The sequence below is a fragment of the Mobula birostris genome, chromosome 2 (genome assembly GCF_030028105.1).
Source record: "Mobula birostris isolate sMobBir1 chromosome 2, sMobBir1.hap1, whole genome shotgun sequence".
NCBI lineage: Eukaryota > Metazoa > Chordata > Chondrichthyes > Myliobatiformes > Myliobatidae > Mobula > Mobula birostris.
The window spans coordinates 155,319,107-155,574,169 of record NC_092371.1 but is presented as its reverse complement, the minus strand read 5'-3'; the positions used below and the strand labels follow the sequence as shown (position 1 = coordinate 155,574,169).

Here is a 255,063-nt window from a genome sequence, read left to right as displayed (position 1 = left end):
TATTTGCTACAGTATTTGCATATACTCACAAATTAGAAACAAGAATAGGCCTCTTGGTCTTTCGAGCCTGCTCCAGCATTTAATTATATTGTTCATGTAATCTGTATATTACCTCAGTTCTATATCCCCATCTACGCTTGGTAACCTTTAACCTTTTTTTAAATTAAGAAAATATCCAATTCTGCCTTAAATATATTAAAATAAATTGAGTTCATTACCTCTTAGGAAGAAAGTTCTAAAGACCTACAACTCTCCAAAACAAAAATTTTTGCCTCACCTCTATCTTGGGTGCATGACCCATGGCACTTCATTTAAGACATTTAATTCTAGATCACCTTTGCAAAAGGATACTTCTCGACATTCATCGAATCAAGACCCCCTCAGGATCTCATAGGTTTCAATCAAGTCCCCTTTCACTCTTTTAAACTCTGGCAGATTTCATACAAGCCTACCCTCAGCAAATATTCTTACAAGACAACCAAACCTTTTCAAGCAAATAGTCTCTGAATTGTTTCCAATCAAGTTGCTAAAAATACAGGTGCTCTGTACAAGAAGGGACAGAGCTGACTGTACTTCCTAAGGAGGCTCTAGTCATTCAACGTCTGCAGATGTTCTACAACTCAGTGGTGGCCAGCATTCTATTCAACGCTGTCACCTGCTGGGGCAGCAGGGTGAGAGCAGCTGATGCCAAGAAGATCGATACGCTCAACAAGAAGGCTGGTTCTGTTGAAGGCTGGGGGTGGAACTGAATTCCCTGGTGGTTATGTCTGAGAGGAGGATGCTGCAGAATCTACGGAGCATTATGGACAATTCCTCTCACGTCCTCCATAACATACTGGACAAACAGAGGAGCACCTTTAGTAACAGACTGATTCCACTGAGGTGCAGCACTGAACGACACAGGAGATCCTTTCTCCCGGTGGCGATAAGACTCTACAACTCCTCCTCCTTGTGTATACAAGTATATGGTTTCATTGCACATCTCGGTTTTGCACAGTAACTTTCTAATGCACATTTTGTATTCTTTTTCATACCTTAATGCTTACCTTTTGTATTTTGAAGTATATATTTCTGACTAAGCAACCTTGCAACAATAATCTTCCTCAGGATAAATAAGGTTTTGTCTTATCTTATCTCATCCTTCCTTAAATAAAAGGGCTTAACGTTGCAGACAGTATTTCAGGTCCCATCAATGTCCTATATAACTGAAGCATAATTTATGTACTTTGTGTCAGATTCCCTTTGCAATAAACAATAACATTCTGTTAGCTCTCCTAATTATTTTTGCTCCTACATGTAACTATAAATCATGCATTAGGGATCAAATCCAGATCCTTCTAAATCTCAAAGTTCTGAAATCTCTCACCACTTAAACCATATATTTCTTGCTTTCACTAACCTGCCAAAATGGGCAGTTTTTCCACATTTTACTCCGTTTGTTATATCTTTGCCAACTTGTTTAACCAACCCATATAATTTTATGGCCTCTCCCTGTCCTTTTCATAATTTACTCTTCTATTTATCTGACACCTATAAGGGAGTCTAGCCAACAGCATCATCAGTGAGGCACCCATGGAATGAGTATCTTAGCACCCAAATTTTGGAAAAGGCACATTCTGGGTTCTCTAGAAGGTGCCTTAGGGGCCTGCAATCATATTTCCTGATGTTAGCAGAGGGTCTCTTTAAAAAAGTAGTGAAAGGAACAAACCAGCACAATGTTTGTTTCTGTTGAGATTGTTCCACAAAGGCAGGGTGTGAAATTTTCGACTTTCTGCCCTAATTTATGACAACAATGGATATTATATTGTTACATACCTCAAGGAGATCTGTGATTTTTTTGTGTGAGAATGATGTAATGGTCTTTTGGAGGTCACCTGATGTAATTTTCCCGCCGATGTGAGGTCACGTGATTACATGTGCACCACGGGTATATAAGGGAAGACACCAGATGACACAGTTAGTTTTTAGTTTTCCAGCTAGAACGTACTGTGTCTCCGTTTCTGTTGCGTATTTGTTTTTATGACACAGTTTCATTTTTAAAACAGAGTATTGCATTCTGTTGCAAGGTACAATAGTGCTGGATTGGCAATTTTTGCTAGATGTGTTGACGTACCTTATTCCAGCAGTGGTACGGGAGAGCGAAGACTTCATCGAAGTACAGGACCCGAAGGATTGAGAGGAGTCGGTTTCGTTAGGCAGTTTAACAAAGGATCGACCTTATTGAGTCTTTGTTGAAGGAGTAGTGACCTGCATCGAAGGTAACTCTTGCCAAAAGAGAAAGGCGTTCGTGCGGGATTTGCTCTCTAGTAGAATTTAAAGTCAGTTGTTTTCAACTGCTTATTTCCTGCATCATGAATCCTTTGGACAGAACCAGCAGGAAAGTCGCGTCTATGAAGAAATCCTTCTCCAGAGAAGTCTCTCCCAATTGAACGTATAAATCTGTTGGACTTTCGAATTAACCATTTTAAGAACTATATCTGACTTTACTGCTTTAAGAACTGTATTCACATTTACCGCTTTAAGAACCAGTGCCGAGTGACAATTTGTTGAACGGCTGCATAGCAGTTAACTTCCGGTTAAGGTTTTCGTTTGTTTTTTTTATCGTTTATCCGTGTTTAATAAATGTTTGATTGTTTTTATATAACTTGTCTCGATTGATATTCATTGTTGCCGGTTACATAACAATATGAATAATGATGCCATATAGTTTACAAGTAGCATGAAGAAAATGCAAGGTTTGAACTTAAAAGTTCATAGAAACGTTGAGTCCAATCTTCCAATGTAACTTATTCCAATTAAGACTGAAAATAGACACAATGGTGTTTTAAAAAAAGAACAACTAGACTCTACATAACAACACACACTAATTGCTGGAGGAGCTCAGCAGGTCAGGCAGCACCCATGGAAGTAAACAATAGTCAACACCTTGGGCGAAAACCCTTCATCAGGACTGGACAGGAACGGGGAAGATGTCAGAATAAGAAGGTAGAGGGAGGGCAGGGTGAACAGGTGAAGCCAGGTGGCTGGGGAAGTGGGGGATGAAGGTTAAGGCTGAAGGAAGAAGGAATTTGGTAAGAGAGGAGAGTGAACAATGGAAGAAAGAGAAGGAGGTGGGGCACCAAGGGAATGTAACGGGCAGGTGTGGAGAAGAGGTAAGGAGGCCAGAGTGGGGAATGAAAGAAGAGGAAAAAAGATGAGTGGAAGTTACAGAAATCGATGTTTATGCCATCAGTTTGAAGTCCACCTGGATGGAATGTGAGATGTTGCTCCTCCAACATGAGAATGGTTCAAAGAGGAAGGCATGGACTGATAGGTCAAAATGGGAAAGGAAATTGGAATTAAAATGATTAACTGCCAAGAAATCCTGCTTGGCAGATGGAGCGAAAGTTCTCAACAAAGACGTCCACCAATCTACATCTGGTCTCACCAATATAGCGGAGGCTGCATCGGGAGCAATAGGTACTGTAGATGACTTCAACAGATTTGCAGGTGAAGAGTTGCCACACCTGTTTGGTGCCCTGAATGGAGGTGAGCGAGGAAGTGAATGGGCAGGTTTAGTACCTCTTCTGCTTGCCAGAAGGAAGATTATGGGGAGAGACAAAATGGCAAGGAAATCTATACAATCTACTTCTAGTCCAGAAAGTTTGCTTGCAGGTACTGCAAGTAAATGGTAAAGCAAACAAAATGCAGGCTTTCTTTTCTAAAGGAATGACGTAGAAATGTGGAAGGTGAAGGGGTTAAAAGTTAAGTTAAGCTAATTAGACTTAAGTACTGTTTAAAGTTGTGATTGTGTGTGGAGGTTTGATAAAATGGTGGGCACAGCTCTCATTTTAATGCAGACCAGCGCTGACATAGCGGTGGCGGAGTGGGCCGAATCCCAAGTCGAGTTTCCTGGAGCTGGGGCCGGAGATTTCAAAGGCAGGATTCGATCATTTCTGAGGAGTGAGGGGAAGGAGTGGTCGGATTTGGAATGTCTAATTAGTCCCCATCCCCCAGGGGAGAGTGAGAATTCTGGGTTGGTATCCATCCTTACCACTCTGGCGAATAAATGGAAAAATGCCCAAGTTCAAAGTCTCAGCTATAGTAGGTTCCGCCTATTCGCTGGAATAACGCTCATTCCTAAAGGGGAAGAGGAGTATGAGACTTGGGCGGAGCAGATCCCTCGGTTGTTAGATGAGTGGCAGTGGTCTGATGACATAAAGCTACAGAGATTGGTTGAGAGTTTGAGAGGGCGGGCTGCTGACGTGAGAGCCGTCAGGTTGCAGTATCCCCTAGCAACCATGAGCAATTACATGCGAGCACTGGAAAGCTCTTTTGGCCAAACAGGAAGCCCAATGGAGCTCATGACAGAGTTTCAGAACATGCGTCAGGAGAAGAGGGAGGAGCTTTCTGCTTACATTTTTGGGCTAGAGAGGCAGCTAAATTGCTTGTGGCACAGAGGGGTCATACAAGCGGCTGAGGTGGATCAGTTAAGAATGGACCAGAGAGCCAAGGGCATCCAGTCCCAGGACCTGATTGCTTGGAGTCTCAGACAGTCTTATAAGACGCGCCCCCCCCCGCCCTTTTGTTGACCTGATTAGAGAGGTACGAGAGGAGGAGAATGCGTCAGAGGCGCAGGAGGCCTCCGTCAGCAGGGTACAGTCCTCGGTGGTGGTCCCCTGCAGTGAAGTGACCACAGATAGCCTACCCTGGGGAGCAGTAGAGGAGATTGTGGCAGAGTTGAGAACTGAGATGTCTTGGCTATTATCCTCATATGGAGCTGATGCGGGGGGGGGGGGGTTCTCATCTCTTAAGGGGACAAACTATGCAGAGGGCTATTGGCAGCAGGTGTCACGCGAGAAGGAGAGTGAGCCCCTGGGTAACTAGAGAGAGTCATGGGGAAAACTTAAAGGGAGACCCAGTGAGGGAATCACCTGGAGTCTCTGGGGGAACACATTCCCAGCAATATACCAAGGGACCCCTGAAAGCAAAAGGCCCTATTACTAAAGGCTTAGTGGGACCATGCTCCAGTGTGTCACTACAGATAGAAGGATTTATGCTAAAGCCATACTCGACACCGGGTCACAGGTCACGTTGTTGTACCAGTATCTGAAGCATTTACCATTGACCCCATTCAGGGCACAGGAGATGTGGGGGTTTAGTGCTGGTAGTTATCCGTATGATGGTTATTTGTCAGTGAAGCTGGAGTTCTCGGAGATTGATGTGGGAGTGTCTGAGGTCCTTGATACAATAGTGCTGGTTTGTCTGGACCCCATTGAGAAGGGCGGCGTTTCAATTCTGGTGGGGACCAACACCCCTCTTGTGCAGAGACTCAAGGGGTCCTGCGAGGAGAAGGCTGGTGAGAGCTTTCTGGGAACATTACCGTGCACCCAGTGTTTCGAGCTGCTTTTGAGGAAGTGTATGGCTGCGTTGGGCTGGATACCGAATTTAGATGAGAGACTGTGTGGTTCACCCAGTTAAAGCCAATGGTGGTACAGCCTGGGGAAGTAGCGAGAGTGTTGAGGACCCCCAAATTTCCTGGAGTACCTGAGGGTGAGGCCCCCTTTGTGGATGCTCCGGAAGACCATGAGGGGGAGTCGGGATTTCCTGCTGGGGTACTGGTGAGGCCCGAGCTACAGAGATCCTCATTTGTACAGGCAAGCAGGATGGCAGTGATTGTCAGGAACACTACAAAGAGGAAGGTCACCTTCTAGCGGGGGATGCCCCTAACGTATCTTCTCCCGATGACGGTAATGTCTAGTGTCCCTCTGAGACAAGTCGGGGAGGAATTATTGGAAAAAGGGGGAAAGTTGACTGCTGAGTAATTCAACTTCGGTGACTCCCCAGTTCCTGCGGCATGTAATCGGAAGAGGAGGTTGGTAGAGAAGGTGTTGAAGCTGGAAGGTGTCTTTTCCACTGATGAATTTGATGTGGGTTGTTCCAAGAGCTCTCGTCACACTATCCGGGTGACTGAGGACACCCCTTCTAGAGAGAGGTCGCGGAGACTGGCTCCTGCAGAGGTGGAAGACTCCCTTGTAGAATTCTAACAGATTAGTCAGGCAAGATTTCAATTTAGAGAAACCATTTGGACTTTGACTTACTTATCATCAGTCTCTTAGTACCCCGAAACCTCATCCTTAATAATGGATTCCAACACTTTCCTAACCACTGAGTTCAGGCTAACTAGCCTAACTGGGATGACGTTTGCCATTTTCTAGTCCTCCGGCACCATGCCAGAATCAAATTTATTATGAAAGTGAGGCATTATGAAAATCAGCCAGGATAATGTTGCTGAGGCTAAGATCAGAATAGCCTTGATCTCACTACAAGGTAAAGCATGTACAAGGCTGAGTTCTGCTCCTATTTCTCATGTTCATCTGTATTAAACAATGTTCTACTCTGCTTTCAAAGGCCTTTGAACTGTTTTTGAATGTTTCACATGATCAAAGAAATATCAGGTACAGTTCAAATGGATTTTGAAAATTCTAATAGTAAAATTAATTTACAAAAATGTATTTTAAATTTGCTTGATAAAAACTAACTATAAACATCAAGTGTAATAAATGTCAGCAACCCCATTTAAATATCTGGGGTTGACCAATTTATGCCAGCCAAAGCTAAGCAACTCAGTATGTTTTGTGCTCCAGCCTTCTACTCAGTCCTTGGAAAGCTTATTCATGACATCTATGCTGATGTTTTGCAATATGGAATTCATGAGTGAGCTGGCAGTCAGATCCTGGCACATCTGACTTCAAGAATGGCCCTGATACAGTACTGTGCAAAGTCCTAGTTTTTTTGATATAGAGTTTTAGATGGTATGACCTCTATAGTGGCCTGATCTCAACATCATTGAGGCTGTCTAGGATTACCTGGAGAAACAGAAGCAAACGAGACAGCCAAAGTCTGCAGAAGAACTGTGACAAGTTTCCCAAGATGCTTGGAACAACCTACCAGCCGATTTTCTTATAAAACTGCACGGCACCAACTGCTCCCCTCCCCCAGCCCCTTTCGCGAATCGGCCCGGACAGACAGGAACAGCAGGGCTCTCACAGCTAACGGTACGAGCAACAGTTTAAAAAGTTCGTCTGTTTGGCGAGGTAAGTGGGTGAGTAGACTTATTTTTCCTGTTTCATTCCTGTAGAATTAGATAGCATGCCTGCAGGGTTAGTGCTTTGTTCAGGGTGTCAGATGTGGGAATCCTGGGAGACCTCCAGCCTCCCTGATGGCCACATCTGCGCCATGTGCACTGAGTTGCAGCTCCTCAGAGACCGTGTTACAGATCTGGAGCTGCAGCTTGATGATCTACTGCTTATCAGGTAAAGTGAAGAGGTGATAGACAGGAGCTACAGGGAGGTAGTCATCCCTAGACTACAGGGGTCAGAAAACTGGGTCACTGTCAAGAGAGGGAAGGGAAATGCCCGAATAGTGGAGAGCACACCTGTGGCTGTCCCCCTCAGCAACAAATATCTTGTTCTGGATGCTGTTGAGGGGGATGACCTGACAGGGGACGCCCACAGTGACCGGGTCTCTGGCACTGAGCCTGGTGCTGCTGTGCAGGAGAGAAGGAGGGAGAAGAGAAATGCGGTAGTCGTGGGGGATTCCATAGTCAGGGGAACAGACAGGAGATTCTGTGAGCCTGATAGAGATACCTGCATGGTGTGTTTCCTCCCAGGTGCCAGGGTACGAGATGTCTCGGATCGGGTCCAGAATATTCTAAAGGGGGAGGGTGAGCAGCCAGTTGTCTTGGTACATGTTGGTACCAATGACATAGATAGGACAAAGGAGGAGGTCCTGAAGAGAAATTCCCTGGAGTTAGGAAGGAAGCTGAGAAGCAGGACCTCCAGGGTAGTAATCTCGGGATTACTACCTGTGCCACGTGCTAGCGAGGGCAAGAATTGTAGGATCAGGCAGATGAATGCATGGCTGAGAGACTGGTGTAGGGGGCAGGGCTTCAGATTCTTGGATAATTGGGATCTCTTCTGGGGGAAGTATGACCTGTTCAAAAAGGACAGGTTACACCTGAACCCGAAGGGGACCAAAATCCTGGCGGGAAAGTTTAATAGAGCTGTTAAGGAGGGTTTAAACTAATTTGGCAGGGGGATGGGAACCGGAATGATAGAGCGGAGGAAGGGGAAAACAGAAATAAATCTAAGATAGTGAGCAGTAAAGATGTCAGGAAAGACAGACAGGTGATGGGGCAAACTTGTAGCCATTGGGATGAGTTGCAGTGCAATAAAGTTGCAGTGAAATCAAAGCGAAAAAGTATCAAATACTGGTCTTAAGGTGTTATACTTAAATGCACGCAGCATAAGGAATAAGGTGGATGATCTTGTCGTACAGCTACAGATTGGCAGGTATGATATTGTGGACATCACTGAGACCTGGTTAAAGGATGCATGTCTCTGGGAGCTGAACGTCCAAGGATACACGGTGTATCGGAAGGATAGGAAGGTAGGCAGAGAGGGAGGCGTGGCTTTATTGGTAAGAAAAGATATTAAATCATTAGAAAGAGGTGATATAAGATCGAAGGGTGCAGAATCTTTATGGGTTGAGCTAAGAAATAGCAGGGGTAAAAGGACCCTGATGGCAGTTATTTATAGGCCTCCAAACAGCTGCAGGGATGTGGACTACAAATTACAACTGGAAATAGAAAAGGCTTGTCAGAAGGGCAGTGTTATGATAATTGTGAGGGATTTTAACATGCGAGTGGATTGGGAAAATCAGGTCAGCACTGGATCTCAAGAGAGAGAATTTGTAGAATGTCTGCGAGATGGCTTTTTAGAACAGCTTGTTGTTGAGCCCACTAGGGGATCGGCTGTACTGGATTGGGTATTGTGTAATGAACCGGAGGTGATTAGAGAGATTGAGGTGAAGGAACCCTTAGGAGGCAGTGATCATAATATGATTTGAGTTCACTGTGAAATTAGAAAAAGAGAAGCCGAAATCTGATGTGTCGGTATTTCAGTGGAGTAAAGGAAATTACAGTGGCATAAGAGAGGAACTGGCCAAAGTTGACTGGAAAGGGACACTGGCGGGAAAGACAGCAGAGCAGCAGTGGCTGGAGTATATGCAAGAAATGAGGAAGGTGAAAGACAGGCATATTCCAAAAAAGAAGAAATTTTCGAGTGGGAAAAGGATGCAACGATGGTTGACAAGAGAAGTCAAAGCCAAAGTTAAAGCAAAGGAGAGGGCATACAAGGAAGCAAAAATTAGTGGAAAGACAGAGGACTGGGAAGTTTTTAAAACCTTACAAAAGGAAACCAAGAAGGTCATTAAGAGAGAAAAGATTAACTATGAAAGGAATCTAGCAAATAATATCAAAGAGGATACTAAAAGCTTTTTCAAGTATATAAAGAGTAAAAGACAGGTGAGAGTAGATATAGGACCGATAGAAAATGATGCTGGAGAAATTGTAATGGAAGATAAGGAGGTGGCAGAGGAACTGAACGAGTATTTTGCATCAGTCTTCACTGAGGAAGACAGCAGGATACCGGACACTCAAGGGTGGCAGGGAAGAGAAGTGTGCGCAGTAACAATTACGACAGAGAAAGTACTCAGGAAGCTGAATAGTCTAAAGGTAGATAAATCTCCTGGACCAGATGGAATGCACCTGCGTGTTCTGAAGGAAGTAGCTGTGGAGATTGCGGAGGCATTAGCAATAATCTTTCAAAAGTTAATAGATTCTGGCATGGTTCCGGAAGACTGGAAGATTGCAAATGTCACTCCGCTATTTAAGAAGGGGGCAAGGAAGCAAAAAGGAAATTATAGACCTGTTAGCTTGACATCGGTGGTTGGGAAGTTGTTGGGAGTCGATTGTCAAGGATGAGATTACAGAGTACCTGGAGGCATATGACAAGATAGGCAGAACTCAGCATGGATTCCTTAAAGGAAAATCCTGCCTGACAAACCTATTACAATTTTTTGAGGAAATTACCAGTAGGCTAGACAAGGGAGATGCAGTGGATGTTGTATATTTGGATTTTCAGAAGGCCTTTGACAAGGTGCCACACATGAGGCTACTTAACAAGATAAGAGCCCATGGAATTACGGGAAAGTTACATACATGAATAGGGCGTTGGCTGATTGGCAGGAAACAGAGAGTGGGAATAAAGGGATCCTATTCTAGTTGGCTGCCAGTTACCAGTGGTGTTCCACAGGGGTCAGTGTTGGGGCCGCTTCTTTTTACATTGTACATCAACGATTTGGATTATGGAATAGATGGTTTTGTGGCTAAGTTTGCTGACAATACGAAGATAGGTGGAGGGGCCAGTAGTGCTGAGGAAACGGAGAGTCTGCAGAACGACTTGGATAGATTGGAGGAATGGGCAGAGAAGTGGCAAATGAAGTACAATGTTGGAAAGTGTATGGTATGGCACTTTGGCAGAAAAAATAAACGGGCAGACTATTATTTAAATGGGGAAAGAATTCAAAGTTCTGAGATGCAATGGGACTTGGGAGTCCTCGTACAGGATACCCTTAAGGTTAACCTCCAGATTGAGTCAGTAGTGAAGAAGGCGAATGCAATGTTGGCATTCATTTCTAGAGGAATAGAGTATAGGAGCAGGGATGTGACGTTGAAGCTCTAAAAGGCACTGGTGAGACCTCACTTGGAGTACTGTGGGCAGTTTTGGTCTCCTTATTCAAGAAAGGGTGTGCTGACGTTGGAGAGGGTACAGAGAAGATTCACTAGAATGATTCCGGGAATGAGAGGGTTAACATATGAGGAACGTTTGTCCACTCTTGGACTGTATTCCTTGGCGTTTAGAAGAATGAGGGGAGACCTCATAGAAACATTTCGAATGTTGAAAGGCATGGACAGAGTGGATGTGGCAAAGTTGTTTCCCATGATGGGGGAGTCTAGTACGAGAGGGCATGACTTAAGGATTGAAGGGCGCCCATTCAGAACAGAAATGCGAAGAAATTTTTTTCGTCAGAGGGTGGTGAATCTATGGAATTTGTTGCCACAGGCAGCAGTGGAGGTCAAGTCATTGGGTATATTTAAGGCAGAGATTGATAGGTATCTGAGTAGCCAGGGCATCAAAGGTTATAGTGAGAAAGCGGGGGAGTGGGACTAAATAGGAGAATGGATCAGCTCATGATAAAATGGCGGAGCAGAATCGATGGGCCGAATGGCCTACTTCTGCTCCTTTGTCTTATGGTCTTATGGTCTTATATGGTCTTATGGACACCTAAGAATATTAATACAGTCACACCAAATACTGGTTTGATTTAGTTTTTTACTTTTTACTGCTCTTTATAGTATTTTTTTGATATTTAGAAACTTTCCATTTCATTATTTTTAAAAGCATCTTCGCTTTACAGATTTTTTTTACATGTGCCTAAGGCTTTTCAACAGTACCGTATATACATTACAAGGTATGATGACTGAAGAACAGCACAAACCATTCCTCTGTGGTAATTTTAACTCTTCTGAGCTCCCAATTCAGATACTTGTACAGCAGAGTTCATAAAAAAAATAGAGCTAATAATCATGAAAACCTTACAAAGATATTCCGTTTGTAATCACCACTATCCTGTAATCCCAAACCAACTACATTGTGCATCTTCAGAAACAACTCCATTTCTATCTTTAATATCTCTATTTTAAAGACCCTGACTTGGAGTTACATACTGATTTAGGTTCTTTGCAGGAATGGGACCCGCTCTCGGGGTCTCATGACCGGCCGCTATTCAATATGCCAAGGACGCAGCCAGGAAGACTAGTACGCCTTCAGGGTTCCAGGATTTTGTGGCTCTGTAGGTGGGTTGACTCAAGGTTGGTGCTGCCACAGGAAATTGGTGTGTCGTGGGAGATGGAAGATCGTAAGCAGTAAGCTGGCTGCTGGCTGTGTGCCCAGAGACCCGAGTTCTTTGGCACAGAGCTCGGAAGAAATGACGCAACAGACTTTTAACATTGTAAGTCAGCCAGTTGTTTGTTATGTCTCCCCTCTCACTGTGAAACCGAGGACACCTCTTCTTCTCTTATTCAGGAGAGAGCTAGCCTTTTACTTGGGGAGGGGGGTGCCAATGCATTTTTTCCGGTGGGGGGGGGGGTGTTGTTGCTCTGCTGCTGCTTATGTGTGAGTGGGGGGAACGTCGGGGTTGAAACATTTAACTGTCATTCATTCTTTGGGGCACTCACTGTTTTTGTGGGTGGTTGCGAAGAAAAGAAATTTCAGGATGTATATTGCATATATTTCTCTGACATTAAATGTATATCTTTGAACCTTTGAAACCTTTGTGTAGGTTAAAAGGTCAACACAGTATTGTGGGTCGAAAGGGCCTGTACTGTGTTATGATATTCTATGTTCCATCTTTCATGCTCCGGTTGTTTGAAACTCTCCACAAGGAGTGTGAATATACAAAGTCTAGCCAAATATGTTATCTGTGATCCAACAAAGAACATTGAAGGAAATTTACAAAGTACCACGAATAAACTCGTCTTAGGCTTCCAGCCGGGTACAGGAATTGTTTCATTGACTAACTCTACCACCTTCATCGGGGATGCCAGCCAAATGGTATTTATACCCCCTTCGTCCATCCTTCCTAATTCGTTAGTCATCCCAATCAGGTTTCTGCTGTCCCACCTTGTTTACAACCAAATTCCAGTTCTTACTTATAGCAAGACCTTCATCTATGTTAAAACTTTTTTCCTCAAGTTTTATTACAATGGCTTCCTTCACCAGGCAGTCCCAAAATCCATTGGCGTGGGACAGTAGTTTTGTGCTGTCAAAGTCAATCCTGTGGCCATTGCAAATGCAATGTTCTGCTACACCGATTTCTCTGGGTAACTCAAACGGATACACCTCCTGAGATCCTGGAATTCAATTGTAAAGAGGGTGGGACAGCAGAAACCCAATTAAATGAGAAATAACCAATCAGGAGGGATGGACAATGGGAGTATAAATACCACCGAACTCGTCATGTCCAGGCATCATCCGTCATGAAGATGGCAGAGCTTGTCATCAAAAAGTTGGTTGAAATCAATACCTGTACCCAGCTGTAAGCCCAAGAACAGTTTATTTGTTACATATGCCAGGAAAACACAAGATCCTTTTTTCGAAAGGATCACTTTAGAAAAACATCCTTCTGGTGCTCAGGTTAAACTTCCCTTATTCTAGTTTCCTGAACGTCCCCATGATCAGTATTAAGTTTTAAGGAACGTGATAAAAGATAATGGAGAGGCAAAGAGAGTTAGTGAAGAAAATTCAAAACTGAAGACTATCTGTGCATTAAAGTTTGAAGTTTCCTCCCTAACCCTCAGTTCGTCTCTGTCCGCATTTAATACTTTCCATAAAATCTAATCCTTTGACCAAGATTTTATACTAAAATAAGTCCTACAGTGACTAAGTGATAACCGGTCTTGAGAAGTATTCTTGATATTTTTATTCTTGAAGGTAGCTTTAAAGCTGTTCCATATTTCTCACACAATTACAGGAAGTGTTGAATATTAAATTGTTAGCTTAGGTTACTTTAACAATGTTCACTCTGTACAAAATGTCATTATGGTTTGGTAATATTTAATAATTTGCACAATTACAGTTACAGTGGTGTGCACCCCGGTCAAAATTTCTGTTACTGTGAATAGCTAAGCAAGTAAAAGATGACCTGATTTCCAAAAGGCATAAAGTTAAAGATGACACATTTCTTTAATATTTTAAGCAAGATTACTTTTTTATTTCTATCTTTTACAGTTTCAAAATAACAAAAAAGGAAAAGGGCCCGAAGTAAAAGTTTGGGCACCCTGCATGGTCAGTACCTAGTAACAACCCCTTTGGCAAGTATCACAGCTTGTAAATGCTTTCTGTAGCCAGCTAAGAGTCTTTCAATTCTCGTTTGGGGGATCTTTGCCCATTCTTCCTTGCAAAAGGCTTCTAATTCTGTGAGATTCTTGGGCCATTTTGCATGCACTGCTCTTTTGAGGTCTATCCACAGATTCTCGATGATGTTCAGGTCAGAGGACTGTGAGGGCTATGGCAAAACCTTCAGCTTGCGCCTCTTGAGGTAGTTCACTGTGGATTTTGAGGTGTGTTTAGGATCATTATCCTGTTGTAGAAGCCATCCTCTTTTCATCTTCAGCTTTTTTACCGCAGTGTGATGTTTGCTTCCAGAATTTGCTGGTATTTAATTGAATTCATTCTTCCCTCTACCAGTGAAATGTTCCCCATGCCACTGGCTGCAACACAAGCCCAAGGCATGATCGATCCAACCCCATGCTTAACAGTTGGAGTGGTGTTTTTTCATGAAATTCTGCACGCTTTTTTCTCCAAACATACCTTTGCTCATTGCAGCCAAAAAGTTCTATTTTAACTTCATCAGTCCATAGGACTTGTTTCCAAAATGCATCAGGCTTGTTTAGATGTTCCTTTGCAAACTCCAGACACTGAATTTTGTGGTGAGGACACAGGAAAGGTTTTCTTCTGATGACTCTTCCGTGAAGGTCATATTTGTGCAGGTGTCACTGCACAGTAGAACAGTGCATCATCACTACAGATCTGCTAAATCTTCCTGAATTTTTTTTGCAGTCAAACAGGGATTTTGATTTGCCTTTCTAGCAATCCTTTGAGCAGTTCTCTCGGAAAGTTTTCTTGGTTTTCCAGACCTCAACTTGACCTCCACCATTCCTGTTAACTGCCATTTCTTCATTACATTACGAACTGAGGAAACGGCTACCTGAAAACACTTTGCTATCTACTTATAGCCTTCTCCTGCTTCGTGGACATCAATTATTTTAATTTTCAGACTGCAAGGCAGCTGCTTAGAGGAGCCTATAGTTGCTGACAAAGTTTGAGGAGTCAGGATATTTATAAAGCTTTGAAATTTGCAAACCTGGACTTTCCTAACAATGATTGTGAACAAGCCATAGCCCTAGCAAGCTAATTAAGGTCTGAGACCTTGGTAAAAGTTATCTGAGAGCTCAAATCTCTTAGGGTGCCCAAACTTTTGCATGGTGCTCCTTTCCTTTTTTTCCTCTTAAAATTGTACAAAACAAAAGTGATACACTAACCTTGCTTAAAATGTTGAAAAGAATATTTCATCTTTAACTTTATGACTTTTGGAGATCAGTTCATCTTTTGCTCACTTAACTATTCACGTTAACAGAAATTTTGACCAAGGTGCCCAAACTTTTGCGTGCCACTGCCGGTGTATGATATGGTTGTTTTCTATCAATTGATGATTGTGCGGCTCTCAACGATCTCCAGTTCAACACCCAATTCAAAATATTGTATACATGGATTCAAATATGCAATTAAGTTGCTCCTTGGCAATAACCACAAAGAATGGTTTGGTGACTACCAACTACAAGTTCATTATACTAACTCTGAAGAACCAAATACAAGACATGCACCATTACATTAAATTTGGTTAGTTCTGGCAGATTGGTTAAAAGACAGTTAAATGATGAACTACTTACTGGAGGACCGATAAGGCCAGGTTCTCCTGAGTCACCTCGAGGACCCTGCTCACCCTGTCATAATTATATCAAAGAAAAAGACAGCTTAATTTCCAGATCATGTCTCACTATAGTTTGGCCTACAACAAAAGTGTATTATCACTGTAGATCAATGCTCAAATTGGATGTGGAGTTGAATCTTACACTGGGTCTAACAGTAATTTTTTACTGTTGGAATAAACCTAATCCTCACATGAAAAAGGTTTCCTTTCTCCGGTGGTTGAGATCTCCATTGTGAAATGAATTTAAAGTTGATAGTTTCAATACCTTTAGGGTACAGTTTGATGAACATAAACAGAAAAGAATAAGAAAAGATATGGAGACAACTAAGAAATATAGAGTGGCAGAATTTTCATGTGGGTAATGAACTCCTCACATTGACAGTTGTTCAGGTTTTGTTTTACAGTGACAAAAGTTTGAGGTTTTTGTCATTTCAATATGGATATGAGGATCATGTTTTTTCAAAAATGTTCTTATCTCTTAATGTTGGTATGTGTCCTGTAGCAGCTTTCCCAAACAGCATTTCCTCGAATGTGAGCCTGCAAGATGAATGCAACTTGGACATTTGTAGCATACAGTTCTCTGATCTCTGGAAACTAAAATGTGAGCAGAGTTCCATCCAATTGGTCACTGGTTGGGCACTGAACTAACGACAGTCCACTGATGAAAAGAAGCCAGGGCATATTTATTGAGTTGACATGGAAGATATGGGTTGTATAGCAAGACTCTGAGTAAAGAAAGGAAATTATTGATGAAAGTTAGGCAAGTTGGAGCCAACAGAAACAGTTATTACATCTTTCCAACTTGAGCTTACATTACCTTACAAATAACATATCACTTGCAGTAATGAACTTCAGAGGAAGTCGCCAGTTGAGGAGCCTACTAGCCAACAGTCAGGCATGTGACCATGTGAACCACAAGTTGACATTCACATTTATGATGCCTTGTAATGCATAATGATTATTGTGTGACAACAGTGGAAAGCTAATTTGAGAAATCTAATCTTGTCAATTAAAGATGGAAAGTGATTTGGCAACCTTCCAAATGGCTGGGAATAGGATTCCAGTAACTGGCGCATAGCTCAAATGGACAACATGTAGCTCCTATTTTATGTCATCCTTAACTAACTGGATGACCTAATGGTTCCAAGAAAAGCAAAATATAAAACTCACTGTTCAGATAGAAATATTCTTGTGATATGCTGTCACTACAAGCTTGCTATTTATTGAATGTTCCAGTTATCCTTAAAATTCTCACATTGATATGGTTAACTCTGAAGACATGAAGTATTTCCAAACAAAAAATATATCAACAACAGTAGACTTGTCCATGAATTAATTAGAAACAAGATATTTGAAATAAATTATGAATATTATACATTAAATGTTAAACATGGGTCCATATTAATACAATTCAAAACTAACTCACAGGTTTACCAGGTGATCCCATTGCACCAACCAAACCAGGTGGACCTTGATTACCCTGTCACAAAACAAGAACAATTCAAAACAAGTAAGAGAAAAGGTTGCTTAAAATGATTGCAAATAAGCATACAACATATAGTAATGGTAAAAGTATTATCCTTTTGTTCAGTGTGAACAATATTTTAATTTAGAAGAAATTAACAATTTTTTTCACTCATTATCTCACAAAAGAACTAGTTCATCATTTCTCCAAAGAATTTGAAATTGTAAGCATATTTAATTAACTGAGCTTTGTGACTTTGTGACTTGCTATTCTTCCAGTTTATTTCAAACCAAAGTAAACCTGGAATGAGTGAAGATTATTCGCTCTGTACAGCTTTCAGTCTGACTAATGCTGTCTTCAAGTCACTCCTGTCACAGGCCTTCCATAATCTGAGCTGTAACAGATGTTAACGCATATGATATTCTAAAGCAGGGGACTGAAAAGTTTCTTTTTTTGTATGAAAGCAAATCATGGAAAATTCTAAATTATCTAGCTATAATATTGCAGCTGTTACACATCTATTGTAGCGGTTAGCACAATGCTTTACAGCACCGGCTATAAGATTGGGGTATGATTCCCAGTGCCGCCTGTAAGGAGTTTGCATGTCCTCCCTGTAACTAGACGTTCTGTTTCATCCCACATTCCAAAGACTTACAGGTTAGGGTTAGTAAGTTGTGGGCATGATATGTTGGTACCCAAAGCATGGTGATACTTGCAGGCTGCCCAGCAAAATCCTTGCTGATTTTATTTGACACAAATGATGCATTTCACTGTATGTTTTGATGTATGTGTGACAAATAAAGCTACATTTTAATTTTTAATCTTTATCTCAGATACCTTTTTGATGCTCATTGATTAGGAACCATTTTGTTCCATCTTCTCCATAATACTTTGCCCAACGGATCTTCAGCCTCGCCACTAAACCTACAATCATTTGTGTATTCTGGCAGTTTTTAATAAATTTACTTGAATTAATTTCTATTCTGCTCAGAATATCTCATACAAAAATGAAGATGTAAGTGCAGAATGCTGGTAAAATACCATTCAAAAATACATTAAAAGCAATAAAATTGCAGTCACAATTAATAAAGTACCCACAGAGTGCGAATTTAGTTCTGTGCTGTCAAAGCATATCAAATAATGGGGATACAGAAACAATGGATTTACCCTAAATTTCGATATCATATTTTTAAATTGAGTAGCTTAGAATTTTTCATACTACTCCGGTCTACTTCCCTTTTCCTAAAATTGGTTATTCTATACATCAGAAATAATACATTAAGAATTGGAATAAGCAGTTAATTGAAAATTTGAATTATTTCAGCATTGCAGAGGTATTTAGAAAGAGAAGAATTTCATACCTTTGCTCCAATTACACCTGGAAGTCCTGGGGATCCGGGCAAACCCTAGAAAATAAAAGTATGTTTAACAACAAAAAAAATCTTCCTTAAATGTCACAACACCTTATTGATTAAATATTGGATTAAATATAAATCATTGTACTGTTGATTCCCAACTCCAGCCAAATGGATATTTCAAGTAGGAGTACCAATCTCAGCTAGAACCAGTTTAAGAAAGTGTTAGTCATAAGATAGTTTTAAACTTTTTTCATTTGCATAGACAATTAGATGCTCTGGACGTCAGATTTCCTAATTAGTGTAACCTGTGAGCATTGCATATCCTCACAGTGGTCACCTGAAAGATTAACGTTTACTTCCCATAATGCTACTGGCCAGCCATGTTTAGTGCCCTGAATGTAATTGCTAAAGGAATTAATTTATTCAAATAAAAGGGAACACAAATAATTATATAATAATATTTTATAAAGTATAGTTATTGGAAAAATTGGAATACCATCTGCTTGTATATGTTGAGAACCTTCATAACCATGAAGCAACACAAGTATTTCTTTGATTTGGTTGTATTTAGCTTAATTCTACATTCTGCAGCATTCACTGTCTTATATCTCCTTACTTTTGTCTTACACTAATTTCTGTTTCACAGTAGGTGTATTTTGATCTGCTACTTTAACAGCATAAATAATTTTTATTGACAAAAATAATGTAGGAAATATTATTGTTTTTGTCTGCAAAAGGAATTGTGACATTCCTTATCTTTTAGCAAAAATGCAAGACAAAGTTTCCAAATGTTTCTATTCTCTATTCTCAAATGTTTGTCCTCTGTTTTTTTTCCCCCAAAGTATCTGTCCACCTCTAATTTCCTCTTCTTTAGGTTCTGGAGTGCCCTTTTCCCTACCAATTTCTATGTTCAATACTTCCTTATTGAAACTTTTCAATCTGAAATACTGAGACAAGCCAAGTAAAAGGCACTTGGGATTCTGTGTGACTGGGTGTGAATTGCTTTGTCTCCATTCACTTCAACATTTTCCAACATACCATCTTCCTCCATTTACTCTCTGTCTTGGTATATCTTTACAGAGCCAGCCTTACATTCCCCCTGCCTCGCCACAGTAATGCTTTCACTGTTTTCTCAACATTTTTTATTCTCTCATATTGTAAGGTCTCACTGGCCAGCAGCAAAATAGCCAGCCCAACCCCAACACCATCATCAGAACAGGCCATTGTGTGCCTCCACTATCAGAAACTCCACAATTTGCTGCTGATCTCACAAAGAGCCTAATAACAGATGACAGCAGCATCCCTCAACCATGCTGAGCACGAGGCCATACCAGAGAAATTCCTTACAACCACACCTAAGATATTACAATCTCCTTCTCACACAAGTGAAAACTTGATTTCTGACTTTGTCATCCACAGATTTCAATTTTCCATAGTTTTGTAGCTGTTCTCCTGAGACCTATACCACCAATTCAATACTGGTCCTGCTCAGCTGTCCAGGCAGACCTACAGTTCCTGTAATGATTCTCCGTGTCTGGGAATATCATCATCCTCATAAACATATCCATTTGTGCCCTTGTCTCAATTCATCTCCATTCTCTGTTGATTCCTAGCTCCCTCCATTCTTCCTTTGGAAGCTGAGTTTTCAGCTCAGCCCCATCTCCGTCTACACACTATTTAAAATCTCCACCAACCACCTCTTATGCAATACTTCCAGTAATTTCCTTAACAATTCTCTGCCTGATTAGACTGCTTTAATAAACATGACTCTAGCAGCCTATGGTTTTGTACAGATAAAACTTGTACATACAGGCAGACCTCGAGGTCCTGCTTCACCTTGAACACCCGGCTTGCCAGCTACACCCTGGAAAGATCAGAGGCAGAAGGGTTAGTTACATGCGACTAATCTAAAAGACTAATTGCAAGATGAAACAAAGATTAGAAAGTGATTGAGGTTTACCTTTGATCCAGGCATTCCAGGAATACCATCCCGTCCATCAATACCAGATAAACCCTAAGGAATAAGGTAAAAGTTTCTGAAACACTATGCTTGCGTATAATTAAAAAAATACACTGTAGTGGGTTAAGAAATGCAGGAGAGTAACATATGGGTTCAAACAATGGAGAAATTGCTATTTGCAATAACCACAAGAACAGGAGTTGTTGGAGGCACTCAGTTGAATAGACAACATTTGAGGAGAGATACATTAATCTCATGCTTCTGGCAATTCTAACAGAAGGTTAACTTACTCCATCTCTGTACACTTACTATTGTCTGGCCCTGAAATTATTTTGCTAGTATTTTTATTTCAGATTGCAAGATTAACGATTTATATTTAAAATTTCCAGTTTCGGTTTGTATGGTTGTGGTTCAAGTTTTACTTTCATAACAATAGAAATTCAATGAACTTAAAAGGTTTAACTTTTATATTATGGCTACCATGTAAAAAAAAATGAAAAAAAATATACTCACAGACTCTCCTTTAGATCCTGGAGGACCTCTAATTCCTCTGGGACCAGGGCGACCCTGGAGATAAAATAAAGAGAGACAATAGACTAAGTAACACACACAAAATGCTGGAGGAACACAGCAGTTCAGGCATCATCTATGGAAATGAATAAACAGTCGGCATTTCAGACCAAGGCCATTCTTCAGGACTAAGCCGTACATAATTTTATGCACCAAGTACATATTAACAAATTTGTCAGTAAGCCTTGTAGGATTTCCCTATAGACAGAACAGGCTGACTTTAGTATTCATATTTCCAGAAATGGCTTGCATAAAATAATTCTCCTGAGCTTATCATAAAATTTAATCAACCAGACAAGATAACAACTTAAGAGTACGATCTGGGATCTTTAACATAACTTTCACTCATATTTTACATCCCATAAACAATGAATTGTAAAATTTTGCATCATGCATAGTGGCCAATTAGTCTATAATGGTTATGCCATCTCTTTGAAAGAATTTATCCAAATTAGTCTCAGTTCTCTCCATTCATCCACTGGCAAATTTTACTCCAGAAGTAATTAACCAATTCCTTTTTGAAAGTTGCCATCAGATTGACCTAGGCCACACTTTTCAGGTAGTGGGTACAAACTAATAACAATAAGCCAAGTATTTTTTCTACTCATCTTGTTTTTGTTATTTTTGATTGTTACAAAAATGATGCTATGTTTAAATTCCTTAATTAATACTCATCAATCAGATGAGTTACAGTATGGTCTAAACAAATATACAAAGCTTATACACATACACGTCCAAAAACAGAAATGAGTCACAGTACACTTGTAGGTTTTCGCCAATAAAACCAAGTGAGGCGTTCTATGTTTAATGAAACCCACAACACATTTTATTGAATTCCAAAACATAAACATGAAAGTGCGCTAAAAATCTTTACATAACAACATCATCGCGTCAGACCAGCCTCTTAAAGCGAGACCTCCAACTCAATGTCAGGGGCTGTGAATTAGGTATATTTCTCCCAGTAATGTTCCTCTACAGAGGCCCCAACCCCAGAATTGACTAAAACTGGCATCGTGAGCCTGTCTGGAACTCAGACGAGCTGCCGAGCTTGAGTCTTGTGTTCCATGGATGGAGGAACTGCAAATGCCTCTGGATCATCCAGAGGTGCGTTGACAAGCCCACAGTTATGTATGTAGTGATACCAATATTCCAAATCTTGGTAACCCGGTTTAAGGTGATCTACTGAAATACATTTAGGTTTACCCCTCGCATCTATGATAAAAATTCTTTTCCTCCTGTTCCAAAACATGAAATGGCCATTGTAAGGGGGCCTAAGATGATGCTGATGTGGATTATGCCGGGCGAAAATAAACTAGGCAGACTGTTGGTCAATAGGAACCCAAGAGTGTTGTATGTCATGATGGGAGGTCCGAATAGGTGAAAAAGAATTGAATTTACTCAGGAGGGTGGAACGCTGTTGAGAGACTGACCAGGCAGCCGTGGTGTCAGGAGCGATATCACCTGGCACACGTAACGTCTGTCCATACATCAACTCAGCCAAAGACGACTGCAGGTCCTCTTTTGGAGCTGTTCTGAGCCCCAGCAAGACCCATGGAGGATGAACATGCCAACACTCATTGGTCAGGGAAGCTCTCAGGCTTTAAGAAGCGGTGAAACCGCTCGCATGGGCCATTGGGCTACGGATGATACGCCTCAGTGTGATGTAGCCTAACACCAAGGTTCTGGGTCATCACAGCCCAGAGGTCTGAAATGAATTGGGGACCTCGGTCAGAAGAAATGTCTGATGGGGTGCCAAACCAAGCTGATGAAGGCCCGAGCTATGTCTGCGGCTGTTATCGATGCTAGAGGGACGACCACTAGCCACCTGATGGTATGGTCCACCATGGATCAGTTGCATGAAACTGCAGGAGGGAGAAAGAGGACCAATTGTGTCCACACTGACATGGTCAAACAGTCGCTCAGGGACCTCAACAGATGCCAATGGTGCCTGAACATGATGGTTAATTTTTGCCCACTGGCACTCAACTCAAGCTACAGTCCAATCATGCACATCCTTTCTGAGGCTATTCCATACAAACTTTAGTGCAACCAGTTTCTATGAGGTCTTTTGGCCCGGATGCAAGAGGCCATGTACGGAGTCAAAAACAGTCGGTCTCCAGTTTGCAGACACAATGGGTGTTGTTGTGTTGTTGTGTTAATGAAGCCATCAGAGAAAGGTACTAGTAGATACAAAGCAGCTTCTTTATTCAACAAAACAAGGTACAGCACCATATGGAGACGCTTTCGGTTGAACGGTCTCTGACCAGTCAAGCACTAGATTAGGGGTATTGCCTTTAAGTGCACTATACAGGAGGAGCATAAGTTTAGCAGCTCATGGAATGAAGCAGCGATAGGAATTCACCATACCTAAAAATCCCTGTCATTTTTTTTAGTAGTGGGGTGTGGTGGGAAATCCATAATAGCGGTTACTTTTGATGGGAGGGATTTGCACCTTCTGCAGAGATGTGATGGCCAAAAAAGTCAATGTTTGACAACCCTAACTGGCATTTAGCAGAGTTAATAATGAACCCATGTCGGCTTAAGTGCTTGAAAAGTGTGCAAAAATGAGATACTGTTCGGATTTGGACATACCAGTGACAAGTATGTCATCCAAATAAACAACAAGAAAATCTATGTCTTTTAATACAGAGTCTATCAGCCATTGGAGAGACTTGCTGCATTTTCCAGTCCTAATGGCATACGCAGAAACTCAAAAAGGTCAAATGAGGTTATCATAACTGTTTTGGGAATGTCCTCCATGCACACAGGCACCTGATGGTAGTCCCTAACTATCGACTTTGGAAAAATTAACTTTCTGGCTAAACATGCCAAAAAGTTTTGGATGTGTGGGACCAAGTAATGATCAGGGTTGATGGCCTTGTTAAGGCATTAGTAATCACCACATGGGCAGCAACCACCATCAGACTTAGGGACTATATGGAAGGGTGAAGCCCAGGGGCTACTCGACCGGTATACAATGTCAGCTCTTTCCATGTTGACAAACTCAGCCTTCGCGGTTGCCAGCTTTTCTGGGTCCAGTGTACGCACACGGGCATGGACTGGCGGGCCAATTGTGGGAATGTGGTGCTCGACCCCTTATTTTGTGACTGTCGTGGAGAATGGGGGCTTGGTGAAGTTTGGGAATTCGCCCAGCAGTTGAGTAAACTCACATGCAGTGGTGCATGCATTTGACTGAGTTGTTGTGGGGAACTTACTGGGGGAGCAGGGTAACAACCCAAAGCCCTCAACTTCGACAAGCCAGTAGTTCTTAAGACCAACCAAAAGTCCTTGGGCACACAGGAAATCTGCACCGAGCAGAAGTCAAGCCACTTTAGCCAGGACAAAGTCCAATGTGTAACATCGCCCATTGAAGTTGATTGTCACCCATCATGCCCCGTAAGTCTGGATCTTGCTGCCATTGGTGGCTTCCAATGAGATTTTATCACTGTTTGCCTCCTCATCAATAGGTGATGCTGGGAGCAGACTCACTTGAGCACCTATTTCACATAAGAAGCAGTGCCCTGAAAGGCTATCTGTAATGAACAGTAGACTTCCCTGGCAGCTGGAACCCAAGGTGTTCACAGGCCTCTGATGTCCCAATAGGCTGGCATTATCAAAGCTACAAAGCAGTCAGCACTTCCTAGCATTCCTACCAAAGCTAACATGGTAAAAGCACAGGCCCGGCCTGCTGTTTCGCAGGCGTGGGCATCCTTATGTTGGGGGCCTTGCTGACTGGGCTTCTTGAAGTAGAGAAAGGAAGAGGAATGATGCACTGCTGCCTAGCTGAGTGTAATCTATCAGCCGTCTTAGCAAACTACTTTAGTCAATCACAGGTGCATAAACAAGGACTATGTGAACTTGGTCAGGCATTTGCCGCATGAAGAATTCTTTAAAAATAAAATAAGGATGGTGATTTCCCAAGAGAGACAGCCTGTGGTCCATCAGCCCTGAAGTCCTAGCATCACTGAGACCAGGTAAGGACAGCAACTGTTTGGCATGCTAAGACTCCACTAGTCCAAAAGTCTGTTAAAAGTAGGTTTTCAGCGATTGGTATTTATAGTGCTCAGGCTGGTGTACAAGGAAACTCTTGGAAGCTGTGGAACTGATGAATTACGCTACCATGTAGTAGAATTTGGTGTTGTTGGTGGTGATTTCTCACAGAGCGAACTGAGCCTCAGATTGTACGTTTGTACAAATCAAGCAACTGCATTTTGCTCCCAAAACTCTGGCAGTTTCAAAGTAACTGCATTGGCAGACATGTCAAATAACCATGGAATCATCCTAAAACATTGGGGTCACCAATATAGGCTTTCACAAATAAAACAGTGAGGCGCTTTATGTCTAATGAAACCCACAACACATTTTATTAAACTCCGAAACCTAAACACAAAAGCGAGCTAAAAATCTTTACGTAACAATATCATGTCAGACCAGCCTCTTAAAGCAAGACCTCAACTCAATATCAGTGGTTGTGAATTATGTACATTTGTACATTACCCGACACACTACTTACCATATCACCCTTGGGGCCAGGCTCACCCAGCAGGCCTCGTGGCCCTATATCTCCCTGAAGAAGAAAAAAGAACTGTCACACCTCTGTACAAAACATTGCAATGAAAAGGCATTTATATTTATCATTACAGCATGTATTCCTTCAAATTATCAAAGTTTAAAGTAAATTTATTAAGGTACATATATGTCACCATACACAACACTGAGATTCATTTTTTTGCAGGTATTCACTGTAAATACAAGAAACACAATAGAATCAATGAAAGACAGCACCCAACAGGTCGGCCAAAAAATCAATGTGCAAAAGACAATAAATAGTGCAAATACAAAAAGAAAATAATGATAATAATAAATAAGCAATAAATGCACACAGGGTGTTCATCAGTCTTTTTTTATTAAATAGGTCCTTTTGGGCTTCTTGTTTTGTGGCTGCCTGTCTCTCAAGGTTGTAGAATGTATACATACTTTGATAATAAATGTACTTTGAACTTTGAAATACCGAGAACATGAGATGAAGAGTCCTTGACAGTGAGTCCATAGGTTGTGGGAACACATTCAGTGCTGGGCTGAGTGAAGTTGAGTGAAATTATCCTCTCTAGTTCTAGAGCCTGATGGTTGAGGGGTACTAACTTCCTGAACTTGGTGGTGTGGGTCTTGAGACTCCTGTACCTTCTTCCTGATAGCAGCAGTGAGAAGAGAGGTTGGCCTGGATTGGGGGAGGGGGTGAGTCCTTGACGGATGAGGCTTTCCTGTGACAGTTCTCTGTCTAGAAGCGCTCGATGGTGGGGAGGGCTTTACCTTTGATCGACTGGGCTGTATCTACTACTTTTTATAGGCTATCTTTGCTGTAATTATTTATGAGTAAAGTAATTAATATTCAGTGTTGACAAATTTCACTATTTAGAAAATTAGAAAGGAAGTCAAGAATGATCCAGAGCAAAGGTTTGTTCATTCGGTCAGGAATGGATAAAGACTTTTAAACTCACTGCTTTACCTTTTGACTGATGATCTGCTTTTTTGAAATTACTAGTGTTAAATTAAAGATGAAATATTATTGTTAATTTTACATGAGTTAAAAGAAATCATGCATTCAAGAACACACTTCTAACAGTATTACAATTGTAAATTTCTCTTTACAATTATAATATATTAAATTTTCCACCATCAATCCTCATCCTTCACATTCAATTTGAACTAGTTTATTTAGTACTGATCATCTTTGCTATACTTATTTATGATTAAAATAATTTATATTTAGCGTTGGCAAATTTTCCTATTTAGAAAATTAGAAAGGAATAGGTGAAGATCTCATGAAGATTTGTGTTTGCTGTTGGTTTCTTGTTAGTTTTTTTTCTTAGCCACATTCTGAAATATAGATGGACTTAAATGACATGTCAGCTCAGGACAAAGAAAGTACATTCCCTCATTTGAGACGGTAAAGAAAGGCCCATTCCTTACATCAGATCACATTGGAACTAGACTGCATAGGGCCAGAGAGTGAGTGCAGGATTAAGGTGACACTTTTTGGCAGAAAGAAGACATTGTCTCAATGATTCACAGAGAGAATACGCAAACACCACACAAATGGCTCCTGAGGTCGGGACTGAGCCCCAGTCTCTGGTTCTGTGAGGGAGCAGCTTTACTATTTGAGTCACTGTGCCATCCAAAATACTCTAAGTGAATACTTCTCGTCTGTATTCACTGTGCAGAAGGACATCATAATTGGAGAATTCAAAGGGATGGATTCCAGAACAAATTATCATTGAAAAAGAGAAAATATGATATTGTTGCAACCACCAAGACAAGTTGAAAATGGTGCAGGACTTGGAAACTTAACATTGCAGCACATATACATTTCAGGCATGATGTGAGGTAGGGGGAGCGTGGATGCAAAAGTTGAGGGACATTGCATTATTGAGGGGGAATGCCTTAGAAGGCTCTTCAAATGAGGCTATATTCATAGAATTCAGAAATAGAAAAGGAGCTAGACTCAGTCCTTGATATAGTGATCATACTCAGTAAGTTTGAAAGTAGTTATGGAAAAAGGTAGAACAAGCTGGAAATTAGGTGTCTGAAATGGGGGAAACGGCCAATATCAGTATCATTGGACAGAACCTGCAAATTGTAGACATGAAATAGTAAGAATTCAGAGCCAACATGTTCAAGCAGGGAACCTGGAGCATTTAATGAAGTAATAAAAAAGCAGGTATAGAGCAGAGAAAACAGAATTTAAGGGAGTATTTAAAAAAATAAATTAGGAGGGCAAAAAGAAGCTACAAAATAACATTGGTAAACAAGGTGAAAGAAGATTGAGGGGGGACTTGATAGAGGTATTTAAAATTATGAGGGGGATAGATAGAGTTGACGTGGATAGGCTTTTTCCATTGAGAGTGGGGGAGATTCAAACAAGAGGACATGAGCTGAGAGTTATAGGGCAAAAATTTAGGGGTAACATGAGAGGGTACTTCTTTACTCAGAGAGTGGTAGCTGTGTGGAATGAGCTTCCAGCAGAAGTGGTTGAGGCAGGTTCGATGTTGTCATTTAAAGTTAAATTGGATAGATATATGGACAGGTTATGGGCTGAGTGCAGGTTGGTGGGACTAGGTGAGAGTAAGAGTTCAGCACGATCTAGAAGGGCCGAGATGGCCTGTTTCCGTGCTGTAATTGTTATATGGTTATATGGTTAAAATCCCAAGGCATTTTATAAATAACACACAACATGCTGGAGAAACTCAGCAGGTCAGGCAGCATCTATGTAAATTAATAAACCGTTTAAAGTACATTTATTATCAGGCAGAGGCCCTTCTTCAGAACTGGAAAGGAAGGGAAAAGATGCCAGGATAAAAAGGTGGGGGAAGGGAAAGAGGATAGCTCAAAAGTGATAGGTGAAGCCAGGTGGGTAAGAAAGATAAAGGGCTGGACAGGAAGGAATCTGATAGAAGAGAATTTAGGACCATCAGAGATAAGGAAGGAGAAGGGGAAGCAGAGGAAGGTGAGATGCAGCTGAGAAGAGGTAAGAGGCCAGAGTGGACAATAGAAGGAGGGGAAAGTGTATAAGGTGATGAGAGGCATTGATCATGTGGACAATCAGAGGCTTTTTCCCAGGGCTGAAATGGCTAACACGGGAGGACACAGTTTTAAGGTGCTCAGAAGTAGGTCCAGAGGAGATGTCAGGGGTAAGTTTTTTACGCAGAGAGTGGTGAGTGCGTGGAATGGGCTGCCAGCGACTGTGGTGGAGGCAATACAATAGAGTCTTTTAAGAGGCTCCTGGATAGGTACATGGAGCTTAGAAAAATCGTGGGCTATGGGCAACCCAAGGTAATTTCTAAAGCAAGCACGTGTTCGGCACAGCATTGTGGGCCGAGGGGCCTGTATTGTGCTGTAGGTTTTCTATGTTTCTATGTTCTATAAGAAATCAATATCCATGTCTTCAGGTTGGAAGCTACCCAGACGGAATACAAGGTGTTGATCACCCACCTTGAGGATGGCCTCATTGTGCCATAGGAGGAAGCCATTGATTAACATGTTGGAACAGGAATGGGAATTAGAATTAAAATGTTTAGCCACTTGGAAGTTCTGTTTTAGGTGGATGGAGCAGAGGTGCTCGATGTAGCAGACCCCAATTTACGATGGGTCTCACCAATGTTGAGGAGGCCACATCAGAAGCACTGGACACAATAGATGACCCCAACCGATTCACAGGTGAAGTGTTGCCTTACCTGGAAGGACTGTTTGGAACCCTGAGTGGAGGTGAGGGAGGAGGTGAATGGGCAGGTGTAGCACTTTGGCCATTGCAGGGATAAGTGCCTGGAGGGAAATTAGTGCGGAGGTACGAATGGACAAGGGAACCACAGAGGGAGCGATCACTGTGGAGAGCAGGAATGGAGAAGAGATAAAGGTACGTTTGGTGGTAGGATCCCTTTGGAGATGGCAGAAGTTGCGGAGGATCATAGGGTGATAGGTAAGAACAAGAGGAACTCTTATCACTGTTAAGGCAGTGGGAAGATGGGGTGAGTGCAGATGTTCAGGAAATGGAGGAAATGTGGGTGAGAGAAGCATAAATGGTGGAAGAAGGGAAACCCTGTTCTTTGAGGAAGGATGACTGAACTGAGAAAAAGGACAGGAGACAGGATAGGAAGAGATATAGTCAAGATAACCATAGGAATAGGTAGATTTATAAAAGATGTCAGTAAACAGTTTGTCTCCAGAGATGGAGAAAGAGAGATCAAGAATGGGGAGGGAGGTATATTGCACTCTGAAAGCAGGCATTAGGATATGCACCATTGGAATTCCTTAGTCCAGGTAAATCTACTCCTTGTTGATCACTGTTTTGTCAAGGAAGAAACAATGAATTGCTTCCCAAAATATATCTGTGTCCAAGTGAATACTGTGAACAGTAAGACAGTGCAAATGGCTCTTCTAGAAAGATGTAGAAGCCTCAGATTTGATCTATAGTCATTGACAATGCAGCGCTGGTGCTCCTTTGCAACTGTAATTGTGCTGCTGGACAAGGCAGACCACTTAGTGGTGCAGAGTCACTTAAGACATTGCTCCTCACTGGCTTGCCCAGTAGTCAATAATTTCCTGTGTAATTTTACTGCATAAAGGCTCCCATTTAGAACTTGTCCCCATCTTCCAAATTCTGATTATATAACCCATGTCTTTAAATTGGAAACTGATCTTTATTCAAGGATCTATTTCAGTTCCTCAGAAAACAGCTTGCATTACCAATTTAAATTACTAATTTAGAATGTACTGGCAATGAGCAGTCCCAGTAGAATTTATGTATCATCACGTCCATGCAAAGTATTTGTAAATTCAAAGTAATATCATATGAAAGAATGGGAGCAGTGTGGAAAAAGCATACTTTGGACATATTCATAATTATGCATATTTAAGTAAGTTACTGTACATTTCAAATGAAGATGCACAATGAATTACCTTCAACTTAACTGCATCCCTGAAATGTGGCATAAATGGAATGTATTGAGAATTTACTGGATATGAGGATTGAAGCAGTAAATCTAAACCACTCATCATTAGGTCCCCTAATCTGAGCAAAAAACATCCTTACCATAGAGGGAGTACAAAGAAGGTTCACCAGATTGATTCCTGGGATGGCAGGACTTTCATATGATGAAAGACTGGATCGACTAGGCTTATATTCGTTGGAATTTAGAAGATTGAGGGGGGATCTTATTGAAATGTATAAAATCCTAAAGGGATTGGACAGGCTAGATGCAAGAAGATTGTTCCCGATGTTGGGGAAGTCCAGAACGAGGGGTCACAGTTTGAGGATAAAGGGGAAGCCTTTTAGGACCGAGATTAGGAAAAACTTCTTCACACAGAGAGTGGTGAATCTGTGGAATTCTCTGCCACAGGAAACAGTTGAGGCCAGTTCATTGGCTATATTTAAGAGGGAGTTAGATATGGCCCTTGTGGCTAAAAGGATCAGAGGGTATGGAGGGAAGACTGGTACAGGGTTCTGAGTTGGATGATCAGCCATGATCAAACTGAATGATGGTGCAGGCTTGAAGGGCCAAATGGCCTACTACTGCACCTATTTTCTATGTTTCTATGTTTCTATGCAGTCTAGATGTAGTTGAGTATTCTAAAAGGCACTCTGGAGTTGTGTGCTCTAACCATATTCCACTTTATATTTTCAGATGCATGAACCAAAATATACAGTACATTACACTAAGATCGCTTAGACACACAAACTTCCACCCAGAAAACACTGCTTGCCCTAATTCTAATTCTTTGCCAACTTGCCAGAATTAAGTAAATAAGGTAACTAGATCCTGTGCTTAAAGTGCAATCTTGCAATTCACAAACTATCATTTCAATCTATTAGAGTAACGATAATTTAAAAATAAATAATTAGTTGAGAACCACTTTGAGATGCCATGAAGTCACAATATTGATACAAGCATTCAGGGTATTTCACTGGTAGTAATTAACAAAAGCAGAATCCAACATAACTGAAATAGTGTTGCAACATTACTGTTCAAACATCAGTGCTGGAGTTTACACTCCACATAAGCGTCTCCCACAAATCCGGCCCCCCATCACCCTATTTCATCTCACTTTATCAGCATATACTTTCATTTTTTCCACTGATCTAGGTTCTCCTTGAGTACAGCAATACTATTCACCCAAATTATTCACTGTAGTAGTTTCACCTTCTACCCTCTGAATTAAGATAAAGGAAAGAAGTTTAAAGAGAAAATCACTTACAGGTGCACCGATAGGGCCAACACCACCAGCTTCACCAACTTCTCCTCGAGGCCCCTGCAGAAATAAACCAAAGAGTTTCAGAAGGGAAGAAAAAAAACAATATTCAATAACAAATCTTCTCAGAGCAGGAAAAGTAAGTTATAAAGATAGAAGTATTAGCATGTCTATTAGGAACTCTGGCCATTGTTGTGAGTTACCAATCCTAGTCAAAATTTGACATTGTTTGAAATGAATGGACTCAAATTATGGCATCATGTTCTACAACTTCCTATATTGTAGCTGACAGGCAGAACTGCTAATTGTTGGCTACATACATAAACTCAGCTCTTCTTTAGCTAAGCAAGGCTGATTTATGGTTCTGTAGGATTGGTGTTCAAAAATGTATCATGTTCTTCATAAAATATATATTAATTATTGTCAGTTCTCTTGACATAAGTGACTAATAGAATAACAACATCTCTGCTATGCACTGTAATTGAAATCTATGCCATTCATTGCAAGTGTGCAATCTGGACCCAGAACTACACTTGCCTTTTCCCATGGCTGCACTTAAAATTCACAATTGCATAGAATCAAACAACTTGTGAGTCTGGTTCCATAGCTACCCTGTGAAGTGGACTGATCCATAAGCAGAGCAATGCCTCAGGGCTGAGCACCCTAACAAGCCTTTAGATAACTCATTGCTGTCAATAGGCTCTTCAGTTACAGTGGATTCTGGTTAATTGGGCCATTGATTAATCAGGGGAAGCTGCTTATTCTGGACAACCATAAAGAACAAAAACTAATCAAAACATAGCCAAGATTCCCTTTGCATATTTGGGACACTATGCCGTTTACCTGGGGCAGGAGATTGTTGCCAGTTTCTAACTAGTGTCAGACGCATGCACTGTGTAGCCGTTTGACACTTCTCCGTGCTTAGAGCAAAAAGTTTTTAAATAGTATGTGCTTGTGTTGAAAAAGCAGTGTTTTTTGTCATAGATAGTTGGTGAGAAATAAGCAGTAAGCAGTAAAACAATTCAGAACTGCTCCCTCATTGAGATTTCAAGCATCCAAGCTTAGAGATGTCAGGAACGGTCATGAGTGAAAATGAAATGATTTCACTACTTCAGCAAGTTAGGAGCTATGAAAAGTTAATCTTGAATGTTACAATGAAAATTAAGATTTGGAGGATACGATAATCGATAGCATTGTATGAAGGCAGTCCAATTTTCTACACTAAGTGCCTGCATTGATTTTGTTCATTTACAGAGAATCAAAAGAATGTGCCAGTGTACACTGGATGAATTGCTCCATCAATAAATACTGGGAACTCATACTCAGTTTCATGGGACTGTAGTAGAATTGATGGTGTTCTAATTTGTTCTGTAATTCATTTAAATACATAATTTGTTACTCAGTTAAATGATATTTTGTATTTTTATACCTTTTTTAACTACTTCCATGAAACTATAGCTAATTGGGGCAGCCATTCAATTGGACCAAAAAGTATTGGTCCTGATGTGTCCCAGTTAATTGGAATCCACTGTATTTAAAATCTCTGATAACCAGAGATATTTCCAACAGTCCAAACAGGTTTAAATAATTAACATAAATTAGAATGCATTTAATAAAAATATAAAACCACCATATATTAATTTAACTTGTTAATATATTCTTTTAATCACTAGCTTATGATGGGGCCAACAACCTTTGCAATTAATGTCAATGACCACACTCAGATGAATATGGTTGCACTACCTGTGAAGAATCTGGATGCAAGATATATCCAGTCGTTCTGTTCAGGACGCCTGTGGTTCTACTTCAACAAGTTATGCCTCTGTTCAGGATGTGCTGAGTCCAGCCAAGGAACAAATTGCAAGTCTCTGATTTGCAATTTAACACTTGAGTGCTGAATCAAAGACAAACTGACCCACAGTGTAGTCTTTATAGTAAGTCCAATGACTGTTAGTGTAGATTGTGGGCTACGTGCACGTAACCAGCAAAAAGGATTCCCAATTCAATTCTTCAATCACTTGCTGCCCTTAATTGTCTACACATTGTCACCTACAGCAGCATAAAGACTGCACAAAATGTATAAAGGTACTTTCACACTTCTTGTATTTCATGCAGTTATAGTTTATCATAGTAATCACAAAAGGTTGGTTTGCAGGTGCAGCAGGCTATCAAGAAGGCAAATGCAACATTGGCCTTCATTGCGAGAGGGATTGAATTTAAGAGCAGGGAGGTTATGCTGAAACTGTACAGGGTACTGGTGAGGCTGCACCTGGAGTACTGCGTGTTGTTCTGGTCTCCTTACTTGAGGAAAGAATACTGGCTTTGGAGGCAGTGCAGAAGATGCTCACCAGGTTGATTCCAGAGAGGAGGGGGTTAGACTATGAGGAGAGATTGAGTCACCTGGTCCTGTACTTGCTGGAATTCAGAAGAATGAGAGAAGACTTTACAGAAACATATAAAATCATGAAAGGGATAGATAAGATAGAAGCAGGGAAGTTGTTTCGATTGGTGGGTGAGATTCAGGGGAGTAGATTTAGGACGGAGATAAGGAGGAACTGCTTTTCCCAGAGAGTGGTGGATCTGTGGAATTCTCTGCCCAATGAAGCAGTGGAGGCTACCCCAGTAAATATATTTAAGACAAGGTTGGATAGACGTTTACATAGCAGGGGAATTAAGAGTTATGGGGAAAGGCAAGTAGGTGGAGATGAGCCCATGGCAGACCAGCCATGATCTTATTGAATGGCGGAGCAGGCTCAATGGGCCAGATGGCCTACTCCTGCTCCAATTTTTTATATCCTTATGTTAATATCTATGATATTCTTGATTGTACAATGCTAGAGTTTGGTCTTCAGTGCATCAAATAGGTATGCAGCAATCTCTGGCAGCACTATCACAGCCCCTCAGAAACTGTTGTGGAATGCTCATTAACAATGGTCTAAAGTGTGGAGAAACATGCCCCGAGCTGCACTGTACGAGAGCTCCTGGCAATTGTATGTCTAACATGCATCACAGTGCACAGTCGGAAAAGGCTTACATGCACAAACAGCCACAAGGTCCTTTTATCCACTGCTTCCCATCACTGTAGGTTGCAGGAAGTGGTCAGGGACAAGAGAAAAATCTGCAGATGCCGGTCCAAGGCAACACACACAAAATGCTGGAGGAACTCAGCAGGCCAGGCAGCGGCCATGGAAAGGAATAAACAGTCGACGTTTCGGGCCGAGATCCTTCATCAGGATGTACTTTTCATCTTTTTTTCCAGTCCTGATGAAGGGTCTTGGCCCAAATTCCTGACTGTTTATTCCTTTCCATAGGTGCTGCCCAACCTGCTGAGTTCCTCTAGCATTTTGTGTGTGTTGCCTAGTAAGTGGTCAGGAGTGGAGGAGGGAAATAATAAAGCGGCTAAGCATCGATATGGTCTTTTAAGAGGCTCCTAGATGGCTACATGGAGCTTAAAAAAATAGAGGGTTATGGGTAAAGCCCAGGTAGTTCTAAGGTAGGGACATGTTCAGCACAGCTTTGTGGGCTGAAGGGCCTGTATTGTGCTGCATGTTTTCTATGTTCCATGTTCATAGTTTGATCTCAATAGATGGGAAAAGATTTGTAAAGAGATGAAATATTAAATAAGAAACTAAGTGAAAGAGATAAACATTTTGGATTCTCCAACAGAAGCAAGGATACTAATACACAAAACCTCCACTCCAACTTAAGTCCTCCTTCTATGTTCAAGGCCTGCACCATGACAATTACATTTCATTTGAACTGTGAACCTAATTCAAAAATCTACTGATGTACAAGGGTTTTAAGGATTTTTTTTATCTTCTGCACAAATTCATTAATAAATGAAACAACCAATTCTCAATCACTTTCAGCACATTTGCCATATGGGACATCAGTAGCAATTCTTTTGCCCCCTCCCACCACATGTGGTATTTCAGTGATATAAAATATACAGGGTTAATGAAAACTCAAGTGGCCCATCATAGCAATGATGTTATTCCCACAGTCTTACATTTTCCTAATTAGCCCCCTTCTAGTATTAAGCCAATTTCCTTCCAAAAATAGGCACTACATATAATTGTTAGTAAATAATGTTAAATTATATAATTCAGCATGCCAAAGAAAGGTTTCTTTATAAGCAAGCTAACAAGGCGTTAAAGTACTTTTGGTATCCCTTTCACAGTGTTATGGTAAAGTGTTTACACATTAACAGTAATTCAGGACAAAGACCAGTTTATTTCCACTGCATCAAATGAACTTACCATATCACCCCTTTGACCCTCCATGCCAATATATCCTCTTGGGCCTTGTGATCCCTAAGATTGATAAGAAAGTCCATTAAATGTGCTATTATTAGGAAAACACAAAAATGCTTGTGGCAAATATGAAATAAAGTTTGTATTTTTTTTATTGCCAGCCACACCACTTCATCAGATTTTTAATTTCTACAACCTTCTCACACAACACTGAAAAATGCAGATTCTTTTTGTGCACAGTTCCTCATCACAAGGCTTCATCAACATGTGGAAAAGAACATACTGGCAGCAACAAAAACTAAATTTCTGAATGTATAGTGGATTGATTGTCAACAAATGCTGTATAGTACCATCCATTTGAAAGTTACCATTCAGGGAAAAAAAATTAACAGAAAATAATCTTTAATTAATGACAGAAAGTGAGAACTAAAACAAGTTAAAAGTGTTTATTTGAGCTACAATCTTTAAATTTTCATCTATGTAAAAATAAAAAGATAAAATTATGTAATGCCCAGGTTCATATTTTTATTGTTATGCTGTGTGTATTTCATTTTGGCAGTTCTGTAAGAGCCGCTTGTTTTCAGCTTGTTTGAGTTACTGTTGAAGATAAGGGATGATGTGGAATATGTGCCATCCAATTAGCAGGAGGTTTTCTTGGTGAGGGACAAAAAGGTTGGTCTTGGGTTTTTGTTCGGCAGGAGATGAAGAGGGGAGATGCTGGGGAGAACCGGTGGTAGCATACGATCCAATGGGATACCCGCTTGCTTGAGGTGGATTGCGAGCAATATTCGGAAGGTGGTGTGGGCATTCACGCTGATCAGGGCTCAGCTCGTGAGTGACTGAGAAGTTCAAGATGAGCTCCAACTTGTGCACATTTGACTGTTTAATTAGAATGGGCCCTTTTCTTTTTGTTATTCTTTACTAACCCTTTAGTTAAGGTTCATGAATATAATTCCTTTAATCCTATGCAGTCTACTGTCCGTTATTTTGCCAACAATTTGTAACAGGGTAGCAAATTACACAGCATCCACATAAACTGGAGTAGGGCAACACCTCAATTTCATGAGTTTGGCTGGGCCAGAGGTTGTCTTCCCTAGACTCACGCAGCCAAGGAAACTAGAGTGTTTCAATTATTCATAGACTGTATAAGTGTCTCATCCTGGAGACATGATCAAAAAATAAGGGGCCAGTTGTCTAAAACAAATGTGTAGAAATTTCTTCTCTCAAAGGGTAGTAAATCTCTTTAATTTTCTGCTCTAAAGGATGGTGGAGGCTTAAATATTAAAGGTAAACATCAATTAGTGTTTGAAAAATCATCAAACAGCGGCATTGTAAAACTGGCACAGAAGAGATGAGGACACCAGAGATTAGTCACGATCATCTTAAATGACAGGGGCATCTTGAAGGGCTGTGTTCCTCCAGCATCTTCTGTATTGCACCAAGAAATTCAGCCCAAGATTTTTAATTAATATACCTTGTACAATCATAAATTTCACCAAGGAAAAATATATTTAAGATGAAAAATACTTTACCGGAGGGCCTTGAGAACCTAACTCTCCAGGTTCTCCCACCTCACCTTCTTCTCCCTAAAAGATAAAGCAAGTATTTTTGAAAGGAGAAATATAGCAGAACTATGTTCTGACACAATAATACAGCTGATACACACGTGCAGAAAGTACGGCTAAAATAATGTGTATTGTAATGCACACCTGCATCCTCTGCAAATTTACTCTCAACAGAAGCAAGAATCTTTGAACTAGTTACAGGAAAGCAAATAATTCCTTTTCATCTATGTACAGGATAGGACTAATGATGATAAGACAAAAATAAACTGTCTAAGAATATGGTAGTTATAGGAGTTCCAGCATGTAGACCCAGTGAGAATGAACAAATGGTTATATAGTTCTAACTTGAAAAAGGGTTGTTCCTGTGTACCTATTGTGATTGCTAGAGGTTTGAGAGTCAAGGGTTTCTATTTTATTTATTTATTAAGATATAGTGCAGAATAGGCACTTCAAGCTGCACCACCTGGCAATCCCCCAATATAATGCTAGCCTAATGATAGGACAATTTACAATGACCAGTTAACCTACCAATTGGTAAGTCTTTGGCCTTGGGTGGAAACCAGAGCACCCAGAGGAAACCATGTATGGGTGTCCCCCGCTTTTCGAACGTTCGCTTTACGAAACCTCACTGTTATGAAAGACCTACATTAGTATCCTGTTTTCACTAACAGAAGGTGTTTTCACTGTTACGAAAAAAAGCATCGCACAAAAAATATCAGCGCACGATAAAAGGCAGCGCGAAACCCGAGCAGCCGCTCTCCCCCAGATTTGGAGCGGCATTCTCGCCGGCATTGCTTAAACACGTGCCTGTGAGCAGCCATTTGCAAGATGAGTTCTATGGTATTGGAAAAGCCTGAAAGAGCTCATAAGGGTGTTACACTTAGCATAAAACTAGACATAATTAAGCATTTTGATCGTGGTGAACGAAGTAAGGACTAAGTGAGTTTGGCTTGTGGAAGCTGACGAAGATGATGTTGAAGAGATTTTGGCATCCCATGACCAAGAACTGATAGATGAAGAGCTGATGCAATTGGAAGAGGAAAGGAAAACAATCAAAACCGAATGAGTAATGATAAAGTACGACATTAATTTTGAAAGGGTACGTCAGTTTAGGGGATATTTGCAGGATGGTTTGAGTGATTACAAAGAACTGTATGTTAGAAAAACGTGCGAGGCTCAGCAGTCAAGCAAGCCTACCACATCAGCCACAGCAGACGATGAACCTCAACTTTCGACATCAAGGCGGGCAGTCATAGGAGAAGATGAGCTGCCTGCTCTAATGGAAGCCGACGATGAGATGACACCCCAGTGTCCCACCACCCCAACACCCAGGCCGCGGTCAGATACTGATTCGCGGAGAATGCAGCAGTAGCCGGGAGACACACGGCACATCTTTAAGGAAAAAGCCTAAATAAACATGCTAATTAATTAGGTACTGCCTGGCACATAATTGTCAGCCCAGATCAGAGGCGATGCAATCGGCAGTCGGCACTGATCTGGGCCAACAATTACGTGCCGGGCGGCACCTAATTAATTAGCATGTTTATTTCGGCTTTTTTCTTAAAGATGTGCTGTGTGCCTCCCGGCTACCGCTGCATGCTTCGCGGATCGGTATCGGTTCGCTGCCCGCAGGGTGGGGGCCACTGCACCACCCAAACTCTGACGATTCAGTCTAACACACCACCATCAGTGTGCTCCGCGCTTTCTCAGTTCCGGTAAGTGATACTACACTGTACATACATTATTTCTACTTTATATCGGCTATGTATTTTTACGTGTTATTTGGTATGATTTGGCAGCTTCATAGCTTAAAGGTTTCTGGACAGCACTTGCGCCATGTTTTTGCCGATGGTGCTTGCGTGAGATTTTCGCTACGAAGAACAGTTCAGGCAATGATTGTAGAAAAGTATTTCTACTTTATATAAGCTATGTATTTATCATATCATTCCTGCTTTTACTATATGTTACTGTTATTTTAGGTTTTATGTGTTATTTGGCATGATTTGGTAGGTTATTTTTGGGTCTGCAAACACTCACAATATTTTCCCATATAAATAAGTGGTAATTGCTTCTTCACTTTACGACATTCCGGCTTACGAACCTTTTCATAGGAATGCTCTACCTTTGGATGGCAGGGGAAACCTGTTGTCACAGGGAGAATGTACAAACTCCTTACAGGCAGTGGCAGGAAATGAACCCAGGTCACTGGTACTGTGAAGCATTGTGCAAAATATACTGTATATACTGTATATACAGTGCTTCTATTTTCCCTAGTGGATTCAACAATAAGCTCAAAACAACACACAAATAAGACAGAGGAGAGAAGACAGCCTTGCTTGACTCTCAATTTGATAGGGAAGCTTTCTGCACATTGATTAGGTCTGTGTCTCTGACAGTTGTATCCATTTCTGAGTTTTCTCCACAAATCTTCATTTTGAAGGATACATTCACCATTGCAAAATTCCATCAAAGGTCTTCTCCTGGTCCAAGCTGACTAAACAAGCATTCATTCCCTTGCCTTGCATATCATATACTTGATAAGCAGGGGCCTGTCTGAGGTCTTCTGGCCAGATACTGTGGAGGTGGATCACTGGCCCAGAGCAGACTTAACTCAATTGTAATCCACATAAAGCAGTGAGATGGATCACAAATTTTTGATCCCTTATTTCCTCCCCATGTACTTGAAAGTGAGGGCAATGGATTCAGAAATTGATGCCAATTAAAAGGAGAGCAGTGTATAGTTCAAGTAGGTTCAGATCCAGGTAACACTTAACAGTAAGACATTACCATCAGAGCTTTATTCAACTCAAAGAACAAACAGACCTTGTCAACCACAGAGTACTTCATTATCAGAGGAGTTGCAAACAGAACTGAAATCATAAGTCATGAAGTGCCTTCAAATAACTCCATCCTTACAATGGAAGAAGCAGCTGAGAATAGATTAGCCACAAGAGAATCTTGCACCTGTTTAGCATATCTTTTTATCTACTCTTCTTATGCTTCTATTTGTTCATTATTTCTTCCTCTTTGTATCTCTATAGAATGTTTTCTCTTGTCTCTTTATGTATGTTATTCATAGTACTTCAACTAATTTCAATATTTTACTTCTTGCCACTGATTTCCTGGTAAGAGAAGATGATTTCCTGCAATGAGCTGTTTACGTTACAATGGCACCATTGATGTGAAGTGGTTTAATGCTGAATAACTTTGTCATTTATATGTGGAATTGGGACCAGCCTCCAGAGCAAAGGGGAATTTCAGTCCCTGAAGGACATCCATGTTACCTCTGCCCAGAGTCATGTCAGTCCCTAGCTCAGATTTAATCAATGGCATGCATTTTTGGAGGCTAGGCAAAAAGCAGAGAAAAACAAGTGATTTGGACATTCACTGATTCTTTCCTCTAATTCTATTTACCACCCTTGAAGATTATGGAATAGAAAAACTTGCTGATTTAATCAATGACATTTATGAGACTGGAATAATACCAGAAGAGATGAAAAAAATCAGTATTTATCACTCTTCCTAAGAAACCTGGAGCAATAGAATGTGAATTACATAGGACCATAAGTTTAATGAGTTATATCACCAAGATACTTCTAAGAATTTTGATGACAAGTGCTAAAAGTAAGATACAAGCTGAAATACGTAAAGAACAATGAGACTTTGTGAAAGACAAATGTACAAGAAACACAATATTGATGTTAAGGATACTATCAGAATGAGCTATTCAAGTGCAAAAAGATTTGTTTGCTTTATTGACTACACAAAAGCATTTGATAAAGTGAAGCACAATAAGTTATTTGAAATATTACAGAAAACTCTAGATCTAGATTCGAAAGACCTCTGCCTAATCAGAAACCTGTACTGGGAACAAACTGCCGCTGTAAGAATAGATGGAGAAGTGAGTCAGTTTACGAAAATCAAGAGAGGCATTAGACAAGGATGTGTTTTCTCCCCTGATTTATTTAATGTGTACAGTGAAACAATACTACAAAAAATAAGAGGCACCTTGGGAATTAAAGTTGGCGGTGAAAACATCAATAATTTCAGATATGCAGATGACACTGTGTTAATCGCAAGTACAGAGGAAGAACTACAAAACTTAATTGATATAATTGTTGAAGAAAGTGCAAAAATAGGTCTATCTATCAATTGCAAAAAGACAATGTCTGGTGATATCCAGAAAGAAGGAGAATCCTATCTGTAGTCTGAGAATAAACAGGGAAGGCATAAAACCAGCACAGAACTTTTGCTACTTAGGAAGCTGGGTGACATCAGATGGCAGGTGTGACATGGATATCAAAAGAAGAATAGGGATGGCAAAAGGCACCTTTACGAGAATGAGGAGTATACTGACCAATACTAAACTAGGCATGAAAACCTGCCTCAGAGTACTGAAATGTTACGTTTATCCAGTTATGTTATATGGCTCAGAATGTTGGACAATATCTAGTAACATGAGGAGACAAATTGTAGCAGCAGAGATGTGGTTTTTGAGGAGGATGCAAAGAATATCATGGACGAAACGAATATCTGACGAGGATGTCATGAACAGAGCAAACACAAAACGAGAAATAATGTATGAGATCATGAAAAGGCAATGTAACTTCATTGGACATGTGATTAGGAAAGAGGAGTTAGAATGCACTGTAAGACTGAAAGATTGAAGGGAAGAAAGCAAGAGGAAGACAAAGACAAATGATGATGGAGACAGCAGGCAGAGAACGGGAAATGAATAACAATGAATTGATGCACTTGACCCGAAACAGGAGTGTGTGGGCCATGGCAGTCAAAGCTCAAACTAGGCATGGCACCCGATGATGATACTGTAAAATACAAGAAAGCTGCAGATCTGAACTGTGTATTTTATATCATACTTATTAGTAAGTTATGATAATGCAGGCTACGTACAGTTAGCAACACACACAAAATGCTGGTGGAACGCAGCAGCATTTTGTGTGTGTTGCTTGAGTTTCCAGCATCTGCAGATTTCCTCGTGTTTACGTACAGCTAGGACTGGAATAATATATTATCAAACTGTAACTACTTTGCTTTGCAACCTGCAATCACTTTGAAAGATCTGATGCAACTGTACATAAATTATTTCCTTAAATCCAAAGACAGAATGAAACTAGAATGTTAAAGGTAAACTGAAGATTATATTTTGGAACTGCAGAACTGTGCAAACTATTAGAACATAAAGTACAAATTAATGTCATGGTGACTTGTATGTTGTGGCAAAGTTTGGCTTATCAACTCACAAGAAAAATAATTGTCACTTTTTAATCAAACATTAATCAACTAATAAGTAAAAGATCTTACATAGAGGATACCAAATTTGTTTAGAACAAAGAAAAAATACACTGATCTTCGAAGTACAACTATGTCAGATGTTGATTTTCTCCTACCTTGTGTCCTTGCCTGCCTGGTTCACCAGATTCGCCTTTCACACCTTTATGACCCTAAATATTAAAGGGATTAATTAAATGAAAATACGTGGATCATTTTACCCAGTTATTTAGTTGTTAGTTCAGTCATAATAAACTGGACTCCTACCTTCATTCCTGGAAGACCAGCGTGACCCTGGAGGGCTAGAGGGCATGAATTTGGGCACTGCAAACAAACAGGCATTCTGTTTAATAATTCACATGGAATGTCTTGGTGGAGCAAGTGAACCAATGCTCTTGAGAACTTACCAGAACATCAAGACCGCTTTCACCATTTGTTACTGCTGGAAGCCCCTACAGTGAAATAAAATAAATATATTGACAAATTTAACTGGCAAAACCTACGATGATCTGAAATGCACACCGGACCAGTTAGAGGAAAGCGATTCAACAATAATTTTTGGAGGACTTCAAAAAAAAAAGATGTATATTCACATTGCGTCACTCTTTCATGATTCTGTGCTTCTAATACTTTCATAATTGACACAGTTAGCTAGGAAGAGCAAAGCCTCATATTTCAACTGGGTATCCTCCAAACTGATGACATGAACATTTATTTCTCCAACTTCATTTTCTCAACCCCACTCTCTCCTTTTCCATCTCCCATTCTTGTTCCCCTCTCACCCCTTCTCTTCTCTTCTCCATCACCTCCCACTGGTGTGTCTCCTCCTTCCTTTTCTTCCATGGTCCAATGTCCTCTCTTATCAGATCCCTCCTTCTTCAGCCCTTCAACTCTTACACCTATCATCTCCCAGCATCTTACTTCATTCCTCCTCCCCACCCACCTTCTTCCTCACTAGTTCTCACCTATCACCTGCCAGCTGGTGACCTTTCCTCTTCCCCACTTACTCATTCTGGTTTCTGCCCCCTCCTCCTTCCTTTCCAGTACTGATGAAGGATCTGAAGCATCAATTATTTATTCCCCTCCAGGATCAGACAGGATTGCAGGACAATCAAACAGATGGTCTGCTAGGAAGAGTCTTGTGAAAATAAATTCGGACACTCTTATTGCTGCCATATGGTCGTGAAGCTAAAATCCAAGATACAATAATCAAAGAATATCACTGTCAAGTGACACACCAAACCAAGGCAATGTTCAACATCAAACCAGAGTTGTTCAACATGAACTGGAATCCTATTTAAACCATATTTATTTCTGTGTGACTGGTATAAATAGACCAATCTTGTTGCATGTCACAAAATCCACAGCATTATTCGAAGAATAGGAAAAGGACTCAATGCAAGCAGAAACAATTCCTTCCTTGGTCCTGTATTTGGGGGCTTCTGCTATGTGCAACATAGCAGCTATGTGTTTTACATAACAGTTAAAAATATTAAATACAAAGTGTTTTGGTTATGCTGCAAGGTATGGTAATATAATTAGTAAAATAAAACCAAGCCAAAACCTCGACTTACACCTTTTGTCTCTACAGATGGTCCTTGACCCAATTAGTTCTTCAAGTGTTCTGCTTTTGGTTGCAGGTTCCAGCATCTGCATTCTCTTGTCTTAACAAATCTAGGAATTTAATTTCTATCTTCACATATTTGGTATTATTTTTTCCAGGTTTTATAAACTAAATTACCTGAAACAACTGAAGTTACTGTACCCTGAAAGCAATTGTCTCCCTCCTGCTAAAAGTACCACTGGCAACATCTTCAGTCCCACCTACTTCTGTATAAAGAAAAAGTGCTAATTAATGGTGTTATGGGAGAATATATTTATTCTGATTAAATAAGTGATTGTTTCTTTTGACCTATCGTATACAATGTACCACCATTCACAAACGGGAAACAGAAATCGTTATCTTTTGTGTGCTGGGAATAAACATAGTTCAGTAAAATAATAAATCACCTACCTTGGGTCCAGGAGGCCCTGGTGGTCCAGGTAGTCCTGGAGGTCCTTGATCACCCTGAAGTAATACAAAACCAGAGTTGAAACCAAAATAATTATTGAAATATAATGTTTATGCTTATAGGCATCAGACTAAAAGCTAAATTCAGAACAAATATCATTAAACCCATTAAGCCAACCCTTCTTACACATCTTTCATTTTACCCTCTTATTGTCAAAGTTAACTATTAAATGACAACTCTACCCATGCTCCTACTACTATCTGCCAGAAAGAAGAATCCCACCTCCCACTGCAATACTGCCCCTCTTCTTCCTTCATTCCTTGCACTACCACCCACCAATCCCTGGGTAATCCCAATTCCTATCCAAATCCCACACACAATGCCAGTCCTATGCGAGATTCATTTCATTTCCTTCACACAGTCCACCTTAGTAAAGCCTGAAAGGAAGGCCTTGTTTGTAAGCCCTCATCTGCACTGTACACAGTTTTAGGCATTTTTCTTGTACTTTTTGAAGGCAAACAACTAGATCTTTGGCCTCTCCCAGCTCTCTGAACCAGTTCCTAGCAATTGCACAAAAGTGACTAGGAATAATTTTTTAATTTGCCATTCCTACCTTCCCTCCCTCAGGTGGAACACCCTGAGGCATATATTTTACATAAACTGAAAAAAAAGCAAACCTCAAGTCCGGTTGAAGTCTCGAGGAAAGAAGATATGTACGAATAATATTTTGGCACAACCACAGAAAAAACAAATAAAGACAGAGGTACTTGACTAAAATCATTGAGATTGGAGGGAAGAAGGGAGCTAGTTAAGCCAATTTCTATTTAGGAATATACAAAAATGTAGGGGATGAAGGAGTGTAGGGGAAAATGTTTGAATGGTTCAACTCACACTTTATAGATTGGAACATGGATGTGATTGCCAGAAGTCAGTTCCAGCGCTAGGACATCACTATCAGAGTTCCTCAGGGAAATGTCGTAGGCCTGGGGAGTTTCACCAGAAGCAATACTTCCATGCTGTTTTAGCATTGGCTACTCATAGCATCAAAGGCATTTCCAGCCATTCTGAAATATCTCTGAGATTTAGGGACATTTAAAAAGCTACTAAAATAGATTTAAATGATTGAAAAAAATACATTAAAACACTGACGATACTAAAGTAAACTTCCATGAGGTAAATTAATTTGACTCCACTGCTTAGAATGTATAACCTCCACCCCAGAACCAGCACTGAGCCCAGTGCAATGGCTAACCTGACTTTGGACTGCAAGATTTAGGTGTGGAAGTCAGGAACACACTGACCTCAAAGGCCACCTTACTTTCAGTTCCCTTCGAAACTGCTGGCAAAAGGTAAATGAAGTATCCAAGAAACGATAGAGGAGAAAAAGTTAATAAATGAGATTGTTATCAGAAGTATTGTCTTGAGCAGATATATTACAGCGTATTTAGAGGTGAAATTCATAATTAATAACAATAAATCAGAAAACACTATCTAGGAGCAATCTGGCAGAATGGGGTTGGAAAGTAATATGGAACAGTAAAACAGTGGAAACAGCAGTTACATGAGACAATAACATGAATGAATTTTCAAATAACATTCTATTTGGCCAAATTATAAGGGATAACCTATGCTCAACCAATTGTTCATATCAACACCTTAATACACTTCTGGCCTAATTTTATCAGCATGTGCACCTACAAGTTTGTTAATTTTATACATAATCTCTGTGTGAACAATATACGAGAGGTGATTTTTAAGTTTGTAGCCTAAGGTAGAAGGAGTCAATTTTAGAAAACCTAGAACATTCATTTTTCAACATAGTCCCCTCTTACATTTACACACTGATTCCAGTGGTCGTGGAGCATATGGATCTTGGACCTCCAAAAAGTGTCCACAGCGGGGGTGATTGATAAGTTTGTAGCCTAAGGTAGAAGGAGATGAGTTATACAGCTCTCGTTACATGCACATGCAGGTCAACTCTTTGAGTGATTATGCAGAAAGTTTGAAGTTAATAACTCATCTGCTTCTACCTTGGGCCACGAACTTATCAATCACCTCTGATGAGTTATTAACTTCAAATTTTCTGCATAATCACTCAGAGTTGAACTGCACGTGCATGTAACAAGAGCTGTATAACTCATCTCCTTCTACCTTAGGCCACGAACTTATCAATCACCCCCGTACACAAAAATGAAATATCAGTCATTTTTTCTGATCAGATGGTATATACCACATTGCCTAAGCTGGTGTAATTAGTTACACAATGTGAGAGTTTTTTTGTAAGAATAAATGTGAAACAGTGATTGGGGCCCTCAACAATGACAAGATACAGGACTGCAACTTGCCTGGAAAAATATGGTACAAAATGGAAGAGAACAGGCTCCAGGTGTTTCAGAGACTATAATGGATGCCTTGGTGGAGAAGGCAGACAGAGAGATGTCCTTTATTGACAAGGGGCCAGGAGGAGCCATCCAGCCACATGCTCAAAAGGCAGTGGGACGACTCAGCTGTGGAAGTGAATGGCACCAGTCAAGTCCAGTAAATGATGTAGCACCATGAGATACAAGGTACAGACAAACTGCATAGGGCCCAAAAATGGTTGCAAGGATTGTGATGTTTGATTAACCCATGTTCACTTGATTTGGTCCAATCAGTAAACAAAATGCATTCTGCTTGCACAGTATCATAATATCAGTGTCAAGTTTTCATTTAACAAAGAGTGTGCGGGAGCAAGGAGTACTCGAGGTCGACGGACGACTGGAGATCGGAGGATCGGAGGATCAGCCGTTGTAGGTAGGCCGAGGAAGATCGGGACTACCTAGGCATTACCTGAGGAGGAAGGTAAAACTGCGCAGGCGCAGGTGACATCAGCGGCGAGCACAGAGTTTAAAAAGAGGCCCACTTTCAGGTGCGGGCAGCAGTGTGCGCGGGAGTAGAGTGCTGGGCTTTGGCTCAGTGGGCTTCAGCGTAAGGGGGTCTTCGGTGAGAGGTAATCAGTGAGCCCGAGTACGTGCTTGCTGAGGAAAAAAGGTAAGGTCGGTAGGTACTTTTTCATTTATTCTGATTAATCTGGGATCAGGTAATGGGGGAGATAGAGCAATGGTGTGCTCCGTATGCAGTATGTGGGAGGTCAGGGTCAACGCAGTTGTCCCTGATGACCACACCTGCAGAAGGTGCATCCAGCTGCAGCTCCTATCAGAGCGAGTTAGGGAATTGGAGCTGGAGCTGGATGAACTACGGATCATTCGGGAGGCAGAGACAGAGATAGATAAGAGTTATCGGGAGGTAGTCACACCGAAAATACGGGAGGTAGGCAACTGGGTGACTGTCAGGAGATGGAGGGGTAGCAGGCAGAGAGTGCAGAGCACCCCTGTGGCCATTCCCATCAACAATAAGTATACCGTTTTGGATACTGTTGGTGGGGATGACCTACCAGGAACAAGTTGCAGTGGTCCTGTCTCTGGCACTGAGGTTGGACCGTCGGCTCAGAAGGAGAGGAGGGAAGAGAGGACAGCGGTAGTGATATGGGATTCTATAGTCAGGGGGGCAGATAGGAGATTTTGTGGGGGAGATCGGGAGTCTCGGATGGTATGTTGCCTCCCCGGTGCCGGGGTCCGGGACATCTGAGATCGGGTGCAGGTTATTCTCGAGAGGGAGGGCAAGAATCCAGATGTTGTGGTCCATGTAGGGACCAACGACATGGGTAGGAAGAGTGAGGGGGTTCTGTGTAGTGAGTTCAGGGAGTTAGGTGCGAAGCTGAAGGGCAAGACCTCCAGGGTAACAATCTCAGAATTGCTACCTGTGCTACGTGTGAGTGAGGCGAGGAACAGAAGGATTATACAGATCAATACGTGGCTGAGAGGATGGTGCAGGAGGGAGGGCTTCAGGTTTTTAGATAATTGGGCTTTGTTCCAGGGAAGGTGGGATCTGTTCCGACGGGACTGTTTACACCTGAACTGGAGGGGTACTAACATTCTTGCATTCTTGCAGGAAAATTTGCTAGTGCTGCTTGGGGGGGGGTTAAACTAAATTTGCAGGGGGCAGGGATCCAGAATGTGAGAGAGGATAGCGAGATGAAGTATAAAGGACAGGTGGGGACTACATAGTTCCGGAATATTAAGTGTGAAGTAGAGAAAGGTGAGGCGGAACGAGTGATAAGGAGGATACATGTGCAGAGGGATGGTCTGACGGAGCATGGAGTTAAATGTGCTGAAAGAGTAAGTAAATTTAAGAAGGACAACAAAATTCAAGGAGCATATAGCCCGGTGAGAATTCGGGGAGCTGGGTTATGCACAATAGGTAGCGATTTAAACAGAGAGAGGAGAAATGGGTTAAAAATTCTATATCTGAATGCGTGAAGTGTCAGAAATAAGGTGGATGAGCTTGAAGCTCAGGTGCAAATGGGTAACTATGATGTTGTTGGGATAACAGAGGCATGGCTGCAGGGGGATCAGACCTGGGAATTGAATGTACAAGGGTATATGTGCTATCAAAGGGACCGAAAGGTGGGCAGCAGGGGTGGGGTGGCCCTGTTGGTGAGGAATGAGATTCAGTCCCTTGCAAGGGGGGGACATAGAATCAGGAGAAGTAGAGTCAGTGTGGATAGAACGGAGGAAGAGTAAGGGCAAAAAGACCCTAATAGGTGTTATCTACAGGCCCCCAAACAGTAGCATGGATAATTGGGTGCAAGTTGAATAGGGAGTTAACAATGGCATGTGGCAAAGGAAATGTCGCAGTAGTTATGGGGGATTTCAACATGCAGGTGAACTGGGAAAATCAGGTTGGTACTGGACCCCAGGATAGGGAGTTTGTAGAGTGCCTACGGGATGCATTTTTGGAGCAGCTTGTACGAGAGCCGACCAGGGATAAGGCTATTCTGGATTTAGTGTTGTGCAATGAACAGGATTTGATAAGTGATCTTGAAGTAAAGGACCCATTAGGAGGTAGTGACCATAATATGATGAGTTTTTATCTGCAAGTTGAGAGGGATAAGGGCAGATCAGAAGTGTCAGTATTGCAGTTGAACAAAGGAGACTCTGGAGCCATGAGGGAGGAACTGGCCAAAGTTGACTGGTTGGATATCCTAGCAGAAAAGACAGTGGAACAGCAATGGCAGGTATTCTTGGGAATAATGCACAAGGTGCAAAATCAGTTCATCCCCCAGAGAAGGAAGGATTCAAAGGGGGGAAAGTGGCCACAGTGGTTGACAAAGGAAGTCAGAGATAGCATAGCATTAAAAAAGAAGTATAACAGAGCTAAGGTGAGTGGGAAGACGGATGATTGGGAAATTTTTAAGGAGCAACAGAACTTAACTAAAAAGGCTATACGGGGAGAAAAAATGAGGTATGAATGCAAGCTAGCTAGGAATATAAAGGAGAATAGCAAAAGTTTTTTTAGGTATGTGAAGAGAAGGAAGATAGTTAAGAACAATGTTGGGCCCTCGAAGAATGAATTGGGAGAAATTGTTATGGGAAACAGAGAAATGGCAGACGAATTTAATAAGTACTTTGGATCTGTCTTCACTAGGGAAGACACAAGCCATCTCCCAGATGTATGGATGGGCCAAGGACATAGGGTAACAGAGGAACTGAAACAGATTGACATTAGGAAGGAAACAGTGATGAGTAGACTGATGGGACTGAAGGCTAACAAATCCCCAGGTCCAGATGGTCTGCATCCTAGGGTAATAAAGGAGGTGACTCTGGAAATTGCGGATGCATTGGTGATCATTTTCCAATGTTCCTTAGATTCAGGATCAGTTCCTGAGGATTGGCGAATGGCTAATGTTATCCCACTTTTTAAGAAAGGAGGGAGGGAGCAAACAGAGAACTATCACCCTGTTAGCCTAACCTCAGTACTGGGGAAGATGCTAGAGTCCATTATTAAAGATGAAATAGCGGCATATCTTGATAGCAGTGATAGGATTGGGCTGAGCCAGCATGGATTTACCAAGGGCAAATCATGCTTGACTAATCTATTGGAGTTTTTCGAGGATGTAACCAGGAGGATAGACACGGGAGAGCCAGTGGATGTGGTGTACCTTGACTTTCAGAAGGCATTTGATAAGGTACCACATAGGAGATTGGTGGGTAAAATCAGAGCTGATGGCATTGGGGGGGAGGATATTGACATGGATAGAAAACTGGTTGGCAGATAGAAAGCAAAGGGTAGCAGTGAATGAGTGTTTCTCGGAATGGCAGGTGGTGACTAGTGGGGTGCCACAGGGCTCAGTATTGAGACCTCAGCTGTTTACGATTTACGTCAATGATTTAGAGGAAGGCATTATGAATAACATCAGCAAGTTTGCTGATGATACTAGGCTGGGTGGCAGTGTGACATGTGATGAGGATGTTAGGAGAATTCAAGGTGACTTGGATAGGCTGGGTGAATGGGCAGAAACTTGGCAGATGGTGGTTAATGTGAATAAGTGTGAGGTTATTCACTTTGGGAGGAAGAACAGGAAGGCAGATTATTATCTGAACGGTGTGGAGTTAGGTAAGGGAGAAATACAAAGAGATCTAGGAGTACTTGTTCATCAGTCTCTGAAGGTGAATGAGCAACTGCAGCAGGCAGTGAAGAAGGCTAATGGAATGTTGGCCTTTATTACAAAGGGGATTGAGTACAAGAGCAAGGAAATCCTTTTGCATTTGTACAGGGCCCTGGTGAGACCACATCTGGAGTATTGTGTGCAGTTTTGGTCTCCAGGGTTAAGGAAGGACATCCTGGCTGTGGAGGAGGTGCAGTGTAGGTTCACTAGGTTAATTCCTGGGATGTCCGGACTGTCTTACACAGAGAGGTTAGAGAGCCTGGGCTTGTACACGCTGGAATTAAGGAGATTGAGGGGGGATCTGATTGAGACATATAAGATTATTAAGGGATTGGACAAGATAGAGGCAGAAAATATGTTCCAGATGCTGGGAGAGTCCAGTACCAGAGGGCATGGTTTAAGAATAAGGGGTAGGTCATTTAGGACAGAGTTGAGGAGGAACTTCTTCTCCCAGAGAGTTGTGGAGGTGTGGAACGCACTGCCTCAGAAGGCAGTGGAAGCCAATTCTCTGGATGCTTTCAAGAAGGAGCTAGATAGGTATCTTATGGATAGGGGAATCAAGGGTTATGGGGACAAGGCAGGAACCGGGTATTGATAGTAGATGATCAGCCATGATTTCAGAATGGCGGTGCAGGCTCGAAGGGCCGAATGGTCTACTCCTGCACCTATTGTCTATTGTCAACTTTAGAAGTGAACACTGTGGAAGTCACAGTAATGTAAGGATAACCTGGGGAGCTGTAGTCAAGTGAGACTTTTGAAGTGAGACCACTGGAAACACCTCTGCTTATTACAGATGAGATAGCGTGGGGTGACTGTGGCAGTGTGTTCTCAAGCCAGTCAAGTGAGGCCTCTCTACTGAGACTTTTCCAGAAAGGTCTTCCCGAAACATACCATCCTTTTACACAAGGGGGGTACCAGAGACAGAAGAGATAACAATAAAAAAACATGCATACCTAACATACTCATCAACTAAGGCACAATTGTTTTTACTAACTTCAAAATATCATCTTCTGTCTGCTTGAAGTTTTGATAAGGCTTTTAACACCTCTATTGTGAATGGCAATTGATCATCCAAGTAAGGAATTCAAACATATATAGTTATCAAATGGTTAATATCCATAACTGATAAGCCAGTTCTGTATAAAAATAGCAGTTTTCTGTTCTGACCTCAGAACAGTGTGAGTGACGGGGCATGCTGTTACACTTGTGCCAAAGTAAAATAAAAGGAATGTTTGAGTCGGAAGAGAGCATATGTTCTGGGCCCAGTTATGTTAGTTATCTTATTTTATTCAATTTACTATCGGCTACAACAGTTATTTAATAGTTCCACCAAGATGGCTAACCCTTGGCTTTGTCGTATAGGAGAAAGGAATTGCGCCCTGGTAGCCAGTCAGTTCTAAATAACTAAGTTGCTCATATTTATCAAGGGTCTGAGACTGCTGGCGGAACACTAATTTCCTCCTGCAAGCTGCAGTGCTAAAAAACAAGACAAAGTTGTAGATGTGCAGGGTTGGAGTCCCGCATGAGGTTGCCATGTCCGGGTTGGAATCCCGTACAAGGTTGCAGATGTGCAGGGTTGGAATCCCGCACGAGGTTGCAGATGTGCAGGGTTGGAATCCCGCACGAGGTTGCAGATGTGCAAGGTTGGAATCCCGCACGAGGTTGCAGATGTGCAAGGTTGGAGTCCCGTACAAGGTTGCAGATGTGCAGGGTTGGAATCCCGCACGAGGTTGCAGGTGTGCAGGGTTGGAGTCCCGCACGAGGTTGCAGATGTGCAGGGTTGGAATCCCGCACGAGGTTGCAGATGTGCAGGGTTGGAATCCCGCACGAGGTTGCAGATGTGCAGGGTTGGAATCCCGCACGAGGTTGCAGATGTGCAGGGTTGGAGTCCCGTACAAGGTTGCAGATGTGCAGGGTTGGAATCCCGCACGAGGTTGCAGATGTGCAGGGTTGGAATCCCGCACGAGGTTGCAGATGTGCAGGGTTGGAGTCCCGCACGAGGTTGCAGATGTGCAGGGTTGGAATCCCGCACGAGGTTGCAGATGTGCAGGGTTGGAGTCCCGCACGAGGTTGCAGATGTGCAGGGTTGGAATCCCGCACGAGGTTGCAGATGTGCAGGGTTGGAGTCCCGCACGAGGTTGCAGATGTGCAGGGTTGGAATCCCGCACGAGGTTGCAGATGTGCAGGGTTGGAGTCCCGCATGAGGTTGCAGATGTGCAGGGTTGGAATCCCGCACGAGGTTGCAGATGTGCAGGGTTGGAATCCCGCACGAGGTTGCAGATGTGCAGGGTTGGAGTCCCGTACGAGGTTGCAGATGTGCAGGGTTGGAGTCCCGTATGAGGTTGCAGATGTGCAGGGTTGGAATCCCGCACGAGGTTGCAGATGTGCAGGGTTGGAGTCCCGTACGAGGTTGCAGATGTGCAGGGTTGGAATCCCGCACGAGGTTGCAGATGTGCAGGGTTGGAGTCCCGTACGAGGTTGCAGATGTGCAGGGTTGGAGTCCCGCATGAGGTTGCCGTGGGCCGGGTTGGAATCCCGCACGAGGTTGCAGATGTGCAGGGTTGGAATCCCGCACGAGGTTGCAGATGTGTGGGGTTGGAGTCCCGCACGAGGTTGTAGATGTGCAGGGTTGTAGTCCAGCATGAAGTTGCTGTGTCCGGGTTGGAATCCCGCACGAGGTTGCAGATGTGTGGGGTTGGAATCCCGCACGAGGTTGCAGATGTGTGGGGTTGGAGTCCCGTACGAGGTTGTAGATGTGCAGGGTTGTAGTCCAGCATGAAATTGCTGTGTCCGGGTTGGAGTCCCGTATGAGGTTGCCGTGTCCGGGTTGGAGTCCCGCACGAGGATCCCGTAGGCCGGGTTGGTGTTCCACATGAGGTTGCAGATGTGCAGGGTTGGAGTCCCATACGAGGTTGCTGTGGGCCAGGTTGGAGTCCTGCACAACGATCCCGTGGTCCAGGTTGGAGTCCTGCACGAGGTTGCCGTGTCCGGATTGGAGTCCCACATGAGGTTGCCGTGTCCGGGTTGGTGTTCCGCACGAGGATCCCGTGGGCCGGGTTGGTGTTCCACACGAGGTTGCAGATGTGCAGGGTTGGAGTCCCGCACGAGGTTGCCGTGTCTAGGTTGGAGTTCCATACGAGGTTGCTGTGGGCCAGGTTGGAGTCCTGCACAACGATCCCGTGGTCCAGGTTGGAGTCCTGCACGAGGTTGCCGTGTCCGGATTGGAGTCCCACATGAGGTTGCCGTGTCCGGGTTGGTGTTCCGCACGAGGATCCCGTGAGCCGGGTTGGAGTTCCGTACGAGGTTGCAGATGTGCAGGGTTGGAGTCCCGCATGAGGTTGCCAGGTCTGGGTTGGAGTTCCATACAAGGTTGTGGTGTCTGGGTTGGAGTCCTGCACGGGGATCCCGTGGTCCAGGTTGGAGTCCTGCACGAGGTTGCCGTATCCGGGTTGGAGTCCCACACGATTCATAATAATGTTTGATAAGTGTGTTATTAAAAAATGAAATTCTGAAATGTGAGTGTCTTTGTGCACCCTGATTGTGTGTGCAATGAATGGTAGCATGAAAGTCCCCTGTCCCAGACCTCCACAAGTTTCCAGTAGCGTGCATGTTTGCATCAGAAAGTATTAAGTATATTGAGAAATATTTTGAAGTATGTTAATGGACTAAGGGAATGTCTGCAGACATGTTGTTAGAGAAAGAAAAGTGTGAGAAGACTAGGGTGGTCAGTGTTTGTTTAATATAGATGTGAAATGCTAAAATGGTCAGATGAATCCTGTAAAAAGCAGATAAGTGAGCAAAAGTTTTAAAAGGAAAAGACACAGACAGAACAGTCAAAGGATAATGCAAAGTAAAATTTATTATCAGAGTACATTCATGTCACCACATATAACACTGAGATTCTTTTCTTTTTCCTGTGGGCATTCTTATGAAATCTATAGAATAGTAACTATAAACAGGATCAATGGAAAAGCAAGTAGAGCATAGAAGACAACAGGCTGCAAATGCAAATATAAACAAAAAGTAATTGCAACATCAAGGAATTAAGGCTTTTAAGGGGAACGGGAACATTACTTGTCTGAGACCTTCCAGGCTGCTCAAGTATAGCCTCTAGGCAATATTGTACATTGTTTTAAAAGTATTGTGATAGTTATCATATACAATTTGAATGCTATTTTAACTTATAGCTTTGTCTTATATTTAACAAATTGACAGTGACTATAGTTTGGCTAATCATAACCAGATTACCCTCTGCTTAAAATTTCACTGAAAACTTCGTATTTAACATTACCCGTTTTATACACGTGTAAACATGTGGATGTCAGGAGGGATATGTTTTTGTCTGCAGACAGCTCAGCCACTGGGCTCAAAGATGCCCTTGAGCCAAGGAAACTTTGATAACAGTTTCCATCTCCACCACTACCAGCACCATAGACTACATAGTTTACTTTAAATAATCCGTTCCCAAAATTTTCTTAAAGAATTTGTACAATTTTAATTTCCGTAGTAAAATGTCACCTGATATATGTGAACCTGCATATAATTTTTCTTTGACAGCTTTTCCTCTCAATCTGATACAAAAAAAATAGTGGGTATGTAGAGTGTGCACATCATATAGCAGCTGAGACAGCACAGCTAACATAAGCTCTTAAAGTTTCCCATCAACAGGTATTTAAAGCCCAAAAGGTCCCACTGGCTGTGCAGCGCAGACGCACTGGCTGTGCAGCGCAGACCCACTAGCTGAGAGATTGGGTACTGGTGAGAGCCGACCAATGAAAAAACTGCCTGGAGTTCCACTGGGAAGCTTCATTCCAAGTGTTCCTGACCACATAAACTGCTTGGAAAGCCAACGTGGATATACACATCACAGGTTGAGCCAGCAGTGCCACTGGACCACCGGACCAAGGTACAGGTAGCCAGAATGCCTTGATGAGGAGGACTGATCGACTGAACTCTTGACCTTTGTTATTTCCCACCTTAAACAATCACTATACATTATACACTTTGGGTAATCTGGACATCTATTTTCTGTCTAAATGCAGAAATATCTCACGACACTATTATTCCTGACACTTTTCACTTTAGTTATGAATATGCATCATGAATAATCAGTCAGGTTGTTGGGTGTGCTCTGGAGAACATCTATACATTTAGAAGATGGATTGCCAATGTATTTATACCCCTGAATTGTAGTGAGTTTGATTCTGTGTTTTACTTTGATAACAAAATTAGAACTGTAAAAGGAGCGTGGGACTGCACTGCCCATAGGAATGACTCTTGCCAAAACAACTGTCTTGGGAGATAGTATCAACCTACTTACAATGACTGCATAACCACCCTGCTCTGAAGCTGCTTCATGGGAATAGGGCTGAAGTACGTTACTGTAAGCATCAAGGGACAGGACTAGACTTGGGTAACAGTGTATGCAATGCCTATACTACTGGTGACCCTCCAATTCCCATGAACGGTACTTCCTGGCTATGTGGCCATCAGCCCTATCACTAGCCGCCAATGATACCCCTTCTAAAATGGGATCTTTGGCTGAACCAAAGCAATGGAGGGGTTTTTGTTATCTGGCCTACACATACCATAGATGTATCACCTGCCCACTCTCTCTCTCTCTCTCTCTCTCTCTCTCTCTATACATCCTACTGTGTGGGTCTGCCACCAAAGGAATATGAGTGTTTCTGGATGCCGTGCTCCTGTTCTTGGAATCTACCAGACTGGCTTGTGAAAGCACTAATGTGGCCTCAACACTGATGGAGAATCTGGCTACTAATACAGTATTAGCGCTGCATGGCACGAACCAGGACATCAATCATATTACTACTAAAATGCTGACAATGCACACTGTGCCCCCTCCCTAAAAATTGATCAGCACTAGACTTTCTGCTGTTTAAGGAAGGTGGCACTTGTGTCATTAGCCAGGTGTGTAACACATATGCCCCTGATAGCAACAGCCAATTGTCCCTGATGAAACACTCAGAGTTTCAGAGATTCTATGTTACAAAAATTCAGTGAGATCTATGTTGTCCTCTACAGGACAAAGAGGAGGAAGTGAAGAAGTTGTAGTAAGGCAAGGATAGCCTGAGGCAGTTATGGTCAAGTGAGACCAATGGAGACAATGCTGCATACTACAGACAAGATAGGCTGGGATGGTTGTGGCAGTGTGTACTCAAGCCAGTCGAATAAGGCCTCTGTAGTGAGACCTTTTCAGAAAGTTCTTCATAAAATATAATGTCCCTTCACACAATAGGGTCATGAGGGACAGATGAGATAAGATTAACAGAAGGATGTGAAACAATCCCATCAAATAAGGCACAATTGTCTTTACTAACTTCAAGATATCATTGACTGTCCACTTGAAGTTTTGATTGACTTTAGCACCTCTACTTTGAATGGCAATTGACCTTGTCAGTGAGGAATTCAAACACATACAGTACAATTTACCAAATGGTCAATATCCTGAACTGATCATCCAAATCTGTATAAAAATAGGAGTTTTCTGTTTGGTTTTCAGAATAGTGTGGGTGACAGGAGCCCCTGCTGTTCTTCTTATGCACAAATAAAATAAAAAGAATGCTTGAGCCATAAGAGTGAATGTGCTCTGTGCCCGGTTATTTTAGTTAGTCTATTTTATTTTATTATCAGCTATGACACCACCACCAGTTAGACAAATTCCAACATTTAAAAACACCCTAGAGGAATGCCTCATAAAGTAGGATTTGCAAAAGTCATGGTGGTAATGTTTGTAGCTTGCTGGAAGATTCAAACTATAATGGGAATTGGTCACTGTAAGATTTGGTAGTGGAGAACCAGAGTTAGTCAATAAGGGAACAAAGCCCTCAAGACAGGCCCTGCAAAACCAAAGGAATTAGACAGATGTGAAGGTGCATGCAGCGGTCAAGCTCCAAAAAAATGGGTGTACAGTGTCTCAAAATGTTTAATGATCTTAAGTCAAAGGAAAAAAAACTTTTGGTTACCTTTGCTCCTTTTGATTTACATACTGCTCAGAAGATTAGCCCTACAACAGCCTTCATTAGTCAAGACCAAGTCATAACATGCATTAGCTACTCTATGGAATTACATACTGCTGCAAATTTTACCCCTAGATTAACATCTATAGAATCACACCAGTACTTCATACATGATACAGCATTATACGCAACATTGATGGTAACATTAATGGGATCCACGGTGAACTGGCCGTTTGAATTCAAAATTGGCTTCCCATTGAAGACCGAGGGTGGTGGTCGTCAATGAGACTTATTCTAGCTGGAGGTCTGCATTTAGTGGTGTCCTGCAGGGACCTGTAAAGGGACCTCTGCTGTTTGTGATACATAGAAAATAAATGACTTGGATGAGAATGTAGATGGGTTGATTATTAAGTTAGCAGATGATACAAAGATTGGTGGTGTTGTGGATAACGTAGAAGACTGACAAAGAGTACAATGGGATACTGATCTATTGTAGATATGGGCAGAGAAATAGCAGGTGGAGTTTAACCGAGCTAAATGCAAAATGATACACCTTAGTAGGTTAAATATAAAAGAGATAGTACACTGTTAAGAGCAAGACCCTTAAAAGTGTTTATGAGCAAAGGGATCTTGGGGTCCAAGTTCATAGCTCCCTGAAATTAGCTACACAGGTTGATAAGGTGATTAAGAAGGCATATAGCATGCTTGCTTTTATTATTTGAGGAACTGAGTGCAAAAGTCTGGAAGTTATGTTGCAGCCTTACAAAACTCTAGTTAGGCTGCATCTGGAATATTCAATGCAGTTCTGTTTGTCCCATCATAGAAAAGCTGCTGAGGCTATGGAGAGGGTGAAGAATGGTTTATTAGAATGCTGCCTGGAATAGGGGGCAGGTACTGAACGAAGAGTTTGGACAAATTTAGGTTGCTTTCCCTAGAGTGGTGGAGGCTGAGGGGAGATCTGAGAGAGGTTAACAAGATTATGAGAGGCATAGATGAGTAGACAGACAATATTTTTTTCCACAGTTGAGGCTGCTTAACAAGATAAAAGCCCATCGTGTTACAGGAAAGATACTGGCAAAGATAGAAGATTGGCTGACTGACAGGAGACAAAGAGTGGGAATAAAGGAAGCCTTTACTGATTGGCTAATGATGATTAGTGGTTTTCCGAAGAGATTGGTGTTGAGACCACTTCTTTTCATGTTAATTACCAATGATGACGAAATTGATAGTTTTGTGGCCAGGTTTACGAAAGATAGGTGGAGGGGCAGATAGTGTTGAGAAAGCAGAGAGTGGGCAGAAGAACTTAAACAGATTGGGAGAATGGACAAAGAAGTGGCAGATGGAATATAGTGTAAGGAAGTATATGGCCATGTACTTTGTTTGTAGGAATAAAGGCACACATTATTTTCTAAACAGGGAGAAAATTCAAAAATCAGAGGTGCAAAGGGACTTTGGAGTCCTCATGCAGGATTCCCTAAAGGTTAACTTGCAGGTTGAATCAATGGGAAGGAAGGAAACTGTAATGTTAGCATTCATTTTGAGAGGACTAGAATATAAAATCTGAGGCATTACAGGGCATTGATCAGATTGCACTTGGAATATTGTGAGCAGTTTTGGGCCCCTTATCTGAGATGTATTGCCATTGGAGATGATCCAGAGCAGGTTCACAAGAATGAATCTGGAATGAAAGGGTTAATGTACGAGGTGTGTTTGAGTACTTCTGTACTCACAGGAGTTTAGAAGAATGCAGGGGAGATCTCAGTGAAACCTATTGAATATTGAAAGACCTAGATAGAGTGCATGTGGAGAGAATGTTTCCTATTGTGGGTGAGTCTAGTTGGGGCACAGCCTCAGAATAGAGGGGCATCCATTTAGATAAGAGATGAGCAGAAATTTCTTTAGCCAGAGAGAAGTGAATCTGTGGAATTCATTGCCACAGATAGCTGTGGAGGCCAAGTCATTGGGTATAAAGCGGAAGTTGCTAGGTCCTTGATTAGCCAGGGCATCAAACATTATAGGGAGAAGGCAGGAGAATGAGAGAGACAAGATATTGGCCAAGATGGAATGTTGGAGAAGACTTTATTGGTCAAATGGCCTAATACTGCTCCTATGTCTTATGGTCTTATGGTAGAGGCAGAAACATTAGAGACATTAAAGAGACAATTATATAGGCACATCAATGTGAAGAAAATGGAAGAATATGGCATTGTTTGGCAGAAGAGATTAGCTTAGTTGGCCATTTGATTACTAATTTAATTATTTCAGCATAACATTGTGGGTCAAAGGGCCTGTTCCTGTGCAGTACTGTTCCATGTTCTGTATTAACCAACATGACCACCGATAGTGATAAGGATTAGATGTTAAGTTTGTCCAGGAACATTTTCTCAAGCAACATATAAATGATCCTACTCAATCTCCTCGAGAAATAAGGCTGGACAAGCAGAAGAGGAGAAACACTTAGGAACCAATGACTATAACTCTATTGGTTTTAACATAGTTATTGTAAAAGATCAGATTGATCTACAAGCTAAAATCTTAAATTGCATGAGTTAGTTTTGATAGCATTAGGAAAAAACTTTAAAAGGTCGTTTGGCAGAGACTATTCATAGGTAAAGAGATATCTGACAAGTGAGAGGCTTTTAAAAGTGAGATTTTGAGAGGTCAGGCTGACATATTCCTGTTAGAATGAAGGGCAAGGCTGGAAAAATTAAGGAACCCTGGCTGACAAAGGAAACTTGGGGTCTGTCAGCAAAAAACCATAGAAACTACAGCACAGAAACAGTGCTTTTGGCCCTTCTTGGCTGTGCCAAACCATTTTCTGACTAGTCCCACTGACCTGCACACGGACCATATCCCTCCATACACCTCCCATCCATGTATCTGTCCAATTTATTCTTAAATGTTAAAAAAGAACCCACATTTACCACCTCATCTGGCAGCTCATTCCATACTCCCACCACTCTCTGTGTGAAGAAGCCCCCCCCCAAATGTTCCCTTTAAACTTTTCCCCCCTCACCCTTAACCCATGTCCTCTGGTTTTTTTCTCCCCTTGCCTCAGTGGAAAAAGCCTGCTTGCATTCATTCTATCTATACCCATCATAATTTTATATACCTCTATCAAATCTCCCCTCATTCTTCTACGCTCCAGGGAATAAAGTCCTAACCTATTCAACCTTTCTCTGTAACTGAGTTTCTCAAGTCCCGGCAACATCCTTGTAAACCTTCTCTGCACTCTGTCAACCTTATTTATATCCTTCCTGTAATTTGGTGACCAAAACTGAACACAATACTCCAGATTCGGCCTCACCAATGCCTTATACAACCTCATCATAACATTCCAGCTCTTATACTCAATACTTTGATTAATAAAGGCTAATGTACCAAAAGCTCTCTTCACAACCCTATCTACCTGTGGCTAATGTTGAGTTTTTATTTAATAACGTTTGCGAGGGCAAACCAGGGAGCTACAGAACATTGCACCCAACATCAGTGGTATGAAGGCTACTGGAGGGGATTCTGTGACACAAGATCTATCTATGTTTGGCAAGGCATCGGCATGTACTGTTTAGGGATAATCCACGAGGGAAATTGTGTCTCATTAATGTTTGAAGACGTGATCTAGAAGATAAATGAGGGAAGAAATTTAGCAAGGTTTTTCACAAGGTCCCACATTGTAGGCTTTTTTCAGAAAGTTGATCACATGGGATCTAGGGTGAGCGAACCTAATGGATACACAAGTGGCTTGGTGAAAGAAACCAGGGGGTGCAATGGAGAGTTGTTTTACAGAATGGAGGCCTGAACTAGTGGTGTGCCATGAGAATCTGTGCTGGGTGCCCTATTGTTTGTTATATATATTAGCAATTCCAATGAGAATGATTAGTAAATTTGCAGATGTCACCAAAATTGTTGGGCTGGTGATCAGTGGAGAAGTTTGTCCTAGTTTATAATAGTATATAGATCAAGTGAAGAAATAGACAAAGGAATGGAAGATGGAATTTAACTCAGACAAGTGCAAATTGATGTATTTCGGGAAGCTAAAATAGGGCAGGGCATACATAGTGAATGATATGAGCAGAGTTATAAAAGAGAGACCTAGGGGTATAAGTACATTGTTCCCTGAAAATGGCAATACAGATAAACAAAGTGTTGAAAAAACAAACAGCAAGCTTGCCTTCATCAGACAGGATAAAAGGAGTTGGGATGTCATGATATAACTTTATGAATATTGGTGAGACTGCACCTGAAATACTGTGCAGAGTTCTGGTCACTGTACTATAGGAAAGATGTGATTAAGACAGAGAGCATGCAGTAAAGAATCATCAGGCTGCTGCAGGGACTGACAGCTGAATGATAAGGAGAGACTGGGTAGTATAAGACTAAAGGGCATAGATTAAAGTTTAGAGAGGAAAGATTTAGAGGGGACATGGGGGGTGGATTTTTCTGCACAGAGTGGGGTCAGTAGATGTGACAATTTGCCAAAGAACATGGTACAGGTGGGTCCAATTACAGTATTTAAAAGGATTTCAGACTCCTACATGGATATAAAAGGCTTTGTGGATATGGGCAAATGCAGCAAATGAGACAAACTCAGAATGGCACATTGGTTAGCATAGATAAGTTGTGCTGAAGAGCCTTTTTCTGTGCTGTACAACTCTATGTTAATTCAAAACCAGGAAGAGAGTCTTCCCAAACTGCAATAAATGGATAGCAACTACATAATTTCAAGCACTATGAACAACAATGCATGATTTCTATTTCCTGCATATAACCATATAACCATATAACAATTACAGCATGGAGACAGGCCATCTCGGCCCTTCTAGTCCATGCCGAACTCTTACTCTCACCTAGTCCCACCGACCTCCACTCATATGCTTAGTAACAAAAATACATACATCTATTGTTAACAATGTCATATCCATTACTGTGTATACTCATGTTACATAAATACAGCCCTAGTTTTTTTTTATGCTACATGCTGTTTTGCTTTAAGTATAACAACAATGAACAATGAAAGGCAATGATTAAATACTCACTGGAGGACCCACACGACCAATTTCACCCGGAAGTCCAGGTGGACCAGGCAGGCCCTGCACCAAAACAACATGGTTGAAGAGGCATTTTCAACTGTTATAGAAAATATCAAAGTAGGCTTAGCCAAATATAATAAAGAAGGCTGAGCAGCAAAGTGATCAGCACAACAAATGAGATGTTCTAACTCACCAAGCTGATTTCCTGCTCAGCTGTAGGCAACACACATCTGGTTGAAATGGAAGAATGGCAAGGGTTTCCTGCATTCATTGTCACCTAAACCATTGGCTGGGAAGCAACAACCATGCAGCTACAGTTTTCTAATTGGACAGCTACTGTTTGCAAGTTTGCTGTAGTTTCAGCAATTGTGTCCATGCCCTATTGACATAACATGGTGTATTTCACAGCTGTGAATGGCTCTTTCACTTTCTTCTTTGGCTCTAATTTACTGCTATACATATTTTAAAATATTTTAGTGGGATGTGCACAACATAAAACAGAGCCAAAGAGGAAAAGCTTAATTTCTGATCAACTTGCCTTGGAGTTGTTGAGTCAAAACAGTGATAAATTCCATCCAATATTCTTACTATCATGCTATTCGTAAAGAAAATTTATATGAAATTTTGGCATACGCCAGGTTTGGAGTCATATATGCTGTCAAAATGTTCATACGTACCATCTAATGTTCAGTGCATGCTCTCATATTGAGGATATGCCTCACTGGTAAGTTACAAAGCCATTGTGTAATCACAGTCTGTGAGAGTTATTGGTATCATTATAGATGGCTTGAAAAGGCAAACAAGCGGGATTAATTACACAGTGGAAGGGTGTGCTCAAAGCACAGTGCTATGGAGCTCTAAATCCATTCTGCATAAATATATGCAGGACCTACAGCACAAAAATGATCACTGTTCTTCATCAGTCTATGACAACTTTCACTACCACACAAAATGCACTGTCCTAGTTACCTTTCCGTTCAGCTATTTTCCCTATCCAATCCTGAATACCAGCATGGATTCTGCTACAATCATTAATCGTGGCAGCATTATATTTCTCTGTTAAAGATCTTACTCCTATCCTTTGTCCTCAGTCTCTTAAATATAATAATTTAACAAAGGCCCTCTATTTCAAATCACAGAACTACTAACTCAGACCTGATATCATTTACCCTGCCCACCATTTCATTACTTTAAACACCTCTGTTATCTGTACTATAATCATAACCATTATAAGAGAGGAAAGGGAAAAGTTGCATATCTTTATTTTCTCATCCTATGCAGCAGCCTCATAAATTTGCTTTGTACACAGTTCCATCATTAATGTTCTTTGTGCAGTGCACAGAATACAATATCATCACTTTCTAAATGTTCTTTGTCTCCTGACTTTTAGGTGCTTAATTCTTGAGGAAAAACACACGATGCCAGGAACATCAATAATTGTCACACGGTATATTTTTGAAATTAGCAATGTCACAGTATTGCAATGAATTGCAATTATAAATTCAAAGTATGTATCATAAGGTGGTGGCTGGGAACGGACCCAAGTGCAGGACACAGACACTGAAGTACTAGGGACAGGACTAGGATACAGTGTGAGGGCTAGGACATGGACACAAAAACCGGGAACCCAGAACAGGACAGGACAAGAGAGCTAAGAGCCAGGGCTTGGACTCCGAGCCAGAGATTGGACAAGGACCTAGAACCTAGGTCTTGCCTCTGGCTCGGACCCCAGAACTAGGCAAGGACATGACTTAGCTGGCAGGCAGGACAAGGCTGGAGTCTTCAGGCTAGGGACTTGAGGCGAGGCTTGGGGCCAGAGACTTGAGGCGAGGCTTGAGGCCAGAGACTTGAGGCGAGGCTTGGGACCAGAGACTTGAGGCGAGGCTTGAGGCCAGAGACTTGAGGCGAGGCTTGAGGCCAGAAACTTGAGGCGAGGCTTGGGACCAGTGACTTGAGGCTTGGGGTCTTGAAGCTTGGCTTGGGGCGAGGCTTGGCTAGAGGCTTGAGGCGAGGTGAGGCTAGAGGCTTGGGGTCTTGAAGCTCCTCCTGGGCAGGGCACGGATCTCCACCTGACGGAGACAAGGGTCAGGATGGGACAGAACCCACCGCAGGGTAACGGCAGTCTGGCCTGGCTTACCCGGTGGAGGCAAGGGACAGGAAGGGACCTAGATACAAGGTGGCTCCAAGACAAGACTTCAGGCGAGGCGAGGCTAGAGTTACCGGCAAGACAAGGCAAGGCTTCAGACGTGGAAACAGAAGGCAGGGGAAGGGATACAAGGAGTAAGGACAAGAACAATCCAGCAGCCACGCCCTGGTCTCTGGAGGTATTTATGCAGCCAGACCCAATGAGAATCAGCTGCCTCAATTAGTGCTCAACAGGAACAGAAACAGGGTAAACAGGAAAACCTGGAGCAAGGGTCGATGGACCGGACCGTGAACCAGAATGCAGAATTCATGGACTGGACCATGACAGTATGTACATACATTAGCAGTATTAACAGCAAGGAGATGCTGGGGGAAATGGTATTTCTTCAAAGGCAAAACAAGGTGAAAATATCTAAAGAAATCTATAGACAGCATAAAGGAAATTATCCTTTGTGAAATAAAACATTTTTATTGAATGGAAAATGCTCATATTTCAACAATTAATCAATAACTTGCCATATCCATTGCATAGTCTCTTTACTTACAAGTGGCCCCTGTTCTACCTCACCCTGCAAATAAAGAACAGCAAATACTTCAATGAAAAAAATAATTATTCTTTTTACAGAGAATATATTTTCTATTCCTCCACATTACAAAAAAATACACACACAAAAGCAAGAAGGAACCAGTGAACAAAATCACCTATTTTAGCAGCTAAAATGTACCACTTCAATTTCTGAAACCACAACTTCATTTGTAATGTTACTTTCCTAAAATCTTTAACAAGTCAATGAGACGTGTCCACTTTATTCACTAAACCACCAAACTTGGATCTCTTCAGCCTCCTTCTCCCCTCAAAATCTCACAATGACTCTGGCCATTGTCACTGACAATATTCTGGTTAAATGCAAAACTTTTCTCCCTGAGGCTAACCTTGAGTTTTAGTATCTTTGGTCACTCCATTCCCTCCATGCTCTGCTACTTCTTAAGATAAATACACACCAATGTCAACTGCCAGTTGCAGTCCTGCTGGTTATGAAGATCTAAAAATCCACCAAAACATTTTTTTCATCTCCTATCTCCATAACCACTTCCATTTGTCACAAGACCATGCCCTCAATCCTGTATTATTTATTATTAATGCACTTTTCTTGGAATATTGTCTATCAACAAGAGGGTTATGGTTTTTCATGTATACCAAAGACACTTAATATTACAACTGTACCACTATTGTGGAAGCAGCTCTTATGCTTGGTCAGTATGGTGGTAATAGATTACCTGCATGGTATTAAATTATGGCTCATCAAATCCTATTTTCACCTTTACATCAGCAAACCTGAAGTAGTCCAGTTATGTGATTAATTGAGACTACAATGTCATCTTTTCTGACAGCTTGCAGATGTTAAACGTTACTCTCAGCTGAACATTGAAGTTCCACAGGGAATCAGGTTTCAATTTCAATGAGTAATCATCATACTAATCACCTGACTTCAACATTAAAATATTAGTCACACCCAGTTCTCCCTCTTTCCTAATATCTTAAATCACATCTTCATGATTTCGTAACTCAACATTTCCAAATCTCTCTAAATCAGCCTTCCAAGCTGTTCGCTGCAACATTTCCAAAATTCTTATCACATCCCTAAGTGTTCCAATCACTCCAACTTCACTCATAATCCACTCAATAACAATTTTCAATGTACTTAGTTCAAGTTTCTTTACATTTACCAGTCCTTCCTTCAAACCACAACATCCTTACTCCAGAACAATCCTTGTGTGGCTTCACTTGAACTCCACGCTTTCAGCCCTATTATCGAGGACAATTATTAAATAAATCTTTAGTTTGTTGTTTCAGTTTTAATCCCTACATTTCTCTCATAATTCACTACTTAAAAGACATAATCTTTTATCAGCTATAACCTCTTGTTTATGTTCAGTGCCATTAAGCCACCCTGCAGCCATCCAGCTGCCACATTCCCCTACCGTTGTCCCAATTCATGCAGTGCCCAGACTTACTTCCATAACTTTGCAAGACTAACTTTGCCATCAAAATTTAAATTGTTGCTATATTTCATTATATTAAGTAAAGTGCTACAGGTATAAAACTCATAACATATCAAATATGATTATTCTCTCAAGCTGCACTTTACAGAAATATAGAATGCAGTTTTCTATTCAACATTTTTTTCCATAACAAATTCAATTCAATCCATTTAATGATTGTAAATATAATGACTTACGGGAGCTCCAGGAGGCCCAACTGGTCCAGGTTCACCCTAGGAAACAAAATCTATATTAACTTATTTTTCAAGAACACAAAGAGTTGATGTGTAAATTTAATTGTGACCAGATCAAGATTACATCTAGACTGACAGTACTAAAAAAAAAGCACTAATATTACTCCTGCAGATATTGAAATTGGCTTTTAATTCCATTATAAACCTAGGGAACAAATAAACCCTGACTCAAAGTAAATGGAAAAGAGAACAGAATCCACACATTGTTTCTTTGCACACTTTTTATTACCTGGAGCTATTTACAGACTGTCTATTAAAGAAGAGATATGCTAAATCCTAATGATTAATTGGCTCTCCTGGATAGGAAGTCATTTTAAGTAGTGACCAGAAAACCTGTTTTATGTCCTACCTAGACCATAAAACTCTAAACTCAAAGGATGAGAGAGGAAGACAGAACAAGTGCTGTGCATATGTATCTATCTATCTATCTAAAGAAACCCATAACTTGCTGACAGCAAATCTGCCAGTATGCATTGCCACTCAACACAGCATGGAATCCTATGGCTAAAGCACAAACTTGCTAAGATTATATTGGGGAAATATGATCAAAGCAAGGCAATTCCTGGCGTAAATCTGTGAGCCAATTCATTCCAATGGAGGTTTTATGTTTGAGGATAACAGGTAATCATTAGCTAATTATTTATTTTTAATTTTATTTTATCTGTTTAAACCGATAAGGTGATTTTTTAAACAAATAGCTTAAAAGACGTTTTTAAAAGATTTTGTAAGCTTTTACAGGCAATCAGAAATACTGAAAAAGCCTTGACAGCTTTTATAGGCAATCAGAAATACTAAAAAAGCCTTGACAGATGGCAAAAATGTGGTCATTGTGTTGCTATTTGGATAGTGTTTGTCGTAGTTCAGCACATGAAACAATTAATTGTCATCTAGCCCTGCTGACACACAGATCTTGCCAGACTGGTCCAGAACAGAACAGTTTTACTGATCCAAATATGAATATCTGATTCTCTACCAAGAACTCCAAACAGCAATGAAACAATTGAAGTGACCTCATCACTGCATGCCTCAATATAAAGTGAGCCCCAGGAGCTGCATGGGAGGAATGGTGTTGAGCAGGCCGGGACTGGCAGTGCAGCTGTCAACACCATCTTGTGGTACACTTGAGCCAGTAAGGCAGGCCATGGCTGGACACTGGCAGCAATTAATCTAGGTGTTGATATGGCATCCAATCCTATAATTTCTCTTGTTATCTTCTATTCAAACAATTAGGAAGCTCCTGTTTTCCTCTCTTTTAGTGGCTTAAAGCTGACTTCAGTACAGAGCCATCTCAACTGTAAAAAGCTCAGTGGTTAATAGACACCATTAAACACAATGCCACAGATAAATCTCTGGGCTGGGTAGAACATCATTTCATTTCTGCCATCGTGCCAGGTTCCTGGCAGAACAGTACACAGTCCAACCAGATTTCTTCTTAAAGTTCAGACTCCCAACACAAGAGTATAACTCACACTTGGTGAGGTAGCAATGAACAGGTAGCAGCATATAGCAATATCTTTGTGTACTTTTGTAACAGCAATGTAAATCAAACATACTGCTGTAATATTACACAAACCCACAAAAAATAGACAAAATAGAAAGATCTTTGATTTTTGAACTTACCCTGGCAAAATAAAATGAGCAATGGGGAAAAGTTACTGTGTTTGCATCATTCTGCACAGTATACCACTTACTACATGTTTCAGAAGGGAGAAAGGCCAAACATGGCAAGGTACAGGAACCATGGATGACAAGAGAGGTTAGGAACTTATTAAAACAGCAAGAGGAAGCAGATGTAAGGTTTAGGAAGTTAACATCAGATAGAGCCCATGAGGAATAAATATAGCATGATGGTGCTTGAGCATTTGAAAAGGCCAAAATGGACCATAAAATATCCTTGGGAAGTAGGATTAAAGAGAATCCCAAGGCATTTTATACCTACATTAAAAAACAAGAGGATAACTAGGAAGAGGGTAAGACTGCTCAAGAATGTGTGCTTGGGGCCAGATAATGTGGGCAAGTTACTAAGTGTGTACTTTATATGGAGAAGGATACTGAGGATAGTGACAGCAAAGTGCTAGGACGTCTTGAGATCAAAGAGGTGGTGCTGGGTCTTTTGAAGGGCATTAAGGTGGATAATTCTCCAGGGCCTGACTGGACGTACCCAAGATTATTGAAAGGTCAATTATCCAAGGAAATTACAATGGCATGAGAGAGGAACTGGCCAAAGTTGACTGGAAAGGGACATCTGCGGGAAGGACAGCAGAACAGCAATGGCTGGAGTTTCTGCAAGAAATGAGGGAAGTGCAAGACAGATATATTCCAAATAAGAAGAAATTTTCAAAGGGAAGAAGGACACTACCATGGATGACAAGTGCAGTCAGAGCCAAAGTAAAAGCAAAAGAGAGGGCATACAAGGAAGCCAGAGCTAGTGGGAAGAGGAGGATTGGGAAGCTCTTAAAAACTTGCAGAAGGAATCTAAGAAAGTCATTAGGAAGGAAAAGATGAATTATGAAAGAAAGCTGGCGACTAATATCAAAGAAGATACTAAAAGTATATAAAGGGTAAAAGAAAGTCGAGGGTAAATACAAGACCAATACAAAATGACGCTGAAGATATTGTAATCAGAGATGCAGAAAAGGCAGATGAACTGTATGCATATTTTGCATCAGTCTTCACAGTGGAAGAAGTCTACAGTATACCGGATATTCAAGAGTGTCAGGAAAGTGAAGTTTGTACAGTGAAAATTATGACTGAGAAGGTGCTCAGGAAGCTTAATGGTCTGAGGGTGGATAAATCCCCTGGACCTGATGGAATGCACCCTCGAGATCTGAAGGAAGTAGCTGGAAAGATTGCGGAGGCATTAACAATGATCTTTCAAGAATCGATAGATTCTGGCATTGTACTGAAAAATTGCAAATGTTACTCAACTATTTAAGAAGGGTGGGAGGCAGCAGAAAGGAAACTATAGACCTGTTAGCCTGACATCAGTGGTTGGGAAGTTGTTGGAATCGATGGTTAGGGATGAGATTATGGAGTACCTGGAGGAACCAGACAAGATAGGCCAAAGCCAGCATGGTTTCCTGAAAGAAAAATCCTGCCTGACAAACCTACTGCAATTCTTTGAGGAAATTACAAGCAGGGTAGACAAAGGAGATGCAGTAGATGTGGTGTACTTGGATTTTCAGAAGGCCTTTGATAAGGTGTCGCACATGAGGCTGCAGAACAAGATAAGAGCACATGGGATTACAGGAAAGTTACAAGCATGGGTGGAGCATTGGCTGGTCAGCAGAAAACAGAGAATGGGAATAAAGGGATCCTATTCTGGTTGGCTGCCGGTTACCAGTGGAGTTCCACAGGGGTCAGTGTTGGGACCGCTGCTTTTTACGATGTATGTCAATGATTTGGACTATGGTATTAAAGGATTTGTGGCTATATTTGCTGATGATACAAAGATAGGTGGAGGAGCATGTAGTTTTGAGGAAACAGAGAGCCTGCAGACAGAGATAGTTTAGGGGAATGGGCAAAGAAGTGGTAAATAAAATACAATGTTGGAAAGTGTATGGTCATGCACTTTGATGGAAGAAATAAATGGACAGACTACTATTTAGATGGAGAGAGAATTTGAAACGCGGAGATGCAATGGGACTTGGGAGCCCTTGTGCAAGATATCCTAAAGGCTAACCTCTAGGTTGAGTCGGTTGTGAAGAAGGTGAATGCAATGTTGACATTCATTTCTAGAGGTATAGAATATAAGAGCAGAGATGTTTTGTTGAGGCTCTATAAGGCACTCGTGAGACCACACTTGGAGTATTGTGTGCAGTTTTGGGCTCCTTGTTTTAGAAAGGATATATTGACATTGGAGAGGGTTCAGAGAAGATTCACAAGAATGGTTCCAGGAATGAAAGGGTTACCGTGTAAGGAATGTCTGGCAGCTCTTGGGCTGTATTCTCTGGAGTTCAGGAGAATGAGGGGGGATCTCATAGAAACATTCCAAATGTTAAAAGGCCTGAACAGATTAGATATGGCAAAGTTATTTCCCATGGTAGGGGATTCCAGGACAAGAGGGCATGACTTCAGGATTGACAGACGTCCATTTAGAACTGAGATGCAGAGAACTTACTTTAGTCAGAGGGTAGTAAATCTGTGGAATTTGTTGCCACGAGTGGCTGTGGAGGCCAAGTCATTGGGTGTATTTAAGACAGAAATAGATAGGTTCTTGATTAGCCAGGGCATCAAAGAGTATGGGGTGAAGGTAGGGGAGAGGGGATGACTGGAAGAATAGGATCAGCCCATGATGGAATGGTGGACCAGACTGCTGGGCCGAATGTCCGACTCCTGCTCCTGTATTTTATGGTCTTATGGTCTTATGAAAGAGGCAAGACAGAGGATTGATGGCATTTTGACAAAGCTCTTTATATCCTCACTAGCAACAGGCAAGAGTAGCCAATATTTTTCCTTTTTCTAAGAAGGGAATTAGAGATCATTTTAAGTGATAGACCAGTGAACCCTACTTCAATGATAGGGAAGCTAATAAAGAGGATTCTTCATTAGTTTAGGACTTGTGCACCTTTAGAAATATGTGAACTGATTAGGGACAGTCAACATGGCCTTGTGCAGGGCAAGCAATGTCTTACAAACTTGACCTTTTTGAGAAGATAACAAAGGTGATTAATCAGGGTATGGTAGTGGATGTTGTCTACATATACTTTAGTAAAGCTTTTGACAAGGTCAGCTGACCTAGAAGATTAAGATTTATGGGATCTATGACAGCTTGGTAGCTTAGTTATTCAAATTTGCTTACCCATAGAAGACAGAGGGTCGTGGTGGAAGTGTTTTATCCTAGCTGGAAGTCTGTGAGCAGTGGTGTTCTGCAGGGATTAGTGCTGGGGCTTTGTTATTTATGATGTAAACATGAACGACTTGGATGAAAATATCAATGGATGAGTTGGTAAATTTGCAGTTGACATAAAAATAGGTGGAACTGTGAATAGTGCAGAGGGCTATCCAAGGATACTGCAAGATAGAGATCAGTTACAGTTATTGTTGGGGAAATGATAGATGCAGTTTAATCCAAGCAAATGCATCTCATGTTATGAGATGATCTTTCTCAACCATCAGACAGTACATTACAGATTCCATCCTCTCTCTCTCTGAAAAAAAATCCACTCAAATTCCAATAAACCTCCAACTTTTCTCCTTAAACCTATGTTCTTATCTCATATATGGGAAAAAGATTCTTCCCACTTATGTTTTAATTTACTCCACCAGTGTCACTTATTTGCCACCTGGGGCATTTTCCACTACATATTTCTCATTGGGAGCAAAGGAATGTGAATTTATCCATGACTTATTTTGGCCTTAGAAAGGTTTAAATATTTGGTCCTACATTTGTATTCGACCATAAGACCATAAGACAAAGGAGCAGAAGTCAGCCATTCGGCCCATCAAGCCTGCTCCGCCACTTTATCATGAGCTGATCCATTCTCCCATTTAGTCCCACTCCCCCGCCTTCTCAACGTAACCTTTGATGCCCTGGCTACTCAGATACCTATCAATCTTTGCCTTAAGTACACCCAATGACTTGGCCTCCTCTGCCACCCGTGGCAACAGATTCCATAGATTCACCACCCTCTGGCTAAAAAAATTTCTTCGCATCTCTGTTCTGAATGGGCACCCTTCAATCCTTAAGTCATGCCCTCTCGTACTAGACTCTCTCATCATGGGAAACAACTTTGCCACATCCACTCTGCCCATGCCTTTCAACATTCAAAATGTTTCTATGAGGTCTCCCCTCATTCTTCTAAACTCCAAGGAATACAGTCCAAGAGTGGACAAACGTTCCTCATATGTTAAACCTCTCATTCCCAGAATCATTCTGGTGAATCTTCTCTGTACCCTCTCCAACGTCAGCACATCCTTTCTTAAATAAGGAGCCCAAAACTGCCCACAGTACTCCAAGGGAGGTCTTATCAGTGCCTTATACAGCCTCAACATCATATCCCTGCTCCTATACTCTATTCCTCTAGAAATGAATGCCAACATTGCATTCGACTTCTTCACCACCGACTCAACCTGGAGTTTAACCTTAAGGGTATCCTGCACGAGGACTCCCAAGTCCTCTGGCATCTCAGAACTTTGAATTCTCTCCCCATTTAAATAATAGTCTGCCTGTTTATTTCTTCTGCCAACGTGCATAACCATACACTTTCCAACATTGTATTTCATTTGCCACTTCTTTGCCCATTCTTCCAATCTATCCAAGTCTCTCTGCAGACTCTCTATTTCCTCAGCACTACCAGCCCCTCCACCTATCTTTGTATCATCAGCAAACTTAGCCACAAAGCCATCTATTCCATAATCCAAATCGTTGATGTACAACGTAAAAAGAAGCGGGCCCCACACGGACCCCTGTGGGTTGTATTATAGTACCTAAATAGGTACTTGCTTATTGAATGTCAGCTCCTCACATCTCTGTCATTTTACTCTGTAAATGTCTAATGCACAATAAAGATGATTTCCTAATATATAAGGTTGCAAACTTTACCTTTGTTCCAGGTTGCCCAGGTGGCCCTGGAGACCCCTGTTGTCCTGTTGCTCCCTGTATAAGTGCAAAAACATCAAAGCAGTGTTAGCACATTCCTGTGAGATTTACTTTTAGGTAAAAGTTTAGATGTTATTTAACCACAGCAGACAATTTTACTACACATAGAAGAAAGTTATTAATATAGTATCTCAAGACTGAGCAAGCTGTTTGTTTCTTTTTCCTGTGGTGTTACGATATTGTTTTAAAACTGTGGTCTGAATTTTCACCCCAAATTTAATGTTAAAATTCTTATCTGTGAGTTTAAATCCCTCCATGCTCTTGTTCTTTCCTACCTCTGTAACTACTTCCAAGCCTTCAAGAACCCTACGTGTCTGTGGTCCTCCAGTTTTTAATTGCCCCATCTTATTTTTATATCATTGGCCCCTCTATTCATCTACAATGATACCTGTAAAGTTTGAGTATACATTTTTTAAGAAACACATTTCAGCAGTAACAGATAGTCACAAGAGAAAGAGAAGGAAGGTAGGCCAGAGTTATGGGGTAAATACATTTTCAATACAGAGTGGCCCATGGGTAACTGATCTTCCTGACAGGAGGCCCAGTCTAGTACCATTCTGAGATGCAGCTCTGGGGAACTTTCTGGAGAAAGCAAATAACATCTTGCAACAAGGTACAGTTATATCAGATAAGGTCTATTTCCTCAAAACCTTCCCCAGAGCTGAATTAAGTCACATATCATTTTCTCATTTCCTAGGTCCAGTGGATCAATTTAGTTAGATGTATACTACAGGATGGAGTTAACAGGTCAGCACAGGGTTCCAGATGTACACCTACCAGTCATCCATAATGTTCAGAGCAACAGCTTCTCATAACATTAGAAGATGCTACATAAATTCCCATGGGGTGCCACAGAGCCCTGAACATAATGAAATGTGATTTTTGTATCAGCCCAGTGTCACAATGCAAACAGTACGATAATCCATCAGAAGCAGACTCTCCATCCCGATATCACAATCTGCCCTCGTTCTTATTTCTGCCACCAATAATATCCCTTTCCAATCACCCTCTCCTCCTGTCATCTAACCTGTTCATTCCCTTCCCCTTCCCAACCATAAGGCTATCCTCTTTCCCCAATGGCTACAAATATGGTCTCACCAAAGCCATAATTATAAGTAAGGCAACTTTACTCTTATACTCAAATTCTATTGCAATAAAGGCCAACATGTCACTTGTGCTCCAATTGCCTGCTGCACTTGCATGTTAGTTTTCAGTGACATATATACAAGAGCATCCTTGTCCCTTTAAGCATCAGCATTTTCCACCTCGATACTTTAAAAATATGCTGACTTCTGTCTTTCAAACACCCTGTCATAGATACAGCAATAGTGCAGCAATTGATGGTAAGATCTTTGTTTTCCCTGCAAAGCTGATATGTCAGTGCTATCATTTGTTGCCATCAGGGCTTTGGATCCTAGATTTAGAAGAGGCTTTCAGTCATGTCAGTCTAGCAATGTGTCTTTCAGCATCTTACTCAGAATGTTGATGTGCATGCACTTGAGAAGAGGGAGCAGCTCTGTAGAGTATGATTCTCTCTTGGGGTGACAAGAGCATTTCTAATCTTAATAATGCCCATACTGATACCTATCATCACAGGTAGCCCAGATTGCCAGCAAGATGGCAAGGAAAGAAAACAGGAGGTGAAGGCCGAGGAGATTCCTGCACTCCAATCAGCCAACGCTTGGCTGCTTTCACCAAATGTGTTTTTGTCATTGTAGTAAGACAGATAACATTCCCTGAAAATATAAACTGAGAAATCCAGCAGGATGGATAGCCAATGATTGAAAGGATTTTCCCACTGTTAAATATACTCATTAGGTTCCTTCTTGTTTTTCTCATTTGTAACGCAATGGTTAGCAACAAAGGGATGGTGACATGGGAACTTACTCACTACAGGAGGATCTGACTTCCTTTGCTCTTGATCACTCTAGGGCTGTGTCAACAGGGTGGGGGATGTCAGCATTTATTGATAACCCCTTCCAGGCAAAAAAATTGTCAAGAAGGCATCCTCTTGATTCAATGGCCAAGGAATTCCCCAGTATTGATAAGTAAAACAAAAGAGTTGGTCATTGATTTCAGGAAAGGGGGCAGTGAATGTGCTCCTGTTTACATCAATGGTGCTGAGGGTGAGAGGGTTAAGAGCTTTAAGTTCCAGGAAGTAAACATCACCGATAGCCTATCCTGGTCCAGCCAAGTAGCAGCATGACCAAGAAAGCTTACCAGTGCCTTCACTTCTTCAGGAATTACAAAAAATGACATTTCCTTGTTGACCCATATCAATTTTTATAGATTCACCATGGTAAGCTTCTGATCCAGATACATCATGGCTTGCTTGTATGCCTTAGTTGAGCAGCCAGGATAATCAAAGGCCCCTCCCACCCCTGACATTCTCACTTTTCCCACCTCCCAGTGGGCAGAAGATACAAAAGCCTGAATACAGGTACCACCAGGCTTGAGGGGAGATTTTATCCCAGTCTTATAAGACTACTGAATGGACTTGTACAATAAAAGGGACTCTTGATTTCACAATCTACCTCATTATGGTCTTGCATCTTATTGTCTGTCTGTGTTTTCTCTATAACGTTTTATACTGCATTCTTTTACTGCTTTTCCTTTGTACTACTTTGATGTACTGTTGATGTGATGAAGTGATCTGTATGGATTGCATGCAAAGGAAAACTTTTCACTGTACCTCTGTACGTGTGACAATAATAAATCGTTACCAATTAGGAGGGCAGCTCCACCAAGTATTAGATCAATTGCATGAGCATTGGGATAAATGTTTTCTAATTAGGATTATGCTTGATTTGGAGTCCATATTGAGATATTAGAGACCAAACAATTGCTGCCTTTGACCTTCTATCTAATAGAGTTTAGATTTTTAAGCTCAGAATACAGAACTCTGGATCTCCCAGAATACCTCAGTATTGGCATTGCTCCTTATTTGTCTGGCTGCACTGCACTTTCTCTGTAACTGCAACACTATATTCTGCTTTCTGTTATTTTTCTCATTGTGCTACCTCAAAGTACTTCAGTATGGAATCTTAATCTGGTTGATGTGCAAACGAAAGCTTTGTATTATACATGTGGGCAATCTGATCAGCATGGACTGGTTGGGCTGAAGAACCTGGATCCATACTGTATTGATAAATGATTCTATGTAACAATAATAAACCAATTACCATTTTATTGGCAGTCACATGATATTTCCAAGAGCTTAATTTTTTTGGGCCATGGTATGTATGTGGATCGATGTCCAGGGTTTCAAGTTAGAATGAATAAGAAGCACATAAGTGTATCATCAACTTTTCAAGTGTCATGGAGGCTGAAAAATTTATTTTAACATCAAATATTGTTGTCTACATTTCTCTTAAGGAAGGCAACAACCTTTAATGTATTATTAGGCTCAATGTCAGCTCTTAATAGGGAAAGGGATATCATGGAATCACCAGGAATTAATGAATAATATTCAGCATGGTGACTAAATAATCCAGGAGCAATTAAGTTTTTGAAATAAAGTTATGTTCTTTTCATTCTTTGAATACTTATTTATTTTATTTGAAAACATGGGGGGAAAGGATTGGATTAAAGGAGGGAGACTAGAGGTCATATTATAAGTGAAACATCCAATCAAGGTTACCAGAGGAGTCCAATAATTAGAGTTCTCTCCCCTAGGTCTCTTCATTTACAATTTCATGTAAGGAGCCTGGGCAGTTCTATTGCCTTTTTTTTTAATTGGGTCTCTTACTTAATGCTAAAATACAGAAACTAATAACAAAAACATTAACTTCCAGGTTGAAAATTTAATCAGTCTTTGGGACACAACAGCAGGCAGTTTTGGAACAGCTGGTCAACACAAGCAGTGCCCATGATTTGCAATGAAATGTAAGTGCTGCAGAAACAACAATCGAAGACTAACCTTTGACCTTTTTATGATGTAGATCTCAACTCAGTTCAACTAGGTGCATTCCTGGAATTCATCACACAACCTCCCTCTTACAACCAGCCTCTTTACACTGTCCCCTTTGATAGCCCAATAACATCTACACCTTCTTGGAGTTCCACCTTGCCTCCAGTATCTGGGAACCCCAGAAGTATATGTATACTCATGGATCCCTTACATACTCATATCCAATATTATAACAAGCAGATAAAAGTGGTTAATATATATTTTAAAATGGACTAAACCTACAATTTTTCTTCAGGATTTTGATTGGGGTCATCTACTGTATCCAGTTCTCCTGGAGTAGCCTTCTCTACATCAGAGATTCCCAACATAGATTGAGGAATCACTTTGATAAGCTCCTTCGCTCCATCCACCACAAAAGGCAGGTTTTCCCAGTGCCACACATTTTAATTCTACTTCTCATTCTCATTCTGATATGTCAGTCCTTGGCCACCTCTACTGCCATGGTGAGGCCACTCTCAGGTTGGAGGTTCCCCTCTCACCCCTTCTCTTCTCCTCATCTGCCCATGACCTCCCTTTGATTCCCCTCCTCCCCTTTCTCTCATGGTCTACTGAACTCTCCTATTGGATTCCTTCTTCTTCAACACTTTACCTCTTCCCCTTCCAGTTTCTCACTTTATTCCCCTCTCCCACCCACCTCACCCTCACCTGGTCTCACCTATCACCTTCCTGCTCGTACTCCTTCCCCTCCCCCATTTTCTTATGCTGGCTTCTTCTCCCGTCCTCTCCTGAACCGTTGAAGGGTGTGGAGCGAATCTCCTCCTTTTATTCTTCTCCATAGATGCTGCTTGATCTGCCGAGTTCCTCCAGCATTTTACGTCTGTTCCACTGGATTTTGATAAACTCAAGAATTTTTCCCCTATCCCCCTACCAAACGCCTGCTCAGAGGAACTAACTGACCCTTTCTGACAGTCGGAACCATACTGGCTGATTTACGATTAAAACTACAAAATTTAAGACACACGGCAGCTGTTGATATTAATACAGCGAGGGCATTGCATTCTTTCCGTCTGCTCAGCTCAGGCTCCTTTCATACCTGTGCACAATAACGGTCTTGTTTAAAGCGGAAACCTGGAATTCGCCGCCCTCACCCCGCTGCTGGGTTTTTGCAGCAAGGTCACCAAAGTAATTTCACTGACTGAAAGCTGCATTAGACAAGGTGAGGGGACAGAGTGATGGTGAGCGCATATTCTACGAGCCCCGCTTCTTAATTCGGAAGATTTTCTGTTTAGTTGCGCGGCACGGGATTTACTCCAAGTCAGCTTCCTACTTACATCTTTCCCTGGCTTTCCCATCGATCCAGGTGCGCCACTCGGACCTGTGTCACCTTTTGGACCCTGGACGGAATTCAAATCGAGAAAGATATTTAATCGATAATAATGTTCTTATATAAATGATACTATCAGAGGAAAGAAGCACTCACCGGTGGACCCGGGGGACCATCCGGACCTCGAGGGCCCTGTAGGTAAATCACAAAAGTTTTAAAAATGTCATTAAAACAGATTAAATTGTTCCGATGACATGGGTAAAAAAAAAGCGGGACATGTGACCGAGCTGATGCGGGAGTGTGCAGGGTGTGGAATGTGAATGCACGATGTTCATGTTGGAGTTAGGGTGCTCCCAGCCGCTTTGGATCTACAATTCTACTAAGGCTGGCATGGAAAGGATTGTGCGGAATACAGGCTTCCTTCAACATAGCTGCGGTCTTTCGTTTGTATTTTGTAACGTTGATGTGGAAAAGCGGGGTTCAATGGGCTGGGGAACGGAAGGGGAGAGAGGGAGTAAAGATCACTGGTGTTGATCCAAAGACTTACATCGATTCCATCCACTCCCGGGACTCCAGGTGGACCTGTATCATCTGGTATATCCTGCGGTTCAAAGTCATTAAAACAAAATTTATTAACTTTAAAAAGTGTTCACATCGGCGTTTTAGAAGTTTATAGTCGTTTAAATACTATGTATCTACTGAATTATAAGTGCTCCAATGAGAAGTATTTATTATTGTTCTTTGTGAAGGATACTATTATAGCGGAACCTCCGCCAGACAACAAAACACTGGACCTAATTACCCCAAGATTTCATTTATTGCCTCCAAACGAAATTCTCAAGCACTTATTTACTGTTGTTTCGACTCTTAATGCAGCTCCAAAAGCTGTGAACGTGTAAATTAACGCCAATTTAAGTATTTCCCCGTTGCTATAGAAAAAATCCATCTTTAACAACAAACTAAATGAAAGATAGGTATCCCCAGTAACAAAAACAGGTTTTAACACTACAGCACCAAAACAAAATCCTTATCGTTCATCCTTTCTTCTCCTGTCCAGACAACATTCCTGGACATCCATACAGTCAGCACAGCAGACCATACATAGTTCCGCACTCACAGGACAGAGATTGCCAATATCTCTGTCCGTTCTGTTCATCCAGGCTCCTGTATCTCAATCAGCACATTAGAAAAGTCCGCCAACGAGATTTCTTCGTTCGAAGTTTCACTCTTTGTTTTCAGTAAAACGTATATAAATGTTAGCTTGCTGGTTGAGTTAGATAACGATCTGTGAAGTTCACAGATATTTTTTGCAGTAGGTTCCCTGAGGCTACGATATTGCTTCATTGGCCCTTTGAATACAGCGATTCTTGCAAATTCAAACATTAGCCAATCTGACAACAACTAAGTGAAACCCAGCACATTTCAAACTTTTCCACGGTGTTAATGCGTTCGTAAATAATTTTAGCTGAAATAATTGTGGTTCAAAATAATGAGTGTGCAAATAGCAACGCGGTTAGCTGAGATAAAGATCGGCTAATCTCAAAAGAAATAAGCGGCAAAGTTCAAATGAATATCCATTTACCTGAGTTAAACCGAGGCGCACTATTTGTAGAAAAATCACTAGGAATAAGAATCCGGATTGCCTGCAAGTGCTTGCCATGGTAACCCAATAACCAGGCCGATTGCCTCTATCCTCTCCCTCCTCTGATTTGAATATTAGGCCTCCAGGAAAATGCCCCCTCGCCGATCCCCTTCTAAAATATGTGCATAGCAATGAGTTTTCATGTTTATTAAAATCTTGCTGTCAGACTATGTGATTGGAGGACCTGGCAGTCTTTGGGAGGAGTCGTCCTGCTATATATACAGTACATGCTACCATTCTATATTTTAAGTAAACTTTATAGATTTCTAATCTTGCTGTTTATTGATTTTTTTTAAATACACATTCTTTAACAAATAAGATGATGTGATTAAGGAATACGTTACCAAAAGAACTTACATCTTTATAATAAATAGAAAGCTTGAGAATATATGATATGTTCATGCCGAATTTCAAACAGGAAGCTGGAAATTCGAGCAAGATTCGTGTTACAGTCTCTGAGGTTGAGAGATCATCAACTGAAGCTTGGACAATGGGTGGCAAAAGGAAACCACAGGTTTATGGGAACTTAATATACAGTATAACAATATAAACCAAACAAACATAGGTCAAGATTTCTCATTATCTTGAATATTTTTCAAAACAATTGCTGGATGTATATGTTACAAGTTTTTTACCTTTAAATATAAAACCGGAATAATGTCACAGCAGGAAACAGACCTGCATTGTGCTTTATGATGGATAGTATATGTCAAGGTGTATTTCACTAAGCAAATACAGTCTTCAATTTTAGCAAATGATAATGTTTGTAAAAATTTAAGCAATTTTCTGTTAGACATATATTTGAAACTGAATAGTCTTGGATTTTATATTACCTGTACAGTGAAAATACTTAAATAAAACAGTTCAAAAGAAGTGAGATCACAAATCCCACAGCATGTTTGTCTTTAATCAAACTGTATAAAATAAATCATAAATGATACTACATATTAACATTGGATAGCCCATTGTTCCTCTGAGACTCCATTAACATGTCCATTTATCTACTCTTATCACAAGTCTACAGTTTTCTCCCAAATTTTCTAGCCAATTCTTACCTGATTCCCTAAACTAAAGTTTAGAATTCAAGTGACTGAAAACATTAGCAAACATTTTATGATTTTAACAAATGATACTTTACCACGAAGCTGCAGAATTTCCATTAACCAAGTCATGTGAATACAAGATGCATTTGTTAGTGCCTCTTGTGTGCCTGCGAGATATCACACCACCTTGAAGGAAAATGACTTTAAAAACTATCTGTCTCCAAATATTGACATCGCTGTTGCATTCAAATATATCTATCAACTATAGTTTGATCAAAGGGGAAGTAGGCAGCAGTTGGTCATGGGGTACTGCATGGATCAGTGTTGGAGTCTCAACAGTTCACAATATACATCAATGACTTGCTAGCAACATTTAACTGAATGAGATTGTGAGTTGTGAGGAGAATGCAAAAGTCTACAAAGCAACTAGGACAGGTTGAGTGTTCAAACTACAAAAAGTCAACACGAATAGTTGTGGTGCATAACGTGTTAAATCTCACCAACCAGAAAAGACAAAACGGATCCACAAGTTAAAATCCTAAACAGGAGCAGGCCACCTTTGAGGGCATTAGGTCAACTGGGTGACTCTGTTTAAGACAAAGGAACAGTTGGTAGGGGGAGGCTTTTAAAAGGGTCAAATCAAGTGTCCATGTGCAGCATGTTACTGCTCAGGTGAACGGTTGACATACCAAACTCAGTGAGCCCAAGCTAACAAGAGATATTGAGGCTCAGGTCAGGATAAAGAAGGAAGCATACATCATTTTTAGGCAGCTGGGTACAAATGAAACCCTTGTCAAATATAATTTGCTTAAGAGTCAGCCTGGTAGGCAACTACAGAATATGAGATGCATTTGACAGGCAGGTTTAAAGATACTTAAAGAGCTTCTTCATTTCTACTGACAGTAAAAAGGTGACTAGGGAGAAACGAGATCCTCTGAAAAAACATCAGTGCTGTGTGTAGAGTCGTAGGAAATGGCTGAGATTTTTAATGTCAATTTCTCCTCAGTGTTTACAAAAGGAGAATATCATAGATGCCTAAGAAGTTATTACCAAGTAGTGAAGTCTTGGAATATATGCCTATTATGCAGAAAGAGATTACTGCAGCTTTGAAGTGCATTGAGGTGGGCAAGTTCTTGATGCTTGGTCAAATACACTACTGGACCTTATAGGAAGCCAGGGGGAAAAACTGCAAAGGTCCTTATAGAGATTGCCTTCATTGTTAGTTACTGGTGAAGTTGCAGAATATTGAAGAGTGACTAATGTTGTTCTGTTGTTCAAGATGGGTAGCAAGCCAGGGAACTTCAGACCAGTAAGCTTGAATTCATTTGTAGGAAAGTTACTGAAGGGAATTCTGAGAGACAGGATCTACCAACATTTGAACAGTCAAGACCTGATCAGGATTAGTAGGCATGACTTTAAATACGGGAGGTCATAGAAACATAGAAAGACTACAGCACAATACAGGCCCTTCAGCCCACAAAGTTGTGCCGCACGTGTCCTTACCTTAGAATTTACCTGGGGTTACCCATAGCCCTCTATTTTTCTAAGCTCCGTACACTTATCCAGAAGTCCCTTAAATGACCCTATCGTATCCGCCTCCACCACCATCGCCGGCAGTCCATTCCATGCATTCACCACTCTCTGCGTAAAAAACTTACCCCTGACATCTCCCCTGTACCTATTCACAAGTACCTTACAACTGTGCCCTCTCATGTTAGACATTTCAGCCCTGGGAAAAAGCTTCTGACCATCCATACGATCAATGCCTCTCATCATCTTATACACCTCTATCAGGACACCTCTCATCCTCCCATCCTCCGTTGCTCCAAGGGGAAAAGACCGAGTTCATTCAACCTATTCTCATGAGGCATGCCCTCCAAACCAGGTAACATTCTTGTAAATCTCTTCTGCACTCTTTCTATGGTTTTCACTTCCTTCCTGTAGTGAGGCGATCAGAACTGAGCACAGTATTCCAAGTGGGGTCTGACCAGGGTCCTATATAGATGTAACATTAGCTCTCGGCTACTAAACTCAATCCCACGATTGATGAAGGCCAATGCACTGTACACCTTCTTAAGCACAGTCAACATGTGCAGCAGCTTTGAGTGTCCTATGGACTCAGACCCCAAGATCCCTCTGATCCTCCACACTGTCAAGAGTCTTACCATTAATACTATATTCTGCCATCCTATTTGACCTACCAAAATGAACCACCTCACACTAATCTGAGTTGAACTCCACCTGCTATTTTTCAGCCCAGATTTGTATCCTATCAGTGTCCCACTTTAACCTCTGACAGCCCTCCATACTATCCACAACACCTCCAACCTTTGTGTCATCAACAGATTTACTAACTCAGCCCTCCACTTCCTCATCCAGGACATTTATAAAAAACACGAAGAGTAGGGGTCCCAGAACAGATCCCCAAGGCACACCACTGGTCACCAGCCACCATGTAGAATATGACCCATCTACAACCACTCTTTGTCTTCTGTGGGCAAGTCAATTCTGGATCCACAGAGCAATGTCTCCCTGGATCCCATGCCTCCTTACTTTCTCGATAAGCCTTGCATGGGGTACCTTATCAAATGCCTTGCTGAAATCCATATAGACTACATCTACTACCCTACCTTCATCAATGTGTTTAGTCACATCCTCAAAAAACTCAATCAGGTTCGTAAGGCACGACCTGCCTTTGACAAAGCCATGCTGACTATTCCTAATAATATTACATGTCTCCAAATATTCTGCCTCTCAGGATCTTCTCCATCAACTTACCAACCACTGGAGTAAGACTCACTGGTCTATAATTTCCTGGGCTATCTCTACTCCCTTTCTTGAATAAGGGAACAACATCCGCAACCCTCCAAACCTCCAGAACCTCTCCCAACCCAATTGATGATGCAAAGATCATCGCCAGAGGTTCAGCAATCTCCACCCTCGCCTCCCACAGTAGCCTGGGGTACATCTCGTCTGGTCCCAACCTGATGCTTTCCAAAAGCACCAGCACAGCCTCTTTCTTAATACCTACATGCTCAAGCCCACTGCAAGTCATCCCTACAATCGCCAAGATCTTTCTCTGTAGTGAATACTGAAGCAAAGTATTAATTAAGTACCTCTGCTATCTCCTCCAGTTCCATACACACTTTTCCACTTTCACACTTGATTGGTCCTATTCTCTCATGTCTTATCCCCTTGCTCTTCATATACTTGTAGAATGCCTTGGGGTTTTCCTTTATCCTGTCTGACAAGTGCTTCTCATGGCCCCTTCTGGCTCTCCTAATTTCCTTCTTAAGCTCCTTCCTGTTAGCCTTATAATCTTCTAGGTCTCTATTATTACCCAATTTTTTGAACCACTGTAAGCTTTTCTTTTCTTCTTGACTAGATTTACAACAGCCTTTGTACACCAAGGTTCCTGTACCCTACGATCCTTTCCCTGTCTCATTGCAACATACCTATGCAAAACTCCACGCAAATATCCCCTGAATATTTGCCACATTTCTGCCGTACTTTTCCCTGAGAACATCTGTCCTCAATTTATGCTTCCAATTCCTGCCTGATATCCTCATATTTCCCCTTATTCCAATTAAATGCTTTCCTAACTTGTCTGTTCCTGTTCCTCTCCAATGCTATGGTAAAAGAGGCCAACCGCCTCTTCCACAGTCTCTTCAGTTTGGTTCCCACCCCCCCCAGCAATTCTAGTTTAAACTCTCCCCAATAGCCTTAGCAAACTTCCCCACCAGGATATTGGTCCCCTTTGGATTCAAGTGCAACCTGTCCTTTTTGGACAGGTCACGCCTGCCCCAAAAGAGGTCCCAATGATCCAGAAGTCTGAATTCCTGTCTCCTGCTCCAATCGCTCAGCCACGCACTTATCCTCCACCTCACTCTATTCCTGTATTCACTGTCACGAGGCATAGGCAGTAATCCTGAGATTACTACCTTTGAGGTCCTGCTTCTCAACTTCCTTCCTAAATCTGTTTTCAGGACCGCCTCCCTTCCTCACTTTTCCTAACTATGTCGTTGGTACCAATATGTACCATGACCTCTGGCTGTTCTCCTTCCCACTTCAGGATATCGTGGACACGATCAGAAACATCTCGGACCCTGGCACTTGGGAGGCAAACTACCATCCGTGTTTCTTTCCTGTGTCCACAGAATCGCCTGTCTGACCCCCTAACTATAGAGTCCCCTATTACTGCTGCCTTCTTCCTTTCTCGACCCTTCTGAGCCACAGGGCCAGACTCTGTACCAGAGACGCGGCCACTGCTGCTTCTCCCAGGTATGCCATCCGCCCCCCCAACAGTACTCAAACAGGAGTACTTATTGTTGAGGGGGACAGCCACTGGGTACTCACTAGTCTCTGACTCTTACCCTTCCCTCTCCTGATTGTTACCCACTTATCTGTCTACCGAGGTCCCGGAGTGATTACCGGCCTATAGCTCCTATCTGTCACCTCCTCACTCTCCCTGACCGAATGAAGGTCATTGAGCTGCATCTCCAGTTCCCTAACCCAGTCCCTAAGGAGCTGCAGCTCAACGCAGATGTGGTCATCCAGGAGGCTGAGAGTCTTCTGGAATTCCCACATCTGACACCCAGCACAGACCAATGGCCTCACACACATGCTTCCTGTCTCTAATTCTACCTAGGCAACCAACCACGCCTCGACCCATTATTGCCTAAGCCCCGATGAGCCAAAGCCTTTCTACTCTGTCTCCCTCTACTCTGATGCCTGCTCCACCGCTGCCCGCTCTGTAAAGCCTTCTTGTTTTTAAACTCTCCTCACTTGCGCAGTCATGCCCCGATCAAACCAGTGAAGAAATAACCGTCTCCTTTAAACTCTTCTCACTTTTAAACTCTCCTCACTGTTCTCACTGGCTGACGTCCACACGTTTGCACAGTCGTGCCCTGATCAAATTGCTGAAGAAATATCTAACAAATCTTTTGGAGCTTTTCCAGAGGTAATGAAGAGGATAGATCAGAGTCAGGATCAGAGGCAGAATCAGGTTTCATATCACTTGCATATGCTGTAAAATGTGTCGATTAGCAGCCACACTACAATGCAATAGATGATAATATAGAGAAAAAGTAAATAAATTACAATATATGTATATTGCATAGTGCAAAAACAGAAATAATATAAAAAGTAAGGTGGTATTCATGGGTTAAATGTCCATTTAAGAATCAGATGGCAGAGGGGAAGAAGCTGTTCCTGAATCGCTGAGTTTGTGCCCTCAGGGTTTTGTACCTCCTTCCTGATGGTAACAATGAGAAGAGGGCATATCCTGGGTGATTGGGTCCTTAATAATGGACACTGCCTTTCTGAGACACCACTCCTTGAAAATGTCTGGATATTACAGAGGCGAGTACCCTAGATGGAGCTGACTAATTTACAATTTTCTGCAACTTTTTTGATCCTGTGCAGTGACATCATATATATTATCATACACTACCATATCAGACAGTGATGCAGCCTGTCAGAATGCTCTCTGCAGTACATCTGTAGAAGTTTTTGAGTGTTTTAGATGACAAACCAAAATTCCAAATGGAATATAGCTGCTGTTTTGCCTTCTTAATATCTGCATCGATATGTTGGGACCAGGTTAGATTCTCAGAGACCTTGACACTGAGGGATTTGAAATTACGCACACTCTACACTTCTGATCCCTCTATGAAGATTGGCTTGTGTTCCCTTGTCTTACCCTTCCTGAAGTCCACAATCAGCTCTTTGGTCTTGCTGATATTGGGTGCAAGGTTGTTGCTGCGACACCACTCCACTAGTTGGTATATCTCACTCCTGTATGCCCCCTCATCTCCATCTGAGATTCTACCAACAATGGTTGTATCATCAGCAAATGTATGGATGGCATTTGAGATATACCTGGACACACAGTCAGGGGTAAAGTGAAAGTAGAGCAATGGGCTAAGCACACATCCCTGATGTGCGCCAGTGTTGATCGTCAATGAGAAGGAGATATTAATATCAATCCACACAGATTATGGTCTTCTGTTTAGAAAGTTGAGGATCCAATTGCACAGGGAGGTACAGAGGCTCAAATACAGTAGTTTTTCAATCAGGACTGTGGGATGATAGTGTTCAGCACTGAGATATAGTCAATGAACAGCATCCTGACATAGGTGTTTGTATTGTCCAGGTGATCTAAGACCATGGGAAGAAATATTGAGATTGCATCTGCCATTGACCTATTGTGGCAATAGGCAAATGGCAGTGGCCCAGGTCCTTGCTGAGGCAGGAGTTGATTCTAGCCATGATCAACCTCTCAAAGCATTTCACCACTGTAGATGTGAGTGCTACCGGAAGATAGTCATTAAGGCAGCTCACACTAATCTTCCTTGGCACTGGTATAACCATTGCCTTTTGGAAGCAGTTGGGAACTACCGACTGAAGAAGTGAGAGGTTGAAAATGTCCTTGAATACTCCCATTAGTTGGTTGGCACATGTTTTCAAAGCCTTATCAAGTAGATGAAGGTGGGGCAGTGGATGTTGTCTATATGAACTTCTGTAAGGCCTTTGACAAAGTACTGCATGGCAGGCTGATCTGGAAAACTAGGGTGAATGGGATTCATGAGAGCAAACAAGGTGGATTCAGAATTGACGATGATAGGAAGCAGAGGGTGATGTGGAGGGTGGCTAATGTAACCCCACTTTTTAAAAAAAGAGGGAGAGAGAAACCAAGGAATTATAGACCGGTTAGCCTAACATCGGTGGTGGGGAAACTGCTAGAGTCAGTTATCAAAGATGTGATAACAGCACATTTGGAAAGCGGTGAAATCATCGGACAAAGTCAGCATGGATTTGTGAAAGGAAAATCATGTCTGACGAATCTCATAGAATTTTTTGAGGATGTAACTAGTAGAGTGGATAGGGGAGAACCAGTGGATGTGGTATATTTGGATTTTCAAAAGGCTTTTGACAAGGTCCCACACAGGAGATTAGTGTGCAAACTTAAAGCACACAGTATTGGGGGTAAGGTATTGATGTGGATAGAGAATTGGTTGGCAGACAGGAAGCAAAGAGTGGGAATAAACAGGACCTTTTCAGAACGGCAGGCAGTGACTAGTGGGGTACCACAAGGCTCAGTGCTGGGACCCCAGTTGTTTACAAGATATTTTAATGACTTGGATGAGGGAATTAAATGCAGCATCTCCAAGTTTGCGGATGACACAAAGCTGGGCGGCAGTGTTAGCTGTGAGGAGGATGCTAAGAGGATGCATGGTGACTTGGATAGGTTAGGTGAGTGGGCAAATTCATGGCAGATGCAATTTAATGTGGATAAATGTGAAGTTATCCACTTTGGTGGCAAAAACAGGAAAACAGATTATTATCTGAATGGTGGCCAATTAGGAAAAGGGGAGGTGCAACGAGACCTGGGTGTCATTATACACCAGTCATTGAAAGTGGGCATGCAGGTACAGCAGGCGGTGAAAAAGGCGAATGGTATGCTGGCATTTATAGCAAGAGGATTCGAGTACAGAAGCAGGGAGGTACTACTGCAGTTGTACAAGGCCTTGGTGAGACCACACCTGGAGTATTGTGTGCAGTTTTGGCCCCCTAATCTGAGGAAAGACATCCTTGCCATAGAGGGAGTACAAAGAAGGTTCACCAGATTGATTCCTGGGATGGCAGGACTTTCATATGATGAAAGACTGGATGAACTAGGCTTATACTCGTTGGAATTTAGAAGATTGAGGGGGGATCTGATTGAAACGTATAAAATCCTAAAGGGATTGGACAGGCTAGATGCAGGAAGGTTGTTCCCGATGTTGGGGAAGTCCAGAACGAGGGGTCACAGTTTGAGGATAAAGGGGAAGCTTTTTAGGACCGAGATGAGGAAAAACTTCTTCACACAGAGAGTGGTGAATCTGTGGAATTCTCTGCCACAGGAAACAGTTGAGGCCAGTTCATTGGCTATATTTAAGAGGGAGTTAGATATGGCCCTTGTGGCTAAAGGGATCAGGGGGTATGGAGGGAAGGCTGGTACAGGGTTCTGAGTTGGATGATCAGCCAAGATCATACTGAATGGCGGTGCAGGCTCAAAGGGCTGAATGGCCTACTCCTGCACCTATTTTCTATGTTTCTATATTTTCTATGTTTGAAGGTCAATTCTCCAACTGAAGGCCCCTGACTAGTGAGGTGCCCCAGAGATCTGTCATGATCAGCAAGTATGCTGATGACAACAAATTAGGGGTCTTACTGATAGTGAAGCATGTTACAATAAATTACAAAGAGATCTTGATCAGTTATGGGGATAGACTGAGAAATGGCAAATGGATTTCAACATAGATCAGTGTGAGGTGATGCATTTTTGATATTCAAATGAGGGTAGGACTTACACAGTGAATGGCAAGGAACTGATAAATGTGTTATGTGTGAAGCCAAGCAGAGCTGCAGAACGGATGCTGTTAATGAGAGAGAGACAAGGGAGAGCCATTCAAAATGCTAATAAGAGAGAAGAGAGAGATAACGAGAGAGAGACACATAATTCAGTATGTTGGCGTCTGCCACTGACAGTTTGCTCTGAACCTGAACTGTTCATTAACAATCCTGCTGAGACAACAGGAAGTGTGAACTTTGATGGACAGGTGATACCCCATCAGGGGGAGGAAAAAATAACGGGTTTGCTAAGGCACAGACACACATGCCATGAAACCCTGGAAAGAACATTGTGCCCCACAAGTTGGTGGGAGTTTGGAGGACTGATTCGCGGAAATTGGTCGGAGGCTCACAGGGTGTAAAGGTACGACCGGTGGGAATCTGTTGGGTGCCCGCCCTTGCCTGGGTGCCGGGTTCACCACGGAAGAATGATCGCATCCGGAACGGAGGGATCACAGTCGGTGACCACAACGGGATCAGAAGGCATCGAAAGGCTTGCCTGAAACCTCAAGTGTATCTCTCACTCTCTCTCTCTCTCTCCAACAGTACAAGAACAGCGATTACTTCGAACTACACTAGACTGAACTGAACTCTGCTTCGCCTTAAGACCGATCATTTTACCCCCAGATTGCAATAGAGCTTGGTTGATTCCTATTACCCTATTTCTGTGTATATGTGTACACTATCATTGCTAACCTGTTACATTTATATCCTAGCGGTTAGTGTACTGTATTACTTACTTTTTTAAATAAAACTTTATTAGTTTCTAGTAATTACAGACTCCAGCAAGTGTTCCATTTCTGCTGGTTTGAGAACCCAGTTACAGGGTACGTAACATAATTGGGAGCTCATCATCCAGGATTTTGAATGCCAAAATTGGGACTGGTTAAATTGAATGGGTTAAATTCCCAAATGAAAAAAAAGGGCAAACAGCAGAAATGGAGATTGAGGAATTTCTAAAGACGCCAACCTTGGAGGCATTAGAGGATGCCAAGAAAGCAACTGTTGCAAAACGGTTGAATCTTTTGAAGGGGAAGCAGACAATGAGAAGAGGGGAGATGCACAGAGCCATCGTTGAGTATTATGTATCTAAAGATGTGTTTCCCCACGGGGAGCTGGAGGTGGTGTCTATGAGCAAACCTGGTGGGGAGGCGGTGCAGCTGCAGATGGAAAGATTAAGGCTCAAGCATGAGTTCTGAGTAAAGCAGCTAGAACGGGAAGAGAGAGAGAAGCAGCTAGAAAGGGAAGACAGAGAAAAGCAGCTAGAACGGGAAGAGAGAGAGAAGCAGAAGGAAAGGGAGTTTGAACTGGGGAAGTTAAGGATAATGCTAGAGTGGGGCCAAATGCCAGACCAAGGTGGAGGGCTCAAGGTGACCCAGGAGGTTAGGTTGGTTCCCCCATTTGAGGAGGCTGATGTTGATCGGTACTTTCTACATTTCGAAAAAGTCGCTGCAAGTCAGGACTGGCCGAGGGATAAGTGGGCTGTTTTACTCCAGAGTGCGCTTAAGGGGAAGGCTCAACAAGCTTACTCAGCGTTGTCAGCAGAAGATGCACAGAAGTATGATGTGGTAAAAGAGGCTATACTCAGGATTTATGAGTTGGTCCTGGAGGCATTCCGGTAAAGGTTCCGGAATGTGAGGAAGCAGTGGAGCCGCACGTATTTAGAGTTTGCCCGTGAGATGTAAGTGTATTGTGAGCGTTGGTGCACCTCGAAAGGGGTCACAGCAGATTATGACAAACTGCTACAGCTAATACTGATTGAGCAATTTAAAGGTTGTGTCCCTGAAGGTATGAGGCCCTATCTAGATGAGAAAGAGGCAGAAGCCTTAGCCGCAACTGCTAAGTTAGCGGATGAGTACGAGTTAACACACAAAGCAAAGCTTACCCCAAGTAAGAGCTACCAGAAGGGTAGTCGAGAGGGCGGAGAAAGTCCACCGGCAAAGCCAGAAAGTAAGCCAGGCTGGTGAGAATGATAAGGAAGACAGGAAGCCGTTTGGTAGGAAGTCTCCTGGTTTCATATGCTATAATTGTAGGAAAGCCGGTCACTTTGTGTCCAGGTGTTTTGCCCCAAAGAAAGAGACGGGGAAAGGAAAAACGATGACTCCGACTGGCTGTTTTGAGCCAGCAAACAAACTGCTAGGGGAGAAGAGGTCTGATAGATTTCAGGGAGGGCGCGAGAAGTTTACTTCAGCCGGATTGGTGTCGGTGAAGGAGGGGTACGGATCTGGAGAGACACTGGGGCTTGTCAATCATTGATCTTAAGGAGGGTGTTAGAATTTATGCAGAGACCGAGACTGGGGAGGTCAGTGTGATAAAAGGCATTGGGAAAGGGACTGAAGCAGTACCTCTGCACCAGATATACCTGAAAAGTGACTTGGTATCCGGACGAGTCACAATAGGGGTGAGGTCCGAATTACAGATGGAAGACGTGGAGGTCTTACTCGGTAACAACCTTGCAGATGGAGATGTGTACCCAGCAGTAAAGCTGACGAGCAAGCCTGCCAGGACTGAGGACCCCCCCCCCCCCCCCCATGGATTCACAGGTTTATCCTGCTTGCGCGGTAACTCGATGCATGTCGAGAAAGGCTGCCGAAGTGAATGTGGATTTAGCTGAGATGTTTTTACCAGCCTTGTACCAGGAGGGGTTAGAAAGTGAGAAGAAGGAGCATAGTGGAGCGGAAGGAAGTGGGGGAGTTGAGGTAGACTTATCATTAGCAAGGAAGGAATTTATACAGGCACAGGAACGAGACGAGGAGCTGATGGTTTTGACGGAGACAGCTCTTTCTGAAGCAGAAATAAAAAGGGAACCGGTGGGCTATTATATGAAGGAGGGAGTACTGATGAGGAAGTGGAGACCAAGTACCGTGCCCACAGATGAGGAGTGGGGGGTGGTACACCAGGTGGTACTGCCGAAAATTTATAGGGATGAGATTTTTAACCTGGCCCACAAGATACCCCTCGGTGGACATTTTGGGGTGAGGAAAACAGTCAATAGAATTATGAAAGAGCTTTACTGGCCGAACATGAGGAAGGATATTATTGAGTATTGTAGACCGTGTCACACCTGTCAGGTGGTAGGTAAGTCGAACCAGGTCCTGCTTAAAGCGCCCCTTCAACCGATACCCGCTTTCGAGGAACCTTTTTCCCGAATAATTGTGGATTTTGTTGGTCCCCTGCCCAGAACTGCGAGTGGCCGAGAGTATGTAATGACCATGATGTACACCACCACTAGGTTTCCGGAGGCTGTGCCCCTGGCAAGCGTCAAGGCTCCCGCAGTGGTAAAGGCGCTTGTGAAATTTTTCACTATGGTGGGGTTGCCAAGGGAAATCCAGTCAGATCAGGTGAGTGTCTTCACATCTCACACATTCCGACGGATGTTGGATGAGATGGGAGCAAAGCAGATTTTGGCCTTCAAGTACCACCCGGAGTCTCAAGGGGCATTGGAGAGATTCCACGCAATGTTAAAGACCATGATTAAAACTTATTGTCAAGAGAACGCTAGAGACTGGGATGATGCCTTGCCTCTCTTGTTATTTGCCGTAAGGGCCATGGTTCAGCCCATTCGAGCTTGTCTTCAGTCATAGGCCCAGAGGACCTCTGACCTTACTGAAAGAGCAATAGTCCAGCCCGACAGTACAAGTCAATGTGATTGATTATGTCTTTAAATTTTGTGAGAGGCTTAAAGGGATCTGTGACCTTGCCAAAGAAAATCTACGAGACTCCCAAACAAAAATGAAACAGTGGTATGAAAGACGAGCCCGAGAGCAAGTGTTTCAAGTGGGTGATCGGGTCTTAGTTCTGTTTCCAGTGGTAACCAACCCCCTCCAAGCGAGATTCCACGGTCCGTACAAAGTGAATAAAAAGATAGACCCTTTGAATCATGTTATTGAAACGCCGGAAAGACGTAAGCCGACACAATTAGTGCATATCAATATGCTAAGAGCTTACCATGATGAGAAAGCAGATCTAGTCGGTGCTATACAAAAATAAATGAGGCTGTGGTGCCAAATGATAAGGGGAAAACACGTCTTGAAAAGATAAACATGGTGCCAACCAGGTTGGAGAACTCTATTGTTTTGGCCAACTTTGCTGATACTTAACCCCTGAACAGAGCAAGCCGCTGATAAAGCTAATTAACCAGCATGCAGATGTACGTCTGGATGTCCCGAGGCGATGCAAGGGGACGGTACATGATGTTCTTGTTATGTCAGATCAGCCTATTAAACAACACCCCTATAGGATGAACTTGAAGAAGGGCAAGCTAGTGGAGAAAGAAATTGAACACATGCTAGCCACAGGCATTATTAGGCCACCCAAATCAGAATGGGCCTCTCCCTCTGTGGTTGTCCCGAAACCCAATGGGAACATACGATTCTGTACAGATGTAAAGGTGAACGCCATCACAAAAACTGATGCTTACCCTATCCCAAGGGTTGACGATTGCATCGATAAAGTTGGGAGGGCTAAGTACATCACAAAGATCGATTTGCTGAAAGGGTACTGGTGTGTTCCTTTAACCGACCAGGCTAGAGAAAGCTCAGCATTTGTCACTCCATCAGGGTTATACGAGTACAATGTCTTACCTTTTGGCATGAAGAATGCTCCAGGGGCCTTCCAAAGGATGATTAATTCAGTGATAAAAGGGTTAAAGAACGCAGAAGCGTATATTGACGATTTGCTGGTCTGGAGTGACACGTGGGATGAGCACATTGTGGCAGAGAGGAACTGTTTAAACGGCTGTCTGAAGCCAAGCTGACAGTGAACCTCGCGAAAAGTGAGTTCGGCCACACTAAGGTCACATATCTGGGGTATGTAGTAGGACAGGGGCAGCTGGCACTGATGCAGGCTAAGGTGCAGGCTATCTCTGAAGTTCCCATCCCTGAGAAGGTTTTTGGGGATGGTGGGGTACTATTGGAAGTTTTGTAAAAACTTTGCGGATATTACCCTCCCTCTTACTAAGCTCTTGCCGAAGCAGCAGGGGCAGTGCTGTTGCAGACAGACAAGGAGGGAATTGAACACCCAGTCGCTTATTTTTCTAAGAAGTTTAATGTCCATCAGAGAAATTATTCCACTGTGGAAAAGGAATTACTGGCAATCATTCTGGCATTACAACATTTTGAGGTTTATATTTGTCCAGCACAGAAACCACTGATAGTTTACATTGATCACAACCCATTAGTGTTTTTGACCACAATGAAGGATAAAAACAAACGCTTGTTAAGTTGGAGTCTGATATTACAGGAATTTGATATAAAGATAAAACATGTAAAAGGAACCAACAATGTGATTGCTGATTGTCTGTCCGGGTGTTAAAATTTAAAGTTCTCAGTATTAGCCGAATAGCTGATGACTACCTGTATATTAGTGTGCATTTTGTAATGTGCATTCATGCCCGTAATTTTTACCCCCAGTAAAAATTCTTCTAAGGGTGGGGGTGTCATGTGTGAAGCCAAGCAGAGCTGCAGAATGGATGCTGTTAATGAGAGAGAGATAACGAGAGACAAGGGAGAGCCATTCAAAATGCTAATAAGAGAGAAGAGAGAGATAACGAGAGCGAGAGACACATAATTCAGTATGTTGGCGTCTGCCACTGACAGTTTGCTCTGAACCTGAATTGTTCATTAACAATCCTGCTGAGACAATAGGAAGTGTGAAGTTTGATGGACAGGTGATACCCCATCAGGGGGAGGATAAAATAGCGGGTTTGCTAAGGCACAGACACACACGCCACGAGACCCTGGAAAGAGCATTGTGCCCCAGAAGTTGGTGGGAGTTTGGAAGACCGATTTGCAGAAATCAGTCAGAGGCTGTAAAGGTACGACCGGTGGGAACCTGTTGGGTGTCCCCCCCTTGCCTGGGTGCCGGGTTCACCACGGAAGAACGATCGCATCTGGAACGGAAGGGTCACAGTCGGTGACCACAACGGGATCAGAAGGCATCGAAAGGCTTGCCTGAAACCTCAACTGTATCTCTCACTTACTCTCTCTCTCTCTCTCTCTCTCTCTCTCTCTCTCTCTCTCTCTCTCTCTCCAACAGTACAACAACAGCGATTACTTCGAACTACACTAGACTGAACTGAACTCTGCTTCGCCTTAAGACCGATCATTTTACCCCTAGATTGCAATAGAGCTTGGTTGATTCCTATTACTCTATTTCTGTGTATATGTGTATACTATCATTGCTAACCTGTTACATTTATATCCTTGCGTTAGTGTACTGTATTAGTAGATAGGGTGTTGAAGAAGGCATTTAGGAGGCATGCTGGCCTGCTATCCTATTGCAGAGGTTCCCATTTCTCTGCCACCTTAGTTTAAACCTAGCCAAGTAGTACTCACACACCTACCCGGAAGAATATTTGGTTCCCCTACAATTCATATGCTAACCACCTTTTTTAGAGGTTCCACCTGCCCTTGAAGAGAGCCCAATGATCCATATATCTGAAGCCCTCCATCCTGCACTAGTTCCTTAGCCATGTATCTCTTTCTGACCTCACTAGCACACGGCAAGTGTAGTAATCCTGAGATAAACTTCGAAGTCCTGCTTTGTAACTTTCTACCTACATCCTTAAAATCATTTTACAGGACCTCATCCCTTCTCTTGCCTACACCAATGATATCTCTATGGACCTCAACTCTGACTGCTTACCCTCCCCTCTCAGAATGTCTAAGACTAAGAAATAAGTTTAATAATGAGGAAATTAATAGCAAACCAGATTCTGACCGCACATTGACAGATTAAATTTAAAGTGCAATGCAAAGTAATATTGCTATGAAAAAGGTGAAAGTCGTAACTCTGATGAAAGATTAACAACCTAAAATATTAGCTCTATTTTATTCTACAGATACTGACTGATCTGCCAAGTATTTCTAATAATTTCCCTCTCACCATCTACTGAAAAGTATCGTGTTAAATGTGGCAAGATCATAGACAACTAGTGAGGATATGCACACAAACAAGAGAAAATCTGCAGATACTGGAAATCCAGGCAACAAACACAAAATGGTGGAGGAACTCAGCATGGAGAGTCAAGCAGCATCTATGAAAAAGAGTAAACAGTCAACGTTTCAGGCCGACTCTCTATCAATAAGAACTCAGACTCTGACTTCTCGTCTTTTTTTCTCCAGCCCTGATGAAGGGTCTCAGCCTGAAATATTGACTTTACACTTTTCCCTGGCTGCCTGACCTGCTGAGTTTCTCTAGGATATCCACACAAAAACCTTAAGATGGCAGAAGAAGTTATGAGGGTTACTGAAGGTGCAGAAAGTTCATAACCAAGTTAGCTATGCAAAATAAAACACTGTATAGTGTTTTAACAGCCTTATCCTGGAAAATTTGAGTAGAATCTGTGCAAGGAAAGGCAACTTTTCCATTGAGATAGTGGAGAATATATTTACTGGTGTGATACCAAAGAAAACAGACTTAAATTATGCCTCCACTGAAGAAATAGAAGTTCTTAAAGATTAGCTTTATTTGTCACATTTACTTGAAACACAATCCAAGGATATACTGGGGGAAACCACAAGACTTTCATTGCTTCCATTGTATTTCTTGTCTTTACTGTGAATGCCCACAAGAAAATCAGTCGCAGAGTTGTATATGGTGGCATACAGTATATGTACTTAGATAACAATTTTACTGTAAACCTTGAACTTTGCTTCTGGTGCTAACAAAGCATTCCCACAGCTTACTAAGGAGGAAACTGAAGCACCTGTAGGAACCCACATGGTGCTGAGGAGAATATAGACAGCACAAATATTACATTGATCACTGGTGCTATAAATTGTTGCACTAACCGCTAAAGTACCATGCCACTCTGAAGTTGTTAGAACAAAAATGTTCAAGGGATGTTTATATGTTTGATTCATGATAGCATAAATAAGTAACATAACAAATACGAGATAACCTAAGTAGCAAAAGTGTTGGTAGCCTAATCTAAATTTAAGGTGACCTTTAGAGTTACATTATAATGCTTGAAAGGATGATAGAAACAACTCCACAACATACCGACAACATCTGAAGGCACTTGAAAAGTTCCATCAATGCTGTCTTCGAAACATCTTAAATATCAGCTGGGAAGATAGAAGAACCAACGTCAGTGTGCTAAATGAAGCAAAAATAATAAGCATTGAGGCCTACGTCATCAAGAACCAACTAAGATGGAGCGGTAAACAACAGGAATTCTGCAGATGCTGGAAATTCAAGCAACACACATCAAAGTTGCTGGTGAACGCAGCAGGCCAAGCAGCATCTGTAGGAAGAGGTGCAGTCGACGTTTCAGGCCGAGACCCTTCGTCAGGACTAACTGAAGGAAGAGTGAGTAAGGGATTTGAAAGTTGGAGGAGGAGGGGGAGATCCAAAATGATATGAGAAGACAGGACGGGGAGGGATAGAGCCAAGAGCTGGACAGGTGATAGGCAAAAGGGGATACGAGAGGATCATGGGACAGGAGGTCCGGGAAGAAAGACAAGGGGGGGGGGGGACCCAGAGGATGGGCAAGAGGTATATTCAGAGGGACAGAGGGAGAAAAAGGAGAGTGAGAGAAAGAATGTGTGCATAAAAATAAGTAACAGATGGGGTACGAGGGGGAGGTGGGGCCTAGCGGAAGTTAGAGAAGTCGATGTTCATGCCATCAGGTTGGAGGCTACCCAGACGGAATATAAGGTGTTGTTCCTCCAACCTGAGTGTGGCTTCATCTTTACAGTAGAGGAGGCCGTGGATAGACATGTCAGAATGGGAATGAGATGTGGAATTAAATGTGTGGCCACTGGGAGATCCTGCTTTCTCTGGCGGACAGAGCGTAGATGTTCAGCAAAGCGGTCTCCCAGTTTGCGTCGGGTCTCGCCAATATATAAAAGGCCACATCAGGAGCACCGGACGCAGTATATCACCCCAGTCGATTCACAGGTGAAGTGTTGCCTCACCTGGAAGGACTGTTTGGGGCCCTGAATGGTGGTAAGGGAGGAAGTGTAAGGGCATGTGTAGCACTTGTTCCACTTACACGGATAAGTGCCAGGAGGGAGATCAGTGGGGAGGAATAGGGGGAACGAATGGAAAAGGGAGTTGTGTAGGGAGCGATCCCTGCGGAATGCAGAGGGGGGGGGAGGGAAAGATGTGCTTAGTGGTGGGATCCCGTTGGAGGTGGCAGAAGTTACGAAGAATAATATGTTGGACCCGGAGGCTGGTGGGGTGGTAGGTGAGGACCAGGGGAACCCTATTCCTAGTGGGGTGGCAGGAGGATGGAGTGAGAGCAGATGTACGTGAAATGGGGAAGATGCGTTTAAGAGCAGAGTTGATAGTGAAGGAAGGGAAGCCCCTTTCTTTAAAAAAGGAAGACATCTCCCTCGTCCTAGAATGAAAAGCCTCATCCTGAGAGCAGATGCGGCGGAGACGGAGGAATTGCGAGAAGGGGATGGCGTTTTTACAAGAGATAGGGTGAGAAGAGGAATAGTCCAAATAGCTGTGAGAGTCAGTAGGCTTATAGTAGACATCAGTGGATAAGCTGTCTCCAGAGACAGAGACAGAAAGATCTAGAAAGGGGAGGGAGGTGTCGGAAATGGACCAGGTAAATTTGAGGGCAGGGTGAAAATTGGAGGCAAAGTTAATAAAGTCAACAAGTTCTGCATGCGTGCAGGAAGCAGCGCCAATGCAGTCGTCGATGTAGCGAAGGAAAAGTGGGGGACAGGTACCAGAATAGGCACGGGACATAGATTGTTCTACAAACCCAACAAAAAGGCAGGCATAGCTAGGACCCATACGGGTGCCCATAGTTACACCGTTAGTTTGGAGGAAGTGGGAGGAGCCAAAGGAGAAATTATTAAGAGTAAGGACTAATTCCGCTAGACGGAGCAGAGTGGTGGTAGAGGGGAACTGATTAGGTCTGGAATCCAAAAAGAAGCGTAGAGTTTTGAGACCTTCCTGATGGGGGATGGAGCGGTCATGTTGTTCGGATGAAAGACGAACGTCTGCCGAAACAAATCTTCTACTCCCAGCTTGAAGAAGGCAAACGTAAAAGAGGCAGACAACAGAAGAGATTCAAAGATGTCTTAAAAGCCAACATGAAGAAATGTAACATCAACATCAACAATTGGGAAACCAATGCCAAGGACAGGAAACTCTGGCAAGCTATCATCTGAGAAGGAACAGCAACTTTCGAAGCCAACAGATGTGCAGAATTAGAAGAAAGAAGAAGAACATGGAAACAGAGGCAGCAACAATCAAAGCCCGATCTGCCATCTGGAAATACCTGTCCTGAATGTGGAAGAACTTTCAAAGCCAAGATTGGACTCATAAGCCACTTGAGAGCCCGTAAGTATAGACAATAGACAATAGACAATAGGTGCAGGAGTAAGCCTTTCGGCCCTTCGAGCCAGCACGGCCATTCACTGTGATCATGGCCGATCATCCACTATCAGTATCCAGTTCCTGCCTTATCCCCATAACCTTTGATTCCACTATCTTTAAGAGCTCTATCCATCTCTTTCTTGAAAGCATCCAGAGACTTGGCCTCCACAGCCTTCTGGGGCAGAGCATTCCATATATCCACCACTCTCTGGGTGAAAAAGTTTTTCCTCAACTCCGTTCTAAATGGCCTACCCCTAATTCTTAAACTGTGGCCTCTGGTTCTGGACTCACCCATCAGCGGGAACATGCTTTCTGCCTGCAGCGTGTTCAATCCCTTAATAATCTTATATGTTTCAATAAGGTCCCCGCTCAGCCTTCTAAATTCTAGAGTATACTAGCCCAGTCACTCCAATCTTTCGACATATGACAGTCCTGCAATCCCGGGAATTAACTTTGTGAACCTACGCTGCACTCCTTCAATAGCAAGAATGTCCTTCCTCAAATTTGGAGGCCAAATCTGCACACAGTACTCCAGGTGTGGTCTCACCAGGGCTCTGTACAGCTGCAGAAGGACCTCTTTCCTCTTATACTCAATTCTCCTTGTTATGAAGGCCAGCATGCCATTAGCTTTTTTCACTGCCTGCTGTACTTGCATGCTTGCTTTCAGTGACTGATGTACAAGAACACCTAGATCAACAGAAGATCAACAGAACGAAGACCGTCATCCTCAACCTCGAGGGATATCCATGACAACGATTCTGTCCATTCATCCTGCCATCTTCTCTACAATTAGTTAACTGTTGGAACTGAAAGCTCCCACTCTGTCTGGACAGATGCTTCCAAACAACAGTAATTTTCAGAAGGAAATCGCTCTGTGAGATTCCACTGGCACAATGGAATAAGAAGAATCTTCCTGTGCATATGCCTTTCTGACATATGCTGACATCTTGCTATATGGCTCCATCTGCTGGAAAAGTGTTCATTCAAATAGTTGCAATTATCCAGTTCCTTTTCCTGCAATCTTATCCATACCAAGTTTCCAGTCAAATAACTACAAGGGGATTTGGCTGATTACTATTTTCTTCACTCCAGTTCAGCTGTGGTCACATTATGTGCACTGGTCCCCATTATCATTCCTGCTGGGATTATTTGACAGAGCACAACAGAAACAAAAGATTCTTAGAGAAAAACAGAGGGCAGTGCAAAATATTCACAGGGATATTAGTGAAACTGAGTATAACCATCAAGATAAATAAAATAAATTAACTTTGAGAGCCTTAGGGGATCCCTGACAGAATTCTATAAAATTATAAAGGTATTCAGATAAACATATGTTACGTCCAATAGCAACAAATCTGGTGACCAAAAGTTGTAGTAGTAGATGATCCTACATCAGAAAGGTCGAGAATAAATTGAGATCAAGAGAAACGCCTGTCCAGCATAAACTCCTTTTGCACTAGATGAAGAACAATGTTCCCATCATCAAGGACTGAGGTCGGTGGGCCGTGAAGATGAGGGCCAGTGACCAGCCCCACCTCCCAAAGTTGGCAAGTCCCGGGGTCGAAGGTCCTTGTGGGGCAAGTCTGGAGGCACGCGGTCAGTCAACAAATTTGGAGGTGTCGTGGAACACTAAAAACACCAGAGTGTCTTTGAGTTTTGTTTTAAGAGTTTAACATGATATCATGGAGAGTCTACAGCAGTCTCCACCACCACTAGAACTCTGATTGTTAGGTTATACCAAGCTCTTATTTATACAGCAAGGCAAACAACTTCACATAACTTTGTTTGGCATCCCATGGTCAGTACATGATCAATTGTTTAAAAGACATGTCAATTATCTCTCAGTTCTTCCTGCTTCGTGTTATCAGGACTCATAATTTACCCCCAGAGGCATCCTCCCTCCTGGTTCCAGGGGCCTTATATCTTATTTGTTGGAGTTCCTGGTACAGCACTTATCATTCAAGGTTATTCTCGACACGCATCAGCAGTCTTAAGCTCAGCTGTTCCAAAAAGGTCAAGTATCCCATCATACACTAGTTTTAACCATTTCTACCACAGGAAGCAAGAGGTTAGTTGACAGATTTGGAGGCAAAAGGTCAGTCAGCACGTCCAGATATCGAACTCCAGTGATCCCCTAGGATGAAGGTTAGATCAGCAGGCACTGAGGATGAATATCTGCGATCCAATGGTCAGAGACAGCGGTTGGTGGGTTGCAAGGATGAGGCCGGGGATCCCCGATGGGTGTGTGGGGAGTAGGCAGGGGTTTGTTTTGTTGTTGAGTCAGTCTTGTTGTATGTTGGCTATGTGTTTTTCTGCTGAACATTGTGAATGCACTATGTTAGCGCCAGAAGCATGGTTACAATTGCGAGCTGCACCCAGTTTTAGTTGTTAATGCAAACGACACATTTCACTGTATGTTTCACTGTGACTAATAAATCTAATCTAATCTAATACTGCAAAATCCATAACCACAGCAAAAAGACAAGAGAATCATACATAACCTAACAAATGGCTCATGAGAGATATTTTACCCAAAGGTTGCCGTGAACCTATGGTGAGATGTATAATATATAGATGTGTTCCATCATTCATCAATAAAAATTGGTGAAGGACAAAGGGAAAATGCCAAATTTCTCAAGGACCATTTTTATTCACCATATACATTTAAAGTAGATTCCGGTTAATTGGGACATATTGGGATCAATACATTTTGGCCCAATTAAATGGCTGCCCCAATTAGCTGAAGTTTCAAGGGAATAGTTTAAAAGGTATAAAAAAGGACAAACTACTATTTAACTGAGTAATGAATTATTTATTTAAATGAATACAGAACAAATTGGAACACTACCAATAATCCTATAATACTATAAAATTATGTATTAGTTCCTAATAGTTATCGACAGAAGAGTTTAACCAGTGTACGCTGGAGTGTTCTTTTGATTGACTATAAATGAACAACATTAGCACAGACTGCTAATCCAGATAACGAATAATCTTTATTTTCATTGTAACATTCAAAATGATTGTCAATACCTTCAAATTCTTTGAAGTTCCTAACTTTTTGAAGTAATGAAATAATTTCATTTTCACTCCTGACTGATTCTGGCATCTCCAAGGTGAATGCTTGAAACCACAGTGAGCAAAACAGATCTGAATTGTCTTGCTGCATATTTCTTGGCAACCATCATTGACAAACTGTACTCCCTGTATTTTTTTTTTAATTGGAGTCCTTCAGCCAAAATGGATAACATGATACAAGCACACATAACAGACACTATTTAAAAACTATGCACTCTAAGCGCTGTGTAGTGTCTAATGGCCATATTAAGTGCATGCAGATGAATCTAGTTAGAAACTGTTCAGCGATAATCTCCTGCCCCAACTAAGTGGCATAGTGCACCAAATAAATGACGGGAATTCCAGTTCTTTTCTCGATTAGGTTTTGTTCTTTAAGAGTTGTCCCAAATACCTGGCTGCCCCAACTAACCAATGGCTCAACTATCTGGAATCCACTCTGATATATTGGCGAGACGTGTAACAAAAAGCAATAACATTGAACACCTATAAAGAATAAGGAATTATATAAAATTATGTTAGAGTTTAAAGCATAGATATGGAATAAAATATGTATAAATACAATAATACTAGCATGCATTTATAATACAAGCACAAATATAAAAAGAGTTTTAAAGTGTTTACAGTGCATTACAGTGATGGAGGTAATAGATAGAAAGGGGTATGGGGGTCTATCTAGAATGACTTTTCTGATGGCCCAACCAAATCAGGAGTGAGACAGGAGGCAACTCACAGGTCAAGGAGAGAGATTTAAAAATCTACGTACAGAGGCTGTCAGTGTTTTTCCAGTGGCCCAATCAAATCAGGAGCAAGAGAGCAGATGACTCATGGGTTGAGGAGAGAGATTTAAAAAGGAGTATTCATGAGCTTTCAGCTTTTTTCTAGTAGCACAATCAAATGGCAATTCATTAACAAGGGCAAATAAAATTAATTCAGCAACAAGCAAAGTGGCCATTGCTGGAGAGTAGACAGTGTTAGCGTGAGGAGGCTTTGGTTCAACAGGCTTGGGCGAGGTAAATATCTGCTACGTTTCTTCATCTTCATTCTTCTTCTATTAGTGCATAGTTAGAGCAGTAGGAATTGCTCCAGGGGCTGTGTTGTGTTCTTTGTGTGAGGTGTGGGAATTCTAGGAGACCGCCAGTCTCCTGAATAACCACAGCTGCACCAATCTGCAGCTCCTCAGAGAATGTGTAAAGGAAATGCAGCTGCAGTTTGATGACATTCAACTCATATGGGAAACTGAGGAGATCAGGGAGTTAGTCACACCTAAACTGCAGGAGGCAGGAAAATGGGTGACTGTCAGGAGAAGGAAGGGAAATGGACAGTGGTACAGAGTACCCCTGTGGCCATTCCCCTCAATAATGAGTATGCTGTTTTGGACACTGTTGAGGGGGACGACCTACCCGAGGGAGCTGTAGCAACTGGGTCTCTAGCACTGTGTCTGGCACTGTGGCTCAGAAGGAAGAGAGGGAGAAGAGGACTGCAGTAGTGATGGGGATTCCATAGATGGAGGAGTAGATACATGATTCTGTGGATGCAATAGAGACACCAGGATGGCATGTTGCCTCCCAGGTGCCAGGGTCAGGGACATCTCAGATCGGGACCGTGGCATTCTCAAGGGGGGGGATAGTGAGCAACCAGAAGTCTTGGTACATCTTGGCACCAATGACAAGCAATCAGTAGCAAAAGGGAGGAGGTCCTGAAGAGAAAACTTACAGAGCTAAGTAGAAAGCTGAAAAGCAGGACCTTGAGGGTAGTAATCTCTCAGTTGCTGCTTGTGCCACACGCCAGTGTGGGTAAGAATCAGATGATTTGGCAAATGAATGCATGGCTAAGGAACTGGTATGGGGACAGGGCTTTAGATTTCTGGATCAATAGGATCTCTTCTGGGGAAGGTATGATCTGTGCAAAAGGGATGGGTTACACCTGATTCCAAATAGGACAATGTCCTTGCAGGCAGGTTTAATCAAACTGTTGGGGATGGTTTAAACAAATTTGCCGGGGGGGTGGGAACTGGAGTATTAGGGTTGAAGATAGAGCAGTTGGCATGCAAGCAGAGGCAGTGAGTACTGAGTCTTTCAGGAAGGACAGACAGATGATAGGGCAAAATTGCAGTCAGTGGGATGGGTTGCAGTGTAACAGGGAACAAAGTCAAAAAGGGTGATGAATACTGGACAGAAGGTGTTATTTTTGAATGCAAACAGTATATGGAATAAGGTAGATGATCTTGTAGCGCAGTTAGAGATTGACAGGTATGACATTGTGGGCATCACAGAATCATGGCTGAAAGAAGATTTAGTTGGGAACTTAACATCCAAGGATACACATCGTATCGGAAGTAGGGATGACAGCAGAGCAGCAAAGGCTGGAGTTTCAGGAAGTGATTCATTAGGCACTGGACAGATACATCTCAAAGAAGAAGTATTCTAAAGGTAGGATGATGCAAACATGGCTGACAAGGAAAGTCAAAGTCAACATGAAAGCAAAAGAGAGGGCATATAATAGAGCAAAAGTTAGTGGGAAGTTAAAAGACTGGAAAGCTTTTAAAAACCATCCGAAGGCAATGGGCAATGAAAAAAGCTAAGATATACAAAGAGTAAAAGCAAGTCAAGAGTAGGTATTGAACACCCAGAAAATGACACTGGAGAGGTAGTAATGGGGGACAAGGAATTGGCAGCTGAAGTAAATAAATACTTTGCATCAGCCTTCACTGTGGAAGACACTAGCAGTACTTCAGAAGTTTGAGAGCAGCAGGCAGAAGTAAGCACAGTTGCTGGTAGGGATGTCAGCAGAGCAGCAATGTCGTACTTTTCTGGGAAAAATAAGGAAGGTGCAGGACATACGTATTCCAAAAATGAAGAAATACTCAAATAGTAAAATAGTACACCCATGACTGACAAGGGAAGTCAAAGCTATTGTAAAAGCAAAAGAGAGGGCATACAACAAAGCAAAAATTAGTGGGAAAACAAAGGATAGTGAAGTTTTTAAAAACCTACCGAAAGCAACTAAAAAAATCATCAGAAGGGAAAAGATGAAATATGAAAGCAAGCTACCAAATAATATCCAAGTGGATGGTAAAAGTTTTTTTCAAGTATGTTAAAAATAAAAGAGAAATGAGAGTGGATATAGGACCGCTAGAAAATGAGGCAGGAGAAATAATAATGGGGACAAGGAGATGGCTGATGAACCAAATGAGTACTTTGCATCAGGCTTCACTGTGGAAGACACTAGTAGTATGCCTGATGATGTAGTAAGTGAAGGAAGACAATAGACAATAGACAATAGGTGCAAGAGTAGGCCATTCCCCCTTCAAGCCAGCACCGCCATTCACTGTGATCATGGCTGATCATCCACAATCAGTACCCTTTTCCTGCCTTCTCTTCACTCCACTATCTTTAAGAGTTCTATCTAAATCTTTTTTGAAAGAATCCAGAGAATTGGCCTCCACTGCTGGAGATAGGTCAGTTGGCATGTAAGCTGAGGCAGTGCGTACTGAGTCTTTCAGGAGGGACAGACAGATGATAGGGCAAAATTGCAGTCAGTGGGATGGGTTGCAGTGTAACAGGGAACAAAGTCAAAAAGGGTGATAAATACTGGGCAGAAGGTGTTTTTTGAATGCAAACAGTATATGCAATAAGGTAGATGATCTTGTAGCGCAGTTAGAGATTGACAGGTATGACATTGTGGGCATCACTGAATCATGGCTGAAAGAAGATTCAGGTGGGGACTTAATATCCAAGGATACACATGGTATTGTCTATTGTCTATCAGAAGAGAAGTGGGTGCAGTTACTATTACAAGAGAGAAGGTGCTCAAAAAGCTGAAATAGTGGGACTAGGCAGAAAAATGGTTCGGCACAGCCAAGAAGGCCAAAAGGCCTGTTTCTGTGCTGTAATGTTCTATGGTTCTATGGTTCTAAAGGTACATAAGTCACCCAGACCAGATGAACTGCACCCTACGGTTCTGAAAGAGATAGTGTTAGAGATTGTGGTGGCGTTAGAATCATTGGACTCTGGCATGGTGCCAGAGTACTGGAAATTTGCAAATGTCACTTCACTCTTTAAGAAAGGAGGAAGGCAGCAGAAAGAAAATGATTGAATGCCGGAGCAGACTTGATGGGCCAGATGGCCTAATTCTGCTCCTATGTCTTATGGTCTTATGGTCTATTGCTAGGGTGCTTGGGAATTTGAAAAGTCTAAAGGTAGATAAGTCACCTGGACCAGGTGTACTACACCTCAGTGTTCCAAAAGAGGTAGCTGAAGAGATTGTGGAGGAATTAATAATGTTCTTTCAAAAATCAATAGATTCTGGCATGGTTCCAGAGGATTGGAATATTGAAAATGTCACTCCACTCTTCAAGGGAGGGAAGTAGAAGAAAAAAAAATTATAGGCCAGTTAGCCTGACCTCAGTGGCTGGAAAGATGTAGGAGTCGATTGTTAAGGAGAAGGTTTTGGAGTATTTGGAGGCACATGATGAAATAGGCCAAATGGTCTCATCGAGGGATATTCTTCCCTGACAAATCTGTTGGAATTCTTTAAGGAAATAACAAGCAGGATAGACAAAGAAGAATTGGTAGATAATTTGTACTTGGATTTTCAGAAGACCTTTGACATGGCTTTGTTAAGGTACAGGAGACTGCTCAATAAGATAAGAGCTTATGGTATTACAGGAAGGATACTAGAATGGATAGAGCACTGGCTGATTGACAGGAGGCAAAGAGCAGGAATAAGGGGAGCTTTTTCTGATTGGCTGCCGGTGACTGGAGGTGTTCCACAGGAGTTAGTGTTGAGGCCGCTTCTTTTTACGTTTTATGTCAATGATTTGAAGGTTGGGATTAACGGCTTTGTGGCCAAGTTTGCAGACAATACAAATATAGTTAGTGGGGCAGGTAGTATTGAGGAAGCAGGGAGACTGCAGAAAGACTTAGGTATGTGAGGAGAATTGACAAAGAAATGGCAAATTGAATACATTGTCAGGAAGTGTATGGTGATTCACTTTGGTAGAAGGGATAAAAGTATAAACTATTTTCTAAATTCTAAATTCTGAGGTGCAAAAGGGACTTAGAAGTCCCTGGGCAAGATTCCCTAAAGGTTAACTTACAAGTTGAGTCACTGGTGAGGAAGGCAAATGCAATGTTGGTATCCATTTCAAGAGGATTAGAATATAAAAGCAAGGATGCAACCCTGAGGCTTTATAAGGCATTGGTGAGGCCTAATTTGGAGTATTGTGTGCAGTTTTGCGCTCCTTATCTAAGAAAAGATGTGGTGGCTTTGAAGAGGAGGTTCACAAGAATGATTCTTGGAGTGAAAGGGTTATCATATGAGGGTTGTTCGATGGATCTGGGCCTGTACCCACTGGAATTTAGAAGAATGAGGTGAATATACTGCACACATACTTTGTTAATAAATGTATCTTGAATCTTTGAACCTCATTAAAACATCGAATGTTGGAAGGCCTAGATAAAGTGGATGTGGAGAGCATATTTCCATTAGTGACCAGAAGGCACAGACTCAGAATAGAGGAATGTCCATGTAGAGCAGAGATGAGGAAAAATTTCTTTAACCAGAGGGTGGTGAATCTGTGGAATTCATTGCCACAGGTGGCTGTGGAGGACCAGCCATTAGGTGTATTTACAGTTGATAGGTTCTTCATTAGTCAGGACGTGAAAAGTTACGGGACAGAAGGCGAGACAATGGAGTTGAGAGGGAAATGGATCAGCCATGATGAAATAGCAGAGCAGCCTCAATGGGCTGAATGGCCTAATTCTGCTCCTGCGCGTTATGGTTTTATGGACAGGTTAACTGCCTAGAGGAAGAAATTTTTAAGATGGTGGAAAGCTTTTGTTTTAATAGTGTTATAGCACTTTCCAGAAGGCAGCTTTTGGAGAAGGCATGAGTTTGCAACATGAGTAGTGCCCGCACTGAATTCTCCTGCCCACCTCTTTGTCCTGGGCACATACCTGCAGTGATGGTAGACTGCAGCCAATAACTGATCTGACAATTTTCTGTGGTTTTTGTATATTGTGAGAGGATGCTGCACCAAACGAGACAGTAGCAGCTGATGTGAGGATGCTGTCTATCATGGCAGTGTAGAATTGCACCTGAATGTTCTGGCAAAGCCTTTTTTGTTAATGGAAAAGATCTGTTTCTCCAACAGGAGGTGAAATAATAAGTGCCCAGAAATCTGAATGTTGAAATGATACTAACATGGAGTTGTTGATGATGAGTGGGTGGAGAGGAGACACATTTCTCCTGAAGTTGATATGCATCTTCACTGTTTTGAGGGCATTCTACTCCAAGTTGTTGTGATTGCACCAACACACAAGCTTCTTTACTTTCTAGTGGTACATAGATTCATCACTGTAGTGTATTTCTTTTTTCAGTAATATTTGAGTAATATTATAAAAATACTGTCTGAGTAAGCTTTCTTGTTGTTTACATAATTCGTTATGGGTTATATGTAAGAAATAAGTGAATGGTGTAAGTGTTATGCGAGCACCTCAGTAAAATTAAAATTAAGCAGACATCATCAAGGTTTCTGTGTTTTTCTTTCAATTGGTTTCTGGAGTTACAAAACATAACAGTGGCAACATGGAAGACGAGATGGATACCCATCTGTTGAAGCATTACACATTTTTTCATTCAGAAGGGGGGGAGGGGGAGGGAGAGGGAGAAGGATGGTTGAGTTAAAAAAAAGCAATGTGGCTGGCCACATGTTCATAAACAGCAAGTAAATAATCACAAAAAAAGCAGAAGAGGCTGGCTACATTGGAAAGATAGATATGTTCAAAGGTAGACAACAGATAACTGGATGGTGTACACTGAATGAATTGAGTCATATTTTGAAGCAAATGAAATAGGCAATGAAAAGTGATGCTAATGTTCCCGAGTGCCACAGGTTGAAAAGAATATAGTTTGCTTAGAAGTTTAACTGCTCCAACCAAACAAGCCAAAATGAGCTTTGCTGAAATCATGAACTTAATGCAGGGACATTTGGAGCTGAAACCACTGTTGATTGCAGAACACCACGTTTTTATAACTGGAATCAAAAGGAAAGGGAGTCCATTTCAGCTTACATGCTGAAGTGAAGAAATTGTCCGAGCATTGTCAGTTCAGTAATGGGCTTAATGATGCGCTGAGAGATCATTTAGTTTGTTGAATTTTACAAGACTGCATTTGAAAATGGCCCCTAACTGAAGCACAGCTCACATTTAAAAGAACAGTTGAAATCACTGTATCAATGGAAACAGCAACCAGAGTTGCAATTGAGTTGCAGTCAGGAATGAAAGCAAGCATGGACAAAATTGTAGCATCTAAACAGAAACCTGTGTGGCTGAACACATTGTGTTTCTGTTGTGGTAGTGGCTCACATATACCAAACCCTGTTTAAAAACAAAACTTGCAGAAATGCAACAAAGCAGAAGACATACAGTGTGGTGCAAAAATCTTAGGCACGTACATATAGTTTGGGTGCTGAAGACTTTTGTACAGTACTGTAAATATCTTTCCAGTTACTAAATAACACTTAACATTACTGAGCTAAGACAGAATTTTTTTCCCCTTAGATTTTGCCTGACCTGCTTAGTTTCTCCAGTGATTTCTCTGTGTTGCCTTGGATTTCCAACATCTGCAGACTTTCTTGTATTTAGACAATTACAGTTTGATTGGAGATCCATCTACCATTTGCATGCTATATCCCCTGCAATAGAATCAACTAAAAGTGAAGTAAGATACTGGATGATGACACAGCAGTTCTGAAGGATGGTATTGGAAAACTCAAACATATCAAGGGTAAAATAGTGTTGAATGAAAATACCACAACCAAGTGTAACAAAGCCAGACCAGTTCCTTATATGTACCATCTGTGATAAAGTAGCTAGTGTGCTAAATCATATGGAGGCTGAAGGAATTCTTTCCAAGGTTGAGTGGAGCCCATGGAGGAATGCTAGTGGTCCCAGTAGCCAAGAAGAATAGGTCTGTAAGGATCTGTGGTGAATTAAGGTCACCATCAACCCAGTAATGAAAATAGATCACTACCCTTTGCCCAGGATAGAGGAAATCTTTACAAGCCTTTCTGGAGGGAAATAAGTTTAGCTGAGGCCTGCCTACAGATGGAGATGGAAGAGTCCAAACTCTCCCTATGAACGCTCACAATGGGCTTTAATGCTATAACAGGCTTATTTTTGGAGTAGCATCTTGCCTGCACTCTGGCAGAAAGCTATGGACCACGTGCTGCAAGGCTGCCCAGGCACTCAAGAGTTACCTGGATGACTTAATTGCTACTGGTGAGGATTGCAAGAAACATCTCCAAAGTCTCAAAGCAGTGGTAAAAAGATTTTTAAAAAATATGGGCTCAGAGTACAAAGTGACAGGTGTGAATTAATGACAAAGTGAGAAGCATTAATTACTGCGGTCACACCACAAATGCACAAGATTTACACTCGTGTGCTGCAAAAATTCAAGTAGTGTTGGATGCCCCAAGGCCAAGGGACATATCACAGTTGTGGTCCATTTTTGGATTTGTCAATTACTATAACAGGTTTCTGCCAAACCTGGTGACTGTGCTTTTCCCCTTGAACTCATTAATACAGATCAGGAAGAAATGGCAATGGACAAAACAGTGTGAGGTAGCTTTCCAAAAGACAAAGGCGATGGTGATGTCAGATACTGTTCTCACACATTATGATCCACATCATCTAGGGAAGCTTGCCTCTGACACCTCGCTCTATGGTATAAGTGCAAGTACAGTCGTGTCACATATTATGAGTGATGGAAGTGAACATGCTGTAGCCTTGGCATCAAGTTCCTTTACAGGTGCAGAGAAAATTTATGCACAGATTCATAGAGAGGCCTTGAGTCTGGTTTGGAATGTACAACATTTCAGCCAGGGCCTTTATGGGAGAGACCACTAGTGTCCATTTTCAATCCATAGAAAGGAGTTTCACATCAGCAGCACGAGTGCAGTGGTGGGCTTTGTTTTTTGGAGAATACAATTACAAGATTGAACTCAAGAGAACAACTAATCATGGAAATGCTGATGAATTGTCCTGTTTATCCTTGGAAAAGGAAATACCAGAAAAATTTACAAAAGAGGACACTCTTCCTGACGTATCCTCCTTAATGCAAATCAAATTATTATCGAGCATTCTCACATACATCTACAATGATGAAGTATTTTAAGAGGTTGCTGATGAAACATATCAACTCTTGCCTGAGAAGTGACTTGGATCAATTCCAATTGGATCCGGAGCAACAGGTCCACAGCAGATGCCATCTCATTGGCTCTTCACTCAAACCTGAAACATCTGGACAGCAAAGACACATACATCTGGATGTTCTTTATTAACTGTAGCTCAGCATTCAATATCATCATCTCCTCAAAACTAATCAATAAGCTCCACGATCTTGGCCTCAATATGTCCTTGTGCAAATGGATCCTCAATTTCCTCACTTGCAGACTCCAGTCAGTTTGGATTGGCAACAACATCTCCACGATCTCCATCAGCACGGGTGCACCACAAGGCTGTGTGTTTGGACCCCTGCTCCACTTGCTTCACACTTCTGACTGTGAGGCTGAATACAACTCCAACGCCATATTCAAGTTTGCTGGTGTAGGCCGAGTATCAGCATATTGGAGGAAGACTGAAAATCTGGCTGAGCGGTACCATATCAACAACCTATTACCCAATGTCAACAAGGCCAAGGAGCTGATTAGTGACTTCAGGAGAAGTAAACCAAAAGTCCATGATCCAGTCCTCATGGGAGAATCAAAGGTGGAGAACGTCAGCAATTTTAAATTCCTCAGTGTTATTATTTTGGAGGACCTATCCTGGGCCCAGAACATAAGTGAAATTACAACCAAAGCACAGCAGCACCACTTCTTCCTTAGGCGTTTGCAAAGATTCAGCATGACATCTAAAACTCCATAGAACTTCTATAGATGTTTTGTGGAGAGTAGATTGACTGGCTGCATCACAGCCTGGCATGGAAACACCAATGTCCCTGAATGGAAAATCCTTCAAAATGTAGTGGATACATCCCAGTCCAACATGGTAAAGCCCTCCCCACCTTTGAGCACATCTATACAAAATGCTTTTGCAGGAAAGCAGCATCCTTCATCAAGGACCCCCATCACCCAGGACATGGTCTCTTCTCACTGCTACCATCAGGAAGAAGGTACAGGAGTCTCAGGACTCATACCACCAGATTCAGGAACAGTTATTATCCCTCAACCATCAGGAATCAAAGTATATAACCTCACTCAACTTCACTTGCCCCATTATTGAAATGTTCCCATAACCTATGGACTTACTTTCAATGACTATTCATCTCATGTTCTCAGTATTTATTGCTTGCTTATTTGTTTATTTATTTATATTATTTCTTTCTTTTTGTATTTGCAGAGTTTGTTGCCTTTTGCACTCTGGTTGAATGCCCAAGTCGGTCTGGTGGGCATTGATTTTGTTATGGTTATTATTCAATGGATTTATTGCGTACGCCCATAAGAAAATGAATCTCAGAGTTGTATATGGTGACACATATGTATTTTGTTAATAAATTTACTTTTAACTTTGAAAGTGTTCCCAATGGCCTCAACTACTGCCTTGATGTGTTGAGAAACCTCTTCTCAAGGACTAGTGTTCCAGGACACTTATTCAGTGACAATGGACCACATTTTGTTCCGGAACAGATTCAATCATTCCTGAAAATGAATTGAATTAGATATTACAGCTCCAAAATCTCAAGACAGTGTTATAAACATTAAAAAATTATGGATTCAGAGTATGAAGTGACAGGTGTCAATTCTTTAAACCAAGTATTATTTGGTTTGGTCCTGAGGAGACTGAGGTCCTTTAAACATCTGCCGAACGATGCTGGGGATGTTCTATGAGTCTGTGGTGGCCAGTGCTATCATGTTTGCTGTTGTGTGCTGGGTTAGCAGGCTGAGGGTAGCAGACACCAACAGAATCAACAAACTCCTTCGTAAGGCCAGTGATGTTGTGGGGATAGAACTGGACTCTCTCACGGTGGTGTCTGAAAAGAGGACGCTGTCCAAATTGCATGCCATCTTGGACAATGGTTCCCATCCACTACATGATGTACTGGGTGGGCACAGGAGTACATTCAGCCAGAAACTCATTCCACCAAGATGCAACACAGAGCATCTTAGGAATTCATTCCTGCCTGTTGCCATCAAACTTTACAACTCCTCCCTTGGAGGGTCAGACACCCTGAGCCAATAGGCTGGTCCTGGACTTATTTCCTGGCATAATTTACATATTACTATTTAATTATTTATGGTTTTATTACTAGTTAATTATTTATGGTGCAACTGTAACGAAAACCTATTTCCCCTGGGATCAATAAAGTGTGACTATGACTATGACTATAACTATGACTATTTACTGTGGTCACACCATGAACGCACAAGGATTACAGAAGTGTGCTGAGAAAGTTCAAGGAGTGGTGGATGCTCCAAGTGAAGTCATGTCACATATTACGAGTGATGGAACGCCTCATACCCTTTGCATCATGTTCCATTTCCGCTGCAGAGAAAAATTACGCATAGATTGACAGAGGGGCCTTGAGTCTGGTTTGGGGTGCACATCATTTCAACCAGTATGTGCTTGGTAGACAGCTTACCCTCATTACTGATCGTCAACCCTTGGTGTCTGTTTTCAGTCCACGGAAGGGTGTTCCATGGATAACAGTAGCACAAATGCAGAGATGGGTTCTGTTTTTTGGAGGACACAGTTACAAGATCAAATTCAAGAGGACAACAAAACATGAAAATGCTGGTGCATTTTGCCACTTAGACTTGGAAAAGGAAATACCGGAAAATTTATAAAAGAGGACACTCTTCCTGATGTATTTTCCTAATGCAAATCAAATTACTATTGTCCATTATCACTTACATCAACCGTGATGAAGTAATTTGGGAGGTTGGTCATGAAGCATATCAATGCTTGCCTGAGACGCAATTTAGATCCATTCCAATTTGCCTACCGGAGCAACAGGTCCACAGCAGATGCCATCTCATTGGCTCTCACTCAAACCTGGAACATCTGGACAACAAAGATGCATACATCAAGATGCTCTTTATCATTAACTACAGCTTAGTATTCAATACCATCATCTCCTCAAAACTAATCAATAAGCTCCAAGATCATGGCCTCAATTTGTCCTTGTGAATGACCCCCAACCCCTACACCCAGCAGAAAAGAAATTTTCCCACATGAATAAGAAATCCCCCACAGCAATTAAATCTTTAGGCCTGAATGGAACAATTTAAAATTTACTATGCTGTAGATATCTACATAGTGGTCATATTATCTAGCATTCCGTGTAAATAAGATGACTAGAAAACAATACGTTACATATTTGAGTTGAATTTGATTCTATATTGAGTTGGAGTTCATAGCTAAGCCAGGAGGAATATAGTTTATTTAATATTTCAGGAATATTTTAAATACATTGTTTGATTAAGTGTTCTTTATTGTTTACGTAATTCATTTGGGGTTATATATAAGGAGTACATAAATGGCATACGTCATTATGCCACTGTGTCACATGTGAGCACCTCACTAAAAGAAAATCTAAGTAGACACCATCCCATTCTCTGTGTCTTTCTTTCAATTAGTTTATGGAGTTACAAAACTTAACAGTCGCCTCTAGTGATTAGTTCGTTGTGTTTTCTCCCTTCTCTTATTCTTTAGTGTCCTGGCCTATTTCTATTTCACCAGCACCTCAACTTCCTGAAGAAGCTGTTTCTTCAGCTTCCTGAGGAAGTAGAGGTGCTGGCAAGCCTTCTTGGCCGTGATGTCAACGTGGCTGGACCAGAGTAATGTTCACTCCGAGGAACTTGAAGCTCTCAACCCTCTTGAACTCAGTACCATTGATGTAAAGAAGAGCAGGTGAACCATTCCTTTTCCAGAAATCAATGGCCACCTCTCCTATTCACTATTCCGGTACTCTAATTCATCATTACTTGAGATTCAGCCCTCTCTGGGGGTATCATCTGCAAACATGGGGTTGGAGTTAGAGCAAAATCTAGCCATGCAATTGTGAGTGTATATGTGGTTGAGTATAGGGCTGAGGATGCAGCCTTATGGGGCACCAGTGTTGAGCAGAAGTGTTTGCTGCCTACCTTTATTGATTGCAGTCAGTTGTTCAGGAAGCCAAGGGTCCAATTGCAAAAGGAGGTCTCAGGTTTAGGCATTTGGAGATGAGTTTTCTGAGAATTACAGTATTGAAAGCAGAGCTGTAGTTAATAAACAATAACCTAAAGTAGGTAACCTTACTGTCCAGATCCTCCAGAGATGTGTGTATTGGCTGGAAGATGGCGTCTGTTGTAGACCTGTATTGGCAGTAGGCAATTTGCAGCGGATTGAGGCTGTCTGATGGAGGTAATGCGTACCATGACCAGCCTCTTAAAAGCACTTCATGATAGTGATGTCAGAACCAGTAAGCAGTAGTCATTAAGGCATGTTACCTTGTTTTTCTTACATATCTGGATGATGGTTGTCGTCTTAAAGCAGGTAGAAACCTTATACTGAGGCAGGCAATTATGGACTTGAACCCTAAGATCCCTCTGTACATCAACACTGTTAAAGATCCTGCCATTAACTATAATGTACAATCCCTGTACATTTGGTCTCCCAATGTGCAGCGCCTCACATTTTGTCAAATTAAACTACACCTGCCATTACTCTGCCCACATCTGCAACAGATCTCTATCCTTCTGTATCCTTCAGCACTCTTCTGCACTATCCACAATGTCACCAATCTTTGTATTGTCTGTGAACTTAGTAGCCACCCATCCACATTTTTATCCAGGTTATTTATTATATATATCTCAAACACCATTGGAGATGGACCTCCAGCCAGAAAAAGACCCATCAACCACTACCCACTGAATTCCATGGGCAGACCAATTCTGAACCTAAATAGCGAAGTTATCGTGGATTCCATGTATCCCAAACTTACAGATGAGCTAACTATGAGGAAACTTGTCAAATGTCTTACTAACTTCAATGTAGACTTATTATCAAAGTATATATATGTCACCAGATACTACCCCAAGATTTGTTTTCTTACAGGCATTCATGCTAAATCCAAGAAACATAATAAAATCAGTGAAAGACTGCACCCAACAGGACAGACAAGCAACCAATGTGCAAAAGTCAACAAACTATGCAAATACAAAAAAAAAGAATAACAATAAATAAGTAAGCAATAAATATCAAGAATGTGAAATGAAGAGTCCTTGAAAATGAGTCCATAGTTTGTGGAAACAGTTCAATGATGGGGCAAGTGAAGTTGAGTAAAGTTATTCCCACTGGTTCAGGAGTCTGATGTTTGAGGGGTAGGAACTGTTCCAGAGCCTGGTGGTGTGCGTTTTGATACTCTTGCACCTTCTCCCCGATGCCAGCAGATCCATGTGGGCAACTAAAATCCATGTAGACAACACGCATTTTTATTTAACTCTGAACCCTAATTCTCTTTCTAGTATTGTGAAAGATGCATTTCTAAATCAGTAGTGGCCAATGCCCTAGTCTGGAATACAACTTATCAGTCAGAAAATAGCTTTGTGAAAATAGCTTCACTTTCAAACTTCTGAGAAAATAATTGTGTCTGCACATGGGTCAAAATCTGCCACGCTATTGTGAACACTGCTTTCTTTCACTTTTCCTGCCTTAGGGCAATTTTGTTTATTCATGAATACAAACAGTAGGAATCCAAAATTGCACGTCATGGAGCAAAAGATTGATGTGCTCCTCTGAGATCTACACTGTTATACAATAATTAGTTAGCAGTGTTTCCATTACAACATTTTGGATGAGTTACACAAGTTTTCTTTTTAATATGTAGCATGATGAGGAGGCAGAGAAAAGATGCACCACATGCTAGAAGACAAGAAGGAAGAGACAAAAGAGAAAACAAAAATCTAGTTACCCTAACAACAGCCATGGGAAATATGCTGAAAGTAGTAAGAGGACAATTAGAGAATAATAATAAATTGGCACACTCATCATGGATTTCTGAAAGGGGCATCACGTTTGACAAATCAGCTGGCATTTTTTAAGGTTATAGCCCACATAATAGATAATGGTGAACCCGTTATGTAGTAGGTTTTGACTTTTAGGAAGCCTTGTGTAAGGTTCCACACAAGAAATATTTAAATAAGATTAGAATACACAGCTTTGGAATAATACATTGGCAGAGACTGAGAATTATTTTAAAATACTGTATATAAAGCAAGAAAAGGAATAAAGAGGTGGCTATGATCAATAGAATGAAGAGAGATCAAGGAAAATAGATAATATTTTCTCCTGAACTTAGAAGGTGATAGGTGACATTATTGAAAGCTAGAAAATTCTTACAGGCCCTGAGTGGGGATCCCGCTGGGGTGTCTTAAGCCAGGAATGACAGTGTCATAATAAAAGATTGACTATTTAAGACTAAGATAAAGATAAATCTTTTTACCCAGAGGGCAGTGAAATTTTGTAGTTCTTTAATCAAGGAGGTTCTGGAGGCTCAGAGCTGAGTATATCCAAGTCAAGAGACTGGTGGATTTTGCCACATTAAGGAAATTAAAACATATAAGGCTTAAGTGGAAAATTGGCTCTAAGTTATGATCTTTATTTAACAGCAAAGTCAGGCATGAATCATTGACCTTACTTATATACTCCTGCTCCTGTTTGTTACAGTGTTAGGTCTTCTTTCTCTTGAGTAGCACATTAGTGTCGAGGATGACCTGCTTGTGTTCCAATTATGTGTGTTCTAAGGTAAATGATGATATTCTGGTACTGCCACGTAGACACTATGGTGAATAAAGCATACTGATGCTTCTACTTCTTCAGAAAGCTGAAGAGAAAGTAAAGTAGTTATGATCTGCCACCTTTCCCACTGTCTATTCTCACCTGTCTATCCTCACAAGCCCCTGACACCAAGCGGGCAAGGTTAAAAACTGGAGTGAAAACAGAAACTGCTGGAGATACTCAGGAGGTCAGGCAACATTTCAGAGTTAACATTTCATGTCAATGGACCTCTATCAGAACAGAAAGACCAAGACTCCTGCATCATAGTATCCATGATTTCCACAACTTCTTGATGGATTTACAACGTTTCCAGATATGATTCTGGCATGATATCTGAGACAAACGTCATATAGCTTTACAAGTCCATTTGAGCATCAAGTCTTACGCCAGCTATCAAAATAATCCCATCAATTTCACTCCCTCACATTTACTTGTATAGTCTCCTCCACAGCATGTCCATTAACCTCCCTTTGATTTTCCTACCACCTGCTTAAACAGGGGAAGACGTACAGCAGCAAATTAAACTACCCAGTAGAAGAAGTTAGCATCAACCTTTGTCACTGTAGTTGTATGGAAAAAGCACAATTTGCTGTACCCTGGTGTCATCCCCAAATGTGGTTGCTCAAGATCCCATTGATGAGGCATGGTTAAAATCGAAAATGAATATGTAATAGGTGTTTTAATCCTTCACATAGCAACAATTATCAAAGTTACTTGTTTGGCTAAATTTTCAATTATTAAAATAGTTATTTATATTAAATGTGGTTGCAGATTCCTGTTTTCAGGTTTATTTGTTAGAAACTACTTGACTATGTCTGTGACTTGGTGACACTGCAGTGTGTGCTCTCCGCAGGTCCAGTTTAAGGAGCTTCACTTGTCTTCCTTCATTAAGTTTTTTTGGGCCTATTCAGAAAATGGCATTCTGGGAATTGTTATGTGATTTATCTATGAAGGAGAAAGTAATTACAGATTACTGGTGTTTTAACATCTGCAATACTAAAGCTAGAGCTATTCCATTTAGGTGTAACGTTCCAGCTGAAAATAGAAACCATAAACAATAAAGGGCAGCAAAATTAAGACACAGAAAACCTACAAAGGTATAGAAGGGCCTTCAGGAATTATTACAGGTACCTTAGACCTCAAAGAGTGTGGCACTACAGAACATGAACCAAATAAATGGTACATTAAAAGACCGATTCACAACTACTTCCTCAACCCGAATAGTGTGAGAAGAGAACAAGGCACAATCATGGGAGCAAGCTAATTAAAACACAATAGGAAACTTTTGCCCATGGCCATCAAAGCACTTGGAAAATTTTAACAATGTCTGTGATGGTGATGAACTTTCTGTTAAATAAACAATAAACCATAGTGAAGCAACAGAAAGATAATTAAAATTGCAAATTTCATATGTAACTTACGCACCACAGCAACTAAATTATTTTACAAAACTAGAATGGCATTCACTGAGAAGGTACAATGCACAACCATAATCCTTAAAATAAAGTGAATTCATCCAATGGATTTTGCAAAAACAGGTTTGGTTACTAGATTAGAATATTGTGTGACTTCCTGTTCCGGGAGATAGATTTACAGTTAGGGTTCCTCTTTTACAACTACGGGGACCTGAGTTAAATCCTGACCTCAGGTGTAGCCTGTGTAGAGTTTGCATATTCTCCCAGTGACTGCATGGGTTTTCCCCCCTGGTGCTCCTATTTCCTCCCACAATCCCAAGTGCATGCTGTTAGTTTAATTAGCTGTTGTACACTACATCTTGGTGTAGGTAAGTAGCAAAATAATCAAAGGGGAGTTGATGAGCATGTGAGAAAGAAGAATAAAATAAATACAGAAAAATAACAAAAGGGGAAAAGGTACTGGCACAATTAGGAAGTGCATGAAGGCAATGGCCTAAATGGCTAGTACCAATGTATATGTAAATCCAGGTTCCGTCAATAATAGTAAATACACACAAACAGTTTTACAGAAACCATGTCAAAACTTCAGCATAGCAAGTTAGGTGACCACTCAATTAAACATAACAATTTATCCTGAGCAAAAAGAAAAACAGACCAATGGCAAGAGTTAAATAAGTAGCAGGAAGGATGTGTCTGGTTGCTTCTCCATGCAATTCATCTATATGCAGATTAGTACATTGTTCTTCACATTTCCTCCAGTTTGAAAATGTTATCTTCCTGAAGGGTCACAGCCCTAACTTGAATTGAATGTCCCCTCAAATAACTGGCCATGAACGTGAACACTTGTATTAATGTCCCCAATGTAGTGTTTATATACCAAGTTCATGGTATGATAAGCATTACAGGTCAGTGTATCATCCAAATAGCATGGCTTAGTGCAACACTAAATTTTGCATCATTTGCTGTCATTGACTTGCACATCAGATTGTACATACTCAAAAAAGTATACACGCCAGATGTGTTTTAATTATGTGAAGCAAAAATACTCTCCAACTGACCATTAGAATTTAAAAACAAGAAGCACAAGATGGAAAGGAATGATGATGATTTTCAAATGATATAAATAAGGTAGATGATCTTGTTAGGAGCTTAACATTCAAGGACATGCATTCTATAGAAAGAACAGGCAAGTAGGCAAAGGGATCATGTGGCTCTGTTGGTAAAAAATGAAATCAAATCCTTAAACAGAGGTGATCAGAAGATGTAGAATCCTTGTGAGTAAAGTTAAGAAACTGCAAGGGTAAAAAGACCCTGAAAGGAGTTATATACCGACCTCCGAACAGTATTCAGGATGTGGGGCACAAATTACAATGGGAGGTAGAAAAGGCATGTAAGAAGGGCAATGTTACAGTTGTCATGGGGTGGGGTGTGCAATATGCAGGTAGTTTGGGAAAATCCAGTTCATGCTGGATCCCAAGAAAGGGAATTTATAGAATGCCTATGGGATGGCTTTTCAGAGTAGCCTGTGGTTAAGCTCACCAGGAAAAAAGGCAAATCTGGATTGGGTGTTGTGTAATCAACCAGATTCAATTAGGGAGCTTGAAGTAAAGGAACCCCTAGCAGACAGTGATCATAGTATGATAGAATTCACCTTGCAGTTTGATCTGATCTCCTGATGAAGATTGACTCAAGGTCCTCCGGTTTCTTCCACCTGAAGTCAATAATCAGCATCTGGTCTTGCTGACGCTGAGTGAGAGGTTGTTGTTGTGACACCACTTAGCCAGATTTTCAGTCTCCCTCCTATATACTGACTTATCACCACCTTTGATTTGCCAACAACAACGATGTTATCAACAAACTTAAATATGGCATTGGAGCTGTGCTTAGCCACACAGTCATAAGTATAAAGTGAGTAGGACAGAAGAATAAGTACCCAGCCTTGTGTGCAACTGTGTTGATGGAGGTTGTGGGAGATGTTATTGCCAATCCAAACTGACTGTGGTCTGCAAGTGAGGAAATCGAGAATTCAATTGCACAAGGAGATATTGAGGCCAAGATCATAAAGTGGGATGATAGTGTTGAATGGCAAGTTATAGTAAATAAACTGCATCTTGGTGTATGCATTTTTGCTATCCAAATTTTCCATGGTTGATGGAAAACCCAATGAAATGGCATTTGTTAGGGGCCTATTGTGCCGTTAGGCAAATTGGAGCAGATCAAAGTCACTTCTCAGGCAGGAATTGATACCCATTCGTCGCCAACCTCTCAGAGCACTTCACAGTGGATATAAGTGTCACTGGATGACAGTCATTGGAGCAGGTTACTATGTTCTTCTTAGACACTGGTATAATTGAACTGTTTGAAGCAGGTGAGTACTTCAGACTGCTGAAGCAAGAGGTTAAAGATATGGGTGAAGTTATCAGTAATAACTTGTGTCTGTCTTCACTGTGGAAGATACTAGCAATATGCCACAAATTTTGAGTCAGGGCAAAATTGAGTGTAGTTGCTATTACTAAGGAGAAGGTGCTTGGGAAGCTGAAAGGTCTGAGGGTACAGAAGTCACCTGGACCAAAGGGACCACAGAAAGAGGTAGTTGATAAACAGTGGAGTCATCTTCAATGAGAATCACTCGAATGTGGAATGGCTCTGGAGAATTGGAAAATTGCAAATAATACTCCTCTCTTTCAAAAGGGAAGGAAGCAGAAGAGAGGAAATTAAAGGCCCGTTAGCCTGACTTCAGCAGCCAGGAAGATGTTGGAGTCCATATTGAGCATGAGGTTTCAGGGTACTTGGAAGCACGTAATAAAGCAGGCCAAAGTCAGCATGATTTCCTTAGGGGCAAATCTCGTCTGACAAATCTATTGGAATTCTCTCAAGAAATAATAGGCAGGATCCAGCATCTGTGGAATCTCTTGTGTTTAGTATGGACAAGGTGGATTAATGGTCAGCGTGACACTATTACAGCTCGGGGTGTTAGAGTTTGGAGTTCTCTCCCAGCATCCTCTGTAAGGAGTCTCTGTACATCCTTCCTGTGCAATGTGTGGGTTTTCTCCATGAACACCAGTTTCTTCCCACAGTCAAAAGATGTACCGGGTAGGTTAATTGGTCAATGTAAATTGTCCCATAATTAGGTTAAGGTTAAATCTGGGTTGTCAGGGGTTGCTGGGTGGTGCAGCCTGAAAGATCAGAAGGGCCTATTCTGCACAGCTTCTCTAAATAATTTTTTTTAAATAAATAAACAAGGGAAGTCACTGGATGTTGTATACTTGGATTTTCAGGCTTTTGACAAGGTGCACATATAAGGCTGCTTAACGAGGTAACAGCCCTTATTACAGGAAAGATACTAGCATGGATAGAGGTTTGGCTGACTGGCAGGAGGAAAAGAGTAGAAATAAATGAAGCTTTTTCTGGTTGGCTATCAGTTACTAGTGGAGCCAGTGTTGGAACAACTTTTTATGTTATGTTCTTTTTATGTTATACGTCAATGATTTAGATGGTCAATTGCTGGCTTTGTGGCAAAGTTTGCAGATGATGCGAATATAAGTGAAGGGGCAGCTGGTGCTGAGGAAGCAGGGTGTCTGCAGTAGGATTTAGGCAGATTAAAAGAATGGGCAAAGTGGAAGATGAAATATAGTGTAGGGAGTGTACATCATGCACTTTGGTAGAAGGAATAGATGTGTAGACTAGTTTTGAAATGGGGAAAAAAAATTCAAAAATTCAAGGCGCAAAGGGGCTTCAGAGCCCTCATGCAAGATTTCCTAAAGATTACCTTGCAGGTTGAGTTGGTGGTAAGGAAGGCAAATGCAATATCAGCATTTCTTTCAAGAGGACTAGAGTATAAGAACATAGACGTGATGCTAAGGATCTATAAGTCATTGGTCAGACTGCACTTGGAGTATTGAGAGCAGTTTTAGGCCCTTTTGTCTCAGAAAAGATGTAGTGGTGTTGGAGAAGGTCCAGAGGAGTTTCACAAGAATGATTCTAGGAATGAAAGGATTAGCATATGATGAGTATTTGATGGCTCTAGACCTGTACTCACTGGAGTCTAGAAGAATGAAGGGGCATCTTATTGAACCCTATTGAATGTTGAAAGGCCTGGATAGAGTGGATGGGGAGAGGTTTTTTTCCTTTAGTTGGGGAATCTAGGCCCAGAAGGCCCAGCCTCAGAATAGAGAGAAATGAGGAAGAATTTCCTTAGGCAGAGGGTGATAAATCTGTGGAATTCATTGCCACATATGGCTGGGGGGGGCATATTTAAAGCAGAAGTTGGTATGTTCTTGATTAGTCAGGACATCAAAGATTATGGGGAGAAGGCAGGAGAATCAGGTTGAGAGGGATAATAAATCAGCCATGATAGAATGGCTGAGTGGCCTATTTTTGCTCCTATGTTTTATTTCTGATCTTGTGCAAAGTTGTTTGTAAAACCAATGCCTTAAAATAAATAAAGACATTCACATGGCTAAAGTGGCCAGGAATATAATTAAAATATAAGATGGTAAATAAGTAATGGCAGATTATGTTCCATTGAGAAATAGAGTTCTGAGAAAGATGATCTACCTGTACTATCACACCACTATCCCTTGCAACCATAGAAAATTCAACCCCTGTCTTTTAACTTCTTCCTTCACATTATCCTAAGATCCACACAGTCCTTCCAATGAAGAAGTGATTTACTTGCATTTAGTGTTCATGATATAGCCTCCTCTTTATTGAGAAGCCAAACATAGTTTGGTGGACCACTTTGCAGAATACCATTGTTCAATCTGCATAAGTGATCCTAGGCTTCCAGTCACCTATCATTTTAATTCTTCATCCCACTTCCACTCTTATCTGTGCCATTGACTTCCTACATTGCTCTAAGGATGGCCAACACAAATTCAGGGAATAGTACTTCATCTTCTGATTGAGTCCTTCGCAGCTCCTGGAATTTTATGATCAACTTAATAATTTCATTTAAATACTCCAATTTTTTAGTATTTCCACAAACATATTTACATCTCCAAGTTCCAATTTGTGTCTTGTTTCTTTCCCATGTTTACCTGCTGGTTCTTAAAGTAATTTTGACCTTGATAACTTTGATCAGCATTCTATTACGGGCATGTTCTTTGTTCTCTCCACTGATTCTGATCTCTGCAAACTGAAGTCCTTGTGATCTCAGATTTCCAGTTCACAGCCTGAAGCATTAACATTTCTCTCTCTGTAGCTGCTTCTTGAACTCCTGAGGGCTTCCAGCATCATCTGTTTTTATTCTAACTAAAGTAAATGTTGGTCATTTAGGAAAGAATCTGGGGAAATGAGGAAATGTTAGACCTTAGAAAGTATCTTGAATTTATTTCCATTTATTACAACGAGAAAAAAATCTGGTAACAAAAGAGAGAAACTTAAAAGAATCATTATCAACAGTGAAAAACTAACTGACAAGTCCCCTGAACATGATGTCTACATCCTACAGTTTTAAAAAATGGTTGTAAAGATATTGAGTTCATTGGTTGTGTTTTTCCAGAATTTTTTTAATAGTATTGTGTACAATTTTGGTTGCCATACTATTGGAAGAATGAGGTTGCACTGGAGGGAGTGCAGGGATTTGCCAGGATGTTGCCTGGACTGGAGGACATACGAGAAGAGCTTGGACAGCTGATGCTTGTTTTCCTTGAAGCAAAAGAGACTAATAGAAGTACTAAGATTATCCGAGGCATAGTTAGGATAAATAGTAAAAACCTTTTTTTCCCCAGTGGAAGGGTATAAAAACAAGAGGACATATGTTTAATAAGAGAAGGAAGAGTTTAAAGGGGATCTGAGAGGAGAGAGATTTTTTACACAGGGTGTAGCTGATATCAACAATGAGCTGCTAGAGGATGTGATGGAATCCACCTATCACCAACCAGCTCTTGTTCCACCCCTCCCTTTCACTTTTTTATACTGGCTATTCTGGCTATTTGCCCTTTTTCTTTCCAGACTTGTAGAAGGGTCTTGACCCAAAATGTCAACTGTTCATTGCCCTCCATACTTGCTGCCAGGCCCGCTGAGTTGCTCCAGTTTTTTGTGTATTGTTCTAATCTTCTTTTTTGATCTAACACTTTCTCAAATGTAAAGATTGAGAAATGCAGCACCTCAACAGGACTTTCAGCATACCAAATCTATATCAAGCAATAAGCACCCATTTACAGTAAACTTACACTAAGCCATCTAATTCTAAGTTCAAAGTAAATTTTATTATCAAAGGACATATATTTATAGTAGCCAATTAACATGTTTTTGTGAATCCACACATTTTTGGGATGTGGCTAGGAACCACAGAGATTGGAGAAAACCTAACATACAAACATCACCCAGAGCAGAAGGTCAGGATTGTACCTAGGGTTCTGATGCTGTGAGGCAGCAGCTCTGTTTGATGTTTGCTGTTCTCAGAAGCCATGTTTGGACAAATTTTCATGTGGGGTTTTATGAAAATGGATATACATTTTTAAAACTATGCATTAATTCTTTGAATGTGAGCCATTGCTGTCTATTATTAATCTTCTAAAGTAGTATTCCAATTAGCATAACTAATTCACATCTCAAATCCTGATGAATAGTCTCAGCCCAAAATGTCAACTGTTTACTCTTTTCCATAGATTCTGCCTGGCCAGCTGAGTTCCTCCCACATTTTGTGTGTGTTGCTTTGGATTTGCAGCATCTGACATCCTTCTGATATTTGTATCTCACATCTCATTTCCTTAGTGATTTAATTGAGTAGCATTGATTCCTTCCTTGGCAAATTCAGAAATTCGTAAAAGGTTTAGTGTGAACTTTGAAACTCATCTCCGAGGTTAGATTGAAGAGATTGTCAACAGGTAAAGGGACATCTAGCAAGTGGTGTGCAGGGCCAACATATTTCTGTGGGAGTGAAAGGCACCTGCCACTGGCTGACAAAGGATATTAAGGTGTTGGTTAAAAAAAGAAGCATATGCAATTACACACAGCTGGAATCAAGTGAAGAAGTGAAGAATCAAGTTGGAACTTTGAGGAGTACAGGGTTGAAGGAGTGCATTTAAGAAGGAAATCAGGAGGGCAAAAAGAGGATATGAGATACCCACAGCAAATAAAGGAAAAAAAAATTGAAAGAGTTTATCTGAGTATATAATGAGCAAATGGGAAGAGAACAGGATCCCTTTAGGGTCAGTGTGGCTATCTATTTGTGGAGCCACATGAGACTGGCAAGGTCTTAAATGAATACTGTTATGATTTATAACTCCAGAAACTAATCGAAAGAAAAACACAGGAGCCCAGGATAACGTGACTACTTACTTTTTCCTTAGTGAGGCATGCACATATGATGTGGTGGCGTAATGACGTATGCTGGTTATGTACTTTTACATATAACCCATAATGTAACAAACAAAGAATGCTTAATCAAACAATATATTTGCAATATTATTCAAATATTACTGAAATATTAAATACACAACAAATACCTCTCATCTATATTTATCTGGAGAAGATCATGGAAATTAAGATCTGGAGAAGATCAAGGGTTTGGAAAGAGAACAATAATATACTGAAAGATATCCACATTACAAAAGAGGAAGTACTAGAAGTCTTGACATTCATAAAAATGGGTATATCCTGAACCTGACCAAGTGTATCCTACAATATTGTAGAATGCAAGGTAAGAAATGTAGAGGTACTCACAGAGATTTTTGTATCTTCCTTAGCCATGTGTGAGGTACTAGAAAACTGGAAGGTGGTTAATGTTGCTCCTTTATTTAAGAAGGGCTGTAAAGACAAATAAGGGAACAACAGGCTGGTGGGCAAAGTAAGTACAGTGGATTACAGTTTACAACAGGACTAGTACATTTTGGTCAATTCACCAAAGTTTCAGGGAAATACTTAAAAAGGTATAAAAAAGACAAATTGAGTAATAAATTATGTAAATTAAATAAAATACAGAAATTAGAACTCTACAGTAATATAAAAATGTGCATTCGTTCCTAAAAATTATTGACGGTGGAATTCATACATTTGTACATAATGAAGAAAATCAGCACAGACCCCTAGTGTAGATAATGGACTGCCTTCATATAATGCTATCGACAATTGCATCCTCCAAGTCTTCATTTTCATTGTAACATTCAAGATGATTGTTCATACTTTCAAATTCTTTGCAGTTCCTAATTTGTTGAAGTAGTGAAATTATTTCACTTTCACTCTTGGCCATTTCTGGTATCTCCAAGCCTGAATGCTTGAAATCACAGTGAGCAAAACAGTCATGAATTGTCTTACTGCTTACTTCTCACCAACCATCAGTGACAAAAAATCACTGCTTTTCGAACACAAATGATGTTATTTAAAAACTGTTCACTCTAAGCTCATCGAAAAGCCACACAACTGTGTGCAACTGAAGCTAGTTAGAATCTGCTCAGCAATAGTCTCCTACTCCAATTAGGCTACACAGTGCCCCAAATAAACAAAGGACATCCTAGCAATTTTCTCGGTGAGTTTTTGATGTTTAAAAGCTGTCCCAAGTCAGCGACTGCCCTGATTAGTGGATGACCCATAAGGAAATTTACTGGAGAAGATTCCGAAAGAGAGGATCTACCTTGATTTTGAAAGACAAGGACTGATTAGGGATAGTCAGCTTGACTTCATGTATTTGAAATCATGTTCCACTAATTTGATAGTGCTTTGAGGAGGTGACAAAGTGAACTGAAGATAGCCATTACCTACATGCACTTTAGCAAGGCATTTGATAAGGTCCCGCATGGTAGGCTGATCAGGAAGGTTAGATCACATGGGATCCAGAGATTGTCAGTGGAGGGTGTTATTTTCAGATTGGAGCACTATTAACAATGGTGCGCTGCAAGGATCAGCAAAAGGTCAACTACTGTGTAAATGTATTAACAATTTGAATGGGAACGTGCACAACATAAACATAAGGGTAGAATTAGGTCATTTAGCCCATTAAGTCTCTTCTGTAGAATAATTAGTAAGTTTGCAGGTGACACAAGAATTGCTGGTCTATTGGACAATGAAAACATTTGTCTAAGATTACACCAGGTCTACATCAATCAGGAAGGTGGGCTGTGGTAAACTGAGATGAGGAGACATTATTTACCGCAACAGTATTGATTTTTTTGATTCTTTATCCAAGAGGGCTATAGATAACAAGTTGCCAAGTAATTCAAAGCAGTGGATTTGTACAGTAAATTGAGCTTGAGATTTAAAACCATTTTTATCTTAAGCAGGTATGAAAATCCTACTCAAAGGAAAGCAGGTATGAAAATCCTACTCATTTATTTTTATAATTGGAATCATAGAATAAAGCAGCACAGAAACAGGCCCTTTAGGCTAGCTCATCCATCAACCAAAGGTCAAGGAGTAAATTTATTATCGAAGTACATCTAACGTCACCATATACTTATTATCAAAGTACATACAGTATGTCATCTCAGATCAGCTAAGATTCATTTTCTTGCAGGCAATCACGGTAAATACAAGAAATACAATAGAATCAATGATTATGATTATCTTATTTATTGATTGATTTTACACGATTTGGGTATCGCTGAAAATGCTAGCATTTATGATCGATTCCTAATTGCCCTTTGGGAGGAGACAGTTTGCTGCAACTGTGAACTTTGCAGTTCTTTGGGTATGAAGGCTCTTCCATGGTGTTGCAGGATTTAGATTCTATGAAGATGAATCACCAGCAAATACAATCCTTTTTGTTGAGATGGCTATTGCCTGGCACTTCCTTCGCATGAATATTACTTGCCACTTGTCAATTCATGCAGGGATGGACTGGTTTATTTGCTGAGCAAACTGAGCTGAATGTTTTGAGAGAAGACCACATTTTAATAGGAAATTTGTTCCAAAAATCTGATGAAGATATCACAGCAGGACATGGGTTCACTATCATCAGCCAGAATAAGACAGGATAAATTTCACAGGTAAATTGTGAGAGTTGGAAAAAAGAAAAGTCAATTGTCTCCAGCAAGTCAGAGTGGAGCCAAGTGAAAGGATTGGCACACTGATTACATACTTTAAGAAATAACCAAAAGAAAGTTACAATTGAATTTATTCTATTTCATAACTTACTGTAAGTGATGCATAATTATAATTGCTGTGGCTATTGTTAAGTGTGGTGTCAAAATGGTTGTTGTGATGTGTCTAGTGTGGTAGTATAGTGGGTAATGCTTGTCGCTCTCACTTTCAGCTTCCACCACTGGAGAGCAGTCTTGCAAAAAGAAGAGCTGAATAGGTAAGTCTCTCCCTGCCAGTACAGAGCCTCTCCAACAGCAAGCCTCATATCGTGCCTCCTTGCTGGTGACACATGGAAACTGAACTCCTTTTGGAGTCAGGCTGAACTACGGAGGACTGGGAGGAGGTCTGGCCCCTGCATACGTAGCATGCAGACCCACTGGTGTGTGAACACGCCTTGGTGCTCGTGAACTAGATCCCCAGCTATGCATAAAGAGCCCCACTACCTTGTGGACAGCCTCGGGAGAGACGAAGGCTATGGGAGTAAACCCAGACAGCAAATCCGAAGTGGTGCCCCTAAGGCAGCTGGACGTTACTGAACATCTTTCCAGCAGCTCCTGTAGCCAAGCTGGTGCCAAACATATTGCTTCATGTTTTCCTTTGGACTGCACTGGTGAGGCTGAGAGGGAGATCTTGATGAATGGGCATCTCAACATCTCTATACCTGGCTTGTGATGATAATCATCATCACCCATTCTTCTTCAAGACAGATGGATGCCAACCAACCACATTATTGATCTCTGTGTTAAGTTTTATTTAGTCAGTTTAGTGCACACAGATGACACAAAGATGTTGAACTACAATAATAACACAAGTTATGGAGACAGTTTTGTTGCTGCAACATTGGCAGAACAGGATGCGAAACCGGATGAGTAGGAGACCTTCAAGGAGAAGTGATACACTGGAGGAAGCAATAGGTCACTACAGAGATGTTATGCAGTTCACAGTGAAGAGTTCAATAAAGAAAGAAACCACAAGATTGCACAAGTTCATAATTAGTTGAATTCTATGCATGTAGTTAACTACTTACATACATATATTCAAATCTCTATATTTGTCCATAGTAAAGGATTGAATGGTTTTATTTTCCCTACTGTAGTTTAAAAGTAGTACATTTAACAACTGGTTTCTGTAACATGTACAGCTTTGGAAACATCGCTGCATTTCAATACTGCTGTTTGAAAGAGTACCAAATCAGGATTCAGTCCAGAGCAACACACACACAAAATGCTAAAGGAACACAGCAGGTCAGGCAGCATCTATGGAAATGAATAAACAGTCGACAATTCAGGCGAGACCTCTTCATCGGGACTGGAAAGTAACGGTGAAGATGCCAGAATAAGGTGGGGGAGGGAAAGGACTACAAGTCGATAGGTGAAGCCAGGTGGGTGGGAGAGGGGGATGAAACTGGAAGATGATAGATGGAAAACGTAAAAGGCAAGAGAAGGAAGAATCTGATAGAAAAGAGTGGACAGTGGGAGAAAGAGGAGGAGGGGCACCAGGGGGATGTGTTAAGCGGGTGAGGGGACGAGATTTGAGGGGGAAGGGGAAAAAGTTACCCGAATTTGGAGAAATCGATGTTCATGCCATCAGGCTAGAGGCTACCTAGACCAAATATAAGGTGTTGCTCCTCCAAACTCAGTGGCCTCATCGTAGCAGAAGAGGAGGTCATGGACCATGGGAATGGGGATTAGAATTGAAATGGTTGGCCGCCGGGAAATCCTGCCTGCTACGTATTTGCAAATGGATGATTCGGTCCACCCTTTTCTGTCACTACCTTTTGCAACTGGGAACATTTTCTCGTGATTTACCCCTTCAAAAATCCTTATGTCTTATTGAACACCTTTACAGTAAACTTCTGTCTCTTTAGACAATTGAACTAAAACTCTTGAAAGAAAAATCGTCCCAATATGTAATTTCCATTCATATTTCATGTCGGAAAAAGCAGAAGACCATTAAGTCTTTAGCGTGAGAAGCTCGAACCCGGAGCGCGCCGCTCACAGCCGCACATGCGCATTCGTTCCGGCAGCGGCGGCTCCTCTGCCTGCAGCTCGGTGACAGTTGGGATATTTTTTCTCTTCGCCTCCTCCTCCTCTGTTGGTAGCTGTTGTCAAAGCAGCGCAGCTTCTTGACGGTTGTCGCTAAAGTACCGCGGCGATCGAACAAACTCTAAGGTGATGAGGGCCTGATGTTGCCTGAATCCAGACCCTCTCACCTCCACGCCGAGGCCTAGGCGGTGGCTGCAGCTAAGTGACGGCGTGAATGCGGCTCGCTGGACACCGAGCGAAGGTGGCTGTTATGTTTTGAACTTGCTTTGAACTATCGGTGACATTCCCCTCACGGAGCCGGTTGGGGGACGGAAGAACGGAACTGGCGCGGATAGAGTTGTGGCCCCGGAGCCCCCGGGCGGCCTGGCACCGCCGCCCGATACAACTACCTTGCCCGTGGCATAACCCCTGTGCCCGTCTGTTTATTTTCGACGGGTCGTTGGAACTTAGAGGTAAATGTTCGTGGGTTCTAGCCGAGAGCATAGCTTTCGATACTTGTCTCCCTACCGGGCAATGCTGCCAACTGGTGTAACCGGTTCTCTTGCATATACGTGTTTCTATCTCTACGATTTTGTTTTAGAAACATAAAAGGTTCAGGAGGGAGGTGCCGTTTTCAACATCCTAATGGTTTTAATTGAGTAAATTGAGGAGATACAGAACGGGCTCCAATGACAAGATGGTCAGTAATTAAAGGAGAGAGCGTTAAAAGCAGGTGAACCAGGCAGGTGGTGATAAATATATCTATCGAATTTTTATACTTTGGAGTGTGGTGTTAGAAAGGACCTTGGGTTCAGATTCTAGTCTTCTTGGTATTGCACTATTAGAAGAAAACTTTGCAGTGAAGGATAGCACGGGAGTGCGACGACTCAAATAGTTTTCAAAGGGCCAACGCAGGAACAGTGGGACGGATGACCATCGACGATGATCAACATATGCTTTTGTACTATTTCCCTTTTGGGTTCTCCATCTGCTCAGTTTACTTATTTCTCTTTCATATCTTCCCCCCTGGATACAACTTAACCTACCACCCTATTACTCACTGACCTAGTCTAGATGCCAGTTCCGGTACTTGATGTGTAAATTTTGGATTGTTATAATCATTAAGTACAGCACAGAAGCAGACCATTCAGCCCATCTACTTCATGCTGAAACCATTTAAACTGCTTACTCCTGTCGACCTGCACCAGGACCATAGCCCTCCATATTGCTTCTATCCATGTACTTATTCAAACTTCCAACCATTGAAGTCGAGCTGGCATGCACCACTTATGCTGGCAGCTCATTCCACACTCTCACAACCCTCTGTGTGAACAAGCTTCCCCTTATGTCCCCTTAAACTTCTCACCTTTTGCTCTTAAGCCATGACCTCTGGTTGTAGTCCCACCCAACCTCAGTGGAAAAAGCCTGCTTGCATTTACCCTATCAATACCCCTCATAATTTTGTATACCTGTATCAAATCTCCTCTCAATCTTCTACATTCTAATCAATACAGTCTTAAGCTATTCAATCTTTCCTTGTAACTCGGGTCCTCCAGAACCGACCACATCCTTGTTTTCAAATCCTTGTAATTGCAAAGACTAATTTTCTCAGGCTTTTATCCTTAAGGGTGCCCAAACCTGCTGGTTCAAGATTGTTAATTATTTCTGTTCTATGGAACAGAGAGACTTGTATGCAAATCCAGGAGGACAGGTAAAGAGGCATATGAAGTAATCTCCTTTATTCATTGGGATATAGAATTTAGTAGAAGGGCTGTTACATTATAAATATGAGGCATTAATTAGGCCACAGCAGGACTACTGTATGGTGGTCTGGTTGCTGTCTGTAAGAAAAATGTGATTGTACTGGAGGGGCTGTCAATTGGAGTTTGGGAAAGGCAGGGCAGAGACATGATTTAGAGCACAAATAGTGTATTTTTTCCCCCCATAGAGGAGGCATCAATAAAGAGAAGGCATAAATCTAAGATTCAGGAGAGCAGATACAGGGGAGATTTGATTTTTTTTAAGGAATAAGTGGCTGAACACTGGAATGCATTGTCTGAGTGTAGTAGAGCAGATGCTCATAAAATTTAAAATGAGTATTTGAAACACCATGGATTAGATGGCCCTAAGACAAGTGCTGGAATACTGGTGCTTGACAGCCAACATGGAAATAGTGGCCAGTGAAACATTTTCCATGTTATATGATGCAATGAACATACCTTGAATTACTGAGATTTAGAGCTCTGAATTTCCTTGCCCAGGTACCTGTGCTTCATTCTCAGATGTTTATTAAACATTTTGCCAGTTAAAAATTCTATCAGACAGGAACGTGGTAGAAGAGGGGAACTGGTTGGGTATATGGTCAAGAAAGAAATAGAGTCTTGAGTCTTTCCTGATGGAGATGGAAGTATATTGTACTGGATGTCGATGGTGAAAATGAGTCAGTCAGGGCCAAGGAACAGAAAGTTGTTAAGGTGATAGAGGACATGAAAGAAGAAATCAACAGACAAGGGACAGGAGTGCAATTTATCACAAGTTGCAGAATTTAGGATTCATCCTATTGATTTTCTCAATTACTCAGGTGGAAGATGAGGTTTAACTTGTCACCACCTCCTCCCCATTCCCATAGAAGCATTCCTTGGCCTCCCACTGCCAGGTGAGGCTAAATGCAAACTAGAGGAACAGCACCTCATAGCATGAAGTTCCACTCCAGAGGCAAATAAAACTGGAACATTTAACTACTATATCATTTACTGTGGTGCCACCTGTAAGAAAACTCTTAAACTGAGGCTTTCAGATGCCTCTTGGGTGAATGTAAAAGATCCCATGATACTATTCAAACTGAGAGCAGTGGAATTGTTCCTGGAGCCGTAGTGAATAGTTTCCTGCAGTGAACATCTCTCAAAAACAAATTATCATCTTGCTGTTTTGAGACCATCCTGTATGTCAGTTGGCTGCTGTATTTCTTTTCACAAAGTGATCATTTTAAATGAAGTAGCAATAATTGAATTTATAAGTTCTAATTTTTTACCCCTTAAAGGTGTGTTTTTAAGTTGTTTTTTTAATTTCAGAACTTAAAATATTTGTATGAACACTTGTGTGAAATAATGAATTTTACCCAAAGTTTAATTGAGACTGTGGCAGAATGTTATCATGTTTTCTAAGTTGCATGACTGTATTCAATTCTTTTTGTAAGTATCAAAAAATTGTCTTTGAAGAAGCACAGATTAGATTAGCATTCTAAATCTAAGCTGGCTTCGCCTTACAAATAATCATTTCTAGATGCAGTGTGGTATTTTTGGTTTTTGACACTTAGCATCAAGCAGAAATGGAAATGTGAACAGATTGCACAAAGCAGAATTTGAAACTAGAATTGAGTTAGTGGGTTTATTTATTACTTCGAGATAATAAGTTTGCAGCTTTACTCTTTAAAATTGTTATAAAATTTTTACATATTTAAATACTATGCAATTTGTTTGCATTATATTTGAGATTGCCAATGATTATATGTAGAGTGTTTTTGCTTAGCTTTGCCCATTAAATTGCATTCTGTTGATGAGCATTGAACAAGTTTACATTGGCACAATTCTGTTACATTGCCTGAAGCTACATAAACAACTAAGGCATAAAAATGTGGCGCAATCAATTTACACAGATGTTTATGCTCCACCTATGCCTCCTTATGTTTTTCCATATCAACCACTGTAAAACTCTTTGCCTACCTTACAATAATCTAGCCTTACCTTAAATGCAATGCAGGAAGTGCTGGAGGAACTCTGCAGATCATATAGCAAGCATTTCTGGAGGAAAATGGACTGTTAGTGGTTTGGGTTGAGACCAGTGTCTGTACTGTCTGTTTCATCCCCTTCATGTTTCACATTCTTACTACTTTTTAGAAGAGAAGTTTCTCCTGGATTCCTTATTTGATTTCAGCTTATTGCCTTGGATTTTGATTTTTTTTTCCAGCAAATGGAGACTTTCTCTCTGTATTGATTCTAAACCTTCAATAATGTTTTAAAGGCTCATTTAGGTTCCCCTTCACCCTTTTCTCAAGGGAACTGATGCAGGGTCTGTTAATCCTTAGGACTGCCCTTCAAAATCATCACCGTAGCTTCTCGATTCCCTTAACATCTTCCTTATAATATGTATCAGAACTGTAAGCAGTACTGCTGGTGTGGTCAAATGAAAGGTTGACACAGTTCATCAGAATTTTTCAACTTTTCAGTGATACCCTTCAAAAACTAAGGTTGCTTACCTGATGGCTTTGCTAACTTGAAGCATAACTTAGCGATCAATGTATTTGGTACAGTAAGGTTGTTGTATTTCTCTACTTTATCTGGACTTTTACCTTTCAAGTAATGTGACATACAGTTGCAAGAAAAAGTTTATGCACCCTTTTCAATTACCTGATTTTCTGCATTAATTATAAAATGTGGTTAAATCTTCATCCAAGTCATAATAATAGACAAACACCAACTGCCTAAACTAATAACGCACAAACAATTATACTTCTCATCAAAGTTTGCAAAAGACCACCTGGATGTTCCACAATGCTTCTGGGACAATGTTCTGTGGACAGATGAGTCAAAAGTTGAACTTTTTGGCAGAAATGCACACTGCTTTGTTTGGATGAAAAAGGGCACTGTACACCAACACCAAAACCTCATCCCAACTGTGAAGCATGGTGTAAGGAGCATCATGGAACAGTTTTGTATGGAGGAATGGTCTAAAATTCCTCCTTGCCACTGTGCAAATCAGGTCAGAAGCTCCAAGAAACGTTTGGTTAAGGTTATTGCTGCTAAAGGAGGTTCTACCAGGCTTCTCATACGTTTTCCAGCCTGGCCTGTGAATGATTAAACAATGTGTTCAATAAAGACATGAAAAGTACAATTGTTTGTGTGTTCTTATTTCCGGCAGATTGTGTTTGGCTACTATTGTGACTTAGATGACGATCAGACCACATATTATGAGTAATTCAGAAAACCAGGTAATTATAAAGGGTTCACAAACTTTTTCTTGCAACTGTACCTATTCTACCAATAAAAGTACATTATCTTGTATTTATGTATTCCTTGAACTTGGCTCTTTGAATTATTAATAAAGAGAAGATTAGCATTCTAAAACTAAACTGGCTTCGCCTTATGACTAACCATTTCTATATGCAACTTGATATGTTTAATTTTTGTCACTTAGCTCAAACTTAGCATCAAACTGAAATGGAGATTCTTGTGGTATTTCTTTATGTATTTGTATCTTCCTCCAGAAATGCTTGCTTTATGACTTGCTAAGTTCCTCTAGCACTTTGTTGCGTTTAAGAAAAAGCTGGAGGATTATAAGGTGGGCAAAGAGTTTCAGTGATATAGATGGAAAAACAGGAGGCATAGATGGAGCATAAATATTGTATCTTTTTGTATTTGTTGCATATATTAACTATCAATACCCAATCTAGAAATTGTATTCTTGATTTGAGTCTAAATCGCTAATGCAAATTATTAACAGCGCACAGCTATTTTCCATAAACCTTTATTGCTGTTTCTCTGCGTTCTTGAAGCCTAGTGAACAGTCTATTTTGCTTCTTTTCCATAGAGTCTGCATTTTCTGTATTTATTAGAGTATAATGAGGAAACCTATCAAAGGTCTTTTGGAAAATTTAGATAACTTAGATTCACTGATTTACCACAGACTATGTTCTGTGTTACCTCTTCAAAAATTATGTATGATTGGTCAAGTAAGACATTCCCTTTAGAAATCCTTCCTAACCATTCATTATTATACTTATTTATTTATAAATATTAAATTCTATTCTTAAATATGAATGAATGATATTATTTTCTCTAATGCTCATTTTTAAGATGCCTGATCCATAATTTCCTTGGAGATTCTATTCCGTGATGTAAAGATATTTGTATGCTATTTGTCAATATTCTGATATGTTTGTTTTACATATGTGTGATAATCTTTCTTCTACTCTATCTCTTCCCAAGATCCATTTAATGTACTCTACACAAATCTGTATCCCTTACTGGTTCTATTCTCATCCCAATATTTCTTGTGTTGCTAATTAATTTCAGTATGCTTTGAAATTTAATTATGAAGTTCTTCTCGCCTTCTTAATTGATTTCCTTCCATATTGCAAAGACATGTAGGTTGATTGGTTTGTTGGCTGCAGTGTTGCCCCAGTTTGTAGATGAATATTAAAATCTGGAGGGTATTGATAGGAGACTGAGATTAGTGTCGTGGGTTCTTAATGGTAGAATTAGTGGGCCAAAGTGCGAGTTTCTATGCTGTCTGGCTCTAAGTCTATGGTTGCCAATATTGTTGCTCATTCCAAGGTTTTATCCTCAATTCCTTAAAACTAGCTTTACTCGAATCTGCTGAATGGATTTGCATAATTTTGGTATTAATATTAACTTCATATTATAAGTAGAGTTACACAACTTTCTGGATTTTTGTTATATGGCTTATTTCAATACTATATCAAATCATAATTTCTTCCTTGTTGACCTTTACACATATTGGCAAGGAATTCTGAGCACTTTGTAATAACTTCAATGAAGTTCTCAAATTTTTTGTGACTCCTGTATGTGAGGCAAACATTTGGAGTTTTATTCTTTAATTTTTGGCTGATATATGCAACATTTTATTTGCCAAACCAGGTTTTTCTTGGGATTTTGTTTTGTGAACTCCTTCATTAATCCAGTACAGTCAATCTGGAAAAGGTACTAGACTGCTGTTTGGCAGGGAGTTTTAGGATTTGGAACCCACAACGTTGAAATGAATGTATTTCGATGTCTGGATAATGTACGCATTTTAAGTCGAATCATTTGATAGTTATTTTATTATACATCTTCCCTTATCCTTGGTGTTAGAAGTTGTGGCTTTTGCATTTTTTTAGATTAGAATAGTCTTGATGAGTGTTTGCAGTACACTTCGCAAATAGTGTACTCTGCAGCTCTGAAAATCGTGAGGTGTCAATTGAGCAGACTGCTTTTTCCTGGATAGTGTTCACCTTCCTGAGTATTGTTATTATCGCATTATATTAGATATTATTATCATAATCCATATCTCTTGACTTGTGAACAGTGAAATATTTGTCTGATACTGTTGAGTTTCTGGATTATAGTGACTTCCAGCATATTGATGGTGAGATATTTTGTGAAGTAAATGTTTAACTAGAGTCTTTGTTTCATAGTTACAGTACTAATCAACAAGCTTCAAAACCTGGGCCTCTGTGCCTCCCTCTGCAACTGGATCCTTGACTTCCTCGTGGGTCAGTCAGTGCGGATCAATAATAACATTTCCTCCTTGCTGATAATTATCACAGGCACACCTCAAGATGTGTGCTTAGCCCATTGTTCTACTTTCTGTACACTCATGACTGTGTGGCTGGCCACAGCTCAAGTGCTGTCTGTAAATTTGTCGCTGAAACCCTGTAGGCAAAATTTCAGATAGCAAAGAGGAGCCGTACAGAATTGAGATAGATCAGCTGATTAGTGTCACAACAACAATTTCAATGTCATCAAGACAAAGGAGTTGATTGTGGACTTCAGAAAGGGTAAGTCAGGAGAAGATATACCTGTCCTCATTGAGAAGTCAGCAGCGGAAAGGGTGAGCAGCTTCAAGTTCCTGGGTATTAACATCTCAGGAAATTTACCTTGGACCCAACACATTGATGCTGTCATGAAGAAGGCTCGCCAGTACCTATACTTCATTCAGTTCAAGGAGATTTTATATGTCACCAAAGACCCTAACACTGTTTATCTACAGGTGAACAGTGGAGAGCATTTTGACTGATTTTTACGACCACCTGGTATGGAAGCTCCAATGCACAGGATTGAAAGAGGCCACAGAGGGTTGTTGACTTGGCTGGCTTCATAATGGGCACAATTCTCCCCACTATTGAGGACATCTTCAAAAGTTAGTAGTTGAAAAAGATGGTACTTATCATTAAAGACCCTCATCACCCAGAACATGTCCTCGTTTTATTACTACCATCAGCAGGAGTTACAGGAGCCTGAAGACTCACATTCAACATTAGCTTATTCACCTTCGCCATCAGATTTCTAAACAGTTCATGAACCAATGAACACTATTTCACTATTGCTCTTTCGCATTATTTATTTATTTATTGTACAGAGTAATTTTTATATCTTGCTGTTGCTATAAAACAACAAATTTCATGACACATGTCAGTGATAATGAACATAATTTTGACTCTGTTTCGTATAGCACAGAAATAGGGCCTTTGGCCTACCACCCTATCAGTGTACTTATACCCAAACAGCATTTACACAGCTGTGGTGACGAACTCTAATCAATGCCTGTCTTTCCAAGTGAAGGTACATTCTGTCCCATAGAATTGTTTTCCAATAGTTTGCCTATCAATAGACAATAGGTGCAGGAGTAGGCCATTTGTCCCTTCGAGCCAGCACCGCCATCTACCACTGATGTAAGACTTGCTGGCCTCCAGTAGCCTGCCTTATTCTTGCTGCTCTTCTTAAAGGAATAACAGTTACTTTTTCCAGTCACCTGATGTTAATGAAAATACAGCAATGCCGATTAGGGATCTGGCACTATCCTTCCTTGCCTCCCATAGCAGTCTGAGCTCATCACAAATAGGCTGTGTAGTTTTCCCATCTTTGTGTGCCCAAGACACCTGGCACCACATCCTTCCTATTAACATGGTCCAGCACAACATTGTCCCTTGCCTGAACTCTCCCTCTACCATATTCTCAATAAATACATATGACAATACTAATTTCTGATATTATTCGTATCCCCGGCTCCATGCACAGATCGCTCCTGTGGTCATTAAGTAGGGCTACTTTTTCGCAGATTACTCTCTTAATATACTTGTACAGTATCTAGGAGATTCACCTGAATTTTGTATGCTATTGATGTTTCCTGGCCCCTTCATGCCCTCCCAATTTCCTTTTTAAAATATTATCCTTCACAAGACTGGATAAGGAGCTCAAGCAATGACAGATCCAGTAAGATGGTAGCACTTTCGAATGCAGTAGCCTCTCCAGGGCCAACCAAAGGTGTTTTTCTCAAAAGAAAAGAATCTGCAGATGCTGGAAATCAGAGCAACACACACAACATGCTGAGGAGCTCAGCAGGCCAGGCAGCATCAGTTTGGGAGGGGGGAGTACAGTCGATGTTTTGGCATCGGTGTCTGTGTGCGAAAGCTGTGTGCAGTTTAACAGTCGCAAAACCCTGTTGGACATTGATAATGTAAAATACTGCAAGTCAGTTTTCCTTGTTTATTGGCGAGACAGACAACGAGGGAGCTGTGTGGTCTCAGTTGCAGCGAAGACTACCCCTCCAGTCGCAGGCTTGCTTGTTGCAGCAGTCCAGGAGGAGACACGGCGGAGGTGGTATAACCCAGTATCCATGCTGGGTTGAGGGCCGGACCTTCCCATCGGTGTTGCCCTCCATTGTTTGCTCGGTGAAAAACAAGCTGAATTGCATGCTTGCATATGTTCGTCTGTGGACTGCTGAGAGCTACTTCTTTTTGCTGATAGCACCCATGTACAATCAATTTACAGGTTATGTCACTCAGGGACGAGCTATATTTTTGTGTGACTGTATGTTTACTGCTATCTTATATGTGATACATGCTTTGTATGACTGCTGGTGTTGTGTTGTGCACCTTGACCCCTGAAGCACACTGTTTCATTTGGCTATATTCATGTATGGCTGAATGATAATTAAACCTGAACGTGAACAGATGGCACTTAACATGGACAACGGCAAAGTTTTGCATTTTTTGTCATTTAAACTAGAGTTGGACTTTCATAGTAAATGTCATGGCCCTGACCAGTGTTATGGAGCAGAGAGACCTAATGGAACAAGTACTTATTTCGCTGAAAGTGGTGACAAAGGTAGACAGGGTGGTTAAGAAGATTTTTGATGCGCTTGCCTTAATCAACCAGGGCACTGAATACAAAAGCTGGGATGTCATAGTACAGCTGTCTAAAATGTTGGTGATTGCATTTGGATTATTGTCTACCATTCTAGTTACCTAACTACAGGAAGGATGATGTTAAGCTGGAAAGGATGCAGAAAAGACTTGCATGAGTATTGCTGGGACTTACTGGCTTGAGTTATAAGAAGAGACTTTATCAGTTGGAGCTTCTTTCCCTGGAATGTAGCAGCTGAGGGGTGACCTTACAGCAACGGTCCCCAACCACCAGGCCGCAAAGCATGTACTACCGGGGCTGTGAGGAAACAATATGAATCAGCTGCACCTTTCCTCATTCCCTGTCACCCACTGTTGAACTTGAACATAGGGTTGCCAACTGTCCCGTATTTGCCGGGACATCCCGTATATAAATCAGTTTGTCCCATACGGGACCGCCCTTGTCCCGTATTTCCCCCGCTAAGGTAGAGCGTTCCTATGAAACCTTTCGTGCCGAAATGGGGTAAAGCGAAGAAGCAATTACCATTAATTTATATGGGAAACATTTTGGAGTGATCCCAGACCCAAAAATTAACCTACCAAATCATACCAAATAACACATAAAACCTAAAGTAACACTAATATGTAGTAAAAGCCAGAATGATATGATAAATACACAGCCTATATAAATTAGAAATAATGTATGTACAGTATAGTCGGGAAGATTAAGCCAAAACCGATTTGTGGAAAAAAAATTGGCAGGTACGCGCATGCACATGTCACATATGTGCATGCGCACAGAGGTGCCCGCGCAAGGCTTCATGGTCATGGTAGTCTTTCTCGGGGTAAACCCAAGTGTCCCGTATTTGACTGCTACTTTTGTCCTTTATTTGGGAGTGAGAAAGTTGGCAACTCTAACTGTAAAAGACATGTTGAGGTGAGTTTAACCCTATTTGAACACCGCCCCCAACCCCGGTTGGCCGGTCCTCAAGAATATTGTCAATATTAAACTGGTCTGCGACGCAAAAAAGCTTGGGGAGCCCTGCCTAACAGTATATGAAATCGTGAAGGGGTAGATAAATCGACTGATTTGAATGAATCGTAGCTGCTGGGTAATAGGGACTGAAATGACACCTGTATTTCAATTCCCCCTTCTCTTTTACCTATATGCCCATTAGAAGTGAAGCTTTAATATCCTGAAAAGTTGTTAGCAGTCCTGCCCTCCTTTCAACCACATTTCAATGATTACAGTAATATGATATTTGTAAATGCCAATTAATGCTAAGTTCATCAACCTTTCCTATCAAGCTCGTCGCATTTAAAATAAATACAGTTTAAGCAATCTGCCTTATAATGCCCCCATTCACTGTGGTAAATTAGTTCAAAGCTTAAATTCTAAGGGATGGTGGTTAAGAATTCTTTCTTATTGGAGATGTCCATTCCTTGATTCCTTTTGGTCTGATTGGTACTCACCGTTTGTTAGCCCATTCGAGAATGGTGTTTCTTATTGGTGCATGCAGCACAGGCTTCTTTATTTTATAAAAAGCTGCAGATGGCATTGCACATTGCATAATTATTGGCAGCTATCCCTATTTCTGAAAGGGACCTGGAGCTGAATATAATTGGACCTACAGTACATCATTGCTCGTGAAGAATTATTGCAGCAATGTTATTGTGCTGTGATCATTCATTCCCAGATACACAGCCATCTTCCTTGTATGAGGTATGACTCAAGCATTTTATTTGCCTTCTCTACTTTTCCTTGGAATGGTGTTTGGAGGCTGCTGATATGGGTAGAGAAATGGCAGATGGAATTTAATATGGACAGTTGTGAGGTTTTGCTTTTTTTCAGGTTGAACGTAAGAGGAACATACACAGTAAATGGCAGGATCCTTAAGAGCATTTACGTATGGAGGGATTTTGGGACCAAGGCCATTGTTCGCTGAAAGTGGCACCATAAGCAGATAGGATGGTAAAGAAGGCAAATTATGAGAGTTTGGGAGTCATGTAGCAGCAGTATAAAACTTATGAAGTATTGTGTTTAGTTCTGGTCACCAAATGACTAAGGATGTGGGGCTTTGTAGAGGGTGCAGAGGGTGTTCACCAGGATGTCCCTTGGATTAGAGAATATTAGCTATGAGGAGAGGCTGGTCAGAATTGAATTGTTTTCTCCAAAGTGTCAGAGGCTGAGGGGAGACCTAAGAGAAGAAGCATATGATAGATAGTCTCTTTCACAGAATACCAGAGGACAAAATTTTCAGGTGAAAGGGGGACATTTAAGGGAGATGTGTGTAACACGTATTTTGTATACACTGTAATAGGCACTCGGAAAGCTCTGCCAGAGTTGGTGGTGGGGTAGCAGGCAAATGGTGGTGTTTAACACATATTTAGGCAGACACATAAACATTAATGAACTGGAGGTTCAAGAATCATGAATTGTAAACGCAGATGGGATTATATGGTTCGTGTATAGTATTCTTCTATGTCCTATGCATTAGCCACTTACAATTTCTTTTGAATTTATGGGGGAGTGTAATGTATCAAAATTTAGTGAGAGTATGAAGCTAGGAGATAAAACTTATGAAGTATATATGGAGTTGTATCCTCGTGCAGTGAGGAGCATACATAGAGTTTGCTAGGAGCATAGATAAGTTTGTGGGAATGAACCTGTTATGTTAATATCTATAGGAGGGAAAATGCTAAAATTTGTAAATAACAGGGAGAAAGTTCCTGAGAATTTACAGAATAGGGGCACTTTGAAAACATTAATCCAAAAGTTTAAAATCAACTTCAGTAGTAAGCAGGTAGCTGATGATCAGAAGCCTAGTGGTCATTTACTAATGTTTCTGCTTTGTAAATTATGAGTTATAAAATTAAGAAATGGAAGAGCAGTTTGCTCAAATAGTCTGTCTATCTTGTGCCATGTGAGGAAATTGTGAGTTACTATTTTGTCAGAACTGAGAAAGTGAGAAAACAAATTTTAACTTGCAGAGAAGTTGGAGAGGAATAGAGAGCAAAAAGGGAATGTCTCTGATAGAGTAAAGCCATATGAGTTAATATGGGATTTGGAGGCAGATTTGGCATCTTTGGTTGTTATGTTTTGCTGATGGGCTGTACTTGAGAGTCAAATCCCTAATAGAGATATTCAGGCTATTTCAAGCTTGAAGGAAGGTAACAAGTAATATGCCACTGAGATTAGTGTTTATGCAGTCTACATTAAGGACTTCTATGAAAAATGTATAGGAAAGTTGTGAAGTTGACTCAAGGGGGTTACAACAGATAATACGTTCAGTGAGTGGATAAATATTTGGAAGGTAGGGGAATGCACATTTGTCCATTGTGGCAGGAATTTTTTTTAAATAACTATTTTGTCTAAATGGTGAGAGCTGGCAGAATATTGTGATAAAGCAGTATCAGCATGTTCTAAAATGTGCTTTGCAAGCAGCTATTATGTGGATATAGGAAATAAATGGATGAATGAACAATGTTATTTAATGTTAATGATATTTAATACAAAAGCTATAAGGCTATGTCTCCATTAAATAAGGCAAAAGTGGGTCTGCATGCAGAGTACTGCATAGAAATTGGTCTTATTAAAAGAAAGTGTGCCAATGCATTAGTGTCAACCAAATAAGGTTTAATAGGCTAATACCTAGAGTGGGTGGATTGTATTATGAGGAGAGATTGGACAGACTGATGGCGTAATTCTGCTCCTGTGTCTTATGGATAAATGGGAATGCAGAAATGTATTACAGTCAGAGCAACAATAAAATATGGAGGAGCAAGCTTGAGTGGCTGAGTATCATTTTGGTGATCCTAATTTGTACATTAAAAGTAATCTAAAAATGTCCTGCTTATACTTGCTAGAATGTATAAGGTTAATCTGAGACTCGGTTCTGAAAGCAATGTACAGAGTATGTGCTCAGTTCATGCCCTCAGTTTGAAGAGTCAAGAACAGAGTGACATTAAGTTCAAATTCAAGCTTAATTGTCATTCAACCATACACAAAAATATAACCAAACAAAGCAGCGTTTCTTTGGGGCCAAGGTGCAAAACCCAGTACCAACAGTCACACACATCACATATAATTACAATAGCAGTTACTCTGTTACGGTAACAAAAAAAATGTAGCCCAAGTACCTGAGTGTATGGCCTGTAGATTGATGGTGCATAGGATGATTGTCCTAGAGGCATATTCCTGCAAAAACAAGTGTGTAGCAGTTTCTCATCGTACATTAGCGCAGCTGCGAAAAAAAACGCACTCAGCTTGTCTTCAAGTGAACACAGGGAACAGTAACGACAGGTGGGACTGGAGTCAGCCCCAACCCACCCTGGATGCCCGCCATGTCACACAACCTCTGGAGTCTCCTCCCCGGGTGACTGCAGCAAACATACCCTGCGGCATGAGGACCTGGTCCGTGCAGTAACCGAGGCCAGGCAGCTCCCCCTCCATCAGTCTTTCTAGTGAACCAGGCTTGCAGTATTCTACATTACCAATGTCCAACAGGGCCTTGTGATCACAAGAAAAATGTCCAAAACAATCATTTGCACCATTTGTTGAAACATGCATCACACCAAGCACCTTCCTCCTTGGGTTGTTGTTGCAGGCATCACCAGGATACACAAAAAGTCCAGCTCCACCGCTATCAAGCAACACTCTTGTGGAGACCTGCAGAAGTACTTGACGTCCTTAATATCCAGCAGTACTTGATGTTCTTAATATCCAGTAGTTTATGATCTTGAAATCATAAAAAATGTGAAGGATGAACAATTGCTTCTTTGTTTAGACCCAGAGAGGCTGCTGCGACCAAGCACGCTACCATCTTTCCGGATGTTGTTTTAGTATAAATGTTTAGTCATGTAGCACTGAGACATGAAGAAATTTCTTCATGGAAATTTTGAGGCAATCCAGTGCTGGAATCAATAAACTTTTGGATACTTTGGGAATTAAGGAATACGAGGGCTGAATAGCAAACTGAATTGAAGCATGGTGTTAAATCATTGCTGGGAAAGGTCAAGGTGTCCTGGTCTCTTTTAATCTGATGTTCTAATTTTGTACTGAAAATACACTTTGGAATTATTACACAGTTCTAGGATTTTTGATTCAGTAATGATAAAGTTTTGGCAGCTTGTTTTCTAATCTAAGTGAATGATTTTCTAATGTCCTTAATCATTTTGCTTGAAATGCACTCCTTTGTGCACCAGTGGTGGAAAGAATTAATATTCAAGATGACAATAATATCTTCTAGACTTCTCAAGAGTGACCTCATGCTTTTTTAAAAGTGGAATGGAATATATTGCACCTATCACTCTTGCTCCACATCATAATGTCTTTCAATCTATCAATCTAAAAAGTCTTTAAACTTAAAAGTGAAAATATAGTGTTAACCAATGACAGCATCCAGTTCCATGGTTTCTGAAAACATGTAGCACACACATCTGAAAACTTACAACAATAACTATCTATTTAAGCATCTTCTTTTCACCAGGATTGTTTCATTTGTTACAACTAGCTTCATATAAATCTGTAAGAAAGGAAAAGAAGAAAACAGAAATATTTATATTGCATGTGCCACTTTATACTAATTTTAATCTGCTCAAGATACCAAAGGAGAGATTATTCTTGTTCAGATGCTTGTGATTCGTCAAGGGTTTTAGCAAGCAGATTATCCCTTCTGACATTTTGAGCAAATTAAAATTAGTGTAAACCTATATTTGAATTAAGTATTTTTATTTTATTGTTTTCGGTTCTTAGTTCGCATATGAAATTTGTGGCAGTATCGTAGAAGTTTTGTGTGATTTAATAAAAAAGTGCTTTATTCATTCAACAATTTAATATTTAATGAAATAACTTTAAAACACGTATTTTAAATGTTAACATGATTTTAAAAAGTACAACCTAACTATTTCTTACTACGAATCTCCAGGCTAGAATTGCCAGATTTGCTGAATGGGCTTTCCATTTCTACATCAGGATTCCAGAGTTGGATTCCCAATGGAATGCTGGGGGGGAATCTCAGCACACTTGAACTCCACTATTGTCCTTGTATGATGGCAAGCAAATAATCGCTGATATTTGTCACTGAGCTCATTCTGGATTTACTTTGTCGTACTAGGTTGTGTCAAGAAACCAACCTTTCCCCTCAATGTCGCAAAACCAAAGGAGCTGGTTGTGGATTACAGGAGGAATGGAGACAGGCTAGCCCCTATTGACATTAATGAATCTAGGGTTGAGAGGGTGAACAGCTTTAAGTTCCTCAGTATAAACATCACCGAGGATCTCACGTGGTCTGTACAAACTGGCTGTGTGGTGAAAAAAGACTCTTACACCTCAGACAATTGAAGAAGTTTGGTATAGGCCGCCAAATCCTAAGAACTGTCTGTAGGGGCACAATTGAGAGCATCCTGACTGGCTACAACATTGCCTGGTGTGGGAACTGCACCTCCCTGAATTGCATGACTCTGCAGAGAGTGGTGCGGACGGCCCAGCACATCTGTAGATGTGAACTTACCATTATTCAGGACATTTACAAAGTTAGGTGTGTAAAAAGGGCCTGAAGGATCACTGGGGACCTGAGTCACCCCTCGCCTCAAACTGTTCCAACTGCTACCATCCAAGAAATGGTACCACAGCATAAAAACCAGGACCAACAGGCACTAGGACAGCTGCTTCTACCGGGCCTTCAGACTGCTTAATTCATGCTGATGCAAATGTATTTCTATGTTATATCAACTAACCAGTTGTACATACTATTTATTATAAATTACTATAAATTGCAACATTGCATATTTAGACAGAGACGTAATGTAAAGATTTTTACTCATGTATGTGAAGGATGTAAATAATAAATTCAATTCAATTCAAGACTTAAGGTGGCAGCTAGAAGAGATGAAATATTTCAGAAAGAAGAAGATGGACTGAAAAGAAGAGCATTGTCCTTGAGCTGCCAAAATATGTTGCTCTTCCAAAATAATGCTGTGTGGAGAATAAAGAAATGGTAAAGTTACAATCATAGATGTGGATATTGAACTCGTATATACTTTTGATACCTTGAAAGAATGAGTTATTGATAGTGTTGCAAAGTCTTTATTGTAACAGTAAGGAACCTCCAGAGAGAAACACACATACTTAGTTGTTCTTTGCTATTATATATGGAGTTGCACTTGCGTATATGGATAATGTTAGAGCGATAGAAGGGCTGGCGAAATGAAAAGGCAGAGATACACCCAGATACATTCAAATTGGCTGTGTAGTTGAGGTTGTAGAGGTGGAAATGTTCCAGGAGGCTGGTGGAGTTCATAAATTTCGTGCGGCTTGCTAGAGACTAAGTTCTGAGAATTGAGAATACAACCAAGGGAACTTCCCTAACTCATTGCTTTAAGCATAGGTTATAATAATTAAAGTTAAATTTCTTTCTGAATGGAGCAAATTGCAAAGCTTTGGAGCTACACTGGTATTCCTGGGAAAAAAAGTAGTTTAGTGGCCAGAAAACATAAATTGAGCTGTTGCATGATTTTAAAACAATGTTTTTGAAAGGAAAAGTATGAGAGAGACTGCGTAGTTCGGATAATGCTTGATTGGTTGCATTGATTAGAGGGGCCTGAGCAGTTGTGTGCATGGTATCTATATTCAGGTAACGAGAATTCTTGAGTTAGAAGTTTTTTGCCCAGGTTGGGATAAAAGAAATGATGAAATGGAGTTGGTTCAGTACCAGGTGTTGCATTTTGGGAAGCCAAGTAAGGGCAGGATTTGCACAGCAAATGGTTCGGCGCTAGGAAATGTTTAGACCTATGAGTATAGGTACATGGTTCCCTAAAAGTGATATCACATGTAGACAAGTAGTGAATAATGTTTTTGGAATGGTAGACTTCATTACTCAAGGCACTTCAGTATAGAAGCTAGGATGTTATGTCGCAGTTGTGAGACTGAACTTGGAGTATTGTGTTCAGCTTGGATGCCCTGCTATAGGAAAGGTGCTATTAAACTGAAAAGAGTGCAGAAAAGATGTACAAGGGTATTGCCATGACTTGTGGTACTGAGTTAAAAAGAGGTTGAGCAATTTGGAAACTTTATCATTGGAATGTAAGAGAATAAACAGTGATCTTATAGAGGTATATAAAATCATGAGGGGCATAGATGGGGTGAATGCACAGTTCCCCCCCCCTCTCCCCCCAGGGTTGACGAATCAAAAACCAGGAGAGATAGGTTTAAGGTGAGAAGGGAAAGATTTAATAGGAAACTGAAAGAAAACCTTTGAGTGTGGTCCATATATGGAATGAGGTGTTAGAGAAAATGGTTGAAACTGGTACATCAAACACATTTAAAAGGTGCATGGACAGATAAACGGTTAAGAGGTTTAGAGGGAATATGCCAAATGTGTGAAAATGGGACAAATTTCCAAAATACCAAATTGCCATCATGTTGTAGGGTACATCTTCTGTCATCTGATTTTAAAACTTTTTTGCAGACATTCTAAAGCTGATCTTCCATTTATTTGTGTTTAGCAAAATTCTATCTTATCTCCTCTTTTGTCACTTCTTTGCTGAATTATATTAAATCTCACAGTGACTTGCATTTTACAATCTTTGTTCTTGTATAAAATCTTTAAAATCTTCATCCTTTGAATTATCTTTTTGCCTTATTCCTCTCTGTCACAAGAAACTTTTTGTATCACTGTATTTCCCCTTGAACTCTGTGCTCCCTTTGAATCTTGGTTTCTTGATCGTATTTGGGCTAATATTCAAATGACCACATTAAATTCTTCTTTCTGAAACCTTGTCATTTATCTTTTTAACATTTAATATCTTGTTTCAAACTCATATTTTTGGTTAGTTCTCTGATAACTGTTTTTGGTGTTGATGTCAGTTTTCTCTTTGATTTTGATTCATCTTTAGGAAGATTGGTTATGTAATAGTCCATAAACTTTACATATTTTTTAATGTTTCTCTGCTTTATTTTTCACTTCCTCTGAAAATTCCACTTCCCTTTTCATATCTGACATCTGGAATGTGGAAGTGGTAAGCTAAGATAGATCTAGTGATGACCGTATAAGAGATCAGGTGAATTGTAAAACTCAGCAATTTTCCCTTCCCAAGGGGAAATGTATTGCCATCAGCAAATTATGTTGACAACAGAATACTAACTTTCCTGAAAAGATCCTTCATGGATAATAAATCCTTGTTTTGATGAGAACAAGTATCGATGGGGTGATATTATGTGGTATTACATGGCTTGAAGTGAAGAGTAGATGGGATTATTTTGGGATTCAACAGAGGCAACATCTGGATGTGACTGAGAAGACTGGTTTGGGAAACTTCTTCATGATGTGCCTTGCGCGTTACACGCTTGGGCAATCATGGCTCTCCACATCGAATGACCCCTCGCAGCATCAATGATATCTCGCACACTTAGATCTGTTAGTTCTTTCACAGTGTCCATATATTTTCTTCTTTGCGTTCCTCTACCGCATTTCCCAGGCATACGACTTTGTAATGTAAGGCATTCTATTTCTCCCTTTCTGATGACATGGCCTAGGAATTTAAGTTTTCTCTTATTTAGTGTTCTCATTAAAGATCTTTTTGTATGGGCACGTTGGAGTACTGTCTCAGTAGTTATCCTATCTTTATATGATATTTTCAGCAGTCTTTCAAGAAACCACATTTCTGTTGCTTCTGAGTTTCTTTGGAGTTCTAGTGTTATCATCCATGTTTCAGAAGCATACAGCAAGATCGACCAGATGTAACATTTTAGTAGCTTAAGCCTTGTTGTCATAGAAATGTGTTTGTTGGTAAAAACAGGTTTCATTTTTTAGAAGTTGGTTTTGGCAGTGGCAATTCTTTTTATTTCTACTTCACTTCTAGCATCTTGTGATATAAAACTACCAAGGTAGTTTTGTAATGTAAAAGCTGGTCTTTTGTTCATTCTCTTGGTTACTGGTTGTTCTATAATATACCATTGGCAGTTGAGAGTATCTTGCTGTTTTGATATCACCATTTATTTTGGGTTTTTTTTCAGTTGATGGTTAGACCAAAATCTGCACTTGTTTGTATTACTTATCTCAGAGGATTTGTAGGTCTTCTGCAGCACTTGCTATTAGGGTGGTATCATCTGCGTATTGTTGATGTTAACACCTCCAATTTTTATCCAATCTAGGTCTTCTATTTCTCTGAGAATCATTTCGCTATAGATATTAAATACTTCTGGTGAGGCAACACATCCCTGTCCAACTCCTCTTTGAATTTTAGTCCAACTGCTTATATTATCATCAATTTTTACCGCCACTGTTTGATTCCAAAATAAATTTTGAAGCAGTTGTTGGTCCCTCTCGTCTATGTTTAGTTTAGCGAGAGTTTGAAATAATTTTTCATGGTTGCACTTTGTCGAATGCTCTAGTGAATTCAATAAAACATAAAAAGACATCATTTTGATATTCAATTACTCTTTCTGAAAACATTCGTAGTTTGAAAATTGCGTTCCTAGTTCCTCTATCCTCAATAAACCCATATTGCAATTTAGAAGTTTCTGGATGGTCTTAACTTATTTTTAATTTGACTCCGAACAATTCTCAACAAAATCTTTATTATCTGACTCATAAGACTGGTTGTTCTATAATTTTCGCAGTCAATAGTTCCAGAAATTTTTGGCAGAGTTATAAATACTGATTTCAAGAGATCATCAGACAATACACCAGACTCTGAAATGGGATTAAACAGTTCAAAAAGAATATTTATGCTCAGATCTTCTTGGGCTTATATCACTTCCACTGAAATTTCATCAGGTCCAGTGGCTTTACCATGTTTCATGCTTTTCATTGCTTTAGTTATTTCTTCTTTCGTAATAGGTGGGTCAGAATTAGGGTGTTTAATACCTGGGGCATCCCCTCTATTATCTTCAAAAAGCTGCTCTATTTACTGAATCCACCTCTCACATACTTTATCTGGATCTGTTAGTATGGATCCGTCTGCTGATCTTATGCATCCTGTAGAGGAAGTTTTCTTAATTCCAGTAATTTCCTTAATTTTCTTGTGCATTTCTTTGCTATTGTTAATATGGCCTTCTACTTCATTGCATTTTTGATTCAGCCATTCTTCCTTTACGATACTGCACAATTGTCTGGTCCGTTTGTCTCGCTTTCTGTGTTGTACTTCATTATTCTTCACTAATCTCCTTTGTTCCATCAGACCTAAAATTTCTTGGGTTATCCACCCCTTGTTGGTGTGTTGGATTTCATGTACTGGGATTATCTCCTCTGCTGATTGCTGTATAGCATATTTAAATCTGTCCCAAATAGGTGTTGTTTCATTTTCATTGAGGTGTTCTACAGCTGTTTGAATTGTTGCTTAAGTGTGCTATCATTTTTAAGTTTTCTCAACGTATACTCCTTTTTTTTTCCATGTTTCAGTTTCTTTAATTTTGTTTTAATGGTAGCTATTACTGGATGGTGATCTGAACCACAGTCTGCTCCTGGGTAGGCTTTAGAATTTGTGATATTAATTCTAAAGCGTTCATTGATGGTAATGAAATCTATTTGATTACTTGTTCTATCTCCAGGGCTAATCCAAGTACACAACGTACATGGTTTGTTTTTATACCAAATATTTTATACCAAGTATACTGCAGAAAGCATTCTTCTAGGGTTCATCACAACCTGGTATAGAAGTTGTCCTGTCCAAGACCGAAGGAAGCTGCAGAAGATCGTGAACACGGCGCAGCACATCACACAAACCAATCTTCCATCCGTGGACTCACTTTACACCGCACGCTGTCGAAGCAGTGCTGCCAGGATAATCAAGGACAAGACCCACCCAGCCAACACACTTTTCGTCCCTCTTCCCTCCGGGAGAAGGTTCAGGAGCTTGAAGACTCGTACGACCAGATTTGGGAACAGCTTTTTTGCAACTGTGATAAAACTGCTGAACGAATCCTGACCCGGATCTGGGCCGTACCCTCCAAATATCTGGACCTGCCTCTCAGTTTTTCTGCACTACCTTACTTCCCATTTTTCTATTTTCTATTTATGATATATAATTTAAATTTTTAATATTTACTAATTTTAACTATTTTTAATATTAAATAATTAATCCAGGGAGTGTGAAGCGCAGAATCAAATATCGCTGTGATGATTGTACGTTCTGGTACCAATTGTTTGGCAACAATAAAGTATAAAGTATTGATGATCACTTGATTGTTTCTGACACACCAATCAGTAAACCTTTCTCCATTTTCATTTTTCTCCCCTAATCCAAAAGGTCCTATGATGTTATCAACCCTTTCCTGTCCAACTTTGGAGTTAAAATCTCCCATGACTAGTTTTATATCCTGAGATTTACATTGCTCATAAGCACTGTGCAGATCTTCATAAAACTTGTTGATATCTTCTTCATCCGCATCATTTGTTGGTGCATAGGCTTGGATTATGCTAATATTAAAAGGGTTACCCCTTAAATTTTAACTAAAAGCAGCCAGTCGGACATCGTCCAATATCCCATAGGATATTTTGATACTTGTTGGTTTAAAATAATTCCAACTCCATACATATGCTGTTGACCTCCAGAATACATTGTCAGAGAACTATTCTTAGTGAATTTGCCACTGTCGGTCTATCTAATTTCTGACTGGCCTAAGATGTCAACTTCCAACCTTTTCATTTCGTTTAATGTGTTGTCCAACTTTCCTTTCTGGTAAAGTGTACGGATGTTCCATGTTGCTACCCTTAGCCTTTCTCTATTGCTGATGGTCTGGTATCACCTGCAACCCATGACTACCCCTACTGAGCGAGGTATTGTTCTGTTGATTAGAATCAACCCCATTCACACTGTTGTCTGATTTCCTTCTTTTGTTTCTTTCCATGATTGACTAGGCAGAAATTATGACAGTGGTTTGCCATTGCCTTCTGCTGCCGCAGTGCTCATCTAATTAGAACATTTGACCTCTACTGGTGTTCCCAATTGGGAATGATACACGATGTCGCCCAACCTTTGCTGTTGTTGTACAAAGACAATCCTCCACCAAAACTTGGAATCCATCTCCCTGCTGCCGAAGACTTCAGTGATTTTAGGTGACACCACCACCATTGGTCTGATTATTTTTCTGGCGCCAAACACTCGCCATAGACAGAGCTGCTTCACCGAGACAGGACCTAAGTCCTATGTGAAGGCAGAGTTGTCGGGTGGTAGAAGCTATATAGTTGCTATTGGCATTTCCTGATATTTAGTCAGGACCCAACCACCCCATACACCCCTTGGGAAACTGCTTAGTCATTTAATGCTGGGAAATCAATTTGGTTCATTTGCTGTCTAGATTTTCAATATATCTGATTCTGTAATTGAGCAGTTTACATCTTTGAGGGTCAACCTATCATTCTTTAAATAGAAATTAACAGCAAAATTACATAATTTTTGAGCTTCTGTTATTTTCATGCAATTCAGAGAATATCAGGATTTTTAATAGATAATTTGTATTAAATAAGAGCGGTCAAGGTACAAACCAGTATTTCAGTTTTCCTATTGTTCCCTAGAAATTACTTGTCTCAGCCTTAGCAATTGATTTTCTGACTTTCTCACAGTCTTAAATCAAACAAATCTGGAAATCCAGAAGCCTGAAATAATAATTGAGAATGTTGGAAATGCTCGATGGATCAGGCAGCATTTGTGGAAAGAGAAACAGCATTAACATTTCAGTGCTGATACTTTTGTGCTCCCCTGTGGCCATTCCCCTCAACAACAAGTATACCGCATTGGATACTGTTGGGGGGATGACTTACCTGGGACAAGCTGCAGTAGCCGGATCTCTGGCACTGAGTCTGGCTCTGCAGTGCAGAAGGGAGGGGGAAAAAGAGGAGAGCGGTAGTGATAGGGGACTCGATAGTTAGAGGTGCAGATAGGAGGTTCTGTGGTCGTGACAGAGAATCCAGGATGGTTTGTTGCCTCCCGGGTGCCAGGGTCAAGGATATCTCTGATCGATTGCATGACATTCTGAAGTGGGAGGGTGATCAGCCAGATGTCGTGGTGCACATCGGTACCAATGACAGCAAGGAAGAGCGAGGAGGTCCTGGAGAGTGAGTATAGAGAGCTTGGTAGGAAGTTGAAAAGCAGGACCTTGAGGGTGGTAATCTCAGGATTGCTACCTGTGCTACGTGTCAGTGAGGGTAGGAATAGGATGCTCTGAAGGATGAACAAGTGGCTGAGGAACTGGTGTAGGGGGCAGGGTTTCAGATTTCAGGATCATTGGGACCTCTTCTGGGGCAGGTGGGACCTGTACAAGAGAGACGGGTTACACTTGAACTACAGGGGGACCAATATTCTTTCAGGGAAGTTTGTTAGTGCTATTGGGGAGGCTTTAAACTAGATTTGCAGGGGGATGGGAACTAGAGTACCACAGCTGACAGTGTGGCTGGGGTGAAAATAAATGATGTTAAAAGTTCAAGCAAATCCGCTAATAGAAAGGTTGTGAATGGTGGTAAAAATCTTCTGAGATGAATATATTTCAATGCTAGGAGTATTGCGGGGAAGGCGGATGAGTTGAGGGCGTGGATTGACACGTGGAATTATGACGTTATAACAATTAGTGAAACTTGGCTACAGGAGGGGCAGGACTGGCAGCTTAATATTCCAGGGTTCCGATGTTTCAGATGTGATCGAGGCAGAGGAATGAAAGGTGGGGGAGTAGCATTGCTTGTTAGGGAAAATATTACAGCAGTGCTCAGGCAGGACAGATTAGAGGGCTTGTCTACTGAGTCCTTATGGGTGGAGCTGAGAAACAGGAAAGGTACGGCCTCATTAATGGGATTGTATTACAGACCACCGAATAGTCAACGAGAATTGGAAGAGCAAATCTGCAGGGAAATAGCAAGCAACTGCAGGAAACATAAAGTTGTGGTGGTAGGGGATTTTAATTTTCCGTATATTGATTGGGACTCCCATACTGTTAGGGGTCTAGATGGTTTAGAGTTTGTAAAACATGTTCAGGAAAGTTTTCTAAATCAATATATAGAGGGACCAACTAGAAGGGATGCAATATTGGATCTTCTGTTAGGAAATGAGTTAGGACAAGTGACGGAAGTCTGTGTAGGGGAGCACTTTGGTTCCAGTGATCATAACACCATTAGTTTCACTTTTGAGGTTCTTAACTGGAAGAAGGCCAAATTTGAAGAAATGAGAAAGGATCTAAAAAGTGTGGATTGGGACAGGTTGTTCTCTGGCAAGGATGTGATCGGTAAGTGGGAAGACTTCAAAGGAGAAATTTTGAGAGCGCAGAATTGGTATGTTCCTGTCAGGATTAAAGGCAAAGTGAATAGGAATAAGGAACCTTGGTTCTCAAGGGATATTGCAACTCTGATAAAGAAGAAGAGGGAGTTGTATGACATGTATAGGTAGAAGGGAGTAAATAAGGTGCTTGAGGAGTATAAGAAGTGCAAGAAAATACTTAAGAAAGAAATCAGGAGTGCTAAAAGAAGACATGAGGTTGCCTTGGCAGTCAAAGTGAAGGATAATCCAAAGAGCTTTTACAGGTATATTAAGAGCAAAAGGATTGTAAGGGATAAAATTGGTCCTCTTGAAGATCAGAGTGGTCGCCTATGTGTGGAACCAAAGGAAATGGGGGAGATCTTAAATAGGTTTTTTGTATCTGTATTTACTAAGGAAACTGGCATGAAGTCTATGGAATTAGGGGAAACAAGTAGTAAGATCATGGAAACTGTACAGATCGAAAAGGAGGAGGTGCTTGCTGTCTTGAGGAAAATTAAAGTGGATAAATCCCCGGGACCTGACAGGGTGTTCCCTCGGACCTTGAAGGAGACTGGTGTTGAAATTGCAGGGGCCCTGGCAGAAATATTTAAAATATCGCTGTCTACAGGTGAGGTGCCGGAGGATTGGAGAGTGGCTCATGTTGTTCCGTTGTTTAAAGAAGGATCGAAAAGTAATCCGGGAAATTATAGGCCGGTAAGTTTAACGTCGGTAGTAGGTAAGTTATTGGAGGGAGTACTAAGAGACAGAATCTACAAGCATTTGGATAGACAGGGACTTATTAGGGAGAGTCAACATGGCTTTGTACGTGGCAGGTCATGTTTGACCAATCTATTGGAGTTTTTCGAGGAGGTTACCAGGAAAGTGGATGAAGGGAAGGCAGTGGATATTGTCTACATGGACTTCAGTAAGGCCTTTGACAAAGTTCCGCATGGGAGGTTAGTTAGGAAAATTCAGTCGCTTGGTATACATGGAGAGGTGGTAAATTGGATTAGACATTGGCTCAATGGAAGAAGCCAAAGAGTGGTAGTAGAGAATTGCTTCTCCGAGTGGAGGCCTGTGACTAGTGGTGTGCCACAGGGATCAGTGCTGGGTCCATTGTTATTTGTCATCTATATCAATGATCTGGATGATAATGTGGTAAATTGGATCAGCAAATTTGCTGATGATACAAAGATTGGAGGTGTAGTAGACAGCGAGGAAGGTTTTCAGAGACTGCAGAGGGACTTGGACCAGCTGGAAAAAATGGGTTGAAAAATGGCAGATGGAATTTAATGCAGACAAGTGTGAGGTATTGCACGTTGGAAGGACAAACCAAGGTAGAACATACAGGGTTAATGGTAAGGCACTGAGGAGTGCAGTGGAACAGAGGGATCTGGGAATACAGATACAAAATTCCCTAAAAGTGGCGTCACAGGTAGATAGGGTCGTAAAGAGTGCTTTTGGTACATTGGCCTTTAATCGAAGTATTGAGTATAAGAGCTGGAATGTTATGATGAGGTTGTATAAGGCATTGGTGAGGCCGAATTTGGAGTATTGTGTTCAGTTTTGGTCACCAAATTACAGGAAGGATATAAATAAGGTTGAAAGAGTGCAGAGAAGGTTTACAAGGTTGTTGCCGGGACTTGAGAAACTCAGTTACAGAGAAAGGTTGAATAGGTTAGGACTTTATTCCCTGGAGCGTAGAAGAATGAGGGGAGATTTGATAGAGGTATATAAAATTATGACGGGTATAGATAGAATGAATGCAAGCAGGCTTTTTCCACTGAGGCAAGGGGAGAAAAAAACCCAGAGGACATGGGTTAAGGGTGAGGGGGGAAAAGTTTAAAGGGAACATTAGGGGGGGCTTCTTCACACACAGAGTGGTGGGAGTATGGAATGAGCTGCCAGACGAGGTGGTAAATGCGGGTTCTTTTGTAACATTTAAGAATAAATTGGACAGATACATGGATGGGAGGTGTATGGAGGGATATGGTCCGTGTACAGGTCAGTGGGACTAGGCAGAAAATGGTTCGGCACAGCCAAGAAGGGCCAAAAGGCCTGTTTCTGTGCTGTAGTTTCTATGGTTCTGTGGTTTTCATTAGAACAGCAAAAGGAAGAAAACAAGTTAGTTTTAAGTTACAGATAGGGTGATGGTGTTGGGGGGGCATTGCTCTGGATAGTACAAAGTAAATGCATGTGACATGCATGTGACATAATATGGTTGATGGTTCACTGTGGGATATGAGAGAAAACAAACAAATATATAATTCTGTGATATCAAGGTCAGAGCTGAGGGTAGCATCTGGCAGATTAGACTATCAGTAAAGAGAAAAACAGTTATTTTATGGAAGCTTGAGGGGTAGAGATAGGAAAACGCAAGCAGGCTTTTTCTAATGATGTTGGGTGGGACTACAACCAGAGGTCAGGGGTGAATGATGAAAGGTGAAAACATTAAGTTTAGCATGGAGTAGGTAGGCTGAAAGGCCTGTTTCTGTGCTGTACATTTTTATGACTCTAAATCAGCCTCATCATCTCTGCATGTTGCAGCCTTCTAAACTCAATGTCATATTAAGTAATTTCAGTTAACTTTGTCTATAAAAGATCTGGCTGGTTTTGCTGAAGTTTATACAACTTTAAGATTAATAGTTTTTCTTTCTCAGTTTGTGAGGTGGCAATTTCATCTTGGGATTTATGATTGACTTGTGTATGTTCTAATAACTAGACTAGAGGTTCTCAATGGCAGCCAAAATGCGCTTTTTCTGCTTGAGTGACCAGGGGCCAAGAGTCACTGTGGATGTTGCATTTCTCAAGGGGGTGCTTTAAGGACATCCTGTTTCCTCTTTGCTGTTTACTTCCCATGAAGGAGCTTGTTTCAGGTATCTGGTATCAAACGTGGGAATGAGGTGACCTGTCAAGCAGAACCAACCAATTGCAGTTCACCAGGATGTTGCCTGGAATGTAGCATTTGGAGGGAAAACTCAAGAAGCAGGGTTTGTCTTTCTTTCTTTCTTTCTTTTTTTTTTGGCATGTGCCTGCGTGCATGCGCGTCTGTGCGTCCGTGATGATGTCGTTTTTTTAGCTTTTACAAGGCGCAGAGCGAGACAGACTGTGGCGCGCCACTCCTCACACAGACATTTTCGCAGTATTTTTCCCTTTTAGTTTACGAGATCGAGTTGTGATCTCAACACTCAACCCGCCACGGTTGGAAAGCATTCTCGGGAGCAGACCCGACTGGTTTCGGACCCGGCAACCTCCGCTCCCGGATCCAGCGCCGATGTCATTGCGCCACCAGCCGGCGCTAGGTTTGTTTTTCTTAGAGCAGAAGGAGTTAAAATGGGATACGATTGAGCCATATCAAATTATGAGGGGTATAGATATTCCTTTATCAGAGGTGACTAGAAGTAAATGACATAAATTTAGGATAAGGGTAAAGAGATTATTCGGGATCTGAGGGGAGCTCTTCTCAGTGGTGAGTACTTGGAATGCACTGCCAGAGACAGTGGTGTAAGTAGTCATTGAATGATGTAGCAGACTGAACTGGTACATTGGCCTGCTGCTCCTGTTTCTTAGATTTTTTAATGAAATTCCTTTGCAATATATTTTCTTGTTTTATTCTTTCTTGTAACAACTTTTCATTGCTAATTCTGTTAGTTTGCCACATTTGTTTAGTGTTTTACAAACACTTGCTCTTATATACATATCCTATCTTGATCATATACATTGCTTCTCGAATTCAAGATCTACCGATGCTGGAAATCCAGAGTAGTACATACAAAGTGCTGGAGGAACTCAGCAGGTCAGGCAGCATCTACGGAGAAAAATAAAAGGTTTAGCAATAACGTGTTTTGGGCCAAGACACTTCAGGGGGACTGGAAAGGAAGGGAAAAGAAGCTAGAATACCTATCACTCCATGAGATTCCACATCCTGCATGTCATTCCACAACTTCCACCATCTTCAACAGGATCCTACCATTAAACACGTCATTACCTCCCTCCCACTCGCTGCTTTCCATGGGGACCGTTCTCTCTGTGACTCCCTTTTCACTTGTCCCATCCCACTGATCTTCTTGGCACTTAAACCTGCAAGTGAGACAAGTGCGACACCTGCCCACTTACCTCCCCCGTACCACAATTCAGAGCCCCAAACTGTCTTTCCGGGTCAGACAACATTTCACCTGCGAGTCTGTTGGGGTCATCTACTATATCTGGCACTCCCAGTGTGGACTCCTGTACGTTGGTGATATCCAATGTAGATTCAAGGACTGCTTTGTTGAGCACCTTCTGCAACTGGCAGAATTTCCCAGGTACAATCATTTTAATTACATTGTCCATTCCCATTCCACACATGTTGGTACATAGCCTCCTCTACTGCCACAATGATGCCACTCTCTGGTTGTAGGAGCAACACCTCAGATTCCTTCTGTGTAGCCTGCCATCTGACGGTATGAACATAGATTTCTCTAACTTCTGATAAGTCCCCCTTCTCTCTTTTTCCATTCCCCATTCTGGCACCACATTTACTCTTTTCCTCACCTACCTCTTGTGCCCCTCCTGCTTCCCTTTCTCCCATGGTCCACTGTCCTATCAGATTCCTTTTGCTTCTTCCCTTTGCATTCTCCACTTACCTCCTCCCAGTTTCTTACTTACATATCACCTGCTACCTTCCCCTCCCTCTGACCTTATTCTGGTTTCTTCCCCTTTTCTTTTCAGTCCTCATGAAGGGTCTTGGCCCAAGACATTGACTGTTTATTCCTCTCCATAGATGCTGCCTGACCTGTTGAGTTTCTCCAGAATTTTGTGTGGGCTATATTGTTTCTTGCACTTGTTAATTTTTTTGTGCATTTGGAGTTTTTCATGCGTATGTTCTCTTAATCTTTCCTTGAAACATTATTTTGCTGTGTGTTTAAAATACAAATCTGATATGTTTGTTTAAAAGTTAACAGGTGATGTACACCCACTCGTGTTATTTTTTTTAAATAACTGCTTTCCAAGCCTAATGAGTGTGTTGCTGATTCTTAAAACCATATTGAGAAGCAAAATGCTGCAGATACTGGAAATCTGAAAATGAATGTCAGTTTAATTCTGCTCATTTAAGAATATAAAGCATTATATTTTACCATCATATTCTTCGATGAATTTTAATTGAATTTGCATATTGGACTCTGAAACTTTCTTTTCATAGTTGAGTACAGTGTCAGCTGATAATCAAATAACTTTGGTGTATCTTCCAGCAAGCTAATGAGAATCAAGCAGGAATTTCTTTAACTTTCTGTTATATGAACCCTTTAATTCATTATGTACAAAAATATTCATAGACTGTCTTTAGCTTCTGGTTGAAGATCATTCTACAGATTTAATCATTATCACATTTATTGTGTTCCAGATTTTGTAATGTGCTTAAAACAGCAATCATGAAGCACCAAAAAGAAAAAAATTGTTGGCAATGTTCATGATACCCCAAAAGTGACTAAACCAAGGTAAATTTAATATTAGAATTATATTCTTGATGCCTGAATTTTGTTGTTTTTTTTCATTGGTAATCAAAATTGTTGCTTTTTTATAGATAATCATGGTGCTGTCCTAAATGTTTTGGAATTTTCTAAAATAAAAAGATGACGGAGGTGCAAGCAACAGTGGAATTCTCTGTTGAATTACACAAGTTTTATAATGTGGACCTTTTCCAGAGAGGGTAATTACTCTTCAAACAACTTCTTTTTGCACACTGGATAGTACGAAATGTTTGTTCGTTTTAAAATTCTATTAAAATGAGTTGATTATTGTAGAAAGCAGTTATGAGATAGTTTGATTAAAAATCAAGTTAAATATAGTCTGTTGCAGTGGTGCTAGAATTAGTTAAAATATCTGTTGTCTACCCAATGTTTAATGAGGTAAAATCTGAAGCGGTCATAAAGTCAAAGTCAGTATATACTAAGTTTATTAGACCATAAAGCAAGTGCAGAATTGTGCCATTTGTCTTATCGGGCCTGCTCTGCCATTTGATCATTCCAATTTGTGTTCTCTGTTTTCTTCTTAAAATCATAATACATTGATATATTTACATCTGCAGGTTTTACCAGATACGTGCAACAATGAAGTTGCCTCCCAGAGTTCCTCATAAGTTGGAGGCAAGTCTACTGAATCCAGCAGGTAAGGAAAATGAAAGCCATTTTATTATTTAGGAACAGCCATACTGTTGGTGATAAACTCGAGATTCTGCAGATACAGGAAATCCAGAGTAACACCAATAAACTGCAGGAGGAACTCGGCAGGTAAGGCAGCATCCATGAAGAGGAATAAACAGTCAACATTTTGGGCTGAGACCCATTATCAGGACTTGGTTGTTAGACTAGTGTTGATTTGTGTGAACTGTCAAGAATTTGTTTGATTACTTTCTTCTATGAATATTCAAAGCTAAATACATATTGTCTTAGTTAAACAGCTTACAGATTTTCAAATTGGAAATGATGATTGAAGTGTTTAAAATGGTTTAATCCTTGCAACAAAGCAATATATTGGCTTGACATGACATCCTATCTTCCAAGGTCAAAGAAACTCCTGGGACTTTGCCCTAGACTTGTTAACATCTCAGTACCTTTTTGGTCCAAAATTTCCTTTCTCGTGTTGTTAAGTCAGGGTAACAGATTTCAGGGTGTCATGCTGATTCGACACTCACAATAAGTTCATTAATTTATTTTTTTTTAAATGATGATTATCCTTGTAGTATTTGAATAATTTTAGACATGATTGACAAATGTGTAATTCTCAGGCGGTAATACCATGACTTTGAACTTACGGAGACACAAGAATTCAGAGCAGAAAACAAACTGCTTTACAAGGTGATCTAAATTAATTACAAACATAAAACACACAATAGTTGATTGCATAAGATTCCTTATCTTAACGTAGCAGTGGTCTAGTGGGTTGGGACGTCTGATGCTGCAGGTTATATGCTGATGGTAATTGAGCAGGGTTTTCTTCAAACAAGTCTAGTCTAAGTCTCTGACTATGGTTGAAATGCATTAGGATAAACTGTTTCTTGTTTGGAGACGGCATCATGCAGTATCTCAAGTGCTTGGTTATAGCTGGCCGCTGGTGGTATGTAAACTACGGTCAGGATTACGGAGGAGAACTCTCTAGGTAAATAGAATAGGCGACATAAGATCAATAGGCGTGTTCAAGGTTTGTTCGACACGAGTTTGTGAAAACTGCCATGTTGGAGCACCAGCAAGAGTTTATCATGAAACACACTCCTCCATCTTTTGCCTTTTCCGAATCAGCAGTTCAATCCGTTCTCTAAACTGAGAAGCCTTCTGGCCTGATCACTGTATCTGGTGTGCTGGGAGAAAGTCATGTCTCATACAGACATAGAACATAACAATCCTTCAAATCCCTCCAATACAGCAATTATGCTCTCAGGTCCCCAATTTTGTTTTCTCGTGGTTGCACATTTGCTAATAATTTTATTTATTTTTATAGATAATGCCTGATTTGCTGAGCATTTTGTGTGTGTTGCTTAAGATTTCCAGTGTCTACAGAATTTGTGATTTGTTGGTTGGGGAAAAGTAGATATTTAAATCCCTGTAGATCTTTTTATGTATTTGTCCCTCATGGTACTGAACCATTTTAGTATTATTACAACTCAGTTAGTTGTTAATTATTCAGTCATTCACTTGGTTTGTGTCTCACATGTGATGAAATATATTCAGAGAATCAAGGTATATTGCTAAATAGTTATAATCTTGAAATCAACTCATTCATAGCTCTGCCACCCATATCCTAGAGTGTTTTAGAAACATTGAAAACCTACAGCACAATACATGACCTTGGGCCCACAAAGCTGTGCAGAACATGTTCTTACCTTAGAAATTACCTTGGGTTACCCATAGCCCTCTATTTTTCTGAGCTCTATGTATCTGTCCAGGAGTCTCTTATAAGACCCTGTCGTATCTGCCTCCACCACCGTCGCCGGCAACCTATTCCACACACTCACGACTCTCTACTTAACCCTGACATCTCCTCTGTACCTACTTCCAAGCACCTTAAAACTGTATCCTCTTGTGCTAGACATTTCAGCCCTGGGAAAAAGCCTCTGACTGTCCACACGATCAGTGCCTCTCATCATCTTATACACCTCTATCAGGTCACCTCTCATCCTCCATTGCTCCAAGGAAAAGAGGCTGAGTTCACTCAACCTATTCTCATAAGGCATGCTCCCCAATCCAGGCAACATCCTTGTAAATCTCCTCTGCTCCCTTTCTATGGTTTCCACATCCTTACTATAGTGAGGCATCCAGAACTGAGCACAGTACTCCAAGTGGGGTCTGACCTCTTGGCTCCTAAACTCAATCCCATGATTGATGAAGGTCAATGCACCGTATGTTTTCTTAGCCACAGAGTCAACCTGCACAGCAGCTTTGAGTGTCCTATGGACTCGGACCCCAAAATCCCTCTGATCCTCCACATTGCCAGGAGTCTAACCATTAATACTATATTCTGCCATCATATTTGACCTGCCAAAATGAATCACCTCACACTTATCTGGGTTGTACTCCATCTATCCACTATTCTTCTTAATATCTTGTACACCTCTATCATGTCTCCTTTCATCCTCCTACTCTCCAAAAGAGTAAAGCCCTAGCTCCCTTAATCTCTGATCATAATGCATACTCTCTAAACCAGGCAGCATCCTGGTAAATCTCCTCTGTGCCCTTTCCAATACTACCACATCCTTCCTATAATGAGGCGACCAGAATTGGACACAGTACTCCAAGTGTGGTCTAACCAGAGTTTTACAGAGCTGAATCATTACATCGCAACTCTTAAACTCTATCCCTCAACTTATGAAAACTAACACCCCATAAGCTTTCTTAACTACCCTATCTACCTGTGAGGCAACTTTCAGGGATCTGTGGACATGTACCCCCAGATCCCTCTGCTCCTCCACACTACCAAGTATCCTGACATTTACTTTGTACTTTGCCTTGGAGTTTGTCCTTCCAAAGTGTACCACCTCACCCTTCTCTGGGTTGAACTTCATCTGCGACTTCTCAGCCCACTTTTGCATTCTATCAAAGTCTCTCTGCAATCTTCGACAATCCTCAACACTATCTACAGCACCACCAACCTTTGTGTCATCTGCAAACTTGCCAACCCACCCTTCTACCCCCACATCCAGGTCGTTAATAAAAATCACGAGAAGTAGAGGTCCCAGAACAGATCCTTGTAGGACACCACTAGTCACAGCCCTCCAATCTGAATATACTCCCTCCACCACGACCCTCTGCCTTCTTCAGGCAAGCTAATTCTGAATCCACCTGGCCAAACTTCCCTGGATCCCATGCCTTCTGACTTTCTGAATAAGCCTACCGTGTGGAACCTTGTCAAATGCCTTACTATAATCCATGTAGATCACATCCACTGCATCTATATGCCTGGTCACCTCCTCAAAGAACTTTATCAGGCTTGTTAGACACGATCTGCCCTTCACAAAGCCATGCTGACTGTCCCTGATCAGACCATGATTCTCTAAATGCCCACGGATCCTATCTCTTTAAGAGTCTTTTCCAACAGCTTTCCCACCACAGATGTAAGGCTCACTGGTCTATAATTACCCGGACTATCCCTACTACCTTTTTTGAACAAGGGAACAACATTCCCCTCTCTCCAATCCTCCGGTACCATTCCCGTAGACAATGAGGACATAAAGATCCTAGCCAGAGGCTCAGCAATCTCTTCCCTCGCTGACAGAAAGAGCTTCTTCCTGTTCTGTTCTTATACTTTATATTATCCTCTCCATGTCATGACCATTGTAAAATATTGTGCTTAAAGCAGCTGCTGTTTATCAACATTTGAAAGGAATACTGTAGAGGAGGCAACACACATAAAAGTTGCTGGTGAACACAGCAGGCCAGGCAGCATCTCTAGGAAGAGGTGCAGTCGACGTTTCAGGCCGAGACCCTTCGTCAGGACTAACTCAGGACGAAGGGGCTCGGCCTGAAATGTCGACTGCACCTCTTCCTAGAGATGTTGCCTGTCCTGCTGCGTTCACCAGCAACTTTTATGTGTGTTGCTTGAATTTCCAGCATCTGCAGAATTCCTACTGTAGAGGAAGCATTGATACGCACTCATGATTAGGAAATGTACTGTAAATGTATATCTCTAAAACAAAATTGCAGCATTCCACACTTCTGGTATGCTCTATTGTTTTAAAATACTGTCAAATAAAAATTCCTATTTAATATATAGAGACTGTTTGAACAGTATCATAATACTTAGTTACATTTAATGGTGGATGTACTTTTTATTTCCTTTTCTAGGTTCTGAACTTGCCTTTCCTGCTTCTGTTCAAGATTGTACAGCCTGCAGTAAAACTTTTCAGATTCTTTATAAAAATGAAGAGATTATTGTTAATGATATATTACTCCTGAAAGTTAAAATGTTGCTTGATAGCAGAAAGGTAAACAATCCATTTAATTTCAAATTATATTTCAAATTTTAAATCAGAATATCAAAGTTGATATTTCATAAGTATTAGCTAGAGTATTATCAACTTGTGATCTTGTCCAGCACTTGTATTTATATTATTCCTTAAATGTAGAAAATCGAAGTATGTCATTTAAGCCATTAAGCAGAAAATACATGAAGGTTATTAAGACTTCAGACATTAGTTCTAACTATGTTAAGCAAAAGCTTTGTCTTAAGTGTACTTTAAACCATTCAGCCATGGAACATAGAGATGGTATTAAGCTGGGGTCTATGCGGGGTAGTGGGTAGTGGCTCCATATGTCACTACTACAGTGCGTGACGACCCTGCCTTACAGGAGTCCCAGGCTCAGCTGGCTCCGGTTGACAGTACCCGGTATGGGCCCCTATCCGGGGTTAAGGATCCCACTGCCTTGTGGGTATCTTCAGGAGAAGAGAAGGCTTAGGAGTAAACCCTATACAAATCTGGAGTGGAGCCCCAAAGGCAGTTGGATGACGTATCACGTCACCTCCCGGCAGCTCCTGCTGCCAAGCTGGTGCCTCACGGAAGTAGTCCAAACTGCTTTGCATTCCTTTGCACTACATCTGCGAGGCCGAGAGGGGGATCTTGATGTCTGGGCAGCCCAGGATCTCCATATTCATTGCCCAGGTCTGCGCCCCGAAACCGGGCGCATCCATTGTCTACTTAAACAGACGGAGCCATTACATTATGCAGGACCATCTATCAAGCATCCAACTTTGCAGTAGGTGAGAATAAACTGTCATGGATCAAATCAGTTCTGACTTGGAAAATTAATCATTATGAGGGAAGCAACCAAGAAGGGTTGATTAACTTTCATCCTGATTAAATTCTTAAATTATTTAATGTAGAAAAGCAAACATAGTGGTACAACTAGCTTGCCATGAGGGACCACATAGACAACATCCACTAGCGTATGAACTAAGAGAATTGTCAGATATGACTTCCTAAGCACAAAGCCATGCTGACTGTCCCAAATCAGACCCTGTCTTTCCAAATGTTGGTAGATCCTGGCTTTCAGAATCCTTTCCAGCAATTCACTCACCACTGACGTCAGACTCAGTGGCCTGAAATTTCCTGACTTATTTTTACTACCATTTTTAAATAATTGTATCACATTAGCAACTCTGTACTCTTCTGGAGCCTCGCCTGTGGCCAAAGATGAAGCAAAAATTTCAGTAGGGACCTCCAGGATTTTTTTTTCTCGCATCCCAGAAGATCCAAGAATACATCAGGTTAAGGTCTAGAATGCTGTACTTTAAGTCCTAGGAATTTATCTACCTTAATATACTTTAAGGCCTCCAATACCTCTTCCCTAATTTTAAGTTGTCCAAAGCATCACCATTCATTTTCCACATTTGCTTATCTTCCGTCACTTTCTCTAGTGAAAACTAAAGAGAAGTATTAATTAAAAGTCTTTTCCATTTCCTTCAGTTCCACAAACATGTGGTCATACTGACCTTAAATGAAACCTATTCTCTACCAGCCACCTTTTTACTCATAATATACCAATTAAATCCCTAGGGATTTTTGCCTCATTTTGGCTTCCAGAACCCCCTCATAGCTTTTTGACCTAACTTCTCTATTAAATGAACTTCTACACTCGTCATCAAGTGATTCACTAGTTCCCAATTGCTTATACACGCTTTTTTTAAGTCAGAGCCAGAATATCTTTTCTCAGCCAGTAAGTGTACCAGCCTTTACATTTACCCTAACAGGAATGTGCACACCATGAATTCTTCACATCATATTTTTATAAGCCTCTCATTCGGCAGATACTCCTCTCCCTGCAATCAACCTCTACAAGATCCTGCCCAGTGGCTCCAAATATTGCTCTGCCCCATCAATATTGCCCTATCATGTTTTCAACCAGCTGCAGTCTCTCGGTATATCCGTCCCTCTGGTAGCAACTGTTTTTCAGCTCCATCAACTCAGGTTTAATTGTCTAGAATTGGCATGTTCTCCCTGTGAGTACATGGGTTTCCTCCAACATCCCAAAGATTTATGGGATGGTAGATTAATTGCCTAATAAAAATTGCTCCAAGTGAGTACGTGAGAGCAAGTTTCTGGGGAGGTGAGAACAGCTGCTGCAAATGCACTGAAACTAAAATAAGATTCCTGGAGGATTGGTGTAAATGATTGCTTATTGTTTGGCATGGACTTGATGAACCAGGACTGTTCCATGCTCTATGGCTCTCTAAGAAAATATGGACAGTCCGATAGATAATAATATGTGGATGTTCAGACGCCATTGCATAACTTAGTACATTGTGGAACGCTTGAGTATAGAAGCATATGAGATAAATGTGTGTGTGCGGAATTGAGAAAGGTTAGGAGGTTGAGAGAATTAATGAACAGAATTTGTATGCAGTAAGATATTGTACCTGATTTTGAGAGGTAGTTTTGAAATTTGCAGATGATACAAAACCTGAGAAGAATAATAAAATGGGTCAGAGGTGATTGATTAAGAGATAGATATGTGACTGGTGAAGATTATTACATTTGAGATTTTTTTTTTAATTTTGAAAGAGAAACAAGGAGATAGAGTACAATAGGGGTGCAAGGGTGACTAGATGGTGAATATTTTTTTTTAAGAAAAGCAAGTCAATAAAATAATTGTAAGTGGAAAGCGTTCCACCCATGGGCAAAATTTTCGTCAAAGTTGGAAAATCTCAGCATTCTGCATAGTAAAATTGTGGAAAGCTTTAAGTCTGACTTTAAATTCTTATATGTGCTTAGAATTTCACAACTCTCATCATGCATGAATGGACCAGTTGGGGCAAAAATATTTACAGTATTTTGCAATGTGTCATGTTTTAATTCTGTCAGTAATGAGTTTGAAGTATTAAGGTCATTAGGTCTTTTAGAAAGAGAATAAATTAATGGAAAGTACAATTTACATTAATATTAAATACTAACATGCAAAATATGATCACAGTATTCGCTATTTTGGAAGTTGGTTAGAAATAAAAATTCTAAAATGTTTTAGGAAGTCAAATGATTTAATTTTTTGTCTAGATTGAAGAATCCCTGAATGAGATGGATTTCCAACTGTCTTTAGATCTCAACTTTACCGATAAAGATTTTACGTAAGTTCTCGTTAAAATATTTCAAGTTTTTAATTAGACTTGTAAACCTTCTCTGAACTGCTAATATAATATGACCCTTTCTTTAAAAAAGACCAGTACTGTTTCCAGTACTCCAGATGAAGTCTCAGTAGTGTCCTATATACTGGAAATAACTTTGGCAAACGTTTTTATATGGGAAGTAAACACACCTATCACCCGCATCAACAAACCCATAGAACAGAATGCCAAGTATTCCTTCAGTTATTGTATAATTTATACAGATGTTTCATTAAGTCAGTACCATCGAGGTCTTTATAAAAAGGTGATTTTTTTAAAAATTGTTTTCCAGATTTGATGACCTGAAATCTCTACAATTAATTAGTAGTCGGACATTAAAGATGCACTTCAATTTACATCGAGGACTTCACCACCATGTCAATGTAATGTTTGATTATTTCCACCTCTCTGTTGTATCAATTACTATACATGCCTCCTTGGTTGCACTTCATCAGCCTCTAATAAGGTGAGTCTTTAATCATAAATTAATAATGAAGAAAGGGTAATACAGAGAATTCTAGTTAATTGGGACCATTACATTTTGCCTCAGTTAAGCAGCTGCCCGATTAGCAGAAGTTTCGTGGAAATAGTTTTTTAAAAAAGTATAAAAAAGACAAACTACCATTCAACTGATTAACAAATTATATATTTAAATGAAATACTGAACAAATTATAACATTGTCAGTACTACTACAGTATTATCCAACAGTGCATTAGTTCTAAATTGTTATCAACAGGGAAGTTCATCCAGTGTATGCTGCAGCTTTCTTTTGATTGACTGTCGATGAACAATATCATGACAGACACCTAGTGTAGATTGTGGACTACCTTCATACAATGCATTCAACGATTGCATCCTCCAAATGTTCATTTTCATTGTAACATTCAAGATGATTGTTAACACCTTCAGATTCTCCAAGTTCCTAACTTGTTGAAGTAGTGACGTCATTTCATTTTTCACTCCCGGCTGTTTCTGGGATCTTCAAGTCTGAATGTTTGAAACCACGCTAAGCAAAACAGGTCAGAATAGTCTTACTGCTTATTTCTCATCAACCACCAGTAACTAAAATCAGTGCTTTTTGAACACGAGCACGTGCAACTGACGTGATTCAAAAACAGTTCGTTGTAAGCACGGTGTGGTGTCTAATGGCCTCACAACTGCACTCATCTGAAGCTAGTTAGAAACTGTTCAACAGTCTCCTGCCCCATTTAAGTGGCATACGAGGGGTGATTGATAACTTTGTGGCCTAAGGTAGGAAAAGTCAATTTTAGAAAACCTAGCACATTTATTTTTCCTACATTTACACACTTAATCCAGCAGTCGTGGAGCATACGGGATCCCTTCTTTGTAGAAGTCGGCGTCCTGGACCTCCAGAAAGTGGCCCACAGCAGGGGTGATTGATAAGTTTGTGGCCTAAGGCAGGAGGAAATGAGTTATTAACTTCGAACTTTCTGCATTTTCACTCGGAATTGAACTGCGCGTGCATGTAACGAGAGCTGTATAACTCATCTCCTTCTGCCTTAGGCCACGAACTTATCAATCACCCTTGCCATGGACCACTTCTACAAAGAAGGGATCCGTATGCTCCACGATCGCTGGACTAAATGTGCACATGTGGGAGGGGACTATGTTGAAAAATAAATGTGGTAGATTTTCTAAAATTGACTCCTCCTACCTTGGGCCATGAACTTATCAATCATCCCTCATAGAGTCCCAAGTAAATGAAAATAATTCTGACTCTTTTTTCGATTAATTTTTGTTCTTTAAGAGTCACCCCAAATAACCGGCTGCCCTGATTAACAGATGGCCCAATTAACCAGAATCCACACTATATATTCTTTGAACTGAAATTATATGATTATTTCTCATAAGCTTAATATTACAATAAATTGTTCATGGTTATGTCTGCTTGCTGTTGTCTCAGAAACAACAGTATTTGTCATTATCAAAATGCCTATCAAGATAATGTAATCCCTACAGTGCCTTGAAAAAATACTCAGCTCCCACAGCTATCTTCACATTTTACAGTCTCATTTTCTAAATTTAAAATGTATTGAAGTGGGATTTTTGAGCTACTCTACAAAACATTGTGCAAGGTGTTCATCCCCTTTGTAATTATTACACTAACTTTCCTCAGATGCAATATTATATATTACCTTATCAACTCACCCAGTTTGTTGATGTAGGAAATTGGAAGATCAGCTATTTTAATGAATTCATAAGATATCTCTGAGGTCCAATGGTATGGTAGATTTTCAACAGACCAAACCAAAATGAAAACAAATGAGTATTTAAGACAAGTCAGGGAAATAATAATAGAGAAGCGCAAATCTGAGGAAGGATACAAGACAGTCTCAAAAGCACTAACAGTGCCTCGGAGCTCAGTGCAATCCGTCATGGAAAAAGTGGAAAAAATACGAAACCACAGCCGCACTGCCTAGGTCAGGCTGCCCTTCTAAACGTAGTCGCTGGAGAAGAATGGCACTTGTAAGAGGCTGCTGTGACGCCAATAGTCACTCTGAGTGAGCTGCGGAAGTCAGTGGCCTCGCACAAAAAACGGTACTTATGAAAGAGTGGAAAGGAAGAAGCTCAGGCTGAAAAATAGCATATCTTTGCCCACAAAGATTCTGCAAAGCATCACTTAGAAGATTATGTAAAGGGATGGAAGAAAGTCTTCTGATCGGATGAGATCAAAGTGGAACTTTTGGGCCTCAATGCTAAGTGGTATGTGTGGCCTAAATCTGTTGTTGCACATCAGCCGGGTAACGCCATCCCTACTGTAAAGTATGGTGGAAGTAGCACCATGCTATGGGGATCTGATCAGGATAGATGGCAAATGAATGCAGCTAAATACAGAGAGATCCTGGATTTAAAAACTGTTAGACTCTGCTGGAAGGCTTAAACTGGGGAGGAAGTTGGTCTTTCAGCAAGACAGTGAAAGACACTGCCATAGCAACCTTGGCAAATCATCCATAAAGACTACTGGATGTAATAGCTGTGAGAGGTGGTTCAACTAAGTACTGTGTAAAGGGATATGAATACTTTTGAACTGCTGGCATTTTAAATTTTGAAATTTTAGTAGTTTATGCTTTACGATTTTTTGGGTTCTGAAAAAAAGGTGGAGGCGATTCACACAAAAAATTCTCAGTTAAATTGATCTAAATCCTTGGTTGTAATACACATTTATGTGAACAAAGGGTTGGCTGCTGAATACTTTTACAAGGCACTGTATGTAGGAATTCTTTAATACATGTTTTTCATTCGATTGTGTGAATAAATAGAGGAATAGATTGTAGGTGTGAATATTTTTGAAGTTTTTTTCAGAGATAATGATGGCGCTGGTGTTCTATTACCTTGCACAGCCTAAAGATACACAGATTGGAAGGTTAAATTGATCTTTGTAAATTGTTCCTTGGGTGTGCGTGAGTAAGAGAATTTGGAAGAAGATGATGGAAATGCAGGAGCAATAAAATTGATATAAGATTAGTGTAAATGGGCATATGTGGTCAATATAGATTTGTTGGATTCACTTCCAAGCTGTATGACTATCATTAGTGCCAGCCCAAAGGGAGTAAGATCATGCAAGGTGAACAGAAGCTTGTTAGGAGAGCCATTTTTAAAAAAAATCAAGAAAATTTATGGAGGAAGAGTTGATGTATTGCATTTTTATTCACAGACCAGAAGTGATCAGTGCTGTAAAGTAATAAATGAGATTGATATTCTGCTTGCTTGGAAAGGGCAGAAGTGTATTTTAAATATTTGTGATAACAATGCATTCAGGGTATTTGGCAAAGAAAAGGATGGTAATATTGATTGAATAGAATGGGCTATACCAGCGAGCGAAATGTCCTGGAACAATCAAGAATAGAACCTACTTGCTTAGAATTAAGAAACGATTGAGGTGTGATTGCACTAGTGTAATTGTTCTAAAGGCTACCAGTTAATGGGAAGGATATCTTGGAGTAAATTTGAAGTGGAATTGCAGAGGTGTGTAAAAGCCATAGTCACAATCATTAGAGATAAAACAGATCCAAAAATACACTAGGATTGCAGTAACATAAGGGAATGAGTTTTTGACATCGTTCAGGAGAACTTGCACAACCGGTATGTTTCTGGGCACATCAAAAAAAAAAAGGCATTTGTGTACTGGGAAATGAGCTGTGTAAATGGAGCATATGTCAATGAGGAAGCATCTCGTGGACAGCAATCATAATTTCTCAGTTTAGAATGGATAAAACAATATGGGGTAATGCAGTCCATGGTTTAAAAAAAAAAAGATAGTCAAGAGGAAAAGAGCTAATTTCAGTAGGCTGAGAATAGATCCATTCTGTGAATATCCATCATTCTTTTGATCTGCACATTATTCACACATTCCTCTCTCTGGTTCACCTGTATCACCTTCCTCCTTGGTCCACTGTCCTTTCCTATCAGAGTCCATCTTCTTCATCCCTTTGTCACTTATACCAATCACTCTCCAGCTTCTAACATTATTCCCACTCTTCCCTCTCCCTCACATGCCTATTGTCCTCTTCTCCCTTCGATCTACCCTTCTCCCATGTTTTTATGCTGGCTATCTCTCCTCCTTCCTTCCAAATATCAACGGCCCATGTCCCTCCATCGATACTGCCTGAGTTGCTCCAGATTTCCAGCACATGTTAGCTTCTTACTGTTCCTTTTGATACAATGTGTGTCTGCTTCAGAATCAATTATGTTTTGTTTAAAACAAGATATTTATTTTTCTCTGAGACTTGGATTCAAGTTCTATTGTACAATTTGTTTTTCCTTTGAAGATTCTAAAGATCACTGTAAACAGAAAGGGTTCAATTTTATTTTGGAAATGTAATAAAATCAGATATAATTTGACACAATTAACGTGATGAATTTATGGTTGCCAGGGTATCTGGGGTGGAAAAAATTAAAGTCACTTTATGCTTAAACTAAAAATTGACTCAATGTTGTGGACAAAATGAGCCTTGCAGTATACTGTATCTAGCTTTTATTATAGCTGTTCTGGGAATGCTTAGTGCATTGGTTACAGAAATCTATTCGTTGGTATTAACTTTCACAATTCGGTCTGAATTTAAACTTTCGCTTTCATGTGCTTTCTCAATAACCTGAACCAACACTTTTGTTTCCTATTTAGCTTTCCTCGTCCAGTGAAGAACACTTGGTTAAACAGGAATGCCCCAGCACAAAGCAAAGATTATGCCATTCCATCTCTTGAGTGTGTGGTTTTTGGCAGCAACTATACAAAACAATTATTACCTGATGTAAGTTAACATAATCATGTCAGTTTGTGACAACACTAAGATAATGGTTGAATAGAGTTATTGTTAATTTAGCACTTTGACTTCCTAAGCAATCTAGATTTTGATCCATAAACTGATACCTTGCTTAGCAATCAGGATGAATTCCCAGGAATAAGATTGCTAATGAAATCAGCACCAAGAGCAGTCATTATAATATTTTGTATATAGATGTATAAGATATTTTGAACATAGATGTGATTCTACAGGGAACACATTACAAGTTCCAGTTCTTCATATTATTGCATGCTACTTGTGCATCTGGTTGAAAGCTCTGTCTTTCATTGATGCCCCTGCAGTAAAGAAACAGTTAAATTGATCTCATCACCTGGCTAAGTGTGGAATGAGTCACTGAGGCAATTTATTGTGGTTGCCTGTGAGTGGGACTTGCAAGGCAACTCTCAGCATTGACATGCAGGGCTTGAGCACATCCTGGTCAGGACAAAAGGTCCTGACAAAGGGCCTCAGCCTGAAATGTTGACTGTACCTCTTGTTATAGATGCCGCCTGGCCTTTTGTGTTCTACTAGCATTTTGTGTGTGTTCCTGGTCAGCATGTTGAGTATGGGCATTGCTGGGTCTGGCAGCTCCTGCATCATTTGTTGACAGACTACCAGAATTGTATGGTCTCTCTCAACACCTCCCGTTGGAAGACATAGAAGCTGCTGTTTCCCCTTCTCTTAGTTTGGCCGCGCAGCTCTTTCCAAATTGGAGATTTCTCTTTTGTAACCAGCTCAGCAGCACTTCCTGGCGCATTGTCTCATTCCTCCAGGATCATCCATGGAGAACTGAGGTTTGTACTATGTTGAGAAGTGGGATAGCCAAGCAGATGTCTTTTTTTAAAAAGCCTGTTGCTTACATACCTGTGCGTAGTTATATTCCAGGATAAGGAGTGCTAAATGAATCTTAAGGTGGTATACGGTGACTTAGAAACATAGAAAACCTACAGCACAATACAGGCCCTTCGGCCCACAATGCTGTGCCGAACATATACATACTTACTTTTGAAATTACCTAGGGTTACCCATAGCCCTCTATTTTTCTAAGCTCCATGTACCTATCCAGGAGTCTCTTAAAAGACCCTATCGTATCCGCCTCCACTACCATTGCCGGCAGCCCATTTCAAACACTCACCACTTTCTGTGGGGGAGAAAAACTTACCCCTGACATCTCCTCTGTATCTACTTCCAAGTACCTTTAAACTGTGCCCTCTCATGTTAGCCATTTCAGCCCTGGGAAAAAGCCTCTGGCTATCCACACGATCAGTGCCTCTCGTCATCTTATACAACTGTACATATTCTGATAATAAGTTTATTTCGAACATTGATCATGGATCTGTGGGTAGCTCTAAGCTTGTGTGTTTCAAATTCATCCCCCATACATAAAAAATAGGAGTTGACCATGCATCCTAATCTGACATCACATCTGATCCTGTACTTGTACACTTTCCTGCACAGTCCTCAGTTTTTTAGTGTCTTGTATCCAAATATCTTTCAAAGTCAGCCATGCATTTGACTGATCATCTACAGCCTTCTGATATTAGATGTGACGAAAAACCAAGTTATCAGAAGATTGATGCTGATGAGCGAGATCAGAGAGACAAAGGGAGAAGCATTCAAAATGTTAATGAGAGAGGAGAGAGATTAACGAAAAGAGACACAGTTCCGAGTATTGACAGACCGGTTACTTTGAACCTGAACTGTTTGAAGTTTGGTGGACAGGCGATACCCCAGCAGGGGGATAAAAGGAACAGGTTCGCTAAGGCACAACAGACACCACGAGATCACGAGATAACGAGACCCTGGAAGTGCGGTGTACCCCCACAAGTTGGTGAGAGTTTGGAGATCTGGTCATGGGACCGACCATAGATGCACAGGGTGAAAAGGTACGATTGGCGGGAACCTGGTGTGTGTGTCCGCCCTTGCCTGGGTGCCGGGTTTACCGCGGAAGAACGATCGTATCCGGAACAGAGGGGTCACAGTCGGTGACCTCAGAAGACATTAAAAGGGCTCGCCCGAAAGATAATTGCGAGGAACAACAAAGGTCTGTTTGAATCAGAATTTGCATATTCGCTCTCTCTCTCTCCAACGGCACAACAGCGATTGCTGCGAACTGTACTAAGCTGAACTGAACTCTGCGTCACTTGAGACTGATCATTTTACCCCTAGACTGCGATAGAGCTTGTTTGATTCCTATTACCCTAGTTTTGTGTACATGTGTGGTTTTATCATTGCTAACCTGTTGCATTTATATCCTTACAATTAGAGTACTGTGTTACTTATTTCTTTAATAAAACTTTCTTAGTTCCAGTAATCCAGACTCCAACTAAGTGGTCCATTTCTGCTGGTTTGGCAACCCAGTTACGGGGTACGTAACATAGAAAATAGCAAGTTTCAGAAAATTTCCAATGGGGTTCCATTTTTTAAAACCTTAATTGTTTCTTTTCCACAGATGCGGAGTTTTTTTTGTTCAGCCTTTTCCACTTTGTTTTTATATCGTAGATTGTAGGCTGTACAGCACAGGAGCAGCCCTTCTGGCTAACAATGCTGTGTAAAAGTAAATTAATAATCAAATCCCAACTAAACAAATTTCTAATCATGTTGGCTCAATTTCTGTTATCCTACTGGTATAAGTTTGGCGTACTGGGCAGGTTCCCAAACTTTTCCATTACAACTCATTACCGTTCTTTATGCATCTTTATGATGCCAGGACATCTTTAGGGAGCAGTGTCTCAGAGAGGTAGCGTCTATTATTAAGGACGTCCAGCACCCAGGGCATGCCCTTTTCTCACTGTTACCATCAGGTAGGAGGTACAGAAACCTGAAGGCACACACTCAGCGATTCAGAAACAGCTTCTTCCCCTCTGCCATTGATTCCTAAATGGACATTGAAGCTTTGGACATCACCTCACTTTTTTTTCATATATAGTGTTTCTGTTTTTGCACATTTTTTAAAATCTATTCAATATATGTACTTGATTTACTTGTTTATTCATTATTACTATTATTATTATTATTGTTGTTTTATTTATTTTTTCTCTCTGCTAGATTATGTGTTGCATTGAACTGCTGCTGCTAAGTTAATAAATTTCATGTCACATGCCAGTGATAATAAACCTGATTCTGATTCTCTTTACCAGTGCAATGCTGATAACTATTTACTGACTACAGCTTCACCTTGAATACTGTAATACCAAGCAAACTCATCTCCAAACTTCTATACTTGGGACTCAACACTCCTTTTACAACTTGATCCTTGACTTCCTGACTGATAAATGCGGTCATTAAGGATAGGCAGTTACACCTCCACCATGGTTATCCTCAGCACTGCTGTTCCATAAGGCAACAACCTCAGACTCCTGCTTTATTCCAGCATGGCAGATTCAGTTCCAGCTCCATCTGCAAGATTGCAGATGACACCATCATAGTGGGATGAATGTCACATAACAGCGTGTAAGAGCACAGGAAGGAGATAGAGAGCCACGTGACATGGTGTCATGACACAACCTTTCTGTCAAAGTCAGCAAAACAAAGGAGCTGTTCATTCGCTTCAGAAAGTGGGGTGATGCACAAACTCCTATTTATGTCACTGGTGCGAAGGTCAAGAGGGTTGAGAGCTTAAACTTCCTTGAAATAAGCATCACCAGTAGCCTGTTTTGGTCCAACCACATAGATGCCAGGACCAATAAAGTACTAGTGCCTCTACTCTCAGGAGGCTAAAGAAATTGACATGTCCCCATCGACCCTCAGCTGTTGAAAGATGCACCATTGAAAGCATTCTATCTAGATCAGGGGTTCCCAACCTGGGGTTCACAGATCCCTTGGTTAATGGTAGGGGTCCTTGGCATAAAAAATGTTTGTGAACCCTTGATCCAGATGAATCACAACTGCTTGGTCCAAGACTGCTAGAAACTGCAGAGAATTGGAGATACAAATAGTAGCCTACAGTGCATGGACTGTCTACGTTTCTTGCTGCCTCAGTAAATCAACCAACCATAATCAACATAATCAAGGACAGTGATGAAAGTGGTATCCTACATCACTCTGTACAGTAGTTGGAACTTGCATGCAATGGTGTAAGTTGTGGTAAGGCTATATTTGGAATACTGTGTACAGTTTTAATCACTGTTCTAGGGAAGACGTAGATAAGCTGGAAAGAGCGCAGAAAATATTTATGAGGGTGAGAGAGGTTGAAGCTACGTCTTTATTCCTTGGAAAAGTAGGAGAATAAGAGCTAACCTTATAGAAATGTCTTTAATTATGAGAGGCATAGATAAGGTGGTAAGGGAGTCCAAAACATTGGGGAGAGGGCGTGTAGATTTAAAATGAATGTACAAAGATCTTAAAGGAACCTGAGAGGCAACTTTTTCATATAAAGGCTGGTAAATGTATGCAACAAACTGCCAAAGGAACTGGTTGAGGCAAGTACAGTAGTTCCACTTAAGAAGGACATGGAGGGATAAGGCTAAGAGGAATATGGACCAAAGACAAGAAATTGAAACTGATTGGATGGTCATGGTAATTGGCATGAACTGGTTGGGCCGAAGGGCCTATATCTACTATACTACTCTGACTCCTCCCACGCTGGACGTTCTGTTTACTCCTCCTTCCCAACAGGCAGATGATACAAAAGCCTGAAAGCACCTGTCACCAGGCTCAAGGACAGCTTCTGTCCTGCTGTTATAGAACTTTTGAACTCTTGTAAAATAAGATTGATCTCACAATCCACCTCATCGTGGATTGTCTGCCTGCATCGCACTACCCCATCTGTAATCTACTCTGTAATATCTATTCTGCATTGTGGGTTACTATTTTCCCTTGTACTAACTCAATGGGGTGATATAATGAAATGATCTGAATGGATGACAAGCAAAACAGTTTTTCACTGTACTTCAGTGCACATGACAATAATAAACCAGATCAGGAAGTTTAATATGTGGTAACTATCCAATTGAAACTTTTTGACTTGTCCTAGCTTTGTTGTACACATTCCTCTCCTGTATTCTCTGACTAAAAATTAATGTAAGTCTGTCTTGTACCCAGTCTGACAAAAGATCACAGACTTGAAATTTTGCCTGTTTTCATCCCATTGATGCTACCTGACCTGCAGAGGTTTTTTTTCAGCCTTTCGTGTTCTTGTTTAAATGTACTGCAAGTTATTTCTCAGACACTAATAGTGCAACATTTAATAGTTATTTCATCCTCATACAACCTTGTTTCTTGGAGACGAAGGTAATGAAACTTAACCTGTGTGGGTGCTGAATCTCTGACTAGGCTTAAAGATTATGTCTCTCAAAATTTGATTTTTTTTGAGGAAGTAGCTAAGAAAATTGATGAAGGCAGAGTGATAGACATCAGTAAGGCTTTGACAAGGTCCAACATGTAAACAGGTCACAAGGAATGAGAGATATGTTGAAAATTCAAAAAATTTCTTGATGATAAGAGACAGTCTAGTGGTGGGTGAGTGTTTTTCTAACTGGAGGTTTGAAAAACTAGAAACATGTCTCCATAACATGTTGTGTCAAGGGTATTGGTGCTGGGATCTTTGTTATTTACAACAAATGATTTGGCTTCAAGATGTAGGTAGTTTGATTAGTAATTTTGCAGATAGCATAAGGATTTGTGGAATCATAGATAATGAAAAATGTATTTTTAAGGATACAGCAGCACATAGATCATCTGGAAAGCTGAGTGGAGCAGTGACAGATGGAACTTAATCTGAAAGTGTGAAGCTGTGCACTCTGGGAAATCGGATTCTGGCAGGACGTAATAAAAAGCAAGGACTTAAGCATTGATATACAGAGAAAACTTAGGATACAAGTCCATAGTTTACTGGAACTGGCAACATAGGTGGATAGAGGAGTGAAGGAAGCATTAAGAATGCTTGCCTTCATAGGCTGAGATATCGAGTAAAAGGGTTGACACATCATGTACCTGCACAAACATTGGTTAAACCTTGGAGTACTGTGTACAGTTCTGGTTGCTACAGTACAGAAAAGAATCAGTAGCAGTAGAGAGAGTACAGAAAAGATTCACCAGGATATTGAAGTCATAGTGTTATACAACACAGAAACAAGTTCTTTGGCCAACTCATTCATACTAACCAAGATGTCTTCCTGAGCTTGTCCAATTTTCTGACATCTGGCACATATCCCACTGAACTGTTATGATCCATTTACCCGTTTGAATGTCCTTCAAACATGGTATCTTAATAATTTCTACCTTCTGGCAGTTTATTCTGTATACCTACCGTCCTCTTTGTGGAAAAACCTGCCTTTCACGTCCCCTTTAAATATTTTATCTCTCACCTTAAACCTAGGCTGTCTGGTTTTAAACTTTAATCTAACTACTCCAATAACACTGTACAAAAGAGACAGGTTGATTTATTAATCTTGTACTGAATTTTTATGGAGTTTAGAGTGCAGGAGGAATTGTGCATGTGGTTCCCATTAACTAAGACTATTCCATACAATATTTTGTAATCTAACTATATCTCCTAGTTAAGGAATTTCAATGATTAGAATTAATTTCTGTGTATTTGCTTCATTTACAGGGAAGCAACTTTGTGGTACCAGAAACCTGCATGCAACATGCCTACAATTTCCATTATAATCTTTGTTCAAGCTTACTACTGGCTTATAAGGGCCTTTTCAACTATTTTGTTGTGGTCACTAAAGAATTGCCTTCATCTCGCAGGATGGAATTGGGTAAGTAGATAATTTAAATTTCTCTTTTTGAATTATGAATTTCACTCCAATGCTGACCAGATTAATATTTACATAATGTACTAGTTCATTGAAAATCAGAAAACTGCAAATGTTGGAAATCTGAAATAAAAACAGTGCTGAAACCACACAGTAGGTCAGAAAGCATCAGTGGAGAGAGAAACAGTTACAGGTCAATATACTATTAACAGTAATTGACTGATAAATTTTCACATTTAAAATGAAAGCTGCCAATATAAGTACGGCCTCCACTTCCAGGCTCCCCTCACAGTCCCACTGAATGTGCTGAATGCTGAATTACATTTGTGTGTTCTGAACCAGGTATACTCCTTGTTATTTTACATGAAGCCTTCTTTTGCCACAATGCTCTAGTCACACACCTGGCCTTATTCCTGTCCACTCTCTGTACAAATATTTGGTGTACTTCCCAGCTGCACTCCGTATTCACAGTGAACTTCAATCCAGATCATGCTTTATCTGCATACCTGTGCCTCACCAGGCTGCATCTCTCTTGGCCAGGTCTCTACTATGTTTTACCCACATACCTGGCTGTTTCTACCCATCTGTACACCTGGCCCTTCTACCAACACCCTCTGGCCATATACCTGTACATTTTCCTGACTATGATGGAGTTGCGCACCTACAACATTCCAGGCCATGATGGATAAGTTGCCTAGCTAAATTGAAGAAGCTAGATTGTTCTCCTTGGAGCAGAGAATGTTACGAGAGAATTGATAAAAATGCTCAAAATCTTGCTGACTCCATTACATGTGCACAAAGGGAAATTTCTTGCGTTGATTGAAGTGTTGAGACATGGAGGGTACAGGTTTAAGCTGGTTGGCTAAAGAATAAAAGTAACAAGAAAATAATCTTTTACATGGACCGATTAATTATAAGCAACAATTCCTGTTGAGTGCTTGGTGAAAATGAATGTAACTTTGTTCAGTCAGGAATTAGGGATTTGCTTTAAAACAGCCGGAGAACTAACTTGCCTTTTCAAAAAGCTCAAGATGGATTTATTCAGTGGATTCTTTCTTTGTAGTAACATTTGGCATTGTGTCAAACAAGCTATTGAGAAGGGTGACCAAAGTCATAAGTCATTTTAAAGATCTCCTTAGTATTGTCAGGGGGTTTGGGAAGTTTAAGGGAAGAACTCTTACTGTCGAGACAACAACACTGCAAATAATAAAATAATGAGGAAAAAGAAACCACCTCAATGTATTAGAATCAAGAATTGAAAGCTATTGATGAATTAGAGGAATGGAGCATATATAAAGACAAGGGGGTAGAGTAGTGTAGTGAATGGAATTTGAACGGAAGAGGAAGACTATTAGAACAAAAGGGTAGTAATTTTAAATTGAAAGCAATGAGGATCAGGAAAATTGTGATGAATAATCAGGATTTGGTCTATGTACTAATACATGAATACAATATAGGCATCAGAGGTTTGGATAACTCAAGATTTACTGGAGGGTGATTAAAAGTAGAAAATGCAAGAAGTACTCAGTAGGTCAGGTCAAATGTGGAAAGAAACAACTGACTTTTCATGGTGAGGGCCCTTTGATAGAACTAAGGAGACAAAAGGAGCTTGTTAAAATATAGTAAGGATGGGAGAGGGGATGTCTCTGATATGGTCACCCTGATTTTACCCTGCGGATTAGCTGTAAACAAAGTTATCAGAGTAAATGGGAGTGATTGGAGAGTGAAAACATATAGTAAAGAATGTGGGCGTTGTGAAATCTGGAGCAGGGAGACAAGCGCAGCAGGACAGGCAAGGTGTATTGTCCGCTTCCAAAGTAAAAAGAAACACAAACAAACTGAGTCAAAATCATAAATGGACAACGAAATACAGATGGGAATCAAATTGCCTGTATTTGTAGTATTCAATATTGAGTCCAGAAGGCTGCAACTTGCCCAAATGGAAGATGAGGTGATGTTTGTTATAAGTTATGATGGGCCTCATTGTAACAGTACAGGAAGCCACAGACCAATATTGCAGAGTGAGATGGAAAACAATAAGCTCAGTGTGAATTCAGCTGTGCCTTAAAGTGATCACCTAGCTTGCAGCTCAACAACTTGTTTTGTCTCCTTTCTCCTTCCTTCTTAAGGTCTTCGGCCTGATTCACTAGCTGCTATATTCTGAACCAAGTCGTTCACATATATTGTAAACAGCAAGGATCTACGCACCAATCCTTGTGGAACACCACTTGTTACAATCATCCAATCAAAAAAAACCTACCCTCTATCATTACCCTGTCTCCTGTTACTAAGCCAGAATTTGACCCGGTTTGGCTTGAATTCAATAGAACCTAACCTTTTGGACCAGTCTTCTTCATGGGACTATGTCAAAGCCCTTAATTAAGTCCATGTAAACTACATCTACTACACTCTCCTCATAAATACACATTGTTACAGCCTTAAAGGCTTGACCAATCTGAAATAAGAACTGCCCTTGACAAAGCCATGCTGGCTATCTCCGATCCATTCCTCCCTTTCCAAGTGATAATTAATCCTTTTTCTCAGTATTTTTTCTGGTGACTTTCCCACCACTGACATTAGCTTCTTGGGACTGTTATTGCCAGACTTTTCCCTGCTGCCCTTCTTGACAAAGTCCTCTAGATATATCTGATGTGTCACCTCTGACCAGTCAGGGTATAAAAATCTCATTTAAAGTGGTAGCACTCTTTCCCCTTCCCGTAGTAGATTGGGGACTTATTACATTTAAGTCCACTAAGTCATCGTTTATTTATGGAAACTTGTGCTAGAATTTCACCTTCCTCTTTGCTGACAGCATCCTTTTCCTTTCTGAATACTAATGAAAAGTATTCATTTGGGACCTCACCTATATCTTCTGGCTCCATGTACAGGTTCCCCCTGTTGTCCCTAATGGGTCTACTCTTTCCCTGGCTATTTTTCTGGACTTGATATTGAATACTGCAACTTCAGGTAACTTGATTTCTGTATTAGTCATCCTCCTGTAATATCAGTTTGTTTGGTATCTTTTCTCCCCTCTTTTCTCTTTATTACCTCTGGGAGTAGGGTGCATGCCCAGCTGCACTGCATCTATCCTGCAGGGCATGTCTCCCTGCTTTGCATTTGCCTACTCCTAACCTTCTTTTATCAATGTTCTTCTGTCTATGTGCTCACTCTCTTAACTGCTCCCATTCACTCATTGACTAGATAACCTTGTTTATGGCTTATCCTCATGTCACCCCAGTTTTACCCTATCAGATACACCAGCCCCACCTCCACTCCACCCATCCTGCAGCTTAACACACTCCTCTTGTCGTCTTCCCAGTTTTGATGAAGGCTCTTTGATCTGAAATGTTAATTTTGCCTCTTTTCCACAGATGCGGCCTGATCTGCTAAAAATTTGCAGCATTTCTATTTTATTTTCTGATTTCCAGTAACTACTTTTATTTTCTTTTATTGGAGGATAGTAGATCTCAAGATAGCTCTTGAAATTGTTGAGGGTAAAATTGATAATCATGTATTTGTCAAAGATTTTGATCCATAGATGGCTGACGTCCAGGTAGGAATTGGCATTGCTGGAGTGGAACATTTAGGGAGTATGTATTCAGACTGAAGAGTTTGCAAACAATTTACTTCAGTTTGAAATAGTCACCAGGGAGAAGATACAAGGATATGAAAATCACTTGCTTTGCTTTTCAGTGTGTAAGCAAAATAATTTGGAGATCATGTAAGATTGGCTGTCTTTCTCATCTAAAATTGGAGTTAACAAAGTTTTGGGAGAAAATAAGAACAGCGTCATAGTCCACTTGTGGGAGCTGATGTTGTGTCACCTTATAATGGTGCAGAATGTAGGCCAAGCATAGTTTCCAAGTGTACCCCACAGGCAGCAGTTCATGAGTACAGGCCCTCCAGTAACAATCAGGTAGCTAAGGCTGAAGCCAAGTGAAGTGAAGCACAGAAGTGACATTAAAGGTGTAATACTTAAGTGTGTCAGATACTGAACGAAAGTTTGTACATCACAGATTCAGAATCTATGTGGTATTAGAATCATTTTGATATCAAAATAGTAGAATGATATTTGGAGATCTTGAAACAAGCACTCTAGACTAAGCAAGAGATCTGTGACTAAAGAAACCTCAAGGAATAAAAGGGCATGTTTTGGTACCTTATTGGTACTTTAATTCTTTGATTTCTTATTAACCCCATTTTTAGACCATAAGACATAGCAGAATTAGGCCATTCAGCCCTTTGAGTCTGCTCTGCCATTCCATTATGGCTGATTTATTATCCCTCTCAACCCCATTCTCCCTCCTTTTTGTAACCTTTGATGCCCTGACTAATCAAGAACCTATCAACTACCGCTTTACATACAGCCAAATACTTGACCTCCACAGCCATCTGTGGCAGTGAATTCCACTGATTCATTACCCTCTGGCTGAAGAAATTCCTTTGCTATTCCAAATGGTCACCTCTCTATTCTGAGAAGGTGCTCTTTGATCCCAAATCCCCCCACTATAGGAAACATCCTCCCCAAATCCATCCTATTTAGGACTTTCAATATTCAATAGGTTTCAGTGAGATACCCTTCATTCTTCTAAATTCCAGGAAGTACAGACCCAGAGTCATCAAACATGCCTCGTATGTGAACCTTTCATTCCCAGAATCATACTCATGAGCCTACTTTGGACCATCTCCCCAGCACGTTTTCTTAGATAAGGGCCCAAAGCTGTTCACAATGCTCCAACTGCAGTCTTAGCAATGCCTTATAAAGCCTCAGCATTACATCCTTGCTTTTATGTTCTAGTCTCCTTGAAATAAATCCTAACATTTAACTTGCCTTCCTCCCTACCAACTCAACCTGCAAGTTAACTTTTAGGGAATCCTGCATGAGTACTCCCAAGTCCCTTTGCACCTCTGATCTTGGAATTTTCTCCCCATTTAGAAAATAGTCTGCGCCTTTATTTCTTCGATCAAAGTGCATGACCATACATGATATTTCATCACCACTTCTTTGTTCATACTAGTATCTTTCCTCTAGTACCATGATCTTGTTAAGTAGCCTCATGTGCAGCACCTTGTCAAAGGCCTTCTGAAAATCCAAGTAAGCAATATCCTCTGACTCTCCTTTGTCTATCCTGCTTGTTATTTCTGCAAAAATTCCAACAGATTTCTCAGGCAAGAGAACCCCTTTAGGAAACCATGCTGACTTTGGCCTATTTTATCATGTGCCTCCAAGTATCCCAAAAACTCATCTTAATAATGGAATCTTCCCAACCTCTGAAATCAGGCTGACTGGGCTATTATTTCCTTTCTTCGGCCTTCCACCCTTCTTAGAGTGGAGTGACATTTGCAATTTTCCAATTCTCCAGGATCTAGTGATTCTTGAAAGATCACTGCTAATGTCTCCACAATTTCTTCAGCTACCTCTTTCAGAACCCTAGGATGTAGTCCATCTGGTTCAGTTGACTTGTCTGCCTTCAGACCTTTCAGCTTCCCAACCACCTTCTCCTTAGTAATAGTGACTACACTCACTTCTGCCCCCTAATATGCTTGAATTTATGGCATACTGTTAGTGTCTTTCACAGTGAAGACTGATGCAAAAAAACTTGGCAAAGTCCATCTGCCATTTCTTTGTGTCTCATTATTACTTCTCCAGTGTCCTTTTCCAGTTGTCCAATATCCACTCTTGCCTTTCTTTTATTCTTTATATTTCTGAAAGCCATTGAAATCCAGTATCTTTCTCAGAAAGTGGGGAGCAGCACTGTTGGATTTTAGTAGGCTAGGAATACAGTTATCTAGGTAAAATGGTATATTTCATCATTAAATCTGAAGGTAATAACAAATAGAATATTATACCCTCTTCTCACATGTTCTTTTCTCAAGATGTGAATCTGAGGAATAACATTTAAACATAGCAGTTAAACATTTTCTTGAACTAAAGACTAAAAGATGTTTGCAGAAATATTAACTGTATTAGTTAGGGCCTTTTGTATATCAATACATATTTTATTTCAGTAAGTTTACTTGTCAAATCCTTGTCCTGCACATTATTTTTCATTTGTACAAATTCAGTGTTTATAGAACAAACTAATGCAGATTGACAAAGACAAACAATTCTGGGTGTTTGGTGAAATTCATCTCTTATTGACTGCAGTTTTTGTAACGGCGTCTATTTTGTATTCAGTAAGAAAGTGTATTGTGCTAGATTTCTGTTCTTCATTGAGAAAGTGCTTTGTCTTGAATTTTAAATCCCTTTAATCACATTTATATTTTGGAGAATCAGAATCAGGTTTTCACTAAAATATTTTATAAAAATATTTCACATCTAATTATTTAAAAATCACTTTTTCTTAGGCTTTCTTTAATGTGTTGAAAATTGGTGTATTTAATACAAACTGGTATTGTGTGTTATACTTTATATATTTCCTCAAACTCCTTTAAATTCTGAGAATAAAATGGTAATGTCTGCTATTTCACTAACAGGTATAAGTTCACTTTATTGATCTTATCTGACTTTTAAGTATAATTTAATTTCTCTCAAAACCAAATATGAATTATTTTTAATTGTTGCTAGACTGAGGCTGCCTGCTCATTTTACGTGGGATGTTGATTGGCCCCAGAGGTTAATCTACTAGACCTTGTATCAATGTTGAATTTAAATTTAGTCATCAAAAATGAAATGGCGGGATAATACTTAATTACTCTGGCTAAACAAAAATGTTATTGTTTCCTTTTGTGGCACAATTTTGGCATTAACTAAAATGTTGTAAATAGTCAGGAGGTCAAGCAACATTTGTGGAGAGCAAAAGTTTCCATTACAGATCTTGTCCTTTTATCATTCATACACCATCAACAGTAAACATAACTCTCTTGCTCACTCCGTCTCCAGATGCTGCCTAACGCACTGAATATGCCCAACATTTCTGTTCTGTGCTTTTTGCTTGATATTTAACAATTAATCAGTGTGATATTTTATATAAGTAGATGTTACAGATGAAAAGAATCCAAGAAGATTAGGAAGAAATCCTTACATGATCACTTAATCCTCATACCTCATATCGCATTCAAAGATTGTCACTGATACAGAACCATTTGGAACATTTGAAGTATCCTTGCCCTTCTGTGACCTACCTCAGGTCCAACTCTAGTTCTTGGGTTTGGGATGCTTATATTGACCAAAAAGATAATATTTACAAAATATAATTTTTGGGCTAAATTGCTATCTGGAGAGAAACTGTTCAACAACATATTCCACAATAGCCATTTCTGGGTTAAATTCAGTGACAAACTTGTGCCACTAAGTAATCAAGATACCATAATATGATGCTTTTCTCTCAGTGACAACAGTGATCCTTGAAATAATTCTTTGTTTTTTTTTTCATGCATTTGTTAACCATGCCACAATGTGCCAAGAAAGAGCAGAGCATCCTACTCCAAATAAAGCAAACAATGTCTTAGACTTTCAAAATTCTTCTTAACATTCATTTATTTCAGATAATTTAATAGGCTTTTCTATTTATTTGTCCTTGTTGCAGATTCTATGAACAGCTGCTAAGCAATGATATAACTAACCTCTTAAGCTTTTGATACCACTTCTGTGCACAGCAAGAAACTGATTTAAACTTTATGCACCAACCCTGCGCACTGCAAAAGTCTATTGTTTTTCAGTTATTAATTTCAGTGTTTGCAAAAGGACAAAACGTTGGTACAAATTATCTTTTTTTAGATTATGTTAATAATTATGTATTACAGCATGTGAATTGATTTGAAAATCAAATCACAACATGGGATAATCTCAAAATTTACAGCAAGTTATTGCCATTTAGCCTGTAATTCACCTTGTTTTACTACCTCCAGCTTTCATCATACCTACGTTTGTAGATACTTACAGTATCTTTTTATTGAGAATCCTGTGCAGATGTGCCTTGTTTAAAGGAAGTGTTAAAACTGCCATTATGCTCTTGCCCATGAAATTTCTTTGGATATAAAATAATCTTCATTAACGAGACATCTCATTACTTCTGTGGTTAATCCTACTTTATTTCCTGCATTCTAGGTAACTGTGGGGCTCAATTATGAGCAGTGATTGTGAGAACTCATGAGATAAAAGTTGTGACAGAAAGCAAGTCTTCATACAGAACTATCTCAATCAATCTTAACTCTACTTAAAACAAAAGGAAGGGAACATAGAACATTACAGCACAGTGCAGGCCCTTAGACTCACAATGTTGTGTCTCAAAGATCAATCTAACCCTTCCCTTCTATATAGCCCACCATTTATCTATCATCCATGTGCCTATCTAAGAGTTTCTTAAATGCCTGTAATGTGGTTTCCTCTACCACCACCTCCAGCAGTGCATTCCACACATCCACCACTCTCTGTACAGAACATCTCATTATACTTTCCTCCTATCATCTTAAAATTATACCCCCTGTATTAACCATCTCTGCCATGGGAAAAAGTCTCTGGCTATCCACTTGATCTTTGCCTCTTATCATTTTGTATACCTCTTACGAAGTCACCTCTCGCTCTTCTTCACCCCAAAGAGAAAAGCCCTACCTCGCTCAGGACAATCCATCTACTGCAAGCAGCATCCTAGCAAATCTCCCCTGCAACCTTCCTGTAATGAGGCAACCAAAACTGAACACAATATTTTAAGTGTGATTTAACCAGCTTTTTGTCAGTGTTTTATAGGTTTGCAATATTACCTTGCTGCTCTTGAACATCACCAACCTTCATGTCATCTGCAACCTTACTAACCCACCCTTCCACTTCCTAATCTAAGCATTTATATAAATCACAAAGAGCAGGGGTCCAAGAACAGATCCCTGTGGAACACCACTGGTTGCTGAACTCCAGGCAGAATATGATCCATTACTACCACCTACCTTCTATGGGCAAGACAATTCTGTATCCACATAGCCAAGTTTCCCCGAGTCGCATGCCTCCTAACTTTCTGAATGAGAATAAGATGGGGAACCTTATCAAACACCATATACAGCAAACCCACTGCTCTACCTTCGTCAATGTGCTTTGTCATATCCTAAAATAATTCAATCGGGCTCATGAGGCATAACCTGCTTCTTCACAAAGCTTCGTCAAATGCTCGTAAATCCTGACTAAGAATCTTCAATAATTTGCTCACCACTGAAGTAAGACTCATTGGTCAATAATTCCTAGGGTTATCCCTACACCCTTTCTTGAACAAAGCAATAACATTTGAACAAAGGAATAACATCTGGTACTATTACTGTAGCCAGTGAGGATGCAAAGAACGTCACCAAAGGTGCAGCAGTCCTTTCCCTTGCTTCATGTAGTAACCTGGTATATCCTATCTGGCCCCAGGGACTTGTCTATCTTAAAGTTTTTCAAAAGTTCCAGCAAATTTGATATGTTCAAACATATCAATCTGTTTTACGCTGTCCTCACAAAACATCAAGGTCCTTTTTACTGGTGAATATTGAAGTAAAATGTTCATTAAGGACTTCCATACCTCCATTGATTCAAGACGTATGTTTGCTCTTCTATCCCTGATTGTCTTACCTCCACGTACGCGTAGAACGCCTTGGGGTTTCCCTTAATCCTACTTGCCAAGGCCTTATCATGCCCCCTTCTAGCTCTCCTATGTCTTCAGCTGCTTCTTGGCTACCTCATAACTTTCTACAGTCCTGTCTGATCCTTGCTTCCTAAAACTTTAAGTAAGTTTCTTTCTCCCTCTTGATTAGATGTTCCATATCATTCGTCAACCATGGTTCCTTGTCAAAAGTGGGGGAAAATGCACCCAATTGACAACTTTTATGAACACCTAGTATTTCACTGCCAATCATTTTTTCTTTCTACATCACTTTGATGTTGATAGATGTATGTAGCAACTCATTTACATCAGTTAATTCCATAAACTAAAGTAAATGAAATGTCGTTTGATCTTTGAAAGTTTCTTGATCTCTTCAAATAATTTCTCTGAAACTTTTTTACTTAACGGAGAGCTTAAGTAGTTACTGGGTTTAATGTCTCACATAAAAGTAGATGTTCTCGACATCCGTTCATCTTGGAATGGCATGAGCTCATGATTGTTGCTTAGTAGGGGATTTAAAGGTTATGGGGAAAAGGCAGGAAGGTGGAGATGAGTCCATGGCCCGATCAGCCTGATCTTATTGAATGGTGGTGCAGGCTTGTTGGGCCAGATGGCCAATTCCTGCTCCTATCTCTTATGTTGTTATGATTTTCTGAACCAGACAAAAGAACATGAGAAATAGAAGCAGGAGAAGGCCACTTGGCTAATCCCCTGCCTCATTGACAGCTTGCATCTCTTGCCTCAGAACTGTTGATTTTCTGACTATATCAAGCAACTGAACATCGTACAGTTTTATTCAATTGGGAGTTCCCTGTGGGTTAAGATATTTATTCTAATCTCTGCCACCTACCTTGTCAATCCTATTAAGAGATTTGTACAGTTGACAAATTTACTTCTACACTTGACAGTGTTGGCCCAGTCCATTGAGTCTTTCCTCAATAAACAAATCAATGCCAAAATTCAGTCTAGTGAAAAGCATTACTATTAGAACAAGACAGAAATGTGAAGGCATTAAAAGTGTGCCTTGTTTATAAAGTTAGCTAAACAGATTTAGTTTGTTAGTCATTAATTGCACAATCAGTTGGATTGATTCAGTTGGGAAATATGGATTTGATATTACTCTTTAAAACTTGGTGCAGAATTTTACTTCCAAGAAGTAAACACAGCAAGAAATATCTTGTGCTAACTTCACTAGTGTTCTACTTTAATAGTTGAAATGAATGCTGCTTGGAATTCATGCAGGGAAGCAAAAACTATCCTCAGCAATAAATGAATCAAGCCTGAAACATAAATGTTTATTCATATAGTAGTTTTCAAGTTTAGAGGTTGACTTGGATATTATATCATTTAAGATTTTTTTCTAATTAAGTTTAATATTGTTCTAACTATTCACATTCAAAGAAAAATAATCTGGCAAAGTTTAAATGTTCAGGACACAAACATGAGAAAACAATTTCTGTTACAGCACTCTGAATCCTGGTTTCTCATAATTAATTACATTTAGTTCAATGCAAGTTACTACTAAACGTTGCCATCTCAGGAAGCTGCTGTTATCACTGTGGAATTCTAATGGCATTCTAGCCTTGATGTGAAAACTTAAGGTTATATCTAAGACTTTTTCCAAGAACTCTAGAAACATGTATAAAGTAATTGGGAAATATCTCCAGTTTTGGACATGAGACAAGATTTTGAATGTCCATCTATGAATTTTAAATAAACTTTAATATTGGTAAACTTTCATTCTGCAGTGAAGACTTCCACATGATACATTACGGGGCAGTGGGTTGTTTATCATAATGGAGAAGTCTCAAAGACACAGAAATATTGTTTTTATTTTTAGCCATACAACTCAGAGTAGGTTCTTCCAGCCCTTTGCGCCACGTCAACCCAGCAACCCCTAACCTAATCACAGGACAAATTACAATAACTAATTAACCTACCTGGTACATCTTTGGACTGTAGGAGGTCATCATGGAAAACTCCTGCATTGTACGAGAAGGATGTACAGTGACTTCTTGCAGAATGGCACCAGAATTGGAATCTGAACTCCGGAAGGCCCTGAGTTATAATAGTATTGTGCTAACCACTACACTGCTATGGTGCTTCATATTGTCTGAAGTTCACACTTCTAGGGTAGGACCACTCATGATCCAAAATCAACTGACAGGAGGAACAGGCAGAAAAAGCTGTTGCTCTAAAAGCTTGAATGTGGAAGAAGTCCTGTACTGGTCGAATACTGGTGATAGGAACAATCCTACGATTCCTGGAGATGTTCAACCAAAATATCTGCATGGTGGCAGCAGATGCATGATGACTGTCTTAAACCTGTTCCAGAACAGAGGGTATCCTTCAGCATCCACATCCACAACTGAGCAGCCCTCTTCAAAGTACCTTCTTTTCACCCCAACTTTTGGGGTGGGTGTGTTGGGAGAACGAGAGAAGTTGCCTCAAACATACAGTACTGAGCAAATATATCAGGCATATATTTACATCTAGGGAACCCAAGACATTCGCACAGTACTGTAGTAATTTTATCTATTACACTACTGATACTGCAAAAAACAATTTCATGACGTGAGTGATGATATACAATTCTGATATGGGTCTCCATAGTGGACTGAGCATGCAAAAAGGGGGATCATAGTTAGGGAAAGGAGAGGGAGCAGGAAGCACCAGAGAGATCTTCTGTAATGATCAATAAAGCAATTGTTTGGAATCAAATGACCTTGCCTGTTTTATTAGGGTTAGGTGTGTCTGCACCTGCACGTTGTCAAATGTCATACTATACAAAAGTCTGAGGCACCCTAGCTATATATATGTGCCTAAGACTTTTGCAGAGAACTGAAGGCCATCCTATTTCTCCCGGTTCAGAAACTGTGTCCTGCCGAAGGGTTTCGGCCCGAAACGTCAACTGTACATTTTCCCATAGATGCTGCCTGGCCTGCTGAGTTCCTCCAGCATTTTGTGTGTGTGTTGCTCGGATTTCCAGCATCTGCAGAGTTTCTCTTGTGTGCAACTAAACCACTATTGCTGTGGTTGTAATGTGAGAAGGCTAAACTTCTGAACTTAGAATGTGAGGACACTCAATGATAACCTATAGAGTAAATGCATGGAAAGATGTCATTGTCCTCAAGAGCTACAGAAACACAGCAACAACATTTCGACCTTTATCAAAACCTCACTTGCCAGGAAGGAACAGCAGTTTGGTAATTAGCAATTTTCTAGGGTTACATCTTCTGGAAAAGGAAATTAAACCGTAGTACCTGAATGGACAGCTGGCTTTTCTGGCAGGAACTAGATTAGCATAGCACTTCTTGCATGTCAGCAAAAGGCTGATCACACACTTCATCAAATCTTTTTTAAAACTAATACTCCACTGTTGTGAACATAATGCTGTATTGTCTGGGCAAAATTCTACTGTGATCCCAATGATAGTTCTTGTTGCTATGAGACCAGGATTCATTCCACACCAATGGCACTCGGATTCATGATCTTTTTGATTTGAAGTGAATTTCCTTCATCAGAAGGCAAAGCCATCCTATATCTACATACTTCCAAATGAAGGCTAAAGTCGAACTGCTTTTGTGATGTGGTAGACAACTAACCAGTGAAGGTAGCAAATGAAATTCAGGACTATGAAGACCACCACATCACATGTTACTTCTTTCTGGTCAACCTATAAACCCTACTGCATCAAACAAAATTGCATTCAATCACATGACACCTCCTTATTCCTTAGGAAAGATGATGGCATCTGTCAGTATTCAGAATCCACAAATGTAAATCCAGCATTTCATAGGAAGCCCTTCAAGCTGTCTCATAACACTGTGGAGGACTTCCTTGGCAAATCATTATCCATTTAAGAGTTGAAGCCATCATGCAGGTGCATAGCAATAAAGCCTTTGGGGTTTAAAAAAAAGGTAAGCATCCAGAGCTCAATTATGGCAGCAGCTTTCAACATGTATCAGACTCCTCCCAGTTATCGTCCATCTCCAGCCATTCCTGAAGAGCATGACCCTTGAGATAATCTACAAGAAAGGAAACAAAACCAACTGCAAACTACAGGAAGATTTACTTCCTGTCCACAATAGGAGAGATCCTGGACAGATTTAACCTGAACCACCACCATCCTGGCACTGAAAAGGTTCTCTTAAAAACCCTATACCTTCCTGTTCTCCACAACTGTGGATATGGTGTGTAAGGGGTTTCTTCTTTTATGTTACTGCTAAGTCTAATAAAATGGCTTCTCTGTAATGTTAACTGCTGAGTTAACGGTAGCAGCTTGTTTGGGTTATAATTACTGATAATGAGAATTGTATTCATTTACCAACCAGTTGGGATAGATGTTATTCTTTCTTGTGTGTCTGTAAGCTATTGTTTTCACGGGCTTTGGGCAGAATGGGGACAGAGAGAGAAAACGTGATGAGAGAGATGCTATAAGATGGGAGTCCAAGGCCCAGGGCTTTTCTGAAGGAGAACCGAAGAGGAAGGACGTGCTGGACGCGCTCTGGTCGACCACCGTGGTTCGTCGAGGAGGTCGGAGGGGATCAAATGGTGGAAAGAAGACTCTCCTAATTGAGCTCCAACGGTTGTGCATGAAGTGGTTGAACTTTGATAAGTTTGGCACCTTTTACTTTTATATTGTATCTCTATTAATTACATAGTTCCAGTAAGATCTATAAAGTGTAATCACTTAATCGCATATGGTGTACTGTCTTTAATTTGGCGTGGTGGGGTACATCACACAGCATCTACACAGACTTGATTACCCAGTTTGGCAGGGCCGAAGGCTGCTTCCCCTAAACAAAAGTGAGCTGAGTGAGCCTGAGGCAAAATGGAGACAAAATATATGGGGAACAGAATTTTTGATTCTGGCCAAGACATTCAGATTCTTAAATTGTAACTCTAGGATCACTCTAGCATCTTGATTACCCATTGAAGTTTGTCACTTTTGATGGCCCCTGTCCTGAATGAAAGAGCTGAAATTGAGCTCCTGCGTCTGGACTCTGATCCTACAAGGTTACACGATTATCCTCCTCCATTCACCAACATCGTATCACCTCAGCTGGGACAAAGCTGGCATCAGTACCTAGTATTGAGTCAACAGGAAGTTTTTTTAATGTTGGTTTCTTCTGGGCAAGAACAAATTCATCATCAAGGAAATTCCTGATCTTTACCCTTTGTAGAACATGAGAGGAACACAATAGCCTCTGTATCAGTCACTATGACAAACCTGTTCTTGGCGACTGTTCCCTTCCTGGACCCCATAATTCTTGACTCCTTTGAAATTACTCATTTATCTATTTTACCAATGAATATATTAAATTATTTAATCCTCTCTTGTTGCTGTCTAATTTCTTAACTCTTTTAAACTCTATTTTTTAAACCTCTTTTAATTCAGTCAGTTCTTCAGATATACTGCAAGGAATGCGATATTAATGGAAACAAGCATAAAAGCGGTCTTTTTACACTCAGTGCTCACTTTACTAGGTACTTCCTGTACCTAATAAAGTAGCCACTGAGTGTATGTTCGTGGTCTTCTGCTGCTGAAATCCATCCACTTCAAGGTTTGAAGTGTTGTGCGTTCAGTGATGCGCCTCTGCACACACTGTTGTAACACATGGTTATTTGTGTTACTGTCACCTTCCTGGGGGAGGCAACAGTGGCCACGCATCTGGCGTAGAGTCTGGCCCTGTGGCTCAGAAGGGTAGGGAAAGGAAGAGGATGGCAGCAGTGATAGGGGACTCTGTAGTTAGGGGGTCAGACAGGTGATTCTGTGGACGCAGGAAAGAAGCATGGATGGTAGTTTGCCTCCCAGGTACCATGGTCAGAGACGTTTCTGATCGCGTCCACAATATCCTGAAGTGGGAAACTGAACAGCCAAAGGTCGTGGTACATATTGGTACCAACGATATAGGTAGGAAAAGGGAGGAGGCCCTGAAAACAGACAACAGGGAGTTAGGAAGAAAGTTGAGAAGCAGGACCTCAAAGGTAGTAATCTCAGGATTACTGCTTGTGCCACGTGACAGTGAGTATAGCAATAGAATGAGGTGGAGGGAAAATACGTGGCTCAGGGATTCCGATTTCTGGATCATTGGGACCTCTTTTAGAGCAGGCATAACCTGTACAAAAAGGACGGGTTGCACTTGAATCCGAGGGAGTCCAATATCCTGGCTGGGAGGTTTGCTAAGGCTATTGGGGAGAGTTTAAACTAGAGTTGCTGGGGGGTGGGAACTGAACTTAAGAGATGGAGGAAGGGGCAGTTGGCTCACAAATAGAGAAAGCTTGTAGACAGTGTGAGAGGGAAGATAGGCAGGTGATAGAGAAAGGATGCACTCAGACCGATAGATTGAGATGTGTCTATTTTAATGCAAGGAGTATTATGAACAAAGCAGATGAGCTTAGAGTGTGGATCAGTACTTGGAGCTGTGATGTTGTGGCCATTACAGAGACTTTGGATGGCTCAGGGACAGGAATGGCTACAGAGTGCCAGGCTTTAGCTGTTTCAGAAAGGACAGGGAGGGAGCCAAAAGAGGTGGGGATGTGGCACTGCTGATCAGAGTGAGTGTTACAGCTGCAGAAAAGGAGGAAGTCATGGAGGGATTGTCTACGGAGTCTCTGTGGGTGGAAGTTATGAACAGGAAGGGGCCGATAACTCTGCAGGGCTTTTTTTTATAAACCACCCAATAGTAACAGAGACATTGAGGAGCAGGTAGGGAGACAGATTCTGGAAAGGTGTAATAATAACAGGGTTATTGTGGTGGGAGATTTTAGTTTCCTAAATATTGATTGACATCTCCCTAGAGCAAGGGGTTTAGATGGGGTGGAGTTTGTTAGGTGTGTTCAGAAAGGTTTCTTGACACAATATGTAAAAAAGCCTACAAGAGGAGAGGCTGTTCTTCATCTGGTATTGGGAAATGAACCTGCTCAGGTGTCAGATCTCTCAGTGGGAGAGCATTTTGGAGATAGTGATTACAATTCTATCTCCTTTACCATAGCATTGGAGAGGGATAGGAACAGACAAGTTAGGGAAACATTTAATTGGAGTAAGGGGAAATATGAGGCGATCAGGCAGGAACTTGGAAGCATAAATTGGGAACAGATGTTTTCAGGGAAATGTATGGCAGAAATGTGGCAAATGTTCAGGGGATAATTGCGTGGAGTTCTGCATAGGTACATTCTAATGAGACATGGAAAGGATGGCAGGATACAGGAACCGTGGTGTACAAAGGCTGTTGTAAGTCTAGTCAAGAAGAAAAGAAGAGCTTACAAAAGGTTCAAAAAACTAGGTAATGATAGAGATCCAGAAGATTATAAGGCTAGCAGGAAGGAGCTTAAGAATGAAATTAGAAGAGCCAGAAGGGGCCATGAGAAGGATTAAGGAAAACCCCAAGGCATTCCACAAGTATGTGAAGAGCAAGAGGGTGAGACTTGAGGGAATAGGACCAATCAAGTGTGACAGTGGAAAAAATGTGTATGGAACCGGAGGAGATAGCAGAGGTACTTAATGAATACTTTCCTTCAGTAGTCACTACGGAAAAGGATCTTGGCGATTGTAGGGATGACTTAGAGCGAATTGAAAAGCTTGAGCATATAGATATGAAGAAAGAGGATGTGCTGGAGCTTTTGGAAAGCATCAAGTTAGATAAGCCACTGGGACCGGATGAGATGTACCCCAGGCTACTGTGGGAGGCGAGGGAGGAGATTGCTGAGCCTCAGGCGATGATCTTTGCATCATCAATGGGGACGGAAGAGATTCCGGAGGATTGGAGGGTTGTGGATGTTGTTCCCTTATTCAAGAAAGGGAGTAGAGACAGCCTAGGAAATTATCGGCCAGTGAGTCTTACTTCAGTAGTTAGTAAGTTGATGGAAAAGATCCTGAGAGGCAGGATTTATGAACATTTAGAGAGGCATAATATGATTAGGAATAGTCAGCATAGCTTTGTCAAAGGTAGGTCGTGCCTTACGAGCCTGATTGAATTTTTTGAGGATGTGACTAAACACATTGATGAAGGTAGAGCAGTAGATGTAGTGTATGTGGATTTCAGCAAGATGTTTGATAAAGTAGCCCATCGAAGGCTTATCGAGAAAGTTAGGAGGCATGGGATCCAAGGGGACATTGCTTTGTGGATTCAGAATTGGCTTGCCCACAGAAGGCAGAGTCATTTTCTGCATGGAGTTCGGTGACCAGTGATGTGCCTCAGGGATCTGTTCTGGAACCCCTTCTCTTTGTGGTTTTTATAAATGACCTGGATAAGGAAATGGAGGGATTGGTTAGTTAATTTGTTGATGATGCAAAGGTTGGGGGTGGTGTGGGTAGTGTGGCAGGTTATCAGAGGTTATAGCAGGGCATTGTTCAGTTTTGCTGTGACTAAATTCTGGTAGATACTATCAGAAGGTTGGAAACAGTTCAAAAAACAATTTACCATCACCTTTTCAAGAGCAATTAGGAATGGGTGCCACATCTTGACAAGTAATTGAAAACAAGTCTGGACAACATTGTAAACGGTGAACCATTTTCCTTAATTTGGGCAATATTTCAGCCTATTACCACTTCATCCAACCCTTTATTGGGCATTGTTTTTGTTATATGATCCTTTTGCACTTTCATAAAATAGCCTTGTCTTTTTACACTAGCCAGAAACGTTAACTGTTTCTTTGCCCTCGGGTTCTACATGGTCTGTGAATATTTCAAACAATTTCTGTTGATGTTTCAGATTTGCAATATTTATTATATTTTGCCGAAGTGTTTTCATGTACTTAAAAAAAACTTCAACAATCCATTCCTTACATTTGGCTCTCCAGCCACCCACTCATCTTTGTGTATCGATACAGGCTTTATTGCACTTATCTTTTGTTGCCCCACTTGCGCAAATCTCCTTCAAACCACATTCCAGTAGTCATCCCAAGAAGATGAATGGGTTCTGACTGGCAGCTGTGACTCACTTGGAGGATCCACACCTGAGCTGCCTTTGTGATCTTTTGACAACTTGCTGTTGTTAAAGATATTTTTAACTGTTTTAGTTGATTATCAAGTGACATTTAAAATCTTTCTGAACTGTTTTTAAATAATTTTCAAATTACAAATATGTAAAAATGCACTTAAATAGTATAAACCTAATTAAAGTCATTAAGTGTCAGAAAGATGGCATCATCAGATACATTTACTATGTTTAAGAGGTATTAGACAGACATTTAAATAGGCAAGACAAAAAAATTCAATTCTAAATGCAGGCAGATAACCTAAGAATAGGTGGGCAAAGAGGCCAGCATGAACAAGGTGGGCTGATGGGCCAGATTTTATACTATACAGTCTATGACTTTATAATTCTTAAAATAAAACAAGAAAGCATTTACATGTTTATATTAATGTTGACAGTTCTATCCGAATAAATGGAGCTGCATAACATACAATATATCAACCATGGCTGATAAATAATTGAGGGACTGAATGTGAAGTCCATCTCAGTTCTTTAGGTGCTTTTCCTCAACTCTGCTGAGTGCAACAGTGGAGCAGAAAGCCAGATACTTCACAGTCTTGACATCAAAGTCTCCTCATTGCAAAGCTCAGGCAAGGAAGATTGAGATGAGCTGACATATGATGAACACTTTGTTGTAACATTTTATGGATAGAAGTGGTATTTGGCTTGACTTCAGGAAGAAGAATTTATCTTTTCATGACAGACATTTACTATGTCTTTGCACACATCACCAAGTGAAACCTCTTTCAGTACCGTCTGAACAATAGGATGTCATCTTTTTCAATTAAAATTACCCCTTAACCTATAAGCAACAGGCTATAAATCTTAAAGGAGCATGCAACTTTAAAATGTTGTTTGAAATCGTAGTTTATTAGTGACTTCAGTTCCATGAGCTACATGAAAATTTATGGTTGATTTTTTTATGGCTAATACTGCCATTTTCGATGACCCTTTTAATTAAATTTCTAATACTCTTTGCATGGTTTATGGCTGCTAGCTTTCTCAAACTTCTATAATATGTCCACTTATATGTTGTATATTTTAGAGAAATGTATTACAGTGAATATTTGCTGAGTGTACTGTTGTGAGAATCTTTAACAGAAAAACACTGAACTAATAAATTCTTGTTTATATATGTCTGCTAATCTTTTGCTTGGCTTTGATATTACAAGAACGATAGCTCAAGCTCAAGCTCACATAATAAATTTAAGTGCTGAAAGCTTTGACTGTGGTGGTTCAATTTGAGTGTTGCAATTCCATAACTAATCTTTAGACAAATTGATGGGTGTAGTTTTAAAAGAGGTTAAGTAACAAGCACATGTGTACAATCCTATGACTAGCCATGACCAACATGCAGGTCCTTTATGAACGACTTCTCAGAAGAAAATATCCAAGAGCACAGAGGGACGCCTTAATAGGTATGTCTAATGTAACTTCTCACAGTAAATCTTCATCGTCTTCTGTAGATGATTTGTTCCAGAATAATTAATTTGATTTTTAAAAGTACATTACAATGCAATGATCAAACAAATTGAGAGAAAATTGTGTGAATCTCTTAAAATGCATTTTAAAGATTTGTTTTGAATTCCGATAATCAAATTTTAACATACATCTTAACATTTTATTTTTATGGTGTTTGCTTTTCTAATCGTTAATTGCATTTTAATGTAGGCTTTATTTTTCAGAGGAGATTGATGTTGATGCTAGACTTGCAGATCTTTGTAAACAGATAAAGGTACGTGCCTAATACAATCAGTTTTGCCCTGGCAGACATTATTGTCTCAGTTTCACAAACTGAAGTCTTTTAAAGAGGTTGTCCTTTGCATTTATTATTATTTGTGTGTGTTCTGAACTATAGAACAGGTCTGCTCTGAGAGAATACTTTGTATTTATTAATGAATAATGTAAGTCTAATAACCAAAAATGAAAATAAGCAGATGCAAAAAATCTGAAGTAATAATGGAAAATGCCACAAATACTTCAGCAGGTCAGGCAGCAACTATGGGAAAAGACACACTATTTTTTAGGCCTGTGACTCAATGTCAAAGCTAAGAGAAAGAAAATTTTGTTGTCTTATGCCCATCACCCCTGCTGGGGCGTAGGTTGCTGACAACAGCTCACCAGGGTCCTCTGTCCTGGGCCAGTCTTTCAGTGCAGGTGTAGCCCATCTATACATCATCTAAGCAAAGGTCCTTTCTCTCCCAGGGATGAGGTCTTGGTAGATTCTGTTGGCATTTCTGTAGTACTGGAATTCTACGGGATGGGGTTGCTGGCTCCATGCCTACCCCTCCTTCTTTCACAGCTGGGCTTTGGACTGTCCATGGCCAAGTTAGAAAGAAAGATGCAATGTAGTTTTCAGTGGGATAGAAACTAGGAGAGAGAACATCTGTGAGAGGAAGAGTTGAAGTGGTCTTATGATGACAGTCACCAGCTCATAAGCTGCTTGGTGTGTGTAATGTGTTGTTAATGAGAAGAAAAGAGAAAATGAAAAATACAGGATAAGTCTGCTTCACTAAGACCGGCCTGCCAGACAGGTTCCCCAATCTTAAGGTGTTATGTAGACCAGCTAGAACTTATGTGCTGGTACCTGCTGCCTTTAAGCCATTCCCCTTGTTCTACATAACCCTCCCTTACCTTCTACTGAAAGCTAACTTTTATGTATGTTGTAGCAACGCACACAAAATGCTGGTGGAATGCAGCAGCAGGCCAGGCAGCATCTATAGGAAGCAGTATAGTCGATGTTTTGGGCCGAGACCCTTCGTCAGGACTAATTGAAAGAAGAGATAGTAAGAGATTTGAGATATGTTGTTCTCATTTCTGATGAAGAGTCACGGGGTCAAAATGTTGACCATTTCTCTTTCCACAGCTGTTGCCTGACCTGCTGAGTATTTTTCAGCATTTTCCATTTGTATTTCAGATTTCCTTCATCTGCAGTGCTTTCTGACTTAAGATTTAGTGTGAAAATAGGTCAGCATGACTGTTTTTAAGTCTTAATATCGAGTAGCTGGTGTAAGACCATTATTTTACACAGATCTTAAAGCTGTAGAAGTTCAGTCGTAACTCATTGCAGCATTTGTAAGTGTACAGGAGAGATCCAAACCTACACTCCAACATTTAAGTCAGACTTACTACATTTATTGTAATAGGAAAAGTTTTATTCTATCAGCCTTAAGAGGTTGTAAATTTTTACTAGATCTTGTGTATAGTGTGGAGGATGGTGATAATGGATAGTGTGAAGGTTGTGGATAGCGTGGAGGGCTGTCAGAGGTTACAGCGGGACATTGATGGGATGCAAAACTGGGCTGAGAAGTGGCAGATGGAGTTCAACCCAGATCAGTGTGAGGTGGTTCATTTTGGTAGGTCAAATACGATGACAGAATATAGTACTAATGGTACATAGGACACTCAAAGCTACTGCGCAGGTTGACTCTGTGGTTAAGACTCTGTGCATTGGCCATCAATCATGGGATTGAGTATAGGAGCCGAGAGGTAATGTTGCAGCTATATAGGACCCTGGTCAGACCTCACTTGGAGTACTGTGCTCAGTTCTGGTCACCTCACCATAGGAAGGATGTGGAAACCATAGAAAGGGTGCAGAGTAGACTTACAAGGGTGTTGCCTGGATTGGGGAGCATGGCTTATGAGAATAGGTTGAGTGAACTGAGCCTTTTCTCCTTGAAGTGACAGAGGATGAGAGGTGACCTAATAGAGATGTGTAAGATGATAAGAGGCATTGATCATGTGGATAGTCAGAGGCTTTTCCCCAGAGCTGAAATGGCTCGCATGAGAGGGCACCGTTTTTTAGGTGCTTGGAAGTAAGTACAGAGGAGATGTCAGGGGTAAGTTTTTTACGCAGAGAGTGATGAGTGCATTGAATGGGCTGTCAGCAACGGTGGTGGAGGCAGATACAGTAGGGTCTTTTAAGAGACTCCTGGATAGGTACATGGAGCTCAGAAAAATAGAGGACTATGGGTAACCTGAGATCACTTCTAAAATAAGGACATGTTCGGCGCAGCTTTGTGGGTCGAAGGGCCTGTACTGTGTTTCTATGTTTCTATCTGAGACTAGAGAATATGTTATAGTCTTTAATACGATGAAAAATATGTATTTCTAGATCAAGTGAATAAAAAATCATGTATGTCATACATGATACTCAAATTTTCTAATATAGTTATCTGCTTTCTGATTTGTGAATATATAATGGCAGCTTCAGAATTACAAACTACATTGCATAATGTAGCAAATTCTTCGGTGTTTACGAAAGAAAGAGCAACAGAACTCAATAAGACCTCAATGAATTATGCAACAATGTAAAATAAACCTAAGTAAGCATTTTTTATTGGCTTAGCTTCATCTTCATCAATAAAAACACTAATTTCAATTTAAATGTTTTAACTCCAAATAAAAGTATTTTTGTATTAAACAACACACACAAAATACTGGAGGAACTCAGCAGGCCAGGCAGCATCTATGGAAAAGAGAATAGTTGATGTTTCGGGCCAAGACCCTTCATCAGTCCTGATGAAGTGTCTCGGCCAAAAACGTCCACGGTATTCTTTTCCATTGATGCTCCCTGGCTGCTTAGTTCCTCCAGCATTTGGTGTGTGTGTTGCTTGGATTTCCAGCATCTGCAGATTTTCTCTTGATTATTTTTGTATTAATATCTAATGCATTCATATTTTTTACATTTGTGTATGGATCGCATTGTCAGTTTATTAGAGGATAGTGAGGTAAATTAATCTGCCTCTCGTTATGTGAATTACTTCATCTGCAAATGAAGTAGTTTCTTTGACTGGCAAGAATGGTGCTTGTAGAAGAATGTGAGAAAATAAAGGTGATATATTTCCCCTTTAAGTAGCACTGCAGTTCTGTGAACCAATGAGTGTGTTATTTTTCAAAGTTCATGTTTTCTTTTTTAAATTACCTGTTAAGGCTCACAATATATATCTTGAAATTCCAGCAAAAAGTGGAAAATCCTGATGAGCTACCAGAGTGGGTGAACATGGATCTTGCACAACTTTGTTCTTTGTTGATGGCTCTTTGGGCACAGTTTTTAGAGATTGTGTCACTGCAAGAAGAGATTTCAGCATTGTTAGCAAAGGAACATCATGCACTTCGAGTAAGTATGCTGTCAGTCCTTGTGTAAACTTTTAATTTCGAATTAGGGAAATATAGTTTATATAAGTTTGCAGCATGGAAATGGACTGTTTGCAAGCAGGCTTTTTCTACTGAGGCAAGGGGAGAAAAAAACCAGAGGACATGGGCTAAGGGTGAGGGGGGGAAAGTTTAAAGGGAACATTAGGGGGGGGCTTCTTCACACAGAGAGTGGTGGGAATATGGAATGAGCTGCCAGATGAGGTGGTAAATGCGGGTTCTTTATTAACATTTAAGAATAAATTGGACAGATACATGGATGGGAGGTGTATGGAGGGATATGGTCCGTGTGCAGGTCAGTGGGACTAGGCAGAAAATGGTTCGACACAGCCAAGAAGGGCCAAAAGGCCTGTTTCTGTGCTGTAGTTTCTATGGTTTGGTTTAACCGAGCAGAGTGACCTGATTCACTTGTCCCATTCTCATTCCCTTTTCAATAATCACAAGCTGAAGTTTGTAAGTATTGGAATGTTTTCTACTTCAGAATCCTGTATGGTATATCATATTCTGTCAAACTGGATGAAAGAATATTTCAACTTTCTGTACCAAATCTCACTGAAAATTCTGTTTATTCTGTTTATTAGAAAAGCCAGTTAATTTCAAGGGAGAAGTATAGTGGGCTACTGACACTCTGGTACTCATTTAATGTTATTTTTCTATCCCCTTTTACTATAAAAGGAGGACATTTGATATATCAAGCCCATACCATTGGAGAGAGAGTGCAGAAGGGAAGCATTCCATACACTTTCTTTATCACCCTTTATCACCTTGTGTAGCAACTTTCAGGGAGCTATGGACTTGGATCCAAAGAATATTTTGTAAATCAGCAATGTTAATGGGTCCTGCCATTAAGTATGTAATGTCCCTTTACATTTGATCTCCCAATATCCATCCGGATAAATTAGTGAATCACTGTTGCATTTAGTCCCTATATTTTTCAGTTCCATGTTGCCATAGCATTAGTTTACATTGACCCACTTTAAAACACACCTGTCACATACCTAAAATGCATATCATTCTGAATATCTTTCCTATTTTCCTTGTTATTTACTATTTCTGTCATTTGTGTATTTGAATATTTTAATGACAGACTTGTCAAGATAACTTTGTATTAAGATTGACCTCAAGAACCCTGCGAGTAATATGGTCTTCATCTGAAAAGTTTCTAACTGATGGCTACTGTTCAATACAAATATTGTTCTGCTTTTGTCCCTGCCCCTAATTTGAACATACTTAGTATTAAAACTCTTTATCAGGAGTATTTTATCATATACTTCAAGCACAAAATTAATTCTAGACTTGGTGAAATAAACTAAATAATGATGTTGCAGTTTATCCTTCTAAATCTGTCTAACTGGCTAGGTAAGAAGATTTTCAGAAGCATTTTTCTGCATTGAGCACCCAAGGCAAGCAGCTCTAGCATATCAAGAATTGCAGTAAGTAATATGTGAGTTTCTTCATAAAGCAAGAAAACAATTGTCTGATTCTACATTTTTTTTATTTTCGCTAAGAAATAATCACACTTCATTTTATTGCTGCAGAATTTCTTGCAGTTTGTGACGTGTAACTGAGTTCATATAATGAAATGCCTCTATATATCAGGCTTTATTGCACTGCTATTATTGTGTCTAATACGATTTCTCAATAAAATGTATCCGGCCAGCCCTCATACTTACCCTGTGGCTTTTATTTAAGTTTAAGTCGCTTGAGTGGATTTAATTTTTTTTCAAACTTTATATTATAATCATCAATGTTCTGCAGAGAATCCTTGACCATGCAATTATTAAGCAAACCTATTTCATTACATACAGCCAGATTGAAAACAGTTTTTATTGAGGTTCTTTTCAAAATATGTCATTCCAGAAAATTATCTTGATTCATTTCATGTACTAGAGACATTTTGCCTTTATAAATTACATAGACTATTTGAATGGTCAAATGTTCTCACCCTTCCCCCCCCCAACTGTCATGACCAACCAGATAAAGTTCTGGTCGTTGGTGACCACCTGACCACCTGCATGTTGCTGGTACCTGATAATGTGTTCGTCCATCGTCAGCGTCAGTGAGGACCTTGACACCATTATGATGGTGTCGAGACTAGTGAGTGATTTGGATTTAAGTGAGGGAGAGTTGCACAGCGTCAGTCTCACTCTCTCTTCCCAATTCCCATCTGCATCCAGTGGCAAGACAGAGTCGAGATGGGACTAGGCACAGTGGATGACCAGGACGTCTTCTGTGTCTTGTCCTGCTCTACACGTTCCACAACGCTTACAGAGACCGGCTTCTTGACCGTTGGACCTTCCACTGGTCTCGTCCACTCAATCCGTCGGAGTCTGTCTTCACATGCTAGGATAGACGACTCCCTCTCTCACTGAAGGTTTGAGACCCGTCAGCTATCCTCACCTAGTTTAGCCGGCTTATCGAAGCCGTTGCCTGGGGTGTGGCCACTGTCGCAAGCAAACAGCTACAGGGAGCCACAGGTGAGAGCTGAGTGCCAGGTGGGGACCAAAGGTGGACTAACCGTCTTGAAAAGGACGCGACATGTTCCCCCACCAGAGGTGCTACCTCTTCCTGACACCCCATACATCCATATATACCTGATAATAGTATTGCAATGAATGTCAAAGGTAGGTCATTGGATGCTCTCTTGTTGAACAAGGTCACTGATAGGCACTCCTGTGTCACAAATGCTCCTTGCTGCTTATTACTTTATGCCTGAATGCAGTCAGGCACAATTTGCTGCGAAGTTGCAAATGCAATTGAGAGGCAGTCGATAACAGATGTCATCCGTTACAAAGTCAATGTTTATTAGCATTTGCATTAGTGCATGGATATCCAGGTGCAATGGAAATTTTACTTGTAGCAGCAACACAGGCACAGAGCATCACATAAGTATCGTTCACAAGAAAAGCATAAATTAAACATAATTTACATGACACAGATCATTAAGATCATGCCAGGAGCAAACATAACTAAACATTGAAAAAGAATCCAATGCTTTCCCAGCGTATCTGACGAATAAGCTCTTCTCGAGCTTCCCGCAGGTACAGGTATCAATTTTAACCAACGTTTTGATAACAAACTGCCATCTTCATCAGGAATGATACCTAGGCACATCTAGTCCGGTGGTATATATACCCCTGTCATCTATCTTTCCTGATTGATTAATCTTCAACCAATCAGATTTCTACTGCTCTACCTTGTTTGCAATCGAATTCCAGTTCTAATGGAGTGAGAACTTCATCTTTATAAAAATCATTATTCTCTAGTTTTATTTCAATGGATTCCTTCACCAAGCGGACCCAAAAGCCAGTGGCACACCACAGTAGTTTTGTGCCATCAAAATCAATCTGCATCAAGGAGTATAGGAGGTGTATCCAACAACAATTTGGGATACACCTGGATGTAGATTTTAACATCAACAGCTTCGTCTTTCTTCTTAAAGACAGATAAAACATATTGCAACAATAGTTTGTCTTAGTTTTAAAGACCTCTAATTGTTGAAATAAGGTTTACCTAGAAATATTTGAATCAGCATTACCAAAGGAGCAGAATTAGACCATTCGACCTATCAAGTTTGCTGTTTCATCCAATCGTGGCTGATTTAATTTCCCTCTCAGCCTCATTCTCCTGCTTTAATCCTGTAATCTTTGATGCCCTTACTAATCAAGAACCTGTCAACCTCCACTTTAAATATACCCAGTGACTTGATTTCCATAGCCATCTGTAGCAATTAATTTCACAGATTCACCTCCCTCTGACTAAAGAAATTCCTCCTCATCTCTGCTTTAAAGAAATCATCTCTCATCCTTGTATTCTGAGGCTGTGCTGTTTGGTCCTGGACTCACCCACTATTGGAAATATCCTTTCTACATCTGCTCTGTCTGAGCTTCCTCTTTTACGTATAGTTTTCCTCAACTACCTGATCAATCATTATAGCAGAACTTTGGGGAGAAGACTTAATTGCCGGAGCATCAGACATGATGCATGTATTTTTTACTTGTTTTTCCATTATCAGGAATGGGAAGGTTGTCTTCCTACTGAAGTTTACTTCACAACTTTTCTCTTAAGCTTTAAAAGTGAACCAGTATCAGATGGTTATACATTCTTCTTTTTACTTATTTATTGCAATGCAGAAGGAGGCCATTCAGTTCATCAAGTCTGTTCACATTTTTGGTAGAATAATCCTTATTTTTGCCTTGCTCTACAACTTATTTTCTCTCTCACATGCCCATCAACTCCCCCTATTTTTTATTCTTTTACCAATTACTTGTTCTACAGTGCAATTTTACAATTCTTGTTAACCAAACAGCATACCTTTGGGATATTGGAAGAAATCAGTGTATCCTGTGGTGAATCTGCAAACTCCACACAAGCCGCACCGAAGATCAGGATTGAACCCGAGTCACTGAAGTTGTCAGGCAGCAGCTGGGTTGCTGTACAGCCTATGATCTGTTCAAAGATCACTTAATAAAACAAAAGCTTGTGTATTTATTCTGTCCAGTCCATCACACTGAAAAAATTTACAAAATCTTTATTTTACAAAGAATAACAGGACAAGTGCTTTGCTGAAAGACAAAAAATAGTATATTGGCTTTGAGGGTAGCCAATTGAATTGGAAACTCCCTAACAATTTTCAATTTCCTGGCCCTAATCACCCCATTTTCACAGGGGATGTCCAATCCCTATATACTACTTTTCCCCATCCAAAAACTCCTTAAAGCCTTCCACTTCTTTCTTAACAAAAGACACAACCAGTTCCCCTCCACCACCACCCTCCTTCGTCTGGCAGAACTGGTCCTCACCCCCAATAATTTCTCCTTGGGCTCCTCCTACTTTCTCTAAACTCAAGGTGTAACCGTAGTCATCCATATGAGCGACCATTCCAAGCCTTCCCTGGTAATGCTCCCCTACTGTTTCTGCACTGCCTTGATAACTGCATTGTGCTGTTTTATGCACCCATTCATGCTGAGCTTGTCAATTTCATCAAAATTGTCTTCAAATTTCGCCTTGCCCTTAAATTCACTTGTCCATTTCTAACACTTCTCTCCGCTTTCTCCATCTCTGCAGACACACTGTCTAATGATAACTTTTATAAACCTACCAATTCCCATGGCTACCTTCACTATACCTCTTCCCACCTTCTCCTGTAAAAATACTATTCCGTTTTTTCATTCCTTTGTTTCCACAGCATCTGTTATAAAGATGAAACATTCCTTTCCAGGATATCAGAGACATCCTCCTTCTTCAAAGAATGGGGTTTCCCTTCCTCCGCAATTGATGCAACCCTCAGCCACATCTCCCTCATTTCCCGGACTTACGTGCTCACCCCATTTTCCTGTCATCTTAACAGGGAAAGAGTCCCTCTTATCTTCACCTACCAGTTTATCAGCCTCCGTATCCAGCACATCATTCTTCACAACTTCCAGCATTTTCGACAGGGCCCTACCACAAAACACATCTTTATCTTCCCCCCTCCCACCCTTTCACTTTCCACAGGGATCGCTCTCTCCTCATTAATCCTTCCTGGTACCTATACCTGCAAGTGACAGAAATGCCCAATTATTTACTCTGTCACCTCTATTCAGGGCCCCAAACAGTCCTTCCAGCGGAGACAACACTTCACCTGTGAACCTTTTGGGCTTGTCTTTTGTATCTGGCATGACTGAGGCGGATTCCTTGATATTGGTGAGACCCAGCGTAAACTAGGGAAGTGCTTTGTCAGATACAGTACCTCCACTCCTCCCGCAAGGAACATAATTTTGCAGTGGCCAACCCCCATTCCTATCCCCATTCACATTCTAACATGTCAGTCCATGGCTTCCTCTTCTGCTGTGATGAGGCGACTCTCTGGGTGGAACAGCAATGCCTCATATTCTGTCTAGGTAGCTTACAATTTGATGGCATGAACAATGATATCTCTTATTGGTATTTTCCCTCCCCTTCCCTCACCTATTTCCCATTCTGGCGTCTTACCTCTTTTCACCTGCCTGGTGCTCTTCCTCCTTCCCTTTTTCTCATGGTCCACTCTCCTCTCCTATCAGATTCCTTCTTCTCCAACCCTTTGAATTTTCCACCTATCGCTTCCCAGCTTCTTGCCTCATCCCTTCTCCCTCACCCATCTAGCTTCACCTATCACCTTCTAGCTTGTCCTCCTCCTCCTCCCTCCACCTTTTTATTCTGGCATCTTTGCCTTTCATTTCCAGTTGTGATGAAGGATCTCAGCCCAAAGTGTCGACTGTTTGTTCATTTCCATAGATGCTGCCTGACCTGCTGAGTTCCTCCAGCAGTTTGTGTGTGTTGCTCTGGATTTTCAGCATCTGCAAAATCACTTGTGTTTATTATTAGTTAGAAACTCTTGTATTAAGGTAAAATTATAATTTTAGAGAAATACAAGAGGTACTGTTAGAGAGCAGAGAGCAGAAAAATCACATAGAGGATCAGCTATGATTGTATTTAGTGGCAAACAGTTTAAAGGGCCAGGTAATCTACTTCTGCTCCTTTGTCTAGAATATTATATAACATGAACTGCCATGTTTTAATTAAATCTTTGAAATTAAGAATTAAAATACTCGATAATTTTGGAATATTTTTGTATCATTTTTGTAAAGTTCTTTGGGAATTAAAAGCATGCATTTAATTATAAATTGATAACACCAATCTATAAAGATTAATAGCACAATTATAAGGTATTTTAGTTTAATATGCTGTTTAAAAAAAAGTCATGTTTTCTGACTGCTCATTTTTTGCCGAGAATATTGTATTCTTAACGTATCCGAAAATATATCTTATTTCACCTTTAATGTATACAATTTTTTGGTAATTTCAGTGCACAAAGTCATGGGCATATGGCTGCCGCGGTAAAGAATTCTACCTATTTTAATTCCCTTCCACCTCTTCCCGTGGAATGTGCAGAACTAGATGGTGACTTTAGCTCATTGCCCATTATCTTTGAGGATCGATATTTGGATTCATTCCCAGAAGGTAAAAAATATTTAATCAGTTTGATGGTGCTTTTTAGTTTTTAATACTTTCATGGCATTTAACTTCAAGTTCAAGTTTAATCAACATACAGCCCCTAGAGCCATTTTCACTGCACTAATCGTACCCTAACAGATGAGTAATGAAGAATAAAGAAGAAGAAATTTACCAAATTCACCCAAGACTGAAAAGCCAAAGCCTCCCCACTCTAACACTGGCCACTTACACAATGGCCACTCTACTTGCACCTGCCGTATTTTATTCTCCCTTGATAATGAATTCTGTTCACTGATTGGGCACAAATCAACCTCCAAAAACTGCCTCAAAGCTCTGCTTTTTTAATCTTCAGCCACGGGTCAGTGTGAAGTCACCTCTTCTTCCCACACTTTAATTCACTGATGGGGCACACTTCAAACTCCTTAGTGATGCTTTAGAATTGAGGATGTACTTCCACACTGTTTCTGTGAGTTCTTAGTTGATTGTTGAGGCCAGTGTAGAAACAACAGGTGGGGTCAGAGCGGTTTCTGATGACACAGGCAGATGGGTAGTTTCATGTGCTCCTTTTGCCACTTTCACAGTGTTTGTGTGTGCTTCTGACCTGAGGTTCTCAATACCATCCCAAGTACTTCTTTTCCATTTTGAAGAGCCTTCGGGTTTCCTGAGAGTAAATGGGGATATTGCAGTTTTTCAGGTCTCTAACAAGTCGCCACTCATTCTCCTTTGCTCCAGAAAGTGAGCCACAGCTCGCTCAACCTTTCCTCATCAGACGTGATCTCTAATCCAAGTACCATCCTTGTCAATCTCATCTGCACCCTCTCTAATGCTGCTGCGTCCTTCCTGTAGTAAGGTGACTAAAAACAAACGCAATACTCCAAGTGTGGTCTAATAGGGCTGCAACATTATCGCTATCCCTCGACTGATAAATTTTATTCCAATAAATTTATATTGTATTTTGGAAATTTGTTTTGTTTTACTGAATTAGATTTCTTATGGATTTGAAACACTTATTTACAAGTTAGGTTCAAACAGGATTGAATTGTTTGTAAATAATCCAAATGAAATCTTAACCATTGTGATGAATTGGTTCTTTTTAGAATATAAGAAATGTAAATACAGTTTGTGATCATTATTACGGCATTCATTATGTGCTATTTTCTTGTATTGGTGTTACACCTTCTGATATACACAAAAGTACAATTACAGAACAAACATAGAATGGTAGAGATATGGACAGGCCATTTGACCCATAATGTTGTGCTGATCTTGATGTCAATTTATAGTAAATGATTTCTTCATGAATATCAACCATATTCCACCATTTCATATCAAAAGTAGCCTCGTCAGCCCCTTGACCCTGCTCCATCAATCAGTAAGGTAATGGTGTAACTAACAGTAACCTCAATTCTGAATTCCTGCTACATTCTGTATTTATTGCATTCAAGATTTGAATAAATCTTAAATATCCTTTTGTAGGTAGCCCTTTTGAAATTTCACTCAAATTTTATAGCAATGAATTTGAAACACTTTTGTAATGCATCATAATTAAATAAAAATCTCTGGTTTATTTATTTCTGATTTGCTGTTTCTTTGAAAGACTTGGATGTTCCCTGGAGCGGAGTTCAGAACTTAAGAAGATCATCTTTTTCTGTCAAACTGGAAAAATCTGACTCAAAAGATTGTAACCCTTCAAGTATTTCTAGTCCTGATTTTAGAGCAAGACCAGCAAGCCTCTACCACGTTAAACATACAGAAAGTGAGAAGCCGCTGACAAAACAGCATAAGACAAAAGCTGAAGAACACAGCAAATCAAAAGTAAAAGTTGTAAAACTTAAGAAGACAATTAAGTCTGACAACAGCAAAAAATTAGTGAAACAGAATTCCAAGGATTCAGTGATATTGGTTGGCTATAAGTGCTTAAAAAATTCAAACTTGGGAGAAAACAGTAAATCTGAAGATGGGCTTTCAATATGTCCAAAAGATGGGCAGGTACCCACAAGCAGACAACTCGATGATAGGTCCGAAGTAAATAGTGAGTTATTATGTCAGCATAAAGAACTGATACCTCTTCTGGCAAGTATGGAAAAAAACACAGAGACTACAAAAGCTAAAAACCTCAATGAATTTGGTTGCAACAATAATCGCAAAATAGAATCTTGCACATTTGCTTCATTAGATGTATTCCAGGCAGGTCCTGAGGCTTCAGGTGCAAGAGCAACTGAAAATTCATCTGATTATTTCAATAGCCAGCAAATAGCACCAGCATCAGGAGTCAAATGTATTCAAGTCAAGCCACAAACTAAATGCACATATGAAGGGGAAAAAGTAACAATATTGCCAGCTCCCAAGATCCCTGTTAAAAGTTATGATCAAGATATTTGTTCATCTCCTGAGCCTCAGCCCCTGGATTCTAAACCTACTTCTTTACTATTGGAAAAAGATCCACTACATCCTATTACATCTGAAAGCACAGTGCCAAATGCATGTACAAAGTCTTTTAATTTGGTAGTAAGTGGAGATGCTGTTAAATTGCCAGACGTTATAGTCACTTGCTCTTCTTCCAGAATTTCAGATTCAGGCATTGAAAGTGAACCAAGTTCTTTTGCATTTCAACCAGATTCAGATTTAGTCTCTGAGCCAGTTTTGGAAAAAGTTGCGTTTAATGAAAAGTCTTGTATGCAGCTGCTACTAAAACCAGATTTAAGTTTAAGGAATGTAATTGAAAGCCACTGTACAGAGAGTACGAGTGCTGTAAGTGAAATACAATCATCTTTGACTTCTATAAATTCTTTACCATCAGATGAGGATGATGATGCACAACCAGTTGATGAAAGTTTGAAAGCTGCTACCATTCTTGCTCAACAAGCAAACAATGAACAACCTAAGCTCATATTAGCCGAATCAGACCAGTTAAAATCAAAAATGAAAAAATCCAGTGTCATTGTTCAAGAAGAAAGTGTTACATTCTTTGAATGTTCAGGGTCTACAGAACCAGCTCCTCATGCTTCTGTAATTTCTAATGAATTTTATAACTGTGTTGCTAGACAAGAAAGTAACACCAACAATCAACATCAAGATATTAGTTGTGATAATACTTGTAGAGAGATTCAAGACTTCGTTGAAGTATTCAATTTGGAGAAGGCAACCACAGAACATATAATTAAACTGAACTCTGAAGTTATTCATCTTGATGAACCAAGCTGTCCTACTTCAGATGTGACAGAGTTTGGCCAGAGTGTGGATCCAGAATTGCAAACAAAAGAGCTTGCAGATGTAATTCAAGTGTTCGAAATTCCAGATCTTCAGGAAGCAGAAGGTAGAGTGCAGACAACCCTCTCAGCTACCAGCAGCATTGACATTGTAAAGCAAGGATTAGTAGAGAATTATTTTGGATCAAGAAGCAGTACTGATCTTTCTGATATTAGTCCTGGTGGTGGTGGCAGCTGGCGCACAAGTCCTCAAAAGGAGACTTTTGGCCCTGTTACTCTTGCACAACTAGAAGATGAAGAAGAACAAGAAATGATAGAAAATGGTTATTATGAAGCTGACAATGATGCTGTGTGTGATGGAAATTATATAGTCAGATCTGAGCTAATTAATGCTGATCATACTACAGGAGCAAGCTTGCCAGGGCCATGCATTCCTACTTGTTTATCATTTTCGTCAGTTGTCAGAGATTCCCCATCTATCAGTGGACCATGTTCTAGAAGTAAACCTGAAGCAATTACAAAACAACCAATCGGTGCTGTCTCGAGCTCTGTTGAATCAGTTTCCTGGTACGAGGATGCGGCTTCAAAAGAACAAATGCACATGTAAGTAGTTTTGTTTTTCCATAGGTCTTTCTCTTTGCAATCAGAGAACTCCATTGCTTTCAAATTTGCTTTGAAACATATAATAATACATTACTTTAGAATGTTTGAGCAACACATTCAACCAAGATGACTTTGTCCTTTCAGGGATGTCGGAGACCTCTAGTTCTTTTCAGAGCTAAGCAGGGGATTTGTGACAGCAACTTGGTCAGAATTTATCCCTCATTAGGTAACACAGGATCAGTCATGTATCTTACTGTTCTTTGTGAGACCCTGCTGTATACATACTGACTGGCGCAGGACAAAATGGAATGCAAAATTAAACAAATCAAGAAGGAAGTTGTTCATATTCTCTATTCAGTGTAGGTGGCTTAAGGCTGCAGTTTTTTGAAAAGATAAATTGTTGATCTTGCTCAGACAATGAGTCAGGTAGTTAAATGGACCAGTTTTAGTTGGTTGAGTTTAAAGGAACTAGTAAAATAGCAAACAATCTTTCAAAGATAATAGGAACTAAGTAATTCTTGTCTACATCTGAGGAAGCTATATATTACATTTGTATTACAAGTAGAAAAGATAGATAAAGAATCCTTTGGCTTCTGAAATGTATGTTTTGATGAGTGAAGATTTGAACATCATCTTTGCATTAATGTTAATAATTTACAACAGGCATTAAATAGGAGCAGAAATTAAATGGATAAGCCAAGACAATTGGACTGAATACTATTATTGTTGATAAATGGCACGTAAGATCGAAGTAAATCAGACAGAGAAGACAGATGGAAAGAAATGCAACATATATGTTCAGGTCGAGACACTTCATCAGAAAGAGTCTTCTGGCTTCTACTTACTTACCTTCCTTTTCACACCTAGTTGTTTGTTGTCTTACACCCTTCTGTTGCTTGATCCTTAGTTATGAACACATTCGTAAGTGTGAACAAGTTTTTTATATTTTGTTTCAAACTTCAACATAATGTTGTTAATCATTCCATCCTCCTGTGTCACTCGTTTCCTGTACAGTTTTGTAAGAATGTCGTTGTACAATTGCACTTCTAAGTATTTACACATCATATTTAACCCTCAGTAATTTTAGTAATTCCGACTGATCTGTCTTAAACCCCTCCACTGTCATTAATATGCTATTGACTAGACAACATAGATACTAAATCAGCCTTTATCTTTATTGTATTAGTCATAGTCATAGTCATACTTTATTGATCCCAGGGGAAATTGGTTTTCGTTACAGTTGCACCATAAATAATAAATAGTCATAGAACCATAAATAGTTAAATAGTAATATGTAAATTATGCCAGTAAATTATGAAATAAGTCCAGGACCAGCCTATCGGCACAGGGTGTCTAACCCTCCAAGGGAGGAGTTGTAAAGTTTGATGGCCACAGACAGGAATGACTTCCTATGACGCTCTGTGCTGCATCTTGGTGGAATGAGTCTCTGGTTGAATGTACTCCTGTGCCCACCCAGTACAATATGTAGTGGATGGGAGACATTGACCAAGATGGCATGCAACTTAGACAGCATCCTCTTTTCAGACACCACCGTGAGAGAGTCCAGTTCCATCCCCACAACATCACTGGCCTTACGAATGAGTTTGTTGATTTTGTTGGTGTCTGCTACCCTCAGCCTGCTACCCCAGCACACAATAGCAAACATGATAGTACTGGCCACCACGGACTCGTAGAACATCCTCAGCATCGTCCGGCAGATGTTAAAGGACCTCAGTCTCCTCAGGAAATAGAGACGGCCCTGACCCTTCTTGTAGACAGCCTCAGTATTCTTTGACCAGTCCAGTTTATTGTCAATTCGTATCCCCAGGTATTTGTAATCCTCCACCATGTCCACACTGACCCCCTGGATGGAAACAGGGGTCACCAGTACCTTAGCTCTCTTCAGGTCTACCACCAGCTCCTTAGTCTTTTTCACATTAAGCTGCAGATAATTCTGCTCACACCATGTGACAAAGTTTCCTACCGTAGCCCTGTACTCAGCCTCATCTCCCTTGCTGATGCATCCAACTCTAGCAGAGTCATCCGAAAACTTCTGAAGATGACAAGACTCTGTGCAGTAGTTGAAGTCCGAGGTGTAAATGGTGAAGAGAAAGGGAGACAAGACAGTCCTCTGTGGAGCCCCAGTGCTGCTGATCACTCTGTCGGACACACAGTGTTGCAAGCACACGTACTGTGGTCTGCCAGTCAGGTAATCAAGAATCCATGATACCAGGGAAGCATCTACCTGCATCGCTGTCTGCTTCTCCCCCAGCAGAGCAGGGCAGATGATGTTGAACGCACTGGAGAATTCAAAAAACATGACCCTCACAGTGCTCGCTGGCATGTCCAGCTGGGCGTAGACACGGTTCAGCAGGTATACGATGGCATCCTCAACTCCTAGTTGGGGCTGGTAGGCGAACTGGAGGGGATCTAAGTGTGGCCTGACCATAGGCTGGAGCAGCTCCAGAACAAGTCTCTCCAGGGTCTTCATGATGTGGGAAGTCAATGCCATCGGTCTGTGGTCATTGAGGCCGCTGGGGCGCGGCATCTTCGGCACAGGGACGAGGTAGGACGTCTTCCACAATACAGGAACCCTCCGGAGCCTCAGGCTCAGGTTGAATACATGGCGAAGTACTTCACATAGCTGAGAGGTATCTCTATTCATCCAATGTTATCTTGATAAGTTGACTGCATCAATACTTACAAACTTTTTCCATTGTCCCATCACTGATAATCTCAGTTCATGTGAAACAAAAATCTCCAGGCACAAAATACATTTGCTTTTGTTGACATACCTCCATACCCTTCTTTTGATACCCCAGGGTGAATCAAATTGTTGGACAACGCTGAGTTTGTCACAGAATGCTGATTGAATTTATACAGGCTCTATTTGTAAGAGTAATCCCACTCTAGTTTAAAGAGTGAGCCCCACTCCCCGCCCTCTCCCTACAAAAACTTTCATTTCAGATTAGATTAGATTCAACTTTATTGTCATTGTGCCGGGTACAGATACGAAGCCAATGAAATGCAATTAGCATCTGACCAGAAGTGCAAAAGAATAGTATTATTTACAAAATAACTGTGAATAAAAAGTAAGTGCTACAGCATACAAGTATAAAAGTACTGAGACAGTCCAGTATGGGTGCAATACTGCTTAGCGCTGATATGTGAGGTTCAGCAGGGTCACAGCCTCAGGGAAGAAACTCTTCCTGAGCCTGCTGGTACAGGAGCAAAGGCTCCTGCAGCGCCTACCAGATGGAAGAAGAGTAACAAGTCCACAGTTAAGGTGAGATGCATCCTTGATAATGCTTTTCGCCCTGCCCAGGCAGTGTTTATGGTAGGTGTTCTCAATGGTGGGCAGTTGGGTTCCGATAATCTGCTGGGCAGTTTTCACCACCCGCTGGAGTGCTTTGCAGTCCGATACAGGACAATTGCCATACCACACTGAGATACAGTTGGTGAGTATGTTCTCAATGGTACAGCGGTAAAAGTCCGTCAGTATCCTGGGACAGAGGTGAACTTTCTTGATGGCTCAGCAGGAACTAAAGGCACTGTTGCACCTTTTTGATCAGGATGGAGGAGTTCAGGGACCAGGTGAGATCACCGGAAATGTGGACACCAAGGAATTTGAAGCTTGATACACACTCCACTACAGCTCCTTTGATGTAGATGGGGACATGAGTGTGGCTCCTAGCATGCCTGAAGTCCACAATAATCTCCTTGGTCTCCTGGGTGTTGAGGGCCAAGTTGTTATCAGCACATCATGTGGCCAGGTGCTGGACCTCATCCCTGTAGGCCGTCTCGTCATCCCCTCTGATCAGGCCAACCACCATGGTGTCGTCTGTGAACTTGATTATGGAGTTAGAACCATGTACAGGAACGCAGTCATAGGTGAAAAGGGAGTACAGAAGAGGGCTTAGCACACAGCCTTGAGGCATGCCAGTATTCAGGGTGAGAATGGAGGAGAAGAGGTTGTCTAACTTAACTGATTGGGGTCTGTTAGTCAGAAAGTCCAAGGTCCAATTGCAGAGGGATGAGCTGATACCAAGCTAGCGAAGTTTGGCAGTCAGCTTGGAAGGGATCGCGGTATTGAATACTGAACTAAAGTCAATGAACAGCATTCTGACATAAGAGTTGGGGCTGTCCAGGTAGGTCAGGGCATTCAAGACTCTAATCTCTTGTGTGGGGAAAAAAACACAAAATGTCCCCATGTCACTGTCTCTTGTTTTGCCACTCACCTTTATGTCCCAAAGCTTGAGTGCAATAACAATGAGAACAGTTTCTCTCTATCCAGTCTTTGTATCCTTGTAATCTTAAATAGCTCTATTAGATCTCACAGCCTCCTTGTTTCAAAAAGAGCAAACTGAGCTTCTTCAGTTTAATTTTCTGATCAGAGTTCATATCTGTGCAATCATTTCAGTCAATCAAATCTGACGCCATCTCCATGGCACTTCATTCTGCCCTGACCCACCTGGACAGCCCCACTGTTACGTCAAATCTGCACCCTCTGCAAGTCTTCAAATATTTGAAAAGGTGTGGTACTCAGAGGTGGATATATTATTATAGTCGTGGCTGATTCATTGCCTGAGATGAGTGCTCACGAGATTTTTACTCTTGAACTCTGTGCCTCCATTTGTAAACGCAAACAAGAAAATCTGCAGATGCTGGAAATTCAAGCAACAAACACAGAATGCTGGTGGAACGCAGCAGGCCAGGCAGCATCTATAGAAAGAAGTACAGTTGATGTTTCAGGCCAAGATCCTTCATCAGGACTCACTGAAAGAAGAGATTTGAAAGTGGGAGGGGGAGGGGGAGATCCGAAATGATAGGAGAAGACAGCAGGGGGAGGGAGGAAGCTAAGAGCTGGACAGTTAATCAGCAAAAGGGATACAGAGTTGGAGAAGGGGGAGGATCATGGGACAAGAGGCCTAGGGAGAAAGAAAGGGGGAGGGGAGCCCAGAGGAAGATGGAGAGCAGGCAAGGAGTGATTGGGAGAGGGACAGAGAGAAAAAAAGTTGGAGGGGGGAATAATAAATAAGGGATGGGATAAGAAGGGGAGGAGGGGCATTAACTGAAGTTAGAGAAAACAGTGTTCATGCCATCAGGTTGGTGGCTAACCAGACGGAATATAAGGTGCTGTTCCTCCGACCTGAGTGTGGCTACATCTTGACAGTAGAGGAGGCCGTGGGTAGACATATCAGAATGGGAATGGGACGTGGAATTAAAATGTGAAGCCACGGGAGATCCTGCTTTCTCTGGCGGACAGAGCGTAGGTGTTCATCGAAACGGTCTCCCAGACTGCGTCAGGTCTCACCAATATATAGAAGGCCACACCGGGAGCACCGGACGCGGTAATCACACCAGCCGACTCACAGGTGAAGTGACGCCTCACCTGGAAGGACTGTCTGGGGCCCTGAATGGTGGTGAGGGAGGAAGTGTAAGGGCAGGTGTAGCACTTGTTCCGCTTACAAGGATAAGTGCCGGGAGGGAGATGAGTGAGAAGGGATGGGGGGGGACAAATGGACAAGGGAGTCACGTAGGGAGCGATCCCTGCGGAAAGCGGGGGGGGGGAGAAAAGATGTGCTTGGTTGTGGGATCCCGTTGGAGGTGGCTTTGAGCTATTTTCTCAATCTGCCATTCTGTTCTAAATAAATCATACAGGTTTTTGCAGCCCTTTTAGAATTGTACCTGTATAATTGTTGCCTTTTCTCGTTTTTCTTTCAAAAATATAGTATTTTACATTTCTCAGTATTGAATTTGATTGGTCTCTTTTCCTTCCTTGAACATTATTATTACCTTCTTTGTAGATCACTTTGTTTCCAAGTTTGTGAAATTTATAGATTTGAACATAGAACATAGAATAGTACAGCACAGTACAGGCCCTTCGGCCCACAATGTTGTGCTGACCCTCAAACTCTGCCTCCCGTATAAGCCCCCACCTTAAATTCCTCCATATACCTGTCTAGTAGTCTCTTAAACTTGGAAATGGAGTCCTGGCATCTGAGGCTAACTCATTATATATTTAGTAAAGCATTGACCTAAATACCCAAATCTTGGAGAACTCCATGGTCCCTTCACTGAAGAGGCTTCTCTGATGAGTGGTGAAACATCTCCTAGACAACACAGCAAGTCCAGTTGCCTTGATTTACTCCTGCTGATGTATTATTTTTAGTTTCTTGCTACTTGGTCAATTTTCTATCTTAATTGCATTTCTCTTTGCTGAGATTCAATAGTATCTTCTTTGATGGTGAAGATAGTATCTTCTTCCATGGTGAAGATTAATATAAAGTGCTTATTTAGTACCTCCTCTTTACTTATTGAGACTTGTGTGTCATTTTCTCCTTCACTAAATTCTCCAAGTATAAAGCACTAGAGCAACTCCGCAGGTCAGGCAGCATGTTTGGAGAGTCATCGACATTAGATGTTTCAGGCCAAGACCCTGTCTACAAACTCCATTTGCTTATTGAATACTATTCAGTAGTATTCATAATGCCTTCATAATTTCATTTTAAAATGCTTCCTGCACTTTTTGTACTATTGATGGGTCTTGCTAATACCTGCCATATGGTATGTTTCCTTTTTTTCCTTTATCTAATCTTCAAAAACCTTCAAATTCCTCATGGTAGAGATGTCTGAAACTATAAGGTACAGGTTTAAGGTGAGGGAAAGAGATGTAAGAGGTATATTTTCCACACAAAAAGTAATTAATATCTGGAATGAGCTTCCAAAGGAAGAAGGAAAATAGAATTTATGAACCATCTGGACAGGTACTTTAATGAGCAAGGCATAACAGGGATATTGGAATTAATGCAGCAAAGTTAGGTTAGTATAGATAGGCATTATGGTTGGCATAGATTGATGAGTCACTGTAAATTACTCGTTGTTTAGGTGGATGGCAAAAGACTCAAAGGTGACTCGATGGGCATGTGGGAGAGAATAAATTGCAAGTTTACAGGAAAATGAATGAAGAATTATGGCTATTGGGAATGTTCTTCTAAGAATTAGTATGGGATTAATGGCCTCAGTGGTTGCATCCTGTTGCAAAGGTTAAGCAAATCCACTCATTAACACAACTATTAATTTCCATTAACAACAATAACAAGATGGCCTGCAGGGAAGAAATCATCTCTCTGACACAGTGGTGTCAAGAAAACAACCACTCCCTTAATGTTGCAAAAACAAAGGAGCTGGTTGTGGATTACAGGAGGAATGGAGACAGGCTAACCCCTATTGATATCAATGATCTGGGGTCGAGAGGGTAAACATCTTTAAGTTCCTCAGCATCCGAGGACCTCACGTGGTCTGTACGCACCAGCTGTGTGGTGACGAAGGCACAACAGCACCTCTTTCACCTCAGACAGTTGAGGAAGTTTGGTATGGGCCCCCAAATCGTAAGAACTTGCTACAAGGGCACAATTGAGAGCATCCTGACTGGCTGCATCACTGCTTGGTATGGGAACTGTACCTCCCTTAATCGCAGGACTCTGCAGAGAGTGGTGCAGACAGCCCAGCACATCTATAGTTGTGAACTTCCCATGATTCAGGACATCGACAAAGACAGGTGTGTGAAAAAGGACCCGTAGGATCATTGGGGACCCGAGTCACCCCAACTGTAACCTGTTCAAGCTGCTACCATCCGAGAAATGGTACCACAGCATAAAAGCCAGGACTAACAGACTCCGGGACAGCTTCTTCCACCAGGCCATCAGACTGATTAACTCGCGCTGATCTGAGCGTATTCCATGTTACATTGACTGTTCTATTTATTATAAATTACTATGATTGCACATTGTACATTTAGATGGAGGTGTAAAGATTTTTACTCCTCATAAGAACAATAAGAATATAAGAAATAAGAGCAGGAGTAGTCCATCCGGCCCATCGAGCCTGACCCACTATTCAATAAGATCATGGCTGATCTACCTGTAAACTCAGCTCCATCTACCTGCCTTTTCCCCATAACCCTTAATTCCCCTACTATGTAAAAATCTATCTAACTGTATCTTAAATATATTTAGTGAAGAAGCCTCAGCTGCTTATCTGGGCAGAGAATTCCACAGATTCACCACTCTCTGGGAAAAACAGTTTCTCCTCATTTCCATCCTGAATCTTCTCCCCTGAATCTTGAGGCAATGTCCCCCAGTTCTATTCTCACCTACCAATGAAAACAACTTTCCTACTTCTATCTTATCTATCCCTTTCAAAATTTTGTATGTTTCTATAAGATCCCCTCTCATTCTTCTGAATTCCAGAGAGTATAGTCCCAGGTGACTCACTGTCTTCTCATAAATTAACCCCTTCATCTCTGGAATCAACCTGGTGAACCTCCTCTGCACTGCCTCCAAAGCCAGTGTATCCTTTCTCAAGTATGAAGACCAGAATTGCACACAGTATTGTTCCAGATGCAGTCTCACCAGTAGCCTGTATAGTTGCAGCATGACCTCCCTGCTCTTGAATTCAATCCCTCTAGCAATGAAGGCCAACATTCCATTTGCCTTCTTAATAACCTGTTGCACCTGCAAGCCAACTTTTTGTGATTCATGCACAAGCACTCCCAAGTCTCTCTGCACAATAGCATGCTGCAATCTTTCACCATTTAAATAGTAATCTGCTCTTCTATTGGCTGGCTGGGGGCATAGTGGCATCAGCGCCGGACTTCAGAGCGAAGGCTCCTGGGTTCGAATCCAGCCGGCTCCCTTGCACGCTTTCCATCCTTGCTGGGTTGAGTGTCGAGCTAGCAATTCGGCCTCGTAAAAATAAGAAAGCCTGCTAAATAAAGGCCGTCATGACGGCATCCCGATGACTCTACTCAGAGTTAAGGGCTTTCTTCTTCTCTTCTATTATTCCTTCCAACGTGGATGATCTCGCATTTACCAACGTTGTATTCCATCTGCCATGTATGTGAAGAACAAGTCGTTGGGACGCCAACATGACGGCGTTTTTTTAGCAGGCTTTCTTAATTTTACGAGGGCAAGTTACTAGCTCAACGCTCAACCCAGCACAGAGGGAAAACATGCAAGGGAGCCAGCTAGATGCGAATTCAGGAGCCTTCGCTCCGAAGTCCGGCGCTGATGCCACTACGCCACCAGCCGGCTATGTATGTGAAGGATGTAAGAAATAGAGTAAACTCAATTCAATTCTATAATTTTTATGATTTCCCTACGAATTTACTTCCTTATGTACTCTCTTCTACTTGACAACTTATAAAGTAGTCCTATTAGTGTAATCATACTTCCATTTCTTAATTTTGAAATTTCTTAATTTTTTTCTCATTAATTCTGGGGTATTCTCTCTCTCTCCAGCACTACATTATTCTCCTTATTCAATACTGCTGCCCATCTCCCATTTTTTTATTCCCTCCCCTATCTGATCTGACCATTTTGCATCCATTGATATTTATTATGTATTCTGTCGTCTTTTAAACCAGGTCACTATATTTGCCACAACATTGTGATTCCACATAATTAATTGCACTTGCAGCTTGCCAACTTTGTTTAATGCATTTCATAAATGTATGTACATCCAAGACGATCTTGTACATCCTCGCTGTAACTTAAGAACTCTCAATACTCGTTCTGTAGTTATTTATCTCTCCAGATATGTTTTCTCCTTTTTATAGTTAACTTCCTTCGCCAAGCATCATGCCAAATTAATTTAAATTTTACCAAAAGCATTTGTGAATCTTTTCACAAACACATTTATCCAAGTTCTCCCATAATGCACTCTTCAGCTTCTGGCAGTCCCATCTCCCTCAGAATTCACTCTTTTACACTCTCTCTAGCCATATATTTATCTTCACTATTATCATGATTCACAGTAGCGTAGTGGTTAGTATGATGCCAGTACAGCTGGGAGTTTGGATTTCGGTTCCAGCATCCTCTATTAGGAGTCTGTCCTCCCTGCGGAATGCGTGGGTTTTTCCAGGTGCTCTGGTTTCCTCCCACAATCCAAAGACATACTGGTTAGTAGGTTAATTGTCCCGTGATTAGGCTAGGGATAATTGGGGATTGCTGGGAAGTACAGTAGTTTTATTTGAAGAGCAATTCAGGGGAAATACAACCCCTCAGAGAAATAGCTTATTAGTCTATTTTTCTCATTTTCTTTTTTTGCAACTCATTCTCTTTCTCAGATACCTATTTCCATACTCATTTCCATACCCTACTCAAAGGGGATAATTTATAATAGTCAGTTATCCCAAAGACATGGTCATAAGTTATTTGGCAAAAGCAGAGCACCCAGGTGAAACAACAGTAATCACATGAAGAATGTGCAAACTCAGGACAGACAGCACCAACATCGGGATCAACATTGGATCCCTGGAACTATGAGGCAGCAGTACCAATTGTCAACAGCTTGACTGGTTTGTGATTAGTTTTATGAAAACTACTTCAAGTAAATCTGCAGATGCTGCAATTTCAAGCAACACACATAAATGTTGCTGGTGAACGCAGCAGGCCAGGCAGTATCTCTAGGAAGAGGTACAGTCGACACTTCGGGCCGAGACCCTTCGTCAGGACTAACTGAAAGAAGAGGTAGTAAGAGATTTGAAAGTAGGAGGGGGAGGGGGAGATCCGAAATGATAGGAGAAGACAGGAGGGGGAGGTATGGAGCCAAGAGCTGTACAGTTGATTGGCAAAAGGGATATGAGAGGATCATGGGACGGGAGGCCTAGGAAGAAAGAAAGGGGGGGAGGGGTGAAGCCCAGAGGATGGGCAAGGGGTATAGTGAGAGGGACAGAGGGAGAAAAAGATATATATATATATAAAATCAATAACGGATGGGGTACGAGGGGGAGGAGGGCATTAACAGAAGTTGGAGAAGTCAGTGTTGCCTTTGCTACATTTGTAATTCAGAGGCTAGCCTTTATGATCCTGATATTTTGGTGGTCATAGGATATAAAGTTGCCTTCAGATTAAGTTGAGGCATATATGTTGTAGAATTTTATGTAGAAGTTTATGCTTGGAAGTAGTCATAAGTCTGAGGTTTCTTCAAAAACATTTGTGTTCTGTGCATTAATTTTAATGGCTTGTCATGTGTGAACAAAATTGTTTGTGGAAACTGAGTAAGAGTTTCTGAGTAACAGTAGCACTGAGCAAGGAAGATTGAATGTACAGCATTCAGCATTATAACATTACAATTAAATAATTGTATTGATAAAACTGCAAAATTTGTTCTGACCATAGATTTCTCCAGGCAAAAGAAGAGCTGAAGCTACTGAAGTTTCCTGGATTTATGTACAGTGATATTCCTGACTTAGCTTCCAAAACCCCATACTTCAGCTTGGAGAACGATGAGAACTTGGATGATGGTATTCATCTAATAGTTTGCGTCCATGGATTGGATGGTATGTTTAATGAATGTAACATCAGACAATACAATGTAGAACAGTAGAGCATAGAACCAAGCCCTTCAGTCCACAATGTTGTGTTGAACCAATTAAACTAATCCCTTCTGCATGCTCCTGGTACATATCCCTCCATTCTGTGCATTTTTAGGTGTCCAAGACCTTCTTAAATACCTCTATCATGTCTGCCTCCACCACACTTGGGTCAGTGTATTCCAGGCACTCATCACTCTCTGTGTAAAATAAAAAATCAAGCTGCGCACATCTCCTTTGAATTTTCCCCCTCACATAAATGGGTGTCCTCTAGATTTAGATCTTACAATCCTGAGAGAAAAGAACAATATGATTTAATAGTGGATTTTTGCTTCATAGTATCATTTCCAATTTTCTTTGAGATCTTCATGTCAGTAGCCTTTCTATTTGTACCTGGAACTTAACAAAACTGGTCTTGGCACATCCTCCAAAGTATTACGTAATGACTTAAATGTTATTTACAATTTTACTGCAAAAAATTTTAAAAAATTAAAACACATACCAAGTAGGGAAGTGAATGAGAAATGCTGATGTTTCACGTTTGGGCAACATTTAATCCAGCTCAGCCTGATAGAAAAACTACCTAATTTAGTTTCTTCATGAATTTATTAAACCTCCCTTGACAGCAATGACTTACAATTGTACACAGTTCCATCCATTAATGAGTGGATCTCTAGTAGCTTTCTCATTCTTGATAGGAAACGTTGTACTTCTGATTGCCAGTGTTACTTAATGGTCATAGAATTTGTTTTTATCTGGTAATTTTCCCTTAGTGACTCATTATTTTCAAGCTAGGCATTTCCAGTTCTTAATGGGTGGTTAATGGTTAGCACAGGCTCATTGGGCCTGTTTGCATGCTGTATCTCTATAACTCTAGGACTATTTAGTCATGGTCATTTTCCTTATCAGAGTCCAAGCCAGGAAGATAGCACAGTATTGAGGTTTAAAAAAATAGCTACGTTCCTGATGAATGGAGGAGGAGACTCAAGGAAGCAGAATAGCCTATTTCTGTTCTGATTTAATATGTTCTGTATCTTCTAGTGAACTGGGCCAGCACTTATTCCACAGACCTACTTGCCCTTGAATGGTTGAGGCATTTTCCCAACTTGCCATTTCAGTGGGAGTAAATCCATCATGGGTAAAGCCCTCCCCTCCATTGAGCACATTTATACAGAGTGCTGTTGCAGGAAAGCAATGTGCGTCATCAGGGACTCCCACCAGCCAGGTCATGCTTTCTTTTTGCTTCTGCCATGAGGAAGAAGGTATGAACCTCAGGATTCACAATACCAGATTCAGGAACAGTTAATACCCCTCAACCATCAGGCTCTTGAACCAGTAGAGTAGCTTCATTCAACTTCACTTGCCCTTCACTGATCTGTTCCTACAGCCTACGACTCATTTTCAAGGACTCTTCATCTCATGTTTTTGATATTTATTGCTCGTTTGTTTATCATTATTTTTATCTCTTCTGTATTTGAACAGTTCGTTGCCTTTGCACATTGGTTGTTTGTCCACCCTACTGGGTGCAGTCCTTTATTGATTCTGCTATGGTTCTTGAATTTATTGCGTATGCTCGCAAGAAAACAAATCTCAGGGTTGTATATGGTGATATATATGTGCTTTGATAATACATTTACTTTGAACTTTTGAACCTTGAGTAATTAGTCTGGAGGCAAACTAGGTGATTTCCTCCCCTGAAGGATGTGAGCAAACCAGATTATTTTTTGAACAAAGATAAAGTAGTTTTGTAGTCATTGTTATTAATGGCCACCTTTTTATTTTAATCTGGTTTATTAACCAGGTCTCATTACCTCCATTGTTACTGCTTTCACCCGCATCTCCTCCATTTCCCAGACATGTGCACTCACCTCATCTTCCCAATGACGTTGACAGGAAATAGAGTTCCTCGTGTCCTTATCTACCATGAGCCTCCGCATCCCACATCATTTTCTGCAACCTTTACTACCTTCAATGGGTCCTACTACCAAACACATCTTTATCTCTTCTCTTCACTTTCCATGCAAACCCTTTCCATGATTCCCTTGTACACTTGTCCTTCCCCACTAATCTCTGTCCTGACACTTATCCCTTGAAGCAAGGAAATGATACATCTACCCAATCACCAACTTCGTCACCTCCATTCAGGGACCCAAACAGTCCTTCCAGGTGAGGAAATACATCACCCATGAATCTGTTGGGTTCATCTGCTGTATCTGGTGTTCCCAATGTGGCCTCCTCTACATTGGAGAGACCTGGTGTAAATTAGGGACCACATTGTTGAGCACCTCTGCTCCATATGCAAAAAATGGTATTTCCCGATTGCCAACCACTTTAATTCTTATCCCCATTCTCATCCTGACATATCGGTCCATGGCCTCGTCTTCTGCCACAATGAGGCCACTCTCAGGGTGGAGGTCTACATTAGTCTATAAGACAAAAGAGCAAGATTAGGCCATTTGACCCATCAAGTCTGTTCCACCATTCCATCAAGGCTAATTTATTATCTCTCTCAACCCCCATAACCTTTGACTCCCTGAATAATCAAATACCCATCAACCTCTACATCATATATTCTCAGTAACTTGGCCTCCACACCATCCATGGCAATGAATTCCACAGATTCACCCTCTGTTCCAAATGGATGTGCCCCTGTACTGGTCCTAGACTTACCCACAATAGGAAACAACCTATCAGCATCCACTCTAGGTCTTTCTATATGTGATAGGTTTCACTTAGGTTCCTCTCTTCCCCACCCTCCACCACCACCTTTCTTCTAAATTCCAGCAAGTACACATCTAGAGCCATCAAACATTCCTCATATGTTAATCATTTCAAACCTGGAATCATTCTCATGAACTTCTATAGACCCTCTTAGCTAAGAGGCCTAAAACTGCTCACAATACTCCATGAGGTCTAACCATTACCTTATAAAGCCGCAGCATTACATCCTTTTTCTTCTAGTCTAATCCTCTTGAAATGAATGCTAACATTGTATTTGCCTTCCTTAACAGTGACTCAATCTGCATGTTAACCTTCAGGGAATCCTGCACAAGGACTCCCAAGTCTCTCTGCATCTCTGATTTTTGATTTTCTTCCTATTTCGAAAATGGTTTACGCATTTATTCCTTCTACCAATAGTCTAATCCTTTATTCCTTTTACCAAAGTGCACAATCATACACTTCCCTACAGTATATTCCATCTGTCACTGCTTTGCTCATTCTCCCAATCTGTCTAAGTCCTGCAGAACTTTCAGCTTCCTCAACACTACCTGCCCCTCCACTTATCTTCATATCATCTGCAAACTTGGCCACTAAGTGATCAATTCTGAATTTCCAAATTGTCAACATATAATGTGCAAAGAAGTGGACCCAATACTAACCCCTGTAGAACAACACTAGTCACCAGCAGCCAACTAGAATAGGATCCCTTTATTCCCATCCATTGCCTCCTGCCAGTCAGCCAATCTTCTATCCATGCTACTATTTTTGCTGTTATAGCAGCCTCATGTGCAGCATGATATCAAAGGCCTTCTGAACAGCCAAGTAACCAACATCCACTGACTCTCCTTTGTCTATCCTGCTTGTTATTTCCTTAAAGAATTCCAGCAGATTTGTCAGGCAAGATTTCCCCCTTAAGAAAGCCATGTTGACTTTGGCCTATTTTATCATGTGCCTCAAAGTAGCCCAAAACTTTATCTTTAATAATGGATTCCAACACTTTGCCAATCACTGAAGTCAGGCTACCTGGTCTATAATTTTCTTTCTCCTGCTTCCCTTTCTTCTTAAAAAGTGAAGTGACATTTGCAATATTCCAGAATCTCATAATTTCTAAAAGGTTATTCCTAATGTCTTCACAATCTCTCCCGCTACATCTTTCAGAACCTTGGTATTCCATTTGGCCAAGGTGACTTATCTACCTTGAGACCTTTCTGTTTTCCCAGCACCTTCTCCTTAGTAAAAGGAACTACACTCACTTTTGTCCCCTGACACTCTTGAATTTCTGGCATACTGCCACTGTGTTCTGCAGTGAAAACTGATGCAAAATACTTATTAAGTTTGTCTGTCATTTCTTTGCCCCCTATTACTACCTCTCCAATGCCATTTTCCTGCAGTCTGATATCCACTGTTGCTTTTCTTACCCTTGATATATCTGAGGATACTTGTGGTATCCTCTTTTATATTACTGGCTAGCTTACCTTCATATTTCATCTTTCTCTCCTTATGGCTTTTTAATTGCCTTCTGTTTGTTTTAAAAGCTTCCCAATCCTCTAACTGTCCACTAGTTTTTACTGTATTATATGCCCTCCCTTTTGCTTTTATGCTGTCTTTGACTTCCCTTGTCAGCCGCAGTTGCTTCATCCAGCCAGCTACTCTCTTATCCCTCTGTAGCTCCCTTTATTTCACTGCAAATCTGATATATTTGGCTTTATCTCTTATCCTTCTCATACTCTAGAGTGAATTAATCATATTATGATCACTGACAAGTTCCTTTACCTTCAGCTCCCTAATCAAATCTGACCCAATACTGACCCCTGTAGAACAACACTAGGCACCAACAGCCAACCAGAATAGTTCCCCTTTATTTCTACTCTTCGCCTCCAGCCAGTCATCCAATCTTCTATCCATGCTCCTTTACTGTCATAGCAGCCTCATGTGCAGAACCATGTCAAAGGCCTACTGAACATCCAGTCCATAATTTCCTCTACCCTATTGGGCTCAAGGTGCTCTAAAAAGCCATCTCGTAGGCATCCTACAAATTCACTCTCTTGTGATCCAGCACCAATCTGATTTTCCCCATCAACTTGAAGATTGAAATCCCCCACGAACTATCAATACATTGCCCTTTTTACATGCATTTTCTCTCTCCCTTTGTAATTTATACCCCACATCCTGGCTACTGTTTAGAGACCTGTATATACCTTCTATTGAGGCCTTTTTATCCTTTCAGTTTCTTAACTCTACCCACAACGATTCTACATCTTCCAATATGTCACCTCTGATCTAATGTCACCTCCTTAATAAGGAATTGATTTCATCTTTTACCAACTGAGCCACCCCACCCCCTCTGCCTATCTGCCTGTCCTCTCGCTACAATGTGCATCCTTGGATGTTAAGCTCCCAACTATGATCTTCTTTCAGCCATGACCCGGTGATGTTTACAGCATGATACCTGCGAATCTCTTACTATGCTACAAGATTATCTATATTATTCTGTGTTACACTTCAACTCATCCCATTGACTGCAATTTTGCACTATCATCTGCCTATCCTCCTTCGCAGTCTCACTACACAATGCTGACTTGTATGCCAACAGCTCCATCCTCAGCCCTGTCTCTCAGGTTACCTGCCCCCTGCCAAATTATTTTAAACCCTCCCCAACAGCTCTAACAAACCTGCCAGCAAAAATATTGGTCCCCCTTGGGTTCATGTGTAACCCATCCTTTTTGTACAGGTCATACTCTACTATCCCTTTCCACAACACCTCCAACTTTTGTGTCATCAACAAATTTACTAACCACTGTAGCCTGGGTATATCTTGTCCAGTCCCGGTGACTTATCCAACTTGATGCTTTCCAAAAGCTGCAGCACATCCTCTTTCTCAATGTCTGTCTGCTCAAGCTTTTCACTCTGCTGGAAGTCATCCCTACAATTGCCAAGATCATTTTCTGTAGTGAATACTGAAGCAAAGTATTCATTAAGTACCTCTGCTGTCTCCCCTGGTTCCATACACACTTTTCCACTGACACACTTCTTTGGTCCTATTCTCTCACGTCTTATCCTCTTGCTGTTCACATACTTGTCGAATGCCTTGGGGTTTTCCTTTATTTGCTCACCAAGGCCTTCTCATGGCCCCTTTTGGCTCTCCTAATTTCATTCTTAAGCTCCTTCCTGCAAGCCTTATAATTTTCGAGATCTCTTATCATTACCTAGTTTTTTGAACCTTTTGTAAGCTTTTCTTTTCTTCTTGACTAGATTTTCAGCCTTTGTGTACAATGGTTCCTGTAGCCTACCATCCTTTCTCTGTCTCATTGGAATGTACCTATGCAGAACACCACACAAATATCCCCTGAACATTTGTCATATTTCTGCCATTTCATTTCCCTGAGAACATCTGTTCCCAATTTATGCTTCCAAGTTCCTGCCTGGTAGCTACATATTTCCCAGTTAAACGCTTTCTGAACTTGTCTGTTCCTATCTCTCTCCAGTGCTATGGTAAAGGAGATAGAATTGTTATCACTATCTCCAAAATGCTCTCTCACTGAGAGACCTGACACCGGACCGGGTTCATTTCCCAATACCAGATCATATACAGCCTCTCCTCTTGTGGGCTTATATACATATTGTGTCAGGAAACCTTCCTGAACACACCTAACAAACTCCACCCCAAGTGAACCCCTTGCTCTAGGGAGATGCCAATCAATATTGGGGAAATTAAAATCTCTAACCCCCATGACAACTCGGTTATTATTGCATCTTTCCAGAATCTGTCTCCCTATCTGCTCCTCAATGTCTCTGTTACTATTGGGTGGTCTATAAAAAACACCCAGTAGAGTTACTGACCCCTTTCTGTCTTAACTTCCACCCACAGAGACTCCGTAGACAATCCCTCCATGACTTCCTCCTTTTCTGCAGCCATGACACTATCTCTGATCAACAGTGCCATGCCCCTACTTCTTTTGGCTCCCTCCCTGTCCTTTCTGAAACATCTATAGCCTGGCACTCTGTAGCCCTTCCTGTCCCTGAGCCATCCAAGTCTCTGTAATGGCCACAACATCATAGCTCCAAGTACTGATCCACACTCTAAGCTCATCCGCTTTGTTCATGATATCCCTTGCATTAAAATAGACACACCTCAAACCATCAGTCTGAGCATATCCCTTCTCCATCACCTGCCTATCCTCTCTCTCTCACACTGTCTACAAGCTTTCTTGATTTTTGAGCCAACCGCCCCTCTCTCCATCTTGTCAGTTTGGTTCCCACACCTCCCAAAGCAATTCTAGTTTAAACTCTTCCCAATAGCCTTAGCAACCTCCCTGCCAGGATATTGGTCCTTCTCAGATTCAAGTACAACCTGTCCTTTTTGTACAGGTCACACCTGCCCAAAAGAGGTCCCAATGAATCAGAAATCTGAATCCCTGACCCTTGCTCCAATCCCTTAGCCACGCATTCATCCTCCACCTCATTCTATTCCTATACTCACTGTCGCATGGCACAGGCACTAATCCCGAGATTACTACCTTTGAGGTCCTGCTTCTCAACTTCCTTCCTCACTCCCTGTCGTCTGTTTTCAGGACCTCTACCCTTTTCCTACCTATATTGTTGGTGCCAATATGCACCACAACCTCTGGATGTTCTCCTTCCCACTTTAGGTTATCGTGGATGTGATCAGAAACATCCCGGACCCTGGCACCTGGGAGGCAAACTACCATCCATGTTTCTTTCCTGCGTCCACAGAATCACTTGTCTGACCCCTAACTATAGAGTCCCCTATCACTGCTGCCATCTTCTTCCTTTCCTTACCCTTCTGAGCCACAGGGCCAGACTCTGCCAGAGGCGCAGCCGTTGTTGCTCCCCCAGGTAGGTTGTCCCTCCCAACAGTACTAAAACAGGAGTACTTATTGTTAAGGGGGACAGCCACAGTGGTACTCTCGAGTATCTGATTCTTGCCCTTCCCTTTTCTGACTGTTACCCACTGATCTATCTCCTGAGGCCCCGGTGTGACTATATGCCTATAGCTCCTCTCTATCACCTCCTTACTTTCCCTTACCAGACGAAGGTTATTGAGCTGCACCTCCAGTTCCCTAACCCGGTCCCTAAGGAGATGTAGCTTGATGCACCTGGCGTAGTTTTGGCCATCCGGGAGGCTGGGAGTCTCCCGGACATCCCACATCTGACACCCAGTACAGAACGTCGGCTCACAGACATATCTCCTATTCTTCATAACTTACTTAACTCGCTTTGACCCGTTATCACCTCAGCCAAAGCCCTCTTACTCTGGCGCCCACTCTATAAAGGTATCCTCCTTTTAATGTCTTTATGCCGGTCTAACTCGCTGACATCTATGTGACTGCGCAGTCATGCCTCGATCAAACTGCTGAACAAAAACATTATCTTTTAAACTCTTCCCGCCAGTCTAGCTTGGTGACGTCCACATGCCTTCGCAGTCGTGTATCAAACCACTGAAGAAGAAAATGATCTCCTTTTAAACTCTTCTCTCCCGTCTAACTCGCTGATATCCACGCGCCTGCGCAGTCGTGCCTCGGTCAAACCGCTGAAGAAAAAATGATCTCCTTTTAAACTCTTCCCACCGGTCTAACTCGTTGACATCCATGTGCCTGCATAGTCGTGCCTCGATTTTTGTTCAAATCCATCATTGGTCAAAATGCTGTAATTTTTAACCATCAGAGCAGTTACTTCATAACACATGGCTTGTGCAAATTCTATTTGAAAGCAAAGTAACTACCTTTTGTAAAAATCAAAGTACACTAGCTCCTCAAAATCTGTAATTGCAGCAGAAAACTTTAAATACTCAGCCAGTAAGTCCTGATTCTTCTCCTGTCAGACCAGCATTTTCTGTATGCATTATTCTTTTTTTTAACCATTGTTGAAGTATGAGCACTATATTTATTAAAGGTATTTTTTATTCCATTGAGAAATCATTGTTCTTCTGCAAATTAATCTTTTTTAATTGAAATACTTTAATGATAACATGCGTTGCTCCAAATTGGTAAAAAAAAACTGGCCAACTTGTTCAAAGTCATTGACAATTTCAAAGTTGAACTGATAGTTTGAAAATGGACATACGTATATATTTACTTTTTGAACAGATTTGTTAATTTCAAATTTATTGTTGGTTCCTGCATCTTCCAGGCAATGGAGGGAGATCAACAATTTATAGCAAATTATTGCAAAGCTGTATAATGTGCTCCTTGATACTTTCCAGATTTGTCTCATCTGAAATAATGAAGAGAAATTTGGCACTGATTATTGGGTAGAACAACATGGAGTGAAGAAAATGTAGTCTGCATGATTGATTGGATTAATCTCTTCTTTCACCTGTAATTTGTGCTTAAATGGAATAAATGATTTTAAAAACACAAAAAATATCAGTTTATATAGTTCAACATATGTTGCAGATTTCTTAAAGCTTCAACAAGCTATATTTTGCAAAGAAAAGGTTAGATTTTGTAGTTAAAATTAAGGTATTCGTATTTCCCTTTCCTATCTTCAGGAAATAGTGCTGACCTACGTTTGGTAAAAACCTACATCGAACTCGGATTGCCAGGGACCCAAATAGACTTCCTCATGTCAGAGAGAAATCAGGTAACCTTACATCTTGATCTTTATATACTTAAAAAAAAAACTAGGAAAATAGACTGGTGATTCTCCATGTTGATGATCAGAGATATTTTATTAAAATGTTATAATCCAGTAGATTTTCTGAATCAGCTCAACCATTAGTGAATAACACATAAAATGCTGGAGGAACTAGCAACTAAGCATGGAAATGAACAGTCAACATTTCGAGCTGAGACCTTTCAGACAAAAGACCCTTCAAAGCCTAAGGGTTTTGCTTGCTAATTTTCCTCCATAGATGCTGCTTAACCTTTTGAGTTTCTCCAGCATTTTTTGTGTGTTGCTTCAGATTTCCAGCGTTTGACTAAATGTGAAATTTGAAACATCAGTGATATGAACATGGATAAACATTCAATTCGTACTTTCAATTGGTCTTGTTTGAAATGTGCATTTTCGATCTGAATTCTAATCCTCAAGAACAAATATGTAACCTATTTGAGGACAGAAAGGATGGGGAAAAAGTAAGGGAAAGGGAGACTCAGGGAATTGGAAGGGAGTAGAGGAATTGGATGTCCTGGGAGAGGGAAGGGAACATGAGAGTTGGGGGCCCCACAGAGTGGGTGAGAGCCTTTGTAAATTGGAAGGGAGCACAGCAAACATTACCTGCTGAGCCAGATACCAAACTATCAATTTCCAAATCATCGGATAGTGGTTTATCAGAATTCTGCTGTATTATGAGTCATATGAAAAGCAGTCCACCTTTTCTTCTGTTCGGAAGTGGTGATCTTTCCATGTAAAAATGACTTTTGTTGGGGAAGCGATTCTTATAGAAATCTGTTCCAGACTGTAACATAGACTTAACTGTGGTGATTGGATCAAATATTTTGCTCTGGCCATTCAGCAGTGCAAAAATTGATGCAGCCCATGTGGTCCTAAAAGTTAATGAATTTGAGTTTCTTATTTTTTAAGGAGATGTTGCTAAGGTATGGTCAGCAATACAGTAAGAATACTGAGAACTGGTCATAGAGAGATAGAGTAAGGAAACAGATCCTTTGGCCAGCAAGTACACACGATCATCAGCCATCCATTTATGCTAATCCTTCATTAATCTCACTTTTTTATTCTCCCCACATTCTCATAACTCATCCCAGATTCTATCAATCACTTACACACTAGGGTAATTTACAGTGACCTATTAAACACCAGCCTGGGATGTAGGAGGAAACAAACACCAAGAGGAAATCCATGTGGAAACTCCACACATGCAGCATACGATATCAGAATTAAACCAAGATCTCTGGCACAGCGAGGCAGTGGTTCTACAAGCTGTACCATTGTGCAAACCTTTTATTATGGTTTCTACAACACTGTGCAAAAAGTCTTAGGCACATGTAAAAAAAAATTCTGTAGAGTGAAGATACTTTCAAAAATAATGAAAAGATCCTAAATATCAAAAAATACTATAAAGAGCAGTAAACAGTAAAAAAAACACTAAATCAGATCAATATTTAGTGTGACTACCCTTTTGCCTTTAAAACTGCATCATTTCTCTTAGGTACACTGTTGTGCAGTTTATAACAAAATCAACTGGTAGGTTGTTCCAAGCATCTTGGAAATATTGCCATCATTCTTCTGCAGATTTCAGCCGTCTCACTCGCTTCTGTCTCTCCAGGTAATCCCAGACAGCCTCGATGATGTTGAGATCAGGGCTCTGTGGAGGTCATACCAGCTGAAACCATATTAAAAAACCTAGGGTGCCTAAGACTTTTGCACCGTACTGTAAATCCCAGATGCAATTCTTTTGAGCAAAAATAGATCAGCTGGTAGAGCTGCTGCTTCAAAGCTCCATTGATTCTAGTTCAAGCTGACTTCCAGCACTGTCTCCGTGAAGTTTGCACATTTTTTCCTGTGAGGACATGGATTTCCTCCACATTATCCTATTTCCATCCACATTCCAAAGATATTTCATTTGGTAAGTTAATTGGCCACTGTGAATAATCTCTAGTGTAGGTGAGTGGTAGAATTTGAGGAGTGGGAGAGCAAGATATTTGATGGGGAGAATGAAATAGGTTGGGGTAGGATTATTGTAAATATCTGTGCTTGATGATCACTCTGAACTCTGGGTCAAAGGGTCTTTCTATGTTGTTTCTCTGTGTAAATCTGAAATTTTTGGAGATACTCAGCAGGTGAGGCAAGAGAAACAGAATTAATATTTCAGGTTTGGTCTTTCTGAAGAAACATTAATATTGTTTTTCTCTCTGTAGAGGTACCACCTTATCTGGTGCATTATGAGCTTTTGTGTTCAGATTTTTATTGCTGTATTTCTTGTATATCTTAAAAGAATGGTTGCAATATGTTCATACAAGTAATTTGTCAAAGGAGTGCACAGTTTTCAGACTTGTAGAAATCTTGTATGTCAGCTTAAGCATTAAATAGGCCTTTTAGTTATTTCCAAATGCCCAACTGCAGTTAGTTGTATATGGAAAATGTAATCAGGAAAATGTAATCATAAAGTGACAAACTAACAGCAATAATTGTTTTAACTAATTTTTTGTTGTTAGTTTCTCTCTTTTCATTGGTTTCCCTCTATGTAGTGATTTACTTCACTGTGCCAAAAACAAGGAAGTAACAAAATACTGGGGGTAAGGAAAGACTTTTTTTTCCCTGGTCAGCTGATGGCGCAGTGACATCAGCGCAGGACTCTGGAACGGAGGTTCCCAGCTTCGAATCCAGTCGGGCTGCTCCCAAGTACGCTTTCCATCCGTGTTGGGTTGAGTGTTGAGCTCGCAACTGGACCTCATAAAATAAAGAAAAATACTACGAAATGCCTGTGCGAGGACTGGCGCCCCACACAGCCTTCCAATCCGCACCTTGTAAGGCATGAAAATGCCCGACGCTGGCCTCTCAGGCCTGAGTCGACGTCATCATCATCATCACTTTTTTTCCTTGAGGGAAAAGTCAAGCAAAACCATTTGACATGTCTTTGGGAGATTGCTACTGTATATTTTGGCAGAGAACATATTCCATTAACCACATTTCAGGATCAAAACCCTGTCTACAGACTTTACACCATTTGACTTCTGACTTTCAATTTAGCTGATTTTTATTAAAATCTTGATTATGATGACCCTTTCAGTTTTATTCAGAATGCTATTGAACAACACCTTCATTAACATTCTGGGCCACTAAAGTTTATTTTCCTTTATTTACCTTTCCTTTCATAGAATGACACATTTGCAGACTTTGATTCCATGACTGATCGACTTTTGGATGAAATAATACAATATGTTCAGATTTACAACCTTACAGTTTCCAAAATCAGGTGAGCTAGCGAATGGTGCATGGGGATGTTTAAGGATTAATTTTAAAATTTATTTTACTGGTTTTTCCTTGTCCTATAATTTTGCCTTAGCTATTTTAAACTTGTATGAAATCCAAGTTTGTATGTAATTATAGATTGTGGATTCCATTCAATCAATACTAATACAATTAAGATTTTGTGCTACCTATTCCCATTTTCACAGGGAATATTTCTTGAATTCAAGGCTATTAAATCCCTGCCCATAAAAGTGGTGGCAGCAGGGCTCGAGTGCATGCAGCTGGGATCGAGTAAATCCTTGGCGATGTAAAGCTGATGCTGGGGTATACTCAAGAGTAAAATCAGGAGGGCAAAAGGGAGCATGAGATAGCTTTTGCAGAGATGATTAAGGAGAATCCAAGGAGATTTTATATATATATTAATGGAAAAATTAGGGTGAGAATACGGCCCTAAAGACCAAAGATCTTTATGTGGAGCTGCAGGAGATGGGTAAGGTTCTCAATGAATATTTCTCCTTTTTTTTTCTGTGGAGAAAGGCAAAGACTAGAGAACTAGGTAAGGTGGTGCTGGACCTTTTAAGATGTATGAAGATAAACAAATCTCTGGGGTCTGATATCAAATAACTCTGTGGGAGGCCAGGGAAGAAGTTGTGGGAGCCCTGACTGAGGTATGTACACTATCATTATCTGCGGGTGAGGTGCTGGAACACTGGAGCATGAAGAATGTTCTGCCATTATTTAAGAAGAGCTGGAATGAATAGCCTGGGAATTAAAGACATAGAAAGCCTAACATCTGTGGTTCGTAAGTTACTGGAGAAGATTCTGAAGGATTAGCATGCCATTGGTTGATAAGGAGTCATCAACATAGTTTTGCACATAAGAGCTCATGTCCTACAAATTTGATTGAGTTTTCCAAAGAAATGACCAAAAGGATTGATAAGGGCAGTATGGTAGGTGAAACGTATATGAAACTCAATAAGGCGTTTGATAACGCCTTATGAAACATATGGTAGAATACTCAGGAAAGTTAGGTCATGTGGAATCCAGGGAGATCTAGCTAATTGGATGCATTTAGCTTAATGGTAGGAGAGTGATGATAGAAGGTTGTTTCTCAGACTGGAGGCCTGTGGCCAGTGGTGTGCCTCATGGGTCAGTGCTGGGCCCACTGTTGTTTGTCAGCCATATCAATGATTTAGGACATAGGAGCACAATTAGGTTATTTGGCCCTTTATGTCTGCTGCAGCATTCCATCATGATCGATTTATTATCCCTCTTAACCGCATTCTCCTGCTTTCTTTGACACCCTTATTAATCAAGAACTTATCACCCTCTGCTTAGACTTGGCCTCCAGAGCCGTCTATGGCAATGATTTGGATGAGAATGTACAAGACGTGGCGAGTAAGTATGTAGATAACACTAAAATAAGTGGTATTGTAAGTACTGAAGAAAGTTATTAACAATCAGCAGGATAAGTTGGCCGTGAAATTTAATTCAGATAAGTGCCGTGTTTCATATTAGACAGCCAAATGAAGGTGCAACTTGCACGGTAAACTGTAGGGCCAAACGGAGTGTCATAGAACTGAGGAAGTTGATGTTCAGGTATATGGTTTTATCAAAATGGAGTCGTAAATAGTAGGCAGTTGAACAAGGCTTTTGGCACCTGGCTTTCAATAGTTAGGGCACTGAGCTTAGAAGTTGAGAATTTACGTTGTAATTGTACAAGACATTAGTGAGGAAACACTTAGAGTATTGTGCTCATTTCTGGTTAACCTGTTATAGGAAAGATGTTATTAAACTAGAAAGAATGCAGAAAAAAATTACAAGGATGTTCACAATGGTATGAAATTATGATGTACATAGATAGGATGAATGCATTCTGTCTTTCTCAGGATTGGGGAATCAAGATGTAAAGGACATGGGTTTAAAGACCATAAGATATAGGAACAGAAGTAGGCCATTCAGCCCATTGAGTCTACTCTGTCATTCAATCATGGGCTGATCCAACTTTTCCAGTCATCCTCACTCCCCTGCTTTCTCCCCATACCCTTTGATGCCCTGGCTAATCAAGAACCTATCTCTGCCTTAAATGCACCCAATGACTTGGCCTTCACAGCCACTCATAGCAACAAATTCTACAGATTTACCGCCTTCTGCCTTAAGTAATTTCTCCACACCTCTGTTCTAAATGGACATCCTTCAATCCAGAAATCATGCCCGCTTGTCCTAGACTCCCCTACCATGGGAAATAACTTTGGCATATCTAATCTGTTCAGGCCCTTTAACATTCAGAATGTTTCAATGAGATCACCACCTCATTCTCCTGAACTCTGGGAAATACACCCCAAGAGCTGCCACATGTTCTTCATAGGATAACCCTTTCATTCCTGGAATCATTCTCGTGAACCTTCTCTGAACCCTCTCTAAAGTCAGTATATCCTTTCTAAAATGAGGAGCCCAAAACTGCATACAATACTCCAAGTGTGGTCTCACGAGTGCTTTATAGAACCTCAACATCACATCTCTGCTGTTATATTCTATACCTCTAGAAATGAATGCCAACATTGTTTTTGCCTTCTGCACCACCGACTCAACCTGGAAGTTAATGTTTACGGTATCCTGCACAAAGACTTCCTAGTCCCTTTGCATCTCTGCTTTTTGAATTCTCTCCCCATCTAAATAATGGTGTGCCCATTTATTTCTTCCACCAAGGTGCATGACCATACACTTTTCAACATTGTATTTCATTTGCCACTTCTTTGTCCATTCCCCTAAACTACCTAAGTCTCTCTGTTTCCTCAACATTACACTCTCCTCCATCTATCTTTGTATCACCGGCAAATTTAGCCACAAATCTATTAATCGCATAGTCCAAATCATTGGCATACATCGTAAAAAGCAGTGGTCCCAACACCGAGCCCTGTGGAACTCCACTGGTAACTGGCAGCCAGTCAGAATAGGATCCTTTTATTCTCTGTTTTCACCCGATCAGGCAATGCTCCACCCATGCTAGCAACTTCCCTATAATTCCATGGGCTCTTATCTTGCTAAGCAGCCTCATGTGTGGCACCTTGTCAAAGGCCTTCTGAAAATCCAAGTAGACTATGTTTACTGCATCTCCTTTGTCTATCCTGCTTGTAATTTCCTCAAAGAATTGCAGTAGGTTAGTCAGGCAGGATTTTCCTTTCAGGAAACCATGCTGGCTTTGGCCTATCTTGTCATGCGCCTCCAGGTACTTCATAATCTCATCCCTAACAATCGATTCCAACAACTTCCCAACCACTGATGTCAGGCTAACAGGTCTATAGTTTCCTTTCTGCTGCCTCCGACCCTTCTTAAATAGCGGAGTAACATTTGCAATTTTCCAGTCATCCGGTACAATGCCAGAATCTATTAATTCTTGAAAGATCATTGTTAATGCCTCTGCAATCTCTCCAGCTACTTCCCTCAGAACCCATCAGGTCCAGGAGATTTATCCATCCTTAGACCATTCAGCTTGCTGAGCACCTTCTCAGTCGTAATTTTCGCTGCACATACTTCAATTCCCTGACACTGTTGAATGTTCTGTATACTGCAGGTGTATTCCACTGTGAAGACTGATGCAAAATACGTATCCAGTTCCTCTGCCATCTCTGCATCTCTCATTACAATATCTCCAGTGTCATTTTCTATTTGGTCCTATATCTACCCTCAACTCTCTTTTACCCTTTATATACTTGAAAAAGCTTTTAGTATCTTCTTTGATATTCGTCGCCAGCTTCCTTTCATAATTCATCTTTTCCTTCCTAATGACCTTCTTAGTTTCCTTCTGCAAGTTTTTAAAAGTGTAAACTTATGTGATTCTAGCTTATAAAGGAATAATACGTAGATCCAATTGGTAGGACATGAAAAATTGTAAACCGAGTATTAATATTCTTTTTCTGAAAGGTGTTGGTGATTCATTGGTATTCATGCAATTGAGAAAAGTGCATACTTTTTTAATCATAGAACAATTATGTTTTGAAATATTTTGTTTAACTTCCAGTCATCTATTTGCTTTTCTCTTCCTCTCCTTCCCATTCTCACAGCTTTATAGGACACTCTTTAGGTAATTTAATAATTCGATCAGTACTTACTAGACAAAGATTTAAATTTTACTTAAACAAATTGCACACGTTCCTTTCTTTGTCTGGACCTCATCTTGGGACCTTGTACAACAGCAGCGCACTTGTCAATACAGGTAAGCAAACAGACTGTGGTTGTGTGATAACTTCAGAATAACCAAATTTCCTAAAATTTTATTTTATTTATGGTAAATGTTTCTAATATGTACACCATCTGTGGGATAACACATTAACAGAAAGCAAATGTGGCAGGTTCATATCATGGATGGGATTGCTTCATCAAACTGGAATGTAAATGTATGATAGATTTATGTCTTCCAAATCCAGCAACTGCAGACATCTTCTGGCACTTCTCTTCCACTTTTAAGTAAGATAGAATAAATATTAGTAAATTCTTTGTGTCCAGGGTAAACATAAATACTGTACCATTAAGATTAATTTCTGGTCATTGTCTGAAACGTTGATGCACTCTAGCCCTCTATTTTGCTGTCCATTAATAAACATTAATAGGAATTTGTGTATCACTTCAAACTTGTGTAAGTAATGTCCCTATATGTTCATGATGCAACAAATTGTTGACTAAACAAATCGATCAAACTTCATCAGTTTGTTCCCAGTCGCCTACAAATGACACAGTGAAACACTAGTACAGAATTTTGTGGTTTAGATGCAATTTTCCTTCAAAGCATGCTGTACTTACCATGTTAGTTTCATTTTATATGATTTTCGTAAAAAAGGAACATACTTTTAAAAATCAGTGGATACTCAATCAGTTTGAAATCCTGATTATGACTTTTTGGAATTTATTTATGTACCTTCTTTTGCATTAATTGTCTTTTAATGTCCTGTTGCATTATTTTCATAACCAGGACTCTGGTTTATGCAGAAGTGGAAGAAATCTGGGTCCCTACTGCAGCTGACTTGTAGAGATCATTCTGATCCTCGTCAAACTTTTCTGTACAAACTCAGTAAGAAAACTGGTAAGTGTTGCAGTAATGGTTATTTTCACTTGTTTATTGTCTGCATAACTTGATGGAATGCAAGAGCTTTTGAACAATAAAGTGATTTTGTTTGCACTTGATCCCATTACCTACAAAGTAGGGAGTGTCTAAAATTTATGTCACATTTATCTTCAGTAAAAGAATTTAAAAATACTAATGTCTCATGTTATCACAAAAATTTTGTTACTGTTTTTTTTCCCTTGTACTACCTCAATATACTGATCTATTTGGATGGCAAAAGTTTTCAGTCAGTGCATATGACAACACTAAACCAATTTCCTAATTTCCCAATTTACCAAATTGAACACGTCAATTGAATATAAATAAAATGCAGAATAGCAAAATTATTCACTAATGGATTATAAAAAAAATGCTTCCTAAAAATAAATTCATCTCTTCACTGCTTTTTTGTACATTTTTAATATATGAAATTATGTTTTTCTGAAAATTCTGAAGGAAATGTTCATGATTGAGTTTCATATAAGTCAATTCTGAATTTTATTTTTATCTTTCATGTATTTGACTGTCTCCCCACAATTTTGTGTTCTGATCTGCAAAGATTTGAGTATTACCTTCTTTATGATTCAATGAACTTTAATCTGACATCACCTGGAACTATTCCAAATGTCCATTTTACTATCTTAACAAAAATTTTTAAAATGGAGATGCTGGAAATTTGAAATAAAAACAGAAAATGCTGGAAACACTCAGCAGGTCAGGCAGTATTCCTAGAAAGAGAAGGAATTATTGTTTCAGATCTGTGACCCTTCATCAAAACAGCACAGCCCAGAGTGTGTGCACTTTTCTAGTTATGCGTTTGAGTGAGAAGAATTGCTTGTTTCCATCGGAAATCAGTATAAAATCATCTCTAGCATTAAAGTTATGGCACTTGTATGTGTTTACTTTGCAATTAATGTGATGTTCATTTCTGTTTTTAGCTTCTACTGACTTAATTAGACTTATTTGAACTGACAAAAATGTTATTTGCTGGCATGGTTTTGTGCTAAACAGAGTACAGTGGAAGTTCTTGTTCTAATGACAGTCTTAACTTCAATATTCAAGGTCTCCATTACTTCAAAAATGTGGTATTAGTTGGCTCACTACAAGATCGTTATGTCCCTTACCATTCTGCTCGAATTGAGATGTGCAAAACTGCTTTAAAGGATAAACAGTCAGGTAAGAATTAATATCTGACAATTGTCACTACTAATAGGCATTTACTGAAGATAATTAAACTTGTTTTGAGGATCCCCATCCTCTTAGACCAAAAGACATAGGAGCAGAATTAGGCCATTCGGCCCATTGAGTTTTCTCTACCATTCCATCATGGCTAAGTTATTATCCCTCTCAACCCCATTCTTCTGCCTTTTCCCCATATACCCATTGACTTGGTTTCCACAGCCATCTGTAACAATGAATTCCACAAATTCACCACCCTCTGGCTAAAAAAAAATCCATACCTTGGATTTTACTTTTTGTTTTTATAAGAAAAGTGAAAGAAGAATTCATTGTGTATAAAACAGTGTATACCTTGTTGGGGCAGGGTGTGCAAAGTTGTCAGAATCAGATTTTTTATTAATGTCTTGTATTAGATGAAGTTTATTATTTTGTAACAGCAGTACAGTGCAGATGCAAAATTACTATAAATTACAACAAATAAATAGTGCAAAACAAAGGAATAATGAGATACATGGACTGTTCAGAAATCTGATAGCAGAGGAAAAGCTGTTTCTGAATCATTGAGTTTGGGTCTTCAGGCTCCTCTACCTCCCCTGACAGTAGTAACAAGAAGAGGACATGCTCCAGATGGTGAGGGTCCTTAGTGATGCATGCCACCTCTTGAAGATGTCCTCGGTGGAGGTGGGAGGTTTGTGTCAGTGACGAAGTTGCTGATTCTACAACCCTCTGCAGTATCTTGCAATTCTAAGCATTACAGCCTCTTTACTAGGCTGTGGTACACCGGTCAGAATACTTTCCATAATATAATTCATAAGAATCTTTGGTGACATATCAAATCTCCTAAAAAAAAATCTAATGAAGTAGAGTCGTTGGTCTGCCTTCTTCGTAATTGCATCAATGTGCTGGATAGATCTTCTGAGATGCTGACATCCAAGAACTTAAAGCTGCTCACCTTTTCCACTGCTGGTCCCTCAACAAGGATGAGTGTGTTTTCTCCTGACTTCCCCTTCCTGAAGCCCAAAATCAATGGCTTGGTCTCAGTTTGTACATGATCAGTTTATATGTGTATACCATGTGCAGTAGAATTAGACATTGTATAGTACACCACTAAGGATTTTTAAATGTTTAGAACATAAAATATTACAGCACAGGAATAGGCCCTTCAGCCTACAAAGTCTGCACCAAACACAGTGCTGAATTAAACCAATTACCTTCTGCCTGTACATGATCCAAATCCATCAATTCCTGAAATATTCATTTGTCGAAATCAGCCTCATTGTGTAAACTATTTGTTTCTGCTTGCACCACTCTTCCAGCAGCCCACACCAGGCACTACTGTGCTACTCTATGTAAAATTCCAGGCACGTACAGCTCCCTGTGGGTGCCATAGTGTGTAATGGCTTCCACAATATCGTTACTGCTTGGGGTGTCGAAGTTTAGAGTTCGATCCTGGCATCCTCGGTAAGGATTCTATACATCCTCCCCATGGATGCATGGATTTTGTCTGAGTCCTCTTATTTTCTCCCACAGTCCAAAGATATACTGAGTAGGGTAATTGGTCATTGTAAATTGTCCCATGATTAGGTCAGGGTTAAATCAGGGTTGTCAGGGATTTCTGGGTGGTGAAGCTTAAAGGGTTGGAAAGACCTATTCTGCTCTGTAAATAAAATAAAATAAATACTTTCCATCCTCTCACATTAAATGCTTGTAATTTAAGTACTTGACATTTATATTCTGGGAAAATGATTCTGACTGTCTACCCTATCTATGCCTCTCATAATTTAATAAACTTCATTCAGGCATCCCTTCAACCTCAGCACTCTGGAAAAAGTTACCAGAGTTCACATGCCCTCTGATCCAGGGATCGTTCTGGTAAACCTCTTCTTTACCCTTTTCAAAGCTTTCACATCCTTCCTGTAATGGTACAACCACAATGATGCATTATACATCAAATGCAATCTAATCAAAGTTTTATTTCACTGCAACATGGCATTTTTGTGCTTAGTATTTATTCCTGATCTCTTTATTTTATAGGACCAGTATACGCTGAGATGATCCAAAATCTTCTTTCACCAGTTTTGGAAAATAAGGAATGTAATTTGGTCCGATATGATGTCATCCATGCATTACCAAACACAGCTAACTCGTTAATAGGACGAGCAGCTCACATTGCTGTTCTTGATTCAGAAATCTTTTTAGAGAAGTTTTTTCTGGTTGCGGGCCTTAAATACTTTCAGTAAGAACGTGTGCCATAAACTCTTACCTCTTTATTCAAAGAAACACATTTGATCACAGAACGTAGTCTCTGCCTAAAAAGACTATTTGTACAATTTTGTATTGAAAAACAATTTACATTGTTTTTGAGGTTAGTTAAAAGGTCCGAATATGTTTTTGCCTGTTGGTTTGTGCTGTGCAATACCAATTTTATATTTTTATTGGTCTTATGTACTTATTTCTGTTGTGTTTTTCTGTATTTTTCAGAAATTTTATTTTGCCTTTTTAAGTATCAGTTAATAGTTGAAATTATCAGAGTGCACTGTTTATATTTTTATTTTCTAATTTTTTAAAGTTATTATTCAATGATTAAGTTAGAAGTAAAACATTAATTTAATTCATGACTTCCAAAGAAGCATTCTCATATAATCTATTGGGAGCCTGTTGTATGTTTCATTCGTTAACACAGACTTTGGCAACTGGAAACCCTGTAAAAAGCTGCTATATATTTATAGATTTTTAACTTTGCTCAACTTAGGAAAATTACAGATATGTTTTTCATTTCATGCAGTCTTGCTGCATGGACCAAAAATTCTTACTCAGACATTCATAAACGTGTATATTTTATCACTGTCCAGTTTTAAACCATTTCACAAATGTCTGCAATACATTTTTATACAGAAAACATTCTCCTACAAATTTTAACCGTACCTGTGGAGCATTAGTACCTTTTCTACTGTTGAAGTGGAAAGACTTTTTTGCAATGGAACTTTTAGAACTGAAGTAACTATTTTCAAATCTTATAATATTCTGTACATTGACTCGAACTTTTCACTGTCATGCCAATCTGATAAATGTTGAATTGAAATGATTTTTATCGCATGATAGTATAAATTGAACACAATGAGCCCAGCATATACAAAGGATTTGAGTAAATACATTTTGTGAGGTTAATAGTACAAAGCCTATATTTTAACTTTAGTTTATTGAACCACCTGATTGCTAAGATTCTTATGTCAATCTATTCATAGACATTCACTAAAAAGTTATCCTTTGTAATAATCATATTTTAAAATTATATGAAAATATGTGACAGTGAGGAGTCATTTTATTGTGGCTTCTGTGACTGGAGAGCTGCACTGCATGTGATATTACTGGTTGTAATATGTCAGTATTGCATCAGCTTAGCAAGGGCAAGAGCTACAAGATCGAAGTAGTCAAATAATTTATTGTTAACATTTTTTAAAATTGTGACAATTGGACACTTTTCACTCTAATTTCTGAGAGAAAACTTCCAGTTAATTTATTTAGATTATCCTGGTTAACAATATAACATTAATTATTGGTTACGGTTATATATGAGACAATGCCAAGTAAAAAGGCATGTGGTGCTGTTACACATGCTTTTAACAAATTTCTTTTGAATTTTTATTGAAACACTACATCCTTTTAAGTAAGGCATGTCATTTGTCTGTAGTCTTATTTTCAAATACCTACAATTCATAAGCAACGATCATTGTACCAGCAGCAGTTAAATATTAAAAAAAATGTATATTACTGTACTGTGCAAATTAAATATCTTTCTTTTGTATTTTTCATTTCCATACCTAACTTTGCTTTCTTTAAAATCCACAAGCTTTTCCCTGATTTTCCTGCAAGAGGGAGATCAGTGACTTTACACCAGCAGTGATGCCATCTATGGTGCAAGTTGACAACTTCACATTTTCTATATTTTCTGTATCAGAAGTAATGGAGCCAGTGACCACTTAAGCTTTCAGTGTAAATGATCACTGTAATGTGTTCCCAGTTCTCATATAAAAAACAGGATCAGGGCATATCTGTGATAAAAGCCAGTAAGACTGGGACATTTATCTCCAAAATAAGTTTGAGAGGTGGACATCTTTAAAATTAAAAAAAGGTACATAGTGATTTGGCTTGTGAGGGATACTACATTCAAATGAAACATCCATTGATAAATTCAAATGGAACAATTGAAGTTAATGGTATTGATGCACTTAGAGGGAAGTTAGAAAACATGCTTTGGAGACATGACATGAATATAATATGCTAAGAAGAAAAAAAGATGGAAGAATGTTGCAGCTATTCTTGTGCTGTAAATTTGTAACTGCTGGAGAATTGTTACCAGATCTCAGGTAACCCAGGAAATTTCTCCTTTATTAGAAAATAGTTTGCTTGAATATTGATATTTTCACCTTCTTAGAACATCCCAAAGTGCTTTACAACCATTGAAGGGCTTTTAAAGTGTAACTGTTGTAATGTTGAAAAGCAATGCAACCAATTTCTGCACAGCAATAATTATTCCCATAGAAATATGATTTGCTTGTGGGAGTTTTTAGTTATATTCTGACATTTTCTTAATATTTGGCTGTACTCCTGAAGTTCATCCACTCATTTAAACTTCCGTCACAAAGGCAGGCATGGTGCCTAGTAGTCTACAAGCTGGAACCAGGAATAAGTGTAGCATCTTGGAAACGTGCATGTTGGAGAATAATTTCTTTAACATTTTGAATGATTTTTGAAAGCGCACACAGTTTAGAAATTTCCATGCAAGGTACTAATTTGAATCTTGAACAATGCCAATCTAAGTCTGTATGTGCTACTTTGCCTTGAAGATAAATAAAATTCCAACTGAATATTACTGTATAGGTATCCTATTTTTAAAAATCTTTCATTGTCTTATTCTTACAGTGATTAACTTGAATATTATCCTTGTTTACTCCATTTGCGCATCACAACCAATAGATCTTGACTTAAGAAGTGACTTTAAACAAAATACCTAACATAGAACTTAACATTTCCAAGCTTTGTGACAGTTCAACCATAATTGTTACAAGAGCTGTTTGTATATTTAAAATAAAAATGTGAAAAACATTGCAGTTGCCCTTGTAATGATACACAAATTGAAAGCAGTTTCTGATCTGTTCATTTGTAATCATTCTCTATGAAAAGACTCAAATAATGCTTGTCAATTCTTCAGGCATTAAAACACTTAGAATTATTGAAAACTACAGTACAGAAACAGGCTCTTTTTCATGAACCATTTATACTGCCTAGTATAAATTGAACTGCACCTGGACCACAGGCCTCCACATCTTTCCCATCCATATACTTATCCATACCTCTCTTAAATGTTGAAATTGAAGCCACATCCACCATTTGAACTGGCAGCTCATTCCACACTCTCACCACTCTCTTGAGTGAAGATATTCCCCCTCATGTTCTCCTTAAACATTTTACCTTTCTCCCTTAAGCAATTACCTCTGGTTGTAATCTCTGGAAAAAGCCTGCTTGCATTTACCCTATCCATAACCCTCATAATTCTGTATACCTATATCAAATCTCTCCTCTATCTTCTACATTCTAGGAAAAAAAGTTCTAACCTATTCACTGTTTCCTTATAACTCAGGTCCTCCAGTCCCAGCAACATTCTTGTAAATTTTTTCAGTACTCTTTCAATCTCATCTTTTCTGTTGGTAGGTGACCAAAACTGCACACAATACTCGAAATTAGGCCTCACCAATGTCTTATACAACTTCGACATATCTTCCCAACTCCTGTACTCAATACTTTGATCTATGATGGCCAATGTGACAAAGCAGTTTTTATGACCCTATCTACCTGTGACGACATTTGCAATGAATTCCCAGATCCCCTTGTTCTACTGCTGTTCTCAGTGCCCCACCGCTCACAGTGTAAAACCTGGTTGGTCCTCCCAAAGTGCAACACCTCATACTTGTCTACCTTAAATTCCATCTGCAATTTTTCAGCCCATTTTTACAGCTGGCCCAGATCATGCTGCAAGCTTTGATAGACTTCCTTGCTGTCCACTACATCCCCAATCTTGGTGGTATCACAAATTTGATGATCCAGTTAACCACATTTTGATCCAGATTGTTGATATGGATGACAAACAGTAACAGATTCACCACCGATCCCTGCAGCACTCCATTAATCACAGGCCTCCAGTCAGAGAAGCAACCATCTACTACCACTCTCTGACTTCTCTCACAAAGTCAATGTCCATTTACTACCTCATCTTGAATGCC

The 255,063-nt window shown here is 40.6% G+C and overlaps 1 protein-coding gene across 8 annotated transcripts; it reads left to right on the top strand.

Annotated features, from left to right (window-relative positions):
- Positions 1-133,256: 133,256 nt before the first annotated feature.
- Positions 133,257-253,670, top strand: fam135a (family with sequence similarity 135 member A). Of its 8 annotated transcripts, XM_072250432.1 has the most exons (22): positions 133,257-133,732; positions 163,769-163,862; positions 163,949-164,074; positions 164,453-164,532; positions 168,702-168,841; positions 171,905-171,975; positions 172,304-172,477; positions 177,156-177,282; positions 183,869-184,022; positions 203,910-203,987; positions 204,255-204,304; positions 207,530-207,688; positions 209,083-209,156; positions 214,550-214,704; positions 216,296-218,510; positions 229,694-229,854; positions 239,120-239,211; positions 242,409-242,506; positions 246,567-246,718; positions 247,472-247,582; positions 248,666-248,779; positions 250,817-253,670. In XM_072250432.1, exons 3-22 carry the CDS (start codon positions 163,998-164,000, stop codon positions 251,020-251,022), a joined length of 4,488 nt encoding a protein of 1,495 aa, XP_072106533.1. In that variant the 5' UTR covers positions 133,257-133,732; positions 163,769-163,862; positions 163,949-163,997; the 3' UTR covers positions 251,023-253,670. The 8 variants fall into 8 exon arrangements, 7 of the variants coding, with proteins under 7 accessions (XP_072106533.1, XP_072106539.1, XP_072106554.1 ...); XM_072250438.1 differs by lacking the exon at positions 203,910-203,987; XR_011884553.1 differs by lacking the exons at positions 247,472-247,582; positions 248,666-248,779; positions 250,817-253,670 and adding an exon at positions 243,040-243,170 and having other exon boundaries at positions 246,567-246,651.
- Positions 253,671-255,063: the final 1,393 nt, after the last annotated feature.

What these genes read in the sequence shown, in the direction of transcription:
- fam135a (XM_072250432.1), top strand. Translation starts at nt 163,998, where the DNA reads ATGACGGAGGTGCAAGCAACAGTGGAATTCTCTGTTGAATTACACAAG. An exon ending in ACAGAGGGACGCCTTAATAG is followed by an intron (nt 203,988 to 204,254) that starts GTATGTCTAATG and finishes TTTATTTTTCAG; the next exon opens with AGGAGATTGATGTTGATGCT. An exon ending in TTTAAAGGATAAACAGTCAG is followed by an intron (nt 248,780 to 250,816) that starts GTAAGAATTAAT and finishes TTTATTTTATAG; the next exon opens with GACCAGTATACGCTGAGATG.